Genomic DNA, 288,358 nt, shown 5'->3' on the forward strand with positions numbered 1-288,358 from the left:
CTTTCACGCCCGTTTTTCTGTAGTCAGTGAAAGAAACTTTTGGAACACAGGGGAAAAAAAAACAGCTTCAAGGTTAAAGCTGTTAAGAATTCTGAAGGATTATGAAATACTACACAAATCGAGTGAATCTAGACTCTGGTGGACTTCACGCACACACACAGCTTGGAGTTGGATATCAGCACTGATATTGTAAAATCACTGACAATACTGAGCCCTCTGGCCAGCGAAACAGTGTAAGGGAGATTGACAGAAGCTAAAAAGGTCTGGATAAATGAAGAGGACAGACTGGGGGCTGGCAGATGGATGTCACTGTAATGTATATTGGAACAGGAGATGTATTTGCATAATAAATGACTTATCCATTAGCTAAAGTGGAAAAGGATTTTGTTATATGATTATTGACCGTCCGCTAATAGTCTCCGGCCACGTGATGTGATGGTCGTCAGCTTGGTTCCCAGCGATACACCACTCGTCTTGGTTCTGAATTCAGACAAGTCAGCCTGGCTCAGTGGTAGCGCTCTTTCTCGTCTCTGAGTCAGAAGGTTGTGGGTTCAAGCCCCTCATCGGGACTTGGAACTCACATAGTCTAAGCTGACCCTCTGATGCAGTGCTGAGGGTTTGCTGCTTTGTCGGAGGTGCTGTCCTTCAGATAAGACATTAAACTGAGGTCCTGTCTGCCTGTTCAGGTGGATGTTATAGATCCCTGGTGCTGTTCGAAAAGAGAAGGAAGTTTCTCCTGGTCAACAAGCCCCACAAATAAAATTCATCATTCACTTCATGGCTGTTTGTGGGACGTTGTTATGGACACAGTTACTAAATATTCCACCATTAAAATAATAAGATTAATTGTTTTAAAATTCCTGTGTAAGGCTTAGTACATACTGCTGATGTGAAAGGTGCTAAACCAAACATAAGGTTTATTATTGTTATTATTTTAATGGTGGACTATTTACTATGTCCTCTTGTTATCAATAAAAAATAATTATCCTTGCATTTGATATTGCGCCTTATCACACCATTGAGACGTCTCAGAGGTCCTCACAGAATATACTGTAAAGTGAATTGACTGCTTATTTTGTGGGTGAAACGACAGAACAAAAGATGTAATGGACGCTCATCATTGTGGAGCATTTAAATGTTGAGCAATGGCTCCGAGAGGAGAGAGTTACCGCTGGATACAATAGACCTTTATTATCTCCGGGGATTAGATGGGAGATCCTGCGTTTCATTCTAATCATCTGGGACATGGTGCTTTGTTTCCTGATGGGACTGAAATACAGTCAATTCCTGATTAAACAAAGTAATAATAATCAGGTTACCGAGAAATGTTAAGCTTTGGATTTAGCTGGACTTGGATTTCTACAAAACTGCAGATAAAAGTGGCCAGTTAACAGATATAGCTCCACAGTGCATTTAATCTTAAAGTTTGTGATATCGCCTTTCAGAACCTACAGAAATTGTCAAATTGTTGAATTCCGTTCTAACTCATTCTCAGAAAGAAACTTCGAGACGTCTCAAAGCGCTTCACAGAATATACTGTAAAGTTAACTGGCTGTATATTTTGTGGGCGAAACGCAGCAGCCAATTGCGCACAGCAGCGTCCCACAAACAGCCGTGGGTTGAGTGACCAAATTATTTTTATTTATTTTTATTTACCTTGCTTTTGACGTAGAGCCTCATCATGCTCACAAAATATACAGTCAATCCACTTCACAATATGTTCTGTGAAGCGCTTTGAGGCGTCTCGAAGACATGATAAGGTGCTATATCAAATGGAAGGATTATTATTGTTCACATCTGACATTATTATTATCACATCTTCGAGACGTCTCAAAACATCTTCAAAGGATTTTTACTGTGAGTTGCAGTGACTGTGATTTCTGTCGGCGAACGTGACAGCCAGTTTGCGCACAACGACATCCCACAAACAGACGCCAGGTGAATGAACGATTTTAATCTTCAGTGCAAATCACGAGCCAGGTGGAAGTTCTCTCCCCACCTGTGGGCTGATTCCCTTTGATTTCCCTACGAAATTACAGTCAAAGAACTCTTGCTCCCCAATCATGAAATGCGCTACTCCACGAAGCTACAGCACCCACCCACTGTGGGATGGGATAAAAGGTAGTTTACAATCAGATAACCCAGTCCATCTGGCCATCATTTGTCCATCTCTGATCCTTGGCCCACTTTCGTTGGAAAATCCGTCGGTGACTGAGCCAAATCTATCCCTTTCTTTCCTCTAAACATCCCCCTCACGCCACACCCCCATCTATTCCGAAATTACAATGTGCTCAATTAACTATTCTATTCTAAGAATAATCCTTACATTTGATATATTAATAATCCTTGCATTTGAGATAGCGCCTTATGGTCTCCCAGATGTCTCAAAGCGCTTCAGAAAATACAGTCTAAAGTGAATTGACTGTGTACTTTGTGGGCGTTATGGCACCTTCATTTTGGGAGGGCGTCTGAATTCACAGAATTCACTATGAAGTCTAGTCACTGCATTTTTTTGTAGGTGAAAACGGCAGTCAATTTGTCACGCAAACAGCAATGAACAGCTGCTGACCAGCACCTTGGGACATCCTCCCGACATGAAAGGCGCTATACAAACGTAACTTTGTTGGTGTTGTTGTAGTTGAAAGTGAGTGACTGATATTATCTGGGGAATATTTGGCCAGGACGCCAAGAGAAACTCCCTTCTCTAATTGTCATTCTGTCAATTGGCTCAGTCAACAGCGCTCTCGCCTCAGAGTTAAAAGATCATGGGTTCAAGCCCCACATCGGAACTTGGAACTCATATCGTCTAAGTTGGCTCTTTAATACAGTGCTGGGGGGAAGCACTGTGTTGTTGGAGGTGTCGTCCTTCAGCTAATGTGTAAAACTGAAGTCCCAGCTCCATGTTCAGATGGATGTTAAAGATCCCATGGTGTTAACTCAAAAGAAAAGGGTATTTCTCTAAGATCGATCATGGCTAGTTGTGGGACATTGCTGTGCACAAATTGGATGCCATGTTTGCCTACAAAATACACAGTCACTGCACCGTACAGTAGATCCTGTGTAGGCGCTTTGGAACATCCTCCCCATTTAATAGGCACTGTACCAAACACAAGGATTATTATTAGAATTATTGTCATTATTATCATCATTATTATTATAATATCATTAGCATTCCGAAACGCCCTAAAGCAAGTTTCTTGCCCTCCACCGGACAGCAAAGTATTTCATTGGCTGTCGAACACCCCGACAATACATCCTCGATAGATACAGCCATCTCCACTGTTACCCAGAGAAACGGTTAACCTTTCTGAGTGAATCCTCTGCTGTGTGTTGTGCCTGTGAGATGCTAACGCTGTTTGATTTGTGCCTGGCTGAGTGTAGAATCAAAAAACCCGCTGACTGGCACCTTTGTTTAAGACCGTCTTTATCTTGGCCATTAACTCGCTGCCGTTTATTCTGGGGAAACTCAACCATCCACAGAGGCACCGCAGTTGTAATTGCAAAGCAAACATTGGGTTTCCGAGCTCTAATGGGTCCTGCAGGGATTCAGTCAGAAGCTTTTCCTGTCAGCCTCGCGCTCCTCCGCTTCTGCGAGAAAGAAAGATTGAAATAATTACTGCGTTCACAAATAATCATCTTAAAAACCTTCTCTCCGGGGGCTTGCCATGCACACGTGGACGGTGATTCCCACAATCCTCTCTTTGCTTTGTGTCAGAGGTACAGATCGAGAAGTGTCCTCCCTCCATCATGAAGGGAGTTTCTCTTTACCTTCCCCACCCCCACACCCCATCCTTCGCCCCCTCCCCCCAGTGTCCCAGCCAACAATCACCCAAGCACTTGACGCTGCTGTGCACAATTCGCTGCCGCGTTTCGCTCATGAAATATACAATCAATTCACTTTACAGTCTCTCTGTGAAGCACTTTGAGAAGTCTCGAAGACGTGATAAGGCGCTATATCAAATGCCAGGATTATTATTATCAGTAAGAATGAGAACAGACTGTGGGAGTGAGCAAGTAAACAAGTCAGCTCCATGTCCAAAGAAGGGTTGGTATTTTGCATCACAGTGAGAGGCGTTGCTGTAAATAACTGCGGTTTGACAATCTTTGCTCCAGGGAAGATATTTCCAACTTCAATGCTTTATCTTCTAACCAGCCTTCCTGTTATGGAGGGGAGAGAGGAAGGGAAAGAATAGTAAAAATAAGAATCCTTGCATTTGATCCAGTGCCTTTCACGTCAGGAGCACATCTCAAAGCGCTTCACAGGATTTTACTGGCGTGAGGAAGTGCTGTGTATTTTTGTAGGTGAACACGCCAGCCAATTTGGACTCAGTGACTTTGGAAATAGAATCATGAGAGCTTTAACATACACCTGAACAGGCAGCCAAGACCTCAGTTTGATGTCTTGCCTGCATAACATTACAGCGCTCCACCAGCACTGCAATGAACAGTCATCTTAGACTATATGAGTTCAAAGTACATGGGGTTTGAACCCCCAACCTTCTGACTCAGAGGCGAGAATGCCGCAGGCTGAGCCATCTGATAGCTAAGCGGGAAGGGAAGGAGGGAGGAGGGGTTTGGTGAGAATAGCAGATGTCACAGGTTCAACTACCAAGACCACAGCAGAGGACTGACTTGGTTCCAACATTCTGTTGAAAGCACATCAGCTTATAAATATTAATAATAATAATATAATAATCCTCGCATTTGGCCATCTGGTCTGGGCTGAAGCTCCAGTGCAGTGCTGGGGTGGCTCTGTGTTCAAGTAGAAAGGATGGAAGGGTATCACAGGTTTGGTAATGGAAGCACGGTAACACAATGCCAGCACCATAAGAACCACAAGATTGGTCTGGATGAAGAAGGTCCTTTGGCCCATCTGATCTCACCCCTCCAGGACACCCACCCTATCATCCCCCCCATCGCAGCATCAAGCTGCTTCTTAAATGAGTCCCAGTGGCCTGGTCTCAACCACCCTTCCTAGCAACCCACTCCAGTCATGAATCACCCTCTGAGTAAAGGGAATTAGGCCTCAAATTACCACCTAAACCATTTGTTTTGACCATAGCTTGCGACCCCCCCCCCCCCCCCCTTTAATCCACAAAATGTTCTTTGCCTGAATTCTGGAGCAAAGAGAAACAAGGTCCATTTATAGCTACAGAAAGCCCATCAGGGCTTTGTGCCTTATGCTGTGTGATCCATTGTTCCGAACCCAAATGCCCAATGGGGACCACAGTATTGTGCAGCCACAGACACTGATGAACACTGACATCCAGAGCCACTGAGAGCTGTTTCTGAAAGGATTCCTATGTTCTGTTGCAATTTCACCTCGAGTCCCAGTCTTATCCCATGCGGGATTCGTGCAGGGAAAGGAGGGCCAATATACTTGCTTGCAAGCCACCAAATAGACAATACCCTCGCCAATCGCTTCACAAATGTGACACTTCTTTGCTGTGAAAATGTTTGCGAAACATTGTTGTTAGTGCAGTATCCTCCACCCCTGCTGACCCCAACTCTCAGCTCAGGTCCAAAAAACCCTGACTGTCTTTCCGACGTGGAGGGTGTGATACTGGTTGTTGTTCTATGTGGACTCACATCCCAGGCTGGAGTCCCTCCACCAAGTCCCTTGAGACGTATCCTTCCGGCCACTCCCTGTTCCCCCTTTATTCGATGATCTCACATCATAGTATATCTTTTAATCCCCTTCCCTGCTTTTCCCAGCCAGGTATCAGCCTGGCTCAGTTGGTAGCACTCTCTCTCCCCTCTGAGTCAGAAGGTTATGGGTTCAAGCATCCACATTGGGACTTGGAACCCATATAGTCTCAGTTGACATTCCAATGCAGTTCTCGGGGAGCGCTGGAAGGGTAGAGATTTTCAGATGAGATGTTAAACCTAGATCCTGTCTGCCTAGGTGGACGTTAAAGATCCCGTGGCACTGTTCGAAAAGTGAAGGTAGTTTCTCTCTCCTGGTGTTCTGGCTAACAATCCCCCAGATAAAATTGGTCATTCACTCCAGGGCTGTTTGTGGAACATTACTGTGCTCAAGTTGGCTGCCGTGTTCACCCACAAAATATACAGTCATTACACGTTACAGTATATCCTGTGAAGTGGTTTGAGACGTCTCAACGATGTGATAAGGCGTTGTGTCAATACAAGAATTATTATATTGTAATCGATCCTCAGTGAGAGTGACGAGAGATGGGGGAGAGAGAGAGAGGGAGAGAGAGAGAAGATTCTAAACTCAAAAGCGCTTCACAGAATGTACTGTAAAGTGAATTGACTGTAATATTTTATGGGCAAATTGCAGCAGACAATTGCGCACAGCAGTATCCCACAAACACTCGTGGATTGGGTGACCAAATAATTTTTTAAAACATTTTTGGAAGGGATTATTACCCCCGGAAAACAATTCGCCGATCGCCTAACAACCGTACTTTCTGTTCGGTAAACAGAGACTCCCCTAAAGTTTCACCTTGCCCAGGAGTCGAAACTAGGTCCTTGCGAGGCGAGTGCTGTAACCAAAACACTACAGGATTATGCAATAGACTACACTATTTCTGGTCAACAGGAACTTGTCCAATTCCTTTTTGAAACTCTTTATGTTTCCTTGTTGGAGATGTTCATCCGCAGGTAAACTTCCACGTCTGCAAATGATGCACAAATCTATTTCTCCTCAACCAGCTGCGACTCCCAGTTCACTGATGTTCTTCCAGCTTGTCTATCAGATACCAGGGCCTGGATGAGTGCAAACTTTCTGCAGCTGAACGTCGACAAGACAGAAGCCGTACTCCTTGGCTCCCATCAACCTCTTCTCTGCTGCGAGCTCTGATCTCCTACATTCTGACCTGCTTTCTCCCCGCTCCACTAACCGCTGCCTCCGCTTGGCTGGTTCTGGCCTCCTGCTTGTCCCTGGTCCACTCTATTCCACTATCGGTTCTCCCTAATCGGATGTCCCTGCTTCCCTCCCACTGCCCACCATCCTCCCTTCTCCCTCCTTGAACCCAGCTCGCGTCCGAAACACTGACTGTCCAAAATGTAATTTTGCTGTTGTTGCTGTAATCTCTCTTTTTACAATCATAAACTCACCCCCTCTCGCCCTCGATTCCAATACCAGCGCGTTTATGTGTTTATCACGATGAATTGTCTCGAACACTTTTATTGTCCTAAATGGCTCGACCATATCAGCCCTCGCCCTATCCTCTCTGGTACTTGTTTCTCCCCTCTCTTTGTGAAGCGGTTAACCAGGGCAGACTTGGCTGATTGCTTCCTAGTGCTCCCAACCTTTGTTAACCTTCATTCGCTGCGGGAACACCAGTGGTCCCAAAAACCCAAGACAATGCCCTGTGTGCTTAATTGAAATTCATCTTCAAAGCCATCGCTGGCACCTTGTTTCCATGACTACGGGACAGCCGGTGGGCTTTTCCTGCATGTACGTGTATCTGGCCTCTGATGCTGGTGTGGTTTGCAAAGCACAGGATCCAGGTTTGATACAGAGTTGAAGTGTCTTAGAGGCTTCGCTGGGAACTTGCTGTGTGTTGCTCTGAAGCAGACAGAGACACTCAAGAGTCCCCTCTGGTCAAAGTGCAGGGACAATGCAAGCAGTCTGCTTCTACTGTTTACTTTCTGTGTGACGTGTCGATTCATCGTGGCAGAATTTCCTTCCGAATTAGTTTAGCCTTCCCTCACCTCTAGCCTCAAACCCCTCTCTCTCTCTATATCACAAGCTTTCTGGTATTTTAATATTCCTGCATTGGACACTGAGCCTTACCGCATCCTTCAAACGTCTCAAAGCGCTTCACGGGATGAACCTTAAGACTCGACAATGTCAAAACATCTCAAAGCAGGACAGGTTTTCTGTGACGTGGAGTGTCTGTGTATTTTGTGGTCTCATCCTTCAAGAATCCCAACTCTACCCAACTTTGTCCGTCACTCTTAACGATAATAATCCTTACATTTGATACAGCACCTCTCACTGCGCGACGATGTCTCCAAGCGCTTCACAGGATAAACTGTAATGTGCAGTGACTGGATATTGTGTAGTCAAAGGCAAAGCGTTGTCTGTCCTACAAACAGCCACAAAGTGAATGACCAGTTTTATTTGGAGGATCATTGGCCAGGAAGCTCTCTTCTCTCTCTCTCTGTCCTTTCTCCCAGGCTCCACAATCTTGGCATCAAAAACTTGGTGTCACCCAACCACCAAATCTCCTCTTAATCATTTTTCGGGGGGGTCAACCGGGTGTCTGACATGCGGAAACCCATCACCACGCTTCAGAGTATCCGAACCGAGCTGAGAATTCCATGCATCCCAGAGAAATCCCAGAGTTAGATTGTTGGACTGGAATGCATGCTCTCTCCCTGGAGGGACACATCCTGCTTGCCTAATTCCGTAAAGTATTAGGCGCAAGTTGGCAAGAGCCAATGATTGGGGACCCCAAAGTGTGCGTTGGGGTAACTGCTGGAGTCTAACCAGCTACTAGGTCAGGGTATTATGAGATATGGAGCAAGGGCGAGTAATTGGACTTGAGGTACAGATCAGCCATGATCTTATAGAATGGCGGAACAGGCTCAAGAGACTGAATGGCCTACTCCTGTTTCTAAAACTTGCTTTGTTCCTCTCCTGCGCTGTGGGGATTGATTGACTCTTTCGCCTCAAACTCTCAATTAAACACACAAGGATGTGATCCCAGGAGCTGGCTGCTGTGGTGCCATTGACAAGGGAAGTATGCAGGTCATTGTATCCTCTGCTTGTTCCTCCTCCCAGGAGCACATGTCGCGATTGGAAAACACTCATAAAATCTCGTCCCTACTTAATCAAATCTGGGCATTTCCTGATGAAAAAGGCCATTTGTTTCCGACATCCTCTCTGTCCTTTAGCCGTTAGCAACCGATACAGTAGCACGAGACTGGAAACGTTCCGAAATGATTAGCTCAATCAGAAATTGTACAGCGAAACTTCACTACACATGTGAAGATATGGCCAGTGGTGGGGGAACCAGGGAGGGAGACGGGGGGTAGTGGGGGCTGGGGGAGCGCTAGGAAAATGTTGAGGGGGTAGAAGTACGTATAAGCCCCACGCTCCCCCCACTCCCAGTTGCTGATATTTCTGTTACACTATTAAACAAACTACAATGCGGACACTATGTATAATAATAATAATCCAACCACTCCGCCACCGTCAAGCAGTCTGGGGCACTGCCCCTGTGTGAGGGGCGCTGCATAAATGCAAGTTGTTGTAATCCTTGCATTTGATACAGTGCCTTATCACATCTTCGAGACGTCTCAAAGTGCTTCTCAGGATATACCGTGCAGTGAATTGACTGTGTATTCTGTGGCCAAAACGCGGGGGCTAATTGCGCACAGCAGCGTCCCGCAAACGGTCGTGGATTGTGTGACCAAAATTATTTTTGGGGGGGACGCGAAAGGCGCTCTACGAATGTAATTTTATATTGTATTGCTTGTTTTTCTCGCTCCCAAAGCTGTCAATAACACTCACATGGTGTCCTCACTGATAAACTGTCATATCTGCTAAACTGTTGCCGACCTGCACTTAAGATCTCCGTGATTAGGTGAGCAGGGTACGTCCCACTGGGGAGAGAGCACGCATTCCCACCCTAGGCGATCGGAAATTTCCATGCACCCGTGGAACTCTCCCTTCCCACTGATTGGTGAGTCCGAAACAAAAGTGCATAAATATAAAGTAGTCGGGAGCAGATCTGACAGGGAGTTTAGGAGGAACTTTGTCACGCAGAGGGTGTGAGAATATGGAACTCACAGAGGTTGAAGAAAAAAGCCTTAAATATTTAAGAGGAAACACATTGCATGCATGAGGGAGTTGGGAAAGAGGGGTATAGGTGACAGGAATAGAAACGTTGGATCAGGACTAGGCCATTCAGACCCTCGAGCCTGTTCCGCCCTTCTATTAGATCATGGCTGATCTGTACCTCAATTCCAATTACTTGCCTTTGCCCGATATCCCTTGATACCCTTACCTAACAAAAACCTATCCAGGAGAGACTTGTTGGGGCTGTTTCTGTGCTGTATCACTATCTCATTCTAAGTTGTTTAGTTTGGTTTAAGCACAGCGATGGGTTTCTGGGCGTGTCAGACACCCGCTGACCGAAAAAACAGCTTGACTTGGTCTCTTGAATGGTTCCTAGTGGCTGTACACTGACAGTGCTGTGAAGCCATCAGTCCAGATTCAAGTTCCCTCAGCCTCAACCAACTTCCATTCATCATTAAAAATAAGTTTCAAACCACCACAAGACACATTTCTTCCAAGCCCTAGCTCAGCGGGAGAGTGTGCTGGGTTTGCTCATTAGACTGATCAAATCTCTCTTGTTCCGACTACAAGAGAGAGTGAGGTCTCCAGTCAGGAAATGAGATGTGGAGGAGTTCTGCTGTCGTCAGAGACGGATATTGTTCCCAGTCGAACGCCACACCTTACACACTCAAACCTCTCACACTCACACACATTCACACTCTCACATCACACAAACATTCCCTCCTCACACTAATACACAGACGATCGCGCACACACACACATACACACACAACACGCGAGCGCACAAACACACCCACACACAATGATTTTGATCATTATTATGTAGTTATTTAAAAACTGGATTCTCTTGTGGCTGAACTATAGTGTGAGCTGCGTCTGCCTGTCTCCCACTCTCTCCTCTCTCTCGCTCTCTGTCTCTCACGCTCCATCTGGCTGACTCATTCCCATCGCCCATCTCCTCACCTCACCAGGTCCCCTGGTATAAAATAGTCCTCTCCATCCTTATCCCCACTCAGCTTGAAAGCCGGGAGAATAAGTTCCTCACTGATCGCATCCTGACTGTTTGTGGGACGTCGCTGTGCACGGTTGGCTGCCGCGTTTTGCGCACAAAATATGCAGTCACTTTACAGGATATTCTGTGAAGCACTTTGAGACGCCTCGAAGACATGATAAGGCGCTGTATCAAATGCAACGATTATCATTATTATTACTATCCCAGCTCAGAAGATTACAGACCTTGGATTCACCTGGCTCTCCCCACGATCAGATGTTTGACCTGATTTCAAATCTAAATCACAATCTCGCACCAGGACCCTTAAAGGACCCCCAGGACCCTTAAAGGTTGAACGTCTTATAAATATGGTGACTTTGAAGATAATGGTAATGATAATAATGAATAATGTATATGTAGTTGGCAAATCCCATTAGGATGCACTGCTATCAACATCCTGATCCGTCTCAGCCATCGACGTTAACAATCCTTTCATTTACATCACATTTACATCGAAATGCTACAAAGTGCTTCGCAGGGAATTGCTGTCAAAGTAGTGACTGTATTTTGTAGGTGAACATGACAGCTAATTTGCACACAGCAATGTCCCACAAACTGCCAGAGAACTGAATAACTGATTTGATCTGGAGGAAGGTTGGCCGGGATACCAGGAGAGAGAATCTCCCTCAAAAAACAGTCTGTATCGGGTGAGTCTGACCAGCTCCCAGTGTAGGTGATCCATTGGATTCATTAGGAGTTTTAGTGATAACAATCTCTCGCTGGGGGGGGGGTGGGAATGCTCCGTGGGGAAGAAACGCCCACACGCATGTGCCACCCATGACCTCGCGCCGCGGGTTAGTCAACAACCCGCTCTGAGCACGCGCACACCTGGCTGCGTTGGAGAATTCCACCCTGAAGCGTTTGGATCTCATTCCTCGGAGACTCTTCAAAGAAAGAGAGAAAGAGGCCATTTGCATTTCCAGAGCACCTCGCCACACCCAAACATCTCATAGCTCTTCACAAGTAATCACTGTCAAGTGTAGTGACTGTGTATTTGTCGGCGAATGTGGCAGCCAATTTGTGCACTAGAAGTGCTCGGTTAAACGGCCATTGGCCAACATTCTGCGAGGTTCTCAACCAGTTGTGCACAGAAGTGTCCCACAAACAGTTACAGATTGAGCCACCCAACTTTTTTTCGGGGGAGGGATTATTACCCAAGGAAAGCGATCCGCCAATCGACTAACGACCAGGTTCCAACTTACTGCTAGGTAAACAGAGGCGTGGGGAGTATGGAAACTTTCGCCCTGTCCAGGAATCGAACCCGGCTCCTCTCATTTGCTCACGGCTACAATATGGAACTCCAACAACAACAGCAACAAATTACATTTGTGTAGCGCCTTTCAGGTCAGGAGGACGTCCCAAGGCACTGGACAGTCAGAGATCTGCACCCGAGCTGGTGGTTGGGACCAGGAGTGGGTGGAGGGCAGTGTGAACTCCAGGTAAGTAAAGAGAGGGTGAGGCAGAGGGATAGAGACAGGGATTTCCAGGGGTTAGGGATGTAATGGCTTGAGTGGCGTGAGTTGGTCTGTGTTAGCGGGTCGGAGGGAGGAAGAGAGTGAGTGAGTGAGCGGAGGAGTGACGTATGAGCAATTAGATTACTTATAGTAAACTAATAAAGATTCATACCATCACTCACCATCTTTCTTTTTTCAAAGGTAAAGAATTGGATTTTCTTAATTTGTTTTAGGTTGTTTTTTTCACAAACTGCATCAGATGGGAAAGGAAATCTCGCCTTTTATGTTTCATCAGCTCTTTAAGTGCATCTGTTGTCGAGTGACAGGAAAATTGGAGTGTGCCTCTATGGTTCTAAAGGACCTGTCGAGTCAGCCTGTGCATATTTAGAACTTGCCTGAACCTCAAGACTGAACGGAATCTGTCAAAACAAAATCTCTCTCCGTAGCCCACAACCACCTTCTCCCAAACAACGGGGGTTTTAACCCTTGCCATGCCCAGCCCTCTCGGACGTTGGCCTAATTGGCAAAGGACTGAGCTGAGCCATTGGCCCCTAGACCTCCCTAGGCCACCAGTCTAACCATCCTCTCATCACACCATCAAGCTGTTTCTTGACTGCTCATTGCCTTAACAAGCGCTTTGAGATGTATTCCTGACAATGAAAGGCTATTTAACCTTCTGATCCAGTGAATCTGAGACAATAATAAAACTGATAATAACAATCCTTGCATTTGATATAGCGCTTTATCAGGACTTCGCCAAAACTTAAAGTACATCACAGAATATATTGTAAAGTGAATGAACTGTATATTTTGTGGGCGAAACGCGGCATCCAATTGCACACAGCAATGTCCCACAAACAGTCGTGGATTGAGTGACCAAATTATTGTTATTATTACTATTTTTATTGAGGGACTATTACCCCCGGAAAATCGATCCGCCAATTGACTAACAACTGCGTTCCTCCTTACTGCTAGCAAACAGAGGCGTGCGGAGTAAGGAAACTTGCCCAACATTTTGCTCTGCTGGGAATCGAACCCAGGTCTCTCGCTTGCAAGGCAAGCGCTCTAAGCACTGAGCTATCGGACTCCTGTATGGAGAATGTTCAGCCCTGGTCTATACTCTGTGACTCTAGGAGAGACTTGACACCGAGGGGCGAAAAGTAGACACATATAGAGACAAACACCCAACAGTTCAGTACCTGAGTAACTTTTTGCCCGATGTGCATTGTTAAACACTAGCCCTAACGCTTGGAAAATTGGTCGTTACCAAGGCGACCACCTGGTCCGTTGCTGGGTGCTGCTGATAATTACGTGCATGGGTTTGAGGAAAGATTCCAGTTTAATTACAGCTGAGTAATTAACTATACAGTGTATAGTTTGGGACATGACATCAACAAGCGACTGCCAGGATGGTGGAAGGCAAACTGGATGGAATTTGATTTTCTTTTGTCCAGCAATTCTTATGTTCTTATGTTATAATAATAATAATCCTGGCATTTGATAGAGCCGCTTATCACGTCTTCGAGACGTCTCAAAGCGCTTCACAGAATATGCTGTAAAGCGAATTGACTGTATGTTTCGTGGGCGAAACGCGGCAGCCAATTGCGCACAGCAGTGAATGTCCCACAAACAGCCTGGGATTGAGTGACCAAATTATTATTATTACTTCATTTATTTTTTATTTTGAAGGGATTATTACCCCCGGAAAAGCGATCTGCCAATCGACTAACAAGCGTGTTTCTAGATTGAAAGTAGCTTTGACTCGGAATCCTTGCGAATGATAGATTACAGGTCACTGTGGCAATGAAACGGCTCCAGGTTTCCAACTCTGCTTCAGTTTAATTAGACGTTCCATCCATGTGTTGGTGGCTTTAACCTGCTAATAAACTCTAGATCCTTTTCTTCCTTTAATGATCTCTCAAAATCCTCCTTCAGCTCCCCTCTTGACTCTCTACCCCCTCCTCTCTCCCTCCCTTCCCTCCCCTCCTCGCTCCCTCCCTTCCCTCCCCTCACCCTGACTGTTTCCCCCCAATGCTCGGGTCCCGACCCAACTGTCCAGCGCCTTGGGATGTCCTCCCGACCTGAAAATATAAATGCAATCTTGTTGTTGTTGTTGTTGCCCCCCCAAAATTTAGTCACCGCACGTTACCTATCGATAATTACAGTGTGTTGCTCCAATAATCTTTGTATCAAATCCAAGAATTATTATTACTAGTATTATTATCAAGTTCCCTCCATGCACAGACCAGCCAAATGTAATGCAATTTGCATTTATATGGCGGTTTTCACATCGGGACGACATGTCAAAGCGCTTCGCAGGATGCACTGTGAAGTGCAGTGACTGTGTGTTTTGTAGGCAAACGCGGCAGCTCGTATAGTTACTTTACCAAGTTAGTCATTGAGCGATCAGTAAGGGGCCACTGCAGCCAGCCTCATTTTTAGTTTCAAAGGGTCAACACTCCTGGGTCACTCTCAGTGCATTTGGGAGTGAAGACTATTTTATACCACTCTGACCCCCACCTATCCCACCCCAACCTCCATCCCCCAACCCCACCCCTAGCAGAGGACCCCCGCCCCCCCCATTCCCTGCACCAGCCTTTCTCTCAGTTCCTTCCCCCAGTCTCTCTCCGTCTTTCTCTCCCTTTCCACCATCTCTCTCAGCCTTTCTCCCTCTCTCTTTCTACCTGTCGCTGTCTTAGCTTTAAAGTTTGTGAGTAAATTTATCCCCGGGGAAATCACCAGCTGAAGTGACCTCAGTGCTAATTGCCAGTGTATTAACAGAGGAACTGTGTATTTGGCCCTTCGAGCCTGGCTGTGGACCACTGTTGTTATTAAATGGCCGTGGGAAAAGGATTCACATCTGAAGAGGAAAAATGTAGCAGTCTTCGGAGGGAGATCCTAACTCCAACCCTGACCCTCACATCCCGCAGCACTGCACTGGATCATCAGCCGGGACCTGACAACCGGAGCAGAGAGTTGTTGGCAAATCAAAATACACTAAATGTTTAATCAAATTACTAAATGGGTAGGTGGCACAGTTACTAAACCAGGAACGTAAGGATGTCCTCTGGCTAGCATGATTCCCCCGGTTAGACACCAGGAGAGTTTGCTGTACAGCATCACCCTCAAGCCACATCGCACATAACCACAGGGTTGACACCAGTACAATAAATAATTTAACGCCAAAGCCATCCCGCCGAAACTGGTGACACGGAAAGTATGTCGGGATTTGAGAGGACATTCCATTCCACTCCCTGCCCAGTCACAGCTCCGGATGTGGGAAGCGCTTTATCCGACTGAAATTATTCTTTTGAATGGTTTGTGGGTCCAGTCTCTACAGCAGGGAACCATCTTTTAATTCTCCCCTTTGACTAAATATTGCCTGAAGCGTCCTCTGGCCCTTTGAGACGTCCTCTCAACGTGAAAGAAAGAAAAAATTGTGGTCGCTCAATCCACAACTGTTTGTGGGGCACTGCTGTGTGTCTTTAAGGCGTCTCAAGGCGCTTCACAGAATACGCTGTAAAGTAAATTGACTGTATATTTTGTTTGTTTCTCTCTCTCTCGCTTCTTTTTCTCTCTCAATCTCTCTCATTTCTCTCATTCTTTCTCTCGCTTTCTGCCTCTCTATCCTCTGGACTAGGAATTCAGACCGAATTTGATAGAATTCAGATAGAATTTGGCAAATTGTTAATTTCAGTGTTAACTTTTGAAGTCATTTATCTGCGGCTCTTGAAAGAAACTTACAGGAAAACAACTTCAAAACGAAATCCGTGTTTCATAATTTGCCAAACTCTGAAATGTGATGCAAATCAAATAAATCCAGAGCTGGGTGGGTTTCCTACCCTCACGTTGCAAACCATTTGTGATTGGAACACTTTGAAAAGAAGAGTCAGATTCCTACATTTCACTACGTTTCACTCCACGCCTCTCACTCCCAATCCTCGCACTCCACTCCTTTTCATTCCTAGCAACAACAACTTGCGTTCACACAGCTCCCTTCCCTCATCTCGGAGCGCTTAATAGTGTCGGAGCCAGACGCCAAACTAGAGCACTCTGGAACTTCATTGCGACGACATTAAGCTATTAAGCACTCGGAGACTCTGCCCCACACGCAGCTCACTGTATAACTGTTGTTGTGTAAGGCCAACCATTGCCAATGCCCAGCAGTACATCGGAGGAACAATAATAATCCCTGCATTTGATACAGCGCCTTATCGCGTCATCGGGATGTCTCAAAGAGCTTCACAGAATATGCTGTAAAGCGTAGTGACTGTATTTTGTGGGCGAAACGCGGCAGCCAATCGCGCACAGCAGCGTTCCCACGAACAGCCGTGGATTGAGTGTTGGTGTGACGCTGTTATGGATCAGAAGCAGGAAGGAGAGGGTGGATGCATGAAGCTTTCAGACCACAGCTTCTTTCCTGCAAAAGAGACTTTGCCTTAATAAATCCTCTGAGCATGCTGCAGTTACCGGGCAATCAATCAAAGCTCAGATAAGACAGGCGAGGAAATAGACTCACCTAATAACCTCCCCTAATATTAAGCATCTCTCATTTCCCAAACAAAGACAAATTGGCTGAAACAAGACAGGAACGATAGCATAGTGAAGACGTTATTGATTAATATCCCAAAGGTTATGTGTTCCAATCCCACCATGAGGGTTGAGGAATTTTAAATGCAAAATAAGCGGAATATCCAGAACAGCTCAGAGATGCGATCGTCCATGAAAGATGCGATGTAGATGCAAGTTGTTGTTGTGCAGATTCTGTAGCGTAGTGGTTAGAGCGCTCGCCTCGCAAGTGAGAGGACTTCCGTTTGATTCCCGGGCGGGGCGAAACCTTAGGCAAGTTTACTTACTCCACACGCCTCTGTTTACCAGCAGTAAGTAGGAACCCGGTTGTTAGTCGATTGACAGATCGCTTTCCGGGGATAATAAACCCTTAAAAATATAATAATAAGTTGGTCATTCAATCCATGACCATTTGTGTGACATTGTTGTGCACAATTGGCTGCCATGTTTCGCCCAACAAAATATAGTCAATTCACTTTACACTACATTCTGTGAAGTTCCTTGGGACGTCTCAATGACGTGATAAAGCGCTATATCAAATGCAAGGATCATTATTATTATTATTATTATTATTAAACACACAGTTTGGGTACCTGGGGCCCCTGGAATAAATGTCTGGAAGTTAATTCAATAGGATGAAATCTCATCTATAGCTTTCTCCAAAGGGCTACCTATACCCAACTGCCCAATATTCAACACATTCAGTCCAGCTTTACATCACTGCACATGGGATTAAACATTCCCTCAGCAGTCTTACTTCAATAACTCGTCAGTACAGCGAGCTTCATAATTATGTAAATGTGAAATTCCATGTAATTAGTTCTAAAAATAAAAATGATGAATAAATAACAGCTGGAAACAAGCCTTTGGAGGCTATGAGGAGCTAAGAGCCGAGATCCTCCCAATTATTGTAAGGGTGGGGGGGGGGGAGTGAGATCTTGCATAATTGTTGGCTTCAAGCCCAAATTTTATTCTGTTCTCTTCGTTTGCTTCAGGCGTTCTCCTGGGTTCTGGATGGATCCTTCGGAAATGGCCGCCTTGTTATTTGTGTGATGAAACGGAGATGGCAAATTGAGGGCGAGGGTGAGGAGAAAGGATTGAGGCGGTGATTGTCCGAATCTTGGGGCGCAATAGCTGAAGTCAAGGCCGCTGATGGTGGAGCGGGGAGCGCGAGGGACGCGGAGAAGCCCCGAGCCGGAGGGTGTGACGTCTCCCCAATTGCGTGTAAATTGGGCTGCCCCGTTGGCCTGAATAATACACTGACACCCAACTTGGTGTAGGGCTTTGAGTCGTTCTCGAAATTATCCATGCAACGTTAAGTACGAGGCTCATTATTCTTATCGGATGGAATTCAGCTCAGAGATATTTACAGAGATAAGAAAAACAGCAGCGAAACAGGATAGAGAGTGCAGCATCTTTTACGCTAACCCTTTTCAAGGCTTTTCAAGGCTTGTTCAGCCTGGCGATGAACGGGGTTTGATCTGCGCTCAAGTAGGAGAGGTGTTGGGGCTAAACTTGCCGTCGCTGGGCTAGCAAGAGGCAACCTCCCACTCCCCCGACCCCACCCCCACGGGATCCTATTTGAGATCACTCGCGAGCGAGTCAGCGTTTGCTGCAAAGTGTGTCCGTGTGGATGTCAGGTGAGGCCAGACTTGTGCTCCCCAAGCGCTAAGCTGTCTCTCGCTGTCAAAGTTCGCACGTGGAGACTGGCCACTGGTTTGAAGCACTAGAGGGCAGCCGGAGCCTGTGGATCCACACCCAGCTCCAGTCAGCAGCTTCATTTAGGATTTCATTCAAAAAATACAGGGAGTGCGGCCACACGGGTTACCATGGTAATGTCGCCCCTTTAAACCTGAAGCATGTTGATTAACAGTCGAGGCTCCTTCCTCTGGGATCAAACGCTCAGGAAGGCCTGGGAGACTCAGTCATGCAAGCGTTAAAGTGTCACGTGACAAGTACGAGGGGGTTTACAGCCCTTTGTGATTCCCAGCAGCGTAAGGTTATAATAATCCTTGCATCTGGCACCGCAACAACAAGGACAACAAGAGCTTGCATCTACATAGCGCCCCTCACACAGGGTAGCGTCCCAGAGCGCCTGATACAGTGCCTTATCACGTTGAGGCATCTCAAAGCGCTTCACAGGATTTTCCTGTGAAGTGTAGTGGCTGTGTACATGTAGGTGAACACAGCAGCCAATTGGTGTCCAAGAATGTCCCACAAACAGCCATGACCAATTTTGTCAGGGGGATTGTTGGCCAAGACAGCAGGAATAACTCCCTTCTTTTTCCGAGTTAGTGCCATGGGATCTTTAACGTCCTCCTCAACACAATCAAATCCTGTGAAGCCCGGGCTTCGGATGAGATGTTCAACCGAGGTCCCGTCTGCCTGTTCAGATGGAGGTTAAATATCCCGTGAGACTGTTGGAAAAGAGAAAGGAGTTTCTCCTGGTGTCCTGGCTGACAATCCCCCAAATAAAACAATTGGTCACTCACTCCGTGGCTGTTTGTTGGGATTTTGCTGTGCGCAACTGGCTACCATGTTTCTCCCATAAAATACACAGTCACCACACTTTACAGTATGTCCTGTGAAGCGCTTTCAGACGTCTCTACGACGCGATAAGGTGCTGTATCAAATGCAAGGATTATTATTAACCGTGAAGCGCTTTGTGATGCCCCGCTGGTGCGAAAAGCGCTGTGAAAAGTCCGTGAAAGGTACATGGTCTCTCTGTTTGTTTTTCCAATGCACGTTCCTGTCAAACTACAAGCAATGATTTGATGTGCACAAGCCATCCGCTCATTCCCTCACTGCGGTGCTCTGTTGTCTTTAGATGGTGAACGAAGCAATAACAAAATTAGTGCCTTTCACGTCAGGAGGACGCCCCAAGGCGCTGGACAATCAAGAGTTTCAGACCCGAGCTGGGGGTCGGGATCAGGGAGGGTGGAGGGCAGTGGGGGAAGTGGGGCAATCGAAAGCACGGTTGAAGAAGAGGATCTTGAGACGGGTATTGAAGGAGGCAAAGGAGGGGTTGAGGTGGAGTGAGTGGGGGATGGAATTTCAGAAGGTGGGCGCAGAGTGGCAGAAGGCCCGCCCGCCAATGGAGATCACAGAGGTAGGGGGAGCAAGACCATGGAGGGCTTTGAAGGTGAGGACCAGGATCTTGAACTGTATCTTCTGTGTGATGGGAAGCCAGTGGAATCGGGTGAGGATGGGGCATTTAGGGTCACAGAGCCGGGTGCGGGAGAGGGAACGGGCTGCAGAGTTCTGGATGATCTGCAGCCTTTGGAGGGAGGAGTTGGGGAGGCTGACAAGCAATGAGTTTCCATCGTCGAGCCTGCATGTAATGAAGGCATGTATGAGGGTCTCAGGGGCCTGCAGTGTGAGACGGTGTCGGAGCCGGGTGACGTTGCGGATGTGGGGGAAGGCAGAGCGGGTCATGGCGCAGATGTGGGGTAGAAAGGATAGTTGAGGGTCAAACAAGACCCCAAGGTTCTGGACTGGCTTAGCAAGGTGGAGTGTGCATCCATGGATGGGTGAAGTTGTCAGCGCCTGAGGTGTGGAGGCGCTGACGGGAGTCAATCAGGAAGGCCTCGGTCTTGTTGACATTCAACTGAAGAGAATTAGCTCTCGTCCAGAAGCAGTGAGGAGCTGAGCTGGGAGTAGAATTTATGTACAGTTTAACTGAATTAGTGAGGCAGAAAATGGCTGGGGACAGTGCTTAGGCATCTGTATCTGGCCTTCCGAGGGAGTTTACAACATATTACTCCGGGTGAGAGAGGATGACAGAGGGGAGGCAGTCTGTCTCCTGAATATCGCCAACACAGAGTGTGTCTCTCTGTTATCTCCAAGCCAGTGCTACATAATAATTTGGTCACTTAATCAACAACTATTTGTGAGACACTGCTTTGCTGCCCCGTTTCGTCCCCAATTCACTTTAGAGTATATCCTGTGAAGCGCTTTGAGACGTCTCGAAGATGTGATAAGGCGCTGTATCAAATGCAAGGAATATTATTGTTACTCAGAATGCTTGACAGTGATCACGATGCCAAGCCGGGGGGAGGGGGGAGGTGACCATAGGTCGAAGAGGGAAGCCTTCAAGTCCTTCAGAACCAACTCCTGTCGAGTGTAGTGACTAATTTTAAAAGCAAATGCCAGCTGGAGCTCACCGCGAGAGGTCGGGAGATCAGAGTTCACTGGAAATACCTGGGCGTGGGCACGGGAGTTTAATACAGTCTGAACTTAGAGGCTGTGTTTTTACCCTCAATTTCTTAAACGGAGCCAGCTTCCAAATTAAGGCTGAGATTCACACAATTCTGCGTGACGTTAAGTCTTACGGTTAAGACTAGGTGGAATTCTGGACATCTGGTCTTGGCTCCACTGGGCAAGACACTACAAGACCACATGATTGGTTTAGATGAAGAAGATCCTTTGGTCCTTCTGATTTCAGCCCCACCTTCCTTACCCTAACCCCCTCCACCCCCCTCAGGTCCAAACCCTTGACTGACCAGCGCATTGGGACGTCCTCCTGACGTGAAAGGCACTGTACAAATGTAATTTTGTATTGTATCCTCCAGAATTCCCACACGAATGTCCTCCTACCATTGGGTCAAACTGCTTTTAAAATGAGTCCCAGAGTCCTGGCCTCAAATGTCCTTCCTGGTACCCCTATTCCATCATTAATTACCCTCCGGTAAAGAAATACTTCCTGCCTTCTGTCCTGAAATTGTCCTTTGCAAATCCAAACTTGTATCCTCTTGCTCTGTTGTCTCAGTGAATCCCAAAGTATAGCCTGGGTTTACTTTTTTAATCCCATTTAAAACATTATAAATCTCTGTAACATCAGTATTTAGTTTGAATACCCCCTGGAATCTAAACTGTGAGATGGGTTACCAGCCCACGGGCTAACGTAAGTTCAAACTTGTTCAGGTGCTTTTAGTTATGTAATTAGCCACTAATAACAGGGTGACAGGTTAACATTTTAGCAATCCCTCATTCATTAATTGTATAATTAAGGGCTCCTGGATTGTTTTTGGCAGGTGGTTAACCCACAACCCGCAGTTTAGGCCCCACTGAATCTCACTCACGACCATCTTCATAACCCAGTGTTTGTCCAGTTTAATACAGTCTGTCATCGCTGAATCGTTTACACTGCTGTTGCTCCAGGCGGGAGATCTGTGAGTGGAGAGTTCTGCTTCTGCCCTTGGGTTAATGGAAAAAGCGAAGCAAGGATCTGTCTCTCGGGTAAAAGCTTTGCCCTGCAGAATGTCACACTGTAGAGTGCCACTGCCCGTTCTCAGAGAGAAGGACTTTTTTATTCAGAGTATTTTTTTAACGAAACAAAGGGAAGACTGTCAATTGCCCATTTTGGATTCCCTATTAGCTCAGCTAGTCATATTAATAATATTAATATTTGTTGTGTTTTGTAGAACAGTCGAAGCATCACAAAGGGAGTTACTGCTGATTGTATTTTGGAGACGGACGCAACAGCCAAGTTGCACACAGCAACGTCCCTCAAACAATTTATCTGGATGATTGTCGACCAGGAAACCTATTTACAATCAGTGTCCTAAGATTTTTAACGTCCTCCTGAACAGCAAACGGGACCTCGATTTTAACATCTCAACCGAAGGACGGCACCTCCGACAATGGGGGATCTTCAACCCACAATCTTCTGAATCAGGAGCGTGAGCCAGGCTGACACCGAATGACGGCAGACACCATCTGAGCCAGGCTGACACCAAGTAAACGTCCACAGCCTGAATCAATGTGAGGTCAGATCACCAGCAGTGATGTTGAGTCTGCGCAGGGCTCCACAGTACTGCGTACAGTTCTGGTTACCTATATGTGACAGGGATGCCCAGAGGCAGTAAAGAAGAGGGCAACAGTAACATGCACTTGTACTGTGCCTTTCACATAGAATAAATGTCTCAAAAGCGCTTGACAGATATAATGGTGAGCGTTGAGCAGGGAATAATATGATAATAATCATTGTATTTGGTACAGCGCCTTATCGCACCATCAAAACGTCTTAAAGCGCCTCAAAGGGTATAATGTAAAGTGGATTCAATGTTTTTTGTGAGCAAAACATGGCAGCCAGTTGTGCACTGAAGTGTCCCTCAATCAGTCGTGGAGTGACCACATTTTTTATGCGAGGGATTATTACTCCCAGAACGCGATCCGTCAATTGACTAACAAACGGGTCCTACTTATTGCCAGGAACAGAGGCGTGTGGAGTAAGGAAGTTTGCCTAAGGTTTCGCCCTGCCTGCCCTGGAATCGAACCCGGGTCCTCTAGCTAACCACTACTCTACAAGACTCAATGCATTTGAAAGTCAGTATCCGGACCTTAAACGTGTTGCAGGGCTGGAAGCCAGTGGGGAGCCTGGCAAAGATGGAGCTAGTGAGTTGCAAGCCCTGTATGGTGCAGGCAGGGCGTCAGTATTTTGGATGAGTTGAAAGTTATAGATGAGTTTTGGATGAGTTGAGTTTGAAGTTCTGGAGGTTGGGATTCTGGAGGGAGCTGAGGAGAGCACTGGAAAGGTCTACCCTCAACCTGACAAAGGCACGAACGAGCCAAGCGGCTGGTCATTGGTATTGGAAGAATGAGCTGTGAGGAACACTGCTTGTCAAGGTAGGACCATCCTTCCCACTGCGGCTTTGGTTTGCAGGGTTAACAGGAGCCAAGTGGGAAGAATCCCAGCCCCGCAGTGACTGGCTCTGTGTCTGAAAGCAGATTGAAACCTGGGACCTCCCTTAATAACACTTGTATTGCCTATAACATTGATCACGTTGAAAAATTGCAAATTACTCCACACAACTTTGAAGTGCTGCGCTTGTCAACGAGGAGACATGCAGCAATGAGATGAATGCCCAATTAATCTGTGCTTGCTACGCCTTTAACTCCGAGAGACTGAGAGCACAGTTTACTGCAATTGTACTAAATACCATTCTATACACATACATCAATATTTCAAGCGCTTGTGTGTGCGGATGCCACAATTATTGCGAAACAAGTGATTTAGCGCCAAACATTCCCACTGCAAGCAACATGCAAAGTTATGCAAATTGATCTAATCTTTCGAGCAGCTTCCAGTAAATCACGGAATCTCAGTGCTCTGACACTCACCGGAATACACAGAACAGGTCCTTCACGGGGCTATAGTTGCCCACTTCAAAACCTGTGATGTTAAAGCCTTTTTATTAAGCCTGGGGGTCAGCAATAAAGCTGAGCCGAAGAAAGATTAGTGACTGGAATGTATTTCAAGGAAGGGTGGTTGAGGCCAGGACAGTGGACTCATTTAAGAAACAGCTTGATGCTGTGATGGGGCTGTTCGGGAAGGATGAGATCAGGTAGGCAAGAGGACCTTCTTACAATAAGAACAATCCTTACATTTGATACAGAGCCTCATCACGTAGCTGAGACGTTTCAAAGCGCTTCACAGAATATCCTGTAAAGTGAATCGACCGTGCATTTTGTGGGCGAAGCCTGGCTGCCAATTGCTCACTGCAGTGTCCCACCTGAACTGTCTTCTGATCTTGTGATCCTTTTAGTGCTGAAATTGCAGGAGGTGTAATGTGCTTCCACCTGCCTCGTAACGCTGTAATCCTTCACCTGTGGTGCAATATCCCGCCCCTCTCATCGCATGATCCTTTTGTGATGACCGCACAGAGCCATATCTTCCTATGGAGTAACCTTCCAACTCTTGGACTGCGAGACAGAGTAATACTCTTTGCTTCCTAGCCAGCAGTATGATCCGCTTTGAGATGTCCTCCCGATGTGAAAGGCGCTGTATAAGTCCTGTAGCTCAGTGGTTAGAGCACTCGCCTCGCCAGCGACAGACCTGGGTTTGATTCCCGGGCAGGGCAAAACGTTGGACAAGTTTCCTTACTCCACACGCTTCTGTTTGCCCAGCAGTAAGTAGGAACCTGGCTGTTAGTCGATTGGTGGATCGCTTTCCCGGGGTAATAATTTCTTCCGAAAATAATATTTACAATAAATTGGTTATTTCAATCCACGACTGTTTGTGGGACACTGCTGGGCACAATTGGCTGCCACGTTTTGCCCACGCAATATACAGTCACAACGCTTTACAGTATATTCTGTGAAGCGCTTTGAGACGTCTCAAAGACTTGATGAGCCGCTATATCAAATGCAAGGATTATTATTTTATAAGTGCAAATTATATTGTGTTATTATGACTGTATTATGTGGGATGTGAAGCTTTATCCAAAGTTCTTGTGATCTCCACAACTGGCCTGTGTTTGTAAACTGACCTCAGTTTTATTTATACGCTTTAGAGGAGACTTGTATTTGATATAGCACCTGATCACATTGTCGAGACGCCTCAAAATGCTTCACAGGATTTACATTAAAGTGTGTGGCAAACATAGCAGCGAATTTGTGCACAGCAATCAATGTCCCACAAACAGCCACGGAGTGAGCCACCAATTTTATTTGGGGGGATTGCTGGCCAGGACACCGGGAGAGAGAAATTTCTTTCTCTTTTCGAATAGCGCCGTGGGAACTTTAACGTCCACCTGAACAGGCAGACGTGACCTCGGTTTAACGTCTCAACCGAAGGACGACACCTCCGACAATGCAGCACCCCTCCATCACTGCACTGGAGCGTCAGCGTAGACAATGTGATTCCAAGTCCAGGACCCATAAGCTTCTGACTCGGAGGTGAGAGTACTGCCCACTGAGCCAGGCTGACAACAACAACAAGATTACATTTGTATAGCGCCTTTCGTGTCGGGAGGACGTTCCAAGGCGCTGGACAAAGTCCAGCATTTCGGACACACTGAACAGTGTGGATCGGACTGAATAGTGATCCTCTTACACCCGGACACCCTTCGACACTCAGTCAGGACTCCCACTGCTGGTGCTTTCAGACATCTTGTTGGTAATGGTTTTATTTCCAAATTGCAAGTTTATCCAGAGCCCCTCCTCTGCTTTACTGAAGGCTCTCGATTCCCTCACGTCCGATGGAAAGGATTGAACAATCGCTCAGAGCGTCCTGTCACCTGGAGACCACAAAAACAACAATTGCATTCATATAGCATGGTTCTCACAGGTAGCGTCCTAGAGTGCTTGACGGTGGCGGAACCTGACATCGAATACAGACTGCTCCTCCCGACGTTGTCCCAACGTTGAAGGTGCTTTACAAATGTAATTTTGTTATTGTTGTACTCTCCCACTGAGAAGAGAGGTCTCTGAGCAAAGGTAGTAAAGCGGGAATAAGCGAAGGCATGCACTGTGATGAGATAGCACAGTAGGGGAGCTTTACTCCACGGAAACATCCCAAAATATGTGCAATTACAGTGAGTAAACATTCAGAACTGCTCATTATATCCTTGCCGTTGGAGAGAGAGAGAGAGAAAGAGAGAGACTCTCTCGCCCCGTAATCATGGTAGGAATCAAACACTTGAGGTTTGTCTGCCTGTGTTTGGGTTTGAGTAAAGTGTGTAATAAATCAGGGACTGAGAAAAGATTGAGTGAGTCTGTCCAGCATCGGGCGCCAGTTGGTTGCAATGCCGTCTCTGGGTCTGAAGGATATGGGTTCAAACCCTACTTTGACCTCACTGACATTCCAAGCCAGTGCTGGGGGGAGGGAGGCGGTGTGGGGATGTCACATTACCACAGTCACCGTCCTTCAAGGGAAACTTTCAGCCAAGGACCCGACTCCCTGTTCAGTGGACTTTAAAGATCCCATTAAAAGGGAAGGCAGGGAGTTTCTCCCAGTGTCTTGGCCAATAATTCTCCAGATAAAACGCATCATTTGCTTCATGGCTGTTGTTGAGACACGGCTGTTCCACAAATTAGCTGCAAAATACACAGTCAATGCACTTTATAGCAAATATGCTGCGAAGAGCTTTGAGATGGATTGACACTGAAGCCGCTATTGTTCAATGATATCATTATTATTGTATTAGAGTGGATCACAGCTTTGTACCCTAGACTGAGCTGAGGTAGCTGGTCTCAACTGGGACGGTAAGGTGTTCGAGAGAGCGTGAATGGTGGGACGGTGGGGGGGAGAACAATTAATTCTGTTCTCCCCCCGACCCTTATTTAGATGACACACTGAAGTTGAGATACACAGGGGAAAATGCAGTAATTTCATTTTTATGCATGTTTGGTGATTGAGCTCCTGTTAGTGCAACCTGCCCGACATACAAATTCTCCTTGTTCCCCACCTCACGCCCTCTTGAATTCTTTCCCCTCATCTCCATTGATTTGACCTCACCAACTGACCATCTCTCAGTGTGTGCGATTCACCACTGTAGGTGACTATGGGGTGGGTGGGGCGGGGGGTTCTGTGTGATGGTCAGGGGGTAGGAGAATCACAACCCAACCCAATCCTGTTTACCCCCCCCACCCTCTCCCCGATGTCCACCCACACACACATTTCCTGACAAACATTCTATACAGGAATTGGTGCTCTGCAAACATAGGAAAACAGGAGCAAGGAGGAGGCCATTCAGCCCAGGGAGCCTGCTCCACCAATTTTTGACTTTAAGATTAATAATCCTTGCATTTGAAAACCACCTTTCACCTTAGGGGGGCGTCTTAGAGTGCTTCACAGGATATGCTGCAAAGTGTAGCGACTGTGTACTTTTATAGGCAGTTCATTTGCACACAGCAATGTCCCCCAAACAGCCATGAAGTGAATGGACAATTTAACTCAGGGGATTGATGGCCAGGATGAGGAGAAATCTTCTCCCTCCCTCTCCCCCTGGCTTGGCGTCAGACTCCTTCACTGTCAAGTGCTTCGAGGGGCTAACCCCATGTGAAGGGGGCTATATACATGCAAGTTGTTGTTGATCCATGGGATCTTTAACATCCACCTGAACAGACAGGCAGGGCCTTGGTTTAATGTCTCTGCACCACACTGGAATGTCAGCTGGACTATGAATCCAAAGTCCTGACATTTGGGCTTCAAGCCACAACCTCTGACTAAGCGAGGCAGGCTGCTTCTGAATGAGCCAAGGCAATATCTTGGCAGATCTTCTAATCCCAATGCTCTGCTCTCTCACCAATGAGATCAGCATCACCCACAGTCAAGGTTTCACAAGCTCGAGTCAGAATCGAAGACCCTCTCCTGAACCCTTCCACTGTTACTATGGAGACATCAGTTGAGTTCAGTTCGTAGAAATCAACCTCAAGTTGTACAGTGCCCTGGTCAGGCTGCACTCCAGGTACTGCATACATTTATGTTCATCGTGAGATCAGTTTTTTGGGGATCAGCCAGGTATCTAATACACCGTGCTTAAGACTTCCATATATGTTTGCCACCTATACATGGAAGTATTACTGGAGAATATTACTAGCCCAAATATAAGGTGCTATATAAATGCAAATTATTGTCATTGCATTCCCGTGTTTGGAATGGAATGCCCACTCTTTCCCTGAGGGGATGTACCTGCTCACTTAACTCCAGAAAGCATTAGACACAGGTTGGCAAGAGCCAAGGTTTGGGGTCCCCAAGTGTGTGTTGAGGTACTGCTGAAGTTTAACAAGCTAAAACTCATTCAGTGCAGTGTCTGGCAAGCTTCCCACTCCTTGGACTACCCTACCCATCAGGGCTTTGGCTTGCAGGGTTAATAGGATTCAAGGTGGAAGGATCTCTGCTCCCAATAGGAAAGAAGCAACATAAGGGCGATTGCCCAGGCCTTAGAGACAGCGCAGAGGAGATCAACGAGGATGATCTCAAGTGTTAGAGGAATGGGCTGTGGGCAGTAATTAGACAAGCTAGGGTTCTTCAGTCTTGAAAAAGACATCTCAGAGCGAACATTATAATAATAATAAATAATAATCCTTGCATTTGATTATAGCGCTTTTCACGTCTTCAAGACGTCTCAAAGCGCTTCACAGAATATACTGTAAAGTGAATTGACTGTATATTTGTGGGCGAAACGCGGCAGCCAATTGCGCACAGCAATGTCCTCCCCCCCCCCCCCCCACACACACACAGCCGTGGATTGAGTGAATAAATGATTAATTTTTTTGTTTTTACTCTCTTGAGCCATTGTTATCAGGCAGGTGCATTGTGATGGCTATTTAAGAGCAGGCAGTTGCCTTGCACGACAAGATGCCTGTTTAAGAATGAAAGGTCCCTTCCTCTTTCGGACTGAACGGTCCCCTTTAAGAAACAAGACGCCCTTTAAGAATGAGCCTGCCCCTTTAAGGCGCCGCCCCGCCCCCCACCAGCCACATTGCCCCGCCCTCCCCGCCCCGCCCCGCCCGCCCCCGTCACGTGATGCGGGCTAACCCACGTCGGCGCGGCGCGGTGACGGCAGTGGGCGTGCAGGCGCGGTGACGTCAGGACGCCGGGGTGCTGAATGACATCACCCAATGCTCTGGTGCTGGAGCTGTGAGTGTGTGAGAGAGAGAGAGAGAGAGGAGCAGAGAGGGAGAGGAGAGGCTGCACACAGTCACACTGGAATTACACTGCACAAAAAAAGGGATTATCCATCCACCTGGAAAATGTAAAAGGGGGTGGAAAAATAAAAGCAGCAGCAGCAGCAGCAACATTTGCACCAGGTAACTGCTGGTCTCTCTCTTTCTTATTTGCTGAGTGCATTTCTGTTATTGGAAGGGTTTGGGGTTTCAGTTTGCACTGTAGTCCCCACTGCATTTGCATGTGCATTGTATGTATTGTATGTAGGTATGTAGGTATGTAATGGGGTGTGTATGTGTGTGTCTGTGTGTGTGTGTGTTTTCTTATTTCAGCTGCAATTGATCTTTCTGAGAGGTTTGTATTTGTTATATATATATATATATATATTGGCACAGAGAGGAGAGAGAGAGAGAGTGCAATGCCTCTGATCTGGGAATGATCCGAGTGTAATTGCAGAGAGAAAGAGAGATAGAAGCGGTAGACAGACAGACAGATAGAGGGAGAGAGAGAGAGAGAGAGCTCTTTGTTGCTGTGTTTTGTCCTCTTGCAGTCGGAGTGAATGGGATGTGTAGGGGATAGGTTTGTCCTACAGGAATCCGAGAGGTGATGCTGTGCTGTGTTGTGATGTGCAGGTTGTTGGTGGTTTGTGTGTGTGTGTGTGTGGGGGGGGTTGGGGGGATTAAAGGGAACTGGTGTGCAAAGGGAGGGAGGGAGGGAGGGAGGGGTGCGATGAGCCTGACTCGCACTGGGCTGGTGGGAGTGGGAAGCGTTTAAAGGGAGAAGCAAAGGGGAGGTGGAAGGCTGTTGGGTGTGAAGGTGGGATCTGAGAACAGCATCTCAGCCCATAAGGAAAGAGAGGAGAGAGGAGAGAGAGAGGGGCTTGTGCCAGGTAACTGGAGAGAGAGAGAGAGAGAGAGAGAGAGTGGGGGATACAATCCAAATTCTGATCTCAAAAGACATGAGAGGAGATTTTTTTCCATGGATTTGCGAATAGTTTGCAGAAGCAGCGGAGGCAAGGAGAAGGTTCTGTGGGGGGTGGGGGTGGCTCTGATTTAATGGACACATCTGGAAAACCAATTGAAGGGAGAGAGAGAGAGAGAGAGAGAAGGGGGGAATAAAGGAACACAAAGGTGTGTGTGTGGGGGGAGGACAGAACATTGAAAAGAGAAATGACACCACTGGAGCTACTGAACTGTACTATTGGGGTTTGTGGCTGAATTTCCTTTAATTTCTTTTTTTTTGGGGGGGGGGGGGGGGTTGGGGGGGGGTTATTTTCAGGCTACTAACCTGTTTCATATGTTCTCTGAATATTTGTTAAGGAATTATTGAATGCTGTTCAAACCCTCTTTAATATATTTAAAGACCCAGTTGTAAGTTGTCCTTTTGGTGCAGGTCAGCTTTCTGCTGGAGAAGGGGGGGTTGGGGGGGGGGTCGTTTCATCAGATGGATGGAGTGAGGCGGGGGGGGGGAGGAGAGAGGGGCTAAGGAGGGGAGAGAGAGAGAGAGAGACAGTGATTGAGAAGAAAAGGGGTGAGAGAGAGAGAGAGAGAGGAAAGGATGGGGTGGGGGGGGGGGAGAGGAAGAGGGGTGAGTGAGAGGAAAAGGAGGAGAGAGGAAAAGGAGAGAGAGAAGGGGTGAGAAAAGGAGTGCATTTCGGTTGCGATGGGGGGACAGCAGTTTGGCGAAAACAGACGGATTTTCCTTTAAAGAGTGGAACGAAAATGGATCAGAAATCAGAACCTGATGGAGAAACGACTGTGTGCGCTGAGCAGGTGACAGAGAGAGAGAGAGAGAGAGGGCAGGACAGGGGGGGGAGAGGGGGGGAGAGGGAGAGGGCAGGACAGGGTGGGGGAGAGGGGGGGAGAGGGAGAGGGCAGGACAGGGTGGGGGAGAGGGGGGAGAGGGAGAGAGAGAGGGCAGGACAGGGGGGGGAGAGGGAGAGGGGGCAGGACAGGGTGGGGGAGAGGGGGGGAGAGGGAGAGGGCAGGACAGGGTGGGGGAGAGGGGGGAGAGGGAGAGAGAGAGGGCAGGACAGGGGGGGGAGGGGGGGGAGAGGGAGGGCGGCGGGTGGGGGAGAGGGGGGAGAGGAGAGAGGGCAGGACAGGGGGGGGGAGAGGGAGAGAGAGAGGGCAGGACAGGGGGGGAGAGGGGGGGGAGAGAGAGAGAGAGAGGGCAGGACGAGGGGGGAGAGGGAGAGGACAGGACAGGGGGGGGCGGGACAGGGGGAGGGGGTGAGAGAGGGGGGCGGTACAGGGGGAGGGGGGAGAGGGAGGGAGAGAGGGTAGGACGGGGAGAGGGGTGGGAGAGAGGGGAGGGAGGGGTGAGAGGGGGGAAGGAGGGGGAGGGAGAGAGGGAGGGCAGGAGGGAGGGGTGAGAGGGGGGGAAGGAGGGAGGGAGAGAGGGAGGGCAGGAGAGAGGGGAGGGAGGGGGAGAAGGGGGAAGGAGGAGAGAGGGAGGGGTGAGAGGGGGGAGGGAGGGAGGGTGAGAGGGGGAAGGAGGGAGAGGGAGAGGAGGCAGGAGGGAGGGTGAGAGGGGGGGAAGGAGGGAGAGGGAGAGGGGAGGGCAGGAGAGAGGGGGGAAGGAGGGAGAGGGAGAGAGGGAGGGCAGGAGGAGGGGAGGAGGGTGAGAGGGGGGAAGGAGGGAGAGAGGGAGGAGTGAGAGGGGGAGGGAGGGAGGGGGTGAGAGGGGGGGGAAGGAGGGAGAGGGAGAGAGGGAGGGCAGGAGAGAGGGGAGGGAGGGGTGAGAAGGGGGGAAGGAGGGAGAGAGGGAGGGGTGAGAGGGGGGAGGGAGGGAGGGGTGAGAGGGGGGGGAAGGAGGGAGAGGGAGGGGTGAGAGGGGGGAAGGAGGGGAGGGAGGGGTGAGAGGAGGGGGAGGGAGAGGGAGGGCAGGACAGAGGGAGAGGGAGGGTCGGGGGAGGGAGGGCAGGACAGGGAGGGGAGGGGAGGAAAGAGGGCAGAGAGGGGGAGAGAGAGAGGGAATGGAATCGGTCCTCGAAGCAGTGACCAGAATCGGTGTATTAAACACTTCCAAATATTTAGCGATCTCCGGGTTTCCAGAACTCGCGTCTCTCTGTGTCTTTGTGTCTCTCTCTCTGTGTCTGTCTGTGTCTGTGTCTCTGTCTGTGTGTCTGTGTGTCTCTCTGTGTGTCTGTCTGTGTGTGTGTGTCTGTGTGTCTCTGTGTGTGTGTGTCTGTCTGTGTGTGTGTGTCTGTGTGTCTCTGTGTGTGTGTGTGTGTGTCTGTGTGTGTGTGTCTGTGTGTTGTGTGTCTCTGTGTGTGTGTGTGTCTGTGTGTCTCTGTGTGTCTCTGTGTGTGTGTGTCTCTGTGTGTGTCTGTGTGTCTCTGTGTGTGTGTGTGTGTCTGTGTGTGTGTGTGTGTCTGTGTGTCTCTGGTTGAGTGTGTGTGTGTCTGTGTGTGTGTGTGTGTCTGTGTGTGTGTGTGTGTCTGTGTGTGTGTGTGTCTGTGTGTCTCTGTGTGTGTGTGTGTCTGTGTGTGTGTGTGTCTGTGTGTCTGTGTGTGTTGTGTGTGTGTGTGTGTCTGTGTGTGTGTGTGTCTGTGTGTCTCTGTGTGTGTGTGTGTGTGTGTGTCTGTGTCTCTGTGTCGGTGTTTTTACGGATTTATGAATGGGAATAAATATCATTGTATCATATTTTGCTGATACAATGTTGCAGTTGCACAAAGGATCCCCTGTGTGTGGAGAGGGGGGGAGAGAGGGGGTGGGGGAGAGGGGGGGGAGAGAGAGGGGGTGGGGGAGAGAAAGGGGGTGGGGGAGAGAGGGGGGGTGGGGGAGAGAGAGGAGAGAGGGGGGGAGAGGGGGGGGGGGAGAGGGGGTGGGGGGAGAGGGGGGGGGGGGAGAGGGGGGGTGGGGGAGAGGGAGGGGGGGAGAGGGGGGAGAGAGAGGGAGAAATACTTCAGAATTTTTTTAATATAAATAAAAGCAAATCTCTCTCTCTGGGCTGGAAACCCACATCGTTTTTAATAGCCATTGCACCTGTTTTCATTTCCTGTTTGCAACTGATCAGCAGCTGATATATTTAATAACAATAATAACAATAATAACAACAACAATAATAGCAATAATGATAATCCTTGTGTTTGATATAGAGCCTTATCACGTCTTCGAGACGTCTCAAAGCGCTTCAGAGTGGACGGGCTGTAATTTTGTGGGCGAACCGCGGCAGCCAAGTATAATATGATAATAATACGTTCCATATATATGTATATAGAAATAAATATAAATTCAACAGCGGAAAGTGTGCCCCCACCCCCTCTTTTTTTAAACACAAATTACACATTCATCTGAAAAACGATCACTCCCCCAATCCGTCTGCTTTTCTGTCGCTTAAATTCTCTTTCCAAATCGTGGCAGAGATTGGGATCCTATTCTACACCATTTTTCCCCCTTTCCCTACTCTTTTCCCCCCCCCCCGCACCCCACCCCCACACACACTCCCCCCCACACACACACTCCCCCACACACATACACCCCTTTTCTTTCCTGAACCGTCGAAAGACATGAACACGAAACCTCTCCCACGAGTGTGAGTTTCCCACTTGTTTATTGCCATCCTCCAGGTATTAATATTCCCCAATCGGTCCCCTATGGGCTGCGAAAGGATTCGGATTTGACTCGGGCTTAACCCCTCGCTCCCCGAATCACACCGGGTAAGTCTCTCGAAAACTGTCGGCACTTTCTTATCAGTGGTTCACATTTTTTTTGGGGGGTGGGGTGGGGGGAAGAAATCCAACGACAAATTGCATTTGTATAGCGCCGTTCACGTCGGGAGGATTGTTACTTCGGGATTGAACGACGGTAGAAACAACAGCCCAGAGGGAGACCGTTCAGCCTGTCCTTCCCGATCCCACCGACTCCCAACTCCTCCGCATGAGCCATATCTCCCAATGCCTCCCCACCCCCCAACTTACATTGTACTGCACCATCAGTACTTAATCTCTCCCCCTCCCCCCCCTCCCACCCCATGTTAATGTGGTCCCTGCCTTCGTTCTCGCAGCCACTTGTTGGGGGGAGAGAGACCCCCAGTCGATCCTGACAGAGACAGGTAGAGATCGAAGGGGAGCAGTGTGTGTGTGTGTGTGTGTTTTGGAGGGCGAGCGAGTTGGGGGAGACAGAGCGTTGGGTGGACACGGTGGGGGTGGGTTTAAGGGGGAGAGGACGCGGGGTGAAGGCTAACAATCCCACGATTCGTTTGGATTCTGGCTCAAATCCAGCGTTAGCGCCCAAACGCTGAGGGTTTCACCGCAGTAACGTGCTCTCGCTGAGGGGCGTTAAACCCCCCCCCCCCCCCCCCCCCCCCCCCCCCCCGCCGCCACACACTTTTTTTTATTGGTGACAGTCAGCAGCTTTGGTAAACAGTAATTTCTAATAACAGTAATTGATTCAACGGCGTGTCTCAGCCCTCGCTCTGCAGGGGCAAAGTTACTAATTATTTTAATAGATTGTTACGTAAACTAGATTTTTCTTACTCTTTACTCTCCCTCCCCCCCTCCCTCCCCCCCACCCCCGACTCCACTCCCTCTACAGGACACGGATTTTGCTTTTAATCACATCACGAGAACGCACGTCGTATTTTGTGACCGTTTTGCCCATAAAATACACAGTCGGTTCACTTTCCGATATACCCGGTGAAGCGCTTTGAGACGTCTCGAACGACGCGATAAGGCGCTGTGGCAATGCGGGGATTATTATTAATGGGCACATATCGCAATAAGACCCAGGCTGGGAAATTCCGAACGGGAGCAAATATTCCCGTTTTCCCTCCCTCCCTCCCAACTTTTCCAGTGGAATGGAGGAGTTGGGGGGGGGGTGGGGGTGGGGAAGAGCAGGGAATCTTTTAAGCGCTCTGAGACGCTACCCTGTGTGCAGGGAGCTGTGTACATGCACACTGTTGTGAGTGTTGCTGTTGTGAGTGTTGCTGTGTGTGTGTGTGTGTGTGAGCACTGGGGGTGGACAGGGAGATGCTGGAGTGAGGAGGCTGATCTACACTTGCAGATTAACGTTACCCGCTCCCGGCAGCTCACACTCGCCCGCACTCACTCTGTCCAGTTTCTGAACCAACTCTTGCGTTGCGTCACATTGCCAACGCGTGGCATCAACACCCACATCACCTAACCTGAGCTGAGCAAGGTGGGCATTTCCTCTCCCCTCACCCACCAACAACAAGAAGGTGTGGGTGGGTGGGGGGGAGGGTCTCTCCATCAGGCTCCCCCCCCCCCCCCCCCCGTCTTGCAATCCGTTGTCTCAAAAGTTCCGAAACTCTGGGTTATTTTAACAGTTAAACGGGTTTCAGTCGTGCTTTGGATCTCACCCACACTGCCATCGTGCTATTTCGGGACATCTGTGTCACAAAGCTCACCCCCGCCCACTCCCACGTTCTCCTTCTCCCCCGTCCCCTCTCCCCCCAAAAAGTTTTCTCTTTTTGGACACGAAGCATTAACCCCTCCTCTGACGCCTTGTGACAGAGATTGCCGCAGTTCCTGGCTTTCCCCTGGGAAGGCTGTGAGACTCTGGCTGCACCCATCTCCGCAGGGAGGGTAAGCCTTTGGGGGTTTAGGGGGAGGTGGGGTGTGGCTTTATTTAGGAAACTTTCACTGACCAACTCAAGTCTTTTGTGGGGAGTGGGAATGGGGGCCAGGGGGGGGAGTATGGGCTCCATATTTTATAAAAATCATAATAATTACGTCTTGGATGAATGCATGTTGTTGTCTGTCGTCGTTACATTCAAGATAATGCCTTCTTGTGACGAGAGGACGTCCGAAGGCACCTCACAGAACTTTAAAATAAATCTCCTTGTGTTCGAAGTCAGCGAATGTCTCGAAGTGCTTCACTTTACTGTCAATCGTTAAGTGTAGTGACTGTGTCTTGTAGGCGAGTCTGGTAGCCGACTTGTACAGCAATAATTGGTTGTGGGATTTTTATTTTACTTCTTCTGGATTGTTCCAAAGATTTTGTGGAATGAAATATCCTTGCTTGATGATTCCATCAAATGAATATTTTATGTTATAATATATATATTCCTGTCGCTGACAGAGAATTTGTCCTGGTCTGAGGCTGGTATTTATTGGTGGAGAATAAAATTCAGGCTTTATGTGGCTTTGTGACCTGATTTGACTCCATTGAACTCGGCAATTTAATTGGTAACAGAGATGGACATTGAAGGGGCAGTGTCAGCATGGGTTGAAGTTAGCAGTGTTTTGTAACCCATTTCTTGTGATAATTAGCGCAAGGGGTGAGGGGGACAAGTCCAAGTTTCATCCAGTAATGTATTTTGTCTGAAAGGCAAATTTGGACATCGCCCCCCCCTTCCCAACCAAACCCCCCCCCCAATTGAAAGCTTGGAGCAGTGTTGAGTTATAAAACCAGGAAGAGCCTGTTGTTTGATGTCTGGTCTTGAGAGGGGCCCGGAAGGTGTCTGTGAGTGGGATAAGTGTGTTGATCTGGTCTGGGAGAAACACATCATCGCAATTCGTCTCGGCCTCCCTGGGCTAGCGGGGGAACCAATGCAGACCGGCTTTCCACCCCAGGTCGCTGTTGACACCTGTTGGACATTTGGACCTGTGGGTGGGTGTGTGTATGGGTGAATTGGGGGTTCCCCTACGTGGAGTTCCTTCAGTAACTTGTACACTGTGGGTCCAAGCCTCACGTCAGGACATGTAACCCATATAGTCTATGCTGACACTCCAGTGCAGCGCTGGGGGTGGGGGCTGCTTTGCCTGAGGTGCCGTCCTTCAGGTGAGACATTAAACCGAGGTTCAGGTCAATGTTAAAGATCTCCATGACACTATTGGAAAAGAGGAGGGATGTTCTGGCCAACAATCCCATGATAAAATTGGTCACTGACACCATTGCAGTTTATGAGACGTTGGCCGTGGGCAAATTGGCTGCTGTGTCCACTTATAAATACAAGGCCACATGACTTTGCAGTAAAATCCTCTGAAACGTTTTGGGACTTCCTTCTGATGTGAAAGGCACTGTATCAAATGCAACTATTATTATTATTATTTTGTTGCTGTTGTTGGTGAACCAAACCACCAGGGGGTGGTAAAGAGCAACCGCCGTTGACTGATGGGGCCATTGCTCAAACACAAGGCCAAATCTCAATTTAAGGTCGATCCAAGGCTCCCTCCGCAAATTCCCGCCACCTCGCCTCAGTCCCTCTTCACCTGTCTTCAGATCGCACCTGAAGACTTGCCTCTTCGATCGTGCCTGCGGTCACCTGCTCAATCTGCCCAGTTCGGTGTCAAACTCCGCCATTGTTCAGCGCTCCGGCGAAGGGCCCTACATACATGCAAGTTGTTGTTGTTGTCCACACACGTGGACTTCCCTGGCTGTGATCAGGCTGATTCCACACTGATCAGAAAGTCTGCACTATGACTTTTAGCCACAAGGTGTCTTTAGCACAGAGTGTTTTAGTGCGTGTGACAGTGCCACCTCGTGCCACAGTGCTGAGCGGCAACTATGGTTTATTAATTGGTGGCTAGAGGGGATCTGGTGGGATCCAGAAGGTGACTGGAGAAGGAAGAAAGGGGAGAGGAGGAGGGAAAGCTTTGCATGCAACAATACAGCCCTTGCAACCTCTCACGTGAAGTGCCCACCCCACTGGAGAGAGGGGGACGAGAGGGAGAGAGGGTCGGGGAGGAAACCTCTTGTAAGATTGTCAGAACAAGAGGGAAAGGAGAGCCACAGAGACAGACTTGTTGGGCCAATTCTGTGAACTCGCTCATCAGCCAGTGTGGGTGTGGGGGGTGGGTGAGAGGCGGTTGGGTGGGTGGGAGTGAGGATAGGAAGAGGGGAATGAACTGAACGGGTGCAGAGCGGGGAAAGGTAGAGATCGGAAACAGCGTCCCATTATTTCCAGCAGTTCAATAAGAGTATTGGTCATTCGGGAAGTTCAAGGGGACTCTGTGTGTGTGTCTCACTCTGTATGTGTGTGTCTCGCTCTGTATGTGTGTGTGTGTGTCTCGCGCTGTGTGTGCATGTGTCCCTCTGTGTGTGTGTGTGCGTGTGTGTGTGAAGCAGTGCAATGGAACCCAATTAACAACTAAAATGAGGCGAGGTGTGAAGGGGTTATTCTCGCTGTGGAGACGATTTACTTTGACGCTTGCTCTGCGACGACAAATTTTGATGTTTGAGCGCGTTTGCAGTACACGGGGAGCACCCTAGGGTAGGGGTCGCTACCCCCTACACGTGGGGTCAAACTGGCTGGTACACACCCTAAAAGGGATTTTCTCTCGGGGGAGGGGGAGGGGGGCGTTGAAGGAGAAGGAATTTGAATCGTGATGACTGTAGATCAAAGTTTTCCAATTAATTTGATGCCTCAGTTGAGAGGCTCTTAGCTCATCTGTTAAGCCACTGCTTCTTTGGACGGTTCCATCAGAGCACCACTGGAACTTGCCCCTCTTCCCCTGTTCCCCCCCACCCCCTTTCTGCTGAGTTCATAGGCACACCAACATTGCCACAGTAATCCTATAATAATCCCTGTATTTGATATAGGGCGTTATTGTGCCATTGAGACGTCTCAAAGCGCTTTACACCAAATAATAATTGCAATAATAATCCTTAGTGAATTGACTGTATATTTTGTGGGCAAAACGCGGCAGCGAATTGAGCCCAGCAACATCCCATTATAGTGCGCCATCGCATTGAAAGGCACTTCACAGCTTCACAGACATTTACTGTTAAGTGCAATGACTTCTTTTGCCAAATGTAGAGGCCAATGAGCAGGCAGAAGGTCGCTGAGCAGAGTCCACCTGGACCATGGTTGGCCATTTACACAGAGAGAAACTCCCTTCTCGGTTTCTGAAAGGGTCACCCAGAAGTCCGGCATTTCTGTTCATCTCCCCCCACACCCCCTCCCACCCCACCCCACCCCCCCCAGCACAGCGCTGGAATGTCGGCTTGGACTGAGAGCTCAAAATCCCCGATGTGGGGCTTGAACACGCAGACCTTCTGAGCCAGGCTGACACCTGCAGGAGTGTCGATGTGATGTGCTCTGTGCTTATTGAGTGATCTCTCAGCTACGGTTTGAGGCTATAATTGGCCTGGATCACCCCCGGAATGCGGGGTAGGGGGTGGTGGTGGTGGTGGGTGGGTGGGGGTTTCGGGGCAGAATCAGGCAGTGATTTATAGTGAGGTGTCGGAGCCTGTGATTTAAGCCGAGTGCTGCAGGTGGCAGGCAGACCTGCGTGAGTGTAGAGGGCCCCCAGTCAATAGAGTGAAGAGACATTCACAGTAATTAAGCAGAGAGAAGTGGAGCGGTGTGTGGTATGATCTCACCGCTGGGTGTTTGGGTGTTGGTGTTACCGTGGGAATGCGCAGTGGGAGCGGGCGGCGAGGACAGACAAACTCAAGGTAAAATGGATGGGTCTTTTTTTGGGGTTGTTTGTTTGTCAATAGCTTGTCTAAATAATAATAATAATCATCCTTGCATTTGATGCAGCGCCTTATCACGTCATTGAGACGTCTCAAAGCGCTTCACACTGCAAAGTGAATGTTGCGGTGATCTAGGCTGCTGTATTAACTAAGGATTATTATGCTTATTAATATTATTATTATTATTTCTGGGTTGTGATGTTAGTAAACTTTCCACTTCAATATTTGCAAACCGTAAATGTTAATTATTGGTCACTGTAATAATAAACTTTGCATTTGATATCGTACCTTATCACGTCGTTCAAACATCTCAAAGCACTTGATAGGAAATGACTGTAAAGGGCAGTGACTGTGTATTTGTAGGTAAACACGACAGTGAAAGACATCACCTCTGACAATGCAACGCTGCCCCACCCCTGTGCTGTGATCTGTCAGCCTCAACTTTGAATTAATTGAGTCCTGTCTCCTCCTAACTCTCTCTGACTCTTTTTTCTCTCTCTCTCTCTTCCTCCCCCCAACCCCTCTCTCTATGTCGCGCTCCTCCTCCCTTTCCTTCTCCCCATCTTCTTTCTCTGTCTCTCTCTCTCACTCGCGCTCTATGTCTCAATCCACGGCTGTTTGTGGGACGCTGCTGTGCGCAATTGGCTGCCGCGTTTTGCCCACAAAATATACAGTCAATTTGCTTTGCGGTATTTGCTGTGAAGGCTTTGAGACGTCTCGAAGACCTGATAAGGCGCTGTATCAAATGCAAGGATTATTATTATAATATGTCTCTCTCTCCCTGTATTCGCTTCCTCTGTATGTCTCTCTTCCGTGCTCTCTTTCACCTGTCTTCTCTCTCTCTCTCTCTCTCTCTCTTTCTCTGTCTCTGCCTCAATCTGCCTCACTCACTCTCTTTTTCCCTGAGCTGCTCGGCAGAAACAATCTGTTCTTCCCTCTTCTGTAACCCTCGGGCCCTCATTAAACCAGGAAAAGCTGTGGTGATTAGTATTCCTGAGCGCTTCCCCCACCCCAGCCATTCCCCAACTCCCCCCACCCCCTCAGGTGAGGGACCGCAGGGGGCGAGCCTACCTTTGCGGAGGTGAGCAGAGAGAGAGAGAGAGAGATCTGACGAGACCTGCCTTAAGCAGGAACCTCATTAAATCTCCCCCTCGTCGAAACGGAGAGCCGTCTTACTCCGTAAACCGGGGAACATTAAGTCTGCGGAAACACTATTTCAGTGAGCGAGCAGTAAACGTGTGGAACTGGCTCTCTGGGGAGATGGTGGGAGCAGACGGCGGCGACATCTTTCAAAAGCGAATGAGAGAGATAGTCTTTTCGGAATGAATTCATATCGTGAGATACAGCCCGTCGTCTTGGGACATTTGACGCGTGCAAGCGACTGGCGGGCTGGCGGGAAGCCGCACTGGATTGGATTGACCCCACGTCTTCTCTTGTCTCTCGCGTTCAATTTCTCGCGTTCTTTTATGTAAACGTGTCGAATCCTTTCCGTGCCCCCATTTCCCCGCGGAATCCAATCTGTAGATACAGCTCCCCCTCTCGAGGCCGTGCGTTTCTCATTAACTTTTGAAGGCGTCACAAGGTGACCGGCGACACAAAGGGGAGGGTTTCGCTGCTCTCGTTAGCATGAGGACATTAAGGATTTGCTGGCGGAGGAGGTCCATCGAGTTCTCCTCCCACCCACCATCCTGCCAGTCGCTTGACATGTGGTGTCCCAAACTCTGTACTGTATCCCCAGACATTATTTTCTGGCAGAAATCGATCTGATTTGTTCTTGAAACAAACCAACGTTTTCTGCTTCCACTGTCTGTCTCCCTAAGGAGCCCCCCCCCCCCCCCCCCCACCCCGGGCAGATGTGCTGAGCCCCTGTCTCTCTCCCCTCTTTTCCTCCCCCACCCCCACCCCCACACACCCATTTCCCTTCCCGCTACAACACTGTGGTAACTCAGCTGAACTTTGACCCATTGCTTTCTGGTCAGGTCTCGCTCTCTAACCTCTGCCTGAGGTCGACGGTGGAATTGACCGCAGTCGGCATTAACCTCTGATCGACTGTCCCTTCACCTCAGGGCTCTTTGTGTCAAATGACAACAATAACTTGGATTTATACAAGGTCCATCATACGGGGTAGGGACCTGGAGCGCTTCTGTGACGATGGTCACTACACGTCGACAGCAATTGGCTTGAGACGTGACCGTCGTGGTTCTATACAGCGCTATAGACACGCCTGCTCAGGCGGTATTTAAAGATCTCCGCCCCGCTGCCCTAACTCGTAAAGAGAATGGAGTTTCTCTCGCCCGGTGTCCTGGCCGACAAACCACGAACAAAAAAAAAATCGGTCGTCGTGGTTATGCGCAAATTAGCCGCCACATTGGCCTACAAAAGCTACAGCCACCAGACGTTACAGTAAAATGTTGAGAAGCGCTTTGAGACATACTCCTGACGTGAAAGGCCCTGGATCTCTCTTGGTCCTATTATTAATACTATTAATATTATTAATGATAATCCTTGCATATTGGTTTAGCGCCATATCACGTCATTGAGACGTCTCAAAGCGCTTCACCATTTTGCCCACAAACATGTAGTCAATTCACTCTACTGCGTAAAGTGCAGCACTTTGAGATGTCTCAATGCTGTGATAAGCCGCTATATGAAATACAAGTATTATTATATTATAAAATGAAATCGACTGGATGTTGTGGGCGAAACACAGCAGCCAATTGCAGACGGCAGTGTCCCACAAACAGTCGCGGGATGGGTGACCCAATAAGAAAATAAATACTTTTTTTTTGGAGGGATCATTACCCCCGGAAAGCGATTTGCCAATCTATTCCCGGGGGTTGTGGGAGGTGGGGAGGGGGTGGTAGTGGGTGCAGGAGGTTGAGAGTACGAGGATGATGATAAGGAGCAAGATTAAAGGCAGCAGAGCTGAGCCAACTCCCTGTGCAATCATTTAGGAATCAGATGGCCATGTTGCTTAGTCTCATTGGGCGTTGTGTGTGCAGAAGGCACAGTGCCCATCAGTGCCACTTAGCACAGACCAGCAACCATCTGCTCGCATGTTGCGTCAGTCAGCAGCAGAAACCCTGCAGCTCAGAGGCTCGAGGTTGCTCAGAGCAGCTGTGTTAATCCTCCCTCCAGTTTAATATTCCAATTAGGATGAGGCTCACCTTGCATATGTACTCCAAGCCGGAATTATTTCGAGATCTTTAATTCCCTCCAGTCTCCTCCTCTCCTTAAGCCACTGACTGACTGACTGACTGACTGATGGGCCCACACTGGTACGGTCCCCATATGTTAGCTCTCCACTCAAACACGCACATCACCAGCCCCCTCCACGCATACACACGCTTACACACAACACCTCACCTGCACACAAGAGCACACACACACATACTGCATCCTCCTTCTCCCCCTTTTTTAATTTAATTTTTAATCGGAGTTGAGGTATAGATCAGCCATGATCTAATAGAATGGCGGAACAGGCTCGAGGGGCTGAATGGCTTTCTCCTGTTCCTGTATGTTCATATATATATGCATTCATCGACCCCCCCCACCGTAATAATAATAAAAAGCCTTGCATTTTTTAAAATATATTGTCATTATTACACATACACCTCAAATACAAGGATTATTATTATTATTATTATTATCCACCAATTCTAAGCTAACGCTGAAACGTGAAGTGTTGAATCCCTTCTGAATTTGGAAGCCGCCTTCTCTCCTTGCAAACTGAGGCGTTTTGTTCGACCCTGAGCTGTCCTTTCTCCCTCACATCCGCACCACAACTGGCACCGCCTTCCATCACCTCCGGAACATCGCCAGACTACGGCACTACCTCACCCCTCACGCTGCTGAAACCCTGGTTCACGCCTTTGTCACCTCAAGGCTGGACTATGGAACTCTCTCCTCGCCGGCCTTCCCGGCCCTCCCTCCACACTGCAGGTCATTCAGAACTCTGCAGCTCGTGTACTGTCCCGCACCAGACACCGCGACCACATCACTCCCACCCTCGCCCTCACCCTCACCCTCGCCCTCGCTCGCCTCCACTGACTCCCCATCCCCCAGAGGATTGATTTCAAGATCCTCATCCTCACCTACAAGGCCATTCACGGCCTTGCTCCCTCCTACCTCTCCAACCTACTATCCCCCTACCTACCTGCCCGTAACCTCCGTTCCTCTGGCTCCGGTCTGCTCCACGTCCCCCGCCCCAACCGCCGTACCATCGGTGGTCGGGCCTTCAGCCTCTCAGCCCCGAGGCTCTGGAACTCCATCCCCCAGTGCCTTCGCCGCTTCCTCCCTTTCCTCCTTCAAGGCCGGTCTCAAAACCTTTCTCTTTGACCGTGCCTTCAGCTCCCCTCTCGACTCTCTTCCTCCTCCTCGCTCCCTCCCTTCCCTCCCCTCACCCTGACCATTTCCCCCTCCTCTCTCCCTCCCTTCCCTCCCTCACCCTGACCATTTCCCCCCTCCTCTCTCCCTCCCTTCCCTCCCTCACCCTGACCATTTCCCCCCTGCTCGGGTCATGACCCAACTGTGCAGCGCCTTGGGACGTCCTCCTGACGTGAAAGGCGCTCTATAAATGGAATCTTGTTGTTGTTGTTGTTGTTACTCCACACTCCCTCTGTTAACTAAGGAGTAAGTAGGAACCCGGTCGTTTAGTCGATTGGTGGATGCCTTTCCTGGGGTAATAATCCCTGAAAAAAAATATGTAGTCACTCAATCCATGACTGTTTGTGGGACGCTGCTGTGTGCAATTAATTGGCTGCCGTGTTTCGCCCAAAATATATACAGTCAATTCACTTTACAGTATCTTCTGTGAAGCCCTTTCTCACGGCTCGAAGACGTGATAAGGCACTATGTCGAATGCAAGGATTATTATTAGGATTTTATAGTGTTACCGCGCGTCTAGTGACCTGGGGTCAGTTTCGCTTCACTCTCCGCCCAAGACTGATCTCCTGCAACACGAGTTCAGCTTGTGCAGAGATGTGACCATGTCAGCCTGGGGCCAAAAGCTGAGTGTAACATGTTAAACACTGTCCGCACGAGTGTGTCTCTGAAGCATGACCAGAGCTGCCGAATAAATTCAAGGCTAGAAACAGTCAGGCTGCTGGTGAAGGACATTTATTTTAGTGAAGGACATAAAGACTTGTGAAGGCCTGTAGCTTGGTGGTTAGAGCACTCACCTCGCAAGCGAGTGGACCTGGGTTCGATTCCCACACAGGATGAAACGTTGGACAAGTTTCCTTACTCCACGCACAGGCCTCTGTTTACCCAGCAGTAAGTAGGAACCCGGTTGTTAGTCGATTAGCAGATCGCTTCCTGAGGGTACTAATCCCTTCCAAAAACAAATTCATGGCAGTTTGTGGGACACTCCTGTACACAATTGGCTGCTGCGTTTCGGTCACAAAAAATATAGTCACGACACTTTACAGTGTATCCTGCGAAGCGCTTTGAGGCATCTCGAAGACATGATAAGGAGCTGTATCAAATGCAAGCATTATTATTATGATGATTAAAGTTGGTCAGTAAGTCAGCAACCAGAGGGCACATATTTCAAGTAGTTTTTGGACACGATGGACCAAATGGCCTCCTCTCATGCTGTGAATTTGTGGCTAAGGCATCAGAAGCCAAACTCTTCGGGTTTCAGAAACTTGGCACTATTCTATCACACTATTGGGAAAGAGAAGGCAATTTTTCCTGGTGTCCTGGCCAACAATTCTGCAGATAAAACCGGTCACTCACTTTATGGCAGTTTGTGGAACGTCCCTGTTTGCAAATTAGCCGTCCATAAAAACGCACAGTCACTACACTTTACGGTAAAATCTTGTGTAGCGCTTTGAGACTAATACTTTCCAGAATTAAGGAAAACAGGATGCATCCCTCCAGGGAGAGAGCGTGCCTTCCATTCCAACAACCTACCTCTGGGATTTCCATGTGTTAGATGGGATGCATGGAAATCTCGGCTTGGTTTGGATACTCTTGAGCCCGGGGATGGGTTTCCATGTATGTCAGACACCCGGCTGGCCAAAAAAAAACCTTGAACAGTCCAGTGTCTTGTGCTGACCTGAGGGAGCCTGGAGAGGATGTCCTTTGAGGATTAATTACCAGTGAGGGACAAAGGTTTCAGGAGCCCGTTGGCTTCTGTGGGATTTGACAGTACCTCAATGGCTCATCTCTTGACATCAAACCCCTCCTCCCACCTCCCCTGGAGATAGGACCAGCTGGTCATCACAGAGATGGTCTGATCCATCATTCCCTTCTCCACCTCAGGGACCCATTCAAATCTGCCCATGTCATGGTCTCAGTTGCAGGACCAAAGGGAAGGGGGTGTTGGGAGCAGATGCTGCCTGCTTCCTCTATTTGAATTGCTTTTGCATTAAAAGGAGATTTGAATATTAATTATAATATTAATTAATATTTATAGTATTCCTTCCCCCCACCACCACCACCACCAGAGCTGATTCACAGTTGGCTGAGGATGAGGTTGTTGGAGACGGCCACACAGTGTATTTGCTGAAACCTCTCACCTCATGTGAGATCTGGATTAAGCAGTCAGGACTGAGTAAACCTGGTACATGATAATGGACTAAATATTATTGTTGTTAATCATAAAAATATTTACCCTTGCATTTGGCATAGCGCCTTTCACATCGGGAGGACGTCCCAAAGCACTTCACAGGATTGGCAAGCCCTCCGGGACTCTACCCTGCTTGGGGGAGGCATGTTGCTGTTGTTGGTTTACTGTGAGGTGAAGTGACTGTGTATTCGTAGATGGAACGCGCAGCCCGATCGCGCACAGCAACGTCCCACAAACAGCCGTCGTGGAGTGAGCGACCAATTTTATTTTAAGGGATTGTTGGCCAGGACAGCGGGAGAGAGAAACTCCCTTCTCAGCAGGATCTTTAAGGTTCACCTGAACGATGAGTTCCTTTCAGATGCAGTAACGTGTGGGGAGGAGTGGGGAGGGAGGCAAAACATGGCATCTTTCTTATAGTCACCTCCCCTCCCTCTCCCCTCTGGCTCGGGGTCAGACTCCATCACTGTCACCGGGCGACCTACCTTCCCTCCAGTCACCTGAACCCACGATCTTCTAGCTGTGAGGTGGGAGGGCTGCTGTGGGCTGCGAACCGCGCAGGTGGTAAAAAACCGTGCACTCTCTCCACAGATATTCACAGCTCGGTGGGATATGGAGCCTGGGGCGAGGACGGAGGGTTGAGGGTGGGCGGGTGGGGGGGCGGAGGAGAGGAGAAAATTGCACTGCGGCTCTCTTCCTCCTCCTCCTCACATCTCCACTTCCCCTTTCCTCAACCAGACTACGGCACTACCTCACCCCTCACGCGGGCGTGTGTAAGCCTGTGTGTGGGCGGGTGTGTGTGGGCATGTGCATGTTTGTGGGTGTTTGTGCGTGTGTGTAGGCGGGCGGGGGGGGCGTGTGTGTGTGTGCGCGGGCGCGCGTGTGTGAGCGGGCGTGTGTGTGTGTGGGCGGGTGCGTGTGTGTGTGGGTGCGGGTGTGTGTGTGGGGGGGAGTGCGTGTGGGTGTGGTGGCGGGTGCGTGTGGGGCAGGCGTGTGTGTGGTGGCGGGTGCGTGTGTGTGTGTGTGGAGCGAGCAGTGGCTTTTAGTGGGGTGGGTGGGGGGGCTGATAGTGACAGGGTGGACCCTGGCAGTAACTGGATGCTCAGTGTTCAGGCGCCTCCATGGAGTGGCTATTCCAGGGACACAGACACTGGATGCGTTTCCTTTGCCGCCTTTTACCTGTTTAATATTCCATCTGCGGGGCCCACAGTCGTGCCGCAGATCTTACTGAAATATTTATACAGTATTTTATGAAAATTGACTTTAATACAGAAAACTCGAAGCATTGCGAACACGTCGGGAATGTTAAAATGGCGAGATTTAAACCGTGTGGTTGGCTGGAAGGGCATCGCTTAAAGATCCGGCGGCGGTCCCTGAGCTCTATTGATTCTGAGCCTGTTCATGTCGGAGTGAGATCTCCTCACTCCTGCCCCGAGGGAGTGGGGGAGAGCTCTCCGTTCGCTGTCATTGTCTTTCGGGTGAGACGTTAAATTCTCCTACAGGACATCGAGTCCCGGCCGACCCATTTCCCTAAACCCCCTCCTTCCCGCACTCCCCCAAACCCCAGATAAGGTCGATTGACCACCTCCCCGGATGGCTGTTCGTGGGGAGACAGAAAATTATAGCAATCTGGTCATTCAATCCACAGCTGTTTGTGGGACGCCGCTGGGGAGCAATTGGCTGCCATGTTTCGCCCACAATGTGTACAGTCACTTTGCGGTGTATTGCGTGAAGCGCTTTGTGACGTCTCAAAGACGCGATGAGGCGCTACATCAAATGCAAGGATTATTATTATTATTATTAGCTTGTGGTGTACACGATAGCTGCCGCGTTTGCTGACAAAAAATCTTTCACACGGTAGTGATTAACAACAATAACTTGCGTTTACATCGCGCTGGACAGCAGCCCGGAACTCTTAATTACAATTACTTACAGAACTTGTGAGGCGTTCTGAGATGCTTTGGCAATGAAAAAAATATATCGCGTGTATTGCAAAACTGGGCGAATTATATTTCAGCCCCATTGGAGGAGCCGGTCGCCCCCAAATAGACACCCAATGGCTTTGTTCCAAGTGAGGTTGGCTCACTAGCGACACCTAATGGCCCAAAGCAGGTACTGCAGCACGGAGCAGGCACGCACTCCTCAATCCTGGCAGGTGCCACCTGGCTGATGAAGTGTCGGAACAACACGGGGAACGACACTGAACGCATTAGCGCCCCTTTGCGTACAAAGGGTGAGTGGCGGAGTTGGGTGGCCCAGATGGTGAGTGCCCTCTACTGGCAGGAGCCCATTACTGCAGATTTACCATTCCTGGCTCCAGATTATGGTAGTTAAATAACTTATGCTCCCCCCTCCCTTCCCCCCCACCCACCCCATCGGGCCCAGTAAGAATAAACCCAACAGCAGCCGGGACACCGGCAGAGAGAAACCACCTCCTTTTTTTGATTAGCGCCACACGATTTATAAGGTCCACCTGAACAGGCAGATGGGACCTCAGTTTAATGTCTCATCCAAAGGACGGTACCTCCCGACAATGCAGCGCTCCCCCAGCCCTGCACTGGAGCGTTAGCATGGACTGTGTGAGTCCCCATTGATGAGCCAGGGAGCCTGGTTAATCACCAGCTGGTGAGCTGGTTGGCACCAACGCTCTGTGCTTTCGCTCCCTCGCAGTCCAGCCATGGAACCCCAGGACCCCCGAGCACGCTTTTCACCAGCTTCGCCTCAGGGCAGATCCCAACCCTCCGCTCTCGGCTGTCTCCCTGTTTCCCTGTGCCTTCACGAAGATAAATATCATTCATTTCCAAAATTCGACTGCTGGCATTCGCAGAATAAACCTCGTTAATCTGCTGAACAAGAGTGGAATGTTCCGCTCTGCCTTCGCCTGTGTGTGCCTGGTCGGATCGTGAGACGCACAGCTGCAAACCACCGTGTTAAAGCCAGGACACAGTCACCACACGGCTCCAAAGTAGGCCAAGCCTCCAGCCTTTCATTGCGGGACTGTCTCTCGTGTTCATTTTCTGTTTCATGCCCACCATCGAGCCCCAGCCCCAAAGCAACAGGGCTCACGGAATAAATAAGGGGGGGGGCGGCGAGGGCCTTTGGGTGAAACGTTAAACCGAGGTCCTATTCGCTCGTTCAGCCGAGGTGTTAAAGATCCCCGTGACACTACTCAAAGAGAAGGGAGTTTCTTCCAGTGACCTGGCCGACAATCCCCCAAATAAAATAAAATCAATCATTCGCTTCCTGGCTGTTTGCACTATGCGCAAATTGGCTGCTGCGTTCACCTGACGTACACAGTCACTACACGTTGCAGTATATCCTGTGAAGCGCTTTGAAATGTTTTGACGACTTGGTTATCCAATGCGAAGGCCATTGACAGTTATTAATTGTGGCACATCTATTGCCCCCTCCCCACCCCAGCCACCCTCACCCGTCAAAATCTGACCCCCACCTCCCCATCTGTGGCTGGGGATAGAGCTGAGAGGCAATAGGGTAACGTTCAGAGCAATATAGGGGCCAGAGGACATGTACCAGGCTTCACCATTCAGCCTTCAACACATGGAATGCATTGCAACAACAACAACAACTTGCACTTGCATTTCCATTGTGCCAACGCACAGAGACTGAAAGGCTGAATTGCGTTGCAGCAAAGCTCGGAGGCTTTTTTTTTTGCAATTGTTGTTCCTGTGTCGGCCAATTCTCATTTCAAACCCAGCAGAACCAATTTACATTCCATTGTGCCCTGTAACAAGCACTCACAGAGAGAGGGAGGGAGGGAGAGTCTGAGGCAGAAATAAGATTCCCTGCAGGAAAAAAGAGGGAATCTAATCCAAAGGACGGAATCCCCTCCTCCACCCCCTCTCCTGCGAAACCAACAGTCACTACACGAGAGAGAGAGAGCGAGAGAGAGCAGGAGTGGGGAGAGCGTTGGAGGATATGCGATCGCACACGGGCACACGGGCTAGCCCAGGAGCACTGAGGCCAAGTGTGGTGGGCGCTTGGCTGAGATGGACGCACTCAGCCAGCACAGACTGGGATTGGAAGCGTCTACGTTAGATGACCTTCTGGATATCCATAGTGCAGAGCAAAGCCATTCTTCTTCCATTATTAGGAATTCCTGATGCATGAATAACACATTCAAACAACGTGCCTTTGCAACAACTTGCGGTCGTAAAGCGCCTTTCACATCAGAGCATCTGAAAGTGCACGGCAGAACAAGCGGGGCTCCAACTAACCCTCGCCCTTCACGTCGGGAGGGCGGCTCCCGTACACTTTAACAGGGTTTACCGGAAAGTGTAGTAGTGACTGTGTGTTTTGTAGGTGACAATTCGCCCCCACCCCCGATTAAAATCAGTCGTTCACTCCATGGCTGGAGAGGTTTTTTTTTGAGAGACGCAACAGTGCACTAAATAGAGAAAAATCTTAATAATGTGCTCTGATATAGCGCCCTGTGTTATAACGCATCCTGATATAACACCCCTGATATATCACCCCATAATATAGCTCTCCTCTACTTGTCTTACCTGTCTCTCTGTCGTGGACCCCCAAAGTAACCGGAAACGTTGTTTCCGTGAAGAAGCTTCTCCCAGTGTTCTGGCCAACTTTCCCCTCATCATAAAAATTGATCACTCACTTCGGGAGGACGCCTCAAAGCGCTTCGCAGGATTTGACCTGCAAAATGTAATGACCGCGTGTGTGTAGACGAACTCGGCAGCCGGTTTCTGAGTGTGTCACTGTTCCAGACTTACTGAGGTAAATCTCCAGGGAACCTGTAAATTAATCTTTTGATTGGTTTGAAACATAAATGTCGAAAGATCTCAATGTTGCGGGATGTCATTGATAAGATGATTTCTAGAGAGTTCCAGAGAGCGACAGGGCACGGAAACAGGCCATTCAACTTCATCTGTGAGAGTTTGCTGCGTGCAAATTGGATGTGGCATTCGTCCACAAAACACACAGTCACTGCACTTTACAGTATACCCTGTGAAGGGTTTTTTGACATCCTCCTAATGTGAAAGGCTGTGTCATATGTAAGGATTTTAATTAGTCCATCCTGGATTTTATATTACCCACGAGCCTTCCACCCCCCCCCCCCCCTCCCTCCCATTCCCCTCTCCGTGCCCCTCTGTTCCCTTACCTCTCGTGTGTACGTCAAGTTCTCTCTTAAATGCACTGATTCAATCTATAGCGAGGGAGGGAACAGCTAATTTCTGGAACAAACGCAGAAGTCGCTGGGAACACTCAGCAGGTCAGGAGCATCTATGGAGAAAGAAAAAGTGAGTCAACGTTTCGGGTCCACGACCCTTCGTCGGAACTGGGGCATGTTAGGAGGGAGAGGCTTTTAAGGGCTAACAGAGAGGGGGGAGGCAGGACAAGGAAGACAAAGGAGAAAATGGGGTAGAGGGCAGGGGATGATGGGTTAAAGAGGTGTTAATGATGCAAAACAATGGGGGGGATTGAAACAAAATCTCCCCATGCCCCCAAGACGGACTAATTAAAATCCTTTTGTTGGGCGTCTCTTTGGAGAAAAGGACCATTGACCTCTTGGGCCATCAACTTTTATATAGATGTTCCAAGAAGCATGAACATCTATTCTCTTTCCCTCTCCCCTGAGCTAATTCTCATTGGGTTCTCACCGAACCTCCACATTATTATTAATAATAATAATTAATAATCCTCGCATTTGATACAGCGCCTTATCACATCATTGAGACGTCTCAAAGCGCTTCACAGGATACACTGTAAAGTGGATTGACTGTTTTTTGGGCGAAACTTGGCAGCCACTTTCACGCAGCAATGTCCCACAAACAGCCATGGAGTGAGTGACCAATTTAATTTGGGGGATTGTTGGCCAGGACACCGGGAGAGAGAGAAACTCCCTTCTCTTTCCGAATTCGTACAGTGGGATCTTTAACATCCACCTGAACGGGCAGACGGGACCTCGGCTTAACGTTCTCATCCAGTAGACACCCCAGCACTGCATTGGAACGTCATCTTAGATTCCAAGCTCACCCCCATCTGTGTGTATCCTGCCCCACCCACTCACCCTCACACCCCTCCCCTGGGTGACGGGTGGAGGTGACTAGACACCGCGCTGGTTTTTATTGCATTGAATCATGAATCTGATAATAATTAAAAAAAGAAGTTAGTCCTCGCTTGCTCGCTCCCACTCTCCCTCCCTCCCACTCTCCTTCCATCCCTCCCTCCCTACCACTCTCCTCCATCCCTCCCTCCCTCCCTCCCTCTCCAAGATTGCCTTTGTGTCGTCGTTGCTGGACTGTGATAAGCCGTTGATCCGGCTTCATTCTCTTAAATCCCCTCCTAGCACGAAAAAAAATTCTGATTGAGGACCAACGGCCCTCATGTCACCTTAGAAACACCCCGCACCCCCCTCAACTTATCCTACTCCCCTCTCCCCCCACTTTCCTCTTACCCCTTCTCTCCTCCCCCCCACCCCCACCAACTCCGTGCCCACGACACTCTCCGGAATCCTTCACCCCCTGACTCTGCTGACACAAAGCCAGGATCAGCCTCTCTAATCCCCGGGCTCATTAGCTCGGATTCCGACGCGCTTTGGCTGACAGATTTCTTTCCTCTTCCTGAGCAGATTTCACCACTTTACACTGTAACGAGCAAAGAGCAGATCGATACCAACGTCGCTTTTATTTCCCTCCTCTCCTTCAGTCCGCGACTGCGCGGCCCCCACCCCCCTCCGCACCTGGAATTCCGCCTGTTCTCAGCCCGTGGGACCTATTCTGGCTTAAAATTCAAGGCGGCCCGGAATTGTACCGAAGCAATGCAGAGTTTCTCACAGGACGAGTGGGAAGGATGTGACCAGGCAGGGGACGTACAGGGTGTTCACAAAGTCTCGTTACTGTTTTTTTTTACACACAGACACACACAGTGCACTGAGCAACAACTGAAAGATGTGCAAGAATGATGATAATTGATTTCACTACAAGTGCTTAACTGTACTTACACGTCCAGGGGATCAGTGCGAGTGAGCTCCGTCCTTTTTACGGAAGATAATGATCCGTCGCCATTAGCACAGCTTGTTTCAGTCTCGTATTACTGTGTTGTAATGGGTTGTGGTGGGGGGTAACAGGACTTTGTAGACATCCTGTAGTTATAGGATACAGCAAAAGGAGATATTTTTACGTAGGAAAATATCTCCTTTTGCTGTATCTTATAACTACAGGAAATATTTTTTTACGTACTCTAGAGTTGTTGGGCTACGGAATGCCCGGCCGATCAAGGAGCTCAGAGGTGTCCATGGTGGGTTTCAAGAGGGAAGTAGACAGGTATATGAAGGACAGAGGCTTGAAGAGGAAGGGGACAGGTCAGGGTAATGGGATTGAGAGGTGGATAGTCAGGGTAACAAGGGATATGGAGCAAAAGCGAGTGATTGGAGTTGAACTACAGATCAGCCATCGTCTAATAGAATGGTGGAACAGGCTCGAGGGACTGAATGGCTTACGATGTAAGCCTCTCTTACTGTTCCTGTGAGGGAGAGAGTGAGGGAGGGGGCAGGGGGGGTGGAGGGAGAGAGAGTGAGTTGGAGAAGGGGGAAGAGAGATTGAGGGGAGGAGAGGGTGGGAGCGAGAGTTAGAGAAAGGGGAGAGGGATTGAGGGGGGAGGGAGAGAGGGAGGGAGAAAGAGTTAGAGAAGGGGGCGAGAGATTGAAGGAGGGGGCGAGAGATTGAAGGAGGAGGCGAGAGATTGAGGGGGAGAGAGATTGAAGGAGAGAGAGTTAGAGAAGGGGGAGAGAGATTGAGGGAGGGGGAGTGAGGGGGACGAGGTGGGAGGCTAATGTTCAGAGGTGCGAGCAGTCTGCCTCGAAAGGTCATGGCTGTCGCGGTTTCCCGTTTGAGTGATGACGGTCGGTCGTCACGGCGATGTGTACGGCATGTACACAGGAGGCTGAGCCAATGTTCAGTGAAGCCGGTCTCATGTTCCCGGAGCGTGGCTCTCCCCCCTCCGCCCCCCCCCCCTCCCCTCCCCAACCCGCTCTGCCAGCACTCTTCGAGGGTGAGGCTGACGTGTTACATGGCGCTGGTTGATAATCAATAAGGAGCTGGGTTCAGGCAAGCTCCTCCTTCATCCTAATCGACCACATGCGTGTGTAGTGTGTACGCGCGCACACGCACGTAGACCCAAGTCACACACAAGCTCGCTACACACACACACACACACTCAAGTCAAATGCACATGCACCGCACACACACACACACCCGCGCGTGCTCAGACAGTTACACGCCCACACAGGTGACGCGCACACACAACGCATTCGCGAGCGCACACACACACACCCACACGCGGGCACCCAAACAACTTGCATTAATCCAGCGCCGATCATGTAGGGTAACGTCTCAAGAGAGTAGAGACACGGAGAGCGTTAGACCCCGAGCGAGGGGGGAAGTGGGGGAGGGGAGGTGACCACAGGCGCTTTCGAAGAGGTCGGGCTTGAACCAGGACCTGAGGCCAGAAAGTCGCATCAAACGTACGGTCGCAACTGCTACCAATTCTGTGAGGTTTACTGCAGAAACCGTTGAGGCCTGTGGAACATACAAAATAAATCTTCTCAACAGAAGGCAAGATGTTGAAGACCACCCAAAGCTCCCAGCGCACAGCTCCAGCGGCTCCGAGTCTGCCCACCACCTCCCGCTGGACTTGGGGGCTTGGGACAGAAGATGAATAGTGTGTGCGCACCGTCCCTGGGCTCCACGTTGCGCCAAACTGCATTTTTTTTTTTTTTGTGCGCGCAGAAAAGAGATTAATCTCGAGGCCTTGAGAATGCCGGGTAGCAGCAGATTGCTGTGTGTGGTGCAGTCAGTTCAGTAAAGGCGCAGGAATTAACTGCTAAAAATTGCAACTGGAAATGCACACTGTGCGTCCATTCTGTTCAATTTAAAAGGGACGTGCGTTTGGGGATGAAGGGGATGAAGGGGATTAAGCGCTCTGGGACGCTACCTTGCATGAGGGGCGGTGTATAAATGCAAGTCGTTGTTGGTTGTTGTTGTTTGTTGTTGTTCGTTGCTGTTGTTTGTTGTATGTCCAACTTAAAAGGCATGTGCTTTGTGTGTCCATCTTAAAGGGGATTTTAGCGATCCGCCAGTCGACTAACAAGCGGGTTCCAACTTACTGCTCGGTAAACCGAGGCGTGTGGCGTCAGGAAACTTACCTAAGGTTTCGCGCCACCCGAGAATTAAACCCAGGTCCTCTCGCTTGCCAGGCGAGCGCACTAAACACGACAGGGCTCCCATATATTGGATAGCATCTCGGAGTGCCGCACAATAAAGTACAGGAATGAGGAGGGGGAGCGGGGCTGGGGGTGAGGACATGGAAATAGAGCCCTTCCCCACCCCCTTCCCTTATTGTGTGGCTCAGTTTCACGGGCTGGGAGAAGCTGGAATTTTTTTTATATAAAAAAAACTTTGGGGGATTCTAGTCACAATCAAGGAATTTGCCTCAAATGAAATTCACGTCCCGTATCGATGGGGTGAAAATTCTCTCTCCGTCTCTCTCTCTCTCGTTGCCCAGCTTCAGGGTGGTTTGTGAATCTCTTCTGCCCCCCCCCCCCTCCCCCGCGCCCCCATTCTCATTCTGCTCCTCATTTCGGAAAGGGGGGCAGAGAGAGAGCGAGAGATAGAGAAGAAAAAAAGAACATGGGACAGGCAGCCAGAAGACTGGATTGCTCCTCCAGTATTTTCTGAATTGCGGGGAAAAAAATGGTCCTTTGAGATTTCTCCCCTTTTGTTCTCCATCCTCTTCTCCCCACACCCCCCATCCTTGCTCCCCCTCCCCCCATTCTCACTCCACCCCACCTATCCTCACTCCCCCTCTATCCTCACTCCCCCTATCCTCACTCCCCCACCATCCTCACTCCCCCCCCCACCACCATCCTCACTCCCCCTCCCCCACCCTATCCTCTTCCCGAACGAGCCCCATCTTGCTGCAATTGGCTGGGGAGATGAAGACCACTGTGTGCCTCGGGCTCCAGGTATCAGGTATCAGCTGTGTGTGTGTGTGTGTATAAACCCCATCTGGTTTCACTCTACATCGTCAGTCAGCACCGCTCCCATGTGGTTTACGCAGCCGTGCGTTAGCGTATCAGAAACTGAGAGAGAGAGAGAAAGGGGTGAAACTGCCCTCTCTTTCCTACCCCCACCCCTACCCCTCTCCTCCGCTTACTACGCCTCCCCCTTTCCTCTCCCCCCAACCCCCCCACCGCATTTTTAATAAAAACTCCCAGCTTGTAGAGAGGTCCAGCACACTGCCTGGCTGACTGGTGATTGATGTGGTGGAACCTCGCTCCACAGTGCACACAGGATAAGATGCAGCATTTGTTCTCGGGAATACTTTGCAAGTGATTACGGCGGTGTTAAAGGAAGCCCTGGCCAGGGGAGGACTGTTTCGGGAGGCCGTGTCGTGCGGGACACTGGGATCTATCCACACATGGCAGGAATGTGTAGTTAAAAAGGTAGCCAGCTCTCTGTCTCTCTCTGTGTCTGTCGCGGTCTGTCTCTCTGACTGCTTGCGGTCGATACCCTTTGCACTCAGAACACCATTGTACACAGGCAGGTAAGAGAACGGCACAGTGCAAACAACGGGGTGAGGGGTTGATTTTTTTTGGGTGGGGGCGGTGGGTGAGAGACAGAGAAAGAGAGTTCCTGAGGTCAACTGTGGTTCCTCTCAACCTGGTTTCAAGTTTGGTGGCTTCCATTTGGGAAAGAGCTTGTTTAAGAGCTTACGAGACAGAAGGTGTGTGTGTGTGTGTGTGTCAGTGTGTCAGTGAGGTTTACAGAGAAAGTCTCACTCCTTACCGCGATCAATAAGATCAGTAATGCTTTCCAAACAACTTTGTCCGTAACACTTGAGCGGGTTCTCTCTTTAATGTCTTGCTCAGAGCATTGCTGGCTGCAAACTCCTGTTGTTTTGACGAATGTGGCATCTTATTTGTGGTTTAATTCATCTGCAAAACAGGGAAACTATTTCCTCTGGTGGGTGGCGGAATCCAGAACAAGTGGGGGGGGGCATCATCTTTAAATGAGAGTTAGGCCATTTAGGAGTGAAATCAGAAGGCACTTTTTCACACAAAGGGCAGTGGAAAGTTGGAGCTCTCCCCCTCCCCCCCAAAAAGCTGGATCCATTCACATTTTCAAGACTGAGGTGGATAGATGTTTGTTAGGTCAGGGTATCAAGGGATATGGAGCAAAGGCGGGTAAATGGAGTTCAGGTACAGATCATCCATGATCTAATAGAATTGCCCACAAAATATACAGTCAATTCACTTTACAGTATATTCTGTGAAGCGCTTCGAGACGTCTCAAAGACATGAAAAGGCGCAACATCAAATGCAAGGATTATTATTATTATTATAACGGCGGGACAGGCTCAAAGGACTGAATAGCCTACTCCTGTTCCTGTGTTTGTAAAACAAACAGTCACTGCACTTTACAGTAAATCCTGTGAAGCGCTTTGGGACGTCCTGCCAACGTGAAAGGCCCTGTACCAAATGGAAGGGTTATTATTACTATTGATAAGAATGGAGAACATAACCAGACTCCAGTTAAATCTGATGTCCTACAATTAACCCTAGTGCCCACCGCCCCATCTTCTTCACCCCCCCCTCCCCTCTTCTTCACCCCCCTCCCCTCTTCTTTCCCAATCTATTCCAGGTTTAGAGAAAGGGAGAATCAGCCAGAGGTCCTTCTCCCACTTGCTGAGGGAAGCTAGACGGAATTAGTAGAAGGGAGGGAGAGAGAGAGAGAGGTAATGTTATGTGAGGATGAGATTGTTCCCCTGTTCTCTCTCTCTCTCTCCCCCCCCCTCCCCCATCGAATGCCATCAATCAAACCGACTGCCCACACTCAAACCTCGTAGATGAACAACCCCCCTCTTGGGGGCTGAGTAATACCAATAGAAAGCACCTGGGGGGCTAAACACTTAACCTTCGCCCCCCCCCCCCCCAGAAGAAGAAAGAGAGAGGAGTCAAATATGCCTTGAGGAGAGAGAATTGCTGGTTGAGATGGGGGAGGGGAGGGGGGGTGGGGGGCGAAACACCAGTCACAGTCCATGGTGCAGTGCCAGACACCCAGCAGCAGCAGTAATTGCAATTAGAAGTTAAGTGCGAGGAGATAATTAAGGAGCCGTTTGTCAGGACCTCCTTAAACCGCTGAGAAAGCCGCAGATCCCGTCGTTTCTGGGTTTAGACGACGTGCGCGGAGACCGATGGGCATCAGGCTCCGGGTGGCAGGGGGTGACCGGGGTGAGGGGTGGGGGGGGTGGGGGGCGCTGACTGCCCAGGGTAGCCCAGCATTTCACACGCAGATCCACTGACCCCGCAAGTTAACCCCTTCATTGCCAGGCAACAACGCATTCCTGTCCGATCCACACTGCCTGAACCATTTAAATAAACAGCGCTTTTTATTTAACGGTAACTTATTTGTTCGCCGTTACTGGAGGGAGGGAGTGGGATGATGGGGTGGGAGGGAGATTTTTCTATTTTATTTTCTTCTCTTTCCCCCTACACCCCCCCTCCGCCCCACCCCTCCCTCCAATCTCCTCTTCTCTGCTTCGCAGGGGCGCAAAGAACAAACTTGTATCTCACACAAAAATGTTCAGTTATCCAGTTATTTCCTCCCCACTCCCACTCCCGCTCCAGCCCCTCACCCCACCCTAAAAAAATTACCCCTGACCTTTGAATCAGGCTCCTGGCCCACGTCAATCCCACATGTGCAGAACGGTGCCTTGTATTGTACCTTTCACATAGAGGGATGTCTCAAAGAGCCTTACGGAGGGGTGGGTGTGGGAGTGGGAGGTCGAACTAGGTGAGGCGATGGGGGATGGTAGTCAAAGAGAATGGCTCTTAGGAGCCCGGGGGGGCTGACGAGCAGGGCAGGATATTTTTTGGTCAGCTTGTGTCTGACACACACACAGACACACGCTTAAGAGTACCCAAACCAGATAAGTTCCACACATGAACCAAACGCAAAATACCGCAGATGCTGGAAATCAGAAACAAAAACAGAAGTTCGCTGGGAACACTCAGCAGGTCAGGCAGCACCTATGGAGAGAGGACAGTGAGTCAACGTTTCGGGTCCACGACCCTCCATCAAGAACGGACCCGAAACATTGACTCACTTTCCTTTCTCCATCGATGCTGCCTGACCTACTGAGTGTTCGCAAGTTCCATATAAGTGTGTTACCTACATGCGGACATTTCCCTGTGTCTGGAATGGAATGAACACTCTGCCCCCAGAGGGATGAATCCCGTTTACCAGATTCCAGGGATCATTAGCCACTGGTCAACAAGAGCAAAGGTTTGGGGATCTCAAAGTGCATTGGGGTAATTGTTGGCGTCTGACTGGCTCAAACCACATAACGTGCCATTGAGAGCACCGACTGGCAAGCTTTCCCGCTGCTTGTCCAGCTAGGATCAACTGATCCGTTAGGGCTTTGCTGGGTTATCAGGAGCTGAGTGGGACCAGGAGAAGGTCAGATAAATATGGTGATACAAGGCCGTGGAAACAATAATGAGGAAATAAATGGAAGTGGTGATGGGGGCGGAGGGTCAGCCGGGCTGAACGAGCCTGGCCTCAGTTGGCTCAGCCTGAAGGAGTTTCAATGATGAACTGTTTGCTTCCCTTGAAATAGAAAATTCATAGGGAAAAGAGCTGGAGGGATTTCCTTACCCTGTCTCCCAGGGGAAATCTCTCCCTTTATGTTCCTGTTTTCAAGCGAAACAGGTTATTAAGCAGGGGTTAGACTAGACCATCTGTGTTGGGTGACAAGCAGAAATTTATCATCCTCAGGCCTACGGTCAGGTGTGATGTGTTGGTCGGAGCGGGATGTGCTCAGAGCTGAGGCCCGTCTCAATGGTAAGGGCCGCTTTGACCAGTTATTGTCTTTGTTCTGCAGCAAAGGGCTTCTGAGTAAGAGAGCAGAACGAGCGTGTAATATAATGATAATAATACGCCTCGCTTTTGATATCACGTCCCACCACCTCTCGTCGAGATGCCTCAAAGCAAATTCACAGTCGTTTACTGCAGTGTGTGGTGATTGTTTACTTTGCGGGGAAATGTGGCAGCCAAATTGCCCCTAGTGATGTCCCACAAAGAGTCATGAAGTGAATGACTGATTCTACCTGGGGGATGGTTGGCCAGGATACTGGGAGAGAGAGACTTCCATTTTTATTGAATAGCGACATACAGTCTTTAACTTCAGCCTCAATAGACAAACAGAAACTTGGTTTAACATCTCATCGGGCAATACAGGACTCCCCCCCCCCCCCCCCACAGCACTGTACTGCAGTGCCAGTATAGACTGTAGCCTTTCCTTAAGGATCTGACTTTCAGTTTGCTCGTCTTAAAGGCACAATCCTGACCAGGTAAGCTGTGGACTGAAATGCCAGTGTGCAATGATATTCTGCTTATCTGTTGAAGCTTATAGCATTGGGACCAACTATTTATTATTCCTCACTTAACTGGATCTTGTGATTAGGAGACTTTCCGTCTCAGTTGGTTGGCTGTGGACACAAAGCAACAGAGAGATAGATCAGTGCTCTAGAGCCCATGAAATGATTTGCTCAGTGACATCTCACTGTATGGCACAGCTGGACACAGTGGAAATGGCTTACAGCACAATAGAAATGACATTACACAGCGCCTTTTACGTCAGGAGGACGTCTCAACGCGCTTCACAATGCTGAATGGCCAACCGAGCTGGGAGCGGGAGATGAGAGGGAGAGGATTAGATACAGTAAAACTCGTCGAAATTCCTATTATTAATATGTTTGACGTTACTTACACTTTGCACGTCATACTAAATGTACGGGCCCAACTGTGCTGCTGCATTTGGCCCACAAAATATAGTCAATTCACCTTAAAGTATATCCTGTGAAGCTTTTGAGACGTCCCAAAGACGCGATAAGACGCTATATCAAATGCAAGCATTATTATTATTATTATCCGATACGTGTGAGATTCACTGTATGAATTACTTAAAATGACCTCTTGGGAAATGAAAGCAAAGGCTTTGGAAATTGGGTTTGATTGTACCAGGCCGCCCCATACACAGCACACGGGTTTCCTGAGCCCTCGCGTTGGCAGGGGTTAATGGTCGGTTGGTCAGCTTGGCTTTACCCTGTCAGAAAAGGGTAACTTCCGAGTCAAGCGTGTAACTTTGCGGTGTTTTTGGCCCTCCGCAGCCGGGACGTGCAGATTCGGGCTCCTGGTTTATCTCTGGGGGTCTGTCAGGCCTCCTCGGTCTGAGCTGAGAAGCAGCAGCAGGACTTTGACATTGCGTGAGAGGAGGGTATTGATATGGTAATGGTCAGGGCTGATGAATGGCCGAGGCCTGGCCAGAGGACGGAAGCAAAGCCTGGTCCATTCATCAAAACCCTGACAGCAACGATTGCAAACCCTTCAGTATTTTCTCTTGTGAAGCAATAACAACGGTAATAATAATCCTTGCGTTTGGTACAGTGCCTTTCACGGCAGGAGGACATCCCAAAGCGCTTCACAGGATTCACTGTCAAATACAGTGACTGCTTTGTGACAACCAATTTGCGCACAAGAACATCCTTCAAACAACCATGGAGCGAGCGAAGACAATTTTTATTTGGGGCTTTGTTGGCCAGGATGATGGGAAAGAGAAACTCCCTTCTCTTTTCGAGCAGTGCCATGGGGGACTGTTAACATCTGATGGTGCCTTGGTTATAACGTCCCATCCGAAGGACGGCACTTCCTGCAGTACAGCTCTCCCCCAGTACGTGTCAGCCTAGCGTGCATGGTGTTTAATGCCCTGATGTGGGGCTTGAACCGCCCCCAAGCACTATAGACTGAGCCAGGTTGAGACCTAAACTGACCTAAGAGATCCTATGGCCTTTGTGGCTTAAACGGCGTTGGGTCAAGTGCTCTAGAATGCTACTCTATGTGAGGGGCGCTGTATAAGTGTAAGTTGTTGTTGTTGTACAAAGAGAGTGGAAGGGACAGTGATGGTTGGAGATTTGGTGTCTATCCAGTGGCTTGGGTTGGGCTCACAACCTTTAAACCTTCCCACCTCAGCACTGCCATTTTGGGGGAAAGCAATGAGTGGAGTTGAGGCATTGTCCTCACTGGGAGGATTCATTGGAGGGGAGGGAGAGATCGGGAGCAGCCATTCAGCCCCTCGAGCCTGTTCCACCATTCTATAAGAACATGCCTGATCTGTACCTCAACTCCAATTACCCGCCCTTGCCCCATATCTCTTGCCTTATCTTCTTAATACAATTTTCACGCTTTGTTCCCCATATTACCCTAATACTTTGACCACCCAAATGTCTGGCTGTGTTAAATGTGGAACCTATAATAATAATAATAATAATCCTTGCATTTGATATAGCGCTTTTCACGTTGGGAGGACGTCCCAAAGCGCTTCACAGAACACACTGTAAAGTGAATTGACTGTATATTTGTGGGCGAACGCGGCAGCCAATTGCGCACAGCAATGTCCCACAAACAGTCGTAGATTGAAAATGACCAATTTATTATTGTTTTTGGTTTTTGGAGGGATTATTATTAGGCTCTGTGTGGAGTAAGGAAACTTGCCCAAGGTTTCGCCCTCTGCCTGGAATTGAACTCAGGTCTCTCGCTTGCAAAGCGAGTGCTCTAACCACTGAGCTACAGGACTCCACTACAGCATTGAACTAGGGCATTCGGTCCAACTAATCCCCACTGGAGTTTATACCTCACAGAAACTCCCTTATAACCTCCTCGTTCGCTTCTCCCCAACCCCTCTATTCCCTTCTCTCTCTGTATTCAATCAGTTCTCCGTGTGTGTTAGTGTGTGGCACTGGGCTCCACCGTCTCACCCTCTTGTGAAGCTCTAAACAGCTTTAGTGAAGCCTTAGAGAAAGGCAACTGTTGTCTCATCCCTTCAGTGTAACATCAATCCTGTCACAAACGATTTCGGTTCAAAAGTGCTTCACAGGGAATTGCTGTCAAGTGTAGTGATTGTGGACTTGCAGCAGCCAATTTGCACTCAGCAGTCAGTGTCTCACAAACCAGATGTAGCAATAATGGGAATGGCCAGTTTTATAGAATCATAAAAATTTACAGCACAGAAAACAGCCATTCAGCACATTGTGCCTATATTGCCTTTGAAAGATCAGTCGCTTCAATCCCTTTACCTGCCTTCCCCTTCTCCCCCATTAATTATTAATTCATTAAATAATTAATAATTGGAGTCGAGGTATGGATCGGCTATGATCTAATCGAATGGCGGAACAGGCTTGAAAGGCTGAATGGCCTACTCCTATACCTATGTTTCCTTAAACATTTAAATCACTCCTCTTTAGATATCTGTACAATCCCCTCTTCAAAGCTAGATATTTATCCTGCCTTGAGCACCCACCCCCCCACCCACCCCTTCACCCCTCCCCACCCCCATTCTCCAACATCACCTTGGAGAATGTTGGCCAGGACTTTGGGAGGAACTTACTTCTCTTGTCAAACAGCACCACGGGCCGTCTTTAATGGCCACCTCAACAGGCAGACGGGACCTTGTTTATAACGTTTCATCCCAAGGACGGCACCTTTGATGATGGGGCGCTCCCCCAGCACTGTGCTGGGGCGTCAGCCTAGACATCAAGCTCAAATCCGAGTTTGGGGCTTGAGCCGGAGGTGAGGAGGACCCAAGAGACTGTGTCAGTCTGACATTACTCCACAGGCAAGCTTGACATCAGCCAGTCACAGCTTCTCTTAATTATGGTGGTCCCTGCACTTTCACCTTCGACTCTTCACCTCTGGGCGAGGGGAGAGAAGGTTTGACTGGTAATGCGTACAGTGGAAACCTTTCAGTGTCAAAGAGCCGTCCTGTGGCTTAGCAGAGTGGATGTGGATGTAGGAGATGTTCCCGCCTCCTCTCTGCCCCACTGTCCTCGTCCTCAATGCGCTCTTGGCTGCTTGAGTAAATGATTGAAAATGGTCTTCAAATATTCATGACGGAACAGTTATAGTTCCTGTAGACGTGGTGATTTTGAAGCTAACCGCATCTCTCTCTCTCGTTTACTGACTCGCTCCCTCGCTCGCTCTTTCGATAAAGGCCACATTTTGATTGATCTGCAGGGCAGAGACAGAGAGGGAAGGAGAGAGAAGGAGAGAGAGAGAGAGAGAGAGAGAGAGACGGAGAGACAGAGAGAAAGAAAAACGGAGAGCGAGAGACAAAGGCAGAAACAGGGACAGAGAGAGAAAGAGGGGCAGGGACGGGGACCAAGAGAGATAGGTGACGGTGGGGATAGTCAAAGAGGTAAGTCTTTAGGCTTTTTTCAAGATAAATGGGGGTGAACGAGATGGACTTCACGAAGGTAATGTTGAAAGCTTGACCACCAATGGGTGTGTGTGTGAGTGACCAGAGTTTGCCAAGTGGAGGGAGCAAGTAGAGGGTGTGGGTGCGAGGGTCGATCTTGAAGTCTATCCACTGGGAGCCAGTGGAGCCTGAGAAGGATAATAATAATAATAATCCTTGCTTTTGATATAGCGCTTTTGACGTCTTCTAGACGTCCCAAAGCGCTTCACAGACTATACTGTAAAGTGAATTGACTGTATATTTGTGGGTGAATGCTGAAGTTTGGGGTGAGTGGGCGGACGGACGGCTGTGCCATGCTGGGAGAATGCGGATAATAACAACAATAAACTTTGATACAGAACTTTCATGTCAATGGGACCTGTCAAAGCGCTTCACAGGATTTACCGTAAAGAGTAGCGACTGCGCTTTGCAGGCAATAGATTTGGCCACAAAACACACAGTCGCTTCCACTTTACAGTGCATCCTGCGTAAGCGCTTTGAGACGTCTGGTTGACGAGGCGCTGAAGCAAGGCTTATTGTTCGGCCTGGCTCGGTGGGTGGGTAAGTTGGGGTGATGGGGTGGGGTGTGGGGGGTTTGGGTTTGAGTGAAATGTTCTTCCGTGTGTCTTTTGCAATCCTGGAGCTGTGGTCTCTCCTCTTCTGTCAGCGACTCGAGTTTAAAAAAAACCTCTTGTCTGTTGCGTGCAGAGGCTGAGCCAAGCGGCAGTCTACAAGCCAGGGATAGGGATTGCTCAACACTTCTTTAGAGCGAGAGAGAGAAGGAGAGAGGGGGAGGCCCTGGGTTCACTAGGACTACAGGCACCAATCCAGCGGTCCAGCCTCTTGCAATTCCTTCTCTTCGGATCCGGAGCCTGCTCTGTGCTTGGCTGCCGTTGCTCTCGCTCCGTGTGGTTTGCCCTGAGTTCCTTTACTCCCGTGCTCTCGGTCATCCTCCAGCTGCACACATCTGTATCACTAATCCTACTGTTCATTAGATTGCGAAATCCTATTACGAGGGGCTTGTTGGCTCTGTCACGAGCCTGGCCTGTGGTGATTAAGAACACCAGCGATGATCCTTCCTTATGTAACCCCTCCGTGCGTAACTAATGGTTTTCTGATTCTTTGTTATATTTTTACATCCACCAACCGAGAGGTCAGGAAGTTGACTGACTCCCCGACTATCTCCCACCCTCGCAATTAATTGGTGTCAAGTCAAAGCCGCAGCTCGTTCGAATCCCGCTCTGTACTAAATTTGCTGCTTGTGGGAGACTAAGACAGCCGCGGTCATTCCCGGGTTAGGAGGGGGGGGTGGGGAGAACAGCCAGATTTCCTGCTCCTTGTCCCTCTATAGGAGCTACAAGGGTGAGGGGAAAGGATGGGTAAATTGGACGCAAAGGATTGCTCTTCAAAAGAGCCAGCACAGACTCAATGGGCCGAATGGCCTTCTTCTGTGCTGTAAATTTCTAGGGTACAGCACTCTTTACTGGTTGGATGTGGGTGTAACAGTCGGGTGGGAAAAGGTCAAGCTCAGCTTTGATGCTCTCTACAGTCAAGTGGCTCTGCCGAGGCTCACGCCGGATCAATGGTTGCCTTGGGTGGGGACAGGAGGCAGCAAAGGGCAATTGTGACAAAAATAAAAGCTCGCCATCGGGTGTAGTGACTGAATTCTGTAGACCAGGAACAAAACACACGCTCCGCTCGGGAGGGCATTATTAATCCCACGATGGAACCCAAAGGGAAACTTTTGGCGACTTTTATTAACTCGGCATAATAATAATAATCCTTACATTTGATACAGTGCCTTTTATCACGTCTTCGCAACGTCTCAAAGCGCTTCACAGGATATACCATAAAGTGAATTGACTGTATATTTTGTGGGCCAAACAAAAAGTACAACCCAGAGCCCTTTGCAGGCTCTCTGAGTTGTCCAGTGAAGGGTTAAAAGCGGTTAGGTGGTGCAGTTACTCCATGTGGAAAAACTGCGAGCACTGTCACACAAGGGCTTTGAAAAGGTCGTGTGTGCGTGCGCCCGCACGTGTGTGGATACTTTCAAGCACGGTGAGGTTTCCGCATGCTCTCATCCAAGGGAGAGGAGAGGAGGAGGAGGGGAGAAGAAAGCAAAAGGGGATCACAAGATTGGTTTGGATCAAGAAGGTCCTTCGGCCCATCTGATCTCATCGCTCAAGAACACCCAACCTACTCTTCCCCCCCCACCACCCATCCCAGCATCAAGCTTTTTCTTAGATGAGTCCCGGTTTCCTGGCCTCAACCACCTTTCCTTACAACACAACACCCCCCTTGTTCAGTGTGAGCCAGCTTGACAGCCATCATCAGGAGTCTGAAATAAAAACAGAAGTCGCTGGGAACACACAGCAGGTCAGGCAGCATCTATGGAGAGAGGAAAATGAGTTAACACTTCAGGTCAGTGAAGTTTTCAGTCAGCATCAGGGGTCTGCTCTGGAGACCAGGGTAACAATGAAGCTTCAGTGGACACTCACTGCTCAGGAACAGTTCGGGTATCACAAGATCACAAGATTGGGTTCAGATGAAGAAGGCCCCTCGGTCCATTTGATCTCACTCATTCCTCCACTATTTCTACCATTGCTCCCCTGTCACAGCATTTAGTTGATTGTTGTCAGACTCGGTGGTAAACCGATCGCTTTTCCGGGGATAATAATTCCTTCGAAATAAATCAACAATAATTTGGTCACGTAATCCACGGCTGTTTGTGGGACGTCGCTGTGAGCAATTGGCTGCCGCGTTTCGCCCGTGAAGTATACAGTAAACGCACTTTACAGTAATATTCTGTGAAGCACTTTGAGACGTCTCGAAGACGTGATGAGGCGCTGTATCAAATGCAAGGATGATTATTATTATTATTATTATTGATGAGTCCCAGTGAGCTTGATGTAGGAACCCTGGTTAGGAGTGCTGAGATCAAGGTCAACTGTCGTCCCAGTTAACTTAGATCAGGGATCAGTTAACTCAGCACAGACTGGAGATTGAACCCAGAGGATGAGTGAGATTGCGGAGCTCACTGCCAGGAAGCTGTGGGTTGAATCGGAAAGCATCCAGGTACTTGAGGAAATTTGATAGGCACGAGGGACAAGGGAATAGAAGGGAGTGAGAGTGATGGAGTGTAATGTGGTGTGTAATCATCGGCATGGACTAGTTGGGCCGAATGACCTGTTTCCGTGTTCTGATATTCTATGTATAGAACTCTAAAATATATCTCCTTTTGACCCATGTGACCCAGCTCCCCACTGGGCCTCGGTCAAATGCTACAGTGTGTGACGGACTCAAACCTAGCGATTCCAGCAAATGTTAATCTCATTAAATCAGGAAACGAAAGTGACTTTTATCGAGAGGGTTTACGGTCACTGAGGAAATCTATTTTTGCTTTTGCATTCAATCAAACTCTCACAGAACGTTCTTCCCGTCTGCCCGACCGTTCCTCTTGTAAAGTCTGATCGCCGGGGACTTTTGAGCTCGGTGCCTGTAGGCTGACGCTCAAGTGAGGTGCTGGAGGAGCGCTGCATAATCAGAGGTGCCGTCCTTCGGCTGAGACTTTAAACCGAGGCCCAGTCTGTCCCGTTCCAAAGGACTTTCAATGTTCAGTCACTTGATAGCTTTTTAGTGGGACATTGCTGTGTTTTAAGCGCTTCCGAGACACCATCCGATGTGAACGGCGCTGTATGAAATGCAAATTGTGGTGGTGCAAATTGTCCACAAAAGGCATCGTCACTTCCACGCCTAACGAAAACTTTTGAGACATTTCGACGTTTGAGGCGCTGTGAGAAAAGTCTCTGTCCTGGGGCTGATAACCGACTGGAGAATGTTCCCATCTCAGGGTGGTCACTGACTCCCGAGTTGACTGACTGACCAGTCTTGGAACTCTCTGTTTGTCAAAGTCCTCCTCTGCCTCTGGTGCCTGTGGTTTTTACGCTGGCCTGTGTTGGCGGACACTCGGATCAGCCTGCAATCTGTGGTTCCAAACAATTTTATTTTCCATTCCCCGATCCAAGCCTCCTCCCTCGGTTCCAGATCAAAGCTCATGTCCTCACAGGGCTCTGCTTCCGTCTTTCAGAAGTAATTTGTTGCTGTGGTAAACTTATCGCCCGGGGCACCGCACCTCCCTGTGATCACCCACACAAGAGTTCTGTATAGCAGCGCGGCGTCGTGTAGCGTTGTGGTTAGAGCGCTCGCCTCGCAAACGAGAGGACCTGGGTTCGATTCCCGGGTCTCAATGCACTCCACAGGATTTTACTGCCAGGTGCAGTGACTGTGTATTCTGTAGGTGAACACAGCAGCCAATTTGCATTCAACTGTGTCCCACAAACAGCCACAAATGACTGAGTTTATCTGGGGAATTTATTGTTGGCCAGGAAACTGGGAGAAACTTGCTTCTCTTTTCAAGTAGTGCCATGGGGTATTTAACGTCCACCTGAACAGGCAGACGGACCTCCTCTGAGAGGATTATTAATTTTTGGTAAACATTCCTAAATTTCTTAACCGCACCTGAGCTTTTTCTAGTACAAAGTCCCATCTAATTTACCTCCCCTACTGCCCTCTCCTCCCACCTCTAGCCCAGGACGCTGAGCTAAATTGCAATGTGCTGTGCTCCTGCCCTGACATTAAGTGACTGAACACAGCCCGGTCTTTGAACCTCGCTGGTCTGCGTAACTTCACATCAGATACACTTCCCTCATTGAGCCATCAGGGGTGCCCTTCCCCCTTGTAAGTATCTTGAACTTAGTTGATGTCAATGCACTTCCATCTGTAAAGAAACCTAATGATGATAATTGGATGCCTTGTTGTAGTGGGGGTGGGGGGGAGGGAGGGAGAGCGATGAGAGAGAGAGAGAGAGAGGGGGGAGGTAGGGGGTTGGGGAGGTTGGGTGGGGGGGATTAGAGCTCTTTGCTCAAGGGCTGAGCTGAGATGGTTCTGCTACACAGTGGGTAACCCATGTGGGTGGAGATTCCCAGATGTACTTGGCAGCCACTGAGAATCCCAATGTTATTATGGGAAATGGGGAAGGCAGCACAATGAAGAATTGTGTCTCTAATGCAAACAGTCCCGGATATTAATACAGGCTGCGGTGCAGCTAATGCTTGTAACCACCTTGAATGGAGCATTAGTCTAATGAATAAGAGGAGCCAGGAATCAGATCAGGTCATTTATTAGAATTATGGCCTTGCGACTGATCAGATGAGAGTGGTTTTTGCTCTCCATGAAAGGAGGGGGAGGTTGCAGCTCCGCTAAACACCTTAGGAAATATGAGCCATCTTAACACAGTGCTAATTGATGGATGAGTTTTATTCTTCCTGGTGAAGGAAGGGAGCGAGGAGGAGGATGGAGGTGGGGTGGTGGGGCTGGTCGATGGCTTGACTGCCTGCCAAAACATCTCGGGAACATTCCATCCACAAAGTGTCACTTGGGAAACGCGGCACAGAGAGAGGACTAAAGGCTGGTTGGCAGCTCGCTGTTGGTCACTGCGATCCTTTAGGCTGACGTGGGGAGAAGCAAAGTCCTCCCTCTCCTCTCCTCCCCCCACCAACCTCACTCCCTGACCCGCTACTCAGCTGAGGGGCTCAACTTTCACAGCCACCTGCCTGGCTCAGTAAACCATCTCCTTTCTGCTCTGAAAAGCATCTGGGGAGAGAGACAGCAATGGGCAGTGGCGGAGCAAGTTATGTGCTTTGTTGAGAGAGAGTCAGGTATGATTTAAAGAATAAAATACCTTTACTTTTCCCCCATCTAATTCTCTTTATTTTTCTTTTCTCTCTTATTTTTTCTTCATTCTGCTTTTCCTCTTTATTCCTCCTTTTGTTCCTTCTCTTTCTTCCCTCTAAGTTTGCTCCTTTTCTATCCCTCGCTTAGATTTCTATTCTGCATTCTTTCTTTCTCGTCACCGTCACTATTTCTCCCATTTACCTTTCACTCCCTCTCTCGCTCGACCTTGCTCTCTCTCAACCTCTTTCTCTTCCTTTTCCTGTCTCGCAACTTAATTTTTGTTTTTGCTTTGATTTGTTTTCCTCTTTCATTTTTTCCCTGTTTTCTCTCTCTCCCTCTTGTGTATTTACTGCCCCTTCTCTCTCAAAAGACCTGTTAACTCACAGGTTCCCTCTGGTATCTGTCCCCTATTTAGGATTACCGCTGTGAGTTTAGACAGCGAGGGTTGACAGTGTCTCAATGACCAGGGGTTGGAGGAAGCAAAGAGTGGGGTCTAAACAGGCAGGTCCTTGGTTTAACCCCTTATCTGAAGGACAGCTACTCTGACAAGGGATGGGGTGGGGGGAAATCACAGTTGAGCCAATCAATCCTGTCCTCACCCAAACATACAGACACACTCCTTCCAGTAGGGGGTCTGGTTGATTTCTCCTCATTGCCTGTGGTAAGAAACCCAATTTTGCCATTCCTACCACCAACCCCAAATGAGCACAACCTAAGATTCTTCCTAGTTGTAATAATAATACAATAATCCTTGCATTTGATATAGCGTCTTATCACATCACTGAGACGTCTCAAAGCGCTTCACAGAATATACTGTAAAGTGAATTGACTGTGTATTTTATGGGTGAAAATGAGGCAGCCAATGGTGCAGTCGTAGATTGATTTTTTTGGTGTTCCCATGTCTCTGCTCCAGAATGGGCAACGTCTCTTGAGAGACGTCTCTTCTCTCCCCTGAGCCAGTAGGGGATCTTTAGGTCCACACGAGCAGACAGGCGGGACCTCGGTTTAAACACCTCATCTGAAGGACGGCACCTCTGACAAGGAACCCATGCACTTTCCAGGGAGGTGAAGTGAGGTGAGGCGGCTCACTGAATAGTGGAAATCCTGGTTGATTGTTCCTAATCCCTGGCCCCATTGACTAAGATGAACTGACTCAATGCAGACAGGACCCAGGACTGGGCTTTGAACTCCCAATCTTTACTGACTGGCGCGGTTTACCCACACGACTATTGCCGAGGAGCTAAGGGGAAGGAAGAGCTGTAGCCTAGAAAATGAGCAGCTCCAGAACCATCATCCTAGGCCCCGGGCAATAATGAGCTGCTCACGTTTATCATAGTTTATATGTCGAAACCAGGGGGGTTTAGCGATGACTTGCTGGGTTGGACTGGAATGTGCTAATCATCTCTCGCAGACCCTTATTGCAGCGTACTCCGCCACAGTGCTGGCACGACCAGTCACCAAGGCAACCAAGGAAGGCCCCTTGAAGGGTTGTGTGAAGCCAAACGGTCACCTATCTTGGGGACTGGCGTACAGATGATCCTCGCCAGTCCCCGAGGTCCCAGGACTCATTAGAAAGTCATATTTTTCTTTTTCTCGAAGCATCCAATTAAAATTTTAATTGAGCAAAGCTGCCAAATGGCTGAGGCCCAGAGCGAGTTTGGCTGACCTTTCGGGGAAGAGAAAACTACTCCCCCCACCACCCGCCCCACACCCCCCCCCTCCCGCCCTCCCCAGGGCTGGGAGAAGAGATTCGAGATGAAATTTCACTGGAGAATTATTCATTACTCCCCAAGGTTAGCGTTTTATTTTTATTTTTTGTCCTGCCCCCTCACCCGTGTTATCATGTAAACTAGGCCAAGAAAATTAGGCCTCTCTATTCTAACCTCGGGCAACCTCACTGGCTGAAGTGAGATAAAAATTGTTTGCCCACTCCCTGGCTGTTTGTGGGACATCACTGTGTGCAAATTGGCTGCCTCGTTCGCCCACATAATAATAATAATAATAATAATAATAATAATAAAACTCCTTGCATTTGATTTGGTTCCTTATCACGTCGTCGAGACGTCTCAAAGTGCTTCACAGGACTGTCACTGCACTTCACAGTAAATCCCGCGAAGCGCTTTGCAACGCTCCTCCCGATTTTAAAGGCCGTACAATAATCTTTGTAGTTAATACCGCGTCAAAACATCTCGAAGTGAGTGACTGATTTCATCTGGGGGATTGTTGTCCAGGACAGTGGGAGAAAGAAACTCCCTTTAATTTTCTTTTAACCCCCAAGCAGGAGGGACCTCAGTTTATCATTATTAATAACAATAATTATTAATAATACTGATCATCATCTCTACCTATTGTTCAGCGCCTTACACGTCAGTATGATGTCCCAAAGCGCTTCACATAATGTAGTGTAAAATGCACTGTGATGTGACTGCGTGATTTGCAAAGATAATAAAGGCGAGGTATGGGCTGAGCGCATTCCCTCCCCATCAGCCTTTCTCCGCTCTCTGTTGTGGTTACTGTATTGTAAGCGAGGATTGCAGCTTGTGCTGTAGAGAGCCACGCGCTGGAAAACTGGAGGCTTGTGCTCACGTCCTGGTTTGTTCTGAATCAGTGGGGCTTTCTATGGTCTGCCGTCTTGTCAGTCAAGTGGGTGAATGAATGAGCCTCTTCACCTTGATCTCTTGTCTAACCTTAAGGCTGCTTGAAAGAGGGAGATGTTATTACGTCGTGTTTTATTGATGTAATTCAGGCTAACTCGCTCAGACGCTCGCCGAGGCTTTTATTCTGCTTGACTGGGACGACGTGCAATGTGGAAAAAGCTGCCCAGACTGTCTCTCTCTCTCTCAGGAAATAATAGGAGTTGTGGGGGGGGTGGGGGTGGGGGTGGGGGGCGTGGTAGCGGAGAGAAGGACGGAGAGGGAGGAAGAGCGGAGGAGTAGGAGAGGGGAGGTGGGAGAAATAATCTTTTAAAGGAAAGCTCAGGAACGAGCAGACAGCCTGCAGGTCTGGAAGTGAAAGCTTCTTCTCAGTCAGAGTGAACAAATTGTATTGATTTTGTATGTGGCTGGAATCCATCTATTTATTACACGCTGGAGGTGCCTGGGATCTGAGGCAGGGATTTGTGTTTCATCTTTCCTCCTGGGATTGTTTATTTTCGCTTCCTAGGGTTAAATTTCCCCTCCCTCTCTTTCTCCCTCTCTCCCCCCACACAGGGAAACACTCTACCTCAGATTTCTATCTATTTTCCCCCCACCCCACCTTACCCTGCGCTCACTCTCCCCCTCTCTCCCTGCTCTGCCTCACCCTTCAACATCCCTATCTCCCTCATAATATTCTACCTTGCCTGTCCAAATCCTCGCCACTCCCTGCCCCCCCCACCCCACCACCCCATCTGCAACCTCCCTCGGCTCGCCCCATCCTCACCCCCTCTCCCCCTCAGGATTCAGTGAAGATGGGAGTGTGCGCTGTGAGTAAATTCCTGGAGGGAGATAAAAACAACAATGATAATCCTTGCATTTGATCCAGCGCCTTATTGCGTTGCTGAGACATCGCAAAGCGCTTCACAGGATATACCGTAGATGGATTGACTGTGTATTTTGTGGCCGAAACATGGCAACCAATTGTGCACAGCAGTGTCCCACAACCAGTCGTAGATTGAGTGACAATATTTTTTGGGGGAAGGATTATTACGCCCGGAAAGCGATCCACCGATCGACTAACAACCCGGTTCCTACTCACTGCTAGAGGCGTGAGGAGTAAGGCGTGAGGAGTAAGGCGTGAGGAGTAAGGCGTGAGGAGTAAGGAAACTTGCCTAAGGTTTGGCTCCCCTGTCCGGGAATGGAACACGGGTTCTCTCGCTTGCGTGGCGAGGGCTCTAACCACTGAGCTACGGGGACTCCATAAGATGTGGGGCAGATTGTGATGTGCTATCCTTGTGCTTTCTCCCTCCAGACGCAAAGTGAATCCCGTCTGAAGCCACAGCATTCCTCTGCCGTGGGCTTCGGATTCCAGCCCGGTGTCACAGGTCATCGCCAAGGATGCTGTTGTCCAGTTATTTAACGATGCCCCCGGTTGTCTTGGTGACGGCCTTGTTGTCTCTGGCGATGGATGTCTCCAGTGCTGAAGGTAAGTCCACCCTGTCTGGTCCCCACTACCACCACCATCAACAACAACGACGACAATCACTTGCATTTACACAGCGCCCCTCCTCACTCACGCAGGGCAGGGTCCCAGAGAACTTGACGGTGGCGGAATCTGACCCCGAACCAGGGGGGAGAGAGAACGCGGGGAGGTGATCGTAAGCACGATCAAAAGGAAGGTGTTTAGGCGGGATTGAAGGTGGGGCAGGAGAAGGCAAGGCGGAGGGATTGAGGGAGAGAATTCCAGAGTTTACGGGTGTCGTGGCTGAAGGCACGGCCACCGATGGTGGAGGGGATGAGGGACAAACAGGAATACCCTTGAGGGGGAAGAGAGAGGTGGGAAGGGAGATAGAGAAGGATAGGGACAGGGAGAGAGAGAGGGGGGTGGGGAGAGAGACGGAGGTGGGGGAGAGAGTGGGGGGTGGGGGGAGAGAGAGGGGTTGGGGAGAGAGACGGAGGTGGGGGGAGAGAGAGGGGTGTGGGGGGAGAGAGAGGGGTGGGGGGAGAGAGAGGGCGATGGGGCAAGGGAGATGGCGATGGGGCGAGGGAGAGAGAGACCAAAAGAGAAAGGGGATAGGGAAGAGAGAGATGGGAGAGAGGGTTGGGGTGTGGGGTGGGGGCGGTGGGGAACAGCTTTTCATTTACAAACTTGTCTTTGAACACAAATACCAAAGGGAAAGTAAGTAGGTGTAAGCTGGATTTGCACTCTCCGCAGAGGAGGCAAAGGCTGAGTCGAACACTCCCCGAGTATTTGAGTATTTGTGAAATGTAAAGTTAAATGTCTGACTGACTGACGGGCGGGTGGGGGGAGGTGGGGGGGGGAGGGGGTTGCGCTTCAGAGGGGAGTCTGCGGGGAAGGGGCGGGCGGGGGGAACTTAAACACTGCCCTAAACATTTGATAAACAACATGCACCACCCCCCACAGCATCCGGAGCCCGCTCAGCCAAACCCCACTGGGTCCAGAAATTGATGTGGAAAACACTGCACTTGCCATAGCAACCAAGCGGGAAAGCCATTATCAGGGGTCTGCAGAGTGGCAGCGGTGGGGTGGGGGGGTGGGGGGTGTGGTGTGGGGGGGGGGCGGAAAGAGAGAGCGAGGACGCTGCAACCTTAAGGCGCTCCCACGGGTCCGTCAACCATCTGCGTTGTCTAAAGAGATGCCTGTTGTTACCAAATGATTTCTCCAGACTTGGTTAAAGCCTCTCTGTTCAGCCGGGGCCCTTTTCAGGAACAATTAATCCTTCCCGAAAGCTGATATAGACCAGGTTTGCACGTGCCTACTGCTGATGTGGCTCAGCCTTTGCAGGCAGTGGATTAAGGTTGGGAGCTGTTTGAGGGATTATTACCCCCCCCCCCCTCCCCTAACCCCCCCCCCCTCCCCCCGAACGCAATCCGACAATCGAGTAACTTCCAGGTAAACAGTGGCGTGTGGACTAGGGATACTCGCCTAAGGTTTCGCCCCGCCCGGGAATCGAAATCGGGTCCTCTCGCTTGTGAGGCGAGTGCTCTAACCACTAAGCTACAGGACTACATCATTGTGTGGGGAGCTGGGAAGGGCTTGAGACGACAAGCGTTGTCTACACGTCTAGCGCTGAGGTGTACTTCAGCCCTTAGAGGCTGAACAATGAGGAAAGCCACACCTTCAACCTCGCCAACCATCAGCCACAAACAACCAGCTGCTTTCCCACGGCAAAAATCTGCCTTTGTTTCTCCCAGACGAGTGCTCTCGAGGGAGTGGGTGGTGGTGGGGGGGGAGAGGGGGGGAAAGACTGCCCTCACTGGTTCTCTTGCACCCCCCGTTCCCCCCACCCCCGTTCCCCCCCCCCGTCCCCACATCCATCACGCTCACACTGTTGGTAAACATCACCTGCCGCAGGCGGCCAGGGGTGGCAGGTTCACCATCCAGTCAAGCCGTTTCCATGTTATTTTTATTCCGTGTCCTTGTGAAGCTGTCACATTCCAGCTGAGATCGGAGCGTAATTACCCAGGCCCCTCGCAGCTCCCAGCCATCCACCCCCCACCGCCATCCCCCACACACAGCAGCCAGGCAGCTTCCAGGTGCCGAGATATTCCAAATTCTCTCTCATCTCTCCCTTCATCTCTCAATCCATTTCTCCTCTCTCTCTCTCTCTCTCTCTCTCTCCTCCCTCCTTCCCTCCCTCCCTCCCTCCCTCCCTTTTTGGCAACTTCATCTATAAATACAGTCACGACATTTTACAGTAAGTTCTGTGAAGCGCTTTGAGACATTGAGATGTTCTGTTGACGTGATATCAAAGGTTCGATGTCAAATGCAACGATTAGCGCTGTTACTGTCAGTCTCTGTGAACGACATAGCGTCCCAGCTAATATGTTTCAGTACATAATAATAATAACAATAATAATAATAATAATCCTTAGATTTCTTACAGCGACTTTCATATAGGGTGAGAAGTCTCAAAGCGCTTCACAGGATATACTGTAAGGTGTAGTGACTGTGTATGCATGGGCGAACATTTGTGGAGTCCTGTAGCTCAGTGGTTAGTTAGAGCACTCGCCTCGCAAACGAGAGACCTGGGTTCAATTCCCAGCAGGGCGAAACCTTGGTCAAGTTCCCTTACTCCACACGCCTGACAATAATCCCTCAAGAAAAAAAAACAATAATAATTTGGTCACTTCAATCCACGACTGTTTGTGGGGACGCTGCTGTGCACAATTGGCTGCCGCATTTCGCCCACAAATATACAGTCAATTCACTTTACAGTATATTTTGTGAAGCGCTTTGAGATGTCTAGAAGACGTGATCACGGGCTATATCAAATGCAAGGATTATTATTATTATTATAGCGACTGTGTATGCATGGGCAAACATAACAGCCAATTTGCACACAGCAATGTCCTGCAAACACCCAGAACGTGAGTGACCAATTTTATTTGGGGAATTTGTGGCCAAGACATGGGAGAAACTCCCTTCTCTTTTCGAATAGTGCCATGGGATCTTTACCACCCACTGAACAGACAGTCAGGTTTAACGTCTTATCTGAAGGACGGTGTCTCTGTCAATACAATGCTCCCCTCTCCTCTCCGCCTCTCCCCCCCCAATGGTGTCGGAGTGTCTGCTCAGAATATATGTCCCAAATCCCCTCATGTGGCTTGTACCCTTAACCTTCTGACTCAGATGTGAGAGTGCTGTCCACTGAGCCAGGCTGACACACGTGTAAAGCATTAAATATCCTCACAGTTGTCCCTTTAAAGTGACGGAGTAAGAGATTTATTTCTCTTGATTGATGTTTGATTTGGGTGATTGTGGCTCTGGGTGATTGCGACCAGAAGGGATAAAGTCTAGCCTATTCTCCGCAGCGATCTGCTCAGGCCCAGCTGCAGATTTCCCCCCTTGAGATACCGTCCAACCAAGAAGTCCCAGCGCCACTCGCTGAATGGTTTAGCCGTGTGTCCGGGAGACGGAGACCGAGATAGGAGAGATTGTCATGTCAATTAGCTGAGCCGAGAGGTGGATGTGGAGGAGGCTGGGGAGAGGAGACAAATGATGTCAGCAGACGGAATTATTTTACCTGGACTTCAGTAACAGATGGAGAATCTTGAGCTCTTGTTTGCCAAGGCAACTGGTCAACCAGAAATCCCAGGATCTTCAGGATCGTAAGGTCGACCCGTTTGATTCCTGGGAAGGTGCTTTGGGCTGGGACACTGGACTCATTTACAGAGCAGCTTGATAATAATAATAATCAATAATAATATTAATTCTTGCGTTTGATATAGCGCCTTATTATCACGTCTTTGACACGTCTCAAAGAGCTTCAGAGAAAACACTGCAAAGTGTAGTGACTGTATATTTGGTTGGTCGAAAATGTTTTTCGATCCTGTGAAGGAAGGACACGGTAGGGTGGGTGGTTCTAGAAGGGTGAGATCAAGTGAGATTCGCGAAGGGTCTTCTTCGTGCAAATCAATCTTGTGATCTTGCAGAATACCCATTCGACCATCTTCCCTTCAGCATCAAATTGTTTTTTAAATGACTCCCCGTGTTTAGGCCTCAATCACCCTTCCAGATAACTCTCTCCTCCCTCCCTCTCTCCCTCCCTCCCGCCCCCCCCAACCCCACCACCACTCCTCTGGAGCGGGCAAGGCGGAGAGATAGAGGGAGAGTGTTCCAGCATTTTGGGGGGGTAGTGGCTGAAAGCGCTCTCTGGTTGGCGCTGCACCCAGACTCTGTAGGAACCCCCTGAATGAACCCACGAGAGCTCAGTGCAACTGAATTGTCTACATAACTGCTTCTAACCTTCGTACAATTGCACACACAAATGGATTTAAACCGCTCTGTGGTTTGGAGGGTTATCAGTCGATCGCTCTTGTGTTAAATTATAAATGATTGGTAACGCATTCAATGTGCAAGACTGTCTCTTCCCCTGCACCAGGCTCCCTCCGTGCACCCAGCACCTCTCTCGAGCCCCACATTTCTACACTCCTCCAACTCTGCGTTCATTTGAGGTATTCCTTAAAGGATTCCTTTGTTAGATTTCCCTTCGGCACATCGAAACCCCGCTCTAAAAGTACGCCGTGTCCTTTTTAGGAGGGTTTTGAAGACGGAGCAAGGCAAAATGTACATCAGCTTGGCTCAGTCGATAGCACACACGTCTGTCTTTCGTAGAATGATAGTATCATAGAATTATACAGCACAGAAGGCGGCCATTCGGCCCATCGTGTCTGACCCAGTTCTTTGTAAAGAGCTATCCAAATCAACCCCGCGCTCTCCCCATAGCTCTGTGTGGAGGGTGCTATATAAGTGTAAGTTGTTGTTGTCCTGCCAGGTTTAAAACAATAATTGTTGCATTTGATACAGCAACAACAACAACAAAATTACATTTGTATAGCGTCTTTCACATCAGGAGGACGTCTCAAGGTGCTGGACAGACAGAATTACGGACCCGAGCTGAGTGTCAGGGTGGGGGTTAGGGTTAGGGTAGAGGGCAGTGGGGAAAGCAGAGAGATCGCTAAGCGGAGGGAGAGAACAGAATGGTAGAGGGTTAGGAGGTCCGAGAGGTAGGCGGGAGCAAGACCGTGGAGGGCTTTGAAGATGAGGACCAGTATCTTGGACTGCATCCTCTGTGTGATGGGAAGCCAGTGGAGTTGGGCAAGGATGGGGGTGATAGGGTCATGGAGCCTGGTAAGGGAGAGGACACGGGCTGCAGAGTTCTGGATGATCTGCAGCCTGTGGAGGGAGGAGTTGGGAAGGCCGACAAGCAGTGAGTTTGCATAGTCAAGCCTTTATGTAATGAAGGCCTATGAGGGTATTGGCGGCCTGCGGTGTGAGACAGTATCGGAGCCGGGCGATGTTGCGGAGGTGGGGGAAGGCAGAGGGTGTCATGGCACAGATGTGGGGTAGAAAGGATAGTTGAGGGTGAAACAAGACCCCAAGGTTCCGGAATGGCTTAGCGAGGTGGAGTGCGCAAATGTACAGCGCCTTATCACATTGTTGAGAAGTCTCAAAGGATATACTGTAAAGTGGAGTGACTGTGTATTTTTGTGGGCGAAACTTCCCTGACTCTCAAAGAGTTTGGAAAGGTTTCAAAAGCGAAGGATGAGAGCATGTGGTGCAGAGAACCACCGAGAGTGACTGAAAGCTCGTCCACTGATGGTATTAGGGGAAATGATGAGATTTGGCACAGAGAGAGAGAGAGAGACAGTAAGTCTCAGAGATGGTTGGAGCCACAAAGATTGGAACTTGACACAGACATAGACCTGAACAGGCAGCCCCAGGAGAAACACACAGAGAGAGGTTTGTGAGAAAGAGAGAGACTTGCACATGTGCATTGTCATGAAGGGACAGAGAGCACGTGAGAGCAGTAAATGTGCTGTGTTTCATGGAACGGTTTATTATTTATTCCTTAGAGACACAGAGACAGAGGCTGAGGGTGTATGAGAGTGAGAGAAATTCATAGTCATCACGTAATCTGAATGGAGAACACCACGAGGTATCATCGCGAAGGAGGCAATTTGTTGAGTCCGGACTAATGCTGATTGGAACGGGTTATGGAGAAAATGAACAGGTTTGGGATTAAATGGAATTGTCTTCTCAAACCGCACGATGAAGCGATTAGTCTGGGCTCCGACCTGCTTCACTTGCCCCTTCCTTCAGCCACTCTGCCCCCACCCTCTGGAACTCCGCCTCACCCCCTCCCCGGCCTCCTTCAAGGCCCGTCTCAAGACCCTCCTCTTGGACCGTGCCTTCGATCACCCTCCGACCAATTTTATTCAGGCGATTTGTTGGCCAAGACATGGGAGAGAGGAACTCCCTTCTCTTTCCGAACAGCGCCCTGGAATCTTTATCCTGTGAGGCACTTTGAGCCATCGCGGAGAGGTGGCATCTTTGCTTAAAAAATACACAGTCAGTACACTTCACAGTATTTAACGCAAAGCACTCTGGTGAGACATTTCAGTGTTATTGGCGCTGTATCAAATGCGAGGATTGTTATTGTATTAATTATTATCATCATCAATGTACCTAAGAGGGGAATCAGAGAATAGATGAGGAAGAAAGGAAGGGAGGGTTGTGGGAGGGGGGATTAGGAAGGATGGGGGCTTGTGCGGAGTAATATATACCAACAAGGACTGCTGGGGCTAAATGGCCTATGTCTGTGCTCTACCACACTGTGGAACTGTGTCATTTGGAAGCCAGTTTGTTTGAAGAGTTGCAGTAAACTGATTTCCAAATTGGGACTGGATTTGAGAATGTGCCCACAGTTCACTGGCGCTTGAGGTTTTTGAAGGGAAATAGACTCGCAGGCAAAGACGGGGTGGGAATTTCGGGGCTTGAGCAAGTGTCATTTTACCAGGAATTGTTTTTTTCCCTTTGATAAAACCTTCCTCTCGCCTCTCTCCTCGCACTGAGAGGGGAGCGCTTTATCAAAGGAAACATTTTTTCATTAAAATCGCACTGCGCTGTCCTGCAATGTAGAGCCGTCTTTAGCCGTTGCCTTAGCAACTGTGTCGGCCCGGGACAATTTGAGGCAGAAATGCAATGTGCAAGTCAGCACGTTGTGTGTCTGGGAAAGTTTCCAAAGTGCAATCTTGGTTTGTAAAGCCTTTAAATCATTTATAAGATTTTTTTTTCTCTCTCTCCCTTCTCCCCTCCCCTCCTCACCAACGACAGTCAGCATATTTTGAGAGGGTATTTTTTTGCCTGTTGATGGAGCAGTGTTAGGTGGGTACCACAATACACTGAAAATAACCAGATCTTGTGCTCATTTGGCCAAAACATGCCATTCAGTCCTCCAATCTGGTTTAATGAGCCTTTGAAACAATGAGGAACCATATTTTTATCTACACAAACTACATACACACACACACACACGTATTATTTAATTGCTTCTCTTTCTACCAGGACAATGTGGGAAACTCCCATCTCTTTTCCAATTGTATCACAAGACACTGATGATGATGATGATAATAACAACAGTACAATTGATATTATACCTTTCACAGCAGGAGGGACGCATAGGATATATTGTGAAGTGTAGTGACTGTGCGTAGCTTGTGTGTGAACGCAGCAGCCAATTTGTGCACAGTAATATCCCACAAACAGCTGTAAAGCGAATGACCAATTTTGTCTAGGGGATTACTGGGCAGGACACTGAGAGAGAGGAAACTGCCTTCTCTATTCATATAGCGCCATGGGATTTTTTTTAACATCCACCTTAACAGGCAAGACGGGTCATAGGTTTAAAGTCTAACCCGAAGGACGGCACCTCTGTGCTCCACACACCCCCCAGCACTGCATTGGAGCGTCAGCTATGTGAGTTCCAAGGCCCTGAGATGGGGCTTGAACCCACAACCTTCTGACTCGAGGCAAGAGCACTACTGACTGAGCCAGGCTGAGCACAGCTCACCCTGCGCTTGATCGACCTATCTTGAAGCCGTTCGAGCTTGATGCAGTTAATGACCATTAGTGGGGCTAATTGGCGAGATTTGTATTCCTTTCCCCGTTGGATCATGAACACCCCACGAAAATCCTCACAGGCTCTGGTGACTTAGGAAGCGTGACCGAAAAATCAGTGACTCGGAAGGAACAATCTCGGGGAACATTTGTCAGGCAGTGAATGGGAACTCTCGACGGTTTGGGCCTCGGAGATCTGCAACGGGTGACATTCAATAAAGAGGAATGATAAATTGATAGCCTTCGAAGAATATTCCTTCAGCCAACTTTCCTGGGATTCAAACAATTTTTTTTTTATTTTTAATTTACATCTTCCACCTCCCTCCCCGCATCGTCATTCAAGCCGGAGACAAGTTGAAAACTCATCCCCCAAAAGGCAACCTAATTAAATACAGACACGTCTCCAATCCTTACAACAGCAACAACTTGAGTTTATTTATGCAGCTCTCTTCACGCAGGGAGCATCTCAGAGCCCTGTTCAGTGGTGGGATTGACCACTGAGCAGGAGAGGGAGGTGACCACAGGCGCAGGTAAAGAGGTAGGTCTTAAGGTGGCATTTAAAGGTAGATAAAGAGGGGAGTGAGGCGGATGGAGTGAGGCAGGGAGTTCCAGAGGTTAGTGGCTGAAGGTACGGTCACCAATGGTAGTGCAAAGGGGTTGGGGATACCCAACTGGCCTGCATTAGCTGAGCGAACGGTGCAAGCAGAGGAATGAGGTCCAGGCAGGTCAGAGAGGTAGGGAGATACAAGGGAGTGTCCGGATTTGTATGTGAGGCTGAGAACCTCGAAGTCGAACCTTTCAGAGATGAAGAGCCAGTGGAATCTGGCAGGGATTGGGGTGATGGACTGGCTGGTAACTAAAACTCCAACCTTCTAACATCTGGTGATTTGAAGCAGATTATTTAATCAGTTGTAATCAAGGGGCTGCCGATTGGATGGTAGCAATCTGCTACCAGCTGCCAGAGACTAGGCAATCTGAGCATGTGTAATTTGCTCTTGTGTGAAGAGCCCCTTTTATTGGACTCATCAATGGTTGGAGTACAGGCTCAGGAGGTCTGATGGAACGTGATGGAAATCAGTGTGTTCTTTCTGTTGATGGTAAAGGGTTGCTCTTTGTCTGCGTTGATTCAAAATCTGCCAAACTCTAACCTCCTCACTCAATAATAACAACAATAACTCAGTACATTTGATACAGCGCCTGTAACATCAAAACCTTTTGATGCGTTTCAGAAAAATTGTGGTTAAGTGGGGTGACTGTGTATTTTGTAGATGGACTCTGCAGCCAATTTGCACACAGCAAAACGCAGACTCTACAAACAACTATGTTTTGAATGAGATGTTTTATCTGGGCAGGAGGGCAGAATTGGCCAGGACACCAGGAAAGAGAAATTCCCTTCTCTTTTCTAATAGGATCATAGGATGGGACCTTGTTTTGAAATCTCATCTGAAGGACCACACCTCTGATTATATAGTACACACCCCAGCATCGCCCTGGAACGTCAGCCTGGACACTGCTGTTTCTCCCACTGTCTTGGCAGTCAACCAATCAATCAGCCAACCCACCAATCAGTCAATCAATCAATCAATCAATCAATCAACCAACCAATCAATCACCCGGATCAAATTGACCATTCACTTCATGTCTACCAGTGAGAGCCTATAAAACGCACGGTCAGTACACTTTATAGTAAAATCCTGTGAAGCACTTTTAAGAGGTCCTGCTAACATAAAGGCGTTATATCAAATGCAAGGATTATTATAATACCCTCCCCGCCTCCTCCCAATCACCGCTCAGAATGCACTTTGGCTTTAGCAACACAGCCTGGTTTGCTGCTGTGCAAAGCATCCGAATAAGCCCTCATATCTATAGGAAATATTCTATTCTAACTCAATTTATTTGCAATCCTATCATTTAGCTGCAACAGGAGAGGAAGTAATAAAAGTAAGTAGGATTTAGTGGGATTTAGTGGGCAGGATTTTGCTCCTTATTAAATTTCCTTCACATCAACTTATTTGCGGATGTTTTACTGATCCAATGTACTTTCCTACAGGCGGATGTGCGGTGTGCACACTGTGCGCCTGCTCTCCTCTTATTGATTCCTCCTTAATCGCTCCATTACGTTCTTGGAACCTCTTCAGACATGAGTATCTGGTTACTGTACAGCCCACGTTGTCACATTGTTCCTTCATTCGGATTCATCAGCTATCGCAATTTCTTCAATAGCTGTGCTTTAGTCCAGAAAAAGTGGGATGGCGATGGGGGTGGGGAAGTGGGGGTGTGGGGAAATGGGGTGGGGGGGGGGAAGTGTGGGGTGGTGAAGGTTCCATTGTTGTAGTGGGAGAAAATAATAATAATCCTTGCATTCGATACAGCGCCTTATCATGTCATTGAGACGTCTCAAAGCGCTTCACAGAGTATACTATAAAGTGAATTGACTGTATATTTGAGGAGCAAAACTCAGCAGCCAAATGCGCACAGCAGCGTCACCAAACAGTCGTGGATTGCATGACCAAATTATAATTTTTTTTAAGGGATTATTCCCGGGAAGCGATCTGCCAATCCACTAACAACTGGTTCCTACTTACTGCTGGGTAAACAGAGGCGTGTGGAGTAAGGAAACTCGCCTAATGTTTCGCCCTTGGCCAACGCACTTCGGGGGAAAGTGGGAAGAAACTCCTTCGGGGAATAAGCTGTCAGTTGTCATACAATCAATGGAAAGGAGCCAGTGATGGCAGCTTAGCTTGTTCCATTGAGCAGCTCCCCTGAGTCTCTGTCACTGGGACCAGGTTGCATTGAGGGGTGGGGAGAGGCTGCATGGGGGTGGGGGGGGGGGACAGAGGTACTTTGTCTAATCAGGGAAGGGGAAGGCTGAGGTGAAACTGATCGTTTCAGTTAGGAAGGGTTTGGGACTGAGAATTTTTCCTCCAGAATGTCCCAAAGCACTGGCCAGTCAAGGATGGGCTCCCAAGCTGGGAGGTTGGGATCAGGAGGGGTGGAGGGCGGGGAGGATGGGGTAGGAGGGTGATCGAAGAGGAGGGTCTTGAGATGGGCCTTGAAGGAGGTAAGGAAGGGGGCAATAATAGCCAGTTCAGTAACTCATAAAGTCAGTAACTTCCACAGCCCTGTGACCTCTACCACCCAAAGAACAAGAACAGCGCTACACTCTCTCTCCCCCTGCTCCCCCATGGTGCAGTGTTCCCTGCGTGGAGGAGTTGTTGTATTATTGGAAAACTATCACCCCTATGTTACTCATCACACCGGCTTGAAGCTATCTCGTTTGCCCACAACGTACACAGTCAATTCACTTTAACGTATACTGTATTCCGTGAAGCCCTTTGAGACATCTTGAAGACACGATAAGGCGCTATTTCAAATGCAAAGATTATTATTATTATTGTCTTGCCGATTGCTTTGTCGTTGCCGGGTCAAACCCTTGGAACTCCCCAACCCACCCTCACCACCAGGACCACAGCGATGTAAAGAGAAGACCACCTTCTCAGGGCAACCATTAGATACCGACCCCACCAGCATCACCCACGTTCTGAGATGAGTTGAGGGCAGATGGTGGCCCCCAAAAATCAACCAAATACCAGCGCAAATGTACCCCAATATTGCCTCCTGTGGGGTAGCCAAGTGGCTAATTCAGGTCAGTGCTTTTGGAACTAACAAAAAGGCCTCAAAGGGGAGAGGAAAACAAAGTTTTGCAGGTTTGCGTTAACAATTTTGGAAATTAGACAGCTTTTTGAAGCATAGTACAACAAAAAAATCTGGCCACATTGGTTGGGTGGGGTGTGGGGGGAGATGGAGGGAGGAAGAGGGGTAATCAGGGTAGGTGGAAGGGCCAAGACACACAATGTCTGTAGGTGGATTTTAATCAAATAGTGAAGTCTGCTGGTAAAGTGACCAGCGGTGTGTGATTCTCACAGAGTCGAAAGCCTCCGGCTTTGGAGAAGTTCTTGGAAATGGAAAGGTCATGTTGAGAGTATCATTACAACCAGAAAGAGGTTTCCACTTCTCTAATGTACAGCCTCCAGCCACAAACAACAGGGCCTCAAATCCCTGTTCCGCAGCGAGCTGCTGATGTGCTGTCATGCCAAAACGAGGGGAGAATTATAAGAGCAGCAAAGGTTGGCTTGGTCAGGGTTCCTGGCTTTTGTTTCAGAGAAACGAGCCTCCGGTTCCACAATCATTCTTCAGGCCTCTTTGATTCCTGAGTGCTTCTCGTGTGAGCGGAACAGGCCTAAAAGATGCTGTCCTCAAGAAACTGTTTCAGAAACCTTAGCAAAGCTCACGTGGACACCGGGAGGGGTCTGAGGTTGTATCGAATCTGTAAAAATAATAATAATCTTCGCATTTGATACAGCGCCTTATCAAGGTGTTCGAGGCGTCTCAAAGGGTACACTGGAAAGTGAATTGACTGTGTATTTTGTGGACGAAACACGGCAGCCAATGGCGCACAGCAGCGTCCCACAAACAGTCGTGGATGGAGTGACCAAATTGTTTTTTTTCAATTTTTATTTTATGGAAGGGATGAGGACGGGAGATGGCCAAAGGTGCATTTTACTTGGACAAGTGCAGCCTTTGGATTGGGCTTGACTGTTACTGTGTTTGATTTGGTTTGATGCTGTTTGCTGGGGTTCAAAGTCTCCACTTTCTGTCAGAAGGTTGTGGGTTCAAGGCCTATCAGGACCTTGAACCAGTGCATGCTCCAGTGCACCTCTGGGATCGTTGCTGAAGGTGCCATCCTTCAGATGAGACGTGAAACTGAGGTCCTTTTGTTCAGGTTGGACGTTAAAGATCCTGTGGCGTTACTCGAAAAGAGAAGGGAATTTTTCCCCCTGTGTCCTGGCTAACAATCCTCCAGATAAAATGACTCATTCACTTCGTGGGTGGTTGTGGGCAAATCAGCTGCTACGTTCACCCACAAATTTATAGTCACAGAGCCCTGAAGCTTCGGAACTGTCTCACCCAATCCCTCCGCCTTGCCCCCTCCTTACCCTCTTTTAGATCATTACTGAAGACCGTCCTCTTCGACCGCACTTACAGTCACCTCTTCCCTCCCCCCAGCTCGGCGTCAGATTCTGCCACTATCAATCGCTCCAAGACCCTGCCCCATGTGAAGGGCGCCATATAAATGCAAGTTGTTGTTGTTTTAGTGTCAGTGTAGACTGTGAGCTCAAAGACCTGATGTGGGACAATGCTTTGCCATGTAGTGAGTGTCAGCCTGGACTAGCAGGTCAATGTCACAATTTGGGATTTCAACCCACAGTGTTGGCAAATAACTTTCATGTTCGTTAACAAATACACAGTCACTACACTTTGCAGAAAACTCCGTGAAGCGCTTTGAGACTTTTTGACATGATAGGCAAATGCATGAAATGCAAGGATTAGTATTAGTTACTGGAATAGTTGTTACTGTTCGGCTTCTTGAATAGATTCTGTGAAATACCGCATTTCAATCTCTCCTCTTTCCTCCCTCTCAGCTCCACCAAAGTTTTTCAGAATTCCCAAAGACCAAATCGGTGTTTCGGGAGGAGTCGCTTCGTTCGTCTGCCAGGCCACTGGCGAGCCCAAACCTCGGGTTACTTGGAACAAGAAAGGAAAGAGAGTGAGCTCCCAGCGATTTGAGGTGCGTGGACATTTTGCCACGTAAACTTACTGTGTCGTTCCCTGCCGATTTCATCTGTGTGTGTTCTCCCTCCCTCCTCTTGTGAAGGTGTTTGATTCCTTTTCTCTTCCACTGGGTACAGTTGTACGGTTCCCTTCAGTTGCCATCTGGTTTCTTGCCACTTTTGTCCCCATTGAGCAGCTAACTTAGCTCAGCTGCTAAACCTCTCGCTGTTGGTTTGCCAACACGTGGACAGTCACCACACTTGGCAGCGGTTATTTGTGAAGTGCTTGTGGCATTTCGATGTGAGGCAAACAGGAAACGGACTTGGACTTGGAAATGGAACACTACGGGTATTAAAAGGGTTTGGGAGAAGGCCAAGGGAGTTGGAGCTAAACCCACAGCTCATTTCCAGAGAGGGATGGGGCTCTCCACAGCCGGGGTTGAGGGTGAGTGGTTGACCTGGCTCCTTCGATTCTTTCAGGTAATCGAGTTTGATGACGGAGCCGGTGCGGTGCTGAGGATCCAGCCATTGAGGACCCCTCGAGATGAGGCGGTTTACGAATGTCAGGCCACCAACAACATGGGGGACTTAACCATCACGGCCAAGCTGACTGTGCTTCGAGGTAAGAGCTGCCTTCACTTGTCCCAGGTCTCATCAGGCCCCAAAGTTTGTGCTGACAACAACAACAACAACAAATTACACTTGTATAGCGCCCTTCACGTCGGAAAGACGCCCCAGGGCACTGGACAGTCACGGGTTTTTGGACCCGAGCTGGGAGTTGGTTGGGGTCAGGAAGGGTGGAGGGCAGGGGAGTGGGGAAGGCACGGTCGGAGAGGACCATTCACTGTTCTGTCCCTCTCGCTCATGGGGTTTCCGGTAGTTAAGTTCCTGACGGCTTTGTGAGCGTTGACATGGATGGCAGTAAATGACTAGGACCAATGTATTCTGGATTCTAAAGAGTTTAGTCAACTTAGATACCAAGGTCTTGTTCAATAAAGCCAAGAGGTGACAAGGTGACAACGTGACACAAGATGACAAAAAGAGGTTCAGATAAAGAAGGCCCTTAGCCTATCGTTTGGCCTATCGGTTATTTCACCTCAAGGTTTTTGGTGGGATCTCACTACTGCAAGTGTTGTGTGTGTGTGTTTGTGTGTGTGTGTGTGTGTCTGTCTATCTGTCTCATTTCACTTGACGGTAACTTCTTGCAAAGTGGGTTGTCATTTTAACTTAGTAAGAATGATGAAAATATAAGTTGTATAGTTTGGGGAACATTTGTAAGGTAATAATAATAAATAATAATAATAATCCTTGCAGTTCACATAGCGCTTTATCACATCGTTGAGACGTCTCAAAGCGCTTCTCAGCATATACTGTAAAGTGGATTGACTGTGTATTTTGTGAGCAAAATAAGTATTATAAAGGTATTATAAAGCTTTAAGCAAGACTAGAAGCGGAACAAGACTTGGTTTTGTCCCACAACGCGCAGCAGGTGATCACAGCAGGAAATCAAGTGTGGATTATTTGATATATTTTTCTGAAGGTCTTAAATGAGGTGAAAAGTCTGGACTGAACTAACAGATATTAGGAGCATGAGATATAGGCTGGAATCTGATGGGTTTGAGAGGGGGAGGGGATTATACAAATAACGTTTCCTCTGGGAGTGGGTTACAGGCTGGAATCTAAACAACGGGCTTTGGGGTTTTATATAGAGAAAAACAAATTCTGGGAGTGAGTTATTGACTGGAATCTGATCAATGGGTCTGTGGTTTTATATATAGAATAATACAACCCAGGAATGAGTTATAGGCTGTAACTCAATCGATCCAATCGATCAGTTTTGGGGGAGGGGTTATATATAGAATAAAGCAAGAGTTAGCTCCAGATTAGAATCGTATCTGAAACTCTGTCTGTCCAGGGCCTTGGGACGTCTTCCCGACGTGAAGAGCGCTATACAAATGTCATTTTGTTGTTGTTGTTGTTATCAATCGTTTCAAGATTTTATTTATGGAATAATGCTTTCGGGGAGTGCGTTACAGCCTGGAATCTAATGATGATAGTAATAATAATAATATTCATTGCATTTGATACAGCGCCCTATCACATCTTCGAGACGTCTCAAAGCGCTTCATAGAATATACTGTTAAACTGCAGTGACTGTGTATTTTGTAGGCACTGAAGATGCCGTTACATGATTGGAAAAGGGAAGGGAATTTCTCCAGACGTCTTTACCAACACTCCCTCTGGTCGATTGGTTTTCTCGTTGGAGATGACGTTCTGTCGGACTTTACTGTGTACAAATGGCTGCTGTGTTTGACCACGAATAATATTATTAATATTATTCCTTGCATTTGATACAGCGCCTAAACACATCTTCGAGACATCTCAAAGCGCTTCACAGGATATACTGTAAACAACAACAAGAAATTACATTTGTGTAAAACCTTTCACGTCAGGAGGACGTCCCAAGGCGCTGGACAGTCAGGGATCTGCACCCGAGCTGGTGGTTGAGGTCAGGAGGGGTGGAGGGTGGGGCGGGTAGGGGTAGGGGGGGTGATCAAAGGCACGGTTGAAGAGGAGGGCCTTGAGACGGGTCTTCAAAGGAGGCAAGGGAGTAAAGTGTAGTGACTGTGTATTTTGTGGGTGAAACACGGCAGTCACCACACTCGACAGTGTGTACTTGTCAAGCTCAGGAAACGGACTTCGATTGGGAAATGAAGACGTACAATCAGTGGGTTTGTGGTTTTATGTGCAGAATAAAGCATCCGGGGGAGTGAATTACAGGCTGGAATCTGATTGTGAGCTTCGGTTACTTTATATCCAACAATAGCAAAGCCCCCGGAGTGAGTCGGATGTGAGAATGATGACCATGAGATGAGATTAGTTGTAATTCGCTATATCTTTTTTGACGGTGTCTGGAGAATTGTGGCGCGGAGAGATTTTTTTTCCCTTGTTTTAATTTTTATTTGTGTGTCTTAAGTCTGTGTGTGTGTGTGTGTGTGGCCGCGGTGACCAGCGACCTCTGCCGTTGACGTGCGCAGCGATGTGATTACGTGTAAACAGTAACCAGCTTTTGAACTGGATTCTTGGCTGGGAAGAGCCTTCTCTTGTCGTTTTCCGATGGGGTAAGTTATCGGGTTGCTGTGTGGAAGCAGAGTGAGTGAGTGAGTGAGTGAGTGAGTTGGGATCTGTGATCATCACCGGCTCAACCATAAACCAGATTCTGTTCCTCAAATCTGTCCCGACCTCAATTCTCCAACGCAACAAATGACGCTAAACTATAAAACCATCAGCGGGCGGGCCTTCTGCCTCTCTGTCCCCCACCCTCTGGATCTCCATCCCACCCACAGTCCCTCCCCCCTCACCCCCTCCCTTGCCTCCTTCAAGACCCATCTCAAGACCCTCCTCTTTGTCCGTGCCTTCGGTCAACCCCCTACCCCCCACCCTCCAACCCTCTTGATCCCAACCACCAGCTCGGTTGAGGATCCCTCACTGTCCAGCGCCTTGAGGGGCAGTGGGGGGCATCCTCCTGACGTGAAACAACAACAACAACTTGCATTTAGTTGCAACTCACAGCACTCTCGCCTCTTGAGTTAGAAAGCCATCAAGGGCTTGAACCCAAATCTTTGACCTCACGTCGTCTAGGCTAGAAGCAAATTATTATTATTACCACCACACACTCTAAAAGAATTCTTCGAATGCCCCCTTTTCACCCGCCCACTTTTTCCCCATCTTTTGGGTAATCTTCATTTTAGGCGCTTCACGCCATTAATTTTCGATTGGACGTTGTTTTTCTTTTATTGGTGGCTCGAGGCGTAAAGCTGACTTTCACACTCACCCTCCCCAGACCCCAGATACAGCAAATTCACTGTGTCCAATACAGCAAGTTCAAGACATCTTTGTTTCATTGCTGCTGCCAAGGGTCAAGTGGACAGAGGCGATACGGCTTGAATCTTTTTGCAACCTCAACTTGATGAGATGCCTTCACAAACCCTCCCCCCTACACACCTCCCCCTTCCCCATGGCCGATCGATTCCTTGCTTTACCAGGCACGTTTCCCCCGCGAGTGTGCTGCGCAGCATCGATTCTTGTCAATAACCGCTCGCACCATGCTACCAGTCTTCGGATCAGTGAGCAGCTGATTCAATCGATATGTTCCTGGCTTGTTCAGTATTAATATAGCTCGGGCAGAGATGTGGGCTGGACTTTCCTCTGCACTATAACTGCATTTGACAAAGCACCTTATCACGTCTTTGAGACGTCCGATAGCGCTTCACGGAACATACCGTGAAGTGAATTGATCGTATATTTTGTTGCTGAAATTTTGCGCACAGCAACGTCCAACGAATAGTCATGGATTGAGCGACCGCATTTTTTTTTCTTTCTGGGGGCAGAGTGATCGTTAGCCCTGGAAAAGCGATCCGCCAATCGACTAACAACCGGGTTCCTAGTTACAGCTAGGTAAACAGGCGCGCGGAGTACGGAAACTTGCCTGAGGTTTCGCCCCCACTCGGGAATCGAACCCAGGTCCTCTCGCTTGCGAAGCGAGTGCTTGCTCCCACAAAATATTACGGTTAATTCTGTGAAGCGCTTTGAGACACCTCAAAGACGTGATAAGGCGCCATATCAAATGAAAGGATTATTAGTATTATTTTTTAACCAGTATGGTTACAGGATTCCGAAGAGCAATTTACTTTCTGGGGCACAATAAGTAATTTGGACATTTTTGGGGGCAGTTTGGATCCTCCTAATATTCCTGGACCCAGAGTAACGAGATGCGATTAACTGATAATGGAACACATGTTGAACACTGAGACCAATTGACTTAATGCCATCAGCCAAGTCAGCACAGACCGTGATGCCAACCTGAGCCCTTCTGCTCTGTGCAGGTGCCTTTAGCCAACAGCCTGTCATGGCAGCGCATCCATAAACTGTTTGATTGTCTAATCAACAGCCTGAGCCGGGGTTAGGGAGAAATATTCACCTGCAAAACACAGTCGCTACACTTTACAGTAAATCCTGTGAAGCACTTTGAGACGTCCTCCTGAGAATGAAAAGTGCAAGGATTACTATTGTTATTGTTGCTGCTATTATTATTATTATTATTATTATCATTAGGACGGTTGAGGACAGGACACTGGATTCGGTTAAGAAACTGCTTGGGAGGACAGTTGTAATGGAACGATGGCCACTGTTATTTTTTAGATCTTGGCAGATATTTTAAACCATTTCTCTGCCTTTTCTCTATATTCTCCAGATACCTTCCGCGTGATATAATAATAACACTTGCATTTAGTTTAGCGCCTCTCAGAACATCACAAAGCATTCCACATGATTTACAGTAAATTGTAGTGACTGTGTATTTGTAGGCGAACACGGAAGCCCATTGGCACACAGCAATGTAGGAGCCAACTGCCATGCAGTGAATTACATCTATTTCGGGGGTTTGTTGGCCAGGACACTGGGAGAAACTCCCTTCACTGTGTTTGTGGGCAATTAAACATCCCATTCTATGTCTGTGCATTCCACCCTCTCAGTGTGACTTGTTTTTCTGATCTCACTTCTGACCGGTTTAGCTCTGATACTAAGTCTGACTTTCAACCCTGTTAGGACCTATTTTTCTCATCTCCTTTACTATTTTCCGATTCCAAAGACTGCTAATGGGCCTTGTCATCCTGTGATCTATATCTGTTCTTTTAACTTACTTAAAGGTTGTTTAACTGACTCCCTTCAGAGGGAAGGAGTTAAAGTAGAATCAGCTGATGTGTTTGTTCCGTGTCTCCACAGTTTGTAGACTTCAGATCTGAAGCAGATAATTACATAGAATTACATAGATTGTATGGAACAAAAAACAGAGCTTCGAGCCCAGCTGTTCCATGCTGGTGTTTATACAACCTCTACTCCAACTAATCTCCACCTCCCTCACCTCCCATTTCCCTATGTTCCTTTCTCCATCGTGTAAATTTTCTCTTAAATATATTGATGCTATCAGCTTCGACCACAGCTTCCGACAGTGAGTTCCTCATTCTCACCACCCGCTGTGTGAAGTTCCTCCTAAACTCCCTTTTAGGTGTGTTAGTGATGATCTTATGTTCATGCCCCCTTTGTTATAGACTCACCAACAAGTGGACCCTGTCTATTAATATTCACCTTATCGAACCCCTTCATGATTTCAAACATCTCTATCTCGCCTCTCAATTGTCTTCGCGCTAACTATTAATCCTGACATTTGATCATCGCCTTTCACATCAGGAGGACGTCTCAGAGCGCTTCACGGGATTTGCTGTAAAGTGGAGTGACTGCATGTGTTTTGCTGGTGAATAAGTCGTTTGTCTCAGCAATCCTGCTCCTTCCACTGTCCACACAGACCCACTCTTCACCCCAGCCTCTGCGCGAGAAATCTCCGCGTATTCACTCTCTGGTTAATAATAATAATAATAGTAATCCTCGCATTTGATATGGCGCCTGAGCAAGTCTTCGAGTCCCATCTGCGCCACTCTCGCCGGTCGGATCTTCAGCCTCTACCCTCTGGAACTCCATCCCGAGCCCCTCCTCCTCGCTCCCCCCTTGTCTTCTTCAAGGCCCACCTCAAGACACGGTTCCTTTTCGACCGTGCCTTCAGTCATCATCCCTCCTCCACCCCCACCCACTCCACCCCTCCCTGATCCCAACGCGCAGCTCGGATACAAACCCCCCCATTGTCCAGCCCCCCTCGGAACGTCCTCCCGACGCGAAAGGCGTCGTGTAAATAGAATTTATTGTTGTGCCTGTTCGGGTAGACCTTAAAACTCCCACTGCACCGCTCGAAAAGAGAAGGGAGTTCCTCTCTCTTGGTGACAACTCCGGGTTAAAAAATCAGCTCTCTGTGTGGGTCGTGGCTCTGCGCAAATGGGCGGCCGGGTACACCTACAAAAAATACAGTCAATAACACTTGATAGCGATTATCCCTAAAGAGCTTTAAGGTGGTTTGGGACCGTATGTGCGCACGACAGCCCAGGAAGGTGGAAGGCGAACTAGATGGACCTCTGACTGTTTGTTCGTCTCGTGTTTCGTATGTCCGTAAGGCGTTCTGCAGTTCTGGAACGAAAGCTAAGGGTTGTAATTTATTATTATCTCACGCAATAATAATCCTCCAGCTCAGTGCTCGAGCACGCCATGGTTATAGCCACAGCAACACCTGCCTCGGTTGTAGTTTTTTTGGGGTTGAATTCTGCTTTTGCAAGCGAAAAAAAAAACATTGATCGGAAAGGAGGCGCCGTACCCTCTCCAGCTGTTAGTAGCTCGGATAGGTTGACCCGCGTGACCTTTTGCTGGTGTTATTGCCCGGGATTGACAGCGTCCTGCCATTCGCAGGAAGCTTGCCTTTCGCTGCTCGCTGCAAGGTTATTCACAGCCCTTGACGTTACGGAGCACAAAACCCTTTCGTTCCCTCGCTGCAACGGTTCCGTGAGCTTCTCCCGTGAGTCGTGGAAGCGGACAGATTGGGAAAGGTCACAGGATCCATCCCCCTGTGGTCTGTTAGCTAATCACTGCTCTGCGCCCTCCCACCCCCCACCATCCGCTGTATGTAGCTCAGCGGTTAGAGCACTCGTCTCGCAAGCGAGAGGACCTGGGTTTGATTCCCGGGCAGGGCAAAACATTGGACAGTTTCCTTACTCCACGTACACGCCTCTGTTTACCCAGCAGTAAGTAGGAATCCAGCTGTTAGTCGATTGGCGGATCGCAATTGGCTGCCGCGTTTCGCCGACAAAATATAGTCTATTCAGTTTACAGTATATTCTGTGAAGCGCTTTGAGACATCTCGAAGATGTGATAAGGCACGATATCAAATGCAAGGATTATTATTATTATAGTGCTGACTGTTGCCCGACCCCACACCCATCCGGCTGAGATCAGTAACTTGACACCAACCAGGATTTGAACCTGTGATCTGGTGGTCAGTGGCTGGTGCCTTTGACCCAGTGTCCTGGTCAACATCCTCCAAATCTCTCAAATAGATTAAGTCATTCACATCGTGGTTGTTTGTTGGACGTTACACAATTTAGCTGCCGTGTGTGCCTACAAGCTCAGAGTCACAGTAAAGTCCTGTAAGCGCATTGAGACATCTTCATGACATGATAAGGCGCCATATCAGATTGAAGAGTTATTATTATTTTATGATGATTATTACTAATAATAGTAACATTAGTACCAATATTACTATCATTATTACTTTATGACAGCAACAGACAATTTACACAAGGTTTGTAAAGTGTTACAAAGCACTATTAGATTCCCGATGTTTCAGGACAAGTCAGTACCACCCCTGCATCCTCCCTCCCTCACTCTTCCCTAACTCTATACTCTACAACACTCCTCACCTCTCTCACTCTTCCCTTCTCTGCTACCGGATCTCTGTATAGGAGGGTGAGCCCTGTTTTACGCCAATACTGGCAGAGTGGTGAGAAATGCCAATCTCCTCCTTGTAATGTATAGTGTTTATGGCCACAGATAATAGATTAAGCCTCTTAGAGCATTTAAATGGCTTAAATGTGTATCTCGATTGAACAGAGTGCCTCCAGACAGCATTAACTGTTATTTATTGTCAAGTCAATATGGCTTCCGATCTGGGCAGTGAATAAACAGCTTGGATTGCCAGAGATGTTGCAGAGATTCACGATGTTCCAGGCGTGATTAACCCATTCACTTCCCAGCGAGTTACAGCTCTATTATTTCTGCCACATATACTTACAGCCTTTCTCGTGTAAGTGCCACAGGAGCCCTGCAAATACAACCCAAAACCCATCAATGTTTGAATATCAACGTTTTGCCCACAAAATACACAGTCACTCCAGTTTACAATATATTCTGTGAAGCGCTTTGACACATCCCAATGATGTGAGAAGGCGCTATATCAAATGCAAGGATTATTATTATTATAATCCAAGGCACTGTTGCTTGTTGTCCAGCCTCGACACAAGATCACTGGATAGATTTGGATAAAGAAGGCCCTTCAGCCCATTTATAATAATCACAATAATAATCCTCGCATCTCATAAAGCAGTTTGCGTGTCGGGATGACAGCTCAAAGTGCTTCACAGGATATACTGTAAAGTGCAGTGACTCTATATTTGTGGACAAACACACCAGTTGATTTTCACACAACTAATATTCTACAAAGTCAATGACCATCTTGATTTGGGGGGATTGTTGGCCAGGACATTGGACGAGAGAAACTCCCTTCTCTTTTTGAGTCGTGCTGTGGAATCTTGAATGTCCACCTGAATAGGAGGGACAGGACCTTTGATTAACATGGCACCAGAAGGGTGGCACCTCTGACAATGCAGCACTCCCCCCAGCATTTTATTGGAGTTGGCTGGACAGCTTGGATGATATGGGTTCGAAGTCCCCACCTGGGGTTTGAACCCCGAACCTTCTGACTCAGAGACAAGAATGCTACCAACTGAGCCAGGCTGACACTATTTGACGTCATCCTCCCATCACAGCACCATTCCTTCTGGATCACGGATGAGACTAGACAGTGTAGACATGTCCAAAGCCCTGATGGGTAAAGCTGTCCTAACTAGACAAAGATTGTTGAGTCCTGTAGCGTAGAGGTTAGCTCGCTCGCCTCGCAGGCCAGAGGACCCGGGTTTAATTCCCAGGGCAGGGCGAAACCTTAGGCCTCCACACGCCTCTGATTACCTAGCAGTAAGTAGGAACCTGGTTGTTAGTCGATTGGCGGATCACGTTCCGGGTGTAATACTGTAATCACCCCTAAATGTGGTCACTGAATCCACAACTGTTTATGGGACGCTGCTGTGCACGATTGGCTGCTGGATTTCTCCCACAAATACACACTCAATATCTATATGCTCCCAACGGTGGGCCGGGCTTCACATCCCCTGCCTCACCTGCCCCACCATTGGCGAGTGGGCCTTCAGCCACTCTACCCCCCACCCTCTGGAAGTCCAATTAGGCAGTCCCTCGCCCCCTCCCTTGCCTCCTTCAAGATCCGTCTCAAAACCTATCCAGCACCATGGGACATCCTCCCATCGTGAAAGGCGCTGTGTAAATGTAATTTTGTTGTTGTGTACAATATAATCTGTGAAGAGCTTTGAGACGTCTCAGCGACGTGATAAGGTGCTACATCAAATGCAAGGATTAGTATTATTGTAACTCAGAGCAGTGCAGAGATGGATGGTCAGCACCTTGAGTTGGATTCGAGTAGAAGAACGACAACAGCCCTGGGAACAGAAATGTTCATCAACTCTGGTCTGCAGTCTATGGCCCACAGTGAATTTGTCTCCTTCTGACAGACAGTAGCCTTAAACCAGCAAGATTAATAACTACTGACGTCCCCAGCTGTTACCAGCAGCTGTAATAAATGACACTGTCCATCCTTAAACCCACTTAGAAATCTCAACGTGAAGGTGATGGGGTGGGAGGGGGGGGGTGTGGAGGAGTTTTTTTTTTCTTGTGGTAAATTTCCCATTGTTTCCTACGTTCAAATGTAAGTGTAATGTATCCTGGCCACTATCCCGTCCTCATCCAAATTACTCCCATCCCTACATCAATACAATCGGATGATTCGATTACTCAGTTAACGTAAGAATACAAGAAATTGCTGGCGAAAGAAGACCAAGGTCCATCTCGTTCACCCTCCCTCCATCCTAGCAGTCGTTTGACATTTCGTGCCCCAAGCTATATACTGTAAATTCAGTGCAGTCGTGCTTGGAGTTTTCTGGTGCCGATTGGTGCTGTGTCCACCTGCAAAATTTACAGTCGCTACACTCAATGGGAAATCACGTCAAATCCACCTGAACAGACAGTCTAATGCCTCATTTGAAGGATGGCACCTCCGATAATTCAGCACTCCCCCAGCACTGCATTGGAGTGTCATCTTAGACTGTGTGATTCCAAATCCCGACCTAAGGCTTGAACCCACAACCTTCTGACTCAGAGGCGAGAGTGCTACTCATCGAGTCAGGCTGATACCTGACTGCAGTGGAGAGCTCCAATTAGATAGCTGGGACCAGCAGAAACACCATAGGAAAATAAAAGGAGAATGGGATTAGAGGAGAGAGTTCCACTTAAGAAACTAGTAGCAGGCAACAAACGATGGGCTGAATAGACTCTATTCCGTATTTCAGACTTTCTGGGCATCAACTAAGGAAGCTTAACAGAAACGTCCCACAAACAGCTATGTATTGGGATCTCTCAAAGCCATCAAAGTGCAGAGGTGTAGAAAGATCTGTAGGGATTCAGCAACCTGTCAGATGAGTGACAGGAGGCGCTTAATATTTAATAAGGAAATTGCACATTGACATTCAAGTGACCAAACCTGATTACATCGCCTTGGGACGTCCTCCCGCTGTGAAAGGAGCTATACAAATAATCTTGCGTTATATTATGCATGGAAACGTCTCGTCCAAAAGGTAGCAACTCCCAACAATACAACAACCCTCCCACCACACATGCCCTGCATTGGAGCATCATTTTAGATCACGTGAGTTCAAGTTCTGACATGGGATTTGATTGATAGATGGACCGATTGATCGCCAACTCATCTCGTTGCTGTTTATGGATGTTCCTTGCGCAGATTAACCGAACAATATTCGCTGTGCACTCAAAAGCGGCTTATTGTGCGAAGAGCATAGAGCAGCGTTAATGTGGTAAATTGGCTGAATGAAAATATAGGCGTAATTTTGAGAGACAGTTGGAGCCATGTCCTCGCTATTTGCATTTCAATGACCGAATTTTATCCCATTGATTTTTCCCATTGATACAAAAGGATGTTTAGTCTGAGTTTACAATTAACTCTGAGAGTGAACGAGGGCTCAGAATAATTGGGAGGAAGGAACCCAACACAGTAATAGCAGTAATTTTACACTTGTACATTTTTACGGAGGAGGATGCCTCAAAGCACTTTACAGTGACTGGGTGTGAGGGGCTGCGGTGGATGGTGGGGGGAAGCCAAAAGAACCGTCAGTGAGGTAGATTTTCACATGGGTTTTGAAAGGAAAGCTGAGAGGGAGGAAGGGAGGTAGCGGGAGAGATCTAGAAAAGGGATAGGGGTGGGGATAGGGGATAAAGTGCCTGAAAGCTTATTCCCCATTACTGGGGAATGTGTTGGGGTGGGGAGAGTGTTGTAGGTGGAGCACGGGGAGGGGGCGGGGATAGTGCACAAGATCGCAGAGTTAGAGTAAGAGCGAAGGTCTTCACTGGGGTCAGGGAGACAGCGGAGTTGGGCATAGGTACCTGTTTTATGCCTCTTTGTAACAGAGGCTTTTATGCTGCTTTCTGAGCTCACACATTAGGTTTCTAGTCCTGTTGTGGTTTGTGTTTGTGTGTGTGAAGTGTTATGTTAACACAGGGAAAAGGAGCACTTTACAACGTCAGGTGTGTGAGAGGTTACACAAAGGTTCATCCTGACTGAACCATCAAGCCCAGTCCCCCACCGGAGCTGTGAGAAAGCTCTCCATATAAACTCCCACGTGAAGCACTCTCAGGTCAGCTCTTAACACAGGTTAGTGATGGAGTAAACCCACCCCTTGCGCACGCCATCTCCAGATGAAGTGGTCGTGGGCAGGGATGAGGTTCTGCGTTGAGTGTTTGAGATTCTTTTAATGAACGGTTCCACTTGATTAAATGAAACGCAGGGCACATACAACGCTGAGACCAATAACCCGGAAATCCCTTTCCTGAAGTCTTTGCTGATCATGGACCAAGGCAACTCCTTGGCTCTCTCTCCAAAATAGATCGACTCCATTTGGCCTAATAATTTGGTCACTTCAATCTACGACTGTTTGTGGGACACTGCTGTGCGCAATTGGCTGCCATATTTTGCCCACAAAATCTTTGACAGCATCTCCGACAATGCAACTCCTCCGCCCCCCAAACCCTCCCAGCACTGCATTGGATGGCAGCCTAAACAGGGAGCTCCAAAGTCCCAAATGTGGGGTTCAAAGCCCACAACCTTCTGACTCCGAGCTATAGCGCTTCCAGTCGAGCCGGGCTGACAATAATGTCATAACCGTGACGTTATTCAGCAATACACCAAGAGAGATCCAGGCCACGTCTCTCGCCATGTTCCCTGCCATACAAAGCGCCCTCTCTCTCCGCCTTATGCTACCCCTCAGCACCTGAGTCTAGCAATAAAAACAGTCTGGTGCATTTATCTCAGGCTGTCGCTTGCTGTGGAGCCCCCAGAGAGAGAGTGAGAATGCTTAGAGAGCATCGCCGCACCTCATGACTGAGACAAATCCATCCTCCCCCAACGGGTTCATTACCAAGTATCTGAGTCAGAAGGTTATGGGTCCAGTTCACAGTTTAGACTGACATCTATAGATTAATATAATAATAATAATCTTTGCATTTGATGGAATGCCTATAAACAAAGACACGTTTCAAAGCGCTTCACGGGAATTACCACCTCGTGTAGTGACTGTGTATCTTGTCGGCCAATGGCGCGCACAGCAAATGTTCCGCAAACAGCCGTGAAGTGACTGACCCGTTTTGTCTCGGGGCTTGTTGGCCAGGACACCGTGAGAAGGGAACTCCCTTCTCCGTTAACTGCGTAAAGTGCTTTTGAGAAGAGGCAAAAAATTCAGTTAAGTGTAAACCGCATAGCATCGCGACGCCTCTCCGGCACCTAACGGGTTAAGTCCGCAAACCTGCTGCGGCGCAGGGCGACCAGATTCAGGAGCTCCTTAATAATTGAAGTCAGCGATTGCGGCTTATGAGGGTGCGAGACCCGCTGCCTTCAATCCTCTGCGCTCAGGAGCCAGTCTGTTTGTTTAATTAAATGGGACAGGGTGACTGGCTGTGAGATGAGCGGCACTCCATTGATGGACTGAGCCTATGCTCCTGGGTCAGGGACCAAAGCCTGACATTTAAAGGAAAATTGCCTGAGCTCAACGCTTATTCTCTCCTCGTACACCCTGAGCTTTACTTTTTTTATTAAGTATTAAGACATGTTCTGTACCACCTGCAATAGTCTGTTCTCACTACAAATCTGTACTCTGTAATTGTCTTGGCTGTAGTCAGCTCTGCATTCAGATGAGGTTTGAATCATTGGAAACCTTACCTGTTCTTTGGGGTGGGAAAGGGGAGCAGAAACCAGTTAACATTACATTACGGTATATTCTGTGAAGCGCTTTGAGACGTCTAGAAGACGTGAAAAGTGCTATATCAAATGCAATGATTATTATTATTATTATAACATATTCTTATCGTCAGTTACGTTTAATATAGTTTAAATTCTCAATGTTTGCATTTGATATGGCGCCTGTAATTCTCAAAGCGCTTCGCAAAGAATTGTACTAGTGACTGGGGATTGATTAGTTGTTGAATGCGACGGACAGTTTGCACACAGCAGCGTCCCCACATACAGCTGTGAAGTGTACGACCAATTTACCCTGGAGAATTGTTGGCCAGGACACCGGGAGAGAAACTTCCTTCTCTCCACCAATAGCGCCGCGGGATCTTCTGTTCCCCTAAATGGGCTTAAAATCTCATCTGAAGCACCTCCAACAATACAGCCCCCAGTACTACATTGGAGTGTCAGCTTACTACTGGAACAACAACTTGCATAGCCCCCTTCGCATGGGGCAGCGGAGTTCTGAATCAGTTGTAGTTTGTGGGGAGTGGAGCTGGGGAGACGGGTGAAGAGGACATTGGAGTGGTCGAGGCGGGAGGTGATAAAGGCGTGGACGAAGCTTTCAGTTGCATTGGGGAACAGACTGTGAAGTCAAAGTTCTGGTCTGGGTCTTGGGGCTGAGAACCCTTAGAGCCAACAGAGGGAACCAACCACTTAATAATAATAATAATTATAATAATAATCTTTGCATTTGATATCATGTCTTCGAGACGTCTCAAAGCACTTCACGGAATATACTGTAAAGTGAATTGACTGTGTATTTTATGGGTGAAACGAGGCTGACTAAGCCAACCAACTGACTGACAAGTTCCAGAGAGCGGGGTGTCCAGGGGTAGCATTCTAACCCCCATCACTGACCATTATCTTCCTCACTCCGCTGACTAGACCAACACCATTACACAGCAGCTTTCTCCCGTTGAATAAGACATGGTGTCATTTTCTCATCTTGCCAGCAATACACCCTGCCTCGTCGGTTATGTATTTCATGTAGGCAGCGTCCAGTTAATAAGAGACCCGCTTTGCAGTCCTGGGCAAAGCTGAAGGGGAAAGAGATGGGATGGGAGAATGATTCTCCGCGAATCTTTCATCAGTCAAGAGTCGGGAGCTGTCACTGTGAGTGGCTGACCCAAGTAAGTGGTGTGAGGGAGTCAAGTTCACGCTGAGCCGGGAAGCACAGTGCACTTATAGCGAGCAGCTGGAGAACAGAGTTAATTGGAGCATGTCTACAAAGGTGCCACGGCTTTGACAGGCTTCACATACCCAGGGGCTCATCTGCTGGGCCTCAGACTGACCAACCGGTCTCTCTCTCTCTCTCTCTCTCTTCAAATACGCTGGGTCTTTCACAGCAACGAGTGGAGCAGTGAGCGAGCCGAAACTGGGAAGGCAGAATGTTCTTTTTGTTAGACGTGATGTCCCTCGTGGACACGGAGAGAGACAAAAAAAAAAGGAAAGGCAAGCTCGGAAATTTCGAAAAGAAAATGGATGCGTGCTTGGAAAGGAAAAAAATTTCAAGGATTTGGGGAAAGATTGGGGGGGGTGGGGGAGGAGCAGGACTAATCGGATATCTCTTTCAAAGAGCCGTCATGGGCACGATGGGCGGAATGGCCTCTTCCTGTGCTGTACGGTTCTACGAAAGGGCCAATAACACTCCTCGCGTCGCGATACGAAAACGTCAGCCACAGAAACGAACCAGGCTGTCCGGGGGGTGTTTCCAGAGGAGAAGAGATCTGCTCGTCTCCGTCCAGATAAAATTTGATCACTCCCGTCGTGGCGGTCGGCAGGTCATTTGCCTCACGCAACTTGGGCTGCTGCGTTTGGCCTACCAACAAACACACACAGCCACCGCGCCGCAAGATCCTGTGAAGGACTTTGAGACGTCCTCCCCAGGCAAAAGGCACCGTATCAAACGCGAGGATTGTAATTGTTTAATCTGAATCATCATCATCATAATATAATAATGATGATGAAAGACAGCAGGAGGAGGGGGGAGGGGGCCACCTCAGGAGGAAGTCGAGCACAGCATCGACCTTGAGAGCCACACAGAGAGCGATCTGGACAAGGCGAGCGCATACCTCCAGCGCTTCCCCCGTTTACCCAGCCCTGGCCGAGCAGCTGCGACTTGTCAGCGAGTGAAGCAGCGATCTCAGGGGAGGGCGGCCTTGGCAGGCACACAGCCAGGCGGCGATCGAGGGGGCGGATGGGGTGGGGGGGGAGCGAGAGGGGGATTGGAGCATAGCTTTTTCATCTCATCTTATCTTCTGCAAGACCTCTCGAGCCTGTAGACAAACTTGCGTGACTTGGCAAAGCTACAGTCAGCGGGAGGATTCTTGTGTCAAGTCAACCAAAGACAGGTGTACGCTTTCCCAACTCACTGCCCTGCCGGCCTCTGTCAGCCGCTGATGAACGATTTTCTTTTGCCCTTGTAGGCCCGTCTGGTTCACAAGCTCTCGGTTACTGCGTCTTCCTCTTGTGTCGCCCACAAGATACACAGTCAATCCGCCTTACAGCGTATTCCGTCAATACGCTGTAAGGCGTCTTGAAAACGTAATGAGGAGTTGTATCAAATGCAAAGATTATTAATGTTATTATTATGGTCGTTGTGTCTTTCCCTCCGCACTTGCGTTTCTTTCACAGACTGTGTGTGCGTGTGTGTGTCCCTTCACCTGTCCCCGTTCCCATCTGCCTCTCGTTCTGTCTGTGGGTCTTGTCTGTATCTCATTCACTCTCTCCGTGACTTTCTCTCTGTCTCCTTATCACTCATTCTCTCTGCCTCTTATTATTTCTGTGACTCTCTCGTTCTATCTGCGACTCTCATTCCCTCTGTGACTTGATCGTTCTGTATCCCATTCTCTCTCAGACTCTTGTTCTCTCTGTCACTCTCTCGCTCTCTTTGTCTTTCATTCTCTCTGCGACTCTCTTTGTCTCTCAATCTTTGTCTGACTGTTTCGTCCCTTGCCCTCTTTCTGGGACTTTCTATCGGAGATAACTTCTGTCTTTTTGCCTCTCTTTCCATTCCTCAATTGGCCTCACTCGTTCGAGACCTTGCTATTTCAGTAACGCTGCCTTATCTGATGGCTTTATTCCCCCCTCTCTCATTTCGCTCTGCTTTCTCCTCTGGGAGTTTTCCATCAGCCTTTTTGGAGGCTTTTTTTCTTAAATTCTGAATTAAACAGAAAAATGCAAATCGTATTTTCATGTAGATTTCATGGGTTGGGAATCTCGGCATGAATTAAATATGTGGATTTCAAACAGCTTCTGAGAGCTATGAACAGACACAGGATGGAGCCAACAACCATCCACATGCCTTCACTCATGCACACAGACTCGTGTGGCATCCAGCATAATAATAATAATACTTGCATTTGATATAGCGCCTTATCACATCTTCAAGACGTCTCAAAGCGCTTCACAGAATATTCTGTGAAGTGAATTGACTATATATTGTACATAAAATGCAGCAGCCAATTGCGCACAGCAGTGTCTCACAAACAGTCGTGAATTGAGTGACCAAATTATTATTTTATTAACATACGACTAAGCAACGATATCAGGGTCTTAAAAACATGTGGTTCAATGGGTTTTGCAGAACGGCACGTTGTGCAGTCACAGAAAGCTCTTGTGTACATTCATATGGACAAGCCTTTGAAAGAATTATATAATATTCATAATTAATAACAATATAATAATGATTACCTTTGCATTTGATATGATGCCTTATCATGTCTTCTCGACGTCTCAAAGCGCTTCACAGAATATACTGTAAAGTGGAGTGACTATTTTTGGGCGAAACATGGCAGCCAATTGCACACAGCAGTGTCCCACAAACAGTTGTGACTATTGATAATAATAATTACCCTTGCAGTTGATATGGCACCTCACGTTTGAAGGATGTCTTGAAGTGCTGCACAGGATTCACTGTAAAGTGTAGTGATTGTATTTTGTAGGTGAATGTGACACAGTAATTGCCCTCAAACAACCAGCTATGGAAGTGAATGACTAATTGAAATCAGCTCATCCTTATTCATACCTTCGTCACCTACAGACACGACTTCTCCAACCTCCGCTCTCCTTTTCGGCCTCCTCCTACTCCACCCTCCACAAACCCCGGGACATCCAGAATTCCTGTGCTGCGCGAGGCTCCTACCCCCTACCCTACTCCCCTCATCCCCAACCCCTCATTCTCTCCAGTCTCCCTGTTCTCCCAGAGGATCTTTTGTATATTCTTGCTTCTGTCCTTCAATCGAGCGTGGAGGCAGTTGAGCAGAGGTTGATCTCTCTTCCACTTGTGGAATGAGCGATGGGTGGAGAGGAAATCGTTGCCGTCTGCCAACACTCACTGCCAAGGCATACGGGGATGAGCAATAGCCGGTCGGGTGCGTGACCTGTGCTTTTCCAGTGGAGGTGAAAAATGAGTCGGGCCACTTCAGGAGAGAAGGTGGTGACTGAAGAAACCTGAAGAGAATCGTTCTCGTTTCACGCGGAAAATCTTTACGAACACCCACAGGAAAATGTTTAGCCCATCAGCCTGGGCGCCCGTGGCTCAGGGACAACAACAACTTGTCTTTATGTAGCGCCCTCCGCGCAGGGTAGCGTCCCGGAGCGCTTCACAGTGGCGGAGTCCGACCACAAGCTAAGGGGAGAGGGAGAAGGGAGGTGACCGACAACTGTCTCTCACAACGTAAGCCAAAGGAAGAAGGTCCAAACAACCCTTACTGAGAGCCTGCGTGGTCAAAGGCAGATCAGACGGTTATTATTAACTATTCATTTCTAATTGATAACTAATAATTATTCATTCCTGTTCTCCCGGTCGACAGAGGACCAGTTGCCGGTGGGCTTCCCGAACATCGACATGGGCCCCCAGCTAAAGGTGGTGGAGCGAACCCGCACGGCCACCATGCTGTGCGCAGCCAGCGGAAACCCCGACCCGGAGATCACCTGGTTCAAGGACTTCCTCCCGGTGGACCCCAGCACCAGTTCGCGCATCAAACAGTTGCGGTCAGGTAGGGGCTGAAAAAAATAACCTCGGGCGTGCGGGCAGGCGGGCGGGCGGGGAGAGGAGCCGACGAATTTATCCGTTCGTGGCGGGGCGGGGGATGGTGGGGGGGGGAAAAAAACGGGTGTTTAAAACCCAGAGGTGTACAGTCGGAAACGCTTTGTGTAGCTGTTTGTGTTTGACGTCTTCATAGCTTGTCATTCTGTCTGTCCTGTGTGTGTAGCTTCTGTGAATCCATTAGTCCATGCTGTCCACTGCTGTGACTCTACTTCCAATTCCTTTCATTCCACTGTATCTTTGAAGTGGCTCGTGTTTCCTGGGGCCTGTTGTTCCCTTTGTTTCTTTATTGGCTTTTTCTTTTTCTCTCTATCTTTCTCTCTCTCTCTCTCTCTCTCGTTTTGTTTCCTTTTTTTTTTACGTTCTATTTTGGGATTCATTCTTGTGTCAAAAAAAAAGAGAGAAGTAATGATGATTGAAAGAATATCGGTCGGTCGACAGTGGGAGAAATCCCGAAGCTTTACTTCTCCTTTGCTGGTTGTGGTATGTGTAGGCAAAGGCATTGCACTGATTATAACCCAATGGAATCATTGGACAAATCAAACGTTCAATCTAACATCAACTATTGTCTGACTGTAAGTGTGGCATAAAACTGAGCAGTACAATTCTAATACTTCCTTAACACTGGCCAATAACCCAAAAGATCAACTAAAAAAAACTGTTAAATGCCAACTCAAAGTAGGATATTACATCTAAACTTCACAGCCAGCAGTCAGCTGGGCATAATCCTTCCTGTGACCACCCCCCCCCCCCTCCCACAAAGATCCTTAACCTCAATTGCCATGATTTTCAACCTTGACTTTAGCCACTAATTTATCCCCCCCACCCTCGTGTGAATGCTTGTTGTTTCTATTAATTTAACCCAAAAACTTAATACTAATAACCATTTAAATAAGATGTCCGTGAAATGAACTAACCCTATTTTCTTTTAATGTGATTGAAACTGATTAATAAACGGATTTCGTTCTCTAAAGCGTTTAAAATGTGACTTTAACCTCTCTGCTGTTTAGCTGAATAATGCTTTCTGTAACGTTTCCTTTTTTTTTTCTGTTTCTTAATCGTAAAGAATCCTTCGGTAAGTATTTGGCTGTTGGCAGCCCGTTTCACAAAGAAAAAAACCTCTCTCTCTCTCAAACTAATGTCAAAATCAGCTTAAAATGCATGCAAGCATTTTACTAACTGCTGATTAAACCCGCTGGAATTACCCAACACAAGAGTGTTGTCCTTCTAAACCCCATTAGACGTTCCTGCCCACACCTTTACCAACAAATCTTCCCCCCACCCAAGGGCTCTGTCATGCTCAACCCTTTGAACTCTACCAAATCCCGCATCCATTGTACCTGTCAGGTTCCACATCTAATCCACACAGATGCCTTCTCCTCAAATAAGGTCCAATCCAATGGCTCAGGATCAACCATACTCGATTTTACCAGCTCTCGTACTCTGTATTTGGGTGATTTACAAATACTGTTACAATTTACATTTTTTTCATTTTGTCATCAAGGGGGATACTGGAGGGCAAGTAAATCAATTCTAAAAATAATCCTTGCATTGGATATAGCGCCTTATCACTTAGCTGAGAAGTCTCAAAGCATTTCGCAGGATAAGTTGTATTTTGTGGGCGAAACGCTGCAGCCAATCGCGCACAGCAGTGCCCCACAAAATCGGAGGGCTGAAAGGATTGCACTTAAAGGAGCTGGCACAGACATGATGGGCTGAATGACCTTCTTCTGATGCTGTAAATTTCTGTGGTTCAATACATCGCCTTTCACCAGGGGTTTGGTGGGGAGAGACGTCTCAAAGCTCTCCACACAGCTGACTGGCAGCTCAAATTGGAGGCGGAGGATGCGGGGGAATGTGTCCAGTGTCCTGGCCAAAAATCCCCCAAATAAGACTGTTTATTTCATGGCTGTTTGTGGGACAGTGCTGTGGGGCATATTGGCTGTCCCGTTCGCCTAGAAAATACAGTCACTGCACTTTACAGTGAATCTTGCAAAGTGTTTTGAGACGGGTTCCTCATGTGAATGGTACTGTACGAAATGCAAGGATTGTTATAATTATGAGACTGGGGTTATATTCCTCAGAGCAGAGGATGGTAGGGAGAGATTTAATTGAGGTATTTAAAATAATGTAATGAATTGAGGTTAGATAGTGGGCCCTTCCCTTTGGTACAGGGATTCATTACAAGAACTTAAAATCAGAAGTAAGATGGTTAGAACTAAGATCAACAACAACAACAATAAATTACATTTGTCTAGCGCCTTTCACGTCGGGAGGACATCCCAAGGTGCTGGACAGTCAGGGATTTCGAAGAGTTTCTTCACACAGAGGGTTGTGAGGATATGAAGCACTCTGTCCCAGAAAGCTGTAGAGGCAGAACCAATGGTGATGTTTAAAAGAGAGACAGACATATTTTAATCCTGTTGCCATACCCCTTTATACCTGGAGGAACAGGCTTGGTGGGCTGAATGGCTTCTTCCTGCTCCTCTGTTCCTGTGTTACTATGAGGTGGAAGATGAAATGCCAAGTTTCAGATGAGAACTAGATTTGAGCCAATCTGTTTACTGTACGTTTTTAATCATTGAAATCACCCTGCCCTGCACCTACCTAATGGGAGTAATTTGGGAAATAACTATTCAGTTAATAAGAATTAATTTTCTTCCACGCTGAGTGGAAAATGATTGTGTTCATTTCTGTACGAGGCCTGGTAAAATCGAGCTAAAGCTGGGAAAATTAATCTCAACAAAACTATCAGCTGTGGGAAATCAAACATAGTGAAATCCTCGCCCACTTTGTTTTCAATTGACATTGGGTTTCTCGTGCCTTCTACATTACTATGTACACCAGGGAGGACTCGGAAAAAAGCTTGAGTTTGAACCCTTCCAATGAAAATGGGAAGTCTCCTCTCCCCCCCTCCATTTGTAAGAGGAACCATTGAATCAGAGAATCTTACAGTACAGAAGGAAGCCATTCGGCCCATTGTGCATGTACCGGCTCTTTGAAAGAGCTACCAACTTAGGCCACTCCTCTGCTCTTACCCCATAGCCCTGGAAATGTTTTTCGTTTTCAAGTACCTATCCAATTCCCTATTGATACCTACTATCAAACCTGCTTCCACCACCCTTTCAGGCAGTGCATTCCAGATCGTAACAACTCTCTGGGTAAAAAGAAATTGTCCTTTTTTGCCAATCATCTTAAATCTGTGTCCTCTGGTTACCGACCCGCCTGCCAGAGGAAGCAGTTTCTCCCTATCTACTCTCATCAAAAACCCTTACAATTTTGAACACGAGATGGAAATTTAATGGCAAAGGGGTTGGGTTTAGTGCCGATATACTGCACCTTTTCCATTTCCTCCCTCTTTCCCACACTAACATCGGGAAGCAAATGGGTTCTACCAAAGGGGCTTTGTTCATTCAGTTTGCCATCTTTTAAACTTGTATTCGAGTCACTGAGCAGAGCTAGGATTGGAGATCTGTGATGCACAGTTATAGAGGTTTGAGTTCTCTCTCGATCTCTCACTGATCACCCGCTTGATTCAAATTGGCTCATCATTTTCAGGAAGAGTTTAATGTGTGATGGCGCCCAGCCCAGAGCTCAGTGTTAAGTGGGGTCTGAGCAGAGGATTGGTCTCTGACACATCCGGGTACCTGCAGGATTACACTGATTACAAAACCTTTTGGGCAGTAGACTCCCAATGATCAGATCAAGTGCTGTGACACCACCCTTGTCTCCATCCCAACCTCTCTGCAATCCCACTTGTCTCTTCCCCCTGTCCTCCAATCCCCATTAATGCAGATGGTGACTAATTCTCCTCTCCCTACCCCACATCACCTTAATTAATTAATAATAGTCATTGCATTTGATATACCCCCATATCACGTCGTTGAGACGCCTCAAAGCCCTTCACAGGATATACTGTAAAGTGAATTGATTGTATATTTTGTGGGCGAAACGTAACAGTCAATTGCACTCAGCCATGCAAATTATTATTATTATTATATTTTTCGAAGGGATTATTACCCCTGGAAAGCGATCTGCCAATCAACTAACAACCGGGTTCCTACCGGGTAACGAGCCGGAGCGCTTCACTATTCTCCTACTTTCCCAGCCCACCCACACCCTGAACCCCATTGACGTCACAGTTGATTGCCTTTCTACGGGCTCAAAAGCAGCTGAAACAACACCAGAAACCTTTCCCCACCTTTCCCGTCATCGTCGAATACAATACAAATTTTCAACCATCCAGCGGGTCGATCAGAGAGCAATGAGAGAGTGATGGGGTTCCTCCCAGAATGATAACTTTCCACTAAAGGGTCACCCCCACCCAACAAACAGCTCTCCCAGATGTTGACCAGCCTCCAGTACATTAGCAAAGCTTCCCACCTCTTGATTTAGTGATGAGGATTGGTTGATCCTGGGGTAAGAAGGCTCCTCTGTGCAGGCATTTCCAATCAGGACCTGTTGATTGCATTGGATGTGAAACTTGTTCCAATAGCCCAAGCTTTTAACCAACCATAAACAGTTGCTCTTAAAGTTACACTCGGAATCTCCTCTCTCAGCTCCCCTCCCCAAACCCTCTTTAATTAATCTTTCTCCCGGTACCCACACCATCACATGTAGGTGCTTTCCTCTAACAACCTGCTTTATTAACTGTAACTGTTACCTAATAACTCTTAATAACAGATTAACACTCCACCTCCCTTGGAAAGATACAAGGTTTCAGGCTTCATTTTTGGCACATTCCTAAAGCGGTGCCCCCTCCCTCCCCTCCCCAGACTGTCAGTCGTCCAAAAGGGATCGTTTCCCTTGAATCCGTTGCCCTGTTATGGTCCTGAGGTTGGGTGTTTTTCAGTTTCAAAGTGGCTGAGCTGGTAGGATGTGATGTCAGAACATGGCTCATAACAACTTCCTGTTATGTGACAGCGAAAAGCCAGCGCTGGTGGGACGGGGCACTTAGCTTGGGGTCGTTGGGGGTCAGTCATTATCAGCTAATATTGGATAAGGGTCTTAACCTGCCCTTTGATCCTTGCCATGCTCCAGGCTATCAAACAATCTCCGCAGGTCACTCAAATCAGGCCTCACCATTATACGGTTTGAGTCTGAACCATAAGCTTGTAGTAATCTGGAACTACCTTAGGTGGAATATATTTCTCAAGAAGAAGGGCTCTATATTGGTTGGGGGAGGGAATGCCCAATGACACAGTATAGCAACTTTGGCACCCAAACTCATGTTTCTTTGCACTCCAGTCTTGGACAGCCCATTCACCTGAGCCAAACTACGCCACGTTCTTTAGCTAGGACCCAAAACCTCTGATATTTGAGGGAGAGGAACTCTGGTTTTGAGGAAGGGGTGAAGCTTTCTTCCCCCTTAAACAACAACAACCTGGGTTTATAGAGCATCCTTCATAAAGGGTTACGTGCTTCACAAGGAAAGGGTCTGATGCCAAGCAAGAGTGAGAGTGAGAAAGGGGGAGGTGGCCATAGGTGCAGTCGAAGAAGTAAGGGGTCAAGGCAGGAGTTAAAGCGGACCAAAACGGAGGGGTAAAGGGGTGGGTTAGAATTAGAAAGCTGGGCCACCGATGGTGACGCGGAGGCAGTTGGGGGAAGCGCAACAAACCCAAGCGAGCTGAGAGGAGGGGGCAAGCGGTGCAAAGGAGAGGAGAAGATCTTCCCCTGAAAGTAGACTCGTTAGTAAGCCACCGGAGAGTGAGTGGACTTTGGCCAAGAAGAAGTCTGAGGACCAGGTCCCTTGTGACTGGTGCAGATTGAGAAACAAGGGAAACTCTGAGCCAAGTCCAGCCTCTGCTGTGTCTAATAGTGTAGAGAGAGAGAGAGAGAGAGAGCCAGGTAACACCACCTCCCGACCGACCCCCCCCCTCCCCCCACCACCCCCCAACCCCGCTCCTCCCTTCCAAAAATGCTCCAACAAAAAACGCTCAAATTCTACACCGACCCACTGGAGTTTTGGTTCCCAGATGCCAAACGTATCGGAAGTGCCGGAATTTGGGGAATGTGGCAAAGTGCTGCCTGAAACTGTGCCGTGATGCTGGTCGCCAAGGTTCCCGGCACCTTTTTTAGAGGAAGATTGTGTCACCACGTTAAGGAGAAACAAAACCAGTGACTTTCAGAGTATCTCAAGCCGAATTGTCTCACTCAAATGAGGGGCCATTGAGTGGAGATAGTCATTAGGGTTACAACAACAACTTGCACTTATACAGCGCCCCTCACTCTACAGAGCCAACATGGGGTTGTGTTGGTTCATGAATGGTACCAACTATTCTGGTGTGAGTATCAATTGGCTCCAGTGACCCACATATTGATTTGGTTCCTTACATCCCGCTAACTGCAATTCCAGCGCCTATCCACGAGGCATTGGGACTTTGGCTTGTGAGGATAAAAGGCACTGAGTGGGAAGGTTCCCTACTCTCTCTGAGACTGATAATTAGTCATTAAATGGGCCACTAAAATGCACACGAGAAGTGAAGTAGATGGAATAACAGCTTTGACCCACAAAGGACCGAGCCCTTCCCATATACGTCAGGACATCAAGCCCTGTAACTCGGGGCAGTCATAACGTAACCAAGAAACAAACATCCACCAACAGAGTAGGAAGTGGGATCCAATTGTACATGTATTCCACACTCGCCCTGTCTTGAAGGCACTGCCTGGTATGGGGACGGGTTTCCAGGGAATGTTGGCAGCTGCCAAGCCCTTCTCTTGCCTTCATCCAATGCCCACACGTCACGTGTTCCTGCCCTCATGGGCTACCATGTAAGGGCACTTCACAAAGGAAGGGTCGGGCGTCAAGCAAGAGGGGGGGAGGAGTGAGGAAGGAAAGGGGAGATGACCAAAGGCCTCAGTAGACAATGTAGGTTTCAAGGCAGAACAGTTGTGGGTGGGGGGAGGAGTGGGAGGGGGTTTAGGAGTGTGGAATCTGAAGGCTTGGTTTCTGGGTAATGATCAGGAGCGAGTTCTCTTCACGCCGCCCGACCCAGCTCCACACTCACTGCCCCGGGATCTGACCTGACCTTGTGTGTTGAGCTGAGCCGAACGGTAACGGAGCAAAGCATTTAGTCTCTCTTGCCTTGGGTCATGAAGGGAGTGGTGGGGGAAACAAACCCAGTCCCAGGTTATGTCCGGCTACTCAGTGGAGGGTGGAGGAGAGAGGTGGAAGAGGAACAAGAGCACCATAGCCCAGCCCTGGTCAACCAGCCCTCATGTTATATTACACCCCTGACACCCTTCTGGGAAAACACAAGGAAACTGTGACGCTCTGGAGAGGCCTGGGGCGTCAGACAGTGGGTGTCTTCCCCCTTTGCCTCTTGCTTGGCTCTCCACACTGTGCAGGAAGTTAAAGGCTGGATAGGTATTTGTTAGGTCGGGGTATCAAGGGATATGGGGCAAGGGCGGCTTAATTGGAGTCGAGGTACAGATCAGCCGTGATCATCTAGAATGGCGGAACAGGCTCGAGGGGCTGAATGGCCTACTCCTGTTTCCACGTTTCCTATGTTCCTAAAGGCAGAGAAAGTGATTATCAGATAGATTATTCCAAGGTGATCCACGCTTCGAGGCAGGCAGGCGCCCACGGAGACGGGAACGAGCCCGTTCCCTGGCACGTGGGGTTGTGAGACAATCTTCCTTCTAAACAGGGTACCTCCCCCCCCCCCCAACCCCTCCCCCCCTCACTTGTCGCCAGCAGTTAAAGAGTTAAGTGTTTTATACGTCTGAAGGTTTTTCTTCAAAAAAAATTCTGCTATCTGCTCGAGCCCTCCACCTGTCTTTCTGGAACTAACCCCTCTTCTTTTTAATCTTATTTGCATTCACATTATCCACGCAGGTGGTACTCCGATACGAGGTAAGAGTAATGGAAATTGAAACAAATTTTCACCTCCTTTTTTTCTTCTTTTCTCTGATTTTCTTTTTTTTCCAAAAAAAATTTTTTTTCATTTTTTAAAATATATTTATATTACGTTTTTTTAATCTTTTTCTTTTCCGAGAATCGTTTGATTTATTTAGTTCGTTATTTCTTTCTTTATTTCTTTCTTTCTTTCTTTATTTCTTTATTTCTTTATTTATTTCTTCAGAACGTTCCATTTCTTTCATTTACGAACAGAAATTAAGGCGAAAAAAAAATGATATAATAAATAAAGAAAGAAAGAAATCTTCGGATTTTCTGAGTGTGTGTGTTTCTCACCGGTGTTTTTGTCGCTAACTCAGTTGTTATTCCTTTTTTTTCTAAAAAAAAAGGTTTTTGTTTTTTTTTAAAAAAATGTTCGCTCTTTTTTGATATGCTTCTGAGTGGAAGTGTATTGTAGCTCTCTGTATCATTGTAGCAAGTCACAGCTCCCTCATTTGTCTCAGTGTCTGCCCTGAAAAGCTTTTGTTTATTACGTTCCTTTGAAAATATATATACTGTGCATATCTATAATTTCTTTCTTATTTACGGAGCCTCTTTGCTCCACGATTGCAAGTACATTGAGGGTTTTATTGGGGGCGGTGGGGCAGACAGACAGACAGACAGACAAACAGACAGTTTGAGGGTCGAGGTCAGTTTTTGGTGCGTGGTTTTTTTTGTTCCCAACAGGAGACATTTTCCCTGAGGCATCAACAACCCGCTAACGTTTAAGTTACAGACAGCTGCGTCGAGAGGACGAGGTCAAACACTTTTCCAAGAGCCTTGCGCTAACGTCTAAAATGGATAGCTCTGTCTTTCCTGTAACCTGGGTGTGCATTCTTGTCTTGTCATGGTGTTGTGCTTATGTAACATATTTCTCTCACTGGTGGTGCCTCACCAGCCATCACAAGCCTTGTCTGGGCTTTTCCTGCCTTGTATTAGACTCTTAGGAATGGGACTTAGTCAATCAACCCATGAGTCTGCTCCATCTCAAGTCTATTCTTTCTTATATCCAGTGTATACGGTGGGATTTCGTCCCCAGCCCAAACTCTTCCAACACCTAACCTATGTAAAGGTTAATAGTGAGCAATTTAAATCCTAATCTCTCACCACCACGCTGGTGTTTGAGGTTATTTCTGAAGAGTTGGGCCCTTGTTCGCCGCGACTCTCTGACTGATGTGCAAGTTACCATCTCTGGGAATTCAAATTCCAAGATCCCTGGTTCTCACCTTCAAGATTCCTCCTCCACGGCCTTGCCCCACCCTACCTCTGCGACCTCCTCCAGCCCTGCCAACCCGCTCGCTCCCTTCCCTTGGCGAGCACTGACCGGCCTGCTTCGTGTCCCTCGCTCCTATCTGCCTCACCATCAGAGGCCGGGGCTGGTGGTCGGGTCAGTGGTCAGGGGCTAAGGTGTCACCACAAGGCAGGTGGTGGAGGAGGACGAAAGGTAGTCTGGTGATCAGAGCCGACGAGATCCTGAACTGGCCGACAACCAAGACAAAACCCCCCCACTAACGGGATTCCCAGCGTTCCTGCTTTTCCTGATCTCGATGGTAGAAAAAAAAGAGAAAAAAAACCACACAGAAACTCAGTTGCCAAAATCTCTGTCCAACTGAATGTGTTTGACACAAGTGCTGGGGGCGGGAGAATGACGGCAAGACCCCAATTAATCTGCCGTGGCTTTCTATTCCTTCCTCTAATCTCTCGCTCTCTCACTCACTCTCTGTCTCTTCAGTTTCATGTCCCTCAGGATTTAATTAGAGATGTTGCAAAGGAAGCCATGAGCATGATCTCTCTGTGCGATTCCAGGGGTTTTTACCTCTGTGCTGTTGGATGCTTGCAAACGGGAACTAGAATTGAGCAAAACTGATACGGTGCAAATCACCGGTTATTACACGTCTGTGCTGTAGTGATGTGTGATTTGGTGGTGGTGGTGGTGTGTGTGTGTGGGGGTGGGGGGAAAGGTGGGGGCGGAGGGTTTAGAGAGGAGGGAGAAGCGGGTAAAGTGTTGAAAGTGTGACATTGCCAAATCAGAAGCCACCTCGCTGACAGCGACGTATAATAATGATAATAATAATCCTTGCATTTGATAGAGCGCCTTATCGCATCTCAAAGCGCTTCACAGGAATAAACCGCAAGTGAATCAACTGTATGTTTTGCGGACTTGCGATCATGGCCGACACTTTGCTTCCGAGTCGATTCCCTCCCAGAAACAGAAAATTTGGGGTTCTTTTTTGCGTTTTCCCTGCCCTGCCCCCTTTTCTCCCCCCCACTCCCTATTTTTGGGGGTGAATTTCACAGTAAAGCATCAGCCACAGTCACTCGCTGTCAGCTCGGTCACGTATAATGTGCGAAGACCATGTGCGTGTGTGTTTGCGCGTGTGTGCATGCGTGTGCGTGTGTTCCGAGTCCCAGGGTGTGTGTCTGAGGCTCACAGTTAGCTCTGTGGCACAGTCAGATATCTCTTGATACTAAAGCTCTGGTACATTGAGAAGCCTCGGAGGGGAAGCCTTCCCGGGGGGTGGGGAGGCTTCCCCTCCGAGGCTTACCTGTCGGTCTATCCCCGTTAAACAAACCTGTACTGTAGCAACAGAACAGCTGACTTCTGTTCAATGGGTTGTCCTTGTGGGGAGTGTAGCTTACCAGGTGCCTCGTTCAGACAGCTCCAGCCAGTGATTTGGGAATGTGTCGTGGGGTTCAATAATAATAATAATTCTTGCATTTGATATAGCGCTTTTCATGTCTTCGAGACGTCTCAAAGCGCTTCACAGAATAGACTGTAAAGTGAATTGAATTTATGAGCGAATCGCGGCAGCCAATTGCACACAGCAGCGTCCCCCAGACAGTCGTGGATTGAAGTGACCAGTTTATTATTGGGTTTTTTTCTTGAGGGATTATTATCAGCCGGGTTGAGTAAGGAAACTTGCCCAAGATTTCGCCCTGCCGGGAATCGAATCTAGGTCTCTCGCTTACGAGGCGAGTGCTCTAACCACTGAGCTACAGGAATCCAAATAACATGCATCTCAATCTACTTTATCCACACACCCAGGCTCATTAAAGCCCCCCCTCGTGGGATCGTGCATGTGCAAGAACAAGCCAAACTGAGATCTGCTGTGGAGGTGTTTTCTTGGTAGGGAGGGGTTAGCTGGGGGAGGGTGGGACAATCATGGAAACCCATTGCCACGCTTGAGGACCTGCAAACCAGGCTACTGGGAGGTCCACCTACGGTATATGTGGAGAATTCCCCGTGTCTAGAATGGGATTCACCCTCTCTGGTCAAAGGTACGCACCCTGCCCACCCAATCCCGAGAGTACGAGGCACAGGTTACAAGAGCCCAGGGCTTGGGGACTCCAGAGTGTGCGTGAGTGGGGGTAACTGCTGTAAATAAACCAGCTAACACCCTAAGCCGCCATGTTGGAATGTATTGGTGATATTAAATGGTGAGTGAGTGGGGGTGGGGGGGTAAACGACTGGATATCAATCAGTAGTGAAGAACCTTGGCCCCCTTCTCTTAACACAGAGTTAAGGCTCCTGTTGCTCACCTGACAGAGCAACTAACTCACCCCAGAGCATTGAAGCTGGGACAACAACAACATTTATATCGCGCCCTTCACCCGGGGGTAACATTCCAGAGTGTTTGATGGATCTGAATGGATCAGCTCCAAAGTGAGTGGGGCGGGAGGGGGAAGAGGCTGATTATTTTTCTGGGGGTGGGAGGAAGGGAGGAAGGGGCATCAGAGAATCTCACCGGCCATCGCCAGTCATGGGAGGACAACCTGCGGTGATGATAATCAGCAGTGAGAAGAGTGATTGACTGGAAGGGGATCCTGTGGTGGTTGGGGATTGGGGAGGGAGGGGGGGAGGTTTGGACAGGAGGCCTGGAGTCTGAACGAGACACTTTGGAAAGGATGGTGGGGTGGTGCGGGAGTTTGGGTGGGGGTGTGTAGGAGAATTTCAGTGAAGAACGCAGTCGCTTACTAACCGGCTGGGTACTTGGGCGTGAGCAATGTCAGGATTGTAATCTTCTCCGCTGCCCTTTGTGTCCTAACAGGTGCTCTTCAGATCGAGAATAGTGAAGAAACCGACCAGGGCAAGTACGAGTGTGTGGCAACGAACAACGCTGGCGTGCGATACTCACCCCCTGCCAATCTTTACGTGAGAGGTAGGGAGCGGCAAATACCCACCCACACAACCCCAGCACTTCCCCACCCTCCCCTGCACCCCAGCCACTTGTAGGGTGCTGGGTCCTAGAGAAGAACACTCGCTTGCTGTACCTTGTAGACACCGAAATGTTGTGTTTTGTTTTCATGCTGTGGGGTTGAGATCAGGGGCGTTTTTGAGGACCTTTGAGTTTGTGCATCCAGTTATGAAAGGTGTTCGTGGTTGGGGTTGAGGGAGGATTGCCTGGAAGATTCCGAGGGAAACGTTGAACGCAATTGGGAGTTTTCGACTTGACTCCCGCCCCAATAAAATGCTATTTTTTAAAGAAAAAGATAAACAACAGAACTGCGGGGCTATTGGGTAAGATCAGGGGAGTGGGGCCAAGCTCTTTCAAAGTGCCGGGACAGGCACGGTGGGCCGAATGGCATCAATGACATCTGACATGAACGCTATCATGTTGATCCAGCCGTTTTATCTCATCTGTAAATGTCAAAGTTTAAACCCACTAATTGTGGTCGAGGAGCCATTCCTACACTGCAGGGGAGTTGTTAGTCACTGGGCTCAGACACAGGCATCGAACATACAGCACTAAAGTGCGTTGCCTTTGGTAAAATAGTGAAACCGAGGCCTATCGAAAGATGTGATAGAATTGGTCTTGACCCTGGGAAACCCAGCCTTTTTCTAGATCGAGAGTAGGATTAGAGTTGGATTGACTCCACATCAAGTGTCCCTATGCAACCATCTAAAGGGGGTATCTCTGCTGTTGTTGTTACCACACACCACGTGGGGCTATTTGTCATCGACGGTGATTCGGTAACAGGGATTTTGATTATCTCGGGCGGGGGAGTTCGCGACAAACCTTTGAGCAAATGCACCCACCATCGGCCGAGGGAACGAAAGTAACGATTTTTCACGAGTTCCCTCCCAACGTCGAGGAAGAGATGGCCACCGCCAGAGTGACTTCATGAGAGAACTGTGACGTTCCTAGCTGTGGGATCCCTGGTGCCTTTCGGTTCAATTTTAAGGCCAACTATTTTTCAAGACCTCCCCACTACACCTTTCGAACCTCACCATATACGTCCCTGTTCTATCTGAGCCAGGATTTAATGCATAGCTAGTGAGGAAGGAGATTTTTAAAAATATATATATAAATTGAGTAACTGAATGAATGCTCTTTGAGCGGAGGTTACAAGACAATCGCAGACTCAAAAAGCTCCTCAAAACCCCACTGAACCTTTGTCGATTTCAGCTGCTGCTATTTCAGTTTGAAAAAGACCAAAACCGATCCGTACAGTCACAGAGCAGGGGTTTAATGGGTTTAATAATTCATTGCACATTGCCCTTGACCTTGCTCCCTCCATCTCTGAAAGACCCGAGCTGAATCCTAGCCTAGGCCCAGTCAAGGTGATTAAGATGTCCCGTCACTGAAAGCCATTAATAGTTGCATCTCTGATTCTATAACAGAAAATGACCCCAGATTTGACCTTCCTTTAAGCATTTCTTAATAGGTTTTGCTCTGTGGAAGATGATTAAATGAAATCCTATATTATTGTACAATCTACGCACACATACACAGTGGGGCCATTCTCATGAAGTCTGGATTCAAACGCTGGAGTGTAAACAGGGAACAATGGCGTTTCCAAAATATCTAAAACTATCAATACTTTCCAAGCCGTTCGAAACAATTGACGTTTCTGATATTTTTAGATAATTTGGGGTGGGAGTGGGGGGGTGTTGTTCTGCGGCTGATGATGATGAGGATGATGATGATGATGATTACAGAAGAACGTTTGAAGAATTGTACCTCGAGTATTTTTCCTTTGCAAATTTGTGTGAGTTTTGGGGGTTTGGGGGTGGAGTGTGGGTGGGCTTAGAAGTCGAGTCGAACTGTAAAACAAAGTGCTTTCCATCCAAATCTGTGTCGGTTGTTAGGGGCACATTGACCTGGGAATCGCCCACTTTACTGCTTAATAGTTATTAAAACTGAGCCTCGGTGACGCCTGAATTTCATCCTTAACAGCTACGTGCCATTCTCTTAGTTTGTAGAAATCTCTCACCATTGTAGGGACCCCCTCAACACCCACCCAGGCTGTTCCCCGTGTTTCACCTCAGAGCACGGTTTTGCTCGGGTCTGGTTTTCAACAAAGACCGACAAGTTGACTTTGTAAATCAGTCCAAGCGATCTATCCTGTCTCAGTCTCGCCAGCCAGCCAGCCAGCCAGGCCAGAGAAGAGAGTACAGTCAGCCTCCCCCTACAAGCAGCTTTGTACTGTGTGACTCAAACAGCGCAGGAATGGCTCCCTACTTAGGTCAGGAAGAAAACAACAGCGACTTGCATTTATATAGCGCCCTTCACACATGGGTAGCGTCTCGGAGCACTCGTGGAGACTGAAGCTGGATAGCGACAAACTCCCACCTGCGCCTGTCAGGCCTCTCCTAACTCCACACAAAGACCATTCATTGTAAAAACAGGTCGACTTGTGGCACATCGCTCCCCCCCTCTCCCATGCCCTGATAGAGACAAGTGAGGCCGGAGAGCTCATAGTCCACTGACTGATAATTGATTGAATCAAGATAGTAAAAAAAAAAGGGAGTTCAAGATCTAATCTACAGGCCTAGTGGGCGTGCTGGATTGGTAGGGCAAGCCTCAGGAACGTACGAACAGGAGTGGGCCATTCAACCCCTCGAGCCTGTTCTCCCATTCTGTTACATCATGGCTGATCTGTACCTCAACTCCCAATTAGTTATCATTTATCAATTATGGTTGTTAATTACCAGGCTGCAGATGGCCATGGCCGCGACCTGTCGGGTTAACAGCAACTGCGTCGCTCTCATCCGACGGAATTATTTTTCGGAACAAAGTTTCAACAAACTTTAGAGCAAGTTGGAGCAATGCAGCAACTCCGCACTGCGGACTTCTTAAATAAGAAATTCCATCAAGAAATGCCACTGAGTTGGCCCTAACGTTCTCCCTCCACTGTTCTCTGCTCAAACCCCCTGCCCTCCAACCCCCCACCCACCCACCCCACCCACCCACTATTGGCAACTCACACACACTGAGCCGGAGGCTCTGGTGTAACACAAGACCATACCTGGCTCACCATCTCTCGAGCGCTGTGGATGGAATGGGAATTGATGCCTCTCTTGAAACTTAAGAGGTTTGACCTTCCACAAACGCCACAAGCTGCAAGCAGCCAACTCCAGGCTTTCCCCTCGATCAGTCTCCGCCGGCCGGCCTGCCTGTGATTTATGCCCACCTAAAATAAGCCCTGATCTCTCTCTCTCTCTCACCATCTGTGCCTCTCTGCTCACCTCCAGGCTCCAGCCCTGCCCGTTCTACTAGTGAACTAGTAAATCCCCTCCCCTCCCCTCCCCGTGTTGGCAGGGCCCATCACTCTTGTTCACCAACCACCCGGGCGATGCTGGGAGAGCTGCCGTCTCACCGGGCTGTCAGTCAGTTTTATAGACGCTGCTTCCCTGATGCCGAGCTCCAGCCAGTGTGGCCAATGTACCAGCCGACTGACTTTACCCACTAATTAACCGCCAGACGCCCTGTCAGTGGGAGCGAGCGTGGGGGGGGGGGGGGGGGGGGGAGGCGTTCTGTGAGTGAGAAGCTAAACCCACGGCTTCTTCGATCCATCCCATCTATTCGGCTCTCGGTGCACAGTGCAGGAGCCCTCGGCACACAAGGTCCCAACGTGGCTTGTTAGTTCCTCTGTCGGGTTATAAATAATAAATAATCCTCATCTTTGAGACGGCAACTTTGGTGCTGGGAACGTCTCGAAGCGCCTCCCCAAGTCTCTACGGAGTGTAGTGACTGAGTCTTTGTAGGCGGACTAATTTGCAGCTGATTCAGATTAGTTGTCAGGGATGAAATCAATGTGTCTTCTTAAATTCCCTCCCCTCCTCTTCCTCACCTGACCTGGGAGTCTGCCGTGTGCTTACTTTGCCAACAGTCTGCGTGGCGCTTTGTCACAACAGTACACAGCTACTTCAGAGCCGCTCATCTCACCTCCCCCAGCTCTACCGACGATTAATGACATGAGAAAAGACAAGGCACAGCAGCACGACGGGCGAATATTAATTCAGGGCATTAACATGGAGTCTGTAGATTAGCATTCTCAGCTGGGAGTTAGGAAGTCATCGGACACAGATGGCCTACCTGCCAGGTTGCAGATTATTTTCTTTCCCCCGCAAACAAGATGTCTCTCTCTCTCTCTCTGCACCTCCCCTGCATTTAACTGGTGGAACCAAAAGCTGCTCAGAGAGTCAGGCGGACATCTTGTTCTGTTAAGGTTAACGTCTGTTTTTTTTTCTGCTCGCTCGCAAACTGGCCCCAGACACACACACGCACACACACACTCTCTTTCTCTTCCCTCCAGGAACCAGCTCATTGATGGCTTTCTCGGTAAACATTTTGCCTCTGAACTCGTGAACTCTTGAGGGCAGGACGGAGACGTTTAGTTGGGAATGTGTTTGGTTTTTGAGGGGGGGTGGGGGTGGCAGGGCAAGGATGGGGAAGGGTGGTGGGTGGGGGAAAGAAGAATTTGGTTTTGGGGGCGAGCGCATTGACAGACAGGTAATGAGGGGGAGAGAGAAGCAAAGGGGACACCAAAGGTGAGATGTGTGGAAGATAACCAAACCACGATTCTTTCTCCCGCTGTTTAAATTGATCCTGAAATGTTTGGGGGAAGAGCCTTTAGCGGATCGATTCCCACCCAGAGCCGCGGGGTGCAAGGGAATGGTCCTAGTACTTTGACGGAGTTGATTGCGATCGCGGAGGAGGGGTGGAGGGACGGCATAGCGGACGGACTCCTTTGCCACTGTGCCGGGCTCGTTGTGGGTGCAGCATGGGGAGGGGGAGGTGGGGGTTTTGACGCTAAGCGCTGCAGTCTGACATGGGCCTGGCAGAGGGGTAGGAAGCCAGAGGCTGTTGTTCCTCCTCTGCGATCATATATAAAAAAATCACCGGCTGTATCTCTTTCACTCGTTAGCACTCAATGGAGGATTCAGGGGGAGGGAGGGAGCCAATGGCCACCATTTCAGTGGCCAACAATAAGCAAATTGGCGGTAACTTGAGTCCCGGGCTTTGGGGTGGGGTGGGATCAAATCCTTGTAAGTACCCAAACCCACGTGAAAGAGATAAAGCAGATTCCCCCCTCCCCCCTCCCCACACCCCGACCCCTAAAAAAAAGTGTATTTTTTTCTTCAGAGAACCGAACAAGAGAAAAAAAATGTTAGCTGTGATTTTTTTTTCCGAGCGCTTTTATTTCTTTATTCTCCGAAAAAGTGGGGGTGGGGGGGAGGGAGTGGGGGGAGGGAGGGAGGGAGGGATGGAGGCGGATAGGGAAGGGCCAGCCTTGGGTTTAATTCTTTGATTGCTCTCTTCATTTGATTTTCTCTCTCTTTCTCTCTCCTCTCTCTCTCTCTCTCTCCGGTTTTGATTTGAGATGTCGGATAAAACTGTTTAACGGTAACTTAAGAGCAAACGGGATTCCTCCTTTTTTAGAAGAAGGGCGGAACCGCTGGTTGAGACTTAGATGACGAGCAAAAAAATATATATAAAATATACACCTGTGTTGACGGTCAAAGGGAGAATGGTCAAAGGTCGTGAACGAGAGTAGTTGTTGCAGCTTTAAAGCCTTGAAAAGGCCTTTTTACTCTCTCTGTGTTTCCCTATTTCTCTTTTCCCCGTGTCATTGTGTACTGCATCAAACCCCTACATCCCTTCAGAGCTACGAGAAGGTTGGTGTGTTTTTCTTTTTTACTTTTTTTTCTAACCCACATTTACATATGAATAATCTTCTTTTTTTCCTACTTATTTATTTATTAAATAATTAACTAATTAATTCAACAACAAAAAAAAGAAACCCCTCCAAAAAACAATCATCATCATCATCATAATAATAACAACAACAATAACAACGCTAATAACAACAGCAACAAACAAACAAACAAACAAAACAAAAAAACAAAAAGAACCCACAGTTCGGTTCAGATCAATTTGCATTAATGTCTGTGGGTCTGCAGTTTTTTTTTGCATCCGGAGTGTTTTTTTTTCTCTCTCTCCTCTTCCCCCCACCCCCCCACTCCCCTCGCCTCGTTTTTTGGTATTGTGCTGTGCCTTGCGATGACGATGACCTTATTGCCGCTTGTCACGATGGCCTTGGTGCATGACGAGAGAATGGAATGACACGCTTGCATGCTTTCGCCCGAACCCGTTTGGAAAACACGCTGAGGAGATGTCACGACAGGACAGTGTTCCCGCTGCACTTGTATTGCTGTGCCCCGAGGAGCGAGGGCAGGAAGTGGGTCGTGGACGGTTGTCGAGCGCGCGGGGTGCGGGGGGGGTGGGGGGCATTCTCGGTATTTTAAGCAACGGCGCATTGTGGGACGGAGGGGACCGGAGGCAAGGCAAACGTGGCGGGCCGTTCGAAACCCAATCGGTGGGTTCGTTCGGCACCCAAGGTGGGCATAATCCCCTCGTCAGGTACACAGCTCTGACCATTCCCTATCAGGCGTCACCCGGTTGGGATCGTTCTCAAAGACACAGTCGAAATTTAGGTTATGATGCTTTCGAGAATTGTTCCCCCCTCGTCCCCCCCCGGCCCTCCTCCCCAAGACCAACCCCCGCCCCCAAAATTCCTACCAACACAATCACACCATGTCACCCCCCCTATTGTCCAGCTTCAGTCAGACGGACCGAGACCCTTTAGGATTCTTTACCTCTCTGAGATGTTCTTAAGCCTCCAGGGTTCTCTCCCATCGGGCAGAGTGTTGATTACCCCCTCCAGAGGAGTAGAAACGGTCAACTCCGGAAGACACAAACGAATGGTTGAGTCGGTGCACAAGGTGGGAGTGGAGGGCGTTCGCTACAGAGCGTGTTTATAGAACACGATTTGCTGAAGAGAAATGTCCCCAAAGAGCTTTACTCTGGGAGGGGCGGGCAGCGGAGCAGGGAATTCAGAGGTGGCTACGAGCGCAACCTGAAAAGATGGACCTTAGGAGATGGTTTGGAAAGCGGAGAGAGATGTGGTGGGACATAATCCTTCGGGAAGAGAGTTCCAGAGGGAAGAGGTTGGGTGGGTGAAGGGTCAGATGAAAGTGTGAAACGTGGGAGAGGCGGAAAAGATTTCAGTTCGGTCAATGGAGCGTAAGCGTCGGTGTGACTTAAGTTCTATCTCAAAGGGTTCTTGTGTTCATGGACTACAAAACCCAACGATATCTTGAGTCTCCTGTTTCTGGGTGTCCGGCTCTTGGAAGTTGGTGGCCCGGTCCAGGAGTTGGCTGAGTCGAGTCCCAGTCAGTGCTGAGTTTTTCGTGAGAGGCTAGGGTTAGGGAGAGGACAACCCGCCAGGGCTCCTGGGCCTGGTCCCTCTACAACGCCCTCTACTGGTTGTGCATGTGTGGCCAGGCACAGCTGTGACACCCTCCTCATGTGAAGTGACCCGTGTACTCTCACTGCCAATGGCCATACATGAACAATAGCCACTTGGGTAGTGGAGGGGGGAGGGATTGGGGGGGCAACCAGCGGCAGTGAAACCACACCCTAGCGAGGGGAGCTCAGCCTGGGAGCAGAGAGAGTTGTAGGACAGTGGGGAAGAAAATTAGGAATATAATTGGACGTGCTAAAACTTCTAAAAGAAAGTCAGTGATTCTCTGCGCGTCCCGCCCCCCCCCCCACTCCTGCCACCCGCCACCCCCCCCCAACCCCTGCTCTCCCGCCTCCCCCGCCTCCTCCGGCCGCTGTAGATACCCTCGGAAACATTATGAGGATCGATATTTAAGAGCGCGGATACGCAAGCGTCTCACTGTCCAGGGGCTCTGAATCGGGTGGGATTTTTACACGTCAGCGCACACTAGGCCGTGGGAACACTGAACTGTCTGGTATGTTGGATCTGTATGTGTGTGTGCGTGTGTATGTCTGCCTGTCTTTGCTCTGCTTTCCTGCACTCCTCCTTGTCTTCCAATCGATTAGATTACACCTTCTAAACGATAACGCCCAGTTTTGCTTTCCTCTCCCCCAGCCCCAATTACCCCCCTCCCCTTCCCCCCACCCCCAATCGGCACCACCTGCCCGCACCCACACACCCAGAAAAATACTGCCAGGCGGGCAAAGGGATGTCCATTTTACCTACAATCCAGCCTCCTAGAGAAAATGGCCTTAATTATTGACCCATTTTGAAGGACTTCCAAGCCTTTCATCCACAGTTTCATCCAGAGCCAATTTCACTCAAGTTTCTGACATCGAGGTGGACCTTTCTGTCCCTTCTGTTTATTCACTGCAGTGACAGACGCTCTGCCCTTCAAGTCTCAATTGGAAGCCAATATTTGATCGTGATCCTAACTCCAGACCCTTCTCCCCCACTCCCACCCCTCTTCCATTCCTCGATTCCTTAAAAGAACCCTCACGCCTCTCGCATGTGAAATGCTGGGTTATTGGTCTAAGTGACATTGTCCCTTTAAGACAGTCTGGTATAAAAAATGCCAAGCATCCTTTCTGAAATGGCAGGTGTAATCTAATTGCAGTAATGAACTGGAAGGTGCACATTATTATGGCTTTTCAACATTTTGGCACAGATTGCTGATGGTCCATGAGCTCTTGCCAAAATGGCAGATAATCTGCCTTCTGGCTCATTGGCGCTTCTGTCTCTGGTGCAGTATCGCTATCTTTGTGGAGGTTATTTTGGTGATTACGTCGTCCCCTCTCCCCTCCTCTTTCCCTCCTTCCCCCTCCCACCTCCTCCTCTCCACCTCCCCCATCCCTCCCGCCTCTTCCTGAATGTACTCACTGTCACATTCTTTTGTGGATCAGGGCTCGGAATAAGGCGACTCACAATACCAAGCTTCAAAGGAATAATCAAGGATATTCTCCCTCTTGACCTTCCCTCTCTAAAACTCCCCCCTTCCTCAATCCGTACCCCAACCATGTCCTGAATCTCCCTTCCTTTCGAAAGTGAGTGCTTGCAAATCACAACTGAAGTCTCTCTGTCTTTCCTTTCCAGAGAAGTGGATCCCAGGCTTTGACAACCCGTCTATTCCAGTTCCAGTAAAAGAAAATTGGCTTTATTTGTGTCTGCTGGAACTGTGAACTGATTTGTCCCCAGATTCTCAGTCATTCTCAGCATTTGAAAGATGAGGGACAGATCCCCTTTTTAAACCCGTCTGCTGGAGCAGATCTGGTTTTCGAGTGGACATGACAGGATTCAGTCTGGAGTAAAAGCTGAATGGATCGGATTCTGGCTCCGGGATTGAGGGACAACTAGTGTGTGTGTGTGAGGGGGGTGTCTCTTTAGCTCTCCCTCTGTACAGTGGCTTACCGAGTCTTGGATCGTAACCATGTTGCTCCTGCCCCCTGTGAGCGTCTCTCACTGTTGTCGTCGAGCTCAGGCACCATGGCCCGTGTTTGTATCCGCCAACCATCACAGTGCTGTCTACTCAATCGGCTTCAGAGACTGGTTTCTTTACGCCAGAGGAACCGAGCTCCTGTAGAACCAAACTGGACACGGTCATTAACAACGTTATAATTCCAGGGATTCCTCCTCTTATCGGTGATCATGGGTGCTCTGTTTTCAAAAACCTGGCATTGTTGAACAGAGCACGTACTTTCCCTCTTTGAACGTGGGTTGTGAACATCGCTTAAACTGCCGTTTTCTGACTAGTGGTTATCCGGGACCCACTTTCCACCTAGTCACCTTCCCATCACCTTTCCAGTGGAACGTGAGCGTCCCCCATCCCCCCGCACTCTTTCCCTGTGAGTAGATTGCACCGCCCTCACCCTCTCTGCATTTCCCACGTTGCCCATTCGGAGCAATAATTGGGCTCCTGTTCTTTGATCAACACAACGACATCAATCCACCCGTCACCAAAGCCTATTTGCCAGTCTGTTTGGCGGTTTGCCCACTCCAAACAAAAATGTTGTCTCTTTGACTTCACAGATTCTTTGATTTCCTTGCAGCAAATCTCCAGGCTCCCTCTCAACCCGGAGATCAAACCAACAAAGCCTCACTTGGTCTTGCCTTCCTCCTTTCTTCACTCCTGTTCTGAAGGCAATGACCTACTTTGGGAAGGAGTTTCATGGGCCCCCTAGAGCACTGGACTCTAGGGTCTAATGTACACTACGCTTATTGCTACGTGTTCAGCAGTGTTTTAGGAATTGACTTACATTAACACACATATCTACCCTCCCAAGCCCTTTGTGGATTAACCCAGTCAGTGAGATCTTGCAGGAGACATGCCCGTGGAGAGCAGAAAAGCACAGCCTAATTCTGCCTCATCCTCTACCTCTCCTCACCCACATCCACACAGACTTTCCAGAAGGGACTCTGTTAGTGATCAAGAGTTATATGATTTGATCCATCCCCCTCTTTCAAAAGCCCTCTCTCCAGATCACATCTATGGTGAACTTGCCACACCATAGCTCTCAGATCTCATTGAGCATCTCAAACTGTTGACAGCAGTGCCAGTTCCCTGGGGGTATTTGAAAACAATCACACTGCTCTCCACTCAGTCAGCTTTAGAGACTTGTTTCTATAAACAACACCACTAAAAAACTACAACACAACTTGCATTTTTCTTAGGCCCCTTACGTAGGGTAGCAACCCAGAGTGTTATGTATAAATGCAAATTGTAAAGGGGGAGGACAACCCTGATCAACTCCAGGGGCTCACTCCTTTGAGTTTGTGTTATTTAACAAGTTGTTGTGGGTGGCGTTGCTCTCCATAGAGCCATTGACATTTAGAGCACCATTTGGCCCATCATAACCTGTGCTGGCTCTCTGAAAGACCTGTCCATTGAGCTCCACTCCCTTGGCCTCTTTTTCCATAAACCTTTTGTATTTCCCCTTGAAACGACAGTCAATCTTCTTGATCGTTGGTTCCAGGTGCAGTGGTCTATCAGCGTAGCATCTGCTGGTTAGTGTGTTTCGTTGACAGAACGTGATTAGAAAGAGCTTCATTTGTGGTTTGCAAGTGTCCTCTCAACAGACACACCCCTTCCCTCCCCCACAGTGTTTGATAATCTTTTTTCGATCTTCAGGTTGATGGACCTTCCTCTCAAGCCTTGATCCACTCGTCCCTCTAGTTTCAATCACAAACAGATCGATGGTGCTTCTCTATAATTTACTGCCAGTTCGTAATTTCCCTCTCCTTCCCCCCACCTCCCCTCCTTTTACTCTTTCTATTTCTCTCTTCCCCCACCCCCACCTCCCCCACACCCCTCCCTGCCACAATCACCATGGTAACTCAATGTATGCATCTCACATTCAACTTCTACGTCTCTTTGAGGATTGTTTCTTGTCAGTGTGAGTTCCTGGAGCCTCTCCCATCTGGTGCTTGCTGGTGGTAATAGTCCAATACGAAAACAGCCGGACCATGTGGCTGCAGTTTGACACAGCCCACAGTTTCTGTCCATGTTATATCTGCAAGAGGACAAATTCGGGAAGTGTGGTGAGGGGTTGGAGCGTGGGTGGGTGTGGGGGGTGGAGGGTTAGAAGTGAAAATTCACATCAACAAACAAGAGCCTTAGGTCCAACAAACCTGATCATCAGCATACACGCAAACCATGGCCACGTCACACCCAAGATCGTTGACCTGACCTGACTGCATGTGGCCCCTTAGCTATGTGTGTGTTGGACATCAAGTGAGGTTTGGCTGAGAAGAACCTCCCCTTCCCACCCGTTCACCCCCCTCCCCCCCACACACACATTCTGTCCTCCCTAGCAATGCATACTGTGTGGGATCATGCATAGAGATTGGGCATTTGATTTTGAGGTACCAGAAGCTGCCTGATACCCCTGGAATCCATGACTCAAAACACTTAACGCAAAGACACCCGAAGAAGCTTGGAGGGGAAAAAGTAAAACAGCCAAACATTAATTTGTCGGTGAAGGAAAACATAGAAAAAGTTAGCACCAATTGGGGTCCATCACTGGGCTTCTTCGTAGTTCTAGTTTACTCTAGAACATTGTCCTTATTGGAAATTGAATGAATTTGCTCACAGACTCCTTCTACTTCATCGGACAACAGAAGCTTTCATCCCGACTGTTTTGGAAGGAGTTGAAAGGAAACTCTTCTGAGGCCCAAGGGGAAACCTCACCCCAGCGGGAGTGAGTCGTGCTACCAACAAATCCTCAGGAGTCCTCGGCCATTTCTGGCAGGAATTCGCACAGGGACATGCACGCAATCTTGGCACCAGTTTTGGAGACTCTTGCAGATGAAACATGGACAAACAAAAAAAAATACGCCACGTATGGGGTGCACTCTATGGGCGAACATTTAGGAACTAGTGTGAAGTGGCATGATGACTTAAGTGTGCAAAAAAAAAACCAAACAAACCAACCCCCCCCACCCACCCACCCACCCCGCCAAAAAAAGAGCAATTTACACAAAACCGTGGGACCTCTCCAAGTTTACCATTCTGTGCATTTCCTAAAGTGGGCATCGGGCATGCGAGAGTGGCACAGGCCGGATATTGGTGTGTGCAGTACTTGTGCCTGAACAAGCTACCCCCCACCCTCCACCCACCTACCTCCCCCACCACTGCCCCCCCCATCCCACCAAACCCTCTTTCCCTTCTCTCTCCGGCTGTCACTACTGGCAAGTCTTTCTGTACCCATTCCTTTGCCTGTCTCTGCATGCTCTCCTCCAATTCTCCTTCTTTTCCCCCTCCTTTCCCCTTCCTTACTCTCCCCGTCCCATATGTTGTCCATGTGCATCCAAGTCCGACTGTGTAAGATCTTGAGGCTGCATCCACTTCCGAGCAAAGGAGATGCACTACCTGTTGGTGTAGTCAACATTTTTTTTTCTTTTTTCCTTCTTTCCTTTTGGATTTAAGTTTCCTTTCCTGCCAAGACTGCTGTGATGTGACAATGTGAGCCAGCACATTCTGTCACATCGGCTGGAAGTAACGCAGCATTGAAGTGGGTCCCTTCCCCCCAATCCGTCTGGGCATGCTAGCGATCCTCCAGTTATATATTCCTATGTGCATATATATATATCTATGTATCTCTACCTTCTGCATGGTGTCTGTGAACTGATAGATGCATCTATTCGATGGATCCTTTGTAATATCTTGAAAAGGCTTTGTACAGTCGATATACCTGCACCACAAAAATTTCATTAGAGTTTCTCATCTTTAGTTTCCCCCATCGATCGGGCACCACTGACCACATTACAGATACTACAGATTCAATGGATGTCGTTCAATTCCAGGCCTCTCCAGTGGCTAGACATCCGGCCACTTCGATCCAATGGAATTGGCGTCCAAAGCTTTCATTCGTCATCAACAAAGACATTGAACGGTGGCGGGTAATGGCATCATCTTGGTCGCGACCTCATGTCATGTTGATGTTGCCATTACAGGACCGATCGGAATTTGAGGGGTGGACTGGGGTGATGCAGCTCTGGATCCCCTTTGAGCCAATGGGAAGAAAACCAATAACCATCCTATTGGGAGTATCAGGATGTTAAAGAGCTTTACACTTTACTGTGCCTGTTGTTACAGTTTGCAACAAAGTGGGAGGCCCTCACGTATAGCATGTTGACAAGAAGTGAAAGTGGGTAGCCAAAGCCATTGATCAGGAGCCTCAGCACCTGCCGTTGTTTACGACAAGTGCAATATTCGGAACGTATGACACACAACACGGTGTTTCCTCTCCTCTGAGGCCAGAATTGAGGACGACCATTTCTGGAGAAAGGGTTAGAGCCATCTGTTTGGGTGAAAACCCTTTGGGCATTGTCAAAGGGAAAGGGTTTGCAGCCCGCATGGCTTTGACAAACTGGTAAGGGTTTGTTCATCAGTATTACTGCCCTTCAGAGAGGAACCTGATCTTCAGTTTGAGAAGGATTTTGCTTAACTTTGAACTAGTTGAAAGAACCTGGAAAGCACTGCCTGAAAGGATGGTGGAAGGAGATGCAATGTTAGTTTTCAAAAGGGGAATTGGATAGGTACTTGAAAAGGAAATAGTTGCAGGACTATGGGGTAAGAGCCGGAGATTGGGACTAATTGAATAGCTCTTTCAAAGAGCTGGCACAGGTTTGATGGGTCGAATGGCCTCCTCCTATGCTATAAGGTTCTATGATACTTCTCCCCAGTCTGTTTTAGATGGTGGAAGGGGTGGGGGGTGGGGTAGGGGTTTAGGGGTAGATAACAGGTGCCAGCACACCACCCCTGCATATGGTTATCATTATCATCCGAGAGATGAACTGTTCAGAAGCTGATGATTAGAATGAAAGTGGAGTTAAACTCTTCGGGTGATGTCTATGCAGTGTGGACCTTTAGACACCCGCATTCCATCCATCCACCTCTTCCTTAATGGATGAGAGATATAAGAACATAATAATTTGCTAGGCAAAAGAAGACTAAGGTCCATCTTGTTCACCTTCCACCATCCTGGCAGTCGCTTGAAATGTCGTGTCCCAAATTATACTGTATCCCGAGATATTATTTTCTAGCAGAAATCTATCTAATTTGTTCTTGAAACAAACAACATTTTCTGCTTCCACCGTCTGTTTCTCCAGGGAGCCTGTTCCATAAGTTTACTACCCGCTCACTGAAGTAGTGTTTCCACAGATTTGTTCTGAATTTACCCTTCAATCTCAGGCCATGTCCTCTGGTTCAGTACAAGAGCACTACAGAGACTCGGTTAGAAAGACAATGGCGGATACATAGGGGAAGGTGATCAGTCGCACAGAAATGGCCGCCCGCAATTCACCCCATCGAGACGGTCTGCTGGTAACCCCTCTTCCTGAACTCCAAAGTCTGCCCCTCCTCTTTCACACACGAGCATTAAAGATGAGAAACTAACTAATAAATTTTTGTGTCTTTCAATGTGCTGTGATGGGTCTCGGACTGGTCACGAAACACGTGTGCTACCGAATGTGCTGCCTGTGGATTTATTTGGTTGCTGAGCCTCACGCTGTGACTCTGCCCGACTCTCACCTCTCTCCTTGTTGTTACCTTTCTGTGTTCCGCCCCTTAGTTCGCCGCGTTGCGCCTAGGTTCTCCATCACCCCCCCGCTCAGCCAAGAGATCGTCCCAGGCGGCAACGTCAACATCACCTGCGTGGCTGTGGGCTCGCCCATGCCCTACGTCAAGTGGATGCTGGGAGCCGAGGACCTGACCCCGGAGGACGACATGCCCGTGGGGCGGAACGTGCTAGAGCTGAACAGCATCAGGGAGTCGGCCAACTACACCTGCGTGGCAATGTCCAGCCTAGGCGTCATCGAAGCCATGTCCCAGATCATCGTCAAAGGTGAGAGTCAACCAAAGCGCCCCCTGTTGTCTGTTGGGTGTGAGAGTCACAGCGTAAAACTCCCTAAGGTGCTACCCAGGGTGAAGGGCGCTGTATAAATGCAAGCTGCTGCTGTTGTTGTGGAATCCCAAACCCTGAGCCACCAACAGGACCTGAAAGCGTAGCAAAGTCACTGAGATATCCCTCTCCGGTTCCTCGCATTTGATACAGCGCCTTATCACATCGTTGAGACGTCTCAAAGCGCTTCACAGAATACACTGTAAAGTGGAGTGACTGTGTTTTGTGGGCGAAACGCGGCAGCCAATTGGGCACAGCGGTGTCCCAGAAACAGCACTGAAGTGGGTGACCAATTTTTTAAAACATTTTTGTGGGAGGGATTATTACCCCCGGAAAGCAATGAGTTACGGTTTGTGTAAATACCGTTGTGACGAACTGCTAACGGTGCCTTAATCCTTGCCTCTTTCAGCTCTTCCGAAGCCCCCGGGAACGCCGATTGTGGTGGAGAACACGGCCACTAGCGTGACGCTGACCTGGGATTCGGGCAACCCCGACCACGTCAACTACTACATCATCGAGTACAAGCCCAAGAGCTCGGAAGTGCCATTCCAGACCATCGACGGCATCCAGACCCTCCGCTACAGCATCGGGGGTCTGAGCCCCTACTCGGATTACAGGTTCAAAATCTCCGCCGTTAACTCCATCGGCCAGGGCCCACCCAGCGAGACGGTGGAGACCAGGACGGGCGAGCAGGTGCCCTCCAGCTCCCCGCGGAGTGTGCAGGCGCGGATGCTGAGCACCACCACGATGTTAATCCAGTGGGAAGAGCCAGAGGAACCGAACGGGCAGATCCGGGGTTACCGCGTGTATTACACCATGGAGCCCGAGCAGCCCGTTAGCAACTGGCAGAAACACAACGTGGACGACAGCCTCCTCACCACCGTGGCCAACCTGATCGTACAGACCACGTACAGCGTCAAAGTCCTGGCGTTCACCTCGGTCGGGGACGGTCCACTGTCCCCGGAGATTCAGGTCAAAACCCAGCAGGGAGGTGAGCTCCACGATACACGTGACATAACCGCGAGCACCCGCTCCCGGGTGTCCAGCACCCCGCGGTTCACCGGAACACGTTCGGGTGCAATTTGGGCTATTTTTAACCTGGATTTCTTGGTGAGAAATCCCATCAGATTCGCATCGATTAATGAAGAGAAAGTACTAGCCTCGCAAGCGAGAGACCTGGGTTCGATTCCCGGCAGGGCGAAACCTTGGGCAAGTTTCCTTACCCCACACGGCTGATAATATTCCCTCAAGAAAGAAAAACAATAATAATTTGGTCACTCCAATCCACCACGGTTTGTGGGACGCTGCTGTGTGAAATTGGCTGCCGCGTTTCGCCCACAAATATACAGTCAATTCACTTTACAGTCTATTCTGTGAAGCGCTTTGAGACATCTCGAAGACGTGATCAGGCGCTGTATCAAATGCAAGGATTATTATGATCATTAAAGTAGACCTCATCAGAGAGGCCAGGGGTCTGACCGTTTACCAAAGTGTCTCCATTTGTGTGATTTGCATTTATGACTGAGGAATTAACTAACAACACAAGTCAGACCCCTGTGTGCTCAAGAAAAATCATTACTTTCCTTTTTTTTTTGGTCAGCCGTGTGTCTGACACATGCGGAAACCCATCACCGTGTTTAAGAGTATCCAATCCAAACTAAGAATTCCATGCATCCCACGCACACATGGAAATTCGAGAGATAGATTGTTGGAATGGAATGCGCTCCCTCTCTCTCTCTCTCCCTGGAGGGATATATGCTGCTTTACCGAATTCCGGGGACCCCAGAGTGTGGATTGGGGTAACTAGTGGAGTCCAGCTAAAACCACACAGCTTACCATTGATATTAATTCCTCAGGAGCTTTAATTCTGATCCGTGATATGTATAGGGCCTTTAGTGATGTCCAATGGGGCTTCCCTGTTATAAACGCGAATGGGTGACTATAGTAGATGCACGAATGGACTACTTCTGCCTGAAACTGTTATATTCCATGTAAATATATATATATAAATTAATGGTTAATCAGGCAAAAACAAAGATACCAAAAGTTCCCAAAAGGGACACAGGGTTTAAAAGGCCTGCTAGTACAATACAATACAAATTTACATTTATATAGTACCTTTCGCATTGTGGGGATGTCCCAAAGCGCGTACCACTAGTGGCTACCCACCCGAGCTGGGGGTGAGAGCTGAAGGGGAAGGAAAAGATGGCAAAAATCATGGTCTTGAGATGAACCTTGATCGAGGGGAGGGAGGGAGGAAGTGGGAGAATGAGAGCGCGGAGGCAGAAAGGCTGAAAGACTGACCACCTATGGTGGGGCGGAGACCATGAAGCAGGCTGGTACTCACTGAGCTAAGCGAGCAGTTGGGTTGGTGGGAATGAAAGAAAACTTTGGCAGGATTCAAAGGTAAGAACGAAGATCTTGATCTCCAACCACCTGGGGAATTGGTAGCCAATAGAGCTGTGTGGGGATGAGGGTGATGGGTTTGTGCAGGAGCCTGGTGCGGGAAAGGTCCCGGGCTGCAGAGCTATAGTTGTTGGTGGTGGTGGGGAGGGAGGAAATTAATGTGGATTGGCTCAATAAAAACAAGATAAAACTAATTTAAAACAACACCTGCCTCTGAGGCCAGCGTTTTTTTACGGAAACTGTGACCGTGCCAGACAAACAACAGAGGGCCCAGCCTTCAAAGTGCTTGTCGCAGAATCAGCAATCGTACAAGTACAATAGCTCCTGGGCTGGAATTGGCTGAATGCAATGTTTTGGTCTCCTCTTCCCCAGTTCCTGGACAACCAATAAACTTCACACCCAAACCCAAATCGGAAACCAGCATTCAGCTGCTGTGGACACCACCCAGACAGGAGAAAATCATCAATTACGAACTGTACTACCGTGACGAAGAGTTGGGGAAAGAGGTGAGAAAGTGTTGCAGTGGAGGCGAAGGGGATGCCAGGTTACTTGGCGACTCACTGGGTTTTGTGCACGATTCGAATGGTCGAATTGGGGTTTGAATCACAACCACTTATTATTCCCCGCCCCGCAAATTGCTGCATATTTTGCAAAATACAAGCCTCTTGCGGTCTATTCCTATCCCTAGTACTAGTAACCCATAATCCTAGTACTCGCTCCATAAGACGTCTGTCCCAAGACAGCATCTTAGTCATTGCTTCAAGGAAGTAGAACAGGATATGAAAAAATAAAAGCAAGTGTACAAATCAAGAGCCAATTCCCCCAAAACAATCTATGTTCAGTTGTTCAAACTTTTACTGCAACTTCTGCAGACCACATAAGTTTGATCCTGGCATTATCTCCTGGCATCATTGACTAGATAGTTTGAAGGTCTCTGTGCCCAAGCCTGGACTAGAGCCGATAAGAAGCGTCTGGTTGTTTGACTCAAATGATCCCCTGTTTTTTTGTTTTCCTGGAAGATTTAGTGAGAGCTCCCAGTGGGATTGTAAACTAAGTGTTCTCGCCACGTGTTTTCCATCGGTAATATGTTTTGAAGCGCATGAAATGTTCTCAGCGTCAACATAAACTCTCCACGGATTCTTTCCACAGGAAGTGATAACCTTTGCGCCCAGCATGACGTACACAGTGACTGGGCTGCGTCCTAACACTCTGTACTACTTTCGGCTGGCTGCGCGCTCTGAGCACGGCCTTGGCGTCTTCACCTCGCAGATCCCCGGGCGGACGCTCCAGGCTAGTAGGTTTCATTCCATGCTCATCTTTCCCGAAAAAACACTTGTCAAGAGTAGAGGCTTATTGGGATTATTCACTGGAAATTGGGAATGCTGTTGCTCTGCGCTCCTCGCTTCCTTTGGGTTACATGCTGGAGAGACTCTGGGACTGGATTCAGTAGATAAGTCTGGGGACTCTCTACCCGGTAGTTATATAACTTTGTCGCTTGCAGAGCACTCAAAAGAGCGGCAAGCGTAGCTGGGTAGGACGGCATTAGAGAGTGATACGGAGGGATCTTTACACTGAGTGCCAAGTTGCCAAAAGTTTACTCATCCTTGCAGCTGCTGCAATGCCTATCGTGTTGAAATGTCTCGCAAAGCTTAACAGGGGATTTCTGTCAAGCGTTGCCAGTGGGTATTTGTAGGCAAAAGTGGCACCCAGTTTGCACACAGCAAAGCCAAGCCCCACAAATAGGCAGAAACCGATCGATCAATTTATCTGGAGGATAGTTGGCCAGTTCACCCTTCTCTTCCACGTTCCGTTACAGCTCCTTTTAAAGCCCACCTGAACAGGCAGGCAGCATATTGGTTTAATGTCCCATCTGAAGGACGACAATGCAGCAATGCAGTGTCAACCTGGACTGTGCGTGCGTCTGTGCGTGTGTGCTCCAGGTCTTGATTTGGGGGCTTTAAGCTGCAACCTTCTAACCCAGAGCTGAAGGGCTCGTAAATGAGACAGTCGGACATTTAAGTGGAGAGTGGAGGGGTGGGTGGGAGAGGGAATAATGTACAGTGATGACAAATGTATAAACTTCTTTAGCTACGTCTACATAATTGAATTTCCTATTATAAAGATTTAGCCAAAAGTTTGCTCATTTTATTAATCAATAAATGTCGTACCATTCCCCAGTTCCGATATATACTCACTCTGATAAAAGCAAATGTCCCTCGCCATCCCCCAATCATTTTTAAAAGGAATAAGCGACCTGACTGGGTAATGCTGTACAGAAACACTTTAAATTCCAATATGAATCCCTAAAGGAGAATAAATGTAGCCATTTCCAGAAATTGCTTGATTTAATATTGAAAGCAACACTCGGGAGACATGTGGCATTTTACAACTGAGCTGCAGGTCCATCTACTGGGCCTTTCATTCACAATCGATAGTTTACCAATGAGTCACTTGGTCAATCTAAGCACATTGCTATGTTAAGCCATAAGTTATGTCTCGTGCCCTTTCTTTAGAACCATCCTTCATTGATATGCACTTTGTATAGTCTGGACAACTGTGGTAATCAGCATAGAATTAATCACCTCTTACAATTACCCAGTCAGCACTTACCAGGGCTCTTTTCTTCTCCTTTCATACCCACTTAACCCATTCATTATTCATGTGGCAATGATTCCAATTAGAGTTCAAAAGCAATCTTTTTAAAAGTCTTCCCAAATTGCTCCCTGTCAGATGTGTCCGTACATACAGAGAATAATCCCAGTAGCCTCTGCTCTGTGTCAGTTTGTGTAGCTCATTTGTGTGTTGGTGACCCCTGTAATGGGATTTGGATCAAACGGCGTGAGCGGTAGTTGAGGGCAAGGATTCTTTTGATAGGGAATTCTTTGGTTTCTAGGGAACTTGACTATAGTGTGTTACACGCCAGACAATTTGGATTGATGCATTACAGTGGTACATTAAGATTTGGGTGTTTATATTAAACAGAGAAAGATCATATATTCCCTTGGATTGAGTTGGGTTAACTTGAGTTGGGTTAAGTTTGAGTTAAAGAATGAAGTATACCATGGTTAGGTTGAGTTGAGCTGAGTTTAGTTGGTTGAGTTGGGTTGGTCTGAATTGGGTTTACTTGGGTTCACTTGGATTGAGTTGGGGAAGGAAATGCAAGAGACACCATGATTGGGTTGGGGTAAAGCAGATAATGACAGATGACCTACTTGGATTTGAAAAGTAGAAAGATGCAAGAACGTTTCTGTTTTCATGTCAGTGTTTTAGGCTTGGTGAGAGATAATTCCCAGTTTAGTTAGGGGTCCATTTGTCTTTGCAGGGAGATGGGATGGGAGAGAGACAGACATGGTGAAGTTTGTCCAGTTGAGTTAGTGAGCCCATTAGACACTAACAGAATGAGAGATGACCACAAATTGGGCTGGGAAGGTAAATTGAGAGTTGGCTGGCAGTACTAGCTCTAGCTTCCATTATGCATCTGGGTATTTTAACCCTTTCTGGTTGAGTTGCTAGTTGGCTGGCATCTGCTCGTTGGTGGACATCCTACACAAGCCTTGGACTGGAGTAGACTGGACTGAACTTTACAGAAACAGCAGAAAGTGTCAGCAGTTCATACCAATATTCAGTATTAGTTTAATGGATTCCGGAGTAAACGAACGAGTGTTTTGGTCGCACCTGCAGTCATTGATCACATCTTTCTGAATCTTGGCCAGATCTGGTCCATCTCTGCACATCTTAAGAGATGGAGGACATTGTCTTACTGTTTCCCCTCTTTGTATGGCGTGGCACGACATGCCTCTCCTTCCACAATCATTTCAGCCATTTCCGTTCCAGCCCCTCGAATTATCCACAAACAAAAGGTTCCACGAAGTACATGAAATTTCTGTATGCATTACCAAAAAATCCTGTTCGGATTTTGGATTGCCGGCCGTGCAATGCCAGGCGGTGCAGTGCAGCCAAAATACAACTCCAGACCTATTGGAGAACTCCCATCTCCTGAATTTCACAGGGATCCCAATTTTGGATCCAGCAGTACCCAACAATCTCTTAAACACGCTCAGAGGCTCAGTTAGCAACCTCGCCATTCAGAAATGACGTCAAGCTGTGCACACCTTGCCCTAACTACCATTGCAGCATGTTCGTTCACAGAGACAGACACAGGCTGAGGCACAGGGGCCCACATTTTATTTGTAAATAATCAACCCTATGTGCTCCATACTAATAGCACACCACCCCCCCCCCCCCCCCCCCCCCCACTCTTCACTTTCAATCACTTTCAAAAACCCTTTAGTTTGCCTGTAGATAGAATTAGTTGTAGTCTTGAAAACATGATCATTGCCTGTGGGTTCCTGTCTTTCTGGCCACTTTTGTTGGATGTCAGGACATTAAGAAACGTCAAATCCAGTTAAAACTGGGACCAATCAGTTCACTGGTGAGGGCAAAACCTTGCATTAAATTACTGATAATCTAACCCAAGTCTCCAGCAAAGTCAGCAGGCAATCCCATCCAAACCTGCGATTCATGAAATCGAATGGCCTTTGTTAAAAAAAAATCCTACACGTACACATTGAGACACATGTTCGTGCACACCCAGACACGTGAAGGCATGTGCACTTATGGGCACAGACAATTACACGCCAGCTTAAGATGCAGACTTGCGTGCATGCCCACACTTCACTCGTGTGAAGGAGAAAGAGCATGTAAAATTAGGAATCCATTAAGCTGACTAAAATATTTGTATTGAACTGGTGTAACTCTGACCCTTTCCGTAATTGAAGAGTTCTTACAGAAAATAATGTTTTCTGTTCTCCTTCTCTACCCACGAGGATAGCCTCTGCCAGTGATTGAAATGTGTTTTTTTCACAGTTATTTTTGTATTTCACGCAAAAGACGTGTAGGAATTGTTACAGAGCACTATGGTACTGAAAGAGTTAAGCTGGCTGGGATGAGATTTAGCTAGTTTCATCAGAGGTCACAGAAAAGGTTTGGAGTCACCCAGCCTTAATTACTAGCATCAGGTGAGTACATGGATGAGTATAGTCCAGCCTGAACCATAGAGGGCGCCTTTCAACATAGGGTAATTTCTCCCAGGTTCACCCGAGCTTTCCTCTATTGGAGCAAATCCACAAGGACGAGTTTTATAGTCAAACTCCAGCAAAATGCTCACAATCTCCATGGCTGACGAATTTGCTAACACTTTGCAAAGGAATAGACTGTCTCTCCATCCAGCCACTCATCCAATTTACCTTAGGTTTCTTCCCATTGATCACATGTGGTAGTAATCTCAGACAGGAATTGGTACCATCCAATTTCCCACTTGATTCTTTTGAATCCTTTAGGAAAAAACCAATGACTTTGAGTTATTCTGGTTGACAGAATCATGTCTCCATCCTCTTTTAAAACCCTTTGTAGTTCTTTTTCTCCACAGTCAATCACCCTTTGATGAAGACATGTCTTCTGCCTTGCCATATCTCCTATATTGTCCTTACATAGACACCCCTTTATTCTTCTTGTGCTTAGCAGAAAGACATACCTGTCTTCTGCCTAAAAACAAATTAACTTTCCTCCAAACACCGCACCCCCTGGCCCTCCATCATTGTGCAATCTGTTTGTATGGACTTCCAGATAACCTTAACTTCCAGTGGATGGACCATACAAATAAATAAAAGTTCCCCTGGCAAAGCAAAGCTTCTCATACTTTGTATAGTTTCCACCTGTAGATCTATTCTATCAGGTCAGGATTTCCTACAGGATTGATCCTCAGTAAGCAGCTCTTCCCATCAGTTAGCTTCACCATAATTAATGAGGTAGAACAAGCTTCAACTACATTGTCCAAGTCACTTCAAAAAAGCTGCTTCACTTTGTGTCAGACAAAAAAGTATGTGATCCCAAAACACAGGCGCCCTATATGCCACCAGCTGGACTATATTTTCAGGCTGCATTGTCATTCGAAGATGGTTAAGCGAGTAAGAGCTTCATCAGTACCTGTTCCGTTTCTCAATTGATCTGGATGGACGGATAGATCGATGGAAGGAAGGAAGGAAGGATGAATGGATGGATGAAATGCAGGGGTTGGCATTATGTTCCACATGGCCTGGTCCATAACAGCAAAGCATCTGGCCTGCACTCCTATTATCCTTCATTGGGAAACTTTGTCATGCCAAGTATTCGATACGCCCTCTCGTGTCCTATGTTTATATACATTCAATACATTAAATATATATTTTAAGAGCAAGTGAATAGAGATTTTCTGCACAGAAGGAGACAATTTGACCCATCATATCTCTGCCACTGTTTTCCTAAATCACCTTTTTTTAATCCCACATTCCAACTCTCTCTCCCCACGCCCTTAATTGTTTTTTACTGCTTAGATATGTATATCTTTTGAACAATTCTGTTGATTCATTCCTAAGTAAGAATGAATTCCAAAGCTCTTTCAATTCTATTGAGAGAAGGTTTTTCTTGTCCCTTCATTTTTCCACTAAGGTACTCCCCTCAATTGACTGAAATGACCTTGTATTTCTGATAGAATAGAATAAAATTCGCAGTGAATCCACGGTCCCTTTTTCTTATACGGATAGCACATAGCACTGCAGTGACACTGGTGAAATCCCATTCTATTGGCTTTGACAATTCTATGCAGTACTAACTAAAAGCTTTTTTCGAACAACCGAATATCTGACACACGGAAACCCATCACAGTGCTAAAGAGTGTCCCAACCAAACTGCGGAGTTCCACATTTGCATAGAAATGTCCTTTTGGTGCCTTTGTATTGAATTTCCACTAACTAAAAAGTCTTATTGACTAAATACATTCATTATTCAGCATAGTTAATCACCCATACACTCCTTATATTTCACAATAAAACTCAGTGCTGCTTGTATTCAAAACTCCTGGGTGTCCTCAAAAATTGCTGAGAGTTTCGTAAGATTTGGAAATAATTCAGAGCCTTTGTTAAGGAAAATTCTCAATGTATTCGATAATTGAAGCCAACATGGTTGATTTGCTTCCTTCTATTGGTTGTTGTTAATATAAAAGATGAATCACACCCTCTGTAAATATTCACAGCTCTAAGCTTGCTCTCTTAAATCACTCCTACCTCATAATCAGGCAACGACTTGATAAACCTCTCAGCTCAGTAACACACAAGAAGGCTCTTTGAGGAAACACCTCCACATCACTCGGCAAGTGTCACAAAACAGGACTCAAAACAAGGCGTTTTCAAAAAGGAGCTTGATGGCAGCTACAAAATTATTTCAACCCACTCAAAATTCTGACATTGGCACTTGTAAGGTCGGGACTCTGCCAACCCCCGCTAAAGCCAGTCATTCCTGGATTGTGTTGTGTGTGTTGTATTGTTGGAGACGGCTGATCTCTGTGCTGGTAAAGTCTTGAGGCTCTTAGTCTTCTTGGGATCCGTGGGACAATTTATTTGCTGGGACAGAAAGGGTACGTTAAAACAGGTGATGGTAGCATGCAAAGAAGGTCTTTAGTGTAAAGCTTGACGGAGGGTCAGGTATGTATGCTGGAGAAATATTTTAATTTGAAGTGGATTTTAATTTCTCTTTACGTTAAGTTATATTTTAATCTTATTTTATTTATGCATGAATCTGGTTGCTCTTGGGAGGGATTTTTGAATGCTTGTTTTTGTTTGTGTTTATTTTTTTCCCCCATTATGGGAAGGAATCTGTCCCCAAAATTGTCCCCTCTTCCCCCCCGCCCCCCAACAAAAAAGTGTCTCAAACTCATTCTCTGTCCAAGCATTCACTGATGAGAAGAATTGAATTTGGCCATGAATTGGATTTGATTTCAACAATGAATTGGATTTGAATTTGGCAGTGAATTGGATTTGAATTCGGAAATGTGTTTGAACCCAACAACAACAACAACAACAGGTCAGAAATCAATCAACCGTAATTCACATTGAATTATTCCATTGAATTGATTTGAGATTTTCCATATTTTGTTTCCTTCTTGTCTGGTCGCTTCTCTACACAACCTCTCAGGTGGGGGGAGTGGGGAGGGAGCAGTTTCAGATCATGGAGGACAGCCGTGACTGCCCTTTGCTCTAATCGCCCGCATTTGGCTTGACTTGTGACCCAGCGGCAATGGGCAAGGCTTTACCTTTAACAAATTCTTCACCAGTTTGAATTGCGAGCCCATGCGGTTGTGATGGGCAAGCGATTGTTTGCTGCCTGTGAGCGGACGTGACGTTCCCATCTTTAACGCTACCCTGCGTGAGGGGTGCTAAGCAAATGCAAGTTGTTGTTGTACTGTAAAGTGGAGTGACTGTGAATTTTACAGGGAACTGCATTTGAATTCAACAATGAACTCGATTTGAATTTGGCAGCAAATTGGATTTGATTAATTCCACTTTACACTATATCCTGTGTATGATTCACAATCTTTCAAGGCACCGTTCCTATTAACAATAGACAGAGGTCAATCTAAATACCTGCGGTACTACCATGGATTGCAAGGGCACTGATGACTAATCCACATGCCTGGTGCGAGTGGGAGCAGATAGCTGTAGCTCACTGCACACTAACCGGGCTCCTGCCGAAGGGAAAAAAAATTCACTCCTTTCCACGTGTCTGATCAGAACGGCTCAAGCTTCGTGAATCCCATCAGAGCCAAGGCCAGCCTGTGCAGACAGGAGCTCCACATTCGCCCCGAGCTCCCAGACAGAAAATCATTCCCAGAAAAACAACCCTTCCTTCTTTTCATCACCTTGTCTAAGCAATTGCATTCCTCACAACTGCCCAACACTTAAATATTTCTGCGGATAGAAACTAAAAAAGACTCCAACCAGAGCAAAAGATGTACCAGAATTCTGCCTAATTTGCAGCTGAGCCTCATTGTCAGTTGTAGGGAACACTCTGCCCATTCTTGTGTGAGATACACACAGCGATTATAAAGCTGCTATTTCCATCCTCTCCCTTTTCGCTCCCTCCCTCTCACCAATTTTCTCCACTTCTCTCCTGAAGGCACTGGTTCATGTCCCACACGTGTCGGACCATCCAGCAGCTCAGCTCAGTGGCCATGGTTCTGGTGTGGACAGTGAGGACCGTCTCCAAAGGGGGCTTCCTCTCGTTCACATGTGTCGTCCCCGTCCAACAGAGACCATTGGATAGTGATTAGGAGCAGGTAGAGCAATGGCTGATATTTTCCCCTCCCTCACTCAGGGGCACTGAGCAACACATTGAGTAACATTAGGCCATCCATACAGTCACCCTGGTCGAGAATCCACTCCCTAAATCTACTTGGTTCAGCTCCGCACCACAAAGCTACTGAGGAAAACCAAAAAGTCATGAAAAGTCCCTATGATTCCCCCCAAAAAATCATCATTTCTTTTAAGACTTTTTAGCCACCCTGTATTGTTAATAATAGGAATAATAATACAACCACAAATTGCATGTATTAGCGCCTTTGATAGGAGGACGCCCCAAGGCTCTGACAAAAATAATAATCATAGTCCTCGTAGTTGATACAGCACCTTATCACATTGATCAGACATCTGAAAGAGCTTGTCATGATTTACTGTAAAGTGGAGTGACTGTGTGTTTGAAGGTGAGGGAGTGGGAAGGGAGCAGTTTCAGATCATGGACAGCTGTAACTGCCCTTTGCTCTAACCTCCCGCATTTGGCTTGACTTGTGACCCAGCGGCAATGGGCAAGGCTTTACCCAACTTGCACACAGCAATCAAACAGCCGTGAGACAAGAGACCAATTTTATCTGGGTGGATTGTTGGCGAGGACACTGGGAGAGAGAAAGACCCTTCTCGTTTTGAATAGTGTTGCGGGATCTTTAACATCAACCTGAACAAACACGGACGGGACCTTGGTTTAACCGGGTGGGGGTTGGGGGGGGGGGTGGGAGAGAGAGTCTGTGGAGAAGCGATCAACATATCTGTGCAAGTGTGGAAAGGTTTCACTCAAAAAAAACTCCAAATTAAAAGAGCAAACAGGAAAAAAACAGCAAAACCAATCTGCATTTGAAACATCACGATTCCGACAGTAACATTGCCACCCGATCAGTTTCCCCCAGCCCGCAAGGTGCTTTCACAATCCTGCTCAATCATTCCGAAGCCCAGACCTCAATAAAAGAAGCTAGCGTCGCTTTTGGTTAAACTCCATGTCAGGTTTTTATTCTTTTCCGAGTTTTCCGTTGCTTTGGCGTTCAGTCCCAGCTTTTTCTTTTTCGGGGACCATTTCCTTTCGTTTTTTTATCTTTTTTTTGTTTCCTTTTTTTTATTGTTTTCACCCTCTCCTTCCCATTGTTTTTTATTTCCTTCCTCTGCCCCCTCCAAACCCCCCTCCCTGCCTCCCTCCCTCCCTCCCCCCCTCGCCTGCAATAGAACCATCAGCCCCTCCTCAAAACGTAAAGTGCAACAGCCATAGTTCCACCAACATTGTGGTAAGTTGGGAGCCACCACCACCAGAGAGTCAGAATGGTGCCCTGTCAAAGTACAGTATCAGGTACCAAATGGTGGAGGGAGAGGAACGTCTGCCCAGCGAGGTGAAGGACATCCCACCGGACACCACCCAGATGCTGCTGGAGAACCTGGAGAAATGGACCGAGTACCGGGTGACGGTGGTCGCGTACACTGAGATCGGCCCGGGCCCGGAGAGCGAGCCTGTGTCCATTCGCACAGAAGAGGACGGTGAGTTTGCTGTTTGCTCTTGAGGCTTCTCCGTGTCTCTACCGCTACGTTTCAGCCGGCGCACAATGTTCAGACCTTCCGAGAGGTTCCCGTGTTCTCTGTTCCTTCCCGGTTTGCATTTGAACCCAGTGGGATGCGAATAATAATAATAATAGTCACCTCGATATGAGCGAGAAAGATCATAGAGAATCGTTGGTAGAGCAGATGTCGTTCGATATGCCCTTCGTGTCTGTACTGGTGCTCACTCCTCGCTGGATGTTCTCCACTTGAATCCCATTCCCTGCTCACTCCTTATCGTATCTGTGCTGGTGTTTGTTTCCTCTACCAGAGAGAACTACTCCAAACCTAGCACTTTACCATTAGTCTGAAATATTATTGTTCCCCGACTATGTAATGACCTTTTCAAAGAAGCAATCTACTCAGTTTCAATCAGCTATTTGTGGGAAACCTTTCCATACTCCAAAACCTCTCAGCAAACCTCCCTTGTTACTAACTCACGGGCACAGATAGATCTATTGAAGGCTTGCTGAGTACGTAAACAACAACCAGTCCTTTTCACCAGTTAATGATGTAATTGACGACACCTGAAATGTACACACGCATTCGTTAAATACACACGGGTTTTACACATCTTGCGAATTAGACTTGGGTCCCATTGTGTTTGAGAATGAAGGCTAGCTGGGAACAGTTTAACACAAATCATTTGGATCAATTCCAGAACAATTATCACAACACATAATTACAGGGAGCATAATCAGAAAGCAGATTAAAGTAAAAACTTGAGTGGGAAGTCGCAGCCAGCAACGATGGCAAGAGACGTATTGACATTGGAGACTCTTTTAGTCAATGATTGGACTTAATTTAAGGCAAAATCTCATTTGTCTGGCTCTCTGATGTAACCTTTGTGGACATCAGCAGAGATTACCCATGTTCACCTTCTGTTTCCCCTCTTATCCTTTTTGAGTGGTTTGGCCAACCTGCTACCTCTGCTGGTGCACAGCAGAGGAACATTCAGAGAATTACATAGACCATTACAGCACGGAAACAAGCCATTTGGCTCAAATAGTCCGTCCTGGTGTTTATACTCCAGATGACCCTCTGCACTTCCTAACCCTCTCTACAATACCCCTTCTCCCTTGCGTATGCAACATGTTTCCTCGAACGCTCGGGTGTCCAGCCAGATGTGTGAAGGGCTTTGAGACATCTTCCTGACATGAAAGACATGGTGTATTACATTACAGGGTAAATTACATTGTACATAGCTCCAGTAGGGGGAGCTGGCACCAGGGAAAACTCATTGGGCCGAATGGCCTCCTTCTGGGTTCCGATCTCAGATTCTATTCCAGAGGCAAACAGGATTAATTGATCTGGGGAGGATATTGGCAGTTAAAAAAATAGTTTTTTNCTTCCTTTTGTTTTATTTTTACTTTGGAAGCAAAATTGCTTGGAAGTGTATGTTTTTCGAATGGTAAAATATGATCTTTCTTTATTAATGGATCAGTCGACCTTGCCTGTTCTTGTCAAGCACAATCAAGCTGAGCCTGACAGGTCACCGCTGGTTTCCTGTGGAGGAAAAGAGCGAGTGGACAGGGTGGAAGGTTTCCTCCCTCCGTCCAGTCTTGCGCTGCGCGGGGAGATGTTTTGCAGCCGTGATGTTCGTTCCGTGAAGTAAATCCGCAAGATCAAGCTGGCCTTAAGCGCCCTTGAGACTCTACCCCAAGTGAAGGGCGCTGGGCAAATGCAAGTTTCGGCCAAAAAATATACAGTCAATATGCTTTATAGAATATTCTGTGATGCGCTTTGAGACATCTCAATGACATGAAAAAGCGCTATATCAAATGCAAGGATTATTATTATTAAAATGTGTTAAGATCAGATATAGCCCGAACGAGTCATAAAACACTGCCCTCTCCCCACATACCAGTCCTAGATTTCATCACCGAACCTTGATACACCTAAGACTTGTCTCATATATCTGAGAGAGACTGAATATGCCAGATACCAGGCTACTACTTGATCCAATATATCGTACTATCTCTTATTTTATAGAATGCTTACAGTAAAGGAGGCCATTCAGCCCATTGTATCTTGTGCTGCTACCCACTGTACATTCCTTAGTGGTATGAACCCTCTGGGTGTAAAAATAATCCATTAACCTTTTCCTTTTATAATAATATAATAATCCTTGCATTTAATACAGCACCTTATGATGTCATTGAAACATCTGAAAGTAGGGCTTTACTGCTACCGGATTTCATGTAAAGTGTAGTGACTGTGTAGGCGAAAGCGGCAGCCAATTTGCACACAGCACAAACATCACGAAAGTGGCAGGAAGTCTGCTCAGACACAGACTACTTCCAATACACAAATGGTTCAATGGAGACTCCCCCACCCCCCCCCCCCATGTTACGTAGGTGAATCTTGTTATAATGGGGGTAACTAGGACGTTGAGACGTCTCAAAGCGCTTCACAGGATATACGGTAAAGTGTAGTGACTGTATATTTCGTGGGCGAAAATGTATTTCTGTATTTTTTTCTGAAACGCCCCCGGCAATGTTTATTTCTGTTAACACGGCAACGCTTGAGGCTGTCCCGAGTGGCCTGGACACGGGCAGGCATGACCTTTACCTCGCTGACGTGCGTGCGGTGCCTTGCTCCCGCAGTGCCCAGCGCCCCTCCTCGGAAGGTGGAGGTCGAGGCGCTGAACTCCACGGCTCTGAAGGTAATGTGGCGCTCTCCGGTCCCGAGCAAGCAGCACGGCCAGATCCGGGGCTATCAGGTGCATTACGTCAAGGTGGAAGACGGAGAAGCCAGGGGGCAGCCGCGGATCAGGGACATCATGCTGGCCGACGCACAGGTACGCGAGCGCGCTGAGGCACCGCATGGGCTGCCGCTGTAGAACGGGGTGTGATGTGCCCTTATTTCTCAACAGGATGATGATAATAAAAAAAAACTTTGGCCCCCAAAGTACACAGTCAATTCATTCCCTTCGCCGTGCATTCTATGCAGCGCTTCGAGACGTCTCGAAGACGTGATAAGGCGCCGTGTCAAACGCAAGGATTATTTCATAACAGTATGTAATGATCCTGGCCTTTGAGACGCGCCTCATCACGTCATGGAGACGTCTCAAAACGCTTCACGAGATTTTACCGTGACGTGCATTGACTCTTTAATTTGTAGGTGATCCCAGCAGCCAAATAGCACCCGGCAACGTCCCACAAACGGCCATGGAGTGAGTGAGCATTTTTACCTGGGGTGGGGGGAGAATTATTTGGGACAGGACACCGGCAGAAACTCCCTTTCTCTTTTCGAATAGCGCCGTGGGATCTTTAACGTCCACCTGAACAGGCAGATAGGGTCTTAGTTCGAGGACTCCTTCGAAGGACGGCACCTCCCAACAGTGGAGCATTCCCCCAGCATTGCATTGCAGTGTCAGCTTAAGACTGTGAGCTCAGAAAGTCCCAATGTGGAGCTTGAACCCACAGCATACTGACTCGAAAGGCAAGAGGGCTATCTACTAACTGAGCCCCACTGACGCCAGGGGAGGGGTGTGCTACAAGCGAAACAAAGCAAGGGTTAACAGTGTTGATGAATAGAGCACTTTACAAACATCAGATCGAGCGCCGTGGGTTATATACAACGAGAGACACTGAGTTTCTCTCCTGCGCCTCTAAGTGAGTCAAAAATGCAACAATTCCACATCAAGATTCACTGATGGGGTTGAAATTCCATCTGGGTCTAAGCTTTACCCAGTTTTCTTACCATTCCAGCCCTGGCACTATCATAAACTAGGCCCATCTCTCCAACGATGTCCCTTGTAATGTGAATGCCAGCACCTAAATCCATATTAACTTTCCAAAAGGAACTAAATAAGCACTTTAAAAAATAAGGAGTAAGATACAGCGATAAGGGCGGGGTGGGGGGTGGGGGGGTTGAGGACAGGTAAATGGGATTGAAAGGATTGCTTTGTAAAAGAGCCGACACAGACACGATGGGCCGAACGGCTTCCTTCTGTGCTGTGAATTTCTAGGGTTCTATCGGCTTCCTCATACTGGGGCCTGTTTTTTGTCCAGTGGATGTTGACGGGCAATGCCACCCTCCTACCCCTGGTGAGGGTGGTCAGAGCAAACCTCCACACGTGTTCAGTTCGGAACTCGCCCTTCACCCTTTGCTCTCTGTGTTTTTTGTCTCTCTCTCTCTTGCCTTTCTCTGTTGCTCTGCTCAGTGGGAGACTGACGACACAGCCGAATATGTGAGTAATTCTAACTAAAATGGCCTGAGCCCATTCTCTATCTGTGTTTGGTCTATCATGTAGTTGCCAGGCCGGGTACAAAGCTTTCTTGCATGATGTGAATTGTATTTTTTTATATATACCTTGTTTCTTTTTATTACAATAAAACGCTTCAGTTTACTCCCATTCCTCCCCGCTCCTCCATAAACCCCCTCCGAATGCACCCAATCCCACCCAATTGCTAAACGTAGGAAAGCTATTTTAGCTGGTTAGACTCCAGCAGTTACCCCAATGCACACTCTGGTCCCCAAGCCTTGGCTCTGGCCAACCTGCGCCTAGTACCTTCTGGAATTAGGTAAGCAGGATACGTCCTTCCAGCGAGAGAGAGAGAGAGAGTGCGCATTCCATTCCAACAATCTGTCTCTGGGATTTCCATGTGTAGTTGGGATGCATAGAATTCTCAGTTTGGTTTGGAGACTCTTAAGCAACAGTGATGGGTTTCCATATGTCAGACACTCTGGTGACCTCCCACCCCCAAAAGAAATTGTGTGGGTGGTTCTTCTTTCCCTCCTTGCTCCCCTCTCCCTGCAGCTTGCTCCCTCCCTCTCCACTCCCTCCCTCGCTCCATCCCTCCTTCTCTCACTCCCTCTCCACTCCCTCCCTCCTTCCCTCCTCTCCTAAAGCTGCTGCCTCCCACCCCCACCGGCTCTAGCATGTCTATCCCTTCACCCAAGCGCCCATTCGTCATGGTGGTGGTGGGGGGGTGGGTTGAGGTGAGGGGGAAGCCTAAACAACGAGTGTAGGCTGGCATCGCAACCAATGTATCCCTGACCTGGTCTAGCTCAGCATCTGGGCAGACAGGCCATCATATGTCATTCCTGTCCTTTCCCAGACCCGGGTGGGATGTTCCCATATTAAGGGTTTCATTTTAATTTTCACAGAAGTTGCATGTCGATGTTGCCGCGACGTCGGGAAATGTTGTCCAGTGGCAGGGCGGGGGGTGGTGGGGTGCCACGACTGTGACTGAAAAGATCCTCGGCAGCTAAGCCAGGGTCAGCTAACCTCATTCTCACTGTGGTTTGTAGACGGCCCTGAGACCTTGGGACTCACTGACAAACCACACACGAAGCCTGACCTCGGGGCCTTGGGGTTTCCAATGTTTCTTTATAAGGGTTTTCTTGCATTCTAAAGTCACATGAATTGGCTTGACTTTACTTGAGTCATTCCCAGACCTCAATGGTGAGACCTTGATTAACATTGACGGGGGTGGGATTGCAAGAATACATCATCAACAGAGTCCCTGCCTCGCTCCCCTCCTCTCTATCCCACCCATCCCCCCCACCCCCCCCCCCACCCCCACACACGCACACACAGCCCCAGCCACTAACACCTACCCTCCAGCCCAAAGCAACAATTGACGATCTGAATGGAATGTGAGCTCCAGGTGGGATACGCACAGTCACAGTCGTTGGTTGACGGGCAACACTGACCCGCGGGAAGGCCACTGGGGTTAAAATTATGCCGTTAGTTGTCACCAGTGGGAACTATCACATTGTTGACCAAAGGGAGTCAAGGAGGTCAGTCAATGACCTCCCAAATCCCACTGTGTTTTCCCACTGAATAGGGGAACATCAGAGGTCAAGGCTTCCGTTCCCTCCCTTCCTCCCTCCCTCTTCCTGAAGGTGTTAGCTCCCAACCACTGTACCAGGTCTATTACTTCACCCAAACGCCTATTCCCCATGTAAAGAGATTGCATTACGTGTTTCCTGATAGATAAATATAAAAGAAAACGGAGCAATCCATGGCCTTGATATTGTGTTCATTTGGGAATCGAACGAACTTTCTCTGTGCATTTTCCTGATGATGGCTTCCTCTTCAATTCTGTTCCCAAACATCAGGAGATGGTTATATCTGGGCTGAAGCCAGAAATGATTTATTCCATCACAGTGGCAGCTTACACGACGAAGGGGGATGGGGCTCGCAGCAAACCCAAGCTGGTGGTCACCAAAGGTGCAGGTCAGTCTCTTGCCTGAGGATGATGATGATGATAATAACGATCACAATAATAATTCCTCTGCATTTAATACTGCGCCCTTCATGTTAGTAGAACATCGCAAAGCGCTTCACAGGGTTTATTGTCAAGTGTAGTGACTGTCTATTCCGTAGTTGAACGACGCAGCCAATTTGCACGCAGCAACATCCCACAGGCGGCCCATGAAGTAAATGACCAATTTTTATTTTGGGGGAAGATTGTTGGCCAGGACAGCGGGAGAAACTCCTCTCTTTTTTCAAACGGGGCGGGGTCATTTAAGATACGGGAAGACAGGACCTCGGTTTAACGTCTCAACCAAAGGAACAACGCCTTTGACAAAGCAGTGCTCCCACCCCACCCCCAGCACTGCACTGGAGTGTCAACCTACACCGTGAGTTCAAAGTCCTGACGTGGGGCTCGAACCCACATCCTTCTGACTCCAAAGGATGGCACCCCTGACACTGCAGTGGTCTCCTTATTTTCTCCACCCCCCCATCGATCTGCAATGTCAGTTTGGCTTAGCGCTACCGACTGAGATGGAGAGAGGGTGGAATCAAAGGGAGGCTGGATGAGAGGACAGATGAATGAACAGATCAAAGGAGGGAGGGAAGGAGGTTTAGGTGGCATTGACTTCACCTGCATTGAACCCGAAGCCAAGCGACATCCTGAGTTGTTGCTGCCGTGATCCTGTCTGATTGTACATCCTTGACAAACGCGGTTAACATTGACAGAGAGAGCCAAGTCGCTCCTGAGCTCTGTACAACAAATCCGGGAGCGAGAGAGTTGGACGGTTAAATGGCTTAACAGCCAAAGCTGGAGGTCTTGGCCCCGGGTCCATTTGCCACTGAAATCCATCTCTCCCCTGTGTGAGCTTGTGTGAGGCTGGTTCTCTTACACACATCAAGTCGTCGTGTGATTCCTGTATAGATAATCCATGCAGCATCTAAAGGACTGGTTGTCTGATTACTGCTTCTGGGGTCTGCTACTCTTCACCCCACCCCGCAACCTGCCCCCCCCCCCACACCAACCACCACCCCGATTAGCAGGATGACCCCTCTCTTCCACCACCCATAAATTGTAAATTTATCATTTATAATCCTTGCATTTGATGCAGCGCCTGATCTCAAAGGGCTTCACAGAAACATACTGTAAAGTGAATCGACCATATATTTTGTGGGCGAAACGTGGCAGCCAATTGCGCACAGCAGTATCCCACACACACACAGTCATGGAGTGAGTGGATTATGGCACCAGTATTGGAATCAAGTGTTAATACTTCGCTGGAAAGCTGGGAGAACGCAAACATCTGGTGCACTAACTGTTTTTTATTGGGTTTAAGTAATGATCAGTACAACGTGGATCCCTTATTGCCAGACAAATTACCAGAGATTAATGGAAAGTGGAATGGAAGAGCTCCAAGACCAGCTGTGCCTCTTAACTGGGTCTCAGCTCTCATCCAATTTAAACAGAATCACCTCTTCGTGCAGAGGATAGGGATGGCGCTCATTATAATCCAGCTCCCTCTGGCCTCTATTTATGGCAAATAATAATAATAATAAATCTTGCATTCAATCTAGCTAGCGCCTTATCACGCACGGCGAGACATCTCAAACCACGTCTCAGGGAACTGCTTTAACTAATAATAATCCTTGCATTTGATATAGAGCCTCATCACGTCTTCGAAGCGTCTCAAAACACTTTACGGAATATACTATAAAGTGTAGTGACTGTGGTTTGTGGGCGACTTGGCAGCCAGTCTGCACACAGCGATGTCCCGCAAACAGCCAGCAAGTGAATGATCAGCGTTTAACTGGGGGATTGTTGGCCAGGACACAGGGGGAAACTCACTTCTTTTTTCGAATAGCGCCATGGGATCTTTGACATCCACCTGAACAGGTAGACAGGACCTCGGTTTAACATCTCCTCCCAAGGACGGCACCTCCGACAGTGCACTGTCAGAATGCACGCGCTTGCTTTAAACATCCTCAGAAATGGGGCCAGGATCTTTTGCGAGGCAGCGTAATGGGCCACTTGTGCCTCAATAAGGCTCTTCTCGTTTCACATTTAGCCAAACCTTGTTTCCTTCGATGGCAATAACCATTCCATTTGGTGGAAAGCAACGACAAATTGCATTTACACGGCACCTTGCATGTCGGGAGGACATCGTCCCAAGGTACTTCACAGAATTTACCGTGAAGTGGTGCGATTGTGCGTACGTTTATAGACAAACACGGCGGTCAATTTTCCGCACAGCAATGTCTCTCAAACCGCCACGGAGCCAGCGACCAGTTTTAGTTGCTGGCCAGGACGCCGAGAGAGAGAAACTCGTGACCTTCATATCATCAGTGGGAACCAGCATCCTGGCAATCGATCACTGAGGAAGCAAGAGCTTCGCTCCTGCACTTTACAATGTCATCACAGCGGCTCAGTTGGCGTTGTTGCCTTGTAGCTGCTTGCCAGACATCTGTCCTTGAATGTAGATGGCCCTGTGCCTTCCCATGTCCTCCCACTCACATGGCACGTTCATCTTTGAGACCCACAAGACGAACATGTGTGTGTATATATATATATATATTATTATTTAGCATCAGCAGGTGTAGAGTTTTTTTTCTTTGGGGTGTTGGGTGGGGCAGTGTCAGCAGGGTGTCTGACACATGTGGAAACCCATCACCGTTGCTTAAACAGTCTCCAAACCAAGCTGAGAATTCCCAGGCATCCCACCTACACACAGAAATCCCAGAGATAGATTGTTGGTACGGAATGCACACTCGCTCTCTCTCTCTCTTTCTCTCTCGCTGGAGGGATGCATCCTGCTTACCTAATTCCGGAACGCAGGTTGGCAAGAGCCAAGACTTGGGGGACCCTGGAGTCTAACCAGCTAAAACCACATAGATTGCCATTGATATCGTAGGGATTATACAGACTCCACTGTTCCAGGCTCGTGCCATCACCTTCATCACAGTTGCTACGTGGGGGGCGGGTGGGGGTGTGTAGGAGGAGGAAGAGGAGATCGGAATTTTACGCACGAGCGAGTTCGTCAGTAAGTCTTTGAGAGACCCGGCATGGACTTGCCCTTGCATGCTGGCGTGAGGTCGAGGCTTTTGGAACAGCAACGTCACACAAACAGCCGTGAAGCGAAGGGTTAGAGTCAGGGAAAGAGATAAACATGTCATAGAAAGCGAGAAAGTCAGAGAACGTGTGTGAGTGAGAGAGAGAGAGAGAGAGAGAGAGAAGTGGGGAGAGAGAGAGAAAGCCTGGCACAGTGTGGTATTATAATGACAGTTCCTGTTGGAACAAATTGTTAGTTAGCAATGTAGCCAACTTGAAATTTGGTTGATGTCCAGTTATCATCCACACTGATCAATTACCCCCTGGGGTTGTGTATGTGATCAACTCTCTGCTGTAGATCCTTGTCAAGAACTGCGGAAAACAGAAACGGCTCCCAGATTGAGTCTTAATTTTTACGAAGTTTACGACCAAACTGTGTCACCGGTTGAGAATAGGAGGAATTTCAGGCCTTGTGTATAAACACGTGTGTTATGTATGATGCGCCATTTATATCTTAGGCCACTACAGGCTCTCTTAATTAGCGTAACAAACTAATAAAGGATTTAATAAAGGATTTATTGCTGGTGGTCTGAACCCACATCCTTCGGGCCCAACAGCGAGAGAGTTTGCTAAACCGAGACCTTTTAAAAAGTCACGGTAGGATCGCGGGCGTAACAGAGATGGCATTCCCGGGGGGAACAGGAGACAGGAAATGCCCTCTGTACCAGCTGCCGACATGTAACAGTTAGCACAGGAAGGGAAATCGCCACGACGAATCGATCGCATCGCTCATGAGGGAGTGCAGAGGAGATCAAGTCTAATATAAACACAATGCGGAGTAGAGAATGTGAGGGAGCCCGAGACTCAGTTACCAGCCCAGGGATCAATGTTGATTTAAGCTGGCTTTTCTGTGTGTTTAAATAAATGACAGCTGTAACTATGTTCCTTGGTGCAGTTAATTGATTTCAGATAGAAGTGGAAATTCTATGACAGTAAAGTGTAATAGCGGGAGATAACTGACAGTTGTGCTCCTGTTGCACTGATGCTCTTCTGTTGGATTCAGTCCTGATGAGTGATTGATTCTGGTGTCGGTGAACCCACACAGCCTAGCGCTGGGAGAGATATGCCTACCAAGCGCATAGTCTAATAACATACCAATGCTTGCGTTTGATACAGAGCCTTATCACGTCGCTGAGACGTCTCAAGGAATCACTGTAAAGCGTAGTGACTGTGTATTTGTAAACAAACACAGCAGCCATTTGGAACACAGCCACGTCCCACAAACAGCCATGCAGTGAGTGACCAATCTTATCTGGGGGATTGCTGGCCATGACACCTGGAGAGAGAGAGAGAGAGAGAGAGAGGCCCAGTTCTCTTTCTGAGTCGTGCCGTGGCAGACTGGACCTCGGTTTAATGTCTCATCCGAAAGACGACTGGAATATAAGATTGATTTATACACCGCAGACGTATCTGGGAGTCTTTTCCCAATACCAGGCTCCACAAGCTCATCACCCTCATCCTCGCCAGACTCCACTGTCCCCCAGTTCCCCATCATTGACATTTATAATCCTCAGTCTAACCTGCAAATACCTTCACACTTTTGTGAAAGGCGCTGTGTAAGTGCAAGCTGCTGCTGTTATAATAATCCTTGCATTTGATACAGTGCCTTATTTTGCGGTCGAGGTGTCTCAAAGCGCTTCACAGAGTATACAGTAAAATGGATTGACTGTGTATTTTGTTGTTGGCATTACTCTGGGTGAGGGTTGATGTCGGCCGTAATCTAATCAATTTTTCATTTGGTTGCTACACAGAATAATGGGAGTGAGTTACAGGCTGTAACCTAATCAAGACTTTCAGGTTGTTTGTAGAATAATGGATAACTGAGATGCACTTTGTTCTCATTGAGGGAATTGAAATCGCTTTGCAAAGTGCATCAGCAGAACATCTTACCATTCCATGGACATGTTCCTCCCATAAATGTTATTCCTTTATCTGATTGAGGGTGAGCTTCGCTCTGTAAGCGAGATCTACCCTCTGTCTCTCACTCCCCACTTCCCCCCTCCCCCCACAGTCCCTCTCCCTTGCTCAGGAACCAACCCAATCCTTCCATAATCCTTCCAAGACGCTACTCTGGGTGTTCCACCCACAATACACAGTACATTCTGCGAAGTGCTTTGGGACGTCTGAAGGACGTGATAAGGCGCTGTATCAAATGCAAGGATTATTATTATTATTATTTTATAGGGGCGCAATGTAAATGCAAGCTGTTGTTGTTTGGGATGGTCTTTCGTCTTTCACATCCCATTCGCAGCAGAGGGCAAGAAAGCGGGGGGTGGTTTCATTCCCAAACGGACTAAAATCCAGCCAGTCCGCTGGTCGGGAGGACCGCACAGAAGCAGATGAATAGCGCTGGGTGAGATGCGGGATGTGCGTGTGCTGTGGGGAGAGGGTTCGAGGGGCACTTTGGCTTTGACGATCCCCGCTGTCCGCCACACAGAGACAGAGTAACAAGACGTGCTGCGCTCTCTCTGTTAAGCGCTGCTTGGATGTCGGGTTGCCTTGACAGCAGTGTCAGGGACAGCACGCGTGTGGGATCTCTGCCCCCATTCGAATCCCCTATGGGGGGTGGGTGGGGGAGTTCAATTGATTGGTAAGGCTTTTAAATTAGAGAGCGAGAAAAAAGGGCCGTTCACCTCTCAGTCTAATGGCTCTCACCCACTGGCAACTTAATTTTTCCTGCCGCCGGATTGATAAATCTCTACCTCTGCTCGGCCCACTGTCATTTAAGGAAGCGAGCCGGAAGAATTAAAGGCAGGCGGCGAGGGAGATTGAGCCGGGGCAGCATTAAATTCAACGAGACGCTCCTGCCGTTCATTTACATACGGAACAATGTCATTAATCAGGCCAGCAGAGTCTTCAAGCAGTCATTATTAAACCCCAGACTCAATTTGCTTGACTAGGGTAAGCTATAAAGAGCCGTGAAATCACAGTGACACACCTCTCCCTCCCTCTGCCAGGCTGATTTCGCCGCTGAACCTCCTTCCTCGCGCCGGCGAGGCGTCTCAACGCCGCGATGATAATCCCTTCGAGAGAACCAAAACAATAAATGAAGCAAATAGATAAATAATAATAATTTGGAGGCTCCGATCCACGGCTGTTTTGTGGGCCGCTGCCGTGCCCAATTGGCTGCCGCGTTTCGCCCCGCTAAGCATACAGTCGCTACACTTTACAGTGTGTTCCGCGAAGCGCTTTGAGACGCCTCGAAGATGAGGATTATTGTTTAAGCGCTTTGGGACGTCCTCCCGACGTGAAAAGTGCTATATCAAATGCAAGGATTATTATTATTGTGGTTTTATTAACTGTACGTGATACCTGCTTTGTGTGTGTGTTGCAGTTCCAGACAAGCCCACTCTGTCCGTCCGCCTGACCCAGGACAACACCGCCGTACTCCAGTGGCAAGCTCCCTCCGAGACGTACGGAGAGCTGCTGGGGTATCGGCTCCAATATGGCCGGACGGACCTCAAGCCGCTCTCCACGCTGGACTTTTCCGACCAGGAAGATCAGTTTGTGGCCCACAGCATCCACAAGGGAGCCACGTACACCTTCAAACTATCCGCTCGCAACAAGGCCGGCATCGGGGGAGAGGACGTCAAGCAGATAACGGTGCCTGAGGACGTGCCCGAGGGCTACCCTCACCTCCTAGACCACCCCAACGTCACAACCTCGACCATTCAACTCGGCTGGCTGCCCCCAACCTTAGCAGAGAGAAACGGTCTCATCAGCACCTACACAGTCTCCTATAAGCAGACAGGCTCCCCCGGCAATCCCACTGAAGTGCCCACCACTTCCTCCCAGACTAGCCTCACACTGTGGAGCCTTAAGCCGGACACCAGTTATGATATTAAAGTCAGGGCACAAACCAGTAAAGGCCCTGGTCCTTACAGTCCTGCTATTCAGTATCGGACCATGCCAATGGATCAAGGTAGGGGTTATCTATTACCTTGTGCTCCCGGGTGGCGGTGGGGCAGTTGTGGGGTTGATAGACTCTCTTCCACTCGTAGCCAACTACATCAAATGCCAAGGTAAAAATGTGTCAGGTCTGCTGCCCTCCCTGTAAGCTGAAGGCAAGGACTTTGGTAGCTTCAGAATGCTTCATTGCTCATGCAGGTAAGCTCGTCATTTAGGAATGGCAGGTCACTTTTGAGTAGAGAAGGTCTTCTTCCTTTGGGCTGTTTGTTCCGTCCAGCAAACATAAGCACACAGGTAGGAGCGGCCTGCTGTTACGTATACCTCTGACTTGTAGCAGGAAGCAGTTAGTTCAGACATTGTCGGAAGCCAAGGTGCCCAACATGGACATCTGGTGTTTCTTCCACTCTCAGTTTGGCAGATGAGGCTTTGACCAGCTCAGCAGATGCAGCAAGGCTGGTAATACAGGACTGTTTGGGTGAGGCAGTGTTTGGTGTGGTCTGATCCGTAATTCATTGGATGTTTTTGTCTTCAGTGAGTGTGTCTTAATTGTCCGTCCAGCACAGAGCCAGGGGTGACAAGCACCTTAACATGGGAGAAAGTGGCACGGTAGAAGGACTCCAAATACAAAGCACACGCACAGGGTGACAGATGATTGAGAAAAGGCTTAGGGGATCCCTCATTCTGCACTGGTGTGAACCCTAGACGCCAAGCCATACAGGGGGCAATCATCTCCCCTCTCGAGGAAAGAGCGTGGCTTGGTAACGTCGCAGGACATTTTTGTTTAATTTGTTTTCTTTTCCAGCAGTTTTCCCCAAAAATTTCCAAGTCATACTTGCTACGAAGACCTCGGTGTTACTGAGTTGGGAGATTCCAGAGCATTACAACTCCCCCATTCCGTACAAGGTGAGTCAACAAAACACAGTCACTGCACTTTACCATGGATCCTGTGAAACACTGAGCCGTCCTCGTGACATGAAAGACGTTACATCAAATGCAAGGACGGTGATGAAATCAGCCATTATGTCTTGAGCTCATAGTCTAGACTAAAGCTCCAGTGCAATAATAATGATAATAATTAATAATAGTAATAATCCTTGCAATTAAATGTAGTGCCTTATCATGTCGTCGAGACGTCTCCAAGCGCTTCGCAGGATTTACTGTAAAAATCCTGGTTTTGACAATGTATTTTGTGGACGAAATGCAATAGACATTTGCGCACAGCAATGTCCCACAAACAGCCATGGGGCGAGTGACAAATTTTTATTTGGGGAAATGTTGGTCAGGACATCGGGAGAGAGAGACTTCCTTCTCTTTTCGAATAGTGCCGCGGGATCTTTCACATCCGCCTGAACAGGCAGACGGGACCTCGGTCTAACGTCTCATCCGAAGCACGGCACCTCACGAAAATGCAACACACACACCCCCCCCCCCCCCCAGCGATGCATTGGAGCGTCAACTTAGACTTAGACTATGTGATTCCATGTCCCGAGGTGGGACTTGACTTGAACCCACATCCTTCTGACTCTGAGGCGAGAGCATCAATCTGACACACTGGGGGAGCGATGCATTGATAGAAGCACCGTCTTTTGGACGAGATGGTCTGCCTGTTCGGGGAAAGGAGTTACTCCCAGTCTTCTGGCTCACGATGCTCCTGTTAGTTGATTGGTAACCCGCCGGCTGCTTTGGGGAGAAATCGCAGTGTTCAGATTAGCTGCCGCGATTGCCTACAGATATGTAATCACCACGTTTAACAGTGAATACTACAGGGCGCTTAGAGGCGTTTCAATTTGAACAGGCGCTGTGTGAGATGCCAGCAATATTTTCGTGTTATTACAGAAACATTACAATTGACGGTAATGACTTGTGAAGCATTTGGAGGTTGTTTGATATGATCAGGCACCATGAAACTCAAGCTCTTTTCATTCTCTCGGATCCACATCCAGCTACTCCGAGCTCCATTCACATCAGCGCACTGGCACTCGAGCAGAAATATCTCAGAAATCTCACCCACTGCAGCAAGCGAGGACTTGTTTAATTCATTTAGCTTCTGCTTGACCCAAATACAGCTCAAAAGAGCTGTCAGAGGCACAAACACAGATGCTTTCTTGAGCTAAGGATTTCATGCTGCAGTGTTGATCTTCAGACTTTTCAGAGCTCTATCGAATGTGTTTCGCCCAATTCACTTTACAGTGTGTTCCGTGAAGCGCTTTGAGACGCCTCGAAAACGTGATAAGGCGCTGCATCAAATGCAAGGATTATTATTCCTACAGTGGACCCACTTTAAATGAGACGAGACAAAATAAAGAGCGCTTGACAGTGGCGGAGCAGGACGCTGAGCCGGGGGGGAGGGGGAGATGACCGTAGGCACGGTCGACTGGGGAGGTCTTCAGGTGCGAGTTGAAGATGGGGAAAAAGGGGCAAGGCGGAGGGATAGAGGAAGAGTGTTCCAGTGTTTCCGGGCGTAGCGGCTGAAACCACAGCCACAGCTCGCTCCACAACAACAACAACAACAAGCGGTGGTTATTGTTGTCGAAACACGGGTTGCACAAGGCGCAGGTTAGCACACTCCCAGCTCTTTTGAGAGATGCACTTTCAGCCGCTTTTTACAGAGTGTTGGAAGCAGACGGTGAAAAGGCTTCGAATTCCTGATCCTCGGCATCAGCAGAACTCACAATTAAACAGCAGCCGCGTAAGAGCAGGTCATACATCACAGCTGACAGCCACCATCATGCCTTGGGCAATGCCGTGCAGCCACAAAGCCAACCCACTTTCCACAGTGACAATTATACAAAAGCTGGAAAGATAAATAGCAACAATTACAAACCAATTGTAATAAAATATAGCGACTCCTCATATTTCTCTTCTGGCTGAGTCAGTCACCCGCGGGAGAAGGAAGGCGAGCGGAGGGATTGTTGTCGAGGATGTTTTCCGATCGACTCCGATTGCAAAAGTTCGGCCGTAAAAGTTCACGGCTGTTTGCGGGACATCGCTGAAAACAAAATGTCTGCCGTGTTTTGCCTACAAAAACACACAGTCACCACACTTTGCAGTATATCCTGCGAAGCGCTGTGAGACATCCTTGAGGCATTCCATCTCCTAATCAACTGTGTGTGTGTGTGTAAAAAAAAATCCCTCATCTTTTGTTTTGATAGCTTGCTAACGATTGTAGTTCCTCGGTCACTGCCTCCTTTTCAGTCCCTCATTACCCTCCCTGTCTCTATAATAATAACCTTTGCATTTGAGAAAGCCCCTTATCACGTCACAGAGGCGTCTCAAAGCGCTTCACAGAATATACTGTAAAGTGAATCGACTGTGTGCTTTGCGGGCAAAACGCAACAAACAGTTGCGCACAGCGGCATCCCACAAACTCCGTGGATTGAGTGAGCAATTTTTTTTTGTCTCGGAAAGCGATCCACCGATCGATAAAACAACCAGGTTCCTACTTGCTGCCAGGTAAACAGAGGTGTGTGGAGTAAGGAAACTTGCCTAAGGTTTCGCCCCGTCCGGGAATCGAACCCAGGGCCTCTCGCTTGCCAGTCGAGCGCGCTAACCACTACACTACAGGAGATCATACGGGTTTGAGCTCTTCCCTTTCTCTCTCACTGACTCTCTCTCTCACTCTCTCTCTCTCTCCCTCCACCTCGCCATCCAGATTCAGTATAAGAACGGCAAGTCCGTGGTCGAAGTTGACGGGCGGACGACCAAGAAGCTGATCACCAACCTGGAGCCGGACAGGGAGTACTCCTTCCTGCTCACCAACCGCGGCAACACCGTGGGCGGCCTTCAGCAGACGGTGTCGGCCCGCACCGCCCCCGCCATCCTGAGCAGCAAACCCTACTTCATCCCCAAGGTCAAGCCTGATGGGAGTCTGCTGGTGGTGATGCCAAAAGTGGAGACAGTGGCCCCCGTCAAGTAAGAGCAGGATCTGTGATGAGGTCCTTTTAAGCACCGTTAGGGTTCACCTAGAAGGTTCAACCATAGAGTCATAGAATCTAGAATTATACAGCACAGATGGAGGCCATTCGGCTCATTGTGTTTGTGCCGGCTCTTTGAAAAGAGCTTCCAAATCAATCCCACTCCCCCGCGCTCTCCCCACAACCCTGCAAACTCATCCTCCCCAAATAATTATCTACTTCTCTCTTAAAAGCTATTATCGAATCGTTCAGCCAGATCTTGACCTCACTTTGTAACAAAGCATTGATAGTTCCCTCCTTAGCCCCCACACCCCACCTCCGTACCACTGCATTATGCCCTTTTACATATCTACCGATTTCCCTTTCGAAAGCTAACATGGGTGCTGCACAGCATGGAAGGAGGCCCTTGAGCTTAATTTTTGTATCCAGCCCATCGTGTCTGTTGTGGCTTTTTGTAAAGAGCGAACCATTCAGTCCCACTTACCAATCTTCCTACTCCCATCTCCCTACATCAGGAAATGATTCCCTTCCAAATATCTACCCAGGTCGCTCTTGAAAGCTGATATGAATCCTGTGTCAACCACAACACCCAGCAGGGCAGTCCACATCCTAACAGCTCTCTGCATCCAAACAATTCCTCCTAATCTCCCCCTTTGCTAATTACCCTACCATCCTGGCTGCAACCGCCCTTCCTGATAACCCACTCCAGTCGTTAATTGATGAAGGCATCTGTGAGCCTTGGAAGTACAAGACATGTCCTCAACCAGGCGCGAACCAAAGCTCTGAGAGGCAGCAATTCCAGCTGAGCAATTATCAGTGTTTTGTGCCAGGTAAACTGTCCAGTTACCACTTTGATTGCACAGATAGGGACCGAGAATCACACACAGCAATCCATCGTGTGACATTTCTTCTCTGTTTTACAATACAATCAATCTCATTCCGCCCAGCCTCCCTCTGCTCTCTGCAATCCGTCAACCTCCTGTTTATCGGTCACATCAAGCCACTTTTCTCTTGCATTGTGTTCCAGGGCGTACTACATCATTGTGGTTCCTTTAAAGAAATCCCGTGGACATTTTATCAATATTTGGCGTAGTCCTGATGAAATGGATCTGGAGGAGGTATGTGTTTATGTTTGGACATATGTGTTTGTGTGTGGGTGGGGTTAGTCGGTGTGGGTCTGTGTATTTGTTTATTTGTGTGTGTGTGTGTGTGGGGTGGATGTCTAGGTGTGGGTGATGGGTGTCTCTATGCCTGTGTTGATGTTGGGTGTGTATGTGGTGTGTGTGTGTATATGGATTGTGTTGGGGTGTGTATATGGTGTGTGTGTGTGATGGGTGTGGATGAGTGTTGGTGTGTGTTTGGGTGTGTAGATCAAGAAAAAAGAAACAATAATAAATTGGCCACTTCAATCCACGGCTGTTTGTGGGACATTGCTGTGCGCAATTGGCTGCCGAGTTTCACCCACAAATATACAGTCAATTCACTTTACAGTCTATTCTGTGAAGCGCTTTGAAAAGTCTCGAAGACGTGATAAGGCGCTATATCAAATGCAAAGATTATTATTAGATTATTATATGGTGTACTGTGTGTGTGTGTGTTGGTGTTGGTGTGTGTGTGTGTGTTGTACGTGCTCAGTGTTTGGTCTCTGATTGTAGTTGTTCCTGGACCTCTCACACCGTCGCCGGCGCAGGAGTGTGCGTTTGCGCAGACAGGTGACCTATCCAAAGCCCTACATCGCCGCCAGCTTCAAGACTCTGCCCAAGGAGTTCACTCTGGGCGACCGACATTATTACGATGGCTTCATGAATAAGGCCTTGGGGGAAGGCAACAAATACGTCTTCTTCATCCTGGCCATGTTGGACGTGGCAGAGGCGGTGAGTGTCTCAAGGTGCCCCCCTCCCCTCGCTACAGCCGCCCACCACCCACCCCAACCCTCGCCCCTCACTCCCCCCCCACTGCCGCCTCCTTCCACCATTTGTCATCGCTTGATCGCTTACTCCACACACACACACTCACACTTCTGTTTCTGTTCTGTTTACCTAGCGGTAAGTAGGAAACCGCTTGTTAATCAATTGGCGGATTGCGTTCCGGGGTTAATAAGCCCTCCAAAAATAATAATAATAATAATTTGGTCACTTCAATCCAAGACTGTTTGTGGGACACTGCTGTGCGCAATTGGCTGCCGCATTTCGCCCACAAAACACACAGTCATGCACTTTCAGTGAACAACAACGACAACAGGATTCCATTTATAGAATGCCTTTCACGTCGGGAGGACGTCCCAAAGGCGCTGTACAGTTGGGTCAGGACCCGAGCATTGGGGGGGAAATGGTCAGGGTGAGGGGAGGGAAGGGAGGGAGCGAGGAGGGGGGAGATGGTCAGGGTGAGGGGAGGGAAGGGAGGGAGCGAGGAGGGGGTAGAGAGTCGAGAGAGGAGCTGAAGGCACGATCAAAGAGAAAGGTCTTGAGACCGGCCTTGAAGGAGGAAAGGGAGGAGGCGGCGAAGGCAATGGGGGATAGAGTTCCAGAGCCTTGTGGCTGAGAGGCTGAAGGCCTGGCCACCGATGGTAGGGCGGTTGGGGCGGGGGATGTGGAGCAGACCGGAGCCAGAGGAACGGAGGGTACGGGCAGGTAGGTAGGGGGATAGTAGGTCAGAGAGGTAGGAGGGAGCAAGGCCGTGAATGGCCTTGTAGGTGAGGATGAGGATCTTGAATTCGATTGGCTTTGAGAGGTGGAGAGTGCAGCCTTGGATGCTGATGCTGTCAGCGCCTGAGGTGCGGAGGCGCTGACGTGAGCCAATCAGGAGGGCCTCAGTTTTGCGCACGTTGAGCTGAAGAAAGTTGTCTCTCGTCCAGGAGCGCTTTGAGACGTTGTGATCAAATGCAAGGATTGTTATTTTCTCTCTGTGGTTGCAGATGTACGCAGCGAGTCCGTACTCGGATCATTTCCTCTCCGCTGACCCCGAGCTGGGGCCCACCATCGACGGGGAAGAGGGCCTGATTTGGGTGGTGGGTCCCGTATTGGCTGTGGTCTTTATCATCTGCATCGTGATCGCAATCCTGCTGTACAAAAAGTAAGGACGTCCGTGCTGGTGGTCGCACAGTGAGACCACACTTGTCTGAGCATCGCAAGCTCTCCGGTGGGGTTGAGTGTGAGTGAGTGCGTGCGTGCGTGTGTGTGTGTGTGTGTGAGTGTGAGTGTGTGTGCTGGGGTCACTGCTGGAGACTAACCAGCTAAAAGCACATAGCTTGCCATTGAGAGCGCTGTCTGACAAGCTTTCCCGCTCGCTGCTTATCCGGCGAGGACCAACCTACCCGTTAAGGGCTTTGGCTTGCAAGGTTAACAAGAGCTGAGCGGGAAGAGTACCTGCCTGATCAGTTAACCTGCATTTCCTATGACATTGCAGTCAGTCAGTCAGGGCAATAAGTGACCAAGTTGATAATGCCACGAGCTGGTTTTAATTTTCATCAAAGCTGTTGTCAATCATTGAGCCAAGGGACTCAACCAACAACCTGTTTACCTCTCTCCCCCACCTCTCCAGCCACACCACAAAACACACAGTCGCTCCACTCTACAGTGAAGCGCTTTGAGATGTCCCAACGGTGTGTTAAGGCGCTATATTAAATGCAAGGATTATTATTATTATTATCTTTCTAATTTTTTTTAAAATCACCGCCTTTTAAACTAAAATCTCTTGCTTCGTTGCCTTCATCCCACATGGTGGATGTGGAATTTACCGCTACTTAACCTCCGTGCTCCATTATTCTGTCCTGCTTACAGGTTAGGCCTTTAACCCAACCTTTCTGGGTCCCTGCTCATTAATGATTCTTGTGACTGCATCGTGTGTGCGTTGTAAAGGCCAGTTCAGCTCCCGTGTGCAATAATTAGACTCAATAGAGAGATGTTGCTGCTCTGTCTGTAACTTGAATGTGTTTTTTTTATCGTTGTTAACGGCGATCCATTTATTTACACGGCTCTTTTTCTCTCCTTAACCCCCTCGCCTCGGACAGCAAACCTGACAGGTAAGAAACCCACGAGCCTCGTGACTGTATGTATTTGTAGGCAAAGCGCAGTGGCCAATTGGTACATCAGTGTCTCTCTTACACCTGTGCAGTTGATGATCTGTGAGTATGGTGGATGGAATGGCCAGGGCACTGATCGGGTTGAGCAACTGCCCGAACGGGCCTGCTCCAACTATACGGGCCTCCCCCAGCGCTATGACTGGGATTTCAGTCCAGCCGTCTGTGAACATAAGCCTCGCCTTGGCAATTACGCCCACATCCTTCTGACCTGGCATTGGGAGTGCCGGCTATTTGAGCCAAGTCAACACTCATTGGGCGTCAGTTAACTAGAGTACAGTCACTTCACTTTGCAGTGTATTCTGTGAAGCGCTTTGAGGCGTCTTGAAGACGCGGTAGGGCGCTGGATCAAATGCAAGGATTATTATTATTAATATTAATAATAACAATAGGGGAAAATCTTGCCGTGAGATGTAACGTCCGATCCGCTTATCTCCCGCGGCAGGAAAAGAAAAGAAAGCGATCCCAGAACCAAGTGTCTTCTCAACAATGCGGAGGTTCCATCCCATCACCCAACGGATCCCGTGGAAATGAGACGCATCAACTTCCAGACGCCAGGTAAGGCTCTGGAGGGGGACAATGTGCTTTATTCGTGTCCACATCACTAGCGACGAGTTAACGTTTGCTTTAACAGCAAAATTGTGGGAAAGAGCGGGGGAGCAGGAATGATTGGGCAGCTCTTCTAAAGAACCGACACAGGCACGAGGGGCCGAATGGCCTCCTTCTGTGCTGTAATATTCTATGATTCTATGTTTTCATGAGTCAGCAAATGTCCTTCCTCTGTCCCTTTCCTGTCTCGCCTGGCCCAGGGCTGAGGGGACAGTCACAGTCTGTTACTTTGGATAGTTTGATATTTATCACAGCACGGACTGTACACGGGGCAAAAAACCCCGATATCTCTTTCAACTCTCGTCTGGGGAGTATCCCGTACAGTGCATTTCACCCACAACACACACAATCAATTCGCTTTACAGTATATCCTGTGAAAAGCTTTGAGACGTCTCAAAGACGTGATAAGGCGCTATATCAAATGCAAGGATTATTATTATTATTACATTGTTTGGCTGGCGGAGCCTGTTGGCGTTGACCAGAGAACAGTTTGGCGTTGGGGGCCTAAGCAAGAGAGTCAGGTAAAATACGAAAAATGGAGGGAAGCAAAATAGTGTTGCTGTCTGCAGGTAATGAGGCAATTTCACACCTTAAATCAAATATATCTAGCTTCCCTATCTTTCAAATATTCAAAATTGGTTAAAAAAAAAATTTAAAAGACATCCAAAAGTGGAATGTCTCTACTTGTTTTGGTGTCAATGTTAGATTTGTGTCCTTTGTACTGTGACATCTTCCAACAAGCATTATTATTATTATTATTAGGGCAAGTTTCCTTACTCCTCACGCCTCTGTTCACCCAGCAGAAGTAGGAACCCGGTTGTTAGTCGATTGACAGATCACTTTTCCTGGGTTAATAATCCCTAAAAAAAAATAATAATTTGGTCACACAATCCATGACTGTGGGACGCTGCTGTGCGCAATTGGCCGCCACATTTCGTCCACAGGATACAGTAAATTCACTTTACAGTATATTCTGTGAAGCGCTTTGAGACGTCTCGAAGACGTGATAAGGCTCCATATCAAACGCAAGGGTTATAAGGTTAGCCAACAGAGGCCTTTCTATATTTGCCTGAAAAGAAAATGTGTTAGTTGGACTTTTCAGCCATTCTGTCTCCCCGTCTCTGACACTGCATCCCAGAGTCCCCCCGACTCGCCCCCTCCCTCGCCTCTTTCATGGTCCGTTTCAAGACCTCCCTCTTTGACCGAGCTTTCAGTCAACAATCCCCTCCCGACCTTATGCAGCTCCCGCCCCCGCCAGCTCGGATGCTGAGCCAGGATTGTTAAATGCCTTGGGACATCTTCTCGATGAGGAAGCGTTATATAAGTGTAACTCTGTATTGTGTGATACCCAGCAGCCAAATGCTTCAAACTAGTTGGTCAAGGGAATCCAGTGATTCAGCAATGTATAACGTTTCCCAAGGAAGGGAAAGATTTCTGTTGATTACCGTATCAGTATAAGGAAGGAATCCACATACCACATGAAGGTTATTCCAACCGTTGAACGATTGTCTTTTCAGACAAATGTTTGGACATCTCTCAGTGGGTCTGTCACAGTGCGTCCCACCATACAGAAGGCAGAAGTGACTAATGTGTCTATGATGGTGGCAGGATATGTGTTTGGACTGTCGGGTGGGGTCAGATGGGGTAGATGTGAGGGTAGATCACGAGTGTCAGAGATACCAAGAGGAGATAAGAGAAACCAGACCCCACCCAGTTTTAGCCTGGAAACCTAGAGTAGTTCATCTTAAACTGTAAGATGGCGTAGGCTGGTGGAGAATTCTTCAATCTAGCCTTAATAAGATTGGTATTAACGGTAGATTTAAGAACTCTCAACTATCCAAACCCCAAGTTATTTAATTGCAACTGCCCCAATTCATGTTGGGTTTAAGAATTTTCCACTTTTCCGTGCAATGTTAAATTTGAAGACAGAATAGCCTCACGGGCAAAGACTGGGAGGAATTTGGGGCCTTATATGATTCCCGAGGGGCGGCAGAGAGGGTGCTTAAAATCGGAAAGGCAGAACCATTTCAATCTGCAATAAAAACAGAAGTCGCTGGGAACGCTCAGCAGCATCTATGGAAAGAGGAACGTGAGTCAAAGTTTCAGGTCCATGACCTTTCGTCAGAACTATCTCAATCTGCTCCTGGTCATCCCCTCATGGCAAGTGGTGTAACATCATAGACAATGAAGTGGGTGCAGGATATGTGCCCAGTCTTGAAGCAACAAGGGCCACTGAATACCATCTTTCAGAAAATATATATATCAGCCACAGTTTGAGTTGCTCTCAAGGAAGATCCTATCAGAGGGAGTGCTGATACCTTTAACCATATACATTGTGGTTTGTGGGAATGCCTCAGGCGTTCACTGAAGATATTCTGAAATCCCATTTCGTCAATTAATGATCGGGGTTTATCAACAGAAAATGTCTGTGTGCGCCTGTGTGTGTGAGATGCTGGTCCTGCACGTGCTGAGCAGGAGACCTGAGTTGCTGGCAATTCCTTCAGTTAGGCTCCAGGAATCAAGTTACTCCGATTCCAGCACCAGGGATAAAACTGTTGCTACAGTGACTCACCCACCGGAGTCAAAGCCAAAGGGGTTGTGGCTTCTCCCATTGATTGTGCTTGGCTTGTTCTGAGAGTCATTGGGAAAGAAGCTCTGGAGTGACGTGGCTTTAAATGTTGGGGGTATGAAGTGCCCGTTCGCCTCACTCACCAGCTCGTTCACTCGCTCACTAGCTTGCTCACTCACTTGCTCGCTCGCTCACTTACTAAACACAGGGAGCTTTAAAACCAGCTTGGCATTAGTGGGAATGTGGCTTTGTGCTACTTGACTCACATTAACTGATGGCGGTGGTGGAATGGAGGGAGGGAGGGAATGAGGGAGGGAACGAGGAATGGAGGGTGGCTAGATTATATCTGCTTCACCCTCGCAGCGAGGAACAGAAGCCCACATGTACATCACTGCAATAGTCAGCCTTTAAACCTGTGTGGCAATATCTTACAGGCATCTGCTTGGTGCATTCTTATAAACAGCACAGCCTAAGAATGGCATTTATATATATATATAGTATATAGCAGCAAATTTACAACTTTCCCTTGATTATTGGCACTTTGTGAAGACGCACTGATCAATGAACTTTGGTGACATGTCCAGGTAGGGGATGACCTCTTTGTGTGGCTTCTCGACAACGGAAAGTCAGTCGGCACATTTCCTAGCAAATATCCCTCGATTTGGAATCTCGGCCGATTGCCCTATGATCTCCGCACCCGAAGTAGATGGGACTGGAGCTGAGTTGCCATGGGTTGGCAGGAGCCAAGGACTCGGATTCCTTCTCAAGGAATTCCTTTGAGAAACATGGCAAATTAGACCCTCCTCCCCCTGGGTATTTATGGTAGGAATTTCCTTCAGTCAGATAATCCGGGAAAATATCTCTGCCGGAGTTTAAAACCCAAGGGTGTTGCAGGTCCACTGTAACTATTCATACGTCTTTGGTCAAGTGCTTAGGGTTACATCAGCGAATTTACACAAGGTGTGTCTCTTGGTGTAAGGGTGAGTAAGAGGTGGGAGAGGGGAGAGGGAGGGTGGTGGGGGAAAGGGGTGGGGGAAGCATCTTAGCACTCCTGGCAATACTGACGCACAATGACACAGTATCGGGGGTCTCACCTCAAAGCAAGGAGCTGGAGAGAGAGAAAGAGAGAACAGCGAAGGTAAGGGCGTCTGCGGTTACGGATCGCGTCTGGTTAACGTCTGCTCGGAGATGTTCTTTCAGAGGGTCAAGATGGTGTTGCAATGTTAATTCATACGTTCGTTTGAGTTTGTGTTTGTTTGATTTGTTTGTTTTCTTGGGTTTATTCTTTGAGTTGCCCTTTCTCTGCAGGCCTGTGAGGGTTTTTTTGAGTGTTTTCACGTGTGATAATGTTTCTTTTTCACAGACTCCGCTTTGACCAGTCCCCTCAGTGAACCTGATTTTGCAAGTTAGTTCACACTTGCATTTTTTTACACCTATGGTTTCGTTGACTTGTTTACTTCTTTTTTTTATATTGGTTTGTTTGTTTGATCTCTTTGTTTTTAGTTTTGTTTTGGAGAAAAAAGGAAAATCTATGTACGTCTTATCCTATTCTTTGTCTCCTCTTGGTGTTCTTTTTCTTTGTCGTTTTATACCCATATATTTATTATATATATATATATATATACACACAAAAATATCCGTGTTTCTTTCGAGGCTTCCTGGCTGTTCATTGCTTAGCTCAGCACCTCACATTGCCGCATGCTTTATTTCCCCGAGCTGTTGTTTTTTTCTTCCAATTGTTAACCCTATCCAGTTCAGGGTTGTCTGCAGACTTGTGGCTTTCATCAGTTTCACCTGGTGGTCAATGGGCTTGAGGTCAGAAGGGGTTGGGTTGGGATGGGTTAAGGCGTTGGGATTCGATCGACCAAAACATTAAGTTCGAATTGGTCTCACTTGGGTGGGACAGAGATGGAGATGGGAGGTCCATTTGATACAAAAAAAGAGTGAACTTGTTTCAGAAAGTGGGGACACAGATATGACCAGTTCCTAATACGTTTGGGTTCAGAAATCCATGTTGCCGGTCTGTCCAACGGATCATTAGTACATGTCTTTGGGTTGCTGTTTTTGTGGCCCATCTCTATCGCGCTGTGTTAGGCAATTTCTCCAAGTCCGCTCACCCCCACTTCTGGCTCCTTTCTGGGACGGGCACACACCCACACATAGAGAGAGAGAGGGGGATATACAGAGAGAGAGTTAGTCAACACTCCCTCATACCCACATGCGCGCGCACACACACACCCTCTCCCACTCACACGCACTAACTCACCCTCTCACACGCAGACACACAGATACATACGCGGTCTCATTCACGCTTTCTCACACACACAGTCTCACTGATACGTTGACTCTCGCACACCACCCACACTTCCACGTAGTTCATTGATGTCACAAGTCTACCAATCATTCTGGGATTTTTTGGGGGGACAAATCTGGGTTGGAGTAAGTCGGTGGGGAGGGGGACCTTGAGATAATTAACACGTTGACCAAGTAAGATTATTCAGCGTCTTACAGAAGTCTTGCAGAAGTCTTTCATTCAGCTTTCATTTGGAAACCAATTTCCTTCAGCAACCAATTGGCATTTTCAGTTTGAGGTCGATAGATATTTGTTAGGTAAAGGTATCAAGGACATGTAGCTGCAAGCCAAAGCCCTAATGGGTAGGGTGGTCCTAGCTGGACAAGCAACAGGAAAGCTTGCGAGACATTGCTCTCAATGGTAAGTCATGTGGTTGTAGCTGGTTAGCCCCCAGCAGTTACCCCAACGCACACTCTGGGGTCTCCAAGCCTTGGCTCTCGCCGACAAGTGCCTCATACTTAGCAGAATTAGGTGAGCAGGATACGTCCCACCAGAGCGAGTGCGCATTCCATTCCAATAAATATCTCTGGGATTTCCATGTGTAGATGGGATGCACAGAATTCTCAGTTTGGTTTGGATACGCTTAAGCACGGTGATAGGTTTCTGCATGTGTCAGACACCCGGCTGACCCCCCCCCCCAAAAAAAAAGGGATATGGAGAAAAGGCGCTAAATTACGTTGATCAGCCGTGATCTAATAGAATGGTGGAACAGGCTCGAGGGGCTGAATGGCCAACTTCTTTTCCAATGTTCCTAACCAGTGGCCACAAGAGACAGTGATTCCTGACAGGATACTCTGTCTGTGGGGAGAGGAAGCCGAGAGCACATCATCCTGACGGACGTTCACACACCCGCTTTTTACCAAACTGGGGATCCTGGAAAAGTTCACTCCCAGCAACAAAAGCCTGATCCAATAAGTGAGTCACCAAGCGACAAACCTCTCCAGCTCATTGTTCAGTCCTTAGTGCCTGGCTCAAAATCCCAATTACTAATCTAGTCCAAAAACCTGCCCACCCACCCACTCTGTTTAGAAATTAACTGGGAATTATTACAGGGTGAAAATTGCGATGAGTGATGTGTTGATTAACACCAACCATCATCCTTTTCGACGATCTCACCAAGAGACATCCTCAGGAGTGAATCAGACTTGACTATGCAGATTGGATTATGTCACACTGCCGGTTAGAGGCCTAACACCTGAACCTTAGCCAAACCAAGGCTATTGTCCAGACCCATAAGGAGCAACGAGGCTAGTTGGCAGGACCTTTGAAAAGGATGCGGGGAGCAGCTTATCTCCTCTAAACACGGGGACCAGTCGATGCGTTAATTATCTTCACTATTTTTCCAGTGGAACGTGTCAACTTGCACCGTTGGTGTTGAGTAATGCAAGTGCAGCCTAACTTTCACACCTCAATGCCACATGGTTCGTTGCCTCTCAACCCTTCAAATTGGCCTCAATCTCAGCCTCAGCTGGCAGGGTGGGTGAAAGGGTCCATGTGCCAGTTTGCTCCAAGGTTCACAACCTTCCCCTCCCCCCCGTAACTAATGAGCCAGGCACCGTTTGCAATAGGGTGTTATAATGCCAAGAACATGAGATCTGCACCAAGGCAGGGAACCCAGATTCGTTCCAGGCAAAGTGGCCGGACACTGATCTCGGCTTTGACTCGACAAAGACGAATGGCAGCTATGGGAGATTCCCAGCAGGAGATGTGTGCCCGAGCCTGAGTGGACTCCAAGAGGGTCGGCCTGAGACACATCCAGCCACCTGCAGGGGTGGGGTAGAGAGGGGGAGAAGGGGAGGGTAGACACTGCGTTGAAGAATTGGATCGCAAATCACCCATTTCAGGCACGAGTGCGAGGATTGTAAAGGTGCACACTGTGGGGCTGAGGGAACAGTGGATGAGTTGGTAAATCCAGAGCTTCTATGTTATGTCTCCATTTTCAGAATGGACGAGTGTTTAGAGTGACCGGCATCCCATTTCCACAGGATCCTCTCCTTTGCTGAGAGACCAGGAAGTTTCCGAGGTTAAGCGGTGTACCTATGTAGAACTCTCAGTCTGGTCTGGATACTCTTAAGCGCGGCGATGGGTTGTGACAGACACCCAACCGACCCCCCAAAAAACACCGAAAGTCCAGGGGTATCAAACTGCAATGACGGGGCCCACCATAAAAACTGATGAGGATCTATCTCATGCTTTGCTTCTCCATTTCTGTGCTGCTCAATTTTATTAATGTGAACATCTGTCTGCTTTCAACGATCCAAACTCTGCTGCTTCTTGTCCAGGGCTTGAAATTCTCCACGGTAACCGCGGACAACGTTCCCCCCAAACCCCAGCAGTGGGGTCTCTCGTGTCACTAAAGAGACCCAGCTTCTGGGGAAAGTCCTGGGAACCCACCCGACCGGGGTAAAACGAGGGAAAGGAAGAAAGGGAAAGGTGACAGTTGTTCTGGGTCAATGTCTGGCAATGAATCTGAGATTATCGTTAAGAGCCCATTCTGGTAATCCTCGCAAATGTTTGCAAATTTATTCCAAATATCAAATTTTTTCTTTGTGGTAACCATGGCACCGGCATGTTTCTTCCAGGACCTGGGACACGGAGGTCTCTCCAAACAGATGATCAGCTCTTACAGCTGTACAGAGTAACCCACAAGCCAGTCAGCGACTGAGAGGCATTGATCGGGACACAACTCAATAGTGTCATAGAGCCAGCCCCCAGGCCTTTAGGCTTTCAGGCCCAATACATCGGCCCATTAGTTAACTGTTCACCTCTGGTGCTTCGCAGCCTTCTGTGAAGTCCTGTAGGGTAGTGGTTAGAGCACTCGCCGCGCAAGCCTGAGGACCCGGGTTCGATTCCCGGGCAGGGCAAAACCTTAGGCAAGTTTCCTTACTCCACATCTCTGCTTACCGAGCAGTAAGTAGGAACCCGATTATTAGTCGATTGATGTATTGCTTTTCCCCCCACAAAATATATAGTCAATTCACTTTACAGGATATTATGTGAAACTCTTTGAGGCATCTCAACTGTACGATAAGGCGATATATCAAATGCAAGGATTATTATTATTATTTTTATTATTAACTTTGAAGCCAGTTTCCTGTGCTTCTTAAAAGTAACTTACTTTAAAACTGGCTTCAAGATTGAGACGGGACTTGAGAATTTGCCAAAATGCGGACATTCTGAAATGCTCCATAAATAGAGGAAATCTAGACCCAGGTGGACTGTCTGGCCTCATGTGTTCAATAGGGAATTGATAGTGTTACTGAGCTGTGTAATTAACAATCAATGAGGTTGATTTATTAATTCTGTGATTGACAGCTAATCTTTTTTCATTAGTTCTTAATCGCATAATTCCCTCTGTACACCTGCTTACATACAGCTTATCGTACACCTGGTTTGGTGTATTATAACACCGCTGCCCGTATTCTCACCCGCACCAAACTCCGCACCCTGATTCCCGCCACCACTGGCTCCCTATTACAGAACGGATCCATTTTGAGATGTCCACACGTGTTTACGAATCACTTCATGTTTTTGCACCTCCCTACCACTTCGACCTGGTTACAACCTTTTCGTTCGGCTGGCTCCATCCTCCTGCTTGTCCCTTGTCCCCTCCGCTCCACCATCGGCTGTAGTGCTTTCAACTACTATGCCCAGAAACTGTGGAATTCTTTCCCTTAATCCTCCTCCTGCCTCCGCCTTCCCCATCTTCAGATGACACCTGAAGACCTTTCTCCTTGACTGTGCTTACAGACACCTCCACCCTCTCCCTGGCTTGGCGTCACTGTTAAGCACTCCCAAGACGCTACCCTGCAAGAAGAGCGCTGTGTAAATGCAGGTTGTCAGTTGTACATAGCTTGTAGCACAGCTGCATGTTTACGCACAGCGCAAAATGGAACGCCAGTGCATTGGGTAAAGAATAACAAATGGCTGGCTTTGAGTTTAAGACGCATGATCAGCATCAAAGAGTTCATCAGATCTGCACAAACACATTGCTCGTTTGTGTCCTCGTCAAAGTCACAGATACCGTAAAAACATCCCTGAAGTTGGAGTGCGGCAACAATACAGTACAATACAAATTTATATTTATGCAACGCTTTTCATGTTGGGACGACATCTCAAAGCGCTTAACAGAATTGGCTTGGCACCCGAGCTGGCGGGTGGGGGGGAGCCGAGTGGGAGGAGAGGGCGGGAGGGGTGGAAAGTTGACTTGACTGAAAGCATAACCAAAGAGATGGACCTTCAATGAGTTGAGGGTGGGAGAGCATTGGAGGGACTCCGGGATGGACTTTCAGAGAATGGGACAGAAAGGCTGAAAGCCCCACATGCCTTTTAGTCGTGGAGTGGATAAGGTAGGGGACATGAAACCAGGCCAGTTCTCACCAGCGAAGGGAGTAGTCAGGTTGGTAGGATAAACATACCCAGCATGTGACAATTTTCTGAAATCTGATTGATATTACTACAGAACCTCAATCTCAACAAATCTGTTGATAAGATAGCGACTTGAGGAACTAAGAGAGGATTTAGGAGGAACTCCTTCACGCAGAGGGTAGTGAGAATATAGAACTTGCTGCCCGAAGCGGTAGTTGAAGCAGATAGTATAGATGCATTTAAGAGGAAGCTAGACCTTCACATGAGGGACAAGGGAATGGTAGGATATAGAAGTGTCAGAGACTCATGTGTAAGAGACTCATGTGGAGTGTAACTACCATTTGGTTTTAACCATTGAAAAAGCAAGCCAGAAATTCCTGGTGCCAAATTAATCACAAACCGAAGTTTATCTGCGTCAGAGTACTGGATTCATCTTCAAACTGTTTATCTCAATGAGAAGCCTTTCAGCACATTACATAGACAGCAGGACAGAAACAGGGTCGCGCTTTAATGTCTGGGTTTCACTGGGTTTATTCCTGATGAGGACGGGCAGTCCTTGAGGCCAATTGTGGAATATTGCGGCTGGTAAAGTAAATCGAAGAGACCAGGTGTGTAGCCACACTGTAGGCACGGGAGCACATGGGAGCTGGATGGTTCCCAAGCATCGCTGGCAATTAGCAGATTTGTAAAGAATCCTTGCTCTTGATGATGGGTTGCTGACAGACCTACAGTGTCAAACAATCGTTGATGTGCAAAAGGAATTTGTGCTAATGATTGTTTTTCCACATGTGTGTTGGGAGGTCCTCCGACTGCATCTGTTTCTAGCTAGTCTTCCCTTCTGGCCCTTGAAGGCTTTCGGGCTGCAAGGAATGTAGCTGACAGAGCAGGTGTCAATACTCGACCGGTCCTGCTGTCCTTGTTGGGAGGTGTGGGGCACGGGAGGGCAGAGGAGACGAGTGAACTGGAACTGAACTGGCTTCAAGATGATGCGCCTGGCAATGCAATGTCGGAATTGACTCAACTAATAGTGGTAGCCTCAATAGTCCAAGCCACAAAATAGTGAGAGCAGCAGCCCTGCCTATCTTCCCCCTGTGAAATGCAAGAATTATTATAATTATTATTATCTTCCCCCTGTGAGGCGGCATCGCATCAATGATGATAACCTGTCCTCAACCCATCCAGTTTTACCTTTCTTTGGAATTGGATCATCTACACTGGATGTGTAGAGCACACTGCAGCACTGTGTAGAGAATTGCAGTGGAGAACACTGCAGCACTGTGCTAAAATGTGGGGGAGGTGGGTAAAGAGTGTGGACAAGCAATGATTTATTTGAATAGAAGGATTGTCCCAATGGAAGACAAGGGTTGAAGCCTGTTGACATTGGACCATGAACATACCTTGCCTCACACCTGGCTGAAGAGCGATCACTTTGGGGTCAGGGGGCTTGATAGCCACAAAGAGGGAAAGATCCAACTTAGACTAAGGTCAGACTCCCCAGGTTCAACAATGGGTTGCAATGGGATCTCTCTGATTGATTCTCAGTTTCGGTTGAGGGACCAATTTACTCTCGTGTAGAAATGGATCGCGTACAGTTAGCACCTTTGAGGAGTGGTTGGCCACAATCCATTTGTCTGAACCATTTGCGGAGGGAAATCTCAACAGTTTGAGGGAAAGGGGGGCATGTGCCAGAGTGTTTCTGGAGATACTTTAGTCAGAAGGATTTCCCAGAGTCTCCTGCTATTTTTTTTGGGTGGGGGGGAGGGAGTTGTAAATTTCAAGCCCTGACAGTTTAATGTTCTAACTTCACACGAATCTCCTCTACTCCTCTCATTTCAGCCTTTTCATCCAAAGGACTGCTGGTTAAATTGACGTGTGGTTGGTCGCTCGGTCTGTTGGTTGGTTTTGAATACTGATATCTCTTTCTTCTGTCTCCACCCTCTCCTCTTGCCATCCCTTGTAGGCATGATCAGTCACCCGCCAATCCCAATCTCTGAGCTGGCAGAGAACACGGACCGACTGAAAGCGAATGACAACCTGAAGTTCTCCCAGGAATATGAGGTAAAACTAGCGCCGAGGATTTCCAATGAGAAACACCCCATCTGTCTCCCTCCACCTCATCAAATACACCCCAAAATCTCAGGAACTCCCTGCGCTTTGTCCATCTTCAGGCCACGCCCAAAGACTTTCCTCTTCACTTGTGCCTGAGGTCACCTCCCTTTTCCTCCCCGTCAAACCACGCCATTGGTAATTGCTCCCATCGAGCACCCCTGCCCTGAAGGCCGCTGTATTAATGCAAGTTGTTGTTGAATGGTGTCAGCCCGGCTCAGTGGATAGCACTCTTGCCTCTGAGTTGGAAGTTTGTGGTTTCAAAGCCCCCACGTCGGGAGTTCGATCTCACAGTCCAGGCTGATCATCATCATAATAATAAAATTCTTTGCATTTGATATCACATCTCAATAATTATTATCATTATTACTATGATGTTCTGGTCCAGTTACTGAGGGAACCATTCAGATCATATCACAGAACAACAAAAAATTGTATTTATACTGCACCTTTCACGTCAGGAGGATGTCCCAATGCAATGGAATATATGTATATATCACAAATAATAACAGCACAGAAGGTACCGATTCGACCTATCTCATTCCCTCTTAAAAGCTAATATCAATTCTGCCTCAACCATGTTCTAGACCGGGTATTCCATGTCCGAACCAGCCTCTGCATGAAAAATATTTCTACTAAACCTTTACTCTTTTGTTAATTTCCTTAAACTGGTGCCATTTGCATATTGAATTCTACAATAAATTTATATATATATAATATATATCACCTTTCAGATCAGGAAGACATCCCAAGGTGCTGAATTATTCTGTACAATATTAATAATAATTTTTAGAAATCCTTTAGTAAGGCATTTTTAGCACCTTTCATTTTGGGAGGATTTTTACTGTGAAGTGTAGCGACTGTATTTCTAGATGACTCAACAGCCCATTTGCACACATGGCAGCGTCCCACAAACAGCTAGGAAGCGAACCACCACTTAAACAATACACTCACGATCATTTGGTGCCATATAAAAGTGGAGGTTAGAAGCTGGTTGTTTTACACAAAGGGCCATTAGGTTGCAGAACATTTAAAGATGTTAGGGGAGATAGTTGGAAATCAGGAGAAGGCAGAGAAATGGGTTTAGATGTCTCCAGTGGTGGAGCTAGTATTACACAGGCATGATAGTCCCAACGATTTCCATCTATGCTGAGATTTCTAGGATTCAGAGACAAACAGGGAATAGCGTGCAGTAGAAATTCACATGAAGGTAATGAAGATCTTATCTCATTAGCCTGGGTGGGTTCAAACTTAGTCCATTTAGCTCCAAAAAAACAAAAAACAATAATAAATTGGTCATTTTCAATCTACGCCTGTTTGTGGGACATTGCTGTGCGCAATTGGCTGCCGCGTTCGCCCACAAATATACAGTCAATTCACTTTACAGTGAATTACATTCTGTGAAGCGCTTTTGGGATGTCCTCCCGATGTGAAAAACGCTATATCAAATGCAAGGATTATTATTATTATTATTGGTAATACTGGTAATAGTCATATCATTGACCACCACTCCACCCACTCATGCAAGGTCTTGATTATTGATTATGGAGTCCTGTAGCTCAGTGGTTAGAGCACTCGCCTCACAAGCAAGAGGACCTAGGTTCGATTTCCCGGGCAGGGCAAAATGTTGGGCAAGTTTCCTTACTCCATAAATTTGTTTGCTGAGGAGTAAGTAGTCATGGAGTCCTGTAGCTCAGTGGTTAGAGTACTTGCATCGCAAGCGAGAGATCTGGGTTTGATTCCCGGCAGGGCGAAACCTTGGGCAAGTTTCTTTACTCCACACGGCTGTTAATAAACACTCAAAAACAAATAATAAAATTGGTCACTTCAATCCGCGACTGTTTGTGGGACGCTGCTGTGCGCAATTGGCTGCCGCATTTCGCCCACAAATATACGGTCAATTCACTTTATAGCATATTCTGTGAAGCGCTTTGAGACGTCTAGAAGACGTGAAAAGCGCTATATCAAATGCAAGGATTATCATTATAATTATTATTATTATAGAATTATACAGCACACAAGGAGGCCATTCGGCCCATCATGTCCGTGCCGGCTCTTTCAAAAGAGCTTCCAAATCAATCCCACACCCCCGCTCTCTCCCCATAGCCCTGCAAACTTGTCCTCCCCCTCACCTCCCCTCCGTTTCCCAGCGCCTTGGGACGTCCTTCCGACATGAAAGGCGCTCTATAAATGGAATCTCGTTGTTGTTGTTGTCTTGTTGTTTCTTTTAACAACTATTTTAAATCGCTGTCCTCGGGTTACCCGCTAGTGGAAGTAGTTTCCCCTTGTTCGCCCTGTCGAATCCCCTCGTGATTTTGAAAACTTCCATTAAGTCTCCTCTTAACCTTCTCTGCTTCAAGGAGAATAATCCTAGGTTCTCTTGCCTCTCTTGATAACTGAAGTCCCTCATTCCTGGTGCCATCCTGGTAAATCTCCTTTGCACCCTCTCCAATGCCTTGACATCCTTCCTGAAGTGCGGTGCCGAGAACTGAACACAGTCTCTAGCTGAGCCTCACCAGTGTTTTATAATGGTTCATCATAACATCCTGACTTTTGTATCTTACACCCTCTGGGTGCTACCGACTGAGTCTGGCCATCTCCTAAAAAGTATACCCTGAAGTAAACTTGCAGAGCACTTGGAGGTCGTGAAAGGAGTTCTATCAAATGCCAGGATTAGTGCCATTATAATTTCCTATTAGTAAACATCCGGGAGGGAAAAACACATCATTCTAATAAATTGTGTCACCTACGTCCTTGTTCTATTATTCATTCATGGCAACAAATCTCCATACCAACTCGCTGCAAACGTTATTCTGCCCGAGGTGGGGAGGCAGAAACCTTGTACATTAGTCATTTGAAAAGGGGAAATGTTTCCATCCAATCCACCCTTGTGGCTGGGTTTGTTCATACCCTAAAGGTTCGAGTCCCGGGCAGGGCGAAACCTTAGGCAAGTTTCCTTACTCCTCACGTCTCTCTCTAGCAGTAAGTAAGAACCCGGTTGTTAGTGGATTGGCAGATCGCTTTCCAGAAGTAATAATCCCTCCAAAATAATAAGAATTTGGTCATCCACAACTGTTCGTGGGACACTGCTGCACGCAATTGGCTGCCACGTTTCGCCCACAAAATACGCACTTTGCAATATATCCTGTGAAGCGCTTTGTGACTTCTCAACGACACAATAAGGCGCTGTATCAAATGGAAAAATTACTATTATTATTTTTACCGGTTTCCTGCAGTTTCTATTTCTTCCAATTAACCTGACCTGAAATCAGTCAGCCTTTGAAAAGAATATAATCCCTGAATACAAGAGAATACACGCTTGATGCTAATCTATTGTGAAGGATTGAGGTCAACACAGCGAGGTTTCTTCAAGTGTATTTTGCCTTATATTTATTATTATATTTTTAAAACTTTTTTTCACACAAATTGGGTGGTATATTATACAAGAGGCTGGCTCTTCTAATCTCATGGTATGAATCCCAGCTGCACTGATGTTCCCTAGCAGTTATAGGAGCCTTGATCTTCTTCGAGTTTATATGGCCTTAACGCTCAGGTCAGTGGGGTTCAGTCAGGTATGTCAGCAGGACCAGCCAGTCTTGCTCATTGGCAGGACTTGGAAGAGCATTCATTCCTATGAGTATTCCCACTCAGCTCCTGTAAACCCAGCAAACCATGAGGCCCAGCACGTTGGGTGGTCCTTGCTGGACAAATAATAATAATAATCCTTGCATGTGATATAGTACCTTATCACATCGTTGAGAAGTCTCAACAGGCTTCACAGCATGTACTGCAAAGTGTAGTTTATGGGTGGAATGTGAACAGCCATGGATTGGGGGGGGATTGTTGGCCAGGATACTGGGAGAAACTCCCTTTCTCACTTCGAATAATGACAAGGGATCTTTAGTGTCCACCTGACCAGGTAGACGTACCTTGGTTTAACGTCTCACCCGAAGGATGGCTCCTCTGAGAAAAATAAGAAGCTAGTATTCGCAATGAGGAAGCTGAGCTGAGCGTTTTGGGGATGATTGAACTCTAGCAGTGCCCTTCAGCTCACACTCTGTTGTCCCCAAGCCTTGGCTTTGGCCAACCTGGGCCTAAACCTCCTGGGAATCGGTGAGAAGGGTGTGATCCTCAAGGGAGAGAGTCTCCACTGGGCCCCAGACAGAACAGAAACCATACAACTGTGCAACTCCCGATAGACTGGAGACGTGTAAAAATAGTGCTGTGTTTCTGCGGGTCTAATGAGCAGTCTAAAAAGTGTCTAACGAGCAGTATTTCTTCCGTGGATCCGATTTTCCATTTACCAGCTCAGCTGCAGAAGCGAACGCAGATTCTAAAAGCAAAATCGCCCGAGGCAGATTGGCGGTGGGGGTGTTGGTGTGTTTCCTGATTTAATGCAACAAAAATGTCAGTGAATTGTGTAATGCCATCACACGCAGGAAGCTGCAATTAGGACAGTCACGTTAAGTTTGCAAATGACGCCACACACAGATGAGGGCAAGACTAATATGATTCCCTCTCCCTTGGCTGCCGCGTTTCACCCACAAAATACTCAGTCACTCCACTTGACAGTGTGTCCTGTGAAGCGCTTTGAGACGTTCTCAACGACGCGATAAGGCGCTGTACCAAATGCAAGGGTTATTAATGGTTAAATAAACAGCCAATACTGAACTGCCGAGTTCACAGTGAGCAATGGTGAGGTTTCAAAGCCCCCCCCAACCCCCAACACCACCAGTTAGAAGCAAAGCTATTTGTCAAAACCTTCACAAAAAGAAGGAGAGGAGAATACCGTCTTGAGAAACCAAACAAAACGAAAAGCACTGCAGAATATTTTATCTGGATGCCTTGGGACGTCCTCCTCCTTAGAAAGGTGCTGTAACAAATGTAGTTTTGTATTGTAAGTTGTATTGTATTGAATTTATTTGAGAATCATAACTGACACCAACTGGCTTTAAACACTGATATTAAATCGAGACATTTATGTGCTTAGCTAGGTTTTTAGACCCTGTTATTGGGTAACATGCCTCTCAACCACCTTCCCCCACCCCCCTCCCAACCCGCACCCCTCCCAGCTCCCACTGGGGAGAGGATGGGGTTGAAGGCAGCCATTCTTGTCAATCACTTTGAGACCTCCTCCCAAGTTGAAAGGCGCAACATAAAATATAGGTTGTACTTGTAAGAGAACTGTGTTTGTTCTACACACGCTCATCACCTCCCCTCTCGACTACTCCAGTGCCCACCTCGCCGGTCTCCACCATCGGCAGCTGTGCTTAAAGCCACTAACGCCCCAAAACTCTGGAACACTCTGTCTCTCCTCCTTGCCCCCTCCTTCTCCATCTTCAGGTCACTTTCCTCTTTGACTGTGTTTACGGTCACCTCCCCCAGCTGCTCGAAGCATTCTGAGACCCCATCCTGAGTGAGGGGCGCCATAGACATGCAAGTTGTTGTTGTTGTTATTGCTGTTAACTTTCTCACTCGTTCTCCTTCGCTCCTCCTCGAACTCACTCCCCAGTCGATCGACCCCGGCCAGCAGTTCACCTGGGAACACTCGAACATGGAAGTGAACAAGCCCAAAAACCGCTACGCCAACGTGATAGCTTACGACCACTCCAGAGTGATCTTAGCGCCGATCGAGGGTAAGTGTTAGCCACCAGAGGAGCCTTATCTCAGGTCACCGAGAAAAACGCTCAAATCCAGACTCTTGCGAAAGGGGTCATGAATTCAGTGCCCACCACACTTGCTCCCTCCGCCATTCTGTGAATGGCAGCGCTGTAGCCACTGGCAGAATGATGGAGTGGGACATCCTTCATGACACGAAAGGCACGATTTCAATGTAATTTGCTGTTGTAGCAATGTACACCTAGACAACAGGTGAAAATATTCTTTTTTGGGGGGAGGGACGAGGGTGGGGCGGGGGGGGGTGGTGGTTAAGTAAAACTCAGTTAAAGTGACGATCTTTTAAAACACGAATGGCCTTCTTCTGTAGTGTGTATTTCTACGGTTCCTGTTTGAGGGATGCTTTGGGATAATGCTTCCCAAAGTGCCTCTGTTCTCAGTCGTATACACGTCCAGCTATTTGGTGGAAATTTAACTCGCTGCCAAATCTTTACCCAGTTGTTCCCGTGCCTCTGGCTTTGCTGCCTTCTCTGGAGTATACCCAACCCTCAGAATGAAATACGAGCAACTAGCTATTAACCAAGCCTAATTGTCATCGGTCCAATATTTAGACAGATGTTCTAATAACCGCCGACATCTGAGAACAGTCGGGATGATGTAGCAAATGAGCGGGGGGTTTGTGGGGGCGCGGGGTGGGGAAGGAGGGAGAGCGAGGGAGAGAGAGCAAATTAATTAAAGCTGAAATCAGCGTTAAAGAAACCGATTAAAATATTTTGAATGAAATAAAGGGACATCTGCTACACAGTGCGGAATCCAGGATTTTGACCCTCCGCCCGCGCACACATGCCTATCAAATGAGCCTCCCCTTCGAAAACAGTTTCCGTGGGATTTGGCAGCTCTGGATTATAGATTCATAGAATGTTACGGCACAGAAGGAGGCCATTCGGCCCATCGAGTCTGTGCGGCTCTTTGACAGAGCATCACTTTCACTAACCCCAATCACCAGCATTCTCCCCATAACCCTACAAACCAGTCCTCCCCAGATACCTGTCCAATTCTCTCTTAAAAGCTGTTATCGAATCGGATTTCACTGCCCTTTCGGGCAGATCACTCCAAATTCCAACAACTCGCTGAGTGAAAACATTTCTTCTAACCTCCCCTCTGCTTCTTTTGGTAGATATGTTAAGACTGTGACCGCGGGTCACTGACACACCTACCAGCGGAAACAGCTTTTCCTTATCTCGCCTGTCAAAACCTTTCATGATCTTGAAGACCTCTATCAGGTCCCCGCGTAACCTTCTCTAATAACATAATTCCTTGTTGGAATTTGTACGCAGCCAGGTAGATTCGTTGAGTGGGACTTAAAGACAAGATCCCTTCTCAAAATGCCTTTCTCCCCTGGTGCCCTGGCCAATAATTGCCTCCCCACCCACCCCACCCCAACCAGGTAAAAATCCGTCATTCACTTCCTGGCTGTTTGTGGCCCATTGCTGTGCGAAAATTGGCGTTTGCCAATATAGTCACCACCGCACTTTACAGTAAACCCTGCAGTAATTGCCGTGCGCAGTTGACTGCCACGTTTCGCCCTTAAAATAAACACTCAATCCACTTCAGACTATATTCTGTGAAGTGATTTAAGACATCTCAACGACGTGATAAGGGGCTACAAGTGATAAAAAAAATAATAAATCCTTGCATTTCATATAGAACTTTATCACGTGATTGAAGGCGTCGCAAAGCATTTCGCAGAATATGCTGTAAATTGAATTGACTGTATTATTCTGTGCCCAAAACTGTTATCAAATGCAAGGACTACTATTATTGTTGTTATCTTGCGAACACCTTTCAATGACAGGTTATGGCGCGATATCAAAACTCGGGCATTATTATTTATCATTATCATTAGTCCGGCCCAGATTTCTAGACCACATCGCGAGTTGCTCCAGTAATGACACCTTCCAGACAGAGTCTGCCAACTCTGAGGTGCCAACGTTAACGTCAGTTAATTGGCTCTGCGATGATATGTGGCCAGGCAAACACACACACACACACACACAGCGGCTGTCTCTCTCTGTAGCATTGGGATCATTAGCTGTGAAAAAGTGACAGCATCTTCGCGAGCGATAAAAAAAAGAAACGCAACAAAAAGCACAAGGGGTAACGAGAGCAGTTGCAGGAACCGCAGTTTGGCTGATCTATTACACAGCTAATTTCAGCATGATTTATGCCGTATATGTGTTGCGAAATGTAATGAGGAGCATTTTGTCAGTCAGGAAATTGATTGTCTTAGAGGCCCAAGTAATTATAGCCTTCGGCCATCCTGTGCGGAGCTTGGAAATTATTTAGCCATGACCGAGCTGGCTTGTAGGCATCAGGCAGCGCATATAATGCTAATGATAAATTGGGACATTCGTCCCATGAAAAAACATGCTATGGGGCAATACAGTAATGTACTGGGCCCCCCAATCAATTTAGCAACGACAAGACCTACAATTGGCTTTCGTCTGGTGGCAGAGAGCACCAGCATTTGCTTGAGACGACCTTTGATGTCTTAACTCTTTGAAGACGGAGGCTATTTCTACCCATTGTTAGCGTTTGCTGTAAATGAGAGATTGGGTGACCGAATGGCAAGTGACAGTTACAAAATACTCCTGGATTATTAATATTAATATTATTATTATTTTCTCCCGGCGTGCTGGCCAGCAATCCCCCAAATATTAATAGATTTTCCCGGATAGTTTCCGGAATTAGCTAAGCAAGATGTGTCCCTCCCATCGTATCTCTGGGATTTCCATGTGTTGGTGGGATGCATGGAACTCTCAGTTTGGTTCGGATGCTCTTAAGCAACGGTGATGGGTTTCCGGGTGTGTCGGCTATTCGGCTGACCCCCAAAGGTTCCTTAGTCGTATTAAATGTATGGTTCCCGAGTTGGCATGACGCAGGTGAGGTTTACTGTACTACATGTTGTTTGCTCGTGTCCGCGCAGGTATTACTGGCAGCGACTACATCAACGCAAACTACATCGATGGCTACCGCAAACAGAACGCCTACATCGCCACCCAAGGGCCTCTCCCGGAAACGTTTGGGGATTTCTGGAGGATGGTCTGGGAGCAACGGAGCGCTACCGTGGTCATGATGACGAAACTGGAGGAAAAATCCCGGGTGCGGCTGAGTTTTCTACCCCTCGGGTTCATCGCTTGTTTTCTGAAAGCACAAATGAACCCGTTTTGTTTTACTTTCGATTCTTTTTCCAGTAGTTTTCCTCAAATCGTCTCTGTAAGGTATCGCTCTCCGGACACACTCTCTTTCTCTCGCTCTTTGTCTCACTCTCATACTCTCTCTCTCTCTCTCTTTGGATGTTCTCTCACTCTCTCTGTTCTCTCTCTATCTCTCACGCGCTCTCCCTTTAGCTGACAGGCCACTCTTTCTCATCCTCTCTCTCTCATTCTCTCTCTGGACGCTATCTCTCTAACTCTCTCTTCAGACACTCTCTCTAGCTCTCTCTCTTTCATTCTCGCTCTCCAGACACCGTCTCTCACTCTCTAGATGCGGTCTCTCTCTTTCTCTCCGCTCTCTCTCTATCTCTCTGCACTGTGGTCTACATCTCTTGTCTATTGCTGCCTATTTCTCTCTCTGCACCGCTGTCTGTCACTCTCTTTATACAGCAACCTATCACATTATATTCCCATTTATTTCTCTTGCTCTTCTTTACATGCCGTCTCTCTCTCTCTCTCTGTGTGGACCACTGTCTGTATCTCTGCCTACTTCTATTTAAATCTATTTCACTGTATTGCTGCCTATTTATTTCTGGACACTGTCAATCCCATGCTCTCTCGCTCTGTCTCACTGCTGCCTATCTTTCTCTCTGTCAGTAACTGTCTCTCTAACCCACTCTCTGTCTTTATTGCTGTGCAGGTGAAGTGTGACCAGTACTGGCCCAGTCGGGGAACAGAGACGTACGGAATGATACAGGTCACCCTGCTGGACACCATTGAGCTCGCCACCTTCTGTGTCCGGAATTTCTGTCTTCACAAGGTAACACGGTCATTTCTTACTGTGTAAATGTGTGTGTGTGTGTGTTTCTGTGTGTGCGTGTGTTTCTGTGTGTGCGTGTGTGTTGCTGTGTGTGTATGTGTTTGTGTGTGTGTGTCTATCTGTATGTGTGTCTTTCTCCATATGTGTGTGTCTCTCTTTGTGTGTGTGTGTGTGTGTGTGTGGGTGGTTGGGTGCCTGCCAACACTCACTGCCTTGTCTAATAACAACAACAAAACAAAATTACATTTGTATAGCGCCTTTCGCATCGGGAGGACATCCCAAGGCACTGTTAAATGAAGAACAGGCACTGAGTAAGAAGATGAATGTGAACTCACATAGCAGCTTTCTTGTAAAATAAACGTCCTGAAGCTCTTTCCAAAATAAACTTGATTAGAAATGAAGTGAACAATGTCCAGGAGACTGCAGCGACCTCCGCTACACACTGAGATAAGCAGCTGATTAATTTGAATTTGGGAGCAAGTTTGGACGAGGATTTCAAATAAAAAGAAGAGGAAGGAGCCATATTTAGCGCCGTTTAAACGTTAAGGGTTTTTATATGTTTTTTTATTCCCGCGCCCCCTTCCCCACCCCCCACGCCCAGCCTGCAGTTAACTCCCTCTTGTCTTCCCCACAGAACGGTTCCAGTGAGAAGAGAGAAGTCCGTCAGTTCCAGTTCACAGCGTGGCCCGATCATGGAGTGCCAGAGTATCCCACCCCCTTCCTCGCCTTCCTACGGAGAGTGAAGACGTGCAACCCTCCAGATGCTGGCCCAGTGGTGGTTCACTGCAGGTAGGAGCTGAGTTCCTTGTCGTTTGTGCCTTAAAAAACACCAGCGGGGGCGGCGGAGGTGAGGGAGCGGAGCCAGCACAGTAGCTGATATATATTATCACACATGATAATTAAGCCCGGGGGTGACAATTATCACGTCACCCAGAAGTGTGATCCGAGTCTGGACCCTCCTCTGTCCGAGGGAGTTACAGCCCCGTTTGCCCCTTTCTATCCTGAGAGCTAAACCCCCCGCATATCGCCCCCATAAGGTTTTATTTTAGCTGGATGTTGCATCAAATCTTTTGACAAAATTAAAGGGGATGTTTTATTTAAAGCCAATAAAAGACCATGCGAGGGTCACTCAGAGAGAGTACAAAGGGTCCTCACCAAACACACCCTCCCTCGCTATAGCCCTCTATGTATAGCCCCTAAATATACATGGTGCGCTCCCTATACACACACGTGTGCCCACGTTAGCAGCGTGTTAACCATGTTCGAATAATAATAATCCCTGCGTTTGACACAGCGCCTCGTCACGTCCTCAAGACGTCTCGAAGCGCTTCACGGGATGCACCGTGCAGTGAATCGACGGCACGTTTTGTGGGAGAAACTATTAACCGTGTTAACTGTGCGCTTTCCAGCGCTGGTGTGGGCCGCACCGGTTGCTTCATCGTGATCGACGCCATGCTGGAGAGGATAAAGCACGAGAAGACGGTGGATATATACGGCCACGTGACCCTGATGAGGTCCCAGAGGAACTACATGGTGCAGACGGAGGACCAGTACATCTTCATCCATGATGCTCTGCTGGAGGCCGTGGCTTGTGGGACCACGGAAGTCATGGCCAGGAACTTGTACTCTTACATCCAGAAGCTCACCCAGGTCGAGACAGGGGAGCACATCACAGGGATGGAACTGGAGTTCAAGGTGAGAAGGGGAGGGCATTGAGACGTCCTCCTGACGTGAAAGACGCTATACAAATGTGATTTGTTGGGGTGGAAGGAACCTCAACCACAGGCTGGGGGAAGACTGGGTGCTTTAGTGGGGGCCGGGTTATTATAATAATAATAATCCCTTGCATTTGATATAGCGCCTTTAGCCCATGAAATGTACAGTCAATTCACTTTACAGTATATTCTGTGAAGGGCTTTGAGACGTCTCGAAGACGTGATAAGTTGCTATATCGAAGGCAAGGATTATTATTGTTATTATTATTATTATCACGTCCTTGAGACGTCTCAAAGTGCTTCACAGGATACACTGTAAAGTGAATTGACCGTGCACCCTGTAGCTGATCAATCGAGTGCGTCCAACGGGCATAGGAAATCCACCACTAAGCTTATGAGTATCCAAACAGGGCTACAGGGAGTTCTCTGCTCATCAGGCTCCGGTCTGCTCCATGTCTCCCGCCCGACCATCGCTTTCAGCCTCTCTGCCCCCACACTCTGGAACTCCATCCCACGGTCCCTTCGCCTCCTTCAAGGCCGGTCTCAAGACCCTTCTCTTCGATCGTGCCTTTGGTCGCCCTCCCACCTCCCTGCCTTCCCTCACCCCTACACCACCCCTCCCCCCATGCTCGGGCCCCGACACCTGACTGTTCAGCGCTTTAGGACGTCCTCCCGACGTGAAAGGCGCTCTATAAATGTCTTGTTGTTGTTGTTGCCTCTGAATGGAACCTTCCCGTTGTGAGGAGGGCTGAGTCTCTCTCTCTCGCTCTCCCAGAGACAGCTCACGCAGGGTAAAAGGGCCACAAAACTTAACAACTGAGAGCTCAAAGCTTTCAATCTTCCAGCCGGGTCTCAATTCATGAGCAAAAATAAAATCAAGAAGAACAAAAGAATTTTGGGATGTTTGGGTTTTGAATTTTATGATTTTAATCTGTGAAAATGATTATTAGTTTAAATAAGTTGAATAATTATTATTTTAAAATTGTTATTATTGTAAATAATTGGAATATTTTTTATTTTTTAAATAATATTATTATTGTTAGCAAATCTTCCTCGCCTGAACTGGAAACCCATTGATAACACTGTTGGGCGTAAGATCGATATGATATTCGCTAGCCAGCCCAGCTCAGTCAGTAGTCCTCACATCTCAGGGTCTAAAGGTTGTGGACTCAAGCTCCACGTCGAAGCCTTTGAGCTTACAGTCTAAGCTGATGCTCCAATGCAGCGCTGGGGGTGTGATGTATTGTCCGAGATGCCGTCCTTCGATGAAACGTTAAACCAAGGTCCCGTCTGTGCCTGTTCAGGTAGACGTTAAAGATCCCACGGCACGACTCGAAAAGAGAAGTGAGTTTCTCTCTCCCAGTGTCCTGGCCAACAGATCCCCGGATAAAATTGAACATGAACATTCACCAGTCATTGACAGTAAAGTTTTGAGACGTTTTGAGCGCTCCGAGACATATTTTAGGGTGAAACACCGCGTGTAAGAGTATGGTGTTGCAAGGTGTTTCTGGCACGAACAGAGGCAAAGTTCTTACTCAAGGTCACTTGCTCTCTTTCTCTCCTTCTGCTCCCGTTTTCTCTCTGGTTCAGCGACTGGCCAATTCCAAAGCTCACACCTCCAGGTTTATAAGTGCCAATCTTCCATGTAATAAATTCAAGAACCGCCTTGTCAACATTATGCCGTATGAAACAACGAGGGTCTGTCTGCAGCCGATTCGCGGGGTAGAGGGCTCTGACTACGTGAACGCCAGCTTCATTGATGGGTACAGGTAAGAGAATCCCACCGATTTCCCCCCTAATGGATACACACACACACCACACACACACACCACAAACGACGCACATACACACACACACCACAAACTCTGCACACACATACACACACACCACACACACATATACACGCACCCACACACACAACACATACACACATCACAACCACACACACCACACATACACAAACAACCAGTCACTCCACACGCCACCACCCCCACACACATACCTTCACACACACACACACACACCCACCCACAGCACTCACATACACATCTCTCTAGCCCCCCCACCATTGGCACAGGAATCAGTGACAGGAGAAAAAACACAAAGGAACAGAAGGGGTCTGTAAACTTCAAACACTGCCCATTCCACAGTTGCACATCTCCTCGCTACGGGATCTGGGGATGTGAGAGCTGAAAACAAATCAGTTTTATTGCACAAGAAACTAGACTCAGGTCAATCCAATTAGCAGTTATTTCACACTTTACTGCTTACCCACCTGTTCTTCCAATCAGATACCAACCAGCCATTTAACAAGAGAGCAGCGTTCCCATTACAATAAGTACAAATATCTACCAGGCTTAGAAGCGGAAAGTTCTCATGTGGAGAGTTTGGGTTGTCATCTCACAACTGGGTTCCTACTTATTGCCAGGTAAACAGAGGCGTGTGGACTAAGGAAAGATTTTGCCCTGCCCAGGAATCAAAAACGGGTCCACTACGCAATGGGACTCCCTACTACTATTAATCCCACCCTCTTGCCTTTTCCTCAACGCCCCTCGCTATTTAGCGCTGATCAGTTTTGCACTTGTCTCCTGCAGGCAACAGAAAGCGTACATAGCTACACAGGGGCCTTTAGCAGAGACCACAGAGGACTTCTGGAGGATGCTGTGGGAGAATAACTCCACCATCGTGGTCATGCTCACCAAACTGAGAGAGATGGGCCGGGTGAGTGTGGGACTGGCTGGGAGCGAGGGCTGTGTTTGTGTGGGGATGTTCCCTTCTGAGGACATTGATTGGGAGAGAGATGGCACAGCCAGTCAATACCTAGGCTTGTTTGCCCACAGAGACAAAAGGCCTGAGTCCTCCACATGCCAACCTCCCCCGATTCTCCCATCAACCCGTCCACCCCTGCCCTCCACCCCTCCTGACCCCATCTCCCAGCTCGGGTACAAAACCCCTGTTTGTCCAGCGGCCTGGGACATCTTTCCGACGTGAAGGGCGCTATACAAGAGTAACTTGTTGTTGCTGTTGTTGTGTAGAGAAGCCAGACAATGAAGCCACTCGGTGCACCTTGCGTGTACAATGAGCTCCGGGAACCTCTCTCTTAATCTCATTACGTCGCTGAAAACCCTTCACACTTTTGCCAGTGGCCAGCGGTGGGCGCGACGAGTTCCATGTAATATTCGGCCATTGATTCTGTGTAGAACTCCCAGGGAAGAAACCTTTTCAAGGACCAGTCTGTAACTCAAAAGCCATCAGTCGCTGATGTGATTTCGGCAGGAGATGGGCTGCCTGACCTTCCACTTCACGTCTATATGATCTGTATCCACGCAGAGCACTCAAACAATTAGTGTGTCATGGGGATTCCTGTATTACACACACACATACACACACCGCTGTCCAGAGTTAGGACCCATCATCGCTCCTTCTCTGCTATTTTCCCATAAGATACTAAAAAATCTGTCTAAGGGAATCTGCCTTTGGTTGAGGTTTATCAAGCCCAGACAAAACACAGTCTCGAAACCCTCCCCCCACTGTGATAAACAAGCCTCCTCTGCCACGCACCTAATTCAGATGCAAGTCTTACACGAGCAGCCGGGCAGAAGACGCTCCATTTGTTCTCGACAGATAATTTTAGATCATTTTATTAAATGGCTGTGGAGCCCAGGGTTATATGCCTTCAGAGATAATAAGCCTTTAATAGAGCTGAGGGTCAGAAGGCCTCACATGGGAATGAGATGTAGGCTGGGGATTGACTATTACTCTTCATTACTCATGTGATGAAACCCCTTTGTAGAGGGAGCTCCCAGCTATGTTCTGGCGGGGAGCAGTATCACAAGGTTTAACATTGCTCGTCCATTGGGACTTCGCTTTGGCTTTTTTCCTTTTTTAATAAACAGGTCTTGAAATGAGTTATGAGGTCTCGGCTGTTCAGAGAGTTTGTTTACCAAGGCTGACGGTCTCACCAAATGGATCCTGATTGCATAAACTTTAGGCCTGGAGTTTTCTTCTGCTTTGTTGAGCAAATATCCTCCCAGTTCCCCCAGCTCACCGCTCCCTCAGAATATGTTTCAGTAAGCTTTGTCTCATCTCCGTGTTCCCCTCCACATATTGTCTGGCTGACCGATGGACAGACAACGAAACTTCGAGGAAGGTGCACGATCTGCACCGTTGTAATTTTTCCTCTTGATTTCGGGTCTGTTCAAGCTGATTGATTTCAAGATCATCATCCTGCTCTTCAAATCCCTTCACAATCTTGTCCCAACCTATTTTGGTAATCTCCTCCAGCCCTATTCTCCTGCTTCCTGCCCGTGCTCTGCTTCTCTGCCTCTAGTCTGCCGCTCATTCCTCCCTCCCCTGTTAACGTCAGTCCGTCACTACCTCCCTAATTCCCTCGCTATCCCCCACCTCCTCGCGGCAACCCGCATTCTCTCAGTTGCTACCTCCCTCTGTCTCACCATCAGTGGTCAAAACTTAAGCTCTAAACCCTCAACCTCTGCCACTCTCCTGCAACCCTCCTAACATGCCTGTGGTCAATGCCATCAACGGCCTTTCCTCTCTGCTCGGTGATCTATTCCTTGTTTTTGCGAAGTGCTGTAAGACAGTCAACTTATGTGTAACTTTAGTTGTTATTGAATCTTCCCTTCTCCCTCTTCTCCGCACTTCCCAATTCCCTACCCTGCCCCCAACATCCCCTGAGATGTGGCAACACAACACTACCGAGACTGATCCAACCTTCACCTCCAGTCACAAACTGGAAGGAAGCAGAGTCCTTGTGAAGTTTATAACAAATCCTGCCTTTCCCAGGCCGGCAGTGTGAGAAATAAGTTGGTAAATAAGTTGGCAAGTTGGCACTTACTTATACACATGGCTTGGGGTCTGCAATACTGTGAATAAGAGAATAGAAGAGAACTGAACAGAATAAGTCTTCCCTGGAGATGTACACCTCCCTTATAAGCCTATCTCTGAAAGCTGCACTGAAAGCATCTTTATATATAAGGAAGAGGTTGTCTATTACTGAGCAAGACACATACACAATGCTTTTTATTCAATGTTAGAGCAGAGCAAAATACTTTCAGAAGAGTTTGCAGTTACGTGAACACGATCGGTTTGGATGAAGATGACCCTTCGGCCCATCTGATCTCATCCCTCCAGAGCCCTCCGCCCCCTTCCTTGCTCTCATCACAGCACATCAAGTAGTTTCTTAAATGAGCCCCAGTGTCCTGGCCTCCGCCACCCTTCCTGGTACTCCAGTTCCATCGTGTCCTGTCAAATGTTTGAGAGTGAACCGCTGTGATAGTGTGGAAAGGATCCCTTTGATTCTAAAACAAAAGTGGCCAACAATTCACCCTCAACGTAATGGCGGAGAGAGCTTGCTATCCCAATTCCCTGGCTATTCCTGTATCGCGATGAGCTAACTGTTAACTGCATCACTAACTTCCTGGTGCGCTGTGTGTTTAACAGGAGAAGTGCCACCAGTACTGGCCTGCGGAGCGCTCTGCCAGGTATCAGTACTTCGTGGTGGACCCAATGGCCGAGTACAACATGCCACAGTACATCCTCCGTGAATTCAAAGTCACAGATGCCAGAGTGAGTATCCTGGTTGGAGGGAGGAGGGCAATATACAACAGTGTGAGATTCGTTAATTCATCCCACATCATCACCACAAGCACCAGAATCCTGCTGAGAAGAAGCGCAGTGTGCTTCAGCAGAGGAAAACTTCAGTGAAGCCAAAAAGGGGAGTCACTGGGAAGCGCTTTGAAACATCCTCCTGCCGTGCAAAACCCTATATAAATGTAAATTGTACCTTATTGTGCAATTTACAGTGTTCCTGGGTAACGATCAAAATGGACTTTCTATCCAGTTTCCGGCGAGAGCTGTTCTGGGAAATAAAATAACTCATTTTGAAACATATTAGATTAAGAATAGCCCACTTCCAGATAAAAGGTTGCATTAGCAAAGAAATCATTAGTAGATATACATCGGGAGCGAGGGTTCGGAGGCCCAGTGCGATGATTACATTCCCCTTTAGCCTTGGGTACTTTTCTGCTGTGTCCTTGAATTTAATCTTATCCACGAGGGGTTTTTCTTGGTAGCAGTGAGTTATTGTGAGTCTATAAAAGGAAGATGATGTCTGTCTTTCTGTCTGAAAATCCCAGTCTTTCTTTGAAAACATAATTGAAGGTCTCCTTCCCTCGCCACAAGTTTCGCTCTTACTTTGAGCTCTCATAAGTCCAGGCTGACACTCTAGTGCAGGGGTTGGTGAGTGCTGATCAGTACCTCAATTCAAATGATTGTAACCATATTAGTGGAGTGGAGTCCTGTAGCTCAGTGGAGTGGAGACCAGTGGCGTCCTGTAGCTCAGTGGTTAGAGCACTCGCTTTGCAAGCGAGAGACCTGAGTTCAATTCCAGGCAGAGGGCGAAACCTTGGGCAAGTTTCCTTACTCCACACAGAACCTAATAATAATCCCTCCAAAACAAAAAACAATAATAAATTGGTCATTTTCAATCTACGACTGTTTGTGGGACATTGCTGTGCGCAATTGGCTGTCGCGTTCGCCCACAAATATACAGTCAATTCACTTTACAGTGTGTTCTGTGAAGCGCTTTGGGACATCCTCCCGACGTGAAAAGCGCTATATCAAATGCAAGGATTATTATTATTATTATTATTATGAATATAACTGCCTATTATCTTACGTGTGGGATATTCGGTGTGTATGTGGGTATTTTTCAGAAGCCTTTGTCCAGTGACTCAACTTGTCTTCTCTTCTATCAGGACGGACAGTCACGGACAGTGCGACAATTCCAGTTTACAGACTGGCCGGAGCAAGGCGTACCGAAGTCTGGCGAGGGCTTCATAGACTTTATAGGCCAAGTGCACAAAACCAAGGAGCAGTTTGGTCAAGATGGGCCCATCTCGGTCCACTGCAGGTAAGCAACAGCATTCCACTCCCAACAGTCTAGCTCTGGGATCCAGATGGGATTCATGGAATTCTCAGGTTGGTTTGGAGACTCTTAACCAACGGTAATGGGTTTCCACACGTGTCAGACACCCGGCTGACCTCGCCCCCAATTCCCCCCCCGCCTCCCCCACCCACCAAAAAGCAACAGCAGGCACCCGTAAATTTGGCCTAACTTATATTTCGTAAACTTACGCTGGGACTCTTTTAACGGCAGAGTAATTTGCGAGATGTGCAAAGGGGTTTGTAAATAACAAATGGTGTCAGACATGATTCAGGCTGTCCCAGGTTCATTGTCCCTCTCCCCCCCCCTCCCCAATTCACTGCAAGGCTGCATTACTGCAGAATTTCTTGCTGGGGTGCTAAGGCCCTACTGACAACAGCAACAACTTGCATTTATATAGTGCCGTTCACACAGGGTGCCATCTCGGAGCGTTTAACATTAGCCTGATGCCGAGCCAGGGGAGGGAGAGGGTGACCGGTTGAAGAGAAAGATCTTCAGGCATGATGGGAAAAAGGGGAAGGAGTGGGCAAGGCGGAGGGATTGAAGGAGAGAGTTCCTTCCAAAGTTTCGGGGAGTGATGGCTGAAAGCACGGCCGCCGATGGGCAAGCAGCCGGAGCCAGCCGGGCAGAGTCAGCGGGTGATGGAGTGGGGTTGTAAGCAGGTTGAGAGGTAGGGGGTGTCAGCGGGTGAAGGGATTTGTGACGTACACTCAGTGACTTCCTTTGTCTGGCTTGCAGTGCTGGAGTGGGGAGGACTGGGGTTTTCATCACGCTGAGCATTGTGCTGGAGAGGATGAGATACGAAGGGGTGGTGGACATCTTCCAGACAGTCAAGATGCTTCGGACACAGCGTCCAGCCATGGTACAGACAGAGGTAAGCTCTCCCGCAAGCTCAGCCGCCACTGCAGTGATCACAAAGCTCAAGCTCATTTCTTCTGTGTGACTCCAATGGTCAGAAAAAGTGTCCAGAACAAGATCACATGAGAGCTTTGGGTGGGTGAAGAATCCCATTCGATCTCACAATAGTAATAATAATAAGAACTCCAATGATATCTATTAGACAAACCATTGTCTTGAAATCGGGGGAGGGAGGGAGGATGGGAAGAGATGTAGGGGAGGGAGGGAGGAGGAGGGAGGTCACATTGACAGTAAATTTTTATCAACCGTTTCAAGCACAGACTCAGACAAAGTGGCCATTATCACCTGTCTTATTCGATGGAAGTGCCAGAAGCAGTAGAAAAAAAAAGCCTCGACTTCAGCAGCTACATCATTGTTTATTGTGTTCCAAGAGAGCTGCCCAGAATATTTAACAGCCGAGATTAATGAGCAAGTATCTCGGTTGTGCGTGTGTTTGCGTGTGTTTTTTTTAAATGAAATATAGAACAGTGGGACAGCAGCACAATACAAGCCAACCTCAGGGTGCTAATGATGTCTCATTCCATGCTTTCCGATGTTCCTACAGCACAAGCTGTGAGCTTGATGCATAACTTTGCAGATGGCTTCAGCATCCGTGGATTGTGTTTATGTCAGCCTGGCTCAGGCGGTCTGTAGCGCTCTCGCCTCAGTGCCAGAAGATTGTGGGTTTAAAGTTCAGGGTTTGGGCTCACGGTCAAGCCCAGCACAGTACCTGAATGTGGGAGGTGCCATCTTTCGGATGAACGACGACAACAACAACAACTTGCATTCATATAGCGCCCTTCTCGCCTGGTAGGGTCCCAGAGCGCTTGACAGTGGCGGAGTCTGATCCCGAGCCAGAGGGAGAGGGAGGAGGGAGGTGACCATAAGCTCAACCGAAAAAGGAAGGTTTTTAGGTGGTATATGAAAGTAGGAGGGGGGTGGGGTGTGGCAAGGCGGAGGGATTGTGGGGGAGAGTTCCAGAGTCACCGATGGGAGAGGAGGAGGCGAGGGATGAACAGGAGGCCGGAGCTGACCGAGAGGAAGAAGCAGGTGGTGGAGTGGGGGGTGAGCAAGTCAGGAACGTAGGGATTTGAAAACAAGCAAAACACTTAAGAATACTGCAAACAGTTTAGTCGCCATGATATAAGGCACCTGAGGCATTGTAGAGCAACTAGTAGTCTTGTAAAAAGACATTTCAGAGGGGACTTCATAGAAGTATACAAGAATTAATATGGATTGAAAGAGTAAACCCAGAACAATAGGACATACCAAGATAGTAGAACAAGAGGACACAGGTTTAGAGTTGTAAAGGGCAATTTCGGGACAGACACCAGGAAGTATCTTTTTACCCAGAGAGCAGTTAATGACTGGAACAGATTGCCAGGAAGGGTGGTTTAAGCTAGACTAAGAACGGGTGGAATTTCTTGAGTGTTTGTTGAGTCTGATTGATGTGCTCTCTCTCTCTCTCTCTCCTGTGTTTTTAGGATGAGTATCAGTTCTGCTATCAAGCGGCACTGGAATATCTTGGAAGTTTTGATCACTATGCAACGTAAAAAAAAAAAAATTGATCGCCAAACTGCAACAGGCCACAATGGACAAAGAAAGCCTCCTACTGAGCCATATAACGTGCTTGAAAAGTACCTTTAATTCTAACCACAGCCAAGGGGGAGATATTTCAGACGGACCCTAAGGAACTCAATGTTGTAACCTGGAAGAGAAGAGGGACCCTGGTCTGTTGGGGAGGAGGAGGAGGGGGAGAGGGGGGGAGGGGGGAATAAATTTAAACATCGGATTAGTCCTACTTACCTCAAGTGTTCAACGGTGGTGGAAATGACGTGGTTTTGTTCTGTTGTGGACGTGCCGATGATGAAACATTGATGAGAAAACAGAAAGGGGAAAGTGATTCAAGGACCCGGATGGAGGAGAAGGGAGAAAAGATGGAATCCTGCCTTTGGTTACACCATTCGAGTTTCTACTTGTGTAAAAAAAAGACACTTTTACTAATCAAGGCTGTGGAAAAGCATTAACGGATGACGCTCACAAACCCAGATTTCCTGCAGGTGACTCCCACCTTCCCGGTTTGGTTTCTTTCGGCCACTATGCGGTTATCAAAATTGCCAATTTTTTTAATGTCCCACCACCCCCAACCCCCCCCCCCGACTATTTTCACTGGGCCTTGGGAGTGTGTGTGTGTGCGTCTATCTGGCCTGCCATCTGTTGGGGGTACTTTGCAAATTCATATTTAATTTGTTATCAGAAGATGTGCGGGAGGGAGGGATGAAGGGGGAAAGAGGAAACCAAGATTGTTCGACAGAAAAATGGGGACAGTGAGCGGAGAGCTTTTGCTTGTTTGGGGGACCAGGTTGGAGTCTCTGTGACGTGGCAGTGAGCAATGTTTCATGGCAGGCAGGACCCTCCTCCCTGCAATCCACATCCTTCCATCATTCCAAGCTCCTAGGACCCCAGTGACCTCTGTGGGTGTGAGCTCCTCAAGCCGCCACCTCCCTCTCCACCTATCTTTTAGGGCGATCTTTAGCTTTGCAAAGCCATGAATCCCAAGATACCTTACGCCACTGTGTTTGGCAGTGTCTAAGATGGCTCAATCCCAAATCAGATGGCTCCACAGAAGGAGGCCATTCAGCCCACCAAGTCTGTCCCACCACTTCATTAGATCATATCAGATCTTTTAATTCCATTCCCTTGCCTTTTTCTCCACAAAGCCCTCAATACTCTTCCTTCCCAAGTACTGTATCTCCCTTTCGGATAACACATTTGATTCTGCCTCTCACAGCCTTCGAAGGCAGTGCTTCTTTCGACATTCTGCTGTGCGATGAAATATTCCATTCTACAGTTGGGCTCCGTTTTATACATGTTCTGTGCTGCAATGGGGAAAAATCTGGGTTGGGGAAACTTTCAAGCCAATGGATAATTAACTATTGATTAAAATGTGAAATGAACTTAAAGAGTTATACATTTTAGTTGCGTTAGTTGCAACAAAATCTAGGAATCCTGCCAAAACCTGAGTCTTTACACTGCCGGTACAGCTCTTTGGTACTATATCCCTATCAATATGAAATTTCTGATTTGCAAGATGTTTTAATGATGAGATTTTTTTTCCACAAGGGTTGATATCCATCTATAATATACGGTTGCCAGACCATCATCGCTGACCTCAGCCTTGGGTTCTGGGGTGTCGATGGCAGTGGATAACCGTACTTTGCCAGTATCAGTCTTTGGGGGAAATTAGTTGTCTCACAGAGGAGGGGGCTTATAGGAGTATCACGTTCATTCATTCATTCAGCTAGCGGGGTGCAATATTTCATCCGAATCTTAGAGAACATGTGAGGTCCACAAAGCAAGCTTGGTCCCTACTTTTTTTTCTTTGGTAACAAACAACAAGGCAATATTCTTATTCGTACTAACTGAAACCCAAGTCTCGCCAAAGGTGGACATGATGTTAACCCAGACCAACAGCGAGTGACGATAACAGCTTTCAATAAACACATCCCACACCGCCAGGCCAGTTTTATAGGGGGGGAGTAAAAAGAAATAGAGTTAAGGTGGTGACTTCAGTGGGTGCCGGATGTTCAAGGTGAAAATAGAGGCAGAAAAGATGATTTTGTGAGTGATTCCCTCTTTTTCTCTCCTATCGCCTTCCCCCACTCCTTCCTCCCTCCCTCCCTCCCCACCCCCCCACTCCCTCCCGAAAAGAAACCCTTTGTGTTTTGTAACATACGGCAGACATAATCTTTTTTTTAATAGTGTATTCGTTCCTTTTTTAACAAAAAATAACTATCAAGTCAAATTAAAAAAAAAGAAAAACATTTAAAATGCATTTACTTGTTCATATTATGTTTAAAGACAGTCTATTTTTTCACTGTAGAGACGTTGTTTGTGACTGGCTATTATTATCATCATCGAATTTCCTGAATGTTTCTAAACTTTGTTTGTCTTGTACCATTTTAAAAGGTGTGCTTCATATTCCGAGATTAATTTTTTTTGGGGTCCTTTTTTTTTTGTTGCCCCAGCCACATATTGTAATGGAACCTAAGACAGTGTTGGAATAAGCAGGACTTAACCAGGGCTCCAGACTGCAAAGTGCTTTATTCCAACCCGTTCTTTATTGACGTCTTTGATGAATTTGCTCAATAGCTTGTGAAAGCTGTCAGATGTAGCCAGTGTGACAAAGCCAAATTAATGGGATGTTCGAAAACAAAAAGAACTGTAATTTGTATGAGGGGCAAGCGATTATTGCTTTCAAACAACTGTTACTTATAACTGAAAATATAATTGGTTATGAAAAAAAACCCACTGTGTATGTAGATATGTTGACTTTATATTAAAGGAAGATTGTCTGGAACAAGACTTGATTTCTTAATTCCTTCTAGATTTTATATTGTGCTTGGGAGAGCGGAGTTATTCATTAATGTCCCCTGGCTCCACTGCACCAAATACAGGAGCCTCCACATCATCAGAGGGCCATTCTTCGGATCAGGCATCAAGCTGAGCTCTTGTTTGCTTGTTGTACTGGTTCCAGATCCATGTCACTTTGGATGGAGACCAGGGAGTTCTCCTAATGCCTTGGCCAATACTGCTCCGTCCGTCAACATTTCTTCACACAGAGGAATGGGCTCGTGAGACGGACAGTAAAGTCCTGAACACCAGAGTCATTTAAGAGAAGGGGTAATTGGTTAGCGAGATATTGGTTAGTGGATATCAGTTAGTGATGGTTAGGAGGATATCGGATGTTATTTAAGAGCGTTTATGCTGTAGGGCAAAATGAATACAGTAGGTGTTCAAGATTGTAAAAGATTCTGATAGACTTTCCTCTTCTTGTTGAGTCCAAGATGTATTTATATCTTAAATATAAGATGGTCAGTAACAGATCTACAAGGAAATTTGGGAGGAACTTCCTTATGTTGCCCCATTATCACCAATATCCTAACCGATAGCGCATTAACGATCAGTAACCAATGTTCTAACTGATATCCTCCTAACCATCAACGACCGATATCTCGCTAACCATTTCTCGCTCACCTTCACTAGGGTGATAACTATCAGGCCAACACTGGGCAACTGTTGACTATCACAGATGTTAATTAACAAATCCCAAACACAGCACTTTGACGCTCTTGTTGACTGACAGTTCAGTGACTGTGTGTTGATCGCTCTTCGATGCCTTACATCATGTGCGAGCCACGACAGTGAGCGTGGATAGAGGGTTGTGGGGTGGGAGGAGGGAGAGCGGGAGTCACAGCTAAGCTCGATAATAATAATAATAATACTTGTATTTGTTATAGCACTTTTCACAGGATATCCTGGGAAGTGACTGCGTATTTGTTGGCGAATGTGGCAGCCCAATTCCACGCAACAATGTCCCACCAACAGTCACTAAATGAATTCTATTTGGGGGATTGTTGGCCAGGACACCCAGTGAAACTGTTCTCTTCTCAAGTAGCGCATAGGATCTTTAACGTCCACCTGAATAGACACAGGCAGGACCTCAGTTTAATGTCCCACCCGAAGGACAGCACCTCTGACAAAGAAACACCCCCCCCACCACTCCCCACCCCAGCCCCCGACGCTGCATTGGAGAGTCACCTTAGAGTTCAGGTCCTGACGTGGGGGCTTGAACCCACAACTTCTGATTCAGAGGCAAGGAGAGTGCTACCAACCGAGCCAGGCTGATGTTTCCACACAATTTCATGTTGTAGGAGGTTGTCATTGATTTTTCTGCTCTTGCCCAGGCCACGCTGAAATGACAGCCCTACCACCCCGGCTGGTACACACAGTCAAGCTTGAACCTGCGTTCATTCAGTCTGTGTGGCTCAGTTCCATACTGTCTTAATGCCTTTTCAAACTGATCACGGGGGGTAGCTTAATACTGTGTTTAATAACATTTATTCATGTAGAAGGAGGTTTAGCTGGTTCCAAATAAGAAAACAATGTAGCATACTGTGACAAACCAATTATTAAACCATTGTTAGTAGCACCTTAATGTTAGTTCATCATATAATGCACACAAAAGGATAATAATTGGAATGAAATGAAATGCCTCGAGAACTGCTTTCAGATTAGTCTAATGAATGCCAGTTGTTATATCTCTAAAAGCAGAAGGCGTTGTCAGTAAACATGACAAAATATATATGTACCAATATCACTTTAAAAGAGAAGATTAATCCTGCTTTGAATCTAGTTTTAAATTAGCGAGGGTTGCAATTACGTCTTGTGTTTTCAAATTCAATCTATTCCCTTAAACAGGTAATGGATTTTTCCCCTGAATTTTATGTTCACCTAAGGGGTGAGGGATGTTGGTATTGTATGGCTCTCAGTGTCCAGCCAGCATTCACGTACCAAACACCACACGGGTTAGAGACAGAGTAAAGCTCGCTCTACACTGTCGCCCAGCAGTCTTCCCAACCACACCTATTTAGATTTGGAAAATTTAAGAATAGAATATCAGTCATCAGGACAAAGCTGTATGGAAGGTAAGAGTAAAATAGCATCATCGGGTGGGGGTCTGTTATAATAATAATAATAATAATAATAATAATAATAAGCCTTGTATTTGATATAGTGCCTTATCACATCGTTGAAATAAATCAAACTGTGAAATATGATTGTGTGTTTTGTAGGCAAACGCAGCAGGTAATTTGTCCTCAAAAACATAACATAACATGTAGGAGCAGGAGTAAGCCATTCGGCCCTTCGAGCCTCTGCCCCACCATTCAATCATGGCTGATCTTCTAATCTAACTCCAGCTAATAACCTGACCCTGCTTTATCCCCATATCCCTTAATCCCACAAAACCAGTATTATCTGGAAAATTGTCAGTACAAAATGTTACATAGAAGACAACAGGAGATAACCCCTCCCTGGTTATACCGTTAACTTTGCCTTTAAACATCTGAGGTCTAAATGCCATTAGGTCTAAAATGGCAATTTTTTTATTGTGTATTTATTATGGGAATCGTCTTCGTAACGAGAACTTTAAACCCCAGATCATCCTTCCTTGTAGTCCGCTTAAAAGAGAAGAGAAGCAACTTGCGTTTTTGTTGCACTTCTTCATGAAACAAAGCTCGGAAGCATTTCAAAGGTGATTATTGTCACGTTCACGTTCTTTGTGCAGGATCACAAGTCCATTGAGCCTATTAAAGGGTACTTAATGATTGGAATATGTTGCCAGGAAGGATGGTGGAGGAAGGGACACTGGATTCATTTAAAAAGCAGCTGGATTCTGTGATGCGAAGAAGATAGGTTGGGTGCAGACAGGCCGAAGGGCCTCTTCATCTGGAACCAATCTTGTGGTTTTGTGGCCTGTCCTACCATTTTATCAGTGACTGTGTAGTGTGATTGCACAGCACAACACTTTCTCATCAAGTGCCTGACGGACAGGTCTGGAGTGTCGCTTCCTGTGAGTGCACAGTCTTTCTCCTGGAAGAAGATTCAGGTGTACGATAAGGAGGGTGGGTTGGGGAGAGGAAGCGTGTGTGTGTGTGTGTCTGGGGGGGGGGGGGAGATTCATTTAAAATAACAATAACTGTATTTATATAGCGGCCTTTATGCCGGGTTAGGGGCTTGGAGCGCTTAGCAACGGCAGAGCTTGACACCGAGCTGGGGAGAAAGTAAGTTTGACCGTAGGCGCAGTCGTAGAGGAAGGTCAGGTGGGATCTGAAGGCGGCCAGAGAGTGGGAGGGTGGGGTGTGGGTGGGTAGGAGAGGAGGAAGGATTGGGGCAGGGAGGTCCAGCATTCAATAAACTGGTCTCCGAAAACACGGTGAAAACTGGGACGAAGGATGGGACAAAGCCTTCTTTTTCCATGTCAAACCGCGGCAATTTTCATCCCAACTTAACAATGTGCCGAGTGTTTCGGCTCCAGCAGGAAGGCAGCGAAATAGATGGAGATGGCAGAGCGCCCTCTGGCGGAAATGGAAGGCTTCTTCAGCCAACACCTTGAAGGTCACGCCTTTCCTTCGGGGTATTCGTTTTTGGAAAACGGGGTCTATTTATTTTCTGCTGCTCGTTGCAATAATGCAATGCCTCTGCCCTCCCCCCCCCCCCCCTCCCCGAACAAAGTATTGAACAACATTCGGCAAGAATTTCCACTGGCCTGTGGACATTCTTCATCGAACAAAGTATTGAACAACATTCGGCAAGAATTTCCACTGGCCTGTGGACATTCTTCATAAAAGTCCCTTAAACACCTACAGTAATAATCCTTGCCCTTGATATGGCACCTGATCGCGTCGTTGAGACGTCTCAAAGCGCTTCACAGGATATACTGTAAAGTGAATCGACTGTATATTTTGTGAGCGAAACACGGCTTACAATTTTTCCCTTGACACACCTTCACAAGGTCGCCGAAACAGCCAAGTATCTGGTTAATAACAGCAAGGGAAACAAGGGAGATAACTTACACTGAGGGTCTGACCCCTCCAGAAGTGGATACGAGGCAACCCTCTGAGTCTGAGGCAGGATTTCCTGTGCTGCTGTGTCGTGTGATGTGTTGTGGTATATGTGGAGTCCAACTTTTATCATAGTAGCGTTTCATCCACAAAATACACAGTCAATTCACTTCACAGTGCATTCTGTGAAGAGCTTTGAGATGTCTCGAAGACGTGATAAGGCGCTGGATCAAATGCAAGGATTATTATGATATTATTTATTATTAAGGGTTCCCTTGCCTATTGGAGCAACTTCACCTTTTCAATCCAGACAGTTCGGGCTATTTAATGTAAAATGTAGCATTGCATTCGTTCCTTGGAGTATCGATGATTATCTTCGGGGTCAGGCAGAAATGTCACCGTTTCCTGTTCTGCAACTTCTTATCTAGTCACTGAGCATTCTCTCGAGAGATTAGATGAATTAGGAAGAATCCACGATAAAGCAGATTACACATAGAGTTTGACAGAAAGAACATGTTCCAAGACTGTGGAACATGGCTTCCAATAAGCACCTATTTCTAATGGGATTCCTAAACAATCATAATGATAATAATACGACCCTTGCATTTGATGCAGCAACTTTCACATCAGAGGGCATCTTAAATGACCTCCAAACAGCCACAAAATGAATGAGCAATCTTATTTGGAGTTAGGGCTTCGGGTGAAACTCCCTTCTCTTTTCGAATAGTGCAGGACCTTTAACATTCACCTGATCAGGTAGATGGGGTCTCAGTTTAACATCTCGTCTGAAGGACGGCAATTCCAACAGTGCAGCACACCCCCAGCACTGCAGTGGACTGCCAGCTTTTATTATACAGTAAAAACTGGCACAAGTCTGATCTGGTATAAATCGTATAATCGCCTGTGTCGCACATCTGCTCAAGTCCCATTCAAGAGTTTTATGTTCTGTGGAAGTTTGACACAACTCGTGCTTTGCATCAGTGGATTAAACGTATGCGCTCAACTGATACGACGTCTGTGAGGTTTACTGTATGATCTTAAGACTAACTTTCTGACTGAAAAGTGAGAGTTCTAGTGATGAGCCAGGGTGGGTCATGACACACTTGCTCTCGATCAGTAATCGGAAAACGAAACTGTTCCTTCCCCAAAATCTTTCGCCACTTTCAGAACTGATAAAAAAAAAACAGCTTTATATGATGGACTTGATTAATCATTCGAGAGAAAAGTAACTCTTAAATTGTTTAAAGGTACTCACTCTTACCTCTTTGCTGTCTCATGAAATGAGAAGTTAATTAAGACTTATGTTTCTGGCATTTACTTTTGAATTATCTAGAACTGACATAATTTATAATCCTGTGCAGACAGTTTGTTGTTACCCAAAAGCCACTTTAATTAATTTACATTATAGGCGACTGGGAGCTTTAATAAGAATTCCCTGCTTTGAAGATTAGTGTTGATGAAGTGTATCTAGAAAGTTACTATCCAGTTGTTTTAATTACTGAAGAAAAGGCTGATAGAAAATCTCTCATAATCAAACCAGGATCATCTCTATGAACAACACTGACCTCACCACGAGGACATGCGATTACAGTTAAGAAGATTGCCTGGGATTGATTTTCTTCAGCTTATTTTATCCCGTTCTCTTTCCTTCTTTTTTGCCCCATTGCTCCTGAAGATGGCGACTCCGTTATCAGTCAGCGACTTTCCCCCTTCACCCCCACCTTCTCCCCACCACTCCTCCTCGCTCCTCCTCCACTTCCTCCCCCGAAGTGCCAGCTGGTGATGGCAGCTTATTTCGCTGGTGATGGCCAATGCCAACTGTCTCTCCCATCTCCACACCAACATAATAATAATAATCCTTGCATTTGATATTGCGCTTTTATCACATCTTCAAGACGTCTCAAACTTGGTGTCACCTTACACAGGGTCCGTGAATCTTCCTTGTCCCGAAGGAGGGGAAAGGGGGAGAGGGTTGGAGATTATCTAGAGAGGTTTGGGTGAAGAAGGCTCTTCGGCTCATCTGACACTGTCTTCCCATAGCAGGATCATGCTGTTGAGACCCAGTGTCCTGGCCTCAACCAGCTTCCTGGTAATATCTGTGCCAAAAAAGAAAAGGAAATAGGACCTTCTTAGTTTGACTTAAACACCTGGGAGCATTGTATTCTATGCTCTTGAATACAAGACAGGCTCCAGCATGAGAGGAATGCTAATTACTTGCCCTCACTGGCTGAAAGTCACCACCATGGAAGGGATAATCTTGTCTGACCAACTTCATGGACCTTTTTGAGGTGACGTACCAAATGACTGTGGGATGTCATACAATGTCGTGTATCTAAGCTTCCAAATGGCATTTGACAAAGTGCCCCATGAGAGACTCCTTAACAAATTAATGTCACCGGGTATCAAGGGCAATGGACATGGTTTCAGAATTGGTTGAAGAGATGGAAGCAGAGGGTCATTGTTAAGGAAACTAGGTCAAAATGGGGAGAGGTATTAAGCGGATGCCTCAAGGTGTAAACGTTAATGACCTGGATTCACAGACCCAGTGTAAAGTGACACCAAGGTTGAGCGAATTGGGGAATCAGAGGAGGCAGCAAAGGTCTTACAGAGCAAGCTTGATAGAGTATGCACGTGGGCTAATAACTGCACAAAGGAAGATCGATAAAATTAAAGGCAAGGCTCTGAATAAAGGATAAAAATAGAAGGAACACGGAGATGACAGAACCCGCCAAGGGGGAAGCTGTGAGAGAAGCTAGGAGTGTTAGTTAACTCATCGCTCATTTGAACAATGATTGCGAAACCTGATTGACATTTATTAAAGACCTATTTATGTGTTCGGCTCCTTAATAACATTCAAACAATCTGTTCGACTAACCCAAACCATCTGATGAGCAGAGCACGAGGGGGTTTACAGCTGCGTGTTTAAACTGTATGAACCACGCTGAGCCCGACACAGGGGAGCTCTGTCAACCTCACTCGCGCTGCTGTGACCCCCATTTACACCGCACTGCCCCGTCATCACAAGTGGCCAAATGTAGAACGGAAGCCGAGCCGGCTCAATTCCCCCGGAGTCCTGGCTCCCTATCACAGAACGGATCAAATTCAAGATCCTCTCACACGGCTACAAAACCCTTTAAGCCCCGAAGCTCTTGAACTCTCTCTCCCCCATTCTGCCCTCCCTGCCCTCCACTTCCATTTTTTTAGATCACGACTGAAGACATTCCTCGTCGACCGTGCTTACGGTCACCTCCTCCTCTCTCACCCCCCGGCTCGGTGTCAGGCTCCGCCACTGTTAAGTGCTTCGAGACGCTGCCCTATGTGAAAGGCGCTAAATAAATGCAAGTTGTTGTTGTTATCCTGACACCACTTTGAGGAGAAGCCTCAGCAATATTGCCGTTGACACCTGCTGAGGTGTAAATAGTGGCGTTATGGCTGACTGTCTGACACACACGGAAACCTATCACCATGTTTAAGAACCTCCAAACCAAACTCCTGAGAGTTCCTCCTGTGAATGGAAATCTCCCATTGTCTGGAATGATGTTTGAGCTGCAACCAAACAGTGAGCTCTGACTGGAAAGCTTCTCACTGTTTGTCCAGCTGGGCACAATCCTACCCAAATAGGGCTTGGGCTCCCCGGGTTAACAGGAGCTGAGTGGGAAGAATCCCTGCTCCCAGTTTACCCCTCGAGGTCGATGAGCCAGACTTTCTGGTCAGTCATCAGCCCTAAAATACTGCGAATAAGTGCAAGTTATTGTTGTCAGACTCCGTCACTGTCAAGCGCTCTGGGACGCTGCTCCACAGCACTACATCCAGAATGCTACAGAGGATTAACTTGATTCCATTCCCCGCGCCCCCACCAACCACCACTCCCCCACCCACCACCCCTCACCCCCCTTCTCCCCCCAACGACAACAGAATCCAATCAAAGCTGTTGAGACATCACATGTTAATAATAATCCTTGCATTTTCTAGACATCTCAAAGCGCTTCACGGAATAGACTGTAAAGTGAATTGACTGTATACTTGTGGGCGAAACGCGGCTGTCAATGGCGCACAGCAATGTCCCACAAACAGTCATGGATTGAAAATGACCAATTTATTATTGTTTTTTTTCAGGGATTATTATTGGCTCACAAAATACACAGACAATTCACTTCACAATATATTCTGTGAAGTGCTTTGCGGTGTCTTAACAATGTGCTAAGGCGCCGGATAATAATAATAATAATAATCCTTGCATTTGATATCACACCTTATCACGTCTTTGAGACGTCTCAAAGGGCTTCATAGGATACACTGTAAAATGAATTGACTGTAATTGGCAGCCAATTTCGCACAGCAGCGTCCCACACAAAGTCGTGGTTTGAGTTACCAAGTTATTATTATTATTTTTATTTATTTAATTCTTGGAAGGGATTATTATCCACTCCAGAATTATTATTAATATTACTTTAATAACATGGTGGTAATAATAATAACATGGATTTATTATTATGAATAATAATATATTTTTTATTATTAATAGCAATACTTATTTGTTATTGTGATTATTAAAGCTCCAGTCAGACAGCAGGAATTTTGATGACAACAAAGACTAACATATTATGTGCAGAACATCAGGCTGATATTGAAAGTGGGGCTGATCTGGCAGGGCAGAGCGGAATTAAGCAGAGAAAACAATTCATTCATCAAAACTAATGAAATTTCGCAGCATTGTGTACGATTCCCTATTCTTTCGCGTCTCAGTTCCTCCTCCCGCTCGCACTCCCCAGGAGTGAAGGTCCCGGTTAATTAGAGTTACAAAACAGTGGAAATTCACCACCTCAGGAATCTGCGGTTCTCACAGCATCTCGTTCCTGATCGAGACTGGAGCGAAGGTCAATTTTTATTAAACATCGTGATTTTTCACTCAAGCTGACTGTCAGTCGGCAGAACCATTTGTTTACATTGGGCTACACTCCCCCCCACCCCAAACCCCCACACCCCCACCCCACACCCGCCCCCCCCCTTCTCCCCCAACCCCTCCGCCCGGAACACGATTCACAAACCAGAAACACAGCGAGCAGGTAACTGGTGTCTGTCGTCAGACAGCCATCATTAATCTAAATAAGTCATTTCACTACACCGCCACATGACATCCAAGTGAGGAAGGACTGTACTTGATGAAGGGGGAATTATCTTCCGTCCCTCTCATCCCGACAAGGACCAGCTGTTAATATGATACAAAATTACGTTTGTATGGTGGCTTTCCCGTCAGGAGGACATTCCAAGGCACTAAGAAGGGTGGACTTTGCTGTGTGTTGTAACGCTTTCGATGTAAACGTTACCATTTCGAAACACCACTGGCTTCATCCAAATGAAACGTCATCTCTCTGGAGCTCTCTCCCTCCATCCCTCCACCTCGCTCCCTCCCTCGCCCCCTCTCTGGCTCGATCTCTCCCTCCCTGGTCACTCTGTTTTCAAAACCCTCAAAAACCTATCTGTCCGATTACAAATGACTATGTGTGGCAGGGGAGATTCTGTTCCCTCCTCTGACATTATTAACCCATTTTTGCTTAATTCATATTTTTATTCCAACACTTGAGAGATACTGTGCCTAAGGCTGCTTCCTGACACCCCCTCCCACTCCCCACCTTACTCCCTGATCAGGCTCCCATCCCCATCTCTCTAACACTCTTTGAGACTGCCTGGAAGGCTCTAAAATAAGTGCAAGTTATTATTGTTCATCTATAATCACTGTTACGAATGCAGCAAATTGCACCCCATCAACTCCTGGTGCTTATCAGGTGGTGAGGGGACAGATGTAATCTTTTGGCCATCCGGGTATCTGGCACATTCGGAAACGCGTCACTGTGCTTAGGACTGTCCAAAGCAGACAAGGAAGAGCTCCATACAAGGAAGTTTCCCTGTGTCAGGAATAGAATACACACTCTCTCTCCCCAGATGAACGCACCATGTTTATCTAACTCCAGAGAGTATTAGACGCAGGTTGACAAGAGCAAAGGTTTGCGGACTGCAAAACGTCCGTTGGGGAAACTGCACAGCTTACTATCGAGAGCACTGTCTGGTAAGCTTCCTGCTACTTGTGCAAAAGATAGACAAACGATACATAACCAATCTCTTTTTACGTGGATCCCAGGAACAGTCTGTCCTGAAAATTGAGCAGTGAAGGTTAATCTAGGAATAATTTGTATATTGTATTATAACACTTACACAGTCTAGGCTGACAATAGGCGGATAGTTGGAGATGCCGTCCTTCGGATGAGATGTTAAACCAAGGTCATGTCTGCCTGTTCAGGTGGATGTTAAAAGGTCCCATGGTACTGTTTTAAAAACCCCTGAGTTTCTCCTGATGTTCTGACCAACAATCCCCCAGATAACTGGTCACTTCCACTATGGCTGTTTATCGGATGTTGCTGTGTGCAAAACTGGCTGCTGCATTTGCCGACAAATACAGTCACTACACTTTACAGTAAATCCAATGAAGCACTTTGAGATGTCCACGAATGGCGCTGTATCAAATGCAAGGATTTTTACTATTAGTATTACGACTGTTTTGTGCGGACGCTGCTGTGTGCAATTGGCTGCCGCGTTTCGCCCACAAAATATAGCCAGTTCACTTTGCAGCATGTTCTGTGAAGCGTTTTGAGACGTCTCGAAGACGTGATCAGGCGCTATATCAAATGCAAGGCTTATCATTATCATCATTCTCTTTGACCGTGCCTTCAGCTCCCCTCTCGACTCTCTTCCCCCTCCTCGCTCCCTCCCTTCCCTCCCCTCACCCTGACCATTTCCCCACTCCTTGCTCCCTTCCCTTCCCTCACCCTGACCATTTCCCCCCTGCTCGGGTCATGACCCAACTGTACAGCGCCTTGGGACGTCCTCCTGACGTGAAAGGCGCTTTATAAATGGAATCTTGTTGTTGTTGTTGTTGTTGTTGTATCATCATCATGTAATTAGAAAACTATTTCTCTGAGTGATGGCAATAACACTCAGAACCACAGCAGATCCACTACATGGCCTTAAAGCCCACAGCACTAATGCCTGGCTTATCTCCTCGGTGATACGTACTCATGCCTCCATCTGTTACTTGTTCTGTGCAGGACCTGCTTTGGAGACATATTGCCAAAAGAGAAAAAAAACGAGCGTTGTCTGGCAATGTGCCGTGTGCTTGAGGGAAATTAAATCAATAAAGGTTTTCCCGGAAGGAAAAAACACATCTCTAGTCCCTTTACGACAACACAGGAAGCAGTCGGGACGTTTACTCAGTGTCCCTCATACCACCTGTTACATTGTGGTCCTTGTAGAGCATTGTATACAGCGCAGCAGAGCAAGGAAGAACCCCTCAAGACTATCCACTCAATCAACGAGGCAAAAATTGTCAGAAACGGTTGGCCAGCATTCTGTAATTCTCCCGACAAGATGTTTCTTCCAACCCAAGCCCTGTTGTTGCTTCTCTCCACTTGTCAGAGACAAATTACTAGCATCGAAAACCCCTAATACTCAACGAGAGATAAGGAGGGAGAGTGTAACTGCCCACCACAGCCGTTGCTATAGACTCCGTCCCCCTCTTCACATTTGTGGAAATCTGTGGCGCAGTGGTTAGAGCACTCGCCTCGCAAGGGAGAGAGAGGACCTGGGTTTGATTCCCGGGAAGGGCGAAACCTTAGGCACGTTTCCTTACTCCACACACACGCCTCTGTTTACATAGCTGTAAGTAATACTCCAGTTATCAGTCGATTGGTGGATCGCTTTCGAATAATCTCTCAAAAAAATCCAGCCACTCAAATCCGCGACCGTCTGTGGGACACTGCTGTGCTGCTGTGTTTCGCCCACAAAATATACAGTCAATTCACTTTACCGTATATCCTGTGAAGTGCTTTGAGGCGTCTCGAAGACGTGATAAGGCGCTATATCAAACAAAAGAATTATTATTATTATTATTAATCCTCATGACTGCCCAAGAGAGGGAGGGAATCCTCCCGCTCAGCTCCTGTTAACCCCGCAAAGGCCTAACGGGTAAGGGTGGTCCTAGCTGGAGAAGCAGCGGGAGAGTTTGCCAGACAGAACTCACCGGAGAAACTCACTGAGACACGGCTGGGTGGGTGGGGTCGGGGAGAGAAGCGACTCTTGTCTATTTTATCTGCAGTAACCTGCGCTCTCAGCTAGTATTGTGTCAATTACAGCACTGGTTGAATGATGAACTGAGAAAGGGGGGGGGGGGTCAACCCTAAGTTGAACCATCAGTCACTTCAGTAGCAGAGATAACAATGATTGAACAAATGTCTTTAAAGGAAAGATCCCATTAACAAAAGTGCCCGTCAAGGCAGCATCTCCTGAATAGGTTAATGACGTTTGGTCCCACAAAATTATACAGTCAATTCACTTTACAGTCTATTCTGTGAAGCGCTTTGAGGTGTCTCGAAGACGCGATAAGGCGCTGTATCAAATGCAAGGATAATTATCATTAATCATTATTATTTCTCATCCCGAATCATGGCTGGCGTCAGGGAAGGGTTTATGGACTCATTTTACTTGGTTGCAGTCTTTTGTTTTTATTCCCTCCCTCTCTGCCTTAATGCAACTCTTGATCTTTCTCAACATGTCACAACAGCACTCTGAACGTAGCTAGTTCTTATGGAAATTGCCCGAAATAGCTGACAATATTCTTATCACTCAGTTGAAAATGCTGCGATCACACAGAGAGGGGTCCTGCCTTTTTATCAGCTTGCTCCACAGGACTCTGCTCACACAATCAGGAAAACTCGTTCCACATTCCAGTTCATTTGGAGTCTGGCATCTTTAATGGTCGTCTATCTGCACAGTTGAGCTAACTCCTTAACTCCTGCGGTCCGACTAAAAAGATAGGGAGAGAGCAAGGGGATGGGAGTAGAGTCAATGGCTCTAGTGGATGAACTAGTTGAGAGAACAGGATAATAATAATAATCCTTGCATTTGATATAGCGCCTTATCGTGTCTTCGAGAAAGCAAATTGACTGTATATTTTGTGGGCAAAACGCATCAGCCAATTGTTCACAGCAGTGTCCCACAACCAGTCGTGGATTGAAGTGAGCAATTTATTATTGATTTATTTTTTNAAATATACAAAAACAACAACTTGCATTTACATAGTGCCCTTCATGCTGGGTAGCGTCTTGGAGAGCTTAAAATATATACTGTAAAGCATAGCGACTGTGTATTTTGGGCAAAATAAGCGCTCAAAATGCCCGTGCCTGTGCAAGTGAGCTTGGCACCCAATTTGCCCCACAAACAGCCGTGAAACGAATGACCAATTTTATCTGGGTCAAGGGGAGGAGTTGTCTCCTACCCCCATTCAGGATGGTTAACGGTTTGAACCGGATAAACATCAACTAGTCGGGTGTCCTGAGGCGCTTAAAAATACTTGCTTGGCACCCAGGCGGACTTGAGAGCTGAGGGGAATGGGGAGAGGAAATATGACAGAAAGCGGTAGGTCTTGAGCCGGACCTTGAACGAGGCGAGGGAGGCTAATGTCAACATCTGGAAAGGGTTAGCAGGTAGAGTGGTTGACGTCTGGACTCATTTAAAAAAACATGACGCTGAGATGGGAGGATGACAGGTTTGGGTATTCTGGAAGGATGAGATCAAATGAGCCAAAGGGCAAGAATCAAATGCAAGGATTATTATTATTATTGTATAGCGCCTTTGAGACGTTTCAAATATGAATAGATTCTGGAAGTTGCCCAAAGAACATTATTCTTGTGAAGGTTCTGTCTGAGCTCTCATCTGTATCTCACTGTTCTCAGGTGAATTACACTGACTATGTCTGGTTGCTCTTGATTCCATTTTAGTCTCTGACGTTTACTTGTTGAGAGATTTGTGAGATTTCAAAATTAAGATTGACTTAAATTGTTGAACTGCCTTTGATGTTTCTGACACAGTGTCAAACACGTCAGCCAAGTTCTCCTGTCAACAATTTTCAATTTAGTCCTCAGTAATTTCTCCATTACTTGATGCCAAGTGATGTCCCGGGAGAGCTAACAGTCTTAACATTTAGAATTTTATTCCGAGTCTATAATTTATGACTTTTGCTTCTGTATTACAGTGGAGGAAAAACGGACAGATTGATACATCTCACACCCATTTGTTTTGTGTCTCCTCTGACGATACTAAGAGTCGCACTATACAGTTTGCTAGGCCACGCTCTGCATTATACATCTCACAATATCGCTCACTCACACTGCCTGTAACTCAATCTCAAGCATTTGTGGCTGAGAAATGATTCATGCACAGGATGTCAGCTCAGATTGAGCCATCCCAAACCCCATTACTGTAACCAGAGGGTACAACTTGAGAGTCATTCCCGACATCAAAAAGAGAAGTTAGGAGACCAGGTTTTTTTTTTAAACAGAGGGATGATACGACGAGTTTCCTTACTCCACGCGCCTCGGTATACCCAGCAGGAACTGGGAACCCGGTTGTTAATCGATGGGCGGATTGCTTTCCAGGGGACACTAATCATTCAAAAAAAATGTGGTCACTCAATCCACGAATGTTTATGGGGACGTCACTGGGCACAATTGGCTGCCGGGTTTCGCCCACAAAATATACAGTCATCTGCTTTACTGTATAGCGCTTTGTGAAGCGCTTTGGGAACGGCTCAAGAACGTGATAAGGCGCTGTGTCAAATACCTAGAGCTTGTGCAGTGATATTGCTGTTATTATTTCAGTCTTCATTCTTTTCCAGGCAATTTTTTTTGCGAAGCGCTTTGAGACGTCCTCCCGACGTGAAAGGCGCTCTACCGCACGCGAGGATTATTATTAATATTATTTTCCTCTCCCAGATCACAGGCAGCGTCACTCCTCGCTCAGAACATCAGCCACTTCATGCTTCGGATCATTCCTTCCCCTTTCCTCTCCGCTCGGATTGAGAAAGCTCAACACAACAATGAAACAATGCAGTGAACCTGTGGAGACAGCTCACCTCTTTCATCCCTTCCGAGTGGCTGTGGTATACCTAGAGCTTGTGCAGTGATACATTCACCAAAGCCTTGACCGCTCCAGTCTGACTGAACACTGTGCACAACATCTATCTTGTGTGCATGAGTGTTCGCGCATACCTTCTTTCCCTCTCCCTCTCTCTCCCTCCCTCAACTCCCTCTCTCTCGCCCTTGCTGTTTTTTGTCAGCTTCTCGATAGGGAAACAAAGGATTACTGGTCTCTACGCACCCAAAAGGCTGTTTCTGGCACCTCCACAGTTAACTGAAGCTTGGCGAGAGATTGTCACATCGCCCCTGTAGGCTTCCTACCCGCTTTAATCGTTTGACAGAATAACTGAACGGCAGATTTGAAAGCCCCGATTTCACCTCATCCAGACCCTGTCAGTGAGACGCTTACATTTAATGCTGTGAGCCACCTTCCCCATCCCCTAACATGATTGTGCCAGTAAAGAGAGTTGCAATAGGGAGGTTTCAGACTGATGTGGCTTGACAACCTATATTTATTCTCATTAAAGGTCCCAGCAGGAGGTAACTACTGACCTGTCTCCGTAACCCCACATCAAGTTTTTTTGTCCGATGTAACACAGGGAGAGGCTGAGAGAAGCTGCAGTCAAGGTCGATGTGATACAAGGTAGAAGCATTACAGAGTAAAAAAGGGATCTGCTAAGTCCCGCCAGGTTGCCAGAAGTCCTGGACTGGGCAACCTTTGTCGACAGTGAATTGAGTGACATACAGGGTTCTAGTTTGCGGTAGTTTGCAGTAAATACACAATCAATTCGCTTTACACTACGTTCTGTGAAGCCCTTTGAGACGTCTTGAAGACGTGATAAGGCGCTGTATCAAATGGAAAGTTATTATAATTATATTAATTCGCGTTAAGAGATTTTCATTAACAATTATATTTGACAGAACGCCTGATCACGACGTGAAAACTCCTCAAAGCGCTTGGTAGGAGTTACTCTTCAGTGTAGTGACTGTGTATTTTGTAGCCGAACGCACCTGCCAATTTGCGCAGAACGACGTCCCACAAACAGCCGGGGAGTAAATGACCAATGTTATCGGGGGGGGGGGGTTGTTGAACGGGAGAAACTCCTTTTTCCTTTCGAGTAGCCCCATGGGATCTTTACCTGAACAGGCAGATAGGACTTCAGTTTAAACATGTTGGCTGAAGTATGGCACCTCTGACAATGCAGACTGGGTGTTATCTAGTTAGCCGATGCCAACAGTACTGCTTTGGATAGTCAACTTACCCAACTATGAGCTCAAAGACCTGACATGGGGCTTGAACCCACAACTTTCTGACTCAGAGGCAAGAGTGCTACCAACCGATACAGGCTGTGAGGTCATTCTGGATACTCTTACGTATGGTGATGGGTTTCCACATGTCAGATAACCGGCTAACACCCTCCCTCCAAAAATCTGTAAAATCTATTTAAGATTGTGATGAATTCTGTCTTGATTTGGAAGTCGTTTTCTTTTTAAGAACTGTAGAAAATCAGCTTTCAAATTCAGACTGAATTTAAGAATTCCCCACAATTTTGTGGCGAACTTAAATTTTAAGACAAACAGTCTTACGGACTTAAAACTAGTTGGAAATTGGAGCTTTCTGTGTATAAACCATCCCCTTAATTAGATTCCAGCCTGTAACTCACTCCCAGGGATTGTTATTTCTATATATAAACACCATCTGTATCTGATAGAATGCAGCTTGTAACATGGCCCATTTTCAAGCTTATATTTAAGGTCAGACGGCAAAAAGTATTCGTAATGAAACAATACTAATAAAACTTGTATTTGATAAACCGCCTCATCGCTTCATCAAAACGTCTCAAAGCCGATTTACTGCAAAGTGTAGTGACTGCGTGTCCACAGGCCATTGCAGCAGCAAATTTGCACACAGCAAGTTCTTTATCCGGAGGGGAATTAACAATTGTAATCCCGTAGCACAGTGGTTAGAGCGCTCGCTTTGCAAGCAAGAGGATCCGGGTTTGATTCCCGGGTGGGGCGAAACCTTAGGCAAGTTTCCTTGCTCCACACACACGGCTCTGTTTACCTAGCAGTAAGTAGGAACCTGGTTGTTAGTCTTTTAGGTTTCTGGGGATAATAATTAATAGTTATTAATAGTTGTTATTCTACCCGCTGAGTTCCTTATTCACAATTCTTCGGGGGAGAAATGATTCATAAGCCTCTGCCAAAGATCTGACCCAGCAGCTCTGGATGTGTTCCGAGATTATTTGACAAGCCTGAGCTGCCAGCCCAGCAGTGGCTTTGGGATGCTGACTCTTGAGGTGAAAAGGAATGTGCAGAACTTCCTCTCTCGTAACTCTCACTTGGAAAATTGTCTGGCAAATTCCCCGGCAGATACAGTTCGAGCAGCCGATTTGACTAAGAAGCAGTGTTTATTGTCTCCCCGAACCAAAAGCCTTATGCCTTAAACTACTGTTGGACATGTCCTCTGATGATAGATACCAGATGTGCAATTAAGCATTGCTTCAGAAATAGCAGTGGGGGAGGCAAAGGGGAGAGGGAGGGGAGAAGGGTCATCACCACACAGCAAACAGGGGCAGAAACTGTGCCTAAGCTGCCCCCTCTGACCCCAGGGTCCACTGAAGCCAATCGTAGCTATGTCTGCTGCCCCCGGCTGAGATCAACCAACTCACCACAGAGCAGGATTCTAGCCTTACCTGCTGGACGGGGACCCAGTTTGCCAAGGGGGAAGCTGCGAGAGATCTAGGGCTCTCCATTGACTCATCGCTCACGATGTCGAAACAGTGGGAGGCAGCAATAAACAAGGCAACCAGGACACTGGGCCATGTTGCCAAATCAGTTGTGTTTAGGTCCCCAGACGTCAGGCTGCAGACCACAGCTTGAGTGCTGTGTACAGCTCTGGTCACCGCAACATAAGGGGCGGCCCAAGCCTTCTAAAAGCAGTGAAGAGGAGAGCAACGAAGCTGATCACCATTGTTAGAGGGATCAGCTCCGAGCAATGATTATATGAGCTAGGGCTCTTGAGACAAGACCTCAAAAAGGTGTATGAAATTTTAAATGGGGGAGTGGAGGGGAAATGCAGAGGTGATCAGACGCTCGGCAAATCTATTTATCCTCTGACTGCATTAGCTCCTAAAGTCCAGATAGGCAATGCAGCAACACAACAACAATTTGCATGTATATAGCGCCCTTCATCAAGTGCATTGGTGACCAAGTCAGAGAGAGGTGAAAGTCAGCGAGACAGTGTAAGATAGAATCATAGCCATAGAAACAGGAATAGGTATTCAGCCCCTTGAGCCTATTCTTTATAAGATCATAGCTGATCTATACCTCAAGTCCAGTTACCCGTCATTGCCCAATATCCCTTAATACCCTCATCCTCTACCTCCATCTTGAAAAGGTTACAGCTGATGGAAGATTTGGGTTAGTCAAAATCAGACCCTCCCCCGCAGCCACTCTTCTGATATGAAAATGCCTGGGATCGGCTGTAATTTGGGGTTGAGAGATTCTCTACACGAAAGCTGCCACCCGCAAACACGGAACACACTCTGTTGCTTCGGACATTGACCTGAAGTGTGACCGTTTACCAAGGGAGCGCTTTCAGGATATATATACAAAAGGGATAAAAGGGTCACTGTGAATAATAAACAGACGGAAACAGCCCCACTGGAGGGTGCTAGCATTAGACACGTTTACATGAGCATGGAATAAACAGATTCACAGTCTGTGTGTTAGTGAACTCTTGCCCACGTTGCGATCCACATGCTACTAGGCTTTGCATTTTTCATTCAAAGCAGCTACTTCTCCAACCTATAGTGCAGTGGTCAGTGTCACTGAAGCTGTTTGTGTATGTCTGTGGGGTCTATGTGTGTGGGGGAAGTGTGTGTGTGTGTGTGGGGGGGGGGGGGGGTGTATGGGGGGGAGTGGGGGAAGGCAGAGGGCCACCCAGTGCAAAATCAAACCAGACTCTAGCACCGTATCAGCGGATATATAAATATACAGAAAATAATTGTCATCTCTGGAGACAGGAAGCGAGGGCTTGACTGGTGTAATGATAAATCCCTGTACATCGGAACGAGATTAAACTCTGCAGAGAGGTACTGGGGGGCTTTAGTGATTAACCACTCCCAGGTCAAGATTCCTCCTGGACAAGACCTTGTGATTTTGCGCAGAAAATTTTGGAAATTTTTTTCAATTCGGTTTTAATTTGGAAGCCGGCGCTTTTTAATCAAGCCGCAGCTCTCCTCGTGATCAGAGACACCTCTCCTCTAATGACTATCGTTCTGGGGGCGGGGGGGTGGAGGAAAGGAGATAAACAGGAGATCGACCTGGACTGGCTCCAAGGTGATATGTTTGGCAACGGAAATATCAGAATCAAGCCCATCCTCTGTGACGGTCTCTTTAGTCCAGGAGGGGCCGCAGTATTCCAGGGCACTCGCTGCTGATAACAGCACAGCCCACCCAGCCTGGCGCAATGGTAAGACTAGGAAGGTTACTGGGGGCAGGGAATCCTCCCACTCAGTTCCTGAAGCCTAATGGGTGGGATACTCTTACGCAGGGTGACTGGTTTCCACACGTGTCAGACACCAGGCTGACCAAAAAACAACACCTCTGCTCGTGAGCAGATATTTGCTCACTTATCCCCATTTTGCTTCTCTCTCTGTTACCGTCTCTCTTGACTGCCTCGCTCTCTGAATGTTGCCCTCTCTCTCTCTCTCTCTCTTGTTTTCTCTGACCGTCTCGCTCTGACTGTCTCTGATTGTCTCGAAACTATGGAACAGTCTGGCTCAACCCCTCTGCCTTACCCCCTCCTTCCCCATCTTCAGATTGTGCTTGAAGATCTCCCTCTTCGACAGCGCTTACGGTCAGCCAATTCCCCCCCCAACCTGCCTGCTTGGCGTCAGGCTCCACCACCGTCAACACTCTGGGACGCCAGCCTGCGTTGGGGGGTGGGGGGAGGCGCTATATAAGTGTGGCCGTTGCTGCTGTTGTCTCTTTCTGGCTCTCATGCAGGCACCTGGCACCTTGCACATGCACACCTCATATCAGACAAACAGCACCCCCCCACCACCTGCGCCCCCCCGCCCCCACTGGCGCATTCCCTCCAAGCTCTCCCATAAAAACAAGGGCTGGATCAAAACACACAGACTCGGCCGGTTACCACTGTGTGAATGGGAGATAAGTAAACATTTTAATTACCAGCCTCTACAGCTTAAAAGTTCAATTGACGCACATTTTTTTTCAAATAAAAAGCGTAACGTGAGGATGTGAAGCAATGGGTGCCACACTCCCACCCACAGAATTGTCTTGGAGCAAAACAGAACCACTGGCAGCGAGAGAGAGAGAGAGAGAGAGAGAGAGAGAGAGCGAGAGAGAGAAATCCTGTTACCAATTTAATTGCTCCCAGAAGCTTTAATCAGACAAAAGGCTAATAAGTAGTTTGCGACGAGAGTGTGTGTGGGTTGCCTTTGTCAGTATCCTTGCTGAACGGCGAAGAATAATCTCCTGCTGAAAAGTCTTACTGCACACAGTACTTCTTATCTCCATATCCCACAGGCAATCCGTCATTCTCTTAATGACACTCTCCTTTCAAGACAATCTGTTCATTTTTCACTCAGTGCGAGGGGTAAGGAGCTCAACACACGCCTGGCTCCAGAACAATCTCAGGGACGGACTCTGAGGCTGATGGGGGGGTTTCATATTTCTGCAAACTTACATTGAAATTAAATAAAAAAGGAGAGGAGAGGAGGGGGAGGGGGAGGGGAAGATAACAGAATATATTAGTCCATGAGCAAACACGACCGTTAGCAGTTTAAAGCTGACACCATCTCCCGTTCGGTTTTAATGGGGGTATTTGTCGAAGTCTCAACCGGGACTGAATGTCCGATCTCCGCCAATGTCACTTCCTGTGCTCTGGGTGAGCGCAGCCTGCACGAGGTGACACCACCGGCGACCGAGAAGTCAGCCATCTTAGCGCGAGAACAAAAAAAAATAGGTTTCGCCTGCAAAATATACAGTCACTTCACTTGACAGTGAAGCGCTTTGAGACGTCTCGAAGACCTGATAAGGCACTATATCAAATGCAAGGACTATTAATATTATATAAAAAAAACTGTTGACCTCTACAGGCCTTTCGTCTTTTCATTTCTCTATAGAAATTACAATTTGCCTTTTTAGCAAATCAGACGCCATCACATGAAGCTCTCCGAGACTGATGTGATGATAATAATAGAGCGGCCCCTCAGTTATAACGCGATAGCTCAGGTGAGAAAACCAGACCCCGCATTCTTTATAAATGGCTCATGGGGAAAAAATGGTTCCCAAGACCACTTATAAATGGTCAGGTCATCACTGAAACCAGCCAAGGAATGGAGTGGGAGGGAGTCACAGTTACCCAGGAATGGAGGCCAGAGTTACTCTTGAGAAGGGTTTGAGGCAGTGGGATGGAAGGTTGCAATCCTGCTCAGTCTTGTGAATGCCCATGTTCCCCCCACCCCCCGCCCCTCGCTTACAATCCAAGGATCAATAAAGCTAATCATCTGAACTCTTCAATTACCTGAACAGCCCAGTGTCCCACCTATTACTGCACAGAATTTGGCTGCTGTGTTGGCCCACAAAATACACAGAGTCTTTACAGTTTATCCTCTAAGCGCTTTGAGACGTCTTGCTGACTTGATAAGGTGCTGCAACAAATTGCAGGGATTATTACAGTATTACTTATATTAGTTTTTGACTGTAACCTTGAAATTGACTCTAAATTACAGGTAAACGCAGCTCATTACAACACGCCACTTCACTACATTACGGTCTGAAAGGGAAAGATTGATGCAGGATTTTTCCCCCGTTGTTTGACGATCAAAACTGATTAATTACTATCTCTCTCTCTCTCGCAGCAAGTCATACCTTGAGATATGACTATTTGCATGTATGATCGCAGCCACGGTGGAATTAATACAGGAGGATGGGGGCAAAATCCCACGACACAAGAGAAAATTACCGATGTGTTAATGTTGATTTCGCACAAAGCACTTAATTGGGTTTTGGCACCAAATTAATTTAAGGTGAAATTAACAAATGATAATTTGCGTAATTTCCCCTCAATTATATTCCCATAAACAGCTGATCTATTTATCAGTATCTCCCAGTGGTGTAGTGGTGGCAAAGTCTCTTGTTTTTAATTCAGAGACCCAGATGAGACATCAAACCCCGGTTGCAGGGCGCAGAGAGATAAATCAAGTCAAGAATTACTACAAATTAGATCTTTGTGCTGTGCTGCTCATCACAACAACAATTTGCATTTATATAGTGTCTCAAAGCTCTTCACGGAATATACTGTAAAATGAATTGACCGTATATTTTGTGGGTGAAGTGCGGCAGCCAATCCAATTCCGAACAGCGGTGTCCCACACACAGACGTGGATTGACTGACCAAATTATTATTTTTAATTTTTTTTTGAAGGGATTGTTACTTTCAATCCGCCAATCGACTAACAGCCAGATTCCTACTTACTGTTGGGTGAACAGAAGCATGTGGAGTAAGGAAACTTGCCGGACGTTTTGCCCTGCTGGGAATCGAACCCAGGTCCTCTCACTTGGCTCTAATAGGGAGAATAATTCATTGTCCGGGACTCCTGGTGACAGAATGGCCAAGGTTACGTGGGTTAATTCCTGGTCTAAATAACCCTGTCTAACCATCAGCTGTGTGCTGCACACATCAGTGTCTGATCGGTCCTGAAACAAACCAACCAGAATCAGTGCTGGTCACATTTTGCAGTGAATGAGAATTGCTATAGCACAAAGCTTCTGGGTGAGCACCTTAACTTGCATTTGAACTTGCGCCTTTTATCACTTTGAATCCTTTTGACGTTCAGTGACATTTTATAGACTAATCGTTTTCCACCACCCTTCCCGTCCCCCTCCCCACCACCAATTTCTCTGCATTAAGTTTCAGAAATAATGATTTAACCCCAAGACAAGATTACACTGTATTTCACGAATAGGACGAACACAGTGGGCATGAGATATTTTTCCTTTCTAAGGCACTTTTATCTTGTAGTTTGCAACCAGGCCCCATTTATTTCCTCCCTCCCCCCCATTTTGCTTCATCAAATATACATGTCCAGGATTACATACAATAATATACAGTAAACATGGCCAAAACAGGCCATTCAACCCAACTAGTCCTTGATGGTGCTTTTACTCCATATGAGCCTCCACCCCTCCTATTCCCCTCACCCTATCTCCCTCCCATACCCCTCTATTCCTTACTTCCTCATGTATCCAAAGCAGCTATTACTGGCCCCACGCACTGAAAAGGCACTCGGTTTAACCTATTCATTGCAAATTGAGATATAATTAGCATATAATAATCCTTCCATTTGATATAATGCCTCATCACATCATTGAGATGCCTGAAAGAGCTTCACAGGATACACTGTAAAATGGTGTGACTGTATGTATTTTGTGGGCGAACACGGCAGCCAATTTACCCACAGCAACGTCTCATAAACAGCCATGGAGTGAATGACCAATTCTATTGAGGAGGGAGACACTGGGAGAAACTCCCTCCTCTTTGCCAAATAGTGCAAATAATACAGGACTTTAATGTTCACCTGAAAAGGCACACAGGACCTGGGTTTTAACAGTCCCAGTGCTGCATTGGATTGTTAATTTGTGCATGGCAATGTCCCACAAACAGCCATGAAATGTATGACCAGTTTTATCTGGGGGAATTGTTGGTCAGGAAACCGGGAGAAACTCTCCTCTCTTTCTAGACCAGACTATGTAGGTTTCAAGTCCCTGATGTGGGTTAATGAACACTTTGCTGGATGTAATTTTCACTCCATCTTTCTACCAACGAAACAAATTGGCATTTACCTACTCTGATTGAAGTCCCCATTTGCCAGTCTCTCTCCAGTGCCTCTGCCCATAACATATTTTCGTCAGGAAAAAATAAACACCTGTAAAAATGAAATGAAAACTTCTCTTTGATTGTAGAGAAAGCAGAAAAAGACACTTCCGCTCAGACAGTGTAACAAAAGGGCATTGACTGAAGTTTATCACCGGAAAAATGGGAAGTTTTTTCCAAGGCAGAAGTTGTCAGAATGTGGAATGTTTTACCACGAACAGCTGCTGAAGCTGAATCTGAAACAGTTCCTCAAGTTTCAACCAACCGGGAATTGGTTAAAACTTGAGGAAAGACAATACTACAGAGCAAGGGGAAAGGGCCGGGAAAGTGACTAAGATTAGAGCAATAATCCGTAATATAATAATCCTTGCATTTGATATAGCGCCTCATCACTTCCTCGAGATGTCTCAAAACACTTCACAGGATTTTCTGTAATATGCAGCGACTGTGTATTTGTAGGCAAACATGGTAGACCTACTTGTGCTCAGCAATGTCCCACAAACAGCCATGAAATATATGACCAGTTTTGTCTAGGGTTGTTGGCCAGGACACCGGGAGAAACTCTCTTCTCTTTTCAAACAGGGCCACAGGATCCTTAAAATCCATCTGAACAGGCAGATAGGTTTAATGTCTCATCCAAAGGACAGTACCTCCGACAAAACAGCGTTCCCCCAACACTGATTTGGAGTGAAATGCCTAGACCACAAGTATAAAAAGTTCTATGAGTAGATAGTTCTAGGGATAGACTCGAAGGGCTGAATAATTCCTCCTGGTGGGCTAGTTTCTGTTATTCTATTCTACGTTGCTCCAAAATGCTTTTGGAAAAATCAATCAATACTGAGAACCCACTTGTTTACAGACAAACTTTTGGCTCCAAGCCCGGGGTGGGGGTGGGTAATTCTGACAATACACCATTTGCACCCACGTGAACGTTCAAGCACTCACGTGCCGTGAAATGAATGGCACCAATTTCATGAGACTGCCTTTGTTCTCGTTCTTCCAGCTGCGTGCTGTCCCACATAGCAGAATGAACAAAACCCCCGTCTGTGTGTGATATTAGGTCAGAGAAATGACACAGAAGCCAGCTTTAGTGTCAGGCTTACCAGCAGCGCTATTTATGTCATCCCTGGTTTGTTGTGGTGCTCGGATCACAGCCGATGAGGGGCTGCATTATACTGAGTGCGACTGAATGCCGACAATGGTCAGACTTGTCCCAGGCAGCGCTGTGGTACAGTGCGGCACACAGTGGCAGCTCACAGTGTCGCTCACACAGCAAGCCTCTGATCTTGCTCATCCTGTCAAGTGTAGGTGGCGATGACTGAGTGGGGAGCATTAAGAAATTAAGAGAGCAAACACCCTTTATGAAGCCCACTTACGCGACATCGATTGACTAAGAGCAGGATCTCCAGAGACTTGAAATTAGATAGTTTGCCCATTCCCTCACTGGGAAAAAGGAGGGCAGTGCACTCAGAACCAGGGGGAGAGGCGAGAAATAAATAACTGGCTTAATAGTTACTTAAATTGGGATTTTCTTTTTGCTTTTATATTCAGAATGACAGATCACCAGCTCCTATCACTACCCTAAATACCTGAATAATAACATCACCAGCTTTCCCTCTGATACACATGTAGTAGGAAACAGGGCATAAGCCAGGAATCCATTTAGTCCACTTGACCTCATCCTTGTTTGAACCCAGTTTCACCTAAATGGTACACAACCTACTCTATACTACCCTCCCTCTGTGGGAAATATAATTGGGGCCATAATTAGGGCGGGGGGTGGGGGATAAAAAAGCAGTGTTCCCGCTCGTGATCGCTGTCCAGAAGCTGCAGTCGAATATCCTTGAGGACACTCACTGTCAAAGCTCACAAGTCAATGCTGGCCATTTGGAAGAGGTACCAATGGGCACCTTTGAGACAAGGCCTTAGTAACAGGAAGAGATTATAAGTGAGAAGGAATGTCCTGCAGATGTATACCCAACAGATAAGGGTCTGCATTATATTGCATGCAATTGAATACCACAATGATCTGATTTATCGCAGGCAGGGAGTGTTATGGTACAGTGGCTGCTCACATTCTCAATACAACCCGCTGTATACCGGTTTGCTTCTGTTGGTAATGCAAATGGAGCCATAGTTGTGGAGGGGAAAATCTTGCTCTCACTCACTGTCCAGAACCTGAAGCCCAATCTCCAGCTGACACTCAGTGGTGAGCTTGGCTTCCATGTGGCATCGTGTAGCTCAGTAGTTAGAGCACTCGCCTCGCAAGCGAGAGATCTAGGTTCAATTCCCCGCACGGCAACAAGAAGATTACATTTCTATAGTGCCTTTCACGTCGGGAGGACGTCCAAGGCAAGTTTCCTTACACCACACGCCTCTGTTTACCTAGCAGGAAGTAGGAACCCGGTTGTTAGTCAATTGGCGGATCGCTTTTCCGGGGGTAATAATTCTTTCAAAAAAAATAAATTGGTTACTTCAATCCACGGCTATTTGTGGGTCACTACTGTGCGCAATCGGCTGCCGTGTTTGGCCCACAAAATATACAGTCAAGCATATTCTGTGAAGCACTTTAAGACGTCTCGAAGGCATAATAAGGCGCTATAACAAATGCAAGGATTATTATTATTATTATGTGAAGAGATGGTGTCACACTGATGGCACCTGAGCATTGTGACTGAGCAACTGGCAGCACTTAACTTTTTTTTACAGCATTCAAAATACCAGACGCAGGCCAATACTCTGAGGAGAGCACATTGAATAACATTCAATAACTCATCTGTATCAGAGCCCTTTATGGCTCCAAGAACAAAATGCAGCCCTCAACAGATATGATGCGCACTCGAATCTTCTCAGCATTAATACAGGAGAAGGAATGAAATCATTTATTTTCATAGGTATGGAATATGGTCCCCATTAATCTCACACACCATAAATTCCCAGTTGCTGCTGACACAACATGCAGTGGAACATTTACTTGCCCACACAAACTCGATGGGAAAAAAATATTTCTACAACCGCGAGTGAGTTATGGTTACTGTGGAATTTAAATCGACTGTCTTTCATCTTTCTCGCATCCCACCATTGCAAAGGTCTTCTCTAACCTTCCCCTTTTCTTTTCCCCTTACACCTCCTCTCCTGAGTCTCAGGATGCCTTGGGACACCGAGATTTTAGGTGTCAGCCTGGCTCAGTTGGTAGCACTATCACATCTGAGGCCGACGCTTGAGGAGGAAGGCAAGACTGAAGCAGGGGAGGAGCTCTAGTTCAAAGGTTTGGGAAAATAATGAATTTAGAGTAGGAGATGGTGAAACCAGGTTTGATTTTAACAGTTTGAGAGAGAGAGAGCACAGCTGGTGATTGGGGAGGAAGGTTTAGAAGAGCAATGGCTAGATTAATATCAAACAAGAAATATAAGCAAGGCAGGTTAAAACCTGGCAGCTTGAGAAACATTCCTAATCAGGTTTACATTCCACTGTCACAAATGACAAAGTAGTAAACTTAAAACCTAAATCTTTTGTGCAGGTAGAAATGCAGAAAAGCTTTTTAACGAACCTCTTAAAGAAGCTTTTGAAGACGTTCTGAGACCCTCACAGCCAGTCCTTATCAGATACCTTACATCTGTTTTGGTCAGCCGGATGTCTGATCCATGTGGAAAACCATCACTGTGCTGAACAGTATCCAACCCAAACAGAGTTCCCTGCATACTACCGACTCGTGGAAATCCATGAGGGATGTATCCTGCTTATCAAATTCTGACATGTATTAGGTGCAGGTTAGCAAGAGCCTAGCCTTGGGGATTGAGTTCTTACCCATTTACTAACGGTCCATCACATTTTAAGAAGAAACAAGAGCAGCAAAAAAGAACATAAGAACAGCTAGATGAAAGAAGACCAAGGTAACATCCAGTTCGCCTTCCACCAGCCTGTCAGTCGCCAGTTCAGCCCCAATCTAACCACACTGTATCCCACAATATTATTTCCTAAATAGAAATCTATCCAATTTGCTTTTGAAAGAATCGTCACTGTCTGCTCTAATCGTCTCCTGAGGGAGCCTGTTCCATACATGTACTACTCACTCAATTAAATAGTGTTTCCGCAGTTGTAAAATGGTTGAGAAGGACGGATGCAAAGTTCCACTGATTCCAGTAGGGAGTGTTTGCAGGTTCCAATGTAACATGACTCACAGAGAGCAGTTAAATGATAAAATCATCAACTCTCGGGCCACTAAAAATGCTATCCACACAAGTGAAATAAACCATGGCTGAAGCCACATTTAAGGAGTGTTTTATAGATTGGGCTGAATCGTTTTCCTGCAGTGCATTTGACTTTTATTTCATCATCAACCAGGGGCAAACCAATAGGAAAACATAAGCACAACACATTGAAAACTAACAAATCCATTTCCATTAATCAGACAGTTACAAATCCATTTATCAAAAATGTACAGTATTTGCAGAGTGAATGAAGCAGATCACTGCAATCAGTTTCCCCCCCACCCCCGCCCCCCCTTCGGCAATCCACGGCTGTAATAAATCAGAGTGAGATACAATTTATTTTCATTTTAAAATCAGGAATAAATGCATTGAAACTGTACAAGATCAGAAAACATTACACTTCAGTGATTATAATCGCACTGATACAATATAAATAAGAAAAATGTTTGGAAAAAAATGCCCCTCATCATCACAGACTAATCTGTAGCATGTACTCAGCCTCCGCACAAAAGGGTGACTCCATGTGTCAACGGCTCCAATACTGACCCATCTGAAGTTGGGTGTTAATCTTGGGGTTTTAATGCTAATACAATATTTTAATGGATTAACTCCAGTTTTTCGTCAGATTCCAGCCAACTGAGTCTTCCACAAGGTTCCTTAAGACAAGAGGGCTGGAGAATGCAAGATGTGGGCAGGCATTAATGTTGGACTATGAAGGGAAAGTTGCCCACAAGAAAAATCAGAGCCAGGAGTTAGTCAGATGGGGCTTTTCTGAATGCATCATAATGCATAACAAGGCTCTGAGCTACAGCACACCCCGATCCTCTCTCCTGCAATGGCCATATTTACACAAAGTTGCCTGGGCTCTTATTCTATTACAGTATATGCCGAATAACCCGTTTTGCAGCATCAATTCATTATACAGTATATCCTATTTACATCCTTACAGGCCAGGTATTTTCTCCACCATTCACTTGAAATTGTTTTTTTTCATTATTAAAAATTCAGATAGCTTGCCAAGTTTGACTTCATGTGACATAGGGAAAACTCGCCAATTACTGAGCTGGAGTCAGACTCCCCATTGGGTAACAAACAAATCTATGAATCCTGACATTTTATGCTTCTTTCCTCATTCCCCTCGTCCAGCTTCACTCATTCACAGGTGCAATTCTACAGATGCGAGGTCACCAATTAAGTACCTCACCCAACTAGCGTTACATGGTTTGTGAGCATCGACAGTGCATGTTGGCTAGACATTCAATTGTGAAGGCTTTAAGCCAAGCCCCCAATTCTGTCCTCACGCAACTTCCACACACGTACAAGGGTCAGTGGATTGTGATCAGGGGCAGGACCTCGGGCTGACTGCCCCCTCCCTAGCCCAGGAATGCTGAGGGCAACACCAGTAATGTCTTTGAGCTGAGCTCACTCACTGGAGACCGGGGACTGAACCTGGGAGATTCTGTGCCTTTGTGTTCGTTTCGCACTTGTAACTTGTCGAGGCAAATCAAAGTCAATAAATTGTCTGATAAACTCTTGTTATCCAGTATAGGTTAAGACATCCAGATAAACCAAATACCCCCCTTACACAGCGGCAATAGGATAGATTTAGATTTGCAATGGATGAACAGCTTGGCAGCATCTCAGGATTAAGTTTATTAACACTAAAACACACAATTATTAAATAAGTCAATAAAATGTTAAGAATCGCAGCATTTTCACCCCCTTCACTTTCTACTCGGTCCCTCTACTTGTAATGACTTCCCTTAATTTTCTGCATTCAATTCACACAAGCCGGGGGGCGGGGGATTGAAACTGCTTGGCTCACAACACTTTTCCCAGAATTGCTGTCGGTGTAACTCCTCTGACAGACGAACAACGGAAGGGTTTCTGAAGAGATATAAAATGGGCGGTACAATGTTTTTTATGCCTACTCTGAACTGATGACATTGACCATCTTACGAATGCTCAGTCAAGTTGCCGATGGACTCATTCTAATAAAATCTGATGGGCAGGCTCTGGCTTTCGTGCTGTGCTGGAACCTCACTGTAGCTGCAGGTCCGAGCTGGGCTGGTTAACCAGAATTAGTTGAACAAAACTGAACTACAGATGCCCTCTCTGCGCTCTGACTGCAACAGGAAGACGAAAGCAAAGAGGCAAGTCCTTTGACCACAAATAATCGCAGGCTCTCAAGTTTGGAGCAACCATTTGAGTTTGGAACGGCACCATTCACTGGAGTCACCAAAATTAGTCCAGCAATCTTGCTTTCTCACAAAAACCCTCACAGCCTCTTTGGTCTTATCCAAAGGCCTCGTACGTACTGTTAATGAATGAAAAGCTACACAAAAGATGGCATACAAGATGGCAAAAGATGTAGTGCACTACAAGCGCACCAAGATGCCATCCGACGTGAACGGCCCTATATAAATATATGTTGCTGCACTCTACTCCAAGACATCTTGAATACTGAGCCTCTAACTTGAGGGGAGGGAATAACCACGCATTTCTTGGCACCTTGGTCTGAATCCTAACCCTCACATCAAAGAGTGATAGTTGCATGATGATTTTAAGATGTCTCCAATGCTCAAGATGTCAAAGCACCAAAACAAGCTCTAAATGCAAAGTAGCTGGAGATTTGGCCTTGGTGTCTGTACAGGACAAATCAGCAGAACCTGCTTTCCAAAGCATTACTTTCCAGAAAAAAGTTACATTTGGATGTGAATCACTTTGGACGTCGTTTAAAAACAATCAATTTGCCATCAAGCCACTTAATTACTTAATTTAACTGCAGTTAAAACCAAATCCAAATTCGCCATCAAACCATGTAGGACCATTTTCCAAATACATGGGAAATAAAAGTGATTGTTAACTGTTCTACATGAACCGGAAATCTCACTGAACTGCAGTTAATGGGAAGTGACTGAGATTGCTCTGGACTTGGAATAAAATTAATGCTCATCTGAAATTGGCTACATTTTTCATATGAAGTGGCAGATGATTGCTTTAAAACCGCCTCCTTCCTCCCCCCTCCCAAATTCGAGGAATTGCAGCTTGCGATTCTGAAATGGGGGCACTTAAAGCAGATGCTCGTCACAGACTGAAGAGAGGAAAGCTATTGGAAAGTTGCGGTTATAACATCAGTACCAATGAACCAACAATTTCATAAGCAGCATCTTTACAACTGTATTCTAAATACCTCCAGCAGTCCAAATATAAGGCGCCAAAATGTCTGATGCTCAGGATAGAATGAATGGCGGGCATTTTAGTCGCCTGACATTTTAAAGAATAGAATATAATTCAAAATATTTAATAGTGACTTAATGCATTTTTGGGGGCATTAGATAGGATTTATGACTCCCATCAATAGTTCATGGCTTTTGAAGACAGTGGCTATATTTTGTAAAGAATTTCATTTCAGTGTTCTTTCCAAACAAACCCTCCCTCTAGGCATTAGATCATCCCCGCTATGAATCACTTATGAGAACACCAGATCACCCCCTGCTACCCACCCACACATGGCGTTGCCTTGCCCCTCCCCAAAATTGAAAAATGATCAGTAATACTTAACCAAAGCTCAGCTGTTGTGAGCGATGGTACCTGCAGTAATCCAACCCACGGGTTTCACCTCTGGGTAAGTTAGCTGCTGTGCTCGGCTCAGTTAAATTATTTTTTTTCTTCCTTCTCCTTTCCTCGGGAAGTTCAACTGCTTTTCAACAGTTTGCAACCAACTCAACAGATGCTATCAAGTACCTTACCCCAATCAGCTATTATTCACAGCCTTTGTTAGTGAGTGTCAGAATCACAGGAATCATGCTGCATAGCCATTCAACATGCACGCACACACACACCTTCCAGAATGCGTCACAGCTAGGAATTAGGATGGAAACCCTCACTCTTTCTCCCCCGTAACCTAGCGAGTCGCTAATGCAGTATTCCTAGTGTCATCTTGCCTTGAAAGCAGAAACTCAATCAACAGAGAGGGGAACAAACCAGGCACCTTCCTGATCTCTATGGCTCAGCAACTTGCTGGATAAAGTCATCAAACTATCTATCAGGAGACATTAAAATTCTTCCTAGATCCCTGATCAACAGAGAAGCAATCAGAGAAGTCAGCATCAGGGATACTGGCAAGAATCTGCAAATAATTTAAGCTTTCCCCCCCCCCACCCTCACTGTATTGCAATTCAAAGCAGTCTTTTTTTTGCTTTCCCGCCCCCTTACATCCCAATAGACCGGGAGTAAGGAGGGGGGGATGGAGATGGAGGGAAGGGGTAACCAGTGAAATACTGAGTTCCAAACTAGCTTACACTCTGGTTATGTACCCATTTTGCACATAGCGTGAGGGTACGTTGCACTACTTCGAGTCAAATTCCCTAAGAAGTATCAACAATGAAAGGTAGAGCAGGTTCCACGTGCGCGCATGCGCGCGTAAAAGCACGAATGGAAGGTGCACAGAGGAGGCTCGATACCATCTGAAAACTTTACGTTCTAAATTCGAGGGAGTGACATGTTAGCGCTAGAGTGGGCATTATCGTGTAATAATCACCGACACATACAGACTAACCCCACCTCACCCCCATGAGGATTCTGCCAAGTGCTGAAGTGGCATCTACTAAGGGATTCTCCCCTCCCTCCCTCCGACCCTGACCCCTATTTTAGGATGTTGTCTCTATGCCATCTTTAAACATTTTCAAAATGGACCAAGGAAAGCCTTTACCAATGAAATACTATACCCGAAAAAGTGTTTGAAAACCATTTGCCTTTCTGCAGATAAAGATAAAGTGAGACCACCTTTCTCCAACGTTCCAATTTCACAAGACCACACACACAACAGCTGCAATATTGCTTTGATTCAAACATGCCAAGAATATATGCACAGAAGCTTTAAGAGAGACACTGCACTTGTCTCTCACTCGCTCTTTTTTTAAACCCGAATATTGAAAAAGATCTCGCGCATACAGTACTCCCGTACGTCCAAGGGACCTGGTCGAAACTTCAAGGCAAATTCAGTAGTTTAAATCTGAATTCATTTTGCACCTTCCCAGAAGATGGCTCACAGTATTCACACTGAGAAGTCTTCACTCACTCCCTCCCGCCCTCCCTAACCCCACTCTTACCCACCCCACTCCCTCCCCCTCCCCATGACTTTATTTTCAATTGATTCCATTTATTAAGCACAAAAGTGTTTTTTCTTTTTTTTAAAAAAAAGCGAAAAAAAAAGAAAAAGGAAAGTCCCTTAACAAACAAAAACAAGGTAAAGCATGAAACAAGACTTGCTGACTAATATCCCTGCTGGTATTGTGAGTGAAAGAAGCTTTCCATGAAAGCAAGATAGTCGGGACTCTGAGTGTAGTCCTTGTTAGCGGAGTCTTCTGGATGTTTGGAGCTGGATGAGGATGAGCTGGATGGTCTAGCTCGCTTGGCCTCCTTAGCCTCTTCCCCAGAGAGCATGTCCTCGTGTGGAGAGGCAGTGAGCCGTGACTGGAAACAAACCAAGCATTTGAGTGGGCATTATTCACCAGAGTTCAAAACCAGGAAAACCCCAAACAATACTTTCAAAATACACCAATGCAGGCAAGCACAACGGGTTTGTGAAGGGCACATTTAGATCAGAGACCGGGAAGTATTTCTTTACGCACAGGTAGTGTGTGTGACAGCCTAGAACTAGTTACCAGGAAGGGTCCCAGGAGCCAGGACACTGGACTCATTTAAGAAACGGTTGTTGATGCTGAAATGGGAGGATAGCAGAGTTGGATGTCATATTCTCCAAGGCAAAGTCATCTAAACCTCTCTTGTGACACTAATATGTTCCATGCTATGACTTGCCACGTGCTGTGCTACCTCAAAACAGGAGAGAAAAGGAGATTAGAAGGCTCCTGTGGGCTCCCATTTCCTTCTCTTCTGAATAGCTAAAGAAGGACATTCAAGTACTGATCCAGTTAAATGCATCTCAGGTTGCAAATCCCCCGCACTACCCACTAATAAATGTGTGTCTTTGGCATTGTGTCGCTTCCCATCTGGTATTTATATCCCCATCTTGGGAGCAGGGTGTTTTTTTTTCTGTTCGACACCAATCGTCCTTTCATCATTGGGCCTTTATAACATATGGATGCATATTTTATAACAAATGTTTAATGCAGTTTGCAAGAAAAAAAGAAGTTTGTCTGTCCAGAATACTGATTACCAAGATTACTTTCAACCAACCCTGGCAGTTATGACAAGCATCCTTCTGGGGACTGCTTAAATGTTTAATGAAGAATGGAGATTTCTGACAGGACTCCTCTTCCTGCACGGCTCCAGTGACCTAGCTTCTCTGGGATCGTCACGTGGCCCAGAGCTGAAATGTTTGTATTATGCCCTTATTCATTGCGGTCCTTTATCCACCATTAAGTTCACTAAATGCTCGAGATCAAAGCACGCCTCTGCTTTGTTTGCGATACCTTGCTGTATTCCGTGGTCTGCCTTGGGGGAGGATATGCCTATAAATTGCCTCGAAAACCCGTGGGCTGCGTTACCTCTGAACAAAAAGTTGCTGTTTAGATTGCCACTGCAAATGTTTGACAAATTAAATCCCCTGTTGCAGAACTCGCTGCCTCTGTCATTATACTGCCCGATGAGCCAATGTTCTGCTTATTGAAAGGTTTAATAATTAAGCACTTTGAGGCATTTTATCATGATGTGCCAGCCGACGAGAGCTTCCCCGAACCAATAATTCAGGAATAGAAAATGGACAATTTTTTTTTAATCCCTCTCAGCAAACCTAGTGTTACGCCCCCCCACCCCACTTTAACACGGCAGCTGCAAAATTAAGTTTCCTTCCAACAGGCTTCCAACGTTTTGAACTAAAACGGGTTGTAAGCAGCTCTGAAATGTAAAGTTCTTGATAAACTGATTCAATGGCCACTTCAAATCAGGCCACTTATTTTTTTCTCTTTAAAATACCAGATCAAATGTAAATAACAGATTGGGTAGAGTCCAAATGGAACTGGCTCCAGGAATTTGGCAGCAGATGCTGTCAAGTGGTTCAATCTAAACCTCACTACTGGGATAATAAGCTGAGCTACAGGACTGTGTGTAGGCAGAGATGGGTGGTGGTGAGCAGTGTTCAGTGGGAGAATTTCTTCCTGAAATGGATACTGGGGTAAAGGTCAGGTACATAACCCAATCACTGGGCTAAATGAGCACTTACCCCATCACTGGGCTATATCTGGATCGTACATCAATTATTGAGGTAAATGGTACGTTTCTAAATGAAGGTTAATACTAATCTATTTGGCCATTTCTTCTTTTAAAAAAAAGTTAATTTGAAAGTTTTCTCACAGAAGTCTCTGCTCGCAAAGCTGTGACTGCTTTGGTTACAGTGCAAATTGTAAGGTACATTTTGATCTCAGACAAGGATCAGGATAATTCTGCACTATTTCTGACGGCAGCCTGGTCATCACCTGCACACCAATACATGTGCACTAGTGCAGACTCCATCTGTAAGACAACGTCTGAACCTAGCTCACGTACGCCTTGAACTCACCAGTCGTGCTTTCACTCGCTTGGGCAACTCCTCCTCCAACGAGTACAGGTCTTCTCTCTTCAAGGTCATCTGGGAACCTCCCTCAAATTCCACCTGAGAAACAACAGATAGGGATCCGTTTTCAGCACCACAGAGCAACGGAATGTAGGTCTGAGCCACAATTCTCCATGCTCTGATATCCTGGTTACAATTGTTGTATCAGTGGGGGGGGTGGGGGGGGGCAGGTGCTAAGTTGAGGCTGGGCACCTCTACTTTGACGCAGCTCCTTATTTTGCAGACAAAGACTTTTTCTTTAACTTTCTCCCTCTACCCCACTCTGTCTGTAAGTCCCACGTTAAAACTACCTCCTCCAACGCGTCTACAGCCATCTGCTCCTTCCCCCCTCCCCTGCTCAGCCACTGACCCTGTCCTCGTGAGACACTCTGAGAGCTTATCCTACTTGAAGGGCACTATATAAATGTAGTGACCTGATCTGCGACAGCAACAAAGCACACAGCCATGAGGTGAACAACAAACTATGTGTTTGTTAATGAATTTGGATGAGGAGATGTATTGGTCTGGACACCAGGAGAATTCTCTGCGTCTCCTCTAAACAGTGATACGGGATTTTTAACATCCACCTGAACCACTAGAACAAACGGGAACAGGGTTTAAGAACTCCCCCAAAGGGTAGTACAATGCGCTCCATAATATTCCACTAGTGCTAAAGCATTACCGACTGAGCCGGATTGGCACCTGGCTTTGGTTCACTGGAGAGTGCTACGTCGCTGCTGGTCGACTCTGTGAAGCTTTAACCTACCTGATAGGTATACCGGAGATCAGAAGTGATAAACTTGGCACTGTACACCAGACCATCAGTCCATCGCACCTGGATAACTTCTCCCTCTGTGGGTGAGCCGTGCTGCAAACAGTCCCTGCTCTGTAGACCACAAAGACGAGAACATCAGGGAGGGAGCAATGAGGAGCCCATCACTGTACACCTAGCCCCGCGGCTCACACCCTCAAAACATGGGTAGGTGGGTTACATGGAATTCTCAGTTTGGTTTAGAAAGTCTTGAGCACGGTGATGGGTTTCTGCACGAGTCCAGACACCCGGCTGATCAAAATAAACTCGGAACAATATTTATCGGTTGGAGCAAACCAAACTCAGGTTAAAAAAAATCTGCTTCCTGGAACTAAATGAAATCAACTGTTTGATCCCTAAATAACAACAACAAAATTACATTTGTAAAGCGCCTTTCGCGTCGTGAGGACGTCCCAAGGCACTGGACAGACAGAGTTTCGGACCCGAGCTGAGGGTTGGGATGGGGGAGGGGGAGGGCAGGGAGATCAAAAGCACGATCGAAGAGGAGGGTCCTGAGGTGAGTTTTGGCGAGCTGGAGGGACTGCGGAATGGAGTTCCAGAGTGTGGGCGCAGAATAGCAGAAGGCCTGCCTGCCAATAGAGGGGCAGCAAGACGGGGGACGTGAAGCAAGCTGGAGCCCGCTGAGCGGAGGGAGCGAACAGGGTGGTAGGGGGTTAGGAGGTCAGAAAGGTAGGGGGGAGCAAGACCTTTGAAGGTTTTGAAGGTGAGGATCAGGATCTTGAACTGTATCCTCTGTGTGAAGGGAAACCAGTGGAGTTGGGCAAGGATAGGGGTGATAGGATCGTGGAGCCTGGTGCAGGAGAGGACACGGGCTGCAGAGTTCTGGATGATCTGCAGCCTGTGGAAGGAGGAGTTGGGAAGGCCGACAAGCAGTGAGTTTGCATAGTCGAGCCTCAAAGTAATGAAGGCCTGTATGAGGGTTTTGGTGGCCTGCGGTGTGAAGACAGTGTTTGAGCCGGGCGACATTGCGGATGTGGGGGAAGGCAGAGCGGGTCATGGCGCGAATGTGGGGTAGAAAGGATAGTTGAGGGTCGAACAAGACCCCAAGTTTCCGGACTGGCTTAGCGAGGTTGAATGTGTATCACCACACTGTCAGCGCCTGAGGTGAGGCGGCGCCGACGGGAGTCAATCAGGAGAGCCTCGGTCTTGTTGATGTTCAACTGAAGAAAGTTAGTTCTCATCCAGGACTTGATGTCTAACAGACATTTTGTTTGGAAGTTGACCCCATGTCTGGATGATGTCACCAAGGGGGAACATATAAATGTTGAAGAGGAGGGAACCAAGGACAGAGCCCTGAGGAATGCCGCACAAGACGGTTCGGGGGCTAGAGGAGAAGCAACTTGAGGAGATGATGTGCAGGCGGTGTGAGAGGAATGTAACAAACAGAAGGTTGTGATCAGAGAGTACAAGTGCCAGTCAACAAATCATAGCTTTACAACTACTATTACTACTAATAATAATCCTTGCATTTGACATAGCGCTTTATCACGTCTTCAAGACGGCTCAAAGCGCTTCACAGAATATACTGTAAAGTGAACTGACTGTATATTTTGCGGGCGAAGCCCCTAAACAATAAACTCAGTTAAATCTGCTAATCGGCAGGCAAAATGTTGATCTGAAATTCGAAGCACGACCCAAATTCAGGGCCATCACCAGTGATAATTTGGGTGGTGAGAGAAAAATAAACAGTCTGTGCCAAAAAGGGCCAGCCATATCCTGTTCATTCATTGTCAATATGTTCAGAACTTCTGCAACTACACCGCAAGTGATACCGCAGTCCAGGATTTGCTTAGAAACGCTTCCAAAAGTGGAAAATGCCTCACTGCAGAAAGTTATCGAATATAAAATATACATTACAATTTACTGAATATGCAATATATATGACATCGTTTAAAAATAAAAGGCAATGTGGTACAGAGCATAGACTTCACACGACGAGTAAATAATAATAATCCTTGCATTTGATATAGCGCTTTTCACGTCGGGAGGACGTCCCAAAGCGCTTCACAGAACACACTGTAAAGTGAATTGACTGTATATTTGTGGGCGAACGCGGCAGCCAATTGCGCACAGCAATGTCCCACAAACAGTCATAGATTGAAAATGACCAATTTATTATTGTTTTTGGTTTTGGAGGGATTATTATTAGGCTCTGTGTGGAGTAAGGAAACTTGCCCAAGGTTTCGCCCTCTGCCTGGAATTGAACTCAGGTCTCTCACTTGCAAAGCGAGTGCTCTAACCACTGAGCTACAGGACTCCACAACTGCAGACATCTCCCTCACAAATCGCTTGGATCATACCAATTGCTTTTTTTTTTCGTACCAAATACCGAACATTTCTAGAGGCACATTGGATCTCAACCTTCCTGAATATAAAGCCCTTTCTCGGCCAAGAGGTTACTGTAAAGAGGTTCTCTAATGAAATGGGTGACGCAAAAGTTACCGACTGATCTACTTACGACAATGTTTTCCGGGTACACATCGTCACTGTACGATCCGTCTTCAAAATTAATCTCGTAAAAGGTTTGGGCGGATGTGCCGATCACCTTACACTTGTAGTAAAGTCCGTTCCGTTTCTTTGCGATGACCATCTGCCCTAGCGATAAGACCCGGAGGTCACGGTGTTGCTGAAGTTTAGGGAGAGAAAAAAAAACTCAGTACAGAACTCAACCCTTTTTTCAGTTTAGCTTGCTATCGTTATTGGTAGGAACAAGGCACATACGACCCAGAATTATGCAGTGCACGGTTTAACGCACAAATGAGAAGCCCTCACAATCAAACACGTTTGTCAAAAGGCTCTCTCACAAATTGCTCCTTTATAAAAAAAGGAATCCCATCAAGAAATACAGCACCAGAGCAGACCTGAATAACTCGACTGTGTCTATCTAAAACAGAAAAGTGTCAAATGGCACAGTGAAGATAAACACTCAACTCTATACAGAGCAGCGGTGACTACATTGCTCAGTGTACTTTGGCAGGAAGCAATGACTTTAACCGGGTGCAACCAGGTGTCTTCCAAGCCAGCTCTTCATTTGGATTTCTAATTGTAGGTTACAGAAGCGTGGCTTTCTCCGAGATGCTGAGTTACCTTTGGAGCTCAGCCAGAGAACAAGAACCAGTCGTGTAGAGCATGCAATCAACCGGCTCTGGCAAACCCACTTCGTTTTTGAAATAGTCGTGCAGCTTTTGAAGGAAGGTTTTCCAGGAACCTAGTCACGGTTGCATCTACTGATTATTCTTGTAGTAATCCCCTCCCCCCCCCCACCTTCACTTTCCCTTAAAACATTGATCATTGGCCCCTGAGTATTAACGTAGCGGAGCATGAAATTAACAGGTAAGGTTCCTGAGACATATTTTTCAATGGATAAATTTGGGCACAGCTACTGAAAAGGTGCATTGACAGAGTTGCTGTATTTAACTCTGCAAACCACAGGCTGCAGGCATATTGTTTGAACTGATGTAAGGTTATGACACCCTTGGGGTGAAGAAGGCCTTTGGCTCATTTGATGTCATCCTTCTTGCTGTCTTCCCATTTACACCATCAGGATGATCCTTAAATAAATCCAATGCTCTTAGCCTGAAGTTTATAAAAATATTAATGTCTTCCAGATGCTTTGAGCCATCTAGAAGCTGTGATAAGGCACTGCATCAAATGCACGACTTATTATTATTTATAATAATCCTTGCATTTGATATATCGCCTGATCACTTTGTTGAGACGTCTCAAAGAGCTTCACAGAATATACTACAACGGGAATAGACTGTATATTTTGTGGATGAAACGCAGCAGCTAATTGTGCACAGCAGTGTTCCACAAACAGTTGTGGATTGAGTGACCAAATTATTATTATTTATTTAGGGGGAATTAATGCCTCCAGAAAGCGATCCGCCAATCGACTAACAACTGGGTTCCTACTTACTGCGAGGTAAACAGAAGTGTGTGGAGTAAGGAACCTTGCCTAAGATTTCGGCCCACCTGGGAATCAAACCCAGATCCTGTCGCTTGCGAGGCGAGTGCTTTAAACAACACACCACAGGACTCCAAGTTTAAGTATAGTGCTCAACTAAATATTGTGCCTAGCCTATACTTTGCATTCTCAAATATTCGTTTAAGATAAAAAAGCAACATTTTATGCCCAATGTTTATGCAGCGCTAACTACTCTGCACTTATTGAAGGAAAAAAAACTTATAATTTTCACATTCTGATGCCAACAGAGCGCACTGCAAAAAACCTGCAATTTTCACCCTGTGATACCAGTCATCCCTCATCTTAAATTGCAAAGGCATTCATTCGTATGGTTCGCGCTCTCAAGCAGTTATGATAATCTATTCATACCCCTTTCCTTTTTTTATTTTAAATTGCGTGCTTCAAAATAACTATGTATGTATTTTACGTCAAAACTGCAGCTGGGAAGAGATGAATTGCAGAAGTGGATGTGATCCCCATTCCTCCCAAAGTGTATGAAATGTGACCCCCGTAACTATACGGCAGCTATTCTGTGATTCAGCTCAATCTTTCATCGTTCTATATTTTTAAAAGTCCGCCAAATATATGAACTGCGCGCAACCAAGTTTATCTGGGGGCGGTGGTGAGTATTATACGACAATGAAATTCCTATAACTTTTAAAATGAGCGCTCACGAGGAGATAACCACAAAAAATCAAATTGGGACAATGTTCCTTTACTCATTGCGCTTTTCAATTTGAGGCCATTTAAAAATACAGAAGGTTTAGTACATTTATTGCAAAGGCATGAATGATAATTTCACTGCTCAGTGATGCTACACGGAACAGATAAAAAAGGGGATGAATTGCAGACGAGGGCATGTTTCTGAGAATGCATTTGGGTGTTTGAGCCCATAATCTTAGCTCACACTCTAGCGCACTGGGGGAAAGTCAGAGTGCCATCCTTCAGGGATATCACACCAGGATCCATCTGCCATTAAATCACACAGTTTTGAAAAGAGGAAGGAAAAGGAAGTTTTTCCCCAGTGCCTTTATTGACAATCCAGATTATTTCATTGTTCATCAAATGGCTCCTTGCTGGAGCATGCAAATGGCTGCCACATTGCCCCGGGAAACAGTTGCTACACCTCACTGCAATTTCTGCTCAAGTGCTTGAAACACTGATGCAATAAGATGCTATAACACTGTGAGTTCACAAAGCATTCAGTCCCTCTTAGAAGACTGTAGCAGGTCACCCTTTGTTAATGCTCTGCAGTGAAGCTCGCCAAATAACTCAGCTGGTTAAGCTACTGCAGCATGCGATACTCAATGCTAGAGGTCTATGGGGTCCCACGGTTTGTGCTGAGTTTGATGATATCAGGTGTACACGTTTCGTCCACAAATACACCCTCAATCCACTTGACAGGATAGTCTGTGAAGCGCTGTGAGACGTCAATGGATCAACAAGGCGCGAGATCAAAAGCAAGAATTATTATTACATTGGACTGCCTTGGCCTCGTTTCTGAAGCTGAACACATGCCCCATGGAGAGTCTGCAGTTGAGCCTCGCACACAAAGAACAGCCATTTGAGTGAGTAACTGCGGGTGAGTAGTTGCTTGTGGGAGGCTAAGGAGTCAACAGCTTCATGCGAGCAGGAAAACAGTGGCGGAGGAATATGGGCGAGCGACATGAATAACACTTGAATGGCTCGAAGCAGCAGGTACATGTTGGAATAAACACAGAACCCAATACTATTAGTGCAAAGAACAAAACTACTGCCTGCCAATGGCCCTGAGGCTCTCTGTCGTGCAACGATTCATACACTTACACTCTGATTGGTTGTTTTGTGCTTGAAGCAGGTGATGGAGACGAGGTACGGCCAGTCGTCCGGTTCCATCAGTACCCCGGCAGCGTGAGCGCACGTCACATGAAACGACGTCGAGCAGTGCTCGTGCGAACACTGGATGCAGGCTCCCGAGACGCTCCGCACTCGCATCCTGCAGTAGATGCATTTCTGTTGAAGCAAAGGCAAACAACTGCGGTGAGAAATATAATCTTCCGATTGTTTTCCAACAGGGTATAAGCAGAGAAATACTCTTATGGAGAGGTTTTACGCTAATGAGGCAGATCAGGTTCCAAAGCTGACAGTTGTTAGTGAACACACCTGCAAGTGCCAAGTCCATGTGGTAACTGGAGTATAATGTTGGTTTGGCAATGGTTCTGTGATTATGACTGGGAATAATGACTGCTCAGAGACCATCTAACATGGTAGTCACTATACACTGTGAATGGTGTTAAAGTGGAGTACAGTGCACTAAGCAGGTCACAAATTTTCCTGGCTTGAAATTTTGCAGGGATTTGGGCACCGGGTCTGAAATAATTGGTGTCCATATTTTTGACTAGATAGATTTCCTCACTTCTTAAAAAAAAATTGCCCATCTTGGGGGGAGAGAAAGAGAGAAGAACAATCCTTTATCTTGTATATTCCCCCCAACACAATCTTTTTAGGCTCTGTGATGAATGCCTCTCCTTCTCTCTGACAGCTGCTAATGGTGCTCTTAAGTGCAATATGTTTGGATAGTTTTGTCACAGATTCCAGTGAATGAAATCCACGACACAAAAATTCCCATAATTTGACACTCATCAAAGTGCTGTCAACATCAGAAATCTGCTGCAAGTGACATCTACGTACACGAGGATTGACACAAAAATACAGTAGGAGCTGGGCTCGGTTTTGAAGAACTGACATAATGTCAAACTAGGTTAGAGATTTAAACCAAAGACGGCAGCTCTCCCTTCTAACGAAGTCATGCAGGAGAATCGGCACTTTGACAGTGTCTCGGATTCAAAAACACAATCTAGACACCATGATTTAATGGGTCTGTGGGGAAACAATGGCAGCGGCTGATGCCACACTGCACATGACGTTAGCTGTGACGCAACAGGCAGCCATCTAGGAACAGAGGCTAGTCAGCATTGGCAACAGGGTATAGCACACTCCAGATAGAGCACTGGACTATAGAAGATGGGTGTTAAGAGCAAACCCGGTTAATCGCAATGGAGATACTTTTTTGAAGAGGTTAGCCCAATACTTGACTGGTCTACAATATAGGAAAGATGGAAGTTTGTCTACAAGCAAAACACTCCATCATCTCATTTAAACTGTCCCAACTTTATAACAAAGAATAACTCTTCAAAGATATATCCCGGAACGGAAGCACTGAAGGAAGCCATTCAGCTCATCAAACCTATGCTGGCAACATGCGATGAATGAACCCAGCTATTGACTGAATACTCTTTGTAGTACACCAGTTTGGATTTGTTTGTAGTACTTGGATGATAACGAATGAGGCATTTCACATACAAGTCTGTATTATTAAATGTTCTATAAAAAAACACATTTTCTATTGGGAGTAAACATCACCCAGCTCTGGCTGTGAGCTGCAGCAGTGATTCGTTGAATGAATAACAAAGTGCCTAATGCTTTGTTTCTGGTAACCTTCCTCCTCCTCCTCCACCCCAAACTATTTCTGAACCAAATTATCTCCATTTCTAAGTCTAATGAGCATCACTTTGTGCAATGCTGTATGTGGTCGGTTCTCTGCCTTTTCAGTGCACTGGATCTCAGATTATCTCAAATCTGGACGTACAACACCTAAACTGCTCATTTAACCTCGGCTCAAATACAAAGGAAGCCTGCTACTTCCTTACAGGGCATTTTTCCAGGTATTCTGGCCAACAATCCTCCAGATAAAAATTGGTCACTGATTTCATGGCTGTTTGCGAGACACTCCTGAGTATAAATTGCCTGCCACGTTCACCTACCAAAAATACACACTTTACAGTAACTCTTGGGGGAAGCACTTTGAATCATTTTGATGAGTCCTGCAACTCAGTAGTTAGAGCACTCGCCTCACAAGCGAGAGACCTGGGTTTGATTCCCGGCAGGGCGAAACTTTGGGCAAGTTTCCTTACTCCACATGTCTGATAATAATTCCTCAAGAAAAAAAACAATACTAAATTGGTCACTCCAATCCACAACTGTTTGTGGGACACTGCTGTGTGCAATTGGCTGCCGTGTTTCGCCCACAAAATTTACACTTTACAGTCTATTCTGTGAAGCGCTTTGGGATGTCTAGAAGACGTGAAATGCAAATGCAAGGATTATTTTTAGTATTATTTATAGACTACACATTTCTGCACGAATTAAAACAGTTTCCGCCTTCTGGATATTGATAGTGTCGCAAAATAATAAATAGGAGCACAGGATTGGTCTAGCCGCTGATGTAACTAACTTTTCCACTGGGACAGTCAGCTGGCCTTCTGTGGCTCCTCACACACTCCCCACCCCCCATGACAAGGTGCCCTAGAAACTAGGTCAGATGCACAGGCGAGTAGGTAAACCCCCCTCCCTCCTCCCCCACCACACCCCTCCAGGCCCATCGAGATCAAAATGAAAACAGTAACAACATCCCCCCAATTTGAATGCCAGCTAAGAGAATGGTGGTGAATCATCAAATGCAGAACTCCAGCATTAGCTATTCCCCCGCTCACAAGCCCTGCTTATAATGTGCTCTTCTTCTACGTGTAACCAAAGGATCAGTTGAAGCACGCCATTACCTAGAATTTTCATGCTGGAGTTTGGTAGCCAGTCAAAGAATCCTGACTGTAGCATACGCGTAGCCGACAGGATTTTAAGAACAGAGTCGTAGGAGCTGAGCATCTAACATACCTCTTAAGTGTTTGGATGCAGATTCTGTCTAATACGCGAATCGGCTCCATGTCACCCAATTTAACCCGGACTAAAAGGGTAATTAATGGGAGCAAATCACAATGAATGGATGTGTGGATGCAGTGGAACTACTGGTCATGGTAACACAGGTTTCCTGCAGTCGAGAGAAAAGTAGGCAAGACCGCAGAGTTCCCTATAAGCCGTCAATAATTGCTTTAGACACACAGCCTTATCACACTGAAATGTCTCGAAGCCCATCACACAGACTTACTTCAAATGTTATGTAGACCAATTCGATGGATAATCTACACCAGAAGCAACCCACAAACAACAATGAGATGAACAACCTATTAATTGGGAGGGGGTTGAGGGCAGGGGGAGAGAGAAGGGCAGGGAAGAAGAGAAGTATAACAAATAAACCCCAACAATAAATTTACATTGATGTAGTGCTTTTCATGTTGGGAGGATGTCCCAAGGCACTTGACAACCTTAGACAGTAGAGTACCTGCCACTGATGTTGGCATATCTTCCAGCTCAGCTGGTGTGATAAAACTATCTGCCTTTGGAGGCTATTTAAGTGCAACTCTCAATCCAACAACCATGTGTTTGGGATGCGGGGGGGGGGTGGGGTGGGGGGGGGGTGGGGGGGCTGTGCAATTAGCCTGGACTTTTCTCCCCGTCTCCATCCACTTGGCGGAAACCCGTTCCTTCGTCAAACGTTGCTTTAACACCAACGAACTGAGGTTCATTGACTGTAAGTGAAAGGGAGGGCTCCACTCGCAGCAGCTGAGCAATTGCGTGTCGCGCTGTGTGAAGATCAATGCAATCCATTTCCTCCACCAAGAGCTGGCATCTAATTATTTGGAATTTTCATGTCATACATAATTTACGCACGCTATAATGAACCATGCATCAGAAAATTATGCCATAGTTTGCAAATATTACAGATCCCCATAGTATGCTTGCAGGTACTCGAGCAAGTTCATTTAATATAAACCCAAATTTCCCTACGTGCATGAAAGTTTAAACAATGCACAGCATTTATCTACTTCAGGCCATCGCGCTGTAGCTGATGGGAATCTATTCTCAGACGAGACGACAAGATTAGGCTACAACTGGTCACCAATCATCACACGGAGAAATATGGCACATCTACTCTGCTCAGTCTGAACCCTCCCCAACCCAGTAATGGTACAGCTCATCTAGTGAGTAACTAACAGTGCCAAGGAGGGATGTACTACATGGTGCCTGGGGAAAAGGGAAAGGAACAGCGAGCAGAGTCTCCTGACAGCAGAAGCAACTGATGTGCTGCCTCCTGCCATATTGGCTCCTTTAACTGAACGCAGACTCAACTGGATCTAATAGTTAGCATTCCTCCCATGCAATGTTACAGCCCTCCCATCTTGCCTCGGAGAATTCCCGCCTGCCAACCGCCTTGGCATGGATGCACAAATGACTGGTATTTTCTCCTCTGCAGACTCCCAAGGCCCCACTCCTGAATTCATGAACTTTCAGTCAAATAGCAGATTGATGTTTATGACTGAAGCCCCCAAAGTTAATCTGCAAGATCAGCGTAGCTGGCAACAAGCCACCGCCTGACAACATACAGCGCAAGCACGCACACGCCACTCAAGGAAGGGCAACACATAAAAGGAGAGATACAAGCTTCGTGCTAGGTGTTCCTGAACTGTGTACGGTAATTCTGCATCATGATACAATACAATTTGCATTAATAAAAGGCCTTTCTCGTTGGGAGAACATCTCTTAGCTTAAGAAGTAAAGGTGCCACATTACCGAAATGGCACCATGAAAATGAAAAATCATTCATATGCTTGTTCCCTCTCGAGCAATTTATACAAATAAATGTTCATGATAGTACTGCTCGTCCCTGCCCGCTCGACAGAATCAATATGGGAAACGATGATGGTACATTGCCTTTCCTCAATTCCTCTTGTAATGCAATGTGTTAGGATGGGATGTGACAAACTCATTACATCTAGAACAATGGAGAGATAGGGACACACAGATGCGCTTTTCTCTCCCCTCACCCTCTCCCCACCACCCCCATATTTAGAAAAAAACTTCCTGTGGGTATTGAATGAAACGAAGATGAGGAGGTGGCTGAAATTCTATTTTTAAGAAAGGTCTTATGTAGGTCAAAAAGATGCAAGAATAACTGCTTCGAGACTGCAAGCGGTTAAATGCGGGCTTCGGATGCAACATTCAGTCAGTCAATGTGGAGCACGACACACTCAATACTCCCATTAAGAATTGAAGAGACTAAGAGACATCAAAAGGAGTGGCAGAAGCCCGGAGGGTCAAAGCGAACAGTGCCAGTGGAAATATACAGAACCATAAAAAGGAAGTGCTTTGTCCAAGCAAACCTGCTGCTCCAGTCGGCATCGTGGCGACCCAATAAAGCGTTTGAACTTTATCTTCCCAAGTATTCAAATATACATCACCAGGACCACCAGCCGTCAGTCAGAATTCATAGAGGGAGAGGCACGATGATTAAAATGGAAACCTTTTAAAGGAGAAGAGAGTCAGCTGTGTGTCTCAAATTAGGCTATTATTTTGAAGCTGGTTGAAAAGAAAGTCGGAGATGGATGCAGTGAGAAATCTGGCAAGCCTTTTGCTGTCTGATTAAGATAATAATAATCCTAGCATTCGATACAACTCCTTATCACGTCATCGAGATGTCTCAAAGTGCTTCACAAGATTACTGTAAAGTGGATTAACTGTGTATTTGGTGGGCGAATGCAGCAGCCTGTTTACGCATAGCAATGTCTCACAAACAGCCATAGAGTGAGAGACCAATTTTATTTGAGGGGGAGTTACTAGCCAGGAGACAAGGAGAAACTCCTTTCTCTTTCAAATAGTGCCGTGGGATCTTTAATTTCAGAACAGGTAGACGGGACCTCGGTTTAATGTCTCCTCACAATGACTGCATCTCCAATAGTGTACGAACAATAATGTATGCTGACAACTATGTATAGAATGTACAATAAAGCTTGCAAACAAGGAGAGCCTATGCAACCGAAAGAGCGAGCACGACAGATGTGTGCAAGTGAGAGAATGTGCGAGAGAGAGCACGAGCCCACATAGCGAGTGAGCACAAGAGTCAAATGTGCAAGTGTGCAAATGAGAATACCAGTGAATATGAGAAAGAGTCAGACAGACAGTTTGGTATAAAACTGCAAATGCCAGAAATTTCTCAAAAAGCACTCAACACTCAAACCCACTGCAAGCTGGGATAAACAGTACGAGATTTATGTACCACTGGGCAGATTCAAAGCAGCGACCATTACATTCCTTAATAACAGCAATTTTTTTTTAAAAAAGTGTTTTTTTCCTAAATGTGTCAGACGAAAGCCGTGGTGCTGACATCCCCAGCGTCTCCTGTAAATGGATTCCTCTGTTGGGTCAAATTGTTCCCTTTTACATCTCATGATGCAAGCTACTTAGGAAGCACAGCTTCCAAGGGCTCTGCATGCAAGTTGGCTGAAAGGACATTTTAAAAATAGACAGCAGTGGGTATGGTTTGCAGCACAGCAGGAGGTTTAGGTCTTAAAATGCAAGAATAAAAACATCAGAGTCACCTCCCAAGTAGCACCGGATGGGGCCGAGTGCCTCACACTCTCTCTTTCCCTCCCACCCCCCCCACCTTGCAACAAGTCAGGAGTACAGAAGAAAATCATTATTGCTGTGTGAGAGGACCATACGTCAGGCAGTCTCGGAGAGCGAGCAGCAGCAGTCACAACACAATCAGTCTGTCATTTTGTGCGGGATAAATAATTACCTGTAAACGCTGTGTGACAACAGCTCGTCATAGCACAGCAGCCCCAATTGAAATGCAGTCATATTTTAATGAAGGAGAAGCATCTGATTATTCTGAGCAGGCAGCCAAAAAAACTCTGGCTTGATGTTTTTTTCAATGAAATACAATAATTCAAAACACAACCCAGAAAGTAAGATGACGCACAGAAATAAGAGTCCTTCAAACAGAAAACTCTAATGTTAAAGGGGAATGCAGATACAGGAGACTGCATTGGGTTTAAAGTTCTCCTTCCATTTTATAGAAGGTAAAGCGTAGAGGATTAATGTGGAGACAACTGTTGATTCCTTACTTTACTTTAAGAGAAGAGATAACACAGGACAGGGTTACCTACTTCTAGTTAATTGAGAAATTAGATCCAAATTTGTGGGGGGATAAAAGAACACCTTTTGATATTAATACCCACTCCATTCCTGCACTTCCATTAAGATCCTCGAATTCAATTTAAATCCAAACGGTAGAAGTGGTTAGAGGGAAAGAGCAGAGGGAGAGATATTGCGCGGCATTTAGTTAACCATTCACTGCACTGAATTCAAAGCCGTGTTTTCAGAGACCGTTTGATGAACTTTTTGATGCTTGTTAAGCCACTTGACCGAGTCACGCTGCCTCCAGCAATCACAGCGCTCTCTCTACAGAAGTACTGAATGAAAAGCATTCGGATTGCAATTTTCAAATGGCAGCATGATATACCCTGGCCCCGATTCGCCACATTCCACTGCACCCTTTCCTGTAACAGGGTACCAATCCTCAGCACACTTCAGGCAGCAGGATCCACAATTCTCAATGATGTGCACAGTGCTCGCTGGCCTCGGGCCATATCAATTAATCAGTTTAACTCTGAATTAAACATTTTAAAATATTGATAAAAGATTAAACAGCGGAGCTCTAAATTGTGCAGGTTTTTTTTTGCTTAAGTTTAAAGTTTTGATGACAGAGCCACCTCCAATTTAACGCTCCAATTGATTTCTGTGACCATTTAATGCATCCATGTAAGGAAGCTATTATAGTGCAATGGTCACCTAACTACTGTGGGGAAAGATAACCAGCTGGCAAGCCAATCCTTCAGGGGATGAACCTCTGCTAAAATTAACACACAGCAGGCTTATTCGTCACATATTCCTATGATTTAAGTTACATCCAGCACACAACTCCAAGCATTCCTATGTGCAGCAAATGAAAACAGTCTCTCGATTTACCTTTCCTTAGCCATCCAGTTTAATATTGAAACAAATTAATCATTCAGTAACTTATTTCCCCGATGCCATGGCAGGTCCACAATAAACAATGGGAGCTGTAATCTGACCTGTCAGACTAGCAAACCTTTACATTATCCATCATTCCCTCAACCTCCAGACTGATAGAAATTACAGAATAGAAGTCGGCCATTCAGCTTACTGAGTTTATTTTGGTGTTAATTCCTCATATTGGAGCTCTCTACTCAAAGCCCAATTCTCTTCCTCTATTCCCAAACACTTGGCTAATTTCCTTTTAAGTATTGCTATGGTCTTAACTTCCATAGCCACTGGTGCCATTTTATATTCTAACATGCTCAGCATTACAAAAATCTCCCCTCCCCAATCTCATTTATTGACAGTGTTAAATTATGCCCCCTGGTTTCCAGTTTCAACAGAGGGAATAATCATTCACTATGTAGCCTTCAAAGCCTTTTAGAATTTGGAAGATATCCATTTGATCCTCTTATACCTCGTGTTAACAAATTTAAATGTTTTATTGTACAAATCCGACAATAATCCTTCCATTTGATATAACGCATATTATTACATCGTCGAAACATCTCAAAGTGTTTTACCAGGATATTTCTGTAAATTGTAGTATTTGTAGGTGATCACGGCAGCAAATTACGCATATAGCAACGACTCACAAACAGCCATGAAATAACCATTTTTTATCTGGGGGAAGGGTATTGATGGCCAGAATACCAGGAGAAATTCCCTTCATTCTCCAAACAATGCCATGGCAATCTTTACCATCCATCTAACAAAGCAGACAGGACGTTTAAAGTATGTTCAGAAGGACAACATCTCCCATAATGTAGGCCTCTTCCAGCAGTGAAATGGAACATCAGCCTAGACTAGGAATTCAATAATAATAATAATCCTTGCCCTTAATATAGCGCCTTATCATGTCATTGAGACGTCTCAAAGCACTTCACAAAACTGAATTGACTGTATTTTGTGGGCGAAAGGTGGCAGCCAATTGCACACAGCAGTGTTGTGGATTGAATGACCGACGTTTCAATGTGGGGTTCAAACCAGAAAGCTTCTGGATTCAGAGACGAGAGTGTTTGCAAGACAGCCAAGCTGAACAGTGCGTCACAAGTCTGAGTGGAGCAGAAATACTTTAGCATTTCAACAATACGAGTTACCCTGGAAGAAACAATGGGTAATCAATTAGGTCAACTCAGGGCATGTGATAGAGACTCTTGTCCTGCACACTTGTAATCTGATTTACAAACAACCAGCATAATAGTAATAATTCTTGCATGAAACAGCGCCTTATCATGTCTTCGAGACGTCTCAAAGCGCTTTACAGAATATACTGCAAATTGTATTGACTGTATATTTTGTTGGCAAAATGCAGCAGTCAATTGCGCACAGCAGTGTCTCATTGCTAATGGTAACTGGTGCATCTCAATAGCAGAACACTGCAAACACAAGGTGAGAGGGTGCGCGATAGACTCAAACTACCGCACAACAATTATTTTCAAAGGGAGTTAAATACCTACAAAGATGGAAAAATATTGAAGGGTTTGGGGAACAAAGCGAGCAGAACAATGGGATTAGGCTTGGTGGGTCTTTTTCATGAGTGGTTAAAGCAAACAACAACAAATGCTGTTTCCCATTGACAAAATTAAAAGTCAAAACTTATTAACCTGAGTATATCAGGATATCAAGCTGACAAAATGCTCGCCTGCAAGGCTTGATTACAGCACTCAAACCTGCTGGATTAGACATGAAAGGAGCTATATAACTGCAAGTTGTTGTTGTTGGATTACCAACTGGGGGAACAGAAAATCAATCCCACTTTGAAGTCTTGACAATATCTCAGATGTTCACCTACGGAGTGCTTGAGAACACACTCCAACTCCTAGGCTTATGGAACATCATGTGAAATGCTTTGCGATGTTTCAACCTTATCACACACTGGAATAGAAGTAGTACTTATATGAAACATTTTTTCCCCCAATTTTTCTCTCTTAAAATGGGAGGAAGAAATATGCCATTGTTTCTGCTGTTTATTATCCTGAGACCTAGTGTAAAGAATGAGTGGCTGTATGGTCATCTGATAAACATTAGCAAGTATCACACATAATAATGCTTTGCGTATGATATTGTGTGCTATGACTGAAAACTCTCAAACCACTTCAGAGTTTGCTGTAGCATATAGTGACTGTGTTTACAGCCAATTTACAAAAGAGATGCCCCACAAACAGCCATCAACTGAATGATCATTTTTTTATCAGTGGAATTATAATAATAATCCTTGCATTTGATTTATCGCCTTATCACGTTGTTGAGATGTCACAAAGCGCTTCACAGAATACACTGCAAAATAAATTATGTATTTTGTAGGTAAAACCATGGCAGCCAGTTCTTCAAGAGCCAAGGCATCTGATTCTGGCAGATTGAAATGGATATCAATATAAAATTAATAAATAATAATTCTTACATTTGATACAGTACTTTATCACACGCCGAAATGTCTCAAAGAGATTCATGGGATTCAAAGTGTAGCAATTGCGTAATTGTAGGCAAACACTGCTAAAAATTCTGAATACACTACACTAGACGTAAAATGTTCGAGTCATACTTTGTTTCAATCTTAGACCTGCAGTGGATATCATGATTTGTGGGCGTTTCGCCCACAAATATACAGTCAATTCACTTTACAGTATATTGTGTGAAGCACTTTGAGACCTCTCGAAGACGTGAAAAGGGTTACATCAAAATGCAAGAATTATTATTTATTATTATTTATAATGATAATCCTTGCATTTGATAAAGGACCTTTCGTGCTAGGAGGATGTCTCAAAGTGCTTTACTGGTACTTACTGCAAACTGCTGGGTTTGCTTTCTTTTTTTGCTGGCAAACCATTAGGAAACGCAGGTTGATGACGATAATAATCCTTGCATTTGATATAGCAGCTTATCACATTTTAGAGACGTCTCAAAGTGCTTCACGGAATATACCGGAAAGTGAATTGACTGTATGTTTGTCTATGTTTCTCTATGTTTCCCCCATCTACAAACGGGGAATCCTGTTGGTACCTGAATGCATCTCGGGCTGATCTGGAGGAGGCCTGATAGAACAACATCTCAGGCGAGTTCCAGTGGGTCGACCTGATACATACCTGGCACTTGCAGGATTTACCGTTTCCTAATCACTCCTCAAGCCTTGCAAATCAGCCCCCAAATCAAATAGCCAACAAAATGGGTCACGTGACTGGTGATTAAGAAAGATCATCAATGATGTACATATTACTGGAAATTTATTTCTGCTTTCGGAGGAGAACAAGCGTAAAGGACAACTGAACCCGGCACCCGGCCAAGCTAAGTGATAAACAGCGAAAACTAATTGAAGCACAAAGAGCACTTTATCCAACCCATTTGCAGGGCCACTGACGGCAACAAAACTGCTTCAAGTTCCACAGTTTCTGAAGCCGCAATCCTGTTGGCCCACCTATTCCTTGTTACCAATGATTTTCGCTAAGTAGCTTGGAGGCCACTCGGCTCATTGCCAAAGATGATGGACGTTTGCATAAAATGACGACAGGTTTCGGCTAACCATCCATCTGGCAGCTCGACAAATCAGCAAAAAGATTTTAAAAAAAGCGTTAGATATTGGGCAAAACCAATTTGAGGACGACAGATGTTGCGACTGAATGTCAGATGGTTTAGCTGATGAGGAAAGAATGATACTAATTGACAGTAGGTACCTTTCTCAGAAGATTCACAGATGTGCTGTGACAGATCGCTAATTATGCAAATGAGGTGGCAATCAAAGCAATAATTACATTGAGCTAATAATTGAAACTGACAATATTAATTTTTTTTGAAATTTCTCAATCAAATCAACCTTCAAAATAAAACACTCCTCGTTCTTAACAAGAATACTGAACAGCTTGGTTGGTTTGAGATTTACGAGAGCTTTTGTTGGTATCTTACTCCAGCTTTGAATTTACTTAACGCTCCTCTTCTCTTCTACTCACTCAGTCAAGAATGGTTCGGAAGCAGAAAAGATACACAGCCAAATTGCTCCGTCAATGCTACTTGAAGCTTTTGGGAGACAGACACGCCACCCTCCTTACTAGTTCCACCTCCCGAGGAAGTGAGAGGGAGTTATAACAAGATTTATGAATGGAGTGAGAGAACATAGGCTACCCTCTCTCTGTCTTTAGCGTTGCCACCAACGGTTATATTTGGCAAAGGTTTCTGTAGATTTATTGAAGTTAATTTTAATTTTTGTTCACAACTCATAAATGGACTTGAGTCGCGTATGATCCAGAGCAGCGTTGATAACATTTTGATCCCAGGGATCAGCTCCTTGTTGAGACTGAGTGGAGAGTAAGTAACACAGACAGTTAGGTCAAGCGATCTGAAGGGATCACTGGGGTGAACCAGACGAGGTTGTCGTTGCTGGTCTCCAGACTGTGGAGAAACATTGCGCCTTCTCTCAGGGAACTCAATGTTCCTGGTTGGTAAAGTCTTTACCCAGCTAAGTGAACAACTTTTAATAATTTAACATCATAGAACGTCAGTCGATAAACATTACTTTAGTCACATGGGCAAGGGGCAAATAAAGCAAAAGATTTGTTTTTCACAGAGATAGATTTAAATAAATGAGCTCAAATCTAAAGCTCAAGACCACAATAATCCACATGATTAGAACATCAGACTCTGTAATAATCTTATTAAAATGTCCAAACATCTTAGAAGAATTGACAGTTCTAATCATAATAATCCTTGAAATTTCTCTATTAGACCATAATGTGATGAGATTGGGGTGTTGTAATGGGTTGCGTTTTCCTGTAATTCATAATTAATTTTAAAGTTATAATCAATAATAATTATCCTTGCATTTGATATGTCGCTGAGAAGTCTCAAAGGGCTTCATAGAATACATTGTAAATTGGATTGACTGTGTATTTTGTGGGGGAAATGCAGCAGCCAATTGCACACAGCATTGTCCTACTAACAGTCGTGGATTGAGTGGCCAAATTTTTGGGCGGAGGTATTATCAACCCTGGAAAGAGATCGACCAATCAACTAACAACCGGGTTCCTATGTACTGTTGGGTAAACAGAGGCATGTGGAGTAAGGAAACTTGCCTAAAGTATCGCCCTGCCCGGGAACTGAACCTGGGTCCAAGCCGATACTATACAGTGCAGAATTGGTGGAGCTCTGACCTGCTTCTTCATACGAGACATTAAACTGTGGCCTCTCGGGCGAATGGTAAATTGTAAAGATCTCTTTGAAATTAACTATGAATTACAGGAAAACCCAACCCATTACAATACTTCAAGTACAAGTATTTGAAAAGAGGAGGGAGTTCCTCCACGTGTCCTGGGCCAACAAGCATTCAGAAAAGCTGGTCATTCATCTCACAGCTGTTTGTGGAATCTTGCTGTGTGCAAAAATGGTTACTATACTTGCCCACAAACACAGTCACTACATTTGACAGGCAGTTATTTCTATAATGTGCTTTGGGACGCATTGACGTGATAAGGCTCTATAAAAATACAATTTCTTTCTTCATTCATACTGAGTGCAATGCGTCATCTAGACACATCTTCCCATGAGAAAAGAGATCTTTCAGCCTTGTGTCTCTCTCAAAAATTCAATGCCTAGAAGTGGAAGCAAAGTCTTCATTCAGAGTCCTTGTGCGTACTCTGGAGATGAAGAAAACCTCAGCACAGCATGAAATCAAAAGCTTTATTAACTGTTGTGCAAAGTGCACTGTGAGACTGTAGCAGATATCCACAAGCTCACAAAATACTGTAAATAGAAGGCTGGCTGGTGCTCTACACGCTCCCAGCTAATTCTTATCTTACACACACAAGATAGGGGGCACTTGTGAATGCAGTACTAAGATGGTTGGTTTGACTGCTTCTTGTTACATATATCACTCTCGACACTGAGTGTAGTCATTTCCACTACAAATCACTTGAGATAAAGGAAGACTTTTGCAGCATTGCTACAGCACTTTCACACACTAAAAACTGTGATCTTTCCCACTAAACCTTTATAATGAGAAATCCCATGAGACGCCATTGAGCTTCTTTGTAAAGACGCAAACTCTTTTCTTGGATCACTGGCTTGCTCTGTCCTGCCCTATTACTGCAGCATGAGCTTTTAGAGCTAAAGAAAGTCAGTAAGGTCCAACTCACTTCAAAATTTCACCCACAAAATACACGGTCAATTCACTTTACAGTATATTCTGTGAAGCACTTTGAGACGTCTCAACAATGTGATAAGGCGCTATATCAAATGCAATGATTACTATTAGATATTGAGTTAAGGAGGCACAGAAGGTTAAATCTCACCATTTTATCGTTTATAACTGGTTAACAACAAGAAGTATTTATTTGTTAACTGATTTGCTGGAACACAACACGTTTATTCGGTCTCGCTCATAGCAGATGTAGAGGCTACAGGGAAGGATCATCAACAATAACTCAAAACCACTTCAGATTTCCAATAATTATTCTTCAGGAAAGGTTCAGTTCAAGGACTGAATACAGAAATTGGACAATGAATAGCTTCCTTGGTATTGATCCGAAAAACCATTGCGTTTAATCTTCACACTCTATAAATCATTGATGTTCGACCCCATTTTTCCTCTGCATATTTACACACAGAATTGGAAGTAAACACACACAGGAAATGGAGGAAACCTAATTGATGGTTGCCACAGTAACGTAACCAACTAGCTGCTCAATGGCGAGTCAATCAGAAATCTGCTTTGTAGGTTGTGATATTTGGTAAATAAGGTTAATCTCGATGGTGTTTGGAAATGCACATATCAATTAAGCTAATTTGCATAAGGAAATGCAAGGCTTTATTGCTTCCCAAGAAAGTTTCACTGAGTCGACAGAGGATGCTGCCCTCAAAAGAATCCAGTGATAAACATTAAACAGTGAACCGCCATTGCTCAATGCAGATAGCTTCAGTGAAATCTACATTTTAAATAACAAGTCATAAAAAAGCAGAAGCACAATGCTAACACATGCTCAGCTTCAAACATCACACAGAGGCTGTAAAATGGATATTATTTGCATAAATTGATATAAACACAGATGTTTACTTTCAAATATGATAAAGTCGTGCTTAAAAGGGGAACTGAAGTCTAGAGGGAACCTGGAATTTGTGAAAAAAAATCTTTAAGGAGGAATCCAAGTCATGCACCTCGGGACGGACTCCTTCTGGAAAGCAGAAGAACATCTCACAGAAGCTTTGTTCTGATGTGATCTATTGATAGAGCGAAGCTTTTAGGGGCTCGAGGAACAGGAGTAAGGTCATTCAGCCCCTCGGATCCTGGTCCCCCATTTTATTAGATCATGGCTGATCTGTACCTCAAATCCAACAACCCGCCTTTGCCCCATATCCCTTGAATCCTTGACCTCACCAAAATCTATCCACCTTAGCCTTAAAAATTTGAATGAATCCAGCAGGTCTACGGGAATTCTTGTCAAAGAATCCTGTTGAATACTGCAAACCAGACCAACTGTTATAAGTCGATTCTCTGTCTCTCTCTCGAGCGAGGAATCACACCTGCGATCCGCTGTCTCCTGGATCGGGCTTGTTACAGGGAGGAGCTGATGCGATTCCATTACGTTCCAACCCCTGAAAAGTTCAGTATTGGCGAACATCAGATTTGGGTGTCCCGTTCTGGGCCAACGGATGCAGAGTTGATTGAAGCATTCAGCAAGGGGATGGTTAGATACTTGGGAATATTAAAGGATTCAATGAGAAGGTATAAAGTCAAATAATGGGAGGTGATAACTCCAGTGGGGAAGTTTGCACCAGTATAGCCTCAATGCTCTCCATTTGTGCTGCAACTTCTACTTTTATAACCTGGAACCAAGGGCAACTTTCGTGCCCTCAAGTACTACTACATTGGCTGAGATCAGGCAAAGGCATGTCCTCCAACTCCTTGCCATATTGTGTAATGCATTCATCCCTTGCACTGTCACAAGTTTCCCCAATTCCCTTCATCAGCATTGCAGTAAAATGGTTTACCCCAAATGGCAGTAAATGGCTATCAACCATCTTCCCCCACAACAGGACCATCCAGAAAAGCTGAAGATAAACAAAGAATAACACTTACCAACTTCCATCTCTGCTCTGGAATCCCACTGGCATCAACTGGATTCCTTTCCAACACATTGAGAAACTTCACCTCAGGGACTGTTATTGCACAGATCACGTGGACCCACCTGCACATGGACAGACATTCAGTCATACACAATGCTGCCAGTAGCAAAAACAAAACAGGACAAACATTGCAAAGCTTTTCACAGGTAATTGCTGTCAAGTGTAGTGTCATCAAATACAGCAGCCAGCAATGTCCCACAAACAGCCATGAGGTGGATGGTCTATGCCTAATTAACGAACCACAGAAAGGGATATTTCTATATATGCACGATCGAGAATATCCTGATAACTAGTCTCCTCACAGAGTACAAGGTAGCTGGGAAATGAATTTTATAACTTGTGCAGCTTGACCAAAAACTGGATAAATAAAACACCAGTGTAGTTTGAATTGTTTCTGAGCCAAGTACAGAGAAGCAGGCGTTGATGACATAATATTCATTGACCACATTATGGGAAGCATAAGTATGAAGCCCTTTGAGACGTCCGCCCTCCTGATTTGGCGTTATATCAAATTCAAAGATTATTATTACAACAACAGCATGCTGCCCTGAATGTGGTCAAGGAACATTCTGTTTCTCTCTCCATTTTATGGATCAGGATTTTTAAATAAAAATATAGATTACAGTGATGCTCCACTGAACATATGAAAGAATGAGACAATTACTTGGAGTCTCGATTTCCACGGAGATCAGGCCAATTCAGGGTTATGGTCAACAGGTTAAAGAGGAAGTCGAAAGGGGTGACAGGAGCTTTTCCCTCTCAAACACAACAGACTTAGAAAAGGAACGACTGAAGACAGGGGAGGAAGCAGCAATTCTTACTCCATAAATCTGAACCACAATGGGAAAAGATGCTTAAATGTATGATTTTTATATGAAACGGGATTCAGCCTGGGAGTCTCCCAATTCACCCACAAAATACAGTCACTCCATTTTAGATTGCATTCTGTGGAGGCACTTTTGAGATGTCACTTCAACATGAAAAGATCTATATGTAGGATTATCATCATCATTGCACAATAACTGAAGATTTCTTGAAGAACGAAGAGAGCTTTTCTTATGCCAAATGCATGACATGATATGTCAAGGATCTTGGTCTGCTTTCGCCAACAAATTCTTAGGTTCTTATGTTGAATCAGTTTTTTTTTGGCAAAAAACAGGTGCAATAGATGAGGAAGCTTGTTCAGGGAGGGTCCAGACATTAGTGATGCAATTACTGCACAAAGACACAGACAGAGATCTGCTGCTCGTGCTGGGACTTTGAATGATCAGGAACACGAGACACAATGATTACTAAAATCATTCTGGTTAATCTCAAGGGCTGACTGACTGGAGTGCAACAGAAATACTGAATCCATGTCTGCATCATTAGTAGCCATAAAGACTGGCATGTAGTCTGACTTGTTCCACCTTCTCGATTAAACATCTGTGCTTGTGTGTGAGCAAGTGAGAGGGAAAGAGTTTGAGACAGTATACGTGCGTGTAAATGAGAAGGAAGGAAAGAGCCAGCACAAGGAGATAAAAATAACTGCGGCCGCGTGCAATAAACTTTAAACTCCTGTAATTCTGCACAGAGTGAAAACTGTAATCAATAAAAACACTGCACAAACATTTTAATTCCTGTGTTGTTGATAAGTGCAATACTGTGGAAAACAATTCATTCACTTCACACTGAAGTATGAGAATTGCTTAAACATTCACGTAAGTATTAAAAGTGTAATTGTAAGACACTGAAAAACAGTATCATTTATAATCAGCGTTTAAATCAGAACGAGTGACTGTTTCAAAAGGGGCACAGTTTTCAGAGAAAAACATGTTTGCAAGTCTTGCTGATTGTTCACAAGAATTCATTATAAGCTTTGCATTTGGTATAGGGTCTTTCACATCAGGAGGACATCCCAAAGCGCTTCCCAGGATTTATTGAGAAGTGGAGATGACTGTGTATTTATAGGCAAACGTGGCAGCCCGATTGCACAAAGAAATGTTCCACAAACAATCATGAAGTGAATGAACAATTTTATTTGGGGAACTGTTGCCCGGAATACTGGGGTAATCTAGTGATCAGTCACGAGACCATTCGTCCCACAAATAACAATAATCCCTGCATTTGATATAGTGCTTTATCATGTCTTTGAGATGGCTCAAAACACTTTGAATCAACAATGCTTAAAATAATGTTCTTTAAAGCACTTCTAGAGCTGGACTATTATTACTAGTTACCTTTTGTCAGTGGTGTTTTTCAGCGCTCCGCCCCTCAAGTTGCACAAATAGCAATCCTGGAATAAGAGGAGAAAAAATGTAAATTGAACCAACAACAAAACAGAGCCCTCTCACATGACAGGAAAGATAATATATATCCTACTTTGCGGCACACTTTTGGCAAAGACGCAATGGGTCGAATGGCCTCCTCCCTTGCTGAAAATCTCAATGCTTCTATTTTATCAACTGTTCACTTGAAAGAACACCATTGATGCTTGCAGCAAATGGTGGAAAGAATTTTGTAAGGTGCTGTGCCACATCTAAACATTTGAAATATATTGGCTATTTTTATAGGCAAATACAACAACAAGACATTCCAATGATGTTCCCCAAACAGCCAATTAATGAGCAATCAACAAAGTGTATTGTTGCCAGGATAACTGGAGAAACTTCCTTTTCTTTTCAAATAGCACAAGGGGATCTTTAATGTCCACCTGAACTTGGTTTAACAGCTCAATGCATTTGAGGGGGGTGAAATCAAGGACAATGTTTTAATATGAGCTGAAAGCAATGAGAGAGCTCCAGCACTGCAGTCGTTAATAAATAAAATTGTGGAGAGGTGGACGAGGAAAGATTAAACGATTCAAAGCACGGGATTATTAAAATGCTAAATTGGGCCTAATCACAGTTCTAGTTACCCTGGCTACAAGTGTAAAGGTTTAGATGCATTTTGAAAATTAAATTAAACTTTAGTTTCATCTCGGCCAGACTGGTTTACTTAAAAACTATGAAATGCAGCAAGCACTATAATAGGGGTCAGACACGATGAAAGATACAGCGAGAAAATAGGAGGTTAGTTTTGTTGTTTTAAGATGATACAATAAAAATTACATTTGTATAGCGCAATTTCAAGTTGAGAGGATGTCCAAAAGTGCTGGGATTTAGGATAAGGATTTAGAGTCCTTTGATCATTAAATGCGCTTGTGTATTTTAGAAAAAAATAATTTCCTTGTCTCCTCTCTCAAAGGCCTGCCCTCCTGCTAATTGAGTCGAGTGATGTGGGAATCACAGCTGAGTTTTGCTTAAAGCTGAAAGGCACAGTCCAGGAGTGAAACATTGGACAGATGAATTGGTCCCAAGTCCCTCTTCAGTTACTCAGTTCCGATCTCCCTGACACCTGTCTTGCTTCCCGAGAGTCACCCCGGCAGAAGCATGGCAATTAATAACAGGATCGGCAACTAGGTAGCATCTCATCAGCAGAAACCACTGCGATGAAAGAGGAGGCCTTGCCCCAACACACTGCAACCCTCCCCCAAACCCCCACCACAGCCAAACACCGCATGCAATCAACTCCAACGTGGCTGTGTGATTAATTTCCAGGAGACGACAACTGCGTCTGAAAAATGTGCTCGAGACCGTTCAGCAAAGGTCATTTGCTGACATTTTAATTGTAATCATTGGAAACCAGTTGAAGCCCCCAAACATTTCATACCAATCTCCTTACAATTCACCATTTTAACATAAACTAGAAGTGAATGGGTGATGGCTAGCACTTCTGTTTTCCTGCAAGTTGGATTTTTTTCCAATACATATACGGACTTTATGGATTCCCCCTCCCCCAGTCTCTCTGCACAAGTTTCAGACCATCCTAAAGTCTATTGCCCGTGTCCTTTCCCACACCAGGCTCTAAGCTCAACAACCCCACCCTCACCCGACTCCATTAGCTTCTCATCCCCCCAGCGGATCAAATACAAGACCTTTATCCTCAGTTTCATGTCCCTCCACACCCCTGCCCCGCCTACTTACGCAACTCTACTGCCTGGTCTGCTCCCCCCCAGCTCAGTCCGCTTCATACCCCACACCCGATCTGCCCCACCGTTGATTAGTAGGTGAGCTTTCAGCCATTCTGTCCTTGCTTGCTTGAACACCATCCTGGAGTCCATTCATCTTGCCCCCTCCCTTCAAACCCTATCTTATGTCTCCTCTCTTCCTCCGCCCCGAAGCTCAGACTGCTATGCGAAGCACTTTGAGGTGTCCTCCCGATGTGAAAGACACTGTATAAATGTAAATGATACAATACGATTTACATTTATATTGCGGCTTTCGCGTCAGGAGTAGGTCTCAAAGTATTTAAGCAAATTGTTGTTGCTTTTTAAAAAGAAAGCCGTCTTTCTTATCTTCTGTTTCGAACCTCCTGTGCAGAGGAGATAATTTCTTACAAGATACTGGTTAGGTACTAAAATCAACCCAGGTGGCTAAGTGGGTTAAACCATTGCCCGGGGAGCACAAGGCCAGGCAAGTTCAAATGATCCGTGTTGAGCTAGCTGATCCCAGTGCAAGCAGTTGGGACATCACTTGGCATCAGCCCTCCTGGGAGGGGTGGGAGAGGAAAAAAACGACCTCCAGGGCTCACTCTCCTGGCCGCCATCCAGAGACATGTGTGGAGGTTGGGCATATATCCTGCCAACAGTTACTTTCAAGGGCCTTTGAAAGATTCACCCTAGCAAGGCTGCTCCACTGGAACAAGTTGGCACATTAGCAGATTCAGCAGCAACTGCTGTCGTCGGACAAGTTGTTGCAAACTGTTAGTTCAACGATGATGATAAAACAAGTCCTTGACATTAGCAGAGGTGATTGGTGAGTTCAGGGCAACTGCACCAAAGATTCACATGGCTCCAATGATTAACGTCAATGTTCCCTAATAAACCCCTCACCTTCATAGCTCCAATCTTTTAAAGTAGTTCAAAACGTTTACTCCAAAAGACAAACAACATGTCTTGATTTTAGCAGCCCAGATACTGATGCTGTGTGTTCCAAATGACAATAAAGCTCTTACCGCTGTCCAGGCGTTGGCTGTACATCGAGAGCAGGTCCAGCCGTCTTTGACTAAATCTGGCCGGATACCGTAACAACCTGTCAACAGCGAGGCAACTGGTTAGAAAGATTCGCTTGTCAAGCTCTGTACTTAGTCATGCTCGGATCGTGTCTCAGTCAATAACATGCCTTGAATGTTATGAAGTGATCGTTTTCTTCCTACATGGACAATGTTTCACATGTCCTTGTAAGCACTGTGGGGCTAAGAGAGTCCTCCGCTAGGTTTGAAAAACAGTAGCTACAAACCCACAGAGATGTGCTGCGAGCAGCCCTGAGCAATCGGACGGCAGGCCTCAAGTGATATTTCAGCAGCCCCCAGGGATGCCACTACAATTTGACTAGCAGCATCTCTGCTTATCCCCCACGGTGTAAATACGAGGGCAAATTCCCAACTCAGCGGTGCAGACAGCATGGTGAAATAAAGCAAAGAGTCTTTACCAATGCTGTGCTGCCACACTCGGAATTACCAGTCAAGAAACGGTCACTGAACATAGGAAACAAAGGAGCCTTTTGTACTTGTTTACAGCAGATATTTTCATCCCCATTACAAAGAGATTGTTAAACTGTTATTAAATTGCTCTAATGGAAGGGCACAACACTGTGGGAAATAGGTTGAATCCTGAACTTGACGAACACTGGAAGAAAACAAATTAATCAGGTGCAATACCAAAGACCCCAAATTCCACTCAGTCTTCGCCTGTGAGAACATTTTGGGGCCCTAAAATTTGAAATTGCGCAGAAATTTGGAAGATTCAAAAATTTTCGGCATTAATTTGGAAACTAGAAACTTAATTAAACCCAAATTTAAGAGTCGTAAATTTCAAGACACGATCTTAAGTCCAAGGAAAATTTTGGGCCTCAGACCTTTCAAACACTGAGACGATCGGTTTGTGTGTCTGTGTCAGCACCTTGGCACCTCCTCCCGAAGTCAAAGGTGCTATCCAAATGTAATTTGTTGTTGTTGTTTAAAATCGGTTGTGCTGAGCTGCGAGACACTTACTTGCGTGGACCTGGAGGCAGCATTTTGCACAGGAGATGAGAAGGCTGGTCCCATCTTCACCAATGTAGGAGTTTGTGGGCGAAGGCTCAGTGTTTTCTCCTCCGGATGTGAAGCACATTTCTGGGATAAGTGGCTTCGTCCTTTGCCCAACCTTGGCGGATGCCGTGATCATGTTCTGAGCAGGGTCTTTGTCGAGCTGAAAAATATATATTTTATATAAGAAAATAATAATAATAATCCTTGCATTTGATATAGCGCTTTTCACGTCTTCTAGACGTCCCAAAGCGCTTCACAGTATATACTGTAAAGTGAATTGACTGTATATTTGTGGGCAGCCAATTGCGCACAGCAATGTCCCACAAACAATATTGGATTGAAAATGACCAATTTATTATTGTTTTTTGTTTTTTTGGAGGGATTATTATTAGGCTCTGTGTGGAGTAAGGAAACTTGCCCAAGGTTTGGCCCTCTGCCTGGAATTGAACTCAGGTCTCTCACTTGCAAAGCGAGTGCTCTAACCACTGAGCTACAGGTCTCCAAAATCTTCAGTGAAATAACTTTTTAGGACTGTTATCCTGACTATGATAATAATAATCCTTACATTTGATACTGCGCCTTGTCACGTCTTCAAGACGAATCGAAGAGCTTCACAGAATATTCTGTAGAGTGAATTGACTCTATATTTTATGGGCGAAACGCAGCAGCCAAGAGTCCCACAAACAGTCAGGCATTGAGTGACCAAATTATTATTTTTTTTTGAAAGAATTATTCCCCCTGGGAAAGCGATCCGCCAATCGACTAACTACCGGGTTCCTACTTGCTGCTAGGTAAACAGAGGAGTGCGGAGTAAGGAAACTTGCCCTGCCCGGGAATCGAACCCGGGTCCTCTCGCTTGCGAGGCGAGTGCTCTAACCACTAAACTACAGGGACTCCACGATAAATACAGATAAAAGTGTAATTGCATTGTGATTTTACAAAGTAGAGTACAGTTTTCTGCGAGTGATCTCGGAGAGCATCGGGGCTGAACTAATTTGTCCTCTGACGTCACACATCCTGTGCTGCTGCTCTCAAAGGTCTCTCTTGCACTGACAGGGAGTGAGTGCAATCTGCCGAAAGTGACAGGTGCCCATGGATAAAACAAAATGCACTCAATTTATCTACCAACTGTACTTTACCCCCTGGTTAGAGAAGTGACTGCTTCACCATTAAGCCTGTAGAAAATATACTCTCACGTCAATTTTGACCTCTCCCCCTCTTTCCTCACCTCCACCCCACCTATTTTTTTCCTGAGTCAATTTCTCCTCTCCATGGGCGCCCTCCTGTACTTTGTTCGAGTGACTGTTTTATGCTGCGCGAGCTTAAACAGTGCCTGGCGGGAGGTTGTTTGACCGTGGAAGGCATCATAGCCGAGCCCGATGCTGTTTCCATCTGACATTAAAATGCCCGCACAACCACTCCTGTTCTGCAAGTGATAGTTGCTCTGCAATTGACTTGCTGCTTTCAAGGAGAAAAGAAAGAACTATGCATTTTTACAGTATTTTTAACCCGTCAAAATGTCTCAAAGTGTTTTACAGGCAATGGGCATGGTGATTGGTTTAAAAGGGAGCCATTTGCACTAGTTGTGTCCCACAAATCGTTACGAATGAGCAAATAATCTGAAGTATTGCTGGTGAGATCACTGAGATTTGAAAACCCACATTCCATCACAGCACTGAGGAAGCTCTACATTATTGAGGTGATGTCTTTCGGGCAAACCCAGCCTCCGTCTGCCTATTGTTTGGGTGTATCTCAAAGATCCCACGGTATTATTGGAAAAGACACAGGAGTTTCTCCCAGTGTCCTGGCAAACAAATCCCTCAAATAAAATGGGTCGCCCACTCCTTGGCTGTTTGTGGGACATTGCTGGGCACAAACTGGCTGTTGCGCTTCATCCACAAAATACACAGAAAATCCATTTTACAGTATGTCCTGTGATACACTTAGAGGCATCTCAACAACGTGATAAGGTGCTATATCAACTGCAAGGATTATTATTATTATTATTATTACCGATGGGTTTTAGAAGAGGGAGTGTAAGCCATTCACATATGGTATTTGTTACACAATACTGGCACAAAAATAGCCTCAAAGTTTGTCTATCAAAGCAGTCGGGACACTTAATAACAATCATCAAAGGTTTCGAGGTTTGATAAGACACTTTAAAAATCCGAATTGCTTTGAGTGCTGGAGATGAGGCATAATTTTTCAACTTTCTGGTTAAGGCGGCTTGCAGTGAATCAGTTTCTGTGCTTCTTAAAATAGATTAAGTTTGATTCTGAATGCACTGAATGCTATTGCATAAGTTCCTGCTAGGCATGAAAAGAACAAGAATCTCTTGTGTCAGCATCACATGAAAAGATTTCAATTACTTCAAAATGTCAGATTCTACACGGCTTTGGTTAACAATTCGCTTTACAGAACAGCAAGACACGTTTTAGATGGATCGCAATAGATGGCTGCCCATTAATTATAAACTGACCCATTCTCAAGCTATAGCTAAAGTGGAATTTCAATCATCCAGAACCAATTGCACATCGTAATTATAGACATTGGTAATCTGTTCTCTCTCCCCCCAAAACACACACACAAGTCCCATCTCCTTCCCGAATACATTAATATATAATAATAATTATCCTTGCATTTGATAAAGTGCCGAATCAAGTCGCCACAAAGTCTCAAAGCGTTTCACATGATTTACTTTAAGCTTGAATTCCAATGGGACCTGATCAGGGGTCAGATCAAAACTAAAGTTAATAAAAGTTTTGTGCAAATTGATTGCAAATACAAAACTCCTGCTTCTGTGTCTCAGACCAATCCTCTGAAATTCTACTCGAACCCTGACCATATAATCCAGTGACTTGCATCTCCTATCTGTTCTAGCTGCTGATTGTGCTGTGAACTATTCGGCCACAGATAGCAACACAGACCAGCTCTATCCGGCACTTGGCAAATGTCCTCACATGTGCAATGTCCGATGGGGATGCACTGAATATCAATTAGGAACGGAACCGGTAATCTGGCTTTTTATGGTTAAAAGAACACAAACTCCTGTCGAACAGGAAGGCAGGCTGAAATGCTGAGACTGCCCTCACCTCCTACCATCACTACCATCTCTAACCAGTCTGGAAATATTAATGCTGAACGCAGTGGCCCAACTCAGTTTGACCAACTTAGCACGACAATGTGTAGGACAGTAAGTAGACTTTGAACATGAGGATGGTGGACATGAATGCATTCTAAATGGGGAAGTGCTAGGGAGGTGAGGAAGGTCCAGATGAACAGAGAGAATTAAGGCTCTCAGCACATAACCCATTACCAGCTAATTTGCAAGGTTAGAAAATAATGAAAAATGCTGATGGGATCGAGGAGCTTTCTAATAAGGAATATTACGGGAGGGAAATGCTGTTCCAGTTATATGGAACGTTGGTCACACCTCATTTAGAAGAAACAATTTTGGACACACCAGTTTCGGAAGGATGTACCCAGGCTTGGAGAATATCCAGCGAAGGCTCACTACATTAATACCTGGGATAAAGAGGTTTAACTGAGATGAGAGGCATGTTTTATATTCCTTATAATTAAGATAAAGGGATGATCCCAGTGGATCAACTTCAAGGTCTTCATCTTCATTAACAAATCCCTCCATATCTCTGTTTCCTAACCCCACTCTTCTGCTGGTGTCCTCCACTTTGCTAACTCAGGCCAACTACACACCCTTCAATATTTCCACCCTGACATTGGTGAAGTTTTCAGCAATTGTGCCACAACCTCTGCAACTCTCTTCCTCTAACCTCAATCTTACCCACACCGCCATCTTTAAATCCCACCTACCTCAACTGCGCCTAGAACAACAATAATTTGGATTTATATAGTGACCTCCACGCCGAACGGCGTATCAAGAGTGCTTTACAGTAACGGATCCCAGGGCCAAGCCAGGGGGAGGGGGAGGAAGGTGACCAAAGGCGCAGTCGAAAAGAAAGGTCTTCAGCAGAGAAGTCACCTCCCTTCCCCCCCCACCCGCACTCCTCCTTTGCTCAAGGTCCGACCCAATCACTGTCAAGACATGATCTTATGTGAAGGGCTTAAGTTGTTGACTGAGGTGTTTAAAATGATGAAGGGAATTAACAAGTTAAAATTCCAAACAACACTTCCCCTCTGGTTACAGGAATCCAAAACGAGGTAACACAATCTCAAAAGCAGAGGTAGAATGGTGAGATCTGAGCTCATATCTTTGCAAAACAGAAATTGCAATCAACACAATGTCTTTCAGTTTGTAGCTATCACCTTCTGGATTCCAGTGTGTCAAGGTGCTGTATTAAACAACGTGTTGCATTTATCACGGTGTTGTGCTGTATGTATTTGTCAATATGCTGTGTTTGCCAAGAGCTTCCTGTGGCTGCCATCTGGTTTCATTGAAGTTGAAAAGAAGACTGGTATGTGACTGGATACCAGTGAGTCGGGCTGACAGGTATGTTACCTGCAGGATTGGCTTTTTATAAATCACTTGCGGATATTATTAGGCAACAAACCTTAGGTAAGTTTCCTTACTCCACACGACTCTGTTTATGTACCAGTAAGTAGGAACCCGGTTGTTAATCGATTGGCGGATTGTTTCCAGGGGGAAATAATTCCTCAAAAAAAAGTTTTAAAAAATTTGGTCACTCAATCCATGACTGTTTATAGGATACTGCTGTGCGCACTTGGCTGCTGCAGAATTATATTCTGTGAAGATGTCTCAACGACTTGATAATAATAATAATAATAATAATCCTTGCATTTGATATAGCGCTTTTCATGTCAGGAGGACGTCCCAAAGCGCTTCACAGAACACACTGTAAAGTGAATTGACTGTATATTTGTGGGCGAACGCGGCAGCCAATTGCGCACAGCAATGTCCCACAAACAGTCGTAGATTGAAGATTTGATAAGGCCCTACATCAAACAGGATTAGTATTAATATTATTACTTAGCACTAAGTAGGAACCCGGTTGTTAGTCGATTGTTGGAACGTTTTTTCAGGAGGAAAAATTCCTTCAAAAAAAATAATAATAATGTGGTCACTCAATCCATGACTGTTTGTGGGACGCTACTGTGTACAATTGGCTGCTGCATTTCGTCCCCAAAGATACAGTTAATTCACTTTACAGTATATTCTGTGAAGCGCTTTGAGACACCTCAATGATTTGATAAGAACTATGTCAAATGCAAGGATTACTATTATTATCATCATCATCATATTGGCACTTCAATCCGTGGTCTTAAGTTAGCCCAAACTTCTTAGCTGTCAACTTCCAAATCACCCAAGTCTCAAACTTATTTTCATTTATATTTAAATGAATGTTGAGAAAAAGTTATTAATATGCATCATAATTCTTTTCAATGGCTTGATTCGCAATGAAACTGACTGGGGGAGTCTGCTGGAAAAATGGGAGACTAATTTGCAGTATTTCTTAATAAGAAATCTGTACTTATCTAATTACTAAAACATTGAATGTGCTGAAGAATGCAATAACTGGCTAAAATTATTGGCTAGTTATAATACGCTGAGAAAAGAAACGTCAAGTACAAATTGACTGGGAGGCACGTAGTCAATGTGGGTGATGGAGTCTAATAGTGAGGATATCAATTCAGTGCAAATTGATTCAGCTTTTACTAAAAATGGTCGTTTAGAAGTTCTTGTGTTGTTAAAGTCCTGTTAAGCGACCATTCTCCAAGTTTCACTCTTGGTTTTCTAACAGAACAAAAAACATCAGCAGAACTCTTTCTTGCCCCTTATCAAAGGTAAAAAAAAAGTAGGGGGAGAAGAGGAAGAAGGGGGAGAATGGGGTGACTCAAGACCCCAACAACAACAACTGGCATTTATATAGTGCTCTTCATACAGGGTAGCACCCAGAGCGCTTGATGGCGGAACATGACGCCAAGGCGGGGGAGGGTGACCGTAGGCACGGTCGAATAGGAAGATCTGTAGGCGCGACCTGAAGATGGCAAAGGAAGGGACAAGAACCACAGAACCATAGAAATTTACAGCACAGGAGGAAGCCATTCGGTCTATCGTGTCTGTGTCGGCTCCTTTAAGACTGCTATTTTCAATCCCATTTCCGTGCCTTTTCCCCATGTATATGGTTAGTTACCTTCTGAAAGCTAACGTGGATTCTGCCTCAAATCCTGAATGATTTCCCCCTCCTTAGCTCAGTTTCACTGAAGCCATTCAGTGATTTGCGGTGTCCCTTTAAATTCATTCTATTTAAATTGAAGCCATTTTATAATAGTGCACAGATCTACATGGAGATAAAACCTTGATGCGTACCTACAGTACATTACAGAGAGGCTCTGCTCTGCTCCTACTTTCACTAACATCTGCTGGTAGATAAGAAGATACCATCTTTACAAATACATTTCAAATCCCCATGTAGCCAGCATTGAAAAAAGTATAATTGAGTAAATCTATTTCCCTTTCAAAGCTATTTTCAAATTGGGTAATCAATCTTCCCATTCAGATCTATAAACGGTCTCATTCACGCTTGCGAAAACAGCCGTCAGATGCTCAGATACTTACACAATGGATTAAAAAATCATTTTGAAAGGAGGGTAGGTTGGCTTGCAGTGAGTGAAATTGCATGTCTGTGTGTTTGTACACAAATCAGGTGAAGATCGTTTTGGGTTCGGCCTCTGAACACGAATGACAAATGCAAAACTGTCAATTACAATGGTAGTCTAAGGCACCATAGGAGATGAACTGATATTAGGCCCAAGTATAAATAAAGCCCAGTCAATCACCTGAGACAAACCGTATGAGCAGAGCCTTAATACCTAAGGGCGGAGGAGTTGATGGCTGCAGAACCACTAAGCTCATTTTATTCAGGGCTGTTTAGCTGGTGGAGTTGAATAGTTGACCTCTGTAAATGACTGTGAAAGGAATTGACGTATTTGATAGGTGGACGATTCCTCCCTCTGCTAGAGAGAGGCATGTATTAAAAGGTCCCTTTTATATCATATCAGAACCAAGAGACACTTGCACTGAGATCAGAATGTGTTTCTTCACACGGAGGTTGTGACGATGTGGAATGCTCTGCCATAGAAAGCTGCAGAGGCAGAATTAATAGGAATGTTTGAACGAGAGATAAGACAGATACTTGAGTATCTGTGGAGATATTTCAATAGTATTTTAAAGGCCAGGCAATGGGATCAAAGCTGTCAAAAATCTAATAAACTGGTGGGACAGATTCGATGTCCTCCTCCTGTTCCTATTTTTCTTTGTTTCACCTGCATAAAAAAAATTACATCTCCAGCAAATAGTTACATCTGCATAATGCACAATTCGGCCAATTTGTTTATCCTTCTGAAACTACCTGCATTAATAAACGTTGGCCTGGATCATTCAGCCATTCTGTTATTCTTGTGTTCAGGAGTGGATGGCTTGCCAGTTACCTTCAGGGCCAAGTAACATATCCCTGGGCCCGCCTCATGTCCCTCCTCCCACCTACCCCGGGGGGAAGCTATCACACTAAACTAAAAACGTAATTGAGCAATACTGACAAGAATATTCTCATCCCAATCTCCTCCTCCTTTCCTCAGAAACTGCTGTCTTTTCCTCCCGCCACTCGCCCGCCCAAAGAGAAACACTGAAATTGTTGTGCCGTGTGGAGTAATTAATCATTTCAGGGTCTACCTATTTTGAGAAGGTAATAGCTGCAGCATTGGCTGCTTGTTAGCATGCTAGAATTATTCTCCTCGGAGCAGAGAAGGTTAAGAGGAGACTTAATAGAAGTTTTTAAAATTATAAGGGAATTCGATAAGGTGAACAAGAGACACTATTTCCACTGGCAGGTGGGTCGTAACCCGAGGGCACTGATTTAAAATAATTGTTAAAAGAAACAGTGGGGAGGTGGGGAGAAATTTTTTCACACAGCGAGTTGTTGGGATCTGGAATGCATTGCCTGAAAGCGTGGTGGAAGCTGATTCGATAACAACTTTTAAGAGAGTAGATAATTATTTGGGGAGGACAAGTTTGCAGGGCTATGGGGGAGTGGGATTGATTTGGACAGCTCTTTTGAAAGAGCCGGCACAGACATGATGGGCCGAATGGCTGAATAATTGTATGATTCTAGGAGTCTGCTGCAAGCACCAAGGACTCCGTGTTGGGCAAAGGTTCTTGACAGTTCTTGACAGCAAAGGCTGGCTGATAGAATACTACAGCAGTTCTTTCCTTATGTAGAAATCACAAGTGTTACAGTCCACAAACTCCAGTCTAATCATTGATTTTGTCTCAAAGAGATAGGCTCATAGTGAATTGCCTTCAAATTACCATCATTGGTGCTTTGTACCTCTTAAGATTCCAGGACACCAGTTTAACCTTTCTACTGGTTAATTTTAATTCACAGACACGATATCATTAAGCCTATGAGGACTTTAGTAGGATTGCCCATCTCTGACAAAATCACCAAATTAAGAGAATGGATAATGACTAAAGTTCTAATTTGTGCAGAATTTACCAGCTCAGTATTGCACAATACTTTTGCATCTCAGTGCAACATCTTACAAAGCTCAGCTCTCTTCAACTCAAATACAGAAAGGACATTTTAGCTATCGATCATGAAACCAGTTATCCAGGATGGACTGAGTTGGATTATGGTGATGGATTTTGCTGAATTAGTTGACATTCATATCAGAAAGAAATGGATGAACTTTATTTTATTCCTCATTCTCTTATTCTGCTATGATGAACAATCCTCTGGGCGGTACAGTTGTGAGTTCTTTCTTCGTTCCCACAAGATCTCTCTCAGTTCTAAGGAGTTGGGTTAAGTCAATGGAAATTTGCCCATCTCAAGCACTCTGTGTAAAACTGCCTGCAGGTCTTGGCAAAGTGGCCACGAGGGTTGCTGGGGAGGATAATGATAATAGCACCTGTAATGTCAGAGAGTATCAAAGTGCTCCACAGTTTTATCTGTCAATTATAGTGACAGCATTTGCAGCAAATCATTGCAGCTGTTTTACACAAAGCATTGTCACACAAACAACCATGAAACAAACGCCCAATTTGTATCCGGGAGAGGGTTGGCCAGGCCACTGGGAAATAGAAACTCCCTTCTCTTTTCGAGTAGAGTATTGGGCAGAGGGAACCAGTCCAACGTCTCACCTGAAGGGCAGCAGCCGCTGCACAATGAGAAGTTACAATCAACTGCGTAGTGAGAGAGGGGGACGGTGGGGGGAGGGAGGGTTAATATAAGGTGCAGGGAAAAAGTTGGCATGTGCCTAAGCGTTGGCAATAAGTCTGCTCACACGGGTGGGCGAGCACCGCCGCAAGCTAAATCTATCTCCTCGCAGCATGAGGGATTAAATAAAAATGAAGTTCAAAATTTCAGATGGTTCCATTCTTGTGAACATTCGAAATAAATGACTGCCACTTTCAAATGATTTACTGAGGCTGGGATTGTAACTATTAAGGGTTCAGCGCTTTCTTCTCGGAGGGCTAGTTCAAGTAACAGGTCTCACTGTAATCCTTTACACCTTGTCCAGTAGCAGCACCTTAAGTCCTCATATCGACCAAACGTTTCCACCCAACTTGAACTTTATCAGTTCTGCCAACAGTTCAGCAGTTTTGGTTCCTCACTCCTTGTGTTACAAGCAGATTCATTTCTTATCAGCTGTGCACAAAGTTAAATCTTCCGCAATCTGCAGTGGTTGACATTTTCTGCTTCTGTTCCAGTTCTGCACGTCTCAAGTACCCACCAATGTGAATGTAATATCTGGTGCGCAAGACAACTTGGTGGGTAAATGTACGTCCCATTCCAATGTATTACCCGGTTAGATAGACCAGAAAGGTCACAGGCTTGATCCCTGGTTGGTGTGAATTCACCCAGACTGTCGTGCTCCTTACAGCTAATTTCTCAGCTGACCCTAAGTGACCCGGATCATAGGAGGAAGGTCACTATGTGAGACCAAATAGAGAAGGCTGCTGGCTCTATCTTCCATTAGTGTTTGGAGAGTTGAGGTTAACATCTTTCATTAAATATCAACATTTTAATTGGGGGGGGGGAGCTTAGGTGTGACGTGAGAGCTGAATTGGAGCTAAATCAACAGAGCAAAGTTGAGTAATGCAAGATCACAGTGAGGAAGGGTCGGTCATGCGTGTCCAAAGTCCGTTTACTTTTTCTTTAGGTTCTTAGAATTCAAAAAACACTAAAGGTTTTCATCACTTCATCAGTTCCGTCTGTTCTATGTCCCTCAAGCTGACCTCTCTCTCAATCTCTCTTAGTTTAGTTTTCTTGTTAGTCCCATCACCTACCTTAATGTGCAGTATAGACTCCAGATATCTCCATTTAATAACAGTTCTTGAAACCACTGAGCCCCAAAACGTAAGCTATTCACCTTATGATTACTAGTGTGCAGAAGAACAAATGCGAAAGAGTCTGGTGATGAATTTACAATGCACGATTGGCAGAGTTTAGCTGCTAAACATGGTGTATAAATAGGGCCTCAGTTAGCAGGAGTCACACTGGAACTCCACCTGGAGGAGATGTTCTTAGGGCAGGAGATGTTCATTCTGGGCTAACTCCCTCCGTGCTCCATTCATTCAAAGTTTTATAGAAAAGACTAATTCTTTCATGTGTGGAGAACATCAAAAGAGTCTGTGTGAGTATTATTTTTGTTTCCGTGACTCAAAATGATGCAAGAGTGAGAAAGTACTAAAGGCAATATAAATGCAGCATAACAGATCTGCTTTTCAAGTCAATTATGTTGCTACAGCTGTAAAACTCGGTTATTGGAATGGAATCATATTGCATCTCAACATTGTCCTCTTTGGTCTTCAATTGCGTTGGTGCCAATCTTTATCAACTATAGATTGTGTTTTAATTGCTACAATTAAACAATTATCCACATCTGCAGAAACCATCTCTTCAATATATTCGTCTAATTGGATTTCTGCAATATCTATATCACTGTTCTCCACAAATACCTGGTTTGGGCTAATAACCAGAAAATGTTCTACATGGCTGCCTTTTATTCTTCTCCGATTAGGTAAACTTCAAACCCTAATTTTGTACTGATTTTTTCATTTGCATAATTTAAGTAATTCTTCAAACAAGTATTAAAAGTCACGCACGTATACAAAGGGGAATTAACAGCTGAAACAGGTTGGCAGGAAGGGTGGTTGAGGCCAGGACACTGGGATTCTTTCAGCAGCTTGATGCTGTAAGGGTAAGACAGCAGAGTGGATATTCTGGAAGGATGAGATCAAAGGAGCCGAATATTCGAATATATTCCGTCAGGGATCCCCTGGGTTGTGTCTGCTGCTAAAGGCCTACTCAATAGCTATGATAATGATTTAATTCTTGCATTGATACAGTGCCTTATCACGTCATCGGCATATCTCAAAGCACAATTTTACAGCTAATTGTAATGATTGTGTATTAATAAGTGAACGCGACAGCCAATTTGCTTTCAGAAATGTCACACAAACAGTCGTGAAGTAGTTGATCGATTTTATCCAGGGCACAAAGAGAAACTACTTTATTAATGTAATTTCAGACCAACCTTATTATAATTGGTTTCAGTACCTCAGATGCCACATTATGAGCAAACAAAAGCTGAATAGCTTTCTCCCATACCTACTTCCCTCTCCTGGGACTTTGCATAGTTAATTCAAACCCAAATGGTCAACTAATCCAGAACAAAGGGGCATACCTCAAACCCATGAGAGGGAAGGTGAACAGAGAGTTTAGATTTTCTTATTTGACAGAGTGATGGATACGTGCCATAGATAATCCAAGGGGAGTAGTGGAGGCAAATGGTACCAACAAATATAGTTGGGAATTAAGATAGCTATTTGGTTAAGAATTCAATTGAATAATTTAAGATATGTAATAGTATAGGATTATTTAGTATTTCTTTTTAAAAATGTAAATGTCTGCTCCTGCACATCACTATGTTCTGGATGCCCTGTGGAAATGTTAATTAGTAGTTGATATATGTCTGGATACTTTGAAGTGCAGTGACTTACATTGGGGATAGATGCTCCATGTCAGCAATGTTTCACTAACTGCAATGACGACCCATTAATCTCCTTTTGCATGAATTTTGACCCTACTTAATACTGGAAGAACGCCCTGCTCTTTCAAAATAGCACCAAGGGGAATTCTTGGAGCTCGCACAGATTGGCACCGTATTCTTTGCCAAGTAACAAGTAGAGAAGAAACATTTTCTTTACCTGGTAGTAGGGATAGAAGAGTGTGCAGATGGCACAGAAGGGTTCAGTTAGTGCTGCTGCTGCATTGAACTTCCTTTCTGCCAGAAAGTTGTGTGATCTGCTTTGCCAGAGGTGAGTGAGTTGGCTTTTCCAGGCTTCTAGTTCAGCCTGATCTTCTTCACTGAAGACAAACATTTCTGCAGAGGGAGGGGAGAAGCGGTGGGGGAGGGGAGAGGGGGTGCGGGGGGTGGGATGAAGAGGAGAAATAGAGAGAGAAACAACAACAGTAAATTCAGGGTCGATACAGTAAGTGCAGAACAGAACGACTTTATTTGCTATGATTGGGAACAACTTGACTGCTTCATTAACTCACTGAGCACTCTTAGTTGCTGTAATGCACCACAGTAATATCAGACAGTTCTGCTTCAGTAAGCAAAGGACAAAGCACTTTCTGGCTCCCAGACACAAGGGACATGCAGAGTCTGAAAGACGGTACGGCATATTTTAAGTTACTGTAGACTCCATCTCTCCTTGCTAGGTCATGTAGAAATATCATTCCAGGTTACTCTCCATATAATTCAGGTGCAATGTGGTACTATTTTACCTGTATTATATTCCAGCGCCTTGGGACGTCCTCCTGACATAAAACGTGCTACACAGATGTAATTTTGCATTGTATTGTACTACTCGCTTCCAGGTGAAGGGACTGTGCTGGAGAAACAGATTTTGTACAGCAACCAGAAGTCTTAGGCATAAGCAAAGCTGCCGCAGCAGAGTGTCAGACTCCCCCAGCAGGGTGTCAGACTCCTAGGGTATCAGACTCCCACAGCAGGGTGTCAGACTCCCCCAGCAGGGTGTCAGACTCCCCCAGCAGGGTGTCAGACTCCCCCAGCAGGGTGTCAGACTCCCCCAGCAGGGTGTCAGACTCCCAGGGTGTCAGACTCCCCCAGCAGGGTGTCAGACTCCCAGGGTGTCAGACTCCCCCAGCAGGGTGTCAAGACTCCCCCAGCAGGGTGTCAGACTCCTAGGGTGTCAGACTCACTCAGCAGGATGTCAGACTCACTCAGCAGGGTGTCAGACTCACTCAGCAGGGTGATGGTGTGCTTTGCAGCCCTGAGTGACACTGTTAAAATCCCAGTCCAGCAGTTAAATATCTGGCTGTTCTTAAACTATCTCCTCTCCTTTATGTATTGTTTGTTCCTTGTGCCAGAGGGAAGGGATATGATCGGCTTCCAAAACTTCTGCTAATGTGGTTTGATAATAAGTTGCTAAGAGCGATGTGGGATCGTGCAGCCTCTCAATTTTTTCTTTAACAACAGAAAATGCTAGGAAGGCACAGTCACTCAGCACACTGAAAGAGCGAGCTTGTTCACGTCCAACCAATGAACCTGCTTTTCACACACTGATTGACTTGCTGTGCATTTCCAGCACTTTCAATCATTTTTCCAGATTTCCAGCATTTGAAGGTTTTCTTTCAATCGTTCACAATGATTATCTGCTCGAGAGAGAGAGAGAGGGAGAGAGAGAGAAAAGCATTGCTCCTTCACTCAGTTATTTTCCTGATTAACAGGATCCCTCACATTCACATATACATTGGCTTTTCTGCAAGTAAAGAACATTTGCGATGGAGCTTTGGCATCTGCAAAAGTTCGCCATCAATAGGTATTAAATTAAATTTAAGTTTGTGTGTAAAGTTCTCCAAAACTACTGGGGTGAGGGGGTAATAAACCCTTCAATAAATAAACAAAATAAAATAATAATTTGGTCACTTCAATCAAAGACTTTGTTGGACACTGCTGTGTGCAATTGGCTGCCTCGTTTCGCCCTCAAAATATAAGTCAATTGACTTTATAGTATATTCCGTGAATCCCGAAGTGATAAGGTGCTATATCAAATGCAAACATTATTATTATGATTATTATACCAATAATATTTTCTCGAAGACATGTTAAGGCCCAATATCAAATGTAAGGATTATTATTATTATTACTACTATGATTATTACTTCAACTACCTGCTTCTAGTATCTTCCCAGACAACCACGGCCATTGATCAAGACTTTCAAACACCCATTTTAAAATCACGCTGCAACTTTCAGCCAACACTCCACCATTTCAAGCTCCAACTTTACAGAAGCTGCTCACCATTTGGGAACAGATCACAATGCAAATGAAAATGACCAAATTAATGCTGGATTATGGCCAGCTCTGAGATCATTTTGTTCTTAATAATATTCAAAGGGAAGACATGCATTACATTTCTATGTTGTGGATTTGAATTCAGATCCCAGAAGAGCCAGCCTGACACACTGCACCATCAAACTCCTTAACCACAGTTGCCCCTGGGTTCCCACCGCAAATCAAGATACTCCTTAAGTCTGACTCAGTGATGTTCATCAATAAGTCTTCCCTGTGCACACCACATCTTTACAGTAGAGGCAAGTCAAACAGGACGGTGATTAACATCTGATTGTCGGCTGTGACAATGCAGATATCCCCACTGCTACTAGACAATGCCTTTACCAATTAGCGCCACGTGCTTTATAAATTAATAATCTATTCTTTTTAAAGAAAAACAAAGCGATCACATAGAGCCCATTCCCCACACCACATGTGACCTTCCAGAGATGGAGGAAGGTCCAACAAACCTTACATAGTTTTTTTCACCCACCCACTTTAAAGCTAGGAATGGTGCGATTGAGCTAAAGGTTTGTCTCTCTACACTCTTTAAGTGGGCAGTGGTTGCCACTTGGAATATGAGCCCCTCACCACAATGGTTTTTCAAAATCTTGCTTCACTAAATCTCTCTCTCTCACTCCCTGCGTCTTCAGAACCTTTGAAGAACACCTCTTTGCCTGGGTCTTAAGTTGATATGGTTACATATCTTACTGATAATAATAACCATTTCATTTGATATAGCACCTTATATCATTGAGACATCTCAAAGCGCTTCACAAAATATATTCTAAAGTGGATTGAATGTGCATTTTGTGGGCGAAACGCAGCAGCAAACTGCACACAGCAGCGTCCCACAAATAGTCATGGATTTGGAGAGATTATTACGCCCAGAAAGCGATCAATCGGTTAACCGGGTTCCTACTTACTGCTAGGTAACCCGAGGCACGTGGAGTAAGGAAACTTGCCTAAAGTTTCGTCCCACCCAGGAAATCGAATCCGCGTCCTCTCACTTGCGAAGTGAGCTCCACACTCCATACCGAGCACTGCCACACTCAATGCCCGCCCACACGACATTTGCCAAGTGACACCCTTTAATGTGAAAGGCCCTGTGTATAAAACAAGCTGCTGTGGTACAATTGCAACCCATTTAAAAAAAAAGGAAATGAATGTACATTCCTTAAACATAATGAAACCAGTCAATTGTGGACACTCTATTCAGAGTCGCAGCTATCTGGCAGATTGCAGGTGAGTTACAAGAACTGTAATCTCCTGATTCGGATGTGGAATTGCTCTCATTTGACATCAGCAGATTCTCAAGACTGAATTACAGCTTTAAACTCCCTGACGGCTATTTGTTATTGTTTATAGCAGTAGATTGATGGAATAGTGTCTCTATTATGTGGCAGAGGTGGCACTGTGGAGGTGATGGGGTGGTGAAATGGAACAGAGCAATGTTCTCAAATTATTGTTGAGCATAAATCAGTCAATACAAGTACAATCTGGATTCTACATGTGTTCCTTTCCAACAGAATTTCTTAATAAGAAATCCACCCTGCGCAAATTGGGAACTCTTCCCATTGATTGAAGTCCGTCGCTCTGACCTGCTCCACTCCGACATAATCTGTTTCCGGAGGTCAATGGGAATTCTAACGGGATTCCTTAATAAGGAATACATTTAGAAACACTGCAACCACCAACTCTGTTATGTAGATTTTAACAACGAGAAAAAAATGGATATTTTACTGGTTAGCCCTGGGTGAACTTTGCCATGAGAGACTGTTTACGTGAAGCCCTTTTTTTCGCACTCATTGGGAATCCACTTACAGATACGCAAGTGTTGTCGCTACCCTGGGAAGCTGGGAATGACAGCTGCTGCTGACCTGCTCAATGTGACTTTGAAGGCAGGTAAATGGGAGTCATGATCCTTGAATCAATAACTGTCTGCTAAAGCAAAGCCATGGGGAGCCTGGCTGCAACACTGACAGTCTGTCTCCAAACAAAGCTTAATTGCTTTGATTGCTGATATTGCCCCGAGCTGGTCGGCAATGGCCCACTTGCACCTGCACAGCCGGTGTCAGGCCGAGAGGGGTTCTAAGCAGACGATGTATCATTCAACACTTTGGGGGAACAAAAATGGCTGTGTAAAGTTTTTCCTCCAGAATGCAGAGCGTGGCTGTATTTTCAATATTAGAACATACTCAGCTGGTTTGAGCACACGTGTATGTGAAGGATGCTGATTCTCGTTTACTGCAGCAAACGGGAGCTGAATTCTGTTCATTGCAACAACAGGGGTCCAGTTTGTAGTGCGGTAAAACTCACATAAATCATATCGGTCGCGAGCATTACATTTTAGATGACTTACCCGAGTTGCAGCTAAATTGTATGGCGTATAAAATCCGATTTAATCAATAATCTACACTGTCCAGTTCAAGGCAACCGGTAAGTGCACATACGGTGACAGGTCAAGACTAAGTTTCTAGTGATTCAATGCGTCTCGACCTGCCGCCACGCACGCACTTACCAGCAAACATTGGAATCACATTGGATCGAAGGAAATAAAGTTCTTCCGTGCATGTCTCAACAGATTAAGATTATGTTTCCCGCGATTCAATGCAGCCGGTAATTGTGGGAGTAATGGAGGGCAGGGGAGCGACGTTATGAGTTAGAAGGTGATTAATCTGTCTAATAGAAATAAATCTAAGTGGTTTTGATAGGAAACTGAATGGGACTCGGGTAGCTGTACGAATTAGGTGATTATATGATTTATAAAGATAAGATTTATGCAAGTTTTACTGCATTTCGTAATAGGAATCCAAACCGTAGAATTCCTGCTAAACTATGAGAATTCTGCTCCAGGCATAGAGCCCACCAGAGCAAAGTTCCAGTCCTTATTCTAGTTAAGAAACCACTCTGATTATCGTTAAGAAATATTGTAAATTCAACCCCAAATTACATAAGGAAAATAAATTAATTATCCTGAATTTGAAATATGCTAAAATAGGCTCTAATGCACTCCATAAATACCTTTGCAGTGCAGAAACTAACAAATAAGCTCTTGCTTTATATATCCACTCACAGTTCTAATACGAACCTAAATTATCCATCATAACTGGGAAGGCACAAATGCTCTCTCTGCTCCTGGCTCCTGCTCACATATGGGAGAATCTTAATTATTCAGCAATTTAAATTATCCACCAGAGGGTCTCCTCTCCATAACATCTGATAATCAAGGTTTAAGCAGCTTCGACAAAATTCCTCCAGGATATTTAAAAACAAAACTTTGTTTTATGAAAAGAGAAAGCAAATGCAGGATATTTGTTAATTTTGCATTTTCTTTTCTTACTTTTTCCAGAAAGTGCCAAGACAACTGGCGAGGCACATAATAATAATAATCCTTGCATTTGATATAGCGCCTCATCACATCGTTGAGACGTCTCAAAGTGCTTCACGGAATATACTTTAAAGCAAATTGACTGTATTTTGTGGGCGAAACACGGCAGCCAATTGCGCACAGCAGCGTCCCACAAACAGCCGTGGATTGAGTTTAATATCTCATTTAAACAACAACTTGCGTTTATATAGCGCCCTTCACACCAAACGGTGTCTCGGAGCATTTAAACCATCCAAGTGCAGTCAGGAAGGGGTCAGCAGCGGGTTCAGCTAGGTTTCACCCACCCACACACACACACACAGTGCCAAAAATAAGTGTGCAGTAGGTAATGAAATGGAAGATCTTAAGATTGGATTGCAAAACACCACCTCACTATTTTACAACGAAACAATCTGTTTGTATTGTCAATTCATTGAAATTCTGTGACCCACTGTAAACCCGTTGCACCAACAATACATCGGACAACCTTGGTTCTCCTCTTTACATTAGATTTAGGTGCAGGATGTGTAATAAACTAATGATAATCCTCCCAATTGGTATATCTCCTTCTCACGCCATCAAAACGTCTCAAAGTACTTGAGCGGATTTTATTGCAGAATGTAGTGACTATATATTGTAGGCAAGCACGCAGCCAACTTGTACCCAGCAATGTCTGACAAGAAGCCATGAAGTGACTGACCAATTTCATCTGGTGGTACCACAAGGGTTTCAATATACATTGGGTAGAGACTGGCCTTTGAAGGTGCAGGGAATGTGTTCTACAAGTAGCTATCCTCATCACACAGAGAAAAAAAAATACCAGCCCAAATGATTGTTTCCTTTTGTAAAATTCTATGATTCTCTGAATTTGTGTGAGAAACCTTGTGCGAGAACACAAAACGCATCATGACACAGAAGCTTTGTACAGTCAACATTTTTAAATGATAGTGGGAGGGAAAGAAAACCTATAAAGAGTTTACAAATCAACCAACCCCAGCTGCTCGTGTATTCAAGAAAACGCCGCAAGAACCGGGTATCCACCATGTAATCATCAGTCCAGTACTTTGCAGCCACTTACCAATCACAGAGAGTTGGTTACAAATCTGTGGGCCAATACACCCACAAAATACACAGCCAATTCACTTTACAGTATATTCTTTGAAGACAATTATAGATAGATCATTACTTTGGGAGGGCTGGTTTGCAGGGCTAAGGGGAGAGAGCGGGAAGTGGGATTGATTTGGATAGCTCTTTTGAAAGAGCTGGCACAGACACAATGGGTCGAATGGCCTCCTTATGTGCTGAATACTTCTATGCGCTTTGAGACGTCTCGAAGATGTGATGAGGCGCTATATCAAATGCAAGTATTATTATATTATATTGTGTATATATATATATTCACAAATCACTGTAATGATACAATGTTGGTCCATCCCCTATCCCTTTGAAACCAGAGAGGAAGCCCCAACTCACTGCTAGAACTGTTGAAGTAGGATAGTTACGTTCTACATTTCAACCCCTCACTAAAATAACAGTTTTTACTTGAGTCAGACAGCAAATCTCAGCTGTTTGCTCAAGAGACTGCCCCAGCAGTTCTGAGTAAAGCTCATTTGTTACCTAGCAGATGGAGCCACCCAGCTTGGCCTGCCTTCACACACACATACCAA

The 288,358-nt window shown here is 46.6% G+C and overlaps 2 protein-coding genes across 4 annotated transcripts; one reads left to right on the top strand and one right to left on the bottom strand.

The window, feature by feature from the left end:
• Nucleotides 1-56,455: 56,455 nt before the first annotated feature.
• LOC103183552 (protein tyrosine phosphatase receptor type S) lies at nucleotides 56,456-201,942 on the top strand. 3 transcript variants are annotated; one of them, XM_042342643.1, is made up of 38 exons: nucleotides 56,456-56,682; nucleotides 74,211-74,384; nucleotides 87,806-87,951; nucleotides 88,415-88,556; nucleotides 106,886-107,071; nucleotides 108,188-108,196; nucleotides 114,959-114,976; nucleotides 119,068-119,178; nucleotides 124,911-124,922; nucleotides 134,158-134,430; nucleotides 134,897-135,478; nucleotides 137,266-137,399; nucleotides 138,043-138,187; nucleotides 147,252-147,557; nucleotides 150,221-150,414; nucleotides 151,783-151,809; nucleotides 153,687-153,804; nucleotides 160,263-160,850; nucleotides 161,640-161,740; nucleotides 164,490-164,749; nucleotides 165,779-165,869; nucleotides 166,407-166,625; nucleotides 167,666-167,823; nucleotides 168,761-168,772; nucleotides 169,275-169,387; nucleotides 173,371-173,412; nucleotides 180,689-180,786; nucleotides 186,347-186,470; nucleotides 189,437-189,612; nucleotides 190,366-190,485; nucleotides 191,120-191,274; nucleotides 191,895-192,180; nucleotides 193,791-193,969; nucleotides 194,795-194,921; nucleotides 197,661-197,786; nucleotides 198,977-199,131; nucleotides 199,903-200,038; nucleotides 201,546-201,942. In XM_042342643.1, exons 2-38 carry the CDS (start codon nucleotides 74,297-74,299, stop codon nucleotides 201,612-201,614), a joined length of 5,826 nt encoding a protein of 1,941 aa, XP_042198577.1. In that variant the 5' UTR covers nucleotides 56,456-56,682; nucleotides 74,211-74,296; the 3' UTR covers nucleotides 201,615-201,942. The 3 variants fall into 3 exon arrangements, with proteins under 3 accessions (XP_042198577.1, XP_007899306.1, XP_007899309.1); XM_007901115.2 differs by lacking the exons at nucleotides 108,188-108,196; nucleotides 114,959-114,976; nucleotides 124,911-124,922; nucleotides 151,783-151,809 and having other exon boundaries at nucleotides 161,643-161,740; XM_007901118.2 differs by lacking the exons at nucleotides 108,188-108,196; nucleotides 114,959-114,976; nucleotides 124,911-124,922; nucleotides 151,783-151,809; nucleotides 173,371-173,412 and having other exon boundaries at nucleotides 161,643-161,740.
• Nucleotides 201,943-237,829: 35,887 nt separating this feature from the next.
• On the bottom strand, nucleotides 237,830-264,148 carry LOC121850547 (lysine-specific demethylase 4B-like). The gene is made up of 8 exons (XM_042342842.1): nucleotides 264,063-264,148; nucleotides 262,800-262,908; nucleotides 246,713-246,898; nucleotides 246,384-246,482; nucleotides 243,398-243,565; nucleotides 240,874-240,993; nucleotides 240,075-240,167; nucleotides 237,830-238,030 (listed from the first exon to the last, which is right to left on the bottom strand). Exons 1-8 carry the CDS (start codon nucleotides 264,146-264,148, stop codon nucleotides 237,830-237,832), a joined length of 1,062 nt encoding a protein of 353 aa, XP_042198776.1.
• Between the last annotated feature and the right edge of the window lie 24,210 nt (nucleotides 264,149-288,358).

The sequence above is a fragment of the Callorhinchus milii genome, unplaced genomic scaffold (assembly GCF_018977255.1).
Source record: "Callorhinchus milii isolate IMCB2004 unplaced genomic scaffold, IMCB_Cmil_1.0 Scaffold21, whole genome shotgun sequence".
Lineage (NCBI taxonomy): Eukaryota > Metazoa > Chordata > Chondrichthyes > Chimaeriformes > Callorhinchidae > Callorhinchus > Callorhinchus milii.

Excerpts from the sequence above, each read along its gene's own strand:
- LOC121850547 (XM_042342842.1), bottom strand. The coding sequence starts at position 264,148 with ATGATTTTAGTAATCATTGTGTCTCGTGTTCCTGATCATTCAAAGTCC. Across the intron at positions 243,566-246,383 it reads CGAGGCCAAGGCAGTCCAAT|CAACACCGTGACCTCCGGGT; the intron begins GTAATAATAATT and ends CCTAAACTTCAG. Across the intron at positions 240,994-243,397 it reads TGTACCCGGAAAACATTGTC|AGCAGGGACTGTTTGCAGCA; the intron begins GTAAGTAGATCA and ends TGTGGTCTACAG.
- LOC103183552 (XM_042342643.1), top strand. The coding sequence starts at position 74,297 with ATGCTGTTGTCCAGTTATTTAACGATGCCCCCGGTTGTCTTGGTGACG. Across the intron at positions 150,415-151,782 it reads TCATGCTGGCCGACGCACAG|TGGGAGACTGACGACACAGC; the intron begins GTACGCGAGCGC and ends TGCTCTGCTCAG. Across the intron at positions 173,413-180,688 it reads CAGTGAACCTGATTTTGCAA|GCATGATCAGTCACCCGCCA; the intron begins GTTAGTTCACAC and ends CATCCCTTGTAG.